This window comes from Dama dama, unplaced genomic scaffold, assembly GCF_033118175.1.
Source record: "Dama dama isolate Ldn47 unplaced genomic scaffold, ASM3311817v1 ptg000094l, whole genome shotgun sequence".
In the NCBI taxonomy this organism is placed as follows: Eukaryota; Metazoa; Chordata; class Mammalia; order Artiodactyla; family Cervidae; genus Dama; species Dama dama.
In genome coordinates, this window is record NW_026870909.1 from 326,687 (window position 1) to 597,959 (window position 271,273).

Here is a 271,273-nt window from a genome sequence, read left to right on the forward strand (position 1 = left end):
CTAGGCCTCGGTTGAGGCCTCCTTGCAGAGGAGGTTGCTGGCAGGGGCTGTCTCCACACTGCAAGGTGCTGGAGCTCAGAGGGCCTCGTCAGAGGGAAGGGACCAGTAAGGGGCTGGATGCCCAAGACGTCTTTGGCCCAGCAGCTTCAGGGCTGCAGGCAGAGCAAGAGGCCCAACTTGCCCCTAGGTCGGCTCTGCCCATTCCCACACAGGCGGCCAGCCCAGCACCTGCCTGAGAGACTCTGGCTCCCCCGAGCTCTCTGCCGGTGCAGGGGACAGGAACAGACGTGTGCATGTGGTTCTGCCTTGGTCTGGGAGTGTGTTCACCCTGCCTTGCCCTCAGGCTCAGGGGGAAGGGCCCGGAGAGAGCACCACCCCGAAGCGCTTTTCTCCCGGGCTTGGGAGCATTGTGCGTGCCTGGCGGGAACAGCGGGCAGGAGTGTTGGCAAACTGGCCTTTGGAGGCAGCCGGGGAGGTCTTCTAGTGGGAGAGGGCCAGTTGTGCTCAGAGGCCCCACAGGCCAGGGGCAGGACCCAGCGCTGTCCCTGCCCCTGGCAGCCTTGCACAGACCTTCCTGGCCTCCGGGGGTACTGCCCCACCAAGGGGCAGGCTGCGGGGACTGGGTCCAGACATGCCCGGGCGCCTCCCCAGGCTCATCCCCGCTGGTGCCTTTCCCCTGGGCCTAGGCCTCGGTTGAGGCCTCATTGGACAGGAGGTTGCTGGCAGGGGCTGTCTGCACACTACAAGGTGCTGGAGCTCAGAGGGCCTCGTCAGAGGGAAGGGACAAGCAAGGGGCTGGATGCCCAAGACCTCTTTGGCCCAGCAGCCTCAGGGCAGCAGGGAGAGCAAGAGGCCCAACTTGCCCCGAGGTCGGCTCTGCCACTTCCCACACAGGCGGCCAGCCCAGCAGCTGCCTGACAGACTCTGGCTCCCCCGAGCTCTCTGCCGGTGCAGGGGGCAGATCAGACATGTGCATGTGGTTCTGCCTTGGCCTGGGAGTGTGGACACCCTGCCTTGCCCCCAGGCTCAGGGGCAAGGGCCCAGAGAGAGCACCACCCTGAAGCGCTTTTCTCCCGGGCTTAGGAGCATTGTGCCCGCCTGCTGGAAACAGTGGGCGGGAGTGCTTGCAAACCGGCCTTTGGAGGCAGCCGGGGTGGTCTTCCAGTGGGAGAGGGCCGGTTGTGCTCAGAGGCCCCACAGGCCAGGGGCAGGACCCAGCATGTCCCCTGCCCCTGGCCAGCCTTTCCCAGACCTTCCTGGCCTCCGGGGGTACTGCCCCACCAAGGGGCAGGCTGCGGGGACTGGTTCCAGACATGCCCGGGCGCCTCCCCAGGCTCATCCCCGCTGGTGCCTGTCCCCTGGGCCTAGGCCTCGGTTTAGGCCTTCTTGGAGAGGAGGTTGCTGGCAGGGGCTGTCTCCACACTGCAAGGTGCTGGAGCTCAGAGGGCCTCGTCAGAGGGAAGGGACCAGCAAGGGGCTGGATGCCCAAGACCTCTTTGGCCCAGCAGCCTCAGGGCAGCAGGGAGAGCAAGAGGCCCAACTTGCCCCGAGGTCGGCTCTGCCCCTTCCCACACAGGCGGCCAGCCCAGCAGCTGCCTGACAGACTCTGGCTCCCCCGAGCTCTCTGCCGGTGCAGGGGGCAGATCAGACGTGTGCATGTGGTTCTGCCTTGGCCTGGGAGTGTGGACACCCTGCCTTGCCCCCAGGCTCAGGGGCAAGGGCCCAGGGAGGGCACCACCCCGAAGCGCTTTTCTCCCGGGCTTGGGAGCATTGTGCACGCCTGCTGGGAACAGTGGGCGGGAGCGCTTGCAAACCGGCCTTTGGAGGCAGCCGGGGAGGTCTTCCAGTGGGAGAGGGCCGGTTGTGCTCAGAGGCCCCACAGGGCAGGGGCAGGACCCAGCAGGCCCCCTGCCCCTGGCCAGCCTTGCCCAGACCTTCCTGGCCTCCGGGGGTACTGCCCCACCAAGGGGCAGGCTGCGGGGACTGGGTCCAGACGTGCCCGGGCGCCTCCCCAGGCTCATCCCCGCTGGTGCCTTTCCCCTGGGCCTAGGCCTCGGTTTAGGCCTCCTTGGAGAGGAGGTTGCTGGCAGGAGCTGTCTCCACACTGCAAGGTGCTGGAGCTCAGAGGGCCTCGTCAGAGGGAAGGGACCAGCAAGGGGCTGGATGCCCAAGACCTCTTTGGCCCAGCAGCGTCAGGGCAGCAGGGAGAGCAAGAGGCCCAACTTGCCCCGAGGTCGGCTCTGCCTCTTCCCACACAGGCGGCCAGCCCAGCAGCTGCCTGACAGACTCTGGCTCCCCCGAGCTCTCTGCCGGTTCAGGGGGCAGATCAGACGTGTGCATGTGGTTCTGCCTTGGCCTGGGAGTGTGGACACCCTGCCTTGCCCACAGGCTCAGGGGCAAGGTCCCAGAGAGAGCACCACCCTGAAGCGCTTTTCTCCCGGGCTTGGGAGCATTGTGCGCGCCTGGCGGGAACAGTGGGCGGGAGTGCTTGCAAACCGGCCTTTGGAGGCAGCCGGGGAGGTCTTCCAGTGGGAGAGGGCCGGTTGTGCTCAGAGGCCCCACAAGCCAGGGGCAGGACCCAGCAGGGCCCCTGCCCCTGGCCAGCCTTGCCCAGACCTTCCTGGCCTCCGGGGGTACTGCCCCACCAAGGGGCAGGCTGCAGGGACAGGGTCCAGACATGCCCGGGCGCCTCCCCTGGCTCAACCCCGCTGGTGCCTTTCTCCTGGGCCTAGGCCTCGGTTGAGGCCTCCTTGGAGAGGAGATTGCTGGCAGGTGCTGTCTCCACACTGCAAGGTGCTGGATCTCAGAGGGCCTCGTCAGAGGGAAGGGACCAGTAAGGGGCTGGATGCCCAAGACGTCTTTGGCCCAGCAGCTTCAGGGCTGCAGGCAGAGCAAGAGGCCCAACTTGCCCCTAGGTCGGCTCTGCCCATTCCCCCACACAGGCGGCCAGCCCAGCACCTGCCTGAGAGACTCTGGCTCCCCCGAGCTCTCTGCCGGTGCATGGGACAGGAACAGATGTGTGCATGTGGTTCTGCCTTGGTCTGGGAGTGTGTTCACCCTGCCTTGCCCACAGGCTCAGGGGCAAGGGCCCGGAGAGAGCACCACCCCGAAGCGCTGTTCTCCCGGGCTTGGGAGCTTTGTGCGTGCCTGGCGGGAATAGCGGGCAGGAGTGTTGGCAAACTGGCCTTTGGAGGCAGCCGGGGAGGTCTTCCAGTGGGAGAGGGCCAGTTGTGCTCAGAGGCCCCACAGGCCAGGGGCAGGACCCAGCGCTGTCCCTGCCCCTGGCAGCCTTGCACAGACCTTCCTGGCCTCCGGGGGTACTGCCCCACCAAGGGGCAGGCTGCGGGGACTGGGTCCAGACATGCCCGGGCGCCTCCCCAGGCTCATCCCCGCTGGTGCCTTTCCCCTGGGCCTAGGCCTCGATTGAGGCCTCATTGGACAGGAGGTTGCTGGCAGGGGCTCTCTCCACACTGCAAGGTGCTGGAGCTCAGAGGGCCTCGTCAGAGGGAAGGGACAAGCAAGGGGCTGGATGCCCAAGACCTCTTTGGCCCAGCAGCCTCAGGGCAGCAGGGAGAGCAAGAGGCCCAACTTGCCCCTAGGTCGGCTCTGCCCCTTCCCACACAGGCGGCCAGCCCAGCAGCTGCCTGGCAGTCTCAGGCTCCCCCGACCTCTCTGCCGGTGCATGGGTCAGGAACAGACGTGTGCATGTGGTTCTGCCTTGGTCTGGGAGTGTGGACCCACTGCCTGGCCCCCAGGCTCAGGGGCAAGGGCTCGGAGAGAGCAACACCCCGAAGCGCTTTTCTCCCTTTCTTGGGAGCATTGTGCGTGACTGGTGGGAACAGCGGGCGGGAGTGTTGGCAAACCGGGCTTTGGAGGCAGCCGGGGAGGTCTTCCAGTGGGAGAGGGCCGGTTGTGCTCAGAGGCCCCACAGGCCAGGGGCAGGACCCAGCAGGTCCCCTGCCCCTGGCCAGCCTTGCCCAGACCTTCCTGGCCTCCGGGGGTACTGCCCCACCAAGGGGCAGGCTGCGGGGACTGGGTCCAGACATGCCCGGGCGCCTCCCCAGGCTCATCCCCGCTGGTGCCTTTCCCCTGGTCCTAGGCCTCGGTTTAGGCCTCCTTGGAGAGGAGGTTGCTGGCAGGGGCTGTCTCCACACTGCAAGCTGCTGGAGCTCAGAGGGCCTCGTCAGAGGGAAGGGACAAGCAAGGGGCTGGATGCCCAAGACCTCTTTGGCCCAGCAGCCTCAGGGCAGCAGGGAGAGCAAGAGGCCCAACTTGCCCCTAGGTCGGCTCTGCCCCTTCCCACACAGGCAGCCAACCCAGCACCTGCCTGAGAGACTCTGGCTCCCCCGAGCTCTCTGCCGGTGCAGGGAACAGGAACAGACGTGGGCATGTGGTTCTGCCTTGGCCTGGGAGTGTGTTCCCCCTGCCTTGCCCCCAGGCTCAGGGGCAAGGGCCCGGAGAGAGCACCACCCCGAAGTGCTTTTCTCCCGGGCTTGGGAGCATTGTGCGAGCCTGGCGTGAACAGCGGGCGGGAGTGTTTGCAAACAGGACTTTGGAGGCAGCCGGGGAGGTCTTCCAGTAGGAGAGGGCCGGTTGTGCTCAGAGGCCCCACAGGCCAGGGGCAGGACCCAGCAGTGTCCCTGCCCCTGGCAGCCTTGCCCAGACCTTCCTGGCCTCCGGGGGTACTGCCCCACCAAGGGGCAGGCTGCGGGGACTGGGTCCAGACATGCTCGGGCGCCTCCCCAGGCTCATCCCCGCTGGTGCCTTTCCCCTGGGCCTAGGCCTCGGTTGAGGCCTCCTTGGAGAGGAGGTTGCTGGCAGGGGCTGTCTCCACCCTGCAAGGTGCTGGAGCTCAGAGGGCCTCGTCAGAGGGAAGGGACCAGCAAGGGGCTGGATACCCAAAACCTCTTTGGCCTAGCAGCCTCAGGGCAGCAGGGAGAGGAAGAGGCCCAACTTGCCCCTAGATCGGCTCTGCCCCTTCCCACACAGGCGGTCAGCCTAGCAGCTGCGTGACAGACTCTGGCTCCCCCGAGCTCTCTGCCGGTGCAGGGGTCAGGAACAGACGTGTGCATGTGGTTCTGCCTTCTTCTGGGATTGTGGACCAACTGCCTGGCCCCCAGGCTCAGGGGCAAGGGCCCGGAGAGAGCACCACCCCGAAGCGCTTTTCTCCCGGGCTTGGGAGCATTGTACGCGCTTGGCGGGAACAGTGGGCGGGAGTGCTTGCAATCCGGCCTTTGGAGGCAGCCGGGGAGGTCTTCCAGTGGGAGAGGGCCGGTTGTGCTCAGAGGCCCCACAGGCCAGGGGCAGGACCCAGCAGGTCCCCTGCCCCTGGCCAGCCTTGCCCAGACCTTCCTGGCCTCCGGGGGTACTGCCCCATCAAGGGGCAGGCTGCGGGGACTGGGTCCAGACATGCCCGGGCGCCTCCCCAGGCTCATCCCCGCTGGTGCCTTTCCCCTGGGCCTAGGCCTCGGTTGAGGCCTCCTTGGAGAGGAGGTTGCTGGCAGGGGCTGTCTCCACACTGCAAGGTGCTGGAGCTCAGAGGGCCTCGTCAGAGGGAAGGGACCAGCAAGGGGCTGGATGCCCAAGACCTCTTTGACCCAGCAGCCTCAGGGCAGCAGGGAGAGCAAGAGGCCCAACTTGCCCCTAGGTCGGCTCTGCCCCTTCCCACACAGGCGGCCAGCCCAGCAGCTGCCTGACAGACTCTGGCTCCCCCGAGCTCTCTGCCGGTGCAGGGGGCAGATCAGACGTGTGCATGTGGTTCTGCCTTGGCCTGGGAGTGTGGACACCCTGCCTTGCCCCCAGGCTCAGGGGCAAGGGCCCGGAGAGAGCACCACCCTGAAGCGCTTTTCTCCCGGGCTTAGGCGCATTGTGCCCGCCTGCTGGGAACAGTGGGCGGGAGCGCTTGCAAACCGGCCTTTGGAGGCAGCCGGAGAGGTCTTCCAGTGGGAGAGGGCCGGTTGTGCTCAGAGGCCCCACAGGCCAGGGGCAGGACGCAGCAGGGCCCCTGCCCCTGGCCAGCCTTGCCCAGACCTTCCTGGTCTCCGGGGGTACTGCCCCACCAAGGGGCAGGCTGCGGGGACTGGGTCCAGACATGCCCGGGCGCCTCCCCAGGCTCATCCCCGCTGGTGCCTTTCCCCTGGGCCTAGGCCTCGGTTGAGGCCTCCTTGGAGAGGAGGTTGCTGGCAGGGGCTGTCTCCACACTGCAAGGTGCTGGAGCTCAGAGGGCCTCGTCAGAGGGAAGGGACCAGCAAAGGGCTGGATGCCCAAGACCTCTTTGACCCAGCAGCCTCAGGGCAGCAGGGAGAGCAAGAGGCCCAACTTGCCCCTAGGTGGGCTCTGCCCCGTCCCACACAGGCAGCCAGCCCAGCAGCAGCCTGGCAGTCTCTGGCTCCCCTGAGCTCTCTGCCGGTGTAGGGGGCAGGAACAGACATGTGCATGTCGTTCTGCCTTGGCCTGGGAGTGTGTTCCCCCTGCCTGGCCCCCAGGCTCAGGGGCAAGGGCCCGGTGAGAGCACCACCCCGAAGAGCTTTTCTCCCGGGCTTGGGAGCATTGTGCGTGCCTGGCGGGAACAGCGGGCGGGAGTGCTTGCAAACCGGCCTTTGGAGGCAGACGGGGAGGTTTTCCAGCGGGAGAGTGCCGGTTGTGCTCAGAGGCCCCACAGGCCAGGGGCAGGACCCAGCAGGTCCCCTGCCCCTGGCCAGCCTTTCCCAGACCTTCCTGGCCTCCGGGGGTACTGCCCCACCAAGGGGCAGGCTGCGGGGACTGGGTCCAGACATGCCCGGGCGCCTCCCCAGGCTCATCCCCGCTGGTGCCTTTCCCCTGGGCCTAGGCCTCGGTTTAGGCCTCCTTGGAGAGGAGGTTGCTGGCAGGGGCTGTCTCCACACTGCAAGGTGCTGGAGCTCAGAGGGCCTCATCAGAGGGAAGGGACCAGCAAGGGGCTGGATGCCCAAGACCTCTTTCGCCCAGCAGCCTCAGGGCAGCAGGGAGAGCAAGAGGCCCAAATTGCCCCTAGGTCGGCTCTGCCCCTTCCCACACAGGCGGCCAGCCCAGCAGCTGCCTGACAGACTCTGGCTCCCCCGAGCTCTCTGCCGGTGCAGGGGTAAGGAACAGACGTGTGCATGTGGCTCTGCCTTGGCCTGGGAGTGTGGACCCCCTGCCTGGCCCCCAGGCTCAGGGGCAAGGGCCCGGAGAGAGCACCACCCCGAAGCGCTTTTCTCCCGGGCTTGGGAGCATTGTACGCGCTTGGCGGGAACAGTGGGCGGGAGTGCTTGCAATCCGGCCTTTGGAGGCAGCCGGGGAGGTCTTCCAGTGGGAGAGGGCCGGTTGTGCTCAGAGGCCCCACAGGCCAGGGGCAGGACCCAGCAGGTCCCCTGCCCCTGGCCAGCCTTGCCCAGACCTTCCTGGCCTCCGGGGGTACTGCCCCATCAAGGGGCAGGCTGCGGGGACTGGGTCCAGACATGCCCGGGCGCCTCCCCAGGCTCATCCCCGCTGGTGCCTTTCCCCTGGGCCTAGGCCTCGGTTTAGGCCTCCTTGGAGAGGAGGTTGCTGGCAGGGGCTGTCTCCACACTGCAAGGTGCTGGAGCTCAGAGGGCCTCGTCAGAGGGAAGGGACCAGCAAGGGGCTGGATGCCCAAGACCTCTTTGACCCAGCAGCCTCAGGGCAGCAGGGAGAGCAAGAGGCCCAACTTGCCCCTAGGTCGGCTCTGCCCCTTCCCACACAGGCGGCCAGCCCAGCAGCTGCCTGACAGACTCTGGCTCCCCCGAGCTCTCTGCCGGTGCAGGGGGCTAATCAGACGTGTGCATGTGGTTCTGCCTTGGCCTGGGAGTGTGGACACCCTGCCTTGCCCCCAGGCTCAGGGGCAAGGGCCCGGAGAGAGCACCACCCTGAAGCGCTTTTCTCCCGGGCTTAGGAGCATTGTGCCCGCCTGCTGGGAACAGTGGGCGGGAGCGCTTGCAAACCGGCCTTTGGAGGCAGCCGGAGAGGTCTTCCAGTGGGAGAGGGCCGGTTGTGCTCAGAGGCCCCACAGGCCAGGGGCAGGACGCAGCAGGGCCCCTGCCCCTGGCCAGCCTTGCCCAGACCTTCCTGGTCTCCGGGGGTACTGCCCCACCAAGGGGCAGGCTGCGGGGACTGGGTCCAGACATGCCCGGGCGCCTCCCCAGGCTCATCCCCGCTGGTGCCTTTCCCCTGGGCCTAGGCCTCGGTTGAGGCCTCCTTGGAGAGGAGGTTGCTGGCAGGGGCTGTCTCCACACTGCAAGGTGCTGGAGCTCAGAGGGCCTCGTCAGAGGGAAGGGACCAGCAAAGGGCTGGATGCCCAAGACCTCTTTGACCCAGCAGCCTCAGGGCAGCAGGGAGAGCAAGAGGCCCAACTTGCCCCTAGGTGGGCTCTGCCCCGTCCCACACAGGCAGCCAGCCCAGCAGCAGCCTGGCAGTCTCTGGCTCCCCTGAGCTCTCTGCCGGTGTAGGGGGCAGGAACAGACATGTGCATGTCGTTCTGCCTTGGCCTGGGAGTGTGTTCCCCCTGCCTGGCCCCCAGGCTCAGGGGCAAGGGCCCGGTGAGAGCACCACCCCGAAGAGCTTTTCTCCCGGGCTTGGGAGCATTGTGCGTGCCTGGCGGGAACAGCGGGCGGGAGTGCTTGCAAACCGGCCTTTGGAGGCAGACGGGGAGGTTTTCCAGCGGGAGAGTGCCGGTTGTGCTCAGAGGCCCCACAGGCCAGGGGCAGGACCCAGCAGGTCCCCTGCCCCTGGCCAGCCTTTCCCAGACCTTCCTGGCCTCCGGGGGTACTGCCCCACCAAGGGGCAGGCTGCGGGGACTGGGTCCAGACATGCCCGGGCGCCTCCCCAGGCTCATCCCCGCTGGTGCCTTTCCCCTGGGCCTAGGCCTCGGTTTAGGCCTCCTTGGAGAGGAGGTTGCTGGCAGGGGCTGTCTCCACACTGCAAGGTGCTGGAGCTCAGAGGGCCTCATCAGAGGGAAGGGACCAGCAAGGGGCTGGATGCCCAAGACCTCTTTCGCCCAGCAGCCTCAGGGCAGCAGGGAGAGGAAGAGGCCCAACTTACCCCTAGGTCGGCTCTGCCCCTTCCCACACAGGCGGCCAGCCCAGCAGCTGCCTGACAGACTCTGGCTCCCCCGAGCTCTCTGCCGGTGCAGGGGTCAGGAACAGACGTGTGCATGTGGTTCTGCCTTGGCCTGGGAGTGTGGACCCCCTGCCTGGCCCCCAGGCTCAGGGGAAAGGGCCCGCAGAGAGCACCACCCCGAAGCGCTTTTCTCCCGGGCTTGGGAGCATTGTGCGCGCTTGGTGGGAACAGTGGGCCGGAGTGCTTGCAAACCGGCCTTTGGAGGCAGCCGGGGAGGTCTTCCAGTGGGAGAGGGCCGGTTGTGCTCAGAGGCCCCACAGGCCAGGGGCAGGACCCAGCAGGTCCCCTGCCCCTGGCCAGCCTTGCCCAGACCTTCCTGGCCTCCGGGGGTACTGCCCCACCAAGGGGCAGGCTGCGGGGACTGGGTCCAGACATGCCCGGGCGCCTCCCCAGGCTCATCCCCGCTGGTGCCTTTCCCCTGGGCCTAGGCCTCGGTTGAGGCCTCCTTGGAGAGGAGGTTGCTGGCAGGGGCTGTCTCCACACTGCAAGGTGCTGGAGCTCAGAGGCCCTCGTCAGAGGGAAGGGACCAGCAAGGGGCTGGATGCCCAAGACCTCTTTGGCCCAGCAGCCTCAGGGCAGCAGGGAGAGCAAGAGGCCCAACTTGCCCCTAGGTCGGCTCTGCCACTTCCCACACAGGCGGCCAGCCCAGCAGCTGCCTGACAGACTCTGGCTCCCCCGAGCTCTCTGCCGGTGCAGGGGGCAGATCAGACGTGTGCATGTGGTTCTGCCTTGGCCTGGGAGTGTGGACACCCTGCCTTGCCCCCAGGCTCAGGGGCAAGGGCCCAGAGAGAGCACCACCCTGAAGCGCTTTTCTCCCTGGCTTGGGAGCATTGTGCACGCCTGCTGGGAACAGTGGGCGGGAGCGCTTGCAAACCGGCCTTTGGAGGCAGACGGGGAGGTCTTCCAGTGGGAGAGGGCCGGTTGTGCTCAGAGGCCCCACAGGCCAGGGGCAGGACCCAGCAGGGCCCCTGCCCCTGGCCAGCCTTGCCCAGACCTTCCTGGCCTCCGGGGGTACTGCCCCACCAAGGGGCAGGCTGCGGGGACTGGGTCCAGACATGCTCGGGCGCCTCCCCTGGCTCATCCCCGCTGGTGCCTTTCCCCTGGGCCTAGGCCTCGGTTGAGGCCTCCTTGGAGAGGAGGTTGCTGGCAGGGGCTGTCTCCACACTGCAAGGTGCTGGAGCTCAGAGGGCCTCATCAGAGGGAAGGGACCAGTAAGGGCCTGGATGCCCAAGACATCTTTGGCCCAGCAGCCTCAGGGCAGCAGGGAGAGCAAGAGGCCCAACTTGCCCCTAGGGCGGCTCTGCCCCTTCCCACACAGGCGGCCAACCCAGCAGCTGCCTGACAGACACTGGCTCCCCCAAGGTCTCTCCCGGTGCAGGGGACAGGAACAGACGTGGGCATGTGGTTCTGCCTTGGCCTGGGAGTGTGTTCCCCCTGCCTTGCCCGCAGGCTCAGGGGCAAGGGCCCGGAGAGAGCACCACACCGAAGCGCTTTTCTCCCCGGCTTGGGAGCTTTGTGCATTCCTGACGTGAACAGCGGGCGGGAGTGTTTGCAAACAGGACTTTGGAAGCAGCCGGGGAGGTCTTCCAGTGGGAGAGGGCCGGTTGTGCTCAGAGGCCCCACAGGCCAGGGTCAGGACCCAGCAGGGCCCCTGCCCCTGGCCAGACTTGCCCAGAACTTCCTGGCCTCCGGGGGTACTGCCCCACCAAGGGGCAGGCTGCGGAGACTGGGTCCAGACATGTCCGTGCGCCTCCCCAGGATCATCCCCGCTGGTGCCTTTCCCCTGGGTGTAGGCCTCGGTTGAGGCCTCTTTGGAGAGGAGGTTGCTGACAGGGGCTGTCTCCACACTGCAAGGTGCTGGAGCTCAGAGGGCCTCGTCAGAGGGAAGGCACCAGCAAAGGGCTGGATGCCCAAGACCTCTTTGACCCAGCAGCCTCAGGGCAGCAGGGAGAGCAAGAGGCCCAACTTGCCCCTAGGTCGGCTCTGCCCCGTCCCACACAGGCAGCCAGCCCAGCAGCAGCCTGGCAGTCTCTGGCTCCCCCGAGCTCTCTGCCGGTGTAGGGGGCAGGAACAGACGTGTGCATGTCGTTCTCCCTTGGCCTGGGAGTGTATTCCCCCTGCCTGGCCCCCAGGCTCAGGGGCAAGGGCCCGGAGAGAGCACCACCCAGAAGCGCTTTTCTCCCAGGCTTGGGAGCATTGTGCGTGCCTGGCGGGAACAGCGGGCGGGAGTGCTTGCAAACCGGCCTTTGGAGGCAGTCGGGGAGGTCTTCCAGCGGGAGAGTGCCGGTTGTGCTCAGACGCCCCACAGGCCAGGGGCAGGACCCAACAGTGTCCCTGCCCCTGCTAGCCTTTCCCAGACCTTCCTGGCCTCCGGGGGTACTACCCCACCAAGGGGCAGGCTGCGGGGACTGGGTCCAGACATGCCCGGGCGCCTCCCCAGGCTCATCCCCGCTGGTGCCTTTCCCCTGGGCCTAGGCCTTGGTTGAGGCCTCCTTGGAGAGGAGGTTGCTGGCAGGGGCTGTCTCCACACTGCAAGGTGCTGGAGCTCAGAGGGCCTCGTCAGCGGGAAGGGACCAGCAAGGAGCTGGATGCCCAAGACCTCTTTGGCCCAGCAGCCTCAGAGCAGCAGGGAGAGGAAGAGGCCCAACTTGCCCCTAGGTCGGCTCTGCCCCTTCCCACACAGGCAGCCAACCCAGCAGCTGCCTGACAGACTCTGGCTCCCCCGAGCACTCTGCCGGTGCAGGGGTCAGGAACAGACGTGTGCATGTGGTTCTGCCTTGGTCTGGGAGTGTGGACCCACTGCCTGGACACCAGGCTCAGGGGCAAGGGCCCGGAGAGGGCAACACCCTGAAGCGCTTTTCTCCCGGGCTTGGGAGCATTGTGCGTGCCTGGCGGGAACAGCGGGCGGGAGTGTTGGCAAACCGGCCTTTGGAGGCAGCCGGGGAGGTCTTCCAGCGGGAGAGGGCCGGTTGTGCTCAGAGGACCCACAGGCCAGGGGCAGGACCCAGCAGGGCCCCTGCCCCTGGCCAGCCTTGCCCAGACCTTCCTGGCCTCCGGGGGTACTGTCCCACCAAGGGGCAGGCTGCGGGGACTGGGTCCAGACATGCCCGTGCGCCTCCACTGGCTCATACCCGCTGGTGCCTTTCCCCTGGGCCTAGGCCTCGGTTTAGGCCTCCTTGGAGGGGAGGTTGCTGGCAGGGGCTGTCTCCACACTGCAAGGTGCTGGATCTCAGAGGGCCTCGTCAGAGGGAAGGGACCAGCAAGGGGCTGGATGCACAAGACCTCTTTGGCCCAGCAGCCTCAGGGCAGAAGGGAGAGCAAAGGCCCAACTTGCCCCTAGGTCGGCTCTGCCCCTTCCCACACAGGCGGCCAGCCCAGCAGCTGCCTGACAGACTCTGGCTCCCCCCAGCTCTCTGCCGGTGGAGGGGGCAGGAACAGACGCGTGCATGTGGTTCTGCCTTGGCCTGGGACTGTGGATCCCCTGCCTGGCCCCCAGGCTCAGGGGCAGGGGCCCGGAGAGACCACCACCCCGAAGCGCTTTCCTCCCGGGCTTGGGAGCATTGTGCGTGCCTGGCGGGAACAGTGGGCGGGAGTGCTTGCAAACCGGCCTTTGGAGGCAGACGGGGAGGTCTTCCAGCGGGAGAGTGCCGGTTGTGCTCAGACGCCCCACAGGCCAGGGGCAGGACCCAACAGTGTCCCTGCCCCTGGCAGCCTTGCCCAGACCTTCCTGGCCTCCGGGGGTACTACCCCACCAAGGGGCAGGCTGCGGGGACTGGGTCCAGACATGCCCGGGCGCCTCCCCAGGCTCATCCCCGCTGGTGCCTTTCCCCTGGGCCTAGGCCTCGGTTGAGGCCTCCTTGGAGAGGAGGTTGCTGGCAGGGGCTGTCTCCACACTGCAAGGTGCTGGAGCTCAGAGGCCCTCGTCAGAGGGAAGGGACCAGCAAGGGGCTGGATGCCCAAGACCTCTTTGGCCCAGCAGCCTCAGGGCAGCAGGGAGAGCAAGAGGCCCAACTTGCCCCTAGGTCGGCTCTGCCCCTTTCCACACAGGCGGCCAACCCAGCAGCTGCCTGACAGACGCTGGCTCCCCCGAGCTCTCTGCTGGTGCAAGGCGCAGATCAGAGGTGTGCATGTGGTTCTGACTTGGCCTGGGATTGTGGACACCGTGCCTGGCCCCCAGGCTCAGGGGCAAGGGCCCGGAGAGAGCACCAACCCGAAGCGCTTTTCTCCCGGGCTTGGGAGCATTGTGCGCGCTTGGTGGGAACAGTGGGCGGGAGTGCTTGCAAACCGGCCTTTGGAGGCAGCCGGGGAGGTCTTCCAGTGGGAGAGGGCCGGTTGTGCTCAGAGGCCCCACAGGACAGGGGCAGGACCCAGCAGGGCCCCTGCCCCTGGCCAGCCTTGCCCAGACCTTCCTGCCTCCGGGGTTACAGCCCGACCAAGGGACAGGCTGCGGGGACTGGGTCCAGTCATGCCCGGGCGCCTCCCCAGGCTCATCCCCGCTGGTGCCTTTCCCCTGGGCCTAGGCCTCGGTTGAGGCCTCCTTGGAGAGGAGGTTGCTGGCAGGGGCTGTCTCCACACTGCAAGGTGCTGGAGCTCAGAGGGCCTCGTCAGAGGGAAGGGACCAGCAAGGGGCTGGATGCCCAAGACCTCTTTGGCCCAGCAGCCTCAGGGCAGCAGGGAGAGCAAGAGGCCCAACTTGCCCCTAGGTCGGCTCTGCCCCTTCCCACACAGGCGGCCAGCCCAGCAGCTGCCTGACAGACTCTGGCTCACCCGAGCTCTCTGCCAGTGCATGGGTCAGGAACAGACGTGTGCATGTGGTTCTGCCTTGGTCTGGGAGTGTGGACCCACTGCCTGGCCCCCACGCTCAGGGGCAAGGGCCCGGAGAGAGCAACACCCCGAAGCGCTTTTCTCCCGGGCTTGGGAGAATTGTGCGTGCCTGGCGGGAACAGCGGGCGGGAGTGTTGGCAAACCGGCCTTTGGAGGCAGCCGGGGAGGTCTTCCAGTGGGAGAGGGCCGGTTGTGCTCAGAGGCCCCACAGGCCAGGGGCAGGGCCCAGCAGGGCCCCTGCCCCTGGCCAGCCTTGCCCAGACCTTCCTGGCCTCCTGGGGTACTGCCCCACCAAGGGGCAGGCTGCGGGGACTGGGTCCTGTCATGCCCGGGCGCCTCCCCAGGCTCATCCCCGCTGGTGCCTTTCCCCTGGGCCTAGGCCTCGGTTGAGGCCTCCTTGGAGAGGAGGTTGCTGGCAGGGGCTGTCTCCACACTGCAAGGTGCTGGAGCTCAGAGGGCCTCGTCAGAGGGAAGGGACCAGCAAGGGGCTGGATGCCCAAGACCTCTTTGGCCCAGCAGCCTCAGGGCAGCAGGGAGAGAAGAGGCCCAACTTGCCCCTAGGTCGGCTCTGCCACTTCCCACTCAGGCGGCCAGCCCAGCAGCTGCCTGACAGACTCTGGCTCCCCCGAGCTCTCTGCCGGTGCAGGGGGCAGATCAGACGTGTGCATGTGGTTCTGCCTTGGCCTGGGAGTGTGGACACCCTGCCTTGCCCCCAGGCTCATGGGCAAGAGCCCAGAGAGAGCACCACCCTGAAGCGCTTTTCTCCCGGGCTTAGGAGCATTGTGCACGCCTGCTGGGAACAGTGGGCGGGAGCGCTTGCAAACCGGCCTTTGGAGGCAGCCGGGGAGGTCTTCCAGTGGGAGAGGGCCGGTTGTGCTCAGAGGCCCCACAGGCCAGGGGCAGGACCCAGCAGGGCCCCTGCCCCTGGCCAGCCTTGCCCAGACCTTCCTGGCCTCCGGGGGTACTGCCCCACCAAGGGGCAGGCTGCGGGGACTGGGTCCAGACATGCTCGGGCGCCTCCCCTGGCTCATCCCCGCTGGTGCCTTTCCCCTGGGCCTAGGCCTCGGTTGAGGCCTCCTTGGAGAGGAGGTTGCTGGCCGGGGCTGTCTCCACACTGCAAGGTGCTGGAGCTCAGAGGGCCTCGTCAGAGGGAAGGGACCAGTAAGGGGCTGGATGCCCAAGACCTCTTTGGCCCAGCAGCCTCAGGGCAGCAGGGAGAGCAAGAGGCCCAACTTGCCCCTAGGTCGGCTCTGCCCCTTCCCACACAGGCGGCCAGCCCAGCAGCTGCCTGACATACTATGGCTCCCCCAAGCTCTCTGCCGGTGCAGGGGACAGGAATAGACGTGGGCATGTGGTTCTGCCTTGGCCTGGGAGTGTGTTCCCCCTGCCTTGCCCCCAGGCTCAGGGGCAAGGGCCCTGAGAGAGCACCACACCGAAGCGCTTTTCTCCCCGGCTTGGGAGCTTTGTGCATTCCTGACGTGAACAGCGGGCGGGAGTGTTTGCAAACAGGACTTTGGAAGCAGCCGGGGAGGTCTTCCAGTGGGAGAGGGCCGGTTGTGCTCAGAGGCCCCACAGGCCAGGGTCAGGACCCAGCAGGGCCCCTGCCCCTGGCCAGACTTGCCCAGACCTTCCTGGCCTCCGGGGGTACTGCCCCACCAAGGGGCAGGCTGCGGGGACTGGGTCCAGACATGTCCGTTCGCCTCCCCAGGATCATCCCCGCTGGTGCCTTTCCCCTGGGTGTAGGCCTCGGTTGAGGCCTCTTTGGAGAGGAGGTTGCTGACAGGGGCTGTCTCCACACTGCAAGGTGCTGGAGCTCAGAGGGCCTCGTCAGAGGGAAGGCACCAGCAAAGGGCTGGATGCCCAAGACCTCTTTGACCCAGCAGCCTCAGGGCAGCAGGGAGACCAAGAGGCCCAACTTGCCCCTAGGTCGGCTCTGCTCCGTACCACACAGGCAGCCAGCCCAGCAGCAGCCTGGCAGTCTCTGGCTCCCCCGAGCTCTCTGCCGGTGTACGGGGCAGGAACAGACGTGTGCATGTCGTTCTCCCTTGGCCTGGGTGTGTGTTCCACCTGCCTGGCCCCCAGGCTCAGGGGCAAGGGCCCAGAGAGAGCACCACCCCGAAGCGCTTTTCTCCCGGGCTTGGGAGCATTGTGCGTGCCTGGCGGGAACAGCGGATGGGAGTGCTTGCAAACCGTCCTTTGGAGGCAGACAGGGAGGTCTTCCAGCGGGAGAGTGCCGGTTGTGCTCAGACGCCCCACAGGCCAGGGGCAGGACCCAGCAGTGTCCCTGCCCCTGGCAGCCTTGCCCAGACCTTCCTGGCCTCCGGGGGTACTGCCCCACCAAGGGGCAGGCTGCGGGGACTGGGTCCAGACATGCTCGGGCGCCTCCCCTGGCTCATCACCGCTGGTGCCTTTCCCCTGGGCCTAGTCCTCGGTTGAGGCCTCCTTGGAGAGGAGGTTGCTGGCAGGGGCTGTCTCCACACTGCAAGGTGCTGGAGCTCAGAGGGCCTCGTCAGAGGGAAGGGACCAGTAAGGGGCTGGATGCCCAAGACCTCTTTGGCCCAGCAGCCTCAGGGCAGCAGGGAGAGCAATAGGACCAACTTGCCCCTAGGTCGGCTCTGCCCCTTCCCACACAGGCGGCCAACCCAGCAGCTGCCTGACAGACTCTGGCTCCCCCAAGCTCTCTGCCGGTGCAGGGGACAGGAATAGACGTGGGCATGTGGTTCTGCCTTGGCCTGGGAGTGTGTTCCCCCTGCCTTGCCCCCAGGCTCAGGGGCAAGGGCCCGGAGAGAGCACCACACCGAAGCGCTTTTCTCCCCGGCTTGGGAGCTTTGTGCATTCCTGACGTGAACAGCGGGCGGGAGTGTTTGCAAACAGGACTTTGGAAGCAGCCGGGGAGGTCTTCCAGTGGGAGAGGGCCGGTTGTGCTCAGAGGCCCCACAGGCCAGGGTCAGGACCCAGCAGGGCCCCTGCCCCTGGCCAGACTTGCCCAGACCTTCCTGGCCTCCGGGGGTACTGCCCCACCAAGGGGCAGGCTGCGGAGACTGGGTCCAGACATGTCCGTGCGCCTCCCCAGGATCATCCCCGCTGGTGCCTTTCCCCTGGGTGTAGGCCTCGGTTGAGGCCTCTTTGGAGAAGAGGTTGCTGACAGGGGCTGTCTCCACACTGCAAGGTGCTGGAGCTCAGAGGGCCTCGTCAGAGGGAAGGCACCAGCAAAGGGCTGGATGCCCAAGACCTCTTTGACCCAGCAGCCTCAGGGCAGCAGGGAGAGCAAGAGTCCCAACTTGCCCCTAGGTCGGCTCTGCTCCGTACCACAAATGCAGCCAGCCCAGCAGCAGCCTGGCAGTGTCTGGCTCCCCCGAGCTCTCTGCCGGTGTAGGGGGCAGGAACAGACGTGTGCATCTCGTTCTCCCTTGGCCTGGGAGTGTGTTCCACCTGCCTGGCCCCCAGGCTCAGGGGCAAGGGCCCAGAGAGAGCACCACCCCGAAGCGCTTTTCTCCCGGGCTTGGGAGCATTGTGCGTGCCTGGCGGGAACAGCGGGTGGGAGTGCTTGCTAACCGTCCTTTGGAGGCAGACGGGGAGGTCTTCCAGCGGGAGAGTGCCGGTTGTGCTCAGACGCCCCACAGGCCAGGGGCAGGACCCAGCAGTGTCCCTGCCCCTGGCAGCCTTGCCCAGACCTTCCTGGCCTCCGGGGGTACTGCCCCACCAAGGGGCAGGCTGCGGGGACTGGGTCCAGCCATGGCCGGGCGCCTCCCCAGGCTCATCCCCGCTGGTGCCTTTCCCCTAGGCCTAGGCCTCGGTTGAGGCCTCCTTGGAGAGGAGGTTGCTGGCAGGGGCTGTCTCCACACTGCAAGGTGCTGGAGCTCAGAGGGCCTCATCAGAGGGAAGGGACCAGCAAGGGGCTGGATGCCCAAGACCTCTTTGGCCCAGCAGCCTCAGGGCAGCAGGAGGGGCAAGAGGCCCAACTTGCCCCTAGGTCGGCTCTGCCCCTTTCGACACAGGCGGCCAGCCCAGCAGCTGCCTGACAGACTCTGGCTCCCCCGAGCTCTCTGCCGGTGGAGGGGGCAGTAACAGACGCGTGCATGTGGTTCTGCCTTGGCCTGGGACTGTGGATCCCCTCCCTGGCCCCCAGGCTCAGGGGCAGGGGCCCGGAGAGACCACCACCCCGAAGTGCTTTTCTCCCGGGCTTGGGAGCATTGTGCGTGCCTGGCGGGAACAGCGGGCAGGAGTGCTTGCAAACCGGCCTTTGGAGGCAGACGGGGAGGTCTTCAAGCGGGAGAGTGCCGGTTGTGCTCAGACGCCCCACAGGCCAGGGGCAGGACCCAACAGTGTCCCTGCCCCTGGCAGCCTTGCCCAGACCTTCCTGGCCTCGGGGTACTGCCCCACCAAGGGGCAGGCTGCGGGGACTGGGTCCAGACATGCCCGGGCGCCTCCCCAGGCTCATCCCCGCTGGTGCCTTTCCCCTGGGCCTAGGCCTCGGTTGAGGCCTCCTTCGAGAGGAGGTTGCTGGCAGGGGCTGTCTCCACACTGCAAGGTGCTGGAGCTCAGAGGGCCTCGTCAGCGGGAAGGGACCAGCAAGGGGCTGGATGCCCAAGATCTCTTTGGCCCAGCAGCCTCAGGGCAGCAGGGAGAGGAAGAGGCCCAACTTGCCCCTAGGTCGGCTCTGCCCCTTCCCACACAGGCAGCCAACCCAGCAGCTACCTGACAGACTCTGGCTCCCCCGAGCTCTCTGCCGGTGCAGGGGTCAGGAACAGACGTGTGCATGTGGTTCTGCCTTGGTCTGGGAGTGTGGACCCACTGCCTGGACCCCAGGCTCAGGGGCAAGTGCCCGGAGAGGGCAACACCCAGAAGCGCTTTTCTCCCGGGCTTGGGAGCATTGTGCGTGCCTGGCGGGAACAGCGGGCGGAAGTGTTGGCAAACCGGCCTTTGGAGGCAGCCGGGGAGGTCTTCCAGTGGGAGAGGGCCGGTTGTGCTCAGAGGCCCCACAGGCCAGGGGCAGGACCCAGCAGGGCCCCTGCCCCTGGCCAGCCTTGCCCAGACCTTCCTGGCCTCCGGGGGTACTGCCCCACCAAGGGGCAGGCTGCGGGGACTGGGTCCAGACATGCCCGTGCGCCTCCACTGGCTCATCCCCGCTGGTGCCTACCCCTGGGCCTAGGCCTCGGCTGAGGCCTCCTTGGAGAGGAGGTTGTTGGCCGGGGCTGTCTCCACACTGCAAGGTGCTGGAGCTCAGAGGGCCTCGTCAGAGGGAAGGGACCAGTAAGGGGCTGGATGCCCAAGACCTCTTTGGCCCAGCAGCCTCAGGGCAGCAGGGAGAGCAAGAGGCCCAACTTGCCCCTAGGTCGGCTCTGCCCCTTCCCACACAGGCGGCCAGCCCAGCAGCTGCCTGACATACTCTGGCTCCCCCAAGCTCTCTGCCCGTGCAGGGGACAGGAATAGACGTGGGCATGTGGTTCTGCCTTGGCCTGGGAGTGTGTTCCCCCTGCCTTGCCCCCAGGCTCAGGGGCAAGGGCCCTGAGAGAGCACCACACCGAAGCGCTTTTTTCCCCGGCTTGGGAGCTTTGTGCATTCCTGACGTGAACAGCGGGCGGGAGTGTTTGCAAACAGGACTTTGGAAGCAGCCGGGGAGGTCTTCCAGTGGGAGAGGGCCGGTTGTGCACAGAGGCCCCACAGGCCAGGGTCAGGACCCAGCAGGGCCCCTGCCCCTGGCCAGACTTGCCCAGACCTTCCTGGCCTCCGGGGGTACTGCCCCACCAAGGGGCAGGCTGCGGAGACTGGGTCCAGACATGTCCGTGCGCCTCCCCAGGATCATCCCCGCTGGTGCCTTTCCCCTGGGTGTAGGCCTCGGTTGAGGCCTCTTTGGAGAGGAGGTTGCTGACAGGGGCTGTCTCCACACTGCAAGGTGCTGGAGCTCAGAGGGCCTCGTCAGAGGGAAGGCACCAGCAAAGGGCTGGATGCCCAAGACCTCTTTGACCCAGCAGCCTCAGGGCAGCAGGGAGACCAAGAGGCCCAACTTGCCCCTAGGTCGGCTCTGCTCCGTACCACACAGGCAGCCAGCCCAGCAGCAGCCTGGCAGTCTCTGGCTCCCCCGAGCTCTCTGCCGGTGTAGGGGGCAGGAACAGACGTGTGCATGTCGTTCTCCCTTGGCCTGGGAGTGTGTTCCACCTGCCTGGCCCCCAGGCTCAGGGGCAAGGGCCCAGAGAGAGCACCACCCCGAAGCGCTTTTCTCCCGGGCTTGGGAGCATTGTGCGTGCCTGGCGGGAACAGCGGGTGGGAGTGCTTGCTAACCGTCCTTTGGAGGCAGACGGGGAGGTCTTCCAGCGGGAGAGTGCCGGTTGTGCTCAGACGCCCCACAGGCCAGGGGCAGGACCCAGCAGTGTCCCTGCCCCTGGCAGCCTTGCCCAGACCTTCCTGGCCTCCGGGGGAACTGCCCCACCAAGGGGCAGGCTGCGGGGACTGGGTCCAGACATGGCCGGGCGCCTCCCCAGTCTCATCCCCGCTGGTGCCTTTCCCCTAGGCCTAGGCCTCGGTTGAGGCCTCCTTGGAGAGGAGGTTGCTGGCAGGGGCTGTCTCCACACTGCAAGGTGCTGGAGCTCAGAGGGCCTCATCAGAGGGAAGGGACCAGCAAGGGGCTGGATGCCCAAGACCTCTTTGGCCCAGCAGCCTCAGGGCAGCAGGGAGAGCAAGAGGCCCAACTTGCCCCTAGGTCGGCTCTGCCCCTTTCGACACAGGCCGCCAGCCCAGCAGCTGCCTGGCATACTCTGGCTCCCCCGAGCTCTCTGCCGGTGCAGGGGCCAGGAACAGACGTGTGCATGTGGTTCTGCCTTGGTCTGGGAGTGTGGACCCACTGCCTGGACCCCAGGCTAAGGGGCAAGGGCCCGGAGAGAGAAACACCCCGAAGCGCTTTTCTCCCGGGCTTGGGAGCATTGTGCGTGCCTGGCGGGAACAGCGGGCGGGAGTGTTGGCAAACCGGCCTTTGGAGGCAGCCGGGGAGGTCTTCCAGTGGGAGAGGGCCGGTTGTGCTCAGAGGCCCCACAGGCCAGGGGCAGGACCCAGCAGGGCCCCTGCCCCTGGCCAGCCTTGCCCAGACCTTCCTGGCCTCCGGGGTTACTGCCCCACCAAGGGGCAGGCTGCGGGGACTGGGTCCAGACATGCCCGTGTGCCTCCACTGGCTCATCCCCGCTGATGCCTTTCCCCTGGGCCTAGGCCTCGGTTTAGGCCTCTTAGGAGAGGAGGTTGCTGGCAGGGGCTGTCTCCACACTGCAAGGTGCTGGAGCTCAGAGGGCCTCGCCAGAGGGAAGGGACCAGCAAGGGGCTGGATGCCCAAGACCTCTTTGGCCCAGCAGCCTCAGGGCAGCAGGGAGAGCAAGAGGCCCAACTTGCCCCTAGGTCGGCTCTGCCCCTTCCCACACAGGCGGCCAGCCCAGCAGCTGCCTGACAGACTATGGCTCCCCCCAGCTCTCTGCCGGTGGAGGGGGCAGGAACAGACGCGTGCATGTGGTTCTGCCTTGGCCTGGGAGTGTGTTCCCCCTGCCTTGCCCGCAGGCTCAGGGGCAAGGGCCCGGAGAGAGCACCACACCGAAGCGCTTTTCTCCCCGGCTTGGGAGCTTTGTGCATTCCTGACGTGAACAGCGGGCGGGAGTGTTTGCAAACAGGACTTTGGAAGCAGCCGGGGAGGTCTTCCAGTGGGAGAGGGCCGGTTGTGCTCAGAGGCCCCACAGGCCAGGGTCAGGACCCAGCAGGGCCCCTGCCCCTGGCCAGACTTGCCCAGAACTTCCTGGCCTCCGGGGGTACTGCCCCACCAAGGGGCAGGCTGCGGAGACTGGGTCCAGACATGTCCGTGCGCCTCCCCAGGATCATCCCCGCTGGTGCCTTTCCCCTGGGTGTAGGCCTCGGTTGAGGCCTCTTTGGAGAGGAGGTTGCTGACAGGGGCTGTCTCCACACTGCAAGGTGCTGGAGCTCAGAGGGCCTCGTCAGAGGGAAGGCACCAGCAAAGGGCTGGATGCCCAAGACCTCTTTGACCCAGCAGCCTCAGGGCAGCAGGGAGAGCAAGAGGCCCAACTTGCCCCTAGGTCGGCTCTGCCCCGTCCCACACAGGCAGCCAGCCCAGCAGCAGCCTGGCAGTCTCTGGCTCCCCCGAGCTCTCTGCCGGTGTAGGGGGCAGGAACAGACGTGTGCATGTCGTTCTCCCTTGGCCTGGGAGTGTATTCCCCCTGCCTGGCCCCCAGGCTCAGGGGCAAGGGCCCGGAGAGAGCACCACCCAGAAGCGCTTTTCTCCCGGGCTTGGGAGCATTGTGCGTGCCTGGCGGGAACAGCGGGCGGGAGTGCTTGCAAACCGGCCTTTGGAGGCAGTCGGGGAGGTCTTCCAGCGGGAGAGTGCCGGTTGTGCTCAGACGCCCCACAGGCCAGGGGCAGGACCCAACAGTGTCCCTGCCCCTGCTAGCCTTTCCCAGACCTTCCTGGCCTCCGGGGGTACTACCCCACCAAGGGGCAGGCTGCGGGGACTGGGTCCAGACATGCCCGGGCGCCTCCCCAGGCTCATCCCCGCTGGTGCCTTTCCCCTGGGCCTAGGCCTTGGTTGAGGCCTCCTTGGAGAGGAGGTTGCTGGCAGGGGCTGTCTCCACACTGCAAGGTGCTGGAGCTCAGAGGGCCTCGTCAGCGGGAAGGGACCAGCAAGGAGCTGGATGCCCAAGACCTCTTTGGCCCAGCAGCCTCAGAGCAGCAGGGAGAGGAAGAGGCCCAACTTGCCCCTAGGTCGGCTCTGCCCCTTCCCACACAGGCAGCCAACCCAGCAGCTGCCTGACAGACTCTGGCTCCCCCGAGCACTCTGCCGGTGCAGGGGTCAGGAACAGACGTGTGCATGTGGTTCTGCCTTGGTCTGGGAGTGTGGACCCACTGCCTGGACACCAGGCTCAGGGGCAAGGGCCCGGAGAGGGCAACACCCTGAAGCGCTTTTCTCCCGGGCTTGGGAGCATTGTGCGTGCCTGGCGGGAACAGCGGGCGGGAGTGTTGGCAAACCGGCCTTTGGAGGCAGCCGGGGAGGTCTTCCAGCGGGAGAGGGCCGGTTGTGCTCAGAGGACCCACAGGCCAGGGGCAGGACCCAGCAGGGCCCCTGCCCCTGGCCAGCCTTGCCCAGACCTTCCTGGCCTCCGGGGGTACTGTCCCACCAAGGGGCAGGCTGCGGGGACTGGGTCCAGACATGCCCGTGCGCCTCCACTGGCTCATACCCGCTGGTGCCTTTCCCCTGGGCCTAGGCCTCGGTTTAGGCCTCCTTGGAGGGGAGGTTGCTGGCAGGGGCTGTCTCCACACTGCAAGGTGCTGGAGCTCAGAGGGCCTCGTCAGAGGGAAGGGACCAGCAAGGGGCTGGATGCACAAGACCTCTTTGGCCCAGCAGCCTCAGGGCAGAAGGGAGAGCAAAGGCCCAACTTGCCCCTAGGTCGGCTCTGCCCCTTCCCACACAGGCGGCCAGCCCAGCAGCTGCCTGACAGACTCTGGCTCCCCCCAGCTATCTGCCGGTGGAGGGGGCAGGAACAGACGCGTGCATGTGGTTCTGCCTTGGCCTGGGACTGTGGATCCCCTGCCTGGCCCCCAGGCTCAGGGGCAGGGGCCCGGAGAGACCACCACCCCGAAGCGCTTTCCTCCCGGGCTTGGGAGCATTGTGCGTGCCTGGCGGGAACAGTGGGCGGGAGTGCTTGCAAACCGGCCTTTGGAGGCAGACGGGGAGGTCTTCCAGCGGGAGAGTGCCGGTTGTGCTCAGACGCCCCACAGGCCAGGGGCAGGACCCAACAGTGTCCCTGCCCCTGGCAGCCTTGCCCAGACCTTCCTGGCCTCCGGGGGTACTACCCCACCAAGGGGCAGGCTGCGGGGACTGGGTCCAGACATGCCCGGGCGCCTCCCCAGGCTCATCCCCGCTGGTGCCTTTCCCCTGGGCCTAGGCCTCGGTTGAGGCCTCCTTGGAGAGGAGGTTGCTGGCAGGGGCTGTCTCCACACTGCAAGGTGCTGGAGCTCAGAGGCCCTCGTCAGAGGGAAGGGACCAGCAAGGGGCTGGATGCCCAAGACCTCTTTGGCCCAGCAGCCTCAGGGCAGCAGGGAGAGCAAGAGGCCCAACTTGCCCCTAGGTCGGCTCTGCCCCTTTCCACACAGGCGGCCAACCCAGCAGCTGCCTGACAGACGCTGGCTCCCCCGAGCTCTCTGCTGGTGCAAGGGGCAGATCAGAGGTGTGCATGTGGTTCTGACTTGGCCTGGGATTGTGGACACCGTGCCTGGCCCCCAGGCTCAGGGGCAAGGGCCCGGAGAGAGCACCAACCCGAAGCGCTTTTCTCCCGGGCTTGGGAGCATTGTGCGCGCTTGGTGGGAACAGTGGGCGGGAGTGCTTGCAAACCGGCCTTTGGAGGCAGCCGGGGAGGTCTTCCAGTGGGAGAGGGCCGGTTGTGCTCAGAGGCCCCACAGGCCAGGGGCAGGACCCAGCAGGGCCCCTGCCCCTGGCCAGCCTTGCCCAGACCTTCCTGCCTCCGGGGTTACAGCCCGACCAAGGGACAGGCTGCGGGGACTGGGTCCAGTCATGCCCGGGCGCCTCCCCAGGCTCATCCCCGCTGGTGCCTTTCCCCTGGGCCTAGGCCTCGGTTGAGGCCTCCTTGGAGAGGAGGTTGCTGGCAGGGGCTGTCTCCACACTGCAAGGTGCTGGAGCTCAGAGGGCCTCGTCAGCGGGAAGGGACCAGAAAGGGGCTGGATGCCCAAGACCTCTTTGGCCCAGCAGCCTCAGGGCAGCAGGGAGAGCAAGAGGCCCAACTTGCCCCTAGGTCGGCTCTGCCCCTTCCCACACAGGCGGCCAGCCCAGCAGCTGCCTGACAGACTCTGGCTCCCCCGAGCTCGCTGCCGGTGCAGGGGTCAGGAACAGACGTGTGCATGTGGTTCTGCCTTGGTCTGGGAGTGTGGACCCAATGCCTGGCCCCCAGGCTCAGGGGCAAGTGCCCGGAGAGAGTACGACCCCGAAGTGCTTTTCTCCCGGGCTTGGGAGCATTGTGCGTGCCTGGCGGGAACAGCGGGCGGGAGTGTTGCAAACCGGCCTTTGGAGGCAGCCGGGGAGGTCTTCCAGTGGGAGAGGGCCGGTTGTGCTCAGAGGCCCCACAGGCCAGGGGCAGGACCCAGAAGTGTCCCTGCCCCTGGCAGCCTTGCCCAGACCTTCCTGGCCTCCGGGGGTACTGCGCCACCAAGGGGCAGACTGCCGGACTGGGTCCAGACATGCCCGGGCCCCTCCCCAGGCTCATCCCCGCTGGTGCCTTTCCCCTGGGCCTAGGCCTCGGTTGAGGCCTCCTTGGAGAGGAGGTTGCTGGCAGGGGCTGTCTCCACACTGCAAGGTGCTGGAGCTCAGAGGGCCTCGTCAGAGGGAAGGGACCAGTAAGGGGCTGGATGCCCAAGACGTCTTTGGCCCAGCAGCCTCAGGGCAGCAGGGAGAGCAAGAGGCCCAACTTGCCCCTAGGTCGGCTCTGCCCCTTCCCACACAGGCGGCCAACCCAGCAGCTGCCTGACAGACTCTGGCTCCCCCAAGCTCTCTGGCAGTGCAGGGGACAGGAACAGACGTGGGCATGTGGTTCTGCCGTGGCCTGGGAGTGTGTTCCCCCTGCATTGCCCCCAGGCTCAGGGGCAAGGGCCCGGTGAGAGCACCACCCCGAAGCGCTTTTCTCCCGGGCTTGGGAGCATTGTGCGCGCCTGCTGGGAACAGTGGGCGGGAGCGCTTGCAAACCGGCCTTTGGAGGCAGCCGGGGAGGTCTTCCAGTGGGAGAGGGCCGGTTGTGCTCAGAGGCCCCACAGGCCAGGGGCAGGACCCAGCAGGGCCCCTGCCCCTGGCCAGCCTTGCCCAGACCTTCCTGGCCTCCGGGGGTACTGCCCCACCAAGGGGCAGGCTGCGGGGACTGGGTCCAGACATGCTCGGGCGCCTCCCCTGGCTCATCCCCGCTGGTGCCTTTCCCCTGGGCCTAGGCCTCGGTTGAGGCCTCCTTGGAGAGGAGGTTGCTGGCCGGGGCTGTCTCCACACTGCAAGGTGCTGGAGCTCAGAGGGCCTCGTCAGAGGGAAGGGACCAGTAAGGGGCTGGATGCCCAAGACCTCTTTGGCCCAGCAGCCTCAGGGCAGCAGGGAGAGCAAGAGGCCCAACTTGCCCCTAGGTCGGCTCTGCCCCTTCCCACACAGGCGGCCAGCCCAGCAGCTGCCTGACATACTATGGCTCCCCCAAGCTCTCTGCCGGTGCAGGGGACAGGAATAGACGTGGGCATGTGGTTCTGCCTTGGCCTGGGAGTGTGTTCCCCCTGCCTTGCCCCCAGGCTCAGGGGCAAGGGCCCTGAGAGAGCACCACACCGAAGCGCTTTTCTCCCCGGCTTGGGAGCTTTGTGCATTCCTGACGTGAACAGCGGGCGGGAGTGTTTGCAAACAGGACTTTGGAAGCAGCCGGGGAGGTCTTCCAGTGGGAGAGGGCCGGTTGTGCTCAGAGGCCCCACAGGCCAGGGTCAGGACCCAGCAGGGCCCCTGCCCCTGGCCAGACTTGCCCAGACCTTCCTGGCCTCCGGGGGTACTGCCCCACCAAGGGGCAGGCTGCGGGGACTGGGTCCAGACATGTCCGTTCGCCTCCCCAGGATCATCCCCGCTGGTGCCTTTCCCCTGGGTGTAGGCCTCGGTTGAGGCCTCTTTGGAGAGGAGGTTGCTGACAGGGGCTGTCTCCACACTGCAAGGTGCTGGAGCTCAGAGGGCCTCGTCAGAGGGAAGGCACCAGCAAAGGGCTGGATGCCCAAGACCTCTTTGACCCAGCAGCCTCAGGGCAGCAGGGAGACCAAGAGGCCCAACTTGCCCCTAGGTCGGCTCTGCTCCGTACCACACAGGCAGCCAGCCCAGCAGCAGCCTGGCAGTCTCTGGCTCCCCCGAGCTCTCTGCCGGTGTAGGGGGCAGGAACAGACGTGTGCATGTCGTTCTCCCTTGGCCTGGGTGTGTGTTCCACCTGCCTGGCCCCCAGGCTCAGGGGCAAGGGCCCAGAGAGAGCACCACCCCGAAGCGCTTTTCTCCCGGGCTTGGGAGCATTGTGCGTGCCTGGCGGGAACAGCGGATGGGAGTGCTTGCAAACCGTCCTTTGGAGGCAGACGGGGAGGTCTTCCAGCGGGAGAGTGCCGGTTGTGCTCAGACGCCCCACAGGCCAGGGGCAGGACCCAGCAGTGTCCCTGCCCCTGGCAGCCTTGCCCAGACCTTCCTGGCCTCCGGGGGTACTGCCCCACCAAGGGGCAGGCTGCGGGGACTGGGTCCAGACATGCTCGGGCGCCTCCCCTGGCTCATCACCGCTGGTGCCTTTCCCCTGGGCCTAGTCCTCGGTTGAGGCCTCCTTGGAGAGGAGGTTGCTGGCAGGGGCTGTCTCCACACTGCAAGGTGCTGGAGCTCAGAGGGCCTCGTCAGAGGGAAGGGACCAGTAAGGGGCTGGATGCCCAAGACCTCTTTGGCCCAGCAGCCTCAGGGCAGCAGGGAGAGCAATAGGCCCAACTTGCCCCTAGGTCGGCTCTGCCCCTTCCCACACAGGCGGCCAACCCAGCAGCTGCCTGACAGACTCTGGCTCCCCCAAGCTCTCTGCCGGTGCAGGGGACAGGAATAGACGTGGGCATGTGGTTCTGCCTTGGCCTGGGAGTGTGTTCCCCCTGCCTTGCCCCCAGGCTCAGGGGCAAGGGCCCGGAGAGAGCACCACACCGAAGCGCTTTTCTCCCCGGCTTGGGAGCTTTGTGCATTCCTGACGTGAACAGCGGGCGGGAGTGTTTGCAAACAGGACTTTGGAAGCAGCCGGGGAGGTCTTCCAGTGGGAGAGGGCCGGTTGTGCTCAGAGGCCCCACAGGCCAGGGTCAGGACCCAGCAGGGCCCCTGCCCCTGGCCAGACTTGCCCAGACCTTCCTGGCCTCCGGGGGTACTGCCCCACCAAGGGGCAGGCTGCGGAGACTGGGTCCAGACATGTCCGTGCGCCTCCCCAGGATCATCCCCGCTGGTGCTTTCCCCTGGGTGTAGGCCTCGGTTGAGGCCTCTTTGGAGAAGAGGTTGCTGACAGGGGCTGTCTCCACACTGCAAGGTGCTGGAGCTCAGAGGGCCTCGTCAGAGGGAAGGCACCAGCAAAGGGCTGGATGCCCAAGACCTCTTTGACCCAGCAGCCTCAGGGCAGCAGGGAGAGCAAGAGTCCCAACTTGCCCCTAGGTCGGCTCTGCTCCGTACCACAAATGCAGCCAGCCCAGCAGCAGCCTGGCAGTGTCTGGCTCCCCCGAGCTCTCTGCCGGTGTAGGGGGCAGGAACAGACGTGTGCATCTCGTTCTCCCTTGGCCTGGGAGTGTGTTCCACCTGCCTGGCCCCCAGGCTCAGGGGCAAGGGCCCAGAGAGAGCACCACCCCGAAGCGCTTTTCTCCCGGGCTTGGGAGCATTGTGCGTGCCTGGCGGGAACAGCGGGTGGGAGTGCTTGCTAACCGTCCTTTGGAGGCAGACGGGGAGGTCTTCCAGCGGGAGAGTGCCGGTTGTGCTCAGACGCCCCACAGGCCAGGGGCAGGACCCAGCAGTGTCCCTGCCCCTGGCAGCCTTGCCCAGACCTTCCTGGCCTCCGGGGGTACTGCCCCACCAAGGGGCAGGCTGCGGGGACTGGGTCCAGCCATGGCCGGGCGCCTCCCCAGGCTCATCCCCGCTGGTGCCTTTCCCCTAGGCCTAGGCCTCGGTTGAGGCCTCCTTGGAGAGGAGGTTGCTGGCAGGGGCTGTCTCCACACTGCAAGGTGCTGGAGCTCAGAGGGCCTCATCAGAGGGAAGGGACCAGCAAGGGGCTGGATGCCCAAGACCTCTTTGGCCCAGCAGCCTCAGGGCAGCAGGGAGAGCAAGAGGCCCAACTTGCCCCTAGGTCGGCTCTGCCCCTTTCGACACAGGCGGCCAGCCCAGCAGCTGCCTGACAGACTCTGGCTCCCCCGAGCTCTCTGCCGGTGGAGGGGGCAGTAACAGACGCGTGCATGTGGTTCTGCCTTGGCCTGGGACTGTGGATCCCCTCCCTGGCCCCCAGGCTCAGGGGCAGGGGCCCGGAGAGACCACCACCCCGAAGTGCTTTTCTCCCGGGCTTGGGAGCATTGTGCGTGCCTGGCGGGAACAGCGGGCAGGAGTGCTTGCAAACCGGCCTTTGGAGGCAGACGGGGAGGTCTTCAAGCGGGAGAGTGCCGGTTGTGCTCAGACGCCCCACAGGCCAGGGGCAGGACCCAACAGTGTCCCTGCCCCTGGCAGCCTTGCCCAGACCTTCCTGGCCTCGGGGTACTGCCCCACCAAGGGGCAGGCTGCGGGGACTGGGTCCAGACATGCCCGGGCGCCTCCCCAGGCTCATCCCCGCTGGTGCCTTTCCCCTGGGCCTAGGCCTCGGTTGAGGCCTCCTTCGAGAGGAGGTTGCTGGCAGGGGCTGTCTCCACACTGCAAGGTGCTGGAGCTCAGAGGGCCTCGTCAGCGGGAAGGGACCAGCAAGGGGCTGGATGCCCAAGACCTCTTTGGCCCAGCAGCCTCAGGGCAGCAGGGAGAGGAAGAGGCCCAACTTGCCCCTAGGTCGGCTCTGCCCCTTCCCACACAGGCAGCCAACCCAGCAGCTACCTGACAGACTCTGGCTCCCCCGAGCTCTCTGCCGGTGCAGGGGTCAGGAACAGACGTGTGCATGTGGTTCTGCCTTGGTCTGGGAGTGTGGACCCACTGCCTGGACCCCAGGCTCAGGGGCAAGTGCCCGGAGAGGGCAACACCCAGAAGCGCTTTTCTCCCGGGCTTGGGAGCATTGTGCGTGCCTGGCGGGAACAGCGGGCGGAAGTGTTGGCAAACCGGCCTTTGGAGGCAGCCGGGGAGGTCTTCCAGTGGGAGAGGGCCGGTTGTGCTCAGAGGCCCCACAGGCCAGGGGCAGGACCCAGCAGGGCCCCTGCCCCTGGCCAGCCTTGCCCAGACCTTCCTGGCCTCCGGGGGTACTGCCCCACCAAGGGGCAGGCTGCGGGGACTGGGTCCAGACATGCCCGTGCGCCTCCACTGGCTCATCCCCGCTGGTGCCTACCCCTGGGCCTAGGCCTCGGCTGAGGCCTCCTTGGAGAGGAGGTTGTTGGCCGGGGCTGTCTCCACACTGCAAGGTGCTGGAGCTCAGAGGGCCTCGTCAGAGGGAAGGGACCAGTAAGGGGCTGGATGCCCAAGACCTCTTTGGCCCAGCAGCCTCAGGGCAGCAGGGAGAGCAAGAGGCCCAACTTGCCCCTAGGTCGGCTCTGCCCCTTCCCACACAGGCGGCCAGCCCAGCAGCTGCCTGACATACTCTGGCTCCCCCAAGCTCTCTGCCCGTGCAGGGGACAGGAATAGACGTGGGCATGTGGTTCTGCCTTGGCCTGGGAGTGTGTTCCCCCTGCCTTGCCCCCAGGCTCAGGGGCAAGGGCCCTGAGAGAGCACCACACCGAAGCGCTTTTTTCCCCGGCTTGGGAGCTTTGTGCATTCCTGACGTGAACAGCGGGCGGGAGTGTTTGCAAACAGGACTTTGGAAGCAGCCGGGGAGGTCTTCCAGTGGGAGAGGGCCGGTTGTGCACAGAGGCCCCACAGGCCAGGGTCAGGACCCAGCAGGGCCCCTGCCCCTGGCCAGACTTGCCCAGACCTTCCTGGCCTCCGGGGGTACTGCCCCACCAAGGGGCAGGCTGCGGAGACTGGGTCCAGACATGTCCGTGCGCCTCCCCAGGATCATCCCCGCTGGTGACTTTCCCCTGGGCGTAGGCCTCGGTTGAGGCCTCTTTGGAGAGGAGGTTGCTGACAGGGGCTGTCTCCACACTGCAAGGTGCTGGAGCTCAGAGGGCCTCGTCAGAGGGAAGGCACCAGCAAAGGGCTGGATGCCCAAGACCTCTTTGACCCAGCAGCCTCAGGGCAGCAGGGAGACCAAGAGGCCCAACTTGCCCCTAGGTCGGCTCTGCTCCGTACCACACAGGCAGCCAGCCCAGCAGCAGCCTGGCAGTCTCTGGCTCCCCCGAGCTCTCTGCCGGTGTAGGGGGCAGGAACAGACGTGTGCATGTCGTTCTCCCTTGGCCTGGGAGTGTGTTCCACCTGCCTGGCCCCCAGGCTCAGGGGCAAGGGCCCAGAGAGAGCACCACCCCGAAGCGCTTTTCTCCCGGGCTTGGGAGCATTGTGCGTGCCTGGCGGGAACAGCGGGTGGGAGTGCTTGCTAACCGTCCTTTGGAGGCAGACGGGGAGGTCTTCCAGCGGGAGAGTGCCGGTTGTGCTCAGACGCCCCACAGGCCAGGGGCAGGACCCAGCAGTGTCCCTGCCCCTGGCAGCCTTGCCCAGACCTTCCTGGCCTCCGGGGGAACTGCCCCACCAAGGGGCAGGCTGCGGGGACTGGGTCCAGACATGGCCGGGCGCCTCCCCAGTCTCATCCCCGCTGGTGCCTTTCCCCTAGGCCTAGGCCTCGGTTGAGGCCTCCTTGGAGAGGAGGTTGCTGGCAGGGGCTGTCTCCACACTGCAAGGTGCTGGAGCTCAGAGGGCCTCATCAGAGGGAAGGGACCAGCAAGGGGCTGGATGCCCAAGACCTCTTTGGCCCAGCAGCCTCAGGGCAGCAGGGAGAGCAAGAGGCCCAACTTGCCCCTAGGTCGGCTCTGCCCCTTTCGACACAGGCCGCCAGCCCAGCAGCTGCCTGGCATACTCTGGCTCCCCCGAGCTCTCTGCCGGTGCAGGGGCCAGGAACAGACGTGTGCATGTGGTTCTGCCTTGGTCTGGGAGTGTGGACCCACTGCCTGGACCCCAGGCTCAGGGGCAAGGGCCCGGAGAGAGAAACACCCCGAAGCGCTTTTCTCCCGGGCTTGGGAGCATTGTGCGTGCCTGGCGGGAACAGCGGGCGGGAGTGTTGGCAAACCGGCCTTTGGAGGCAGCCGGGGAGGTCTTCCAGTGGGAGAGGGCCGGTTGTGCTCAGAGGCCCCACAGGCCAGGGGCAGGACCCAGCAGGGCCCCTGCCCCTGGCCAGCCTTGCCCAGACCTTCCTGGCCTCCGGGGTTACTGCCCCACCAAGGGGCAGGCTGCGGGGACTGGGTCCAACATGCCCGTGTGCCTCCACTGGCTCATCCCCGCTGATGCCTTTCCCCTGGGCCTAGGCCTCGGTTTAGGCCTCTTAGGAGAGGAGGTTGCTGGCAGGGGCTGTCTCCACACTGCAAGGTGCTGGAGCTCAGAGGGCCTCGCCAGAGGGAAGGGACCAGCAAGGGGCTGGATGCCCAAGACCTCTTTGGCCCAGCAGCCTCAGGGCAGCAGGGAGAGCAAGAGGCCCAACTTGCCCCTAGGTCGGCTCTGCCCCTTCCCACACAGGCGGCCAGCCCAGCAGCTGCCTGACAGACTATGGCTCCCCCCAGCTCTCTGCCGGTGGAGGGGGCAGGAACAGACGCGTGCATGTGGTTCTGCCTTGGCCTGGGACTGTGGATCCCCTGCCTGGCCCCCAGGCTCAGGGGCAGAGGCCCGGAGAGACCACCACCCCGAAGCGCTTTTCTCCCGGGCTTGGGAGCATTGTGCGTGCCTGGCGGGAACAGCGGGCAGGAGTGCTTGCAAACCGGCCTTTGGAGGCAGACGGGGAGGTCTTCCAGCGGGAGAGTGCCGGTTGTGCTCAGACGCCCCACAGGCCAGGGGCAGGACCCAGCAGGGCCCCTGCCCCTGGCCAGCCTTGCCCAGACCTTCCTGGCCTCCGGGGGTACTGCCCCACCAAGGGGCAGGCTGCGGGGACAGGGTCCAGACAAGCCCGGGCGCCTCCCCTGGCTCAACCCCGCTGGTGCCTTTTCCCTGGGCCTAGGCCTCGGTTGAGGCCTCCTTGGAGAGGAGATTGCTGGCAGGTGCTGTCTCCACACTGCAAGGTGCTGGAGCTCAGAGGGCCTCGTCAGAGGGAAGGGAACAGTTAGGGGCTGGATGCCCAAGACGTCTTTGGCCCAGCAGCCTCAGGGCAGCAGGGAGAGCAAGAGGCCCAACTTGCCCCTAGGTCGGCTCTGCCCCTTCCCACACAGGCGGCCAGCCCAGCACCTGCCTGAGAGACTCTGGCTCCCCCGAGCTCTCTGCCGGTGCAGGGGACAGGAACAGACGTGTGCATGTGGTTCTGCCTTGGTCTGGGAGTGTGTTCCCCCTGCCTTGACCACAGGCTCAGGGGCAAGGGCCCGGAGAGAGCACCACCCCAAAGCGCTTCTCTCCCGTGTTTTGAAGCATGTTCGTGGCTGGCGGGAACAGTGAGTGGGAGTGAATGCAAACCGGCCTTTGGGGGCAGCCGGGGAGGTCCTCCATGGGCCCGGAGAGAACACCACCCCGATGCGCTTTTCTCCCGGGCTCGGGAGCAGTGTGAGCGTGTGGCGGGAACAGCAGGCAGGAGTGCTTGCAAACCGGCCTTTGGAGGCAGGCGTGGAGGTCTTCCAAGGGCAAGGATTGAGCACCACCCCAAAATGCTTTTCTCCCGTGCTTGGGAGCATTGTGCATGGCTGGTGGGAACAGCGGGCATGAGTGCTTGCATACCGGCCATTGGAGGCAGCCGGGGAAGTCTTCAAAGGGCCCTGAGAGAGCACCACCCCGAAGCGCTTTTCTCCCGTGATTGGGAGCATTGTGTGCGGCTGGCGGGACAGCGGGAGGGAGTTCTTGCAAACCGGCCTTTGGAGGCAGCCGGGGAGGTCTTCCAAGGGCCGGGAGAGAGCACCACCCCAAAGCGCTTCTCTCCCGTGTTTTGGAGCATGTGCGTGGCTGGCGGGAACAGTGAGTGGGAGTGAATGCAAACCGGCCTTTGGGGGCAGCCGGGGAGGTCCTCCATGGGCACGGAGAGAACACCACCCCGAAGCGCATTTCTCCCAGTCTTGGGAGCATTGTGCGCGGCTGGCGGGAACAGCGGGCATGAGTTCTTGCAAACCGGAGTTTGGAGGCAGCCGGGGAGGTCTTTCAAGGGCCCGGAGTGAGCACCACCCCAAAATGCTTTTCTCCCGGTCTTGGGAGCATTGTACGCGGCTGGCGGGAACAGCGGGCCTGAGTGCTTGCAAACCGGCCTTTTGAGGCAGCCGGGGTGGTCTTCAAAGGGCCCGGAGAGAGCACCACCCCAAAATGCTTTTCTCCCGTGCTTGGGAGCATTGTGCGCAGCTGGCGGGAACAGCGGGCCTGAGTCCTTGCAAACCGGCCTTTGGAGGCAGCCGGGGACGTCTTCCAAAGGTCTGGGGAGAGCACCACCCCGAAGCGCTTTTCTCCCGGGCTTGGGTGCATTGTGCGCGTGTGGCGGGAACAGCAGGCAGGAGTGCTTCCAAACCGGCCTTTGGAGGCAGCCAGAGAAGTCTTCCAAGGGCCCGGAGAGAGCACCACCCCGAAGCGCTTTTCTCCGGGGTTTTGGAACATTGTGTGTGGCTGGCGGGAACAGCGAGTGGGAGTGCTTGCAAACCGGCCTTTGGAGGCAGCCAGAGAAGTCTTCCAAGGGCCTGTAGAGAGCACCACCCCAAAATGCTTTTCTCCCGGGCTTGGGAGCATTGTGCGTGGCTGGCGGGAACAGCAGGAAGGAGTCCTTGCAAACCGGCCCTTGGAGGCAGCCGGGTAGGTCTTCCAAGGGCCAGGAGAGAGCACCACCCCGAAGCGCTTTTCTCCCGGGCTTGGGAGCATTGTGCGCAGGTGGCGGGAACAGCAGGCAGGAGTGCTTGAAAATCGGCCTTTGGAGGCAGCCGGGGAGGTCTTCCAAGGGCCCGGTGTGAGCACCACCCCAAAAAGCTTTTCTCCCGGGCTTGGGAGCATTGTGCGCGGCTGGTGGGAACAGCGGGCATGAGTGCTTTCAAACTGGCCATTGGAGGCAGCCGGGGAGGTCTTCCAAGGGCCCGGAGTGAGCACCACCCCAAAATGCTTTTCTCCCGGGCTTGGGAGCATTGTGCGTGGCTAGCGGGAACAGCAGGAAGGAGTCCTTGCAAACCAGCCTTTGGAGGCAGCCGGGGAGGTCTTCCAAGGGCCTGTAGAGAGCACCACCCCGAAGCGCTTTTCTCCCGGGCTTGGGAGCATTGTGCGCGGGTGGCGGGAACAGCAGGCAGGAGTGCTTGAAAACCGTCCTTTGGAGGCAGCCGGGGAGGTCTTCCAGGGCCCGGTGTGAGCACCACCCCAAAATGCTTTTCTCCCGGGCTTGGGAGCATTGTGCGTGGCTGGTGGGAACAGCGGGCGGGAGTGCTTGCAAACCGGCCTTTGGAGGCAGCCGGGGAGGTCTTCCAAGGGCCAGGAGAGAGCACCACCCAGAAGCGCTTTTCTCCCGGGCTTGGAACATTTGCGTGGATGGCGGGAACAGCGAGTGGGAGTGCTTCCAAACCGGCCTTTGGGGGCACCCCTGGAGGTCTTCCATGGGCACGGTGAGAACACCACCCCGAAGCGCTTTTCTCCGGGGTTTTGGAGGATTGTGCGTGGCTGGCGGGAACAGCGAGTGGGAGTGCTTGCAAACCGGCCTTTGGGGGCAGCCAGGGAGGTCCTCCATTGGCACGGAGAGAACACCACCCCGAAGCGCTTTTCTCCCGGTCTTGGGAGCATTGTGCGAGGCTGGCGGAACAGCGGGCATGAGTGCTTGCAAACCGGCCTTTGGAGGCAGGCGCGGAGGTCTTCCAAGGGCAAGGAGTGAGCACCACCCCAAAATGCTTTTCTCCCGTGCTTGGGAGCATTGTGCATGGCTGGTGGGAACAGCGGGCATGAGTGCTTGCATACCGCCCATTGGAGGCAGCCGGGGAAGTCTTCAAAGGGCCCTGAGAGAGCACCACCCCGAAGCGCTTTTCTCCCGTGATTGGGAGCATTGTGTGCGGCTGGCGGGACAGCGGGAGGGAGTTCTTGCAAACCGGCCTTTGGAGGCAGCCAGGGAAGTCTTCCAAGGGCCGGGAGAGAGCACCACGCCAAAGCGCTTCTCTCCCGTGTTTTGGAGCATGTGCGTGGCTGGCGGGAACAGTGAGTGGGAGTGATTGCAAACCGGCCTTTGGGGGCAGCTGGGCTGGTCCTCCATGGGCACGGAGAGAACACCACCCCGAAGCGCATTTCTCCCGGTCTTGGGAGCATTGTGCGCGGCTGGCGGGAACAGCGGGCATGAGTTCTTGCAAACTGTCCTTTGGAGGCAGCCGGGGAGGTCTTCCAAGGGCCCGGACTGATCACCACCCCAAAATGCTTTTCTCCCGGGCTTGGGAGCATTGTGCGCGGCTGTCGGGAACAGCGGACATGAGTGCTTGCAAACCGGCCTTTGGAGGCAGCCCGGGAGGTCTTCCAAGGGCCCGGAGAGAGCACCACCCCAAAATGCTTTTCTTCCGGGCTTGGGAGCATTGTGCGCGTGTGGCGGGAACAGCAGGCAGGAGTGCTTGCAAACCGGCCTTTGGAGGCAGCCGGGGAGGTCTTCCAAGGGCCCGGAGAGAGCACCACCTTGAAGCGCTTTTCTCCGGGGTTTTGGAACATTGTGTGTGGCTGGCGGGAACAGCGAGTGGGAGTGCTTGCAAACCGGCCTTTGGGGGCAGCCGGGGAGGTCCTCCATGGTCCCTAGTAGAACACCACCTTGAAGCGCTTTACTCACGGTCTTGGGAGCATTGTGCGCGTGTGGCGGGAACAGCAGGCATGAGTGCTTGCAAACTGTCCTTTGGAGGCAGCCGGGGAGGTCTTCCAAGGGCACCGGACTGATCACCACCCCAAAATGCTTTTCTCCCGGGCTTGGGAGCATTGTGCGTGGCTGTCGGGAACAGCGGACATGAGTGCTTGCAAACCGGCCTTTGGAGGCAGCCCGGGAGGTCTTCCAAGGGCCCGGAGAGATCACCACCCCAAAATGCTTTTCTCCCGGGCTTGGGAGCATTGTGCGTGGCTGGCGGAAGCAGCGGGAATGAGTACTTACAAACCGGCCTTTGGAGGCAGCCGGGGAGGTCTTGAAAGTGCCCGGAGAGAGCACCACCCCGAAGCGCTTTTCTCCCGGGCTTGGGAGCATTGTGCGCGGATGGCGGGAACAGCAGGCAGGAGTGCTTGCAAACTGGCCTTTGGAGGCAGCCGGGGAGGTCTTCCAAGGGCCCGGAGTGAGCACCACCCCAAAATGCTTTTCTCCCGGGCTTGGGAGCATTGTGCGCGGCTGGTGGGAACAACGGGCATGAGTGCTTGCAAACCGGCCTTTGGAGGCAGCCGGGGACGTCTTCCAAGGGCCCGGAGAGAGCACCACCCCGAAGCACTTTTCTCCCGGGCTTGGGAGCATTGTGAGCAGGTGGCGGGAACAGCAGGCAGGAGTGCTTGAAAACCGGCCTTTGGAGGCAGCCGGGGAGGTCTTCCAGGGCCCGGTGTGAGCACCACCCCAAAAAGCTTTTCTCCCGGGCTTGGGAGCATTGTGCGCGGCTGGTGGGAACAGTGGGCATGAGTGCTTGCAAACTGGCCATTGGAGGCAGCCGGGGAGGTCTTCCAAGGGCCCGGAGTGAGCACCACCCCAAAATGCTTTTGTCCCGGGCTTGGGAGCATTGTGCGTGGCTGGCGGGAACAGCAGGAAGGAGTCATTGCAAACCGGCCTTTGGAGGCAGCCGGGGAGGTCTTCCAGGGCCCGGTGTGAGCACCACCCCGAAACGCTTTTCTCCCGGGCTTGGGAGCATTGTGCACGGGTGGCGGGAACAGCAGGCAGGAGTGCTTGAAAACCGTCCTTTGGAGGCAGCCGGGGAGGTCTTCCAGGGCCCGGTGTGAGCACCACCCCAAAATGCTTTTCTCCCGGGGTTGGGAGCATTGTGCGTGGCTGGTGGGAACAGCGGGCGGGAGTGCTTGCAAACCGGCCTTTGGAGGCAGCCGGGGAGGTCTTCCAAGGGCCAGGAGAGAGCACCACCTAGAAGCGCTTTTCTCCGGGGTTTTGGAGGATTGTGCGTGGCTGGCGGGAACAGCGAGTGGGAGTGCTTGCAAACCGGCCTTTGGGGGCAGCCAGGGAGGTCCTCCATTGGCACGGAGAGAACACCACCCCGAAGCGCTTTTCTCCCGGGCTTGGGAGCATTGTGCGAGGCTGGCGGGAACAGCGGGCGGGAGTGCTTGCAAACCGGCCTTTGGAGGCAGCCGGGGAGGTCTTCCAGTGGGAGAGGGCCGGTTGTGCTCAGAGGCCCCACAGGCCAGGGGCAGGACCCAGCAGGTCCCCTGCCCCTGGCCAGCCTTTCCCAGACCTTCCTGGCCTCAGGGGGTACTGCCCCACCAAGGGGCAGGCTGCGGGGACTGGGTCCAGACATGCCCGGGCGCCTCCCCAGGCTCATCCCCGCTGGTGCCTTTCCCCTGGGCCTAGGCCTCGGTTTAGGCCTCCTTGGAGAGGAGGTTGCTGGCAGGGGCTGTCTCCACACTGCAAGGTGCTGGAGCTCAGAGGGCCTTGTCAGAGGGAAGGGACCAGCAAGGGGCTGGATGCCCAAGACCTCTTTGGCCCAGCAGCATCGGGGCAGCAGGGAGAGCAAGAGGCCCAACTTGCCCCTAGGTCGGCTCTGCCCCTTCCCACACAGGCGGCCAGCCCAGCAGCTGCCTGACAGACTCTGGCTCCCCCGAGCTCTCTGCCGGTGCAGGGGGCAGATCAGAGGTGTGCATGTGTTTCTCCCTTGGCCTGGGAGTGTGTTCCCCCTGACTTGCCCCCAGGCTCAGGGGCAAGGGCCCGGAGAGAGCACCACCCCAAAGTGCTTTTCTCCCGGGCTTGGGAGCATTTTGCGAGCCTGGCGTGAACAGCGGGCGGGAGTGTTGGCAAACCGGCCTTTGGAGGCAGCCGGGGAGGTCTTCCAGTGGGAGAGGGCCGGTTGTGCTCAGAGGCCCCACAGGCCAGGGGCAGGACCCAGCAGGGCCCCTGCCCCTGGCCAGCCTTGCCCAGACCTTCCTGGCCTCCGGGGGTACTGCCCCACCAAGGGGCAGGCTGCGGGGACTGGGTCCAGACATGCTCGGGCGCCTCCCCTGGCTCATCCCCGCTGGTGCCTTTCCCCTGGGCCTAGGCCTCGGTTGAGGCCTCCTTGGAGAGGAGGTTGCTGGCAGGTGCTGTCTCCACACTGCAAGGTGCTGGAGCTCAGAGGGCCTCGTCAGAGGGAAGGGACCAGCAAAGGGCTAGATGCCCAAGACCTCTTTGACCCAGCAGCCTCAGGTGAGCAGGGAGAGCAAGAGGCCCAACTTGCCCCTAGGTCGGCTCTGCCCCGTCCCACACAGGCAGCCAGCCCAGCAGCAGCCTGGCTGTCTCTGGCTCCCCCGAGGTCTCTGCCGGTGTAGGGGGCAGGAACAGACGTGTGCATGTCATTCTGCCTTGGCCTGGGAGTGTGTTCCCCCTCCCTGGCCCCCAGGCTCAGGGGCAAGGGCCCGGAGAGAGCACCACCCCGAAGCGCTTTTCTCCCGGGCTTGGGAGCATTTTGCGCGCCAGGTGGGAACAGTGGGCGGGAGTGTTGGCAAACCGGCCTTTGGAGGCAGCCGGGAAGGTCTTCCAGCGGGAGAGGGCCGGATGTGCTCAGAGGCCCCACAGGCCAGGGGCAGGACCCAGCAGGTCCCCTGCCCCTGGCCAGCCTTTCCCAGACCTTCCTGGCCTCAGGGGGTACTGCCCCACCAAGGGGCAGGCTGCGGGGACTGGGTCCAGACATGCCCTGGCGCCTCCCCAGGCTCATCCCCGCTGGTGCCTTTCCCCTGGGCCTAGGCCTCGGTTTAGGCCTCCTTGGAGAGGAGGTTGCTGGCAGGGGCTGTCTCCACACTGCAAGGTGCTGGAGCTCAGAGGGCCTCGTCAGAGGGAAGGGACCAGTTAGGGGCTGGATGCCCGAGACCTCTTTGGCCCAGCAGCATCGGGGCAGCAGGGAGAGCAAGAGGCCCAACTTGCCCCTAGGTCGGCTCTGCCCCTTCCCACACAGGCGGCCAGCCCAGCAGCTGCCTGACAGACTCTGGCTCCCCCGAGCTCTCTGCCGGTGCAGGGGGCAGATCAGAGGTGTGCATGTGTTTCTGCCTTGGCCTGGGAGTGTGTTCCCCCTGCCTTGCCCCCAGGCTCAGGAGCAAGGGCCCGGTGAGAGCACTACCCCAAAGCGCTTTTCTCCCGGGCTTGGGAGCATTGTGCGAGGCTGGCGTGAACAGCGGGCGGGAGTGTTTACAAACAGGACTTTGGAGGCAGCCGGGGAGGTCTTCCAGTGGGAGAGGGCCGGTTGTGCTCAGAGGCCCCACAGGCCAGGGGCAGGACCCAGCAGGGCCCCTGCCCCTGGCCAGCCTTGCCCAGACCTTCCTGGCCTCCGGGGGTACTGCCCCACCAAGGGGCAGGCTCCGGGGACAGGGTCCAGACATGCCCGGGCGCCTCCCCTGGCTCAACCCCGCTGGTGCCTTTCCCCTGGGCCTAGGCCTCAGGTGAGGCCTCCTTGGAGAGGAGATTGCTGGCAGGTGCTGTCTCCACACTGCAAGGTGCTGGAGCTCAGAGGGCCTCGTCAGAGGGAAGGGACCAGCAAGGGGCTGGATGCCCAAGACGTCTTTGGCCCAGCAGCCTCAGGGCAGCAGGGAGAGCAAGAGGCCCAACTTGCCCCTAGGGCGGCTCTGCCCCTTCCCACACAGGCGGCCAACCCAGCAGCTGCCTGACAGACTCTGGCTACCCCAGCTCTCTGCCGGTGCAGGGGACAGGAACAGACGTGTGCATGTCGTTCTGCCTTGGCTTGGGAGTGTGTTCCCCCTGCCTGGCCCCCAGGCTCAGGGGCAAGGGCCCGGAGAGAGCACCAGCCCGAAGCGCTTACTCCGGGGCTTGGGATCATTGTGCATGCCTGGCATGAACAGCGGGCGGGAGTGTTTGCAAACCGGCCTTTGGAGGCAGCCTGGTGAGGTCTTCCAGTGGGAGAGGGCCGGTTGTGCTCAGAGGCCCCACAGGCCAGGGGCAGGACGCAGCAGGGCCCCTGCCCCTGGCCAGCCTTGCCCAGACCTTCCTGGCCTCCGGGGGTACTGCCCCACCAAGGGGCAGGCTGCGGGGACTGGGTCCAGACATGCTCGGGCGCGTCCCCTGGCTCATCCCCGCTGGTGCATTTCCCCTGGGCGTAGGCCTCGATTGAGGCCTCTTTGGAGAGGAGGTTGCTGGCAGGGGCTGTCTCCACACTGCAAGGTGCTGGAGCTCAGAGGGCCTCGTCAGAGGGAAGGGACCAGTAAGGGGCTGGATACCCAAGATGTCTTTGGCCCAGCAGCCTCAGGGCAGCAGGGAGAGCAAGAGGCCCAACTTGCCCCTAGGGCGGCTCTGCCCCTTCCCACACAGGCGGCCAACCCAGCAGCAGCCTGGCAGTCTCTGGCTCCCCCGAGCTCTCTGCCGGTGTAGGGGGCAGGAACAGACGTGTGCATGTGGTTCTGCCTTGGCCTGGGAGTGTGTTCCCCCTGCCTGGCCCCCAGGCTCAGGGGCAAGGGCCCGGAGAGAGCACCAGCCCGAAGCGCTTTTCTCCCGGGCTTGGGAGCATTGTGCGGGCCTGGCGGGAACAGCGGGCTGGAGTGCTTGCAAAGCGGCCTTTGGAGGCAGACGGGGAGGTCTTCCAGCGGGAGAGTGCCGGTTGTGCTCAGAGGCCCCAGAGGCCAGGGGCAGGACCCAGCAGTGTCCCTGCCCCTGGCAGCCTTGCCCAGACGTTCCTGGCCTCCGGGGTACAGCCCCACCAAGGGGCAGGCTGCGGGGACTGGGTCCAGACATGGCCGTGCGCCTCCCCAGGCTCATCCCCGCTGGTGCCTTTCCCCTGGGAGTAGGCCTCGGTTGAGGCCTCCTTGGAGAGGAGGTTGCTGGCAGGGGCTGTCTCCACACTGCAAGGTGCTGGAGCTCAGAGGGCCTCATCAGCGGGAAGGGACCAGCAAGGGGCTGGATGCCCAAGACCTCTTTGGCCCAGCAGCCTCAGGGCAGCAGGGAGAGCAAGAGGCCCAACTTGCCCCTAGGTCGGCTCTGCCCCTTCCCACACAGGCGGCCAGCCCAGAAGCTGCCTGACAGACTCTGGCTCCCCAGAGCTCTCTGCCGGTGCAGGGGTCAGGAACAGACGTGTGCATGTGGTTCTGCCTTCTTCTGGGAGTGTGGACCCACTGCCTGGCCCCCAGGCTCAGGGGCAAGGGCACGGAGAGAGCAACACCCCGAAGTGCTTTTCTCCCGGGCTTGGTAGCACTGTGCGTGCCTGGCGGGAACAGCGGGCGGGAGTGTTGCAAACCGGCCTTTGGAGGCAGCCGGGGAGGTCTTCCAGTGGGAGAGGGCCGGCTGTGCTCAGAGGCCCCACAGGCCAGGGGCAGGACCCAGCAGGGCGCCTGCCCCTGGCCAGCCTTGCCCAGACCTTCCTGGCCTCCGGGGGTACTGCCCTACCAAGGAGCAGGCTGCGGGGACTGGGTCCAGACATGCCCGGGCGCCTCCCCAGGCTCATCCCCGCTGGTGCCTTTCCCCTGGGCCTAGGCCTCGGTTGAGGCCTCTTGGAGAGGAGGTTGCTGGCAGGGGCTGTCTCCACACTGCAAGGTGCTGGAGCTCAGAGGGCCTCGTCAGAGGGAAGGGACCAGCAAGGGGCTGGATGCCCAAGACCTCTTTGGCCCAGCAGCCTCAGGGCATCAGGGAGAGCAAGAGGCCCAACTTGCCCCTAGGTCGGCTCTGCCCCGTCCCACACAGGCAGCCAGCCCAGCAGCAGCCTGGCAGTCTCTGGCTCCCCCGAGCTCTCTGCCGGTGCAGGGGGCAGGAACAGACGTGTGCATGTGGTTCTGCCTTGGCCTGGGAGTGTGGATTACCTGCCTGGCCCCCAGGCTCAGGGGCAAGGGCCCGGAGAGAGCACCACCCCGAAGCGCTTTTCTCCCGGGCTTGGGAGCATTGTGCGCGCCTGGTGGGAACAGTGGGCGGGAGTGCTTGCAAACCGGCCTTTGGAGGCAGCCGGGGATGTCTTCCAGTGGGAGAGGGCCGGTTGTGCTCAGAGGCCCCACAGGCCAGGGGCAGGACCCAGCAGGGCCCCTGCCCCTGGCCAGCCTTGCCCAGACCTTCCTGCCTCCGGGGGTACAGCCCCACCAAGGGGCAGGCTGCGGGGACTGGGTCCAGACATGCCCGGGCGCCTCCCCAGGCTCATCCCCGCTGGTGCCTTTCCCCTGGGCCTAGGTCTCGGTTGAGATTTCGTTGCAGAGGCGGTTGCTGGCAGGGGATGTCTCCACACTGCAAGGTGCTGGAGCTCAGAGGGCCTCGTCAGAGGGAAGGGACCAGCAAGGGGCTGGATGCCCAAGACCTCTTTGGCCCAGCAGCCTCAGGGCAGCAGGGAGAGCAAGAGGCCCAACTTGCCCCTAGGTCGGCTGTGACCCTTCCCACACAGGCGGCCAGCCCAGCATCTGCCTGACAGACTCTGGCTCTCCTGAGCTCTCTGCCGGTGCAGGGGGCAGGAAGAGACGTGTGCATGCGGTTCTGCCTTGGCCTGGGAGTGTGGAACCCCTGCATTGCCCCCAGGCTCAGGGGCAAGGGCCCGGTGGGAGCAGCACCCCGAAGCGCTTTTCTCCCGGGCTTGGGAGCATTGTGCGCGCCTGGTGGGAACAGTGGGCGGGAGCGCTTGCAAACCGGCCTTTGTAGGCAGCCGGGGAGGTCTTCCAGTGGGAGAGGGCCGGTTGTGCTCAGAGGCCCCACAGGCCAGGGGCAGGACGCAGCAGGGCCCGTTCCCCTGGCCAGCGTTGCCCAGACCTCCTGGCCTCCGGAGGTACAGCCCCACCAAGGGGCAGGCTGCGGGGACAGGGTCCAGACATGGCCGGGCGCCTCCGCAGGCTCTTCCCCGCTGGTGCCTTTCCCTTGGTCCTAGGCCTCGGTTGAGGCCTCCTTGGAGAAGAGGTTGCTGGTAGGGGCTGTCTCCACACTGCAAGGTGCTGGAGCTCAGAGGGCCTCATCAGCGGGAAGGGACCAGCAAGGGGCTGGATGCCCAAGACCTCTTTGGCCCAGCAGCCTCAGGGCAGCAGGGAGAGCAAGAGGCCCAACTTGCCCCTAGGTCGGCTCTGCCCCTTCCCACACAGGCCGCCAGCCCAGCAGCTGCCTGGCAGACTCTGGCTCCCCCGAGCTCTCTGCCGGTGCAGGGGGCAGGAACAGACGTGTGCATGTGGTTCTGCCTTGGCCTGGGAGTGTGTTCCCCCTGCCTTGACCCCAGGCTCAGGGGCAAGGGCCCCGTGAGAGTACCACCACGAAGCGCTTTTCTTCCAGGCTTGGGAACATTGTGCGCACCTGCGGGGAACAGTGGGCGGGAGCGCTTGCAAACCGGCCTTTGGAGGCAGCCGGGGAGGTCTTCCAGTGGGAGAGGGCCGGTTGTGCTCAGAGGCCCCACAGGCCAGGGGCAGGACCCAGCAGGGCCCCTGCCCCTGGCCAGCCTTGCCCAGACCTCCCTGGCCTCCGGGCGTACTGCCCCACCAAGGGGCAGACTGCGGGGACTGGGTCCAGACATGCTCGGGCGCCTCCCCTGGCTCATCCCCGCTGGTGCCTTTCCCCTGGGCCTAGGCCTCGGTTGAGGCCTCCTTTGAGAGGAGGTTGCTGGCAGGGGCTGTCTCCACACTGGAAGGTGCTGGAGCTCAGAGGGCCTCGTCAGAGGGAAGGGACCAGTAAGGGGCTGGAAGCCCAAGACGTCTTTGGCCCAGCAGCCTCAGGGCAGCAGGGAGAGCAAGAGGCCCAACTTGCCCCTAGGTCGGCTCTGCCCCGTCCCACACAGGCAGCCAGCCCAGCAGCAGCCTGGCAGTCTCTGGCTCCCCCGAGCTCTCTGCCGGTGTAGGGGGCAGGAACAGACGTGTGCATGTCGTTCTGCCTTGGCCTGGGAGTGTGTTCCCCCTGCCTGGCCCCCAGGCTCAGGGGCAAGGGCCCGGAGAGAGCACCAGCCCGAAGCGCTTTTCTCCCGGGCTTGGGAGCATTGTGCGGGCCTGGCGGGAACAGCGGGCGGGAGTGCTTGCAAACCGGCCTTTGGAGGCAGACAGGGAGGTCTTCCAGCGGGAGAGTGCCGGTTGTGCTCAGAGGCCCCACAGGCCAGGGGCAGGACCCAGCAGTGTCCCTGCCCCTGGCAGCCTTGCCCAGACCTTCCTGGCCTCCGGGGGTACAGCCCCACCAAGGGGCATGCTGCGGGGACTGGGTCCAGACATGGCCGGGCACCTCCCCAGGCTCATCCCCACTGGTGCCTTTCCCCTGGGCCTAGGCCTCGGTTGAGGCCTCCTTGGAGAGGAGGTTAATTGCAGGGGCTGTCTCCACACTGCAAGGTGCTGGAGCTCAGAGGGCCTCGTCAGCCGGAAGGGACCAGCAAGGGGCTGGATGCCCAAGACCTCTTTGGCCCAGCAGCCTCAGGGCAGCAGGGAGAGCAAGAGGCCCAACTTGCCCCTAGGTCGGCTCTGCCCCTTCCCACACAGGCGGCCAGCCCAGCAGCTGCCTGACAGACTCTGGCTCCCCCGAGCTCGCTGCCGGTGCAGGGGTCAGGAACAGACGTGTGCATGTGGTTCTGCCTTGGTCTGGGAGTGTGGACCCAATGCCTGGCCCCCAGGCTCAGGGGCAAGTGCCCGGAGAGAGTACGACCCCGAAGTGCTTTTCTCCCGGGCTTGGGAGCATTGTGCGTGCCTGGCGGGAACAGCGGGCGGGAGTGTTGCAAACCGGCCTTTGGAGGCAGCCGGGGAGGTCTTCCAGTGGGAGAGGGCCGGTTGTGCTCAGAGGCCCCACAGGCCAGGGGCAGGACCCAGAAGTGTCCCTGCCCCTGGCAGCCTTGCCCAGACCTTCCTGGCCTCCGGGGGTACTGCGCCACCAAGGGGCAGACTGCCGGACTGGGTCCAGACATGCCCGGGCCCCTCCCCAGGCTCATCCCCGCTGGTGCCTTTCCCCTGGGCCTAGGCCTCGGTTGAGGCCTCCTTGGAGAGGAGGTTGCTGGCAGGGGCTGTCTCCACACTGCAAGGTGCTGGAGCTCAGAGGGCCTCGTCAGAGGGAAGGGACCAGTAAGGGGCTGGATGCCCAAGACGTCTTTGGCCCAGCAGCCTCAGGGCAGCAGGGAGAGCAAGAGGCCCAACTTGCCCCTAGGTCGGCTCTGCCCCTTCCCACACAGGCGGCCAACCCAGCAGCTGCCTGACAGACTCTGGCTCCCCCAAGCTCTCTGGCAGTGCAGGGGACAGGAACAGACGTGGGCATGTGGTTCTGCCGTGGCCTGGGAGTGTGTTCCCCCTGCATTGCCCCCAGGCTCAGGGGCAAGGGCCCGGTGAGAGCACCACCCCGAAGCGCTTTTCTCCCGGGCTTGGGAGCATTGTGCGCGCCTGCTGGGAACAGTGGGCGGGAGCGCTTGCAAACCGGCCTTTGGAGGCAGCTGGGGAGGTCTTCCAGTGGGAGAGGGCCGGTTGTGCTCAGAGGCACCACAGGCCAGGGGCAGGACCCAGCAGGGCCCCTGCCCCTGGCCAGCCTTGCCCAGACCTTCCTGGCATCCGGGGGTACTGCCCCACCAAGGGGTAGGCTGCAGGGACTGGGTCCAGACATTCCCGGGTGCCTCCCCAGGTTCATCCCCGCTGGTGCCTTTCCCTGGGACTAGGCCTCGGTTGAGGCCTCCTTGGAGAGGAGGTTGCTGGCAGGTGCTGTCTCCACACTGCAAGGTGATGGAGCTCAGAGGGCCTCGTCAGAGGGAAGGGACCAGCAAAGGGCTGGATGCCCAAGACCTCTTTGACCCAGCAGCCTCAGGGCAGCAGGGTGAGCAAGAGGCCCAACTTGCCCCTAGGTCGGCTCTGCCACGTCCCACACAGGCAGCCAGCCCAGCAGCAACCTGGCAGTCTCTGGCTCCCCCGAGCTCTCTGCCTGTGTAGGGGGCAGGAACAGACGTGTGCATGTCGTTCTGCCTTGGCCTGGGAGTGTGGATCAGCTGCCTGGCCCCAGGCTCAGGGGCAAGGGCCCGGAGAGAGCACCACCCCGAAGTGCTTTTCTCCCGGGCTTGGGAGCATTGTGCGTTCCTGGTGGGAACAGTGGGCGGAGTGTTGGCAAACCGGCCTTTGGAGGCAGCTGGGGAAGTATTCCAGCGGGAGAGGGCCGGTTGAGCTCAGAGGCCCCACAGGCCAGGGACAGTACACAGCAGGGCCCCTGTCCCTGCCAGCTTTTCCCAGACCTTCCTGACCTCCGGGGGTACTGCCCCACCAAGGGGCAGGCTGCGGCGCCTGGGTCCAGACATGCCCGGGCGCCTCGGCAGGCTCATTCCCGCTGGTGCCTTTCCCCTCGGCCTAGGCCTCGGTTGAGGCCTCCTTGGAGAGGAGGTTGCTGGCAGGGGCTGTCTCCACACTGCGAGATGCTGGAGCTCAGAGGGCCTCGTCAGTGGGAAGGGACCAGCAAGGGGCTGGATGCTCAAGACCTCTTTGGCCCAGCAACCTCAGGGCAGCAGGGAGAGCCAGAGGCCACAACTTGCCCCTAGGTTGGCTCTGCCCCTTCCCACACAGGCAGCCAGCCCAGCAGCTTCCTGGCAGACTCTGGCTCCCCCGAGCTCTCTGCCGGTGCAGGGGGCAGGAACAAACGTGTGCATGTGGTTCTGACTTGGCCTGGGAGTGTGGACCCCCTGCCTGGCCCCCAGGCACAGGGGCAATCGCCCGGAGAGAGCACCACCCCAAAATGCTTTTCCCCCCGGCTTGGGAGCATTTGCATGGCTGGCGGGAACAGCTAGTGGGAATGCTTGCAAACCGGCCTTTGGGGGCAGCTGGGGAGGTCTTCCATGGGCCCGGAGAGAACACCACCCCGATGCGCTTTTCTCCCGGGCTTGGGAGCAGTGTGCGCGGGTGGCGGGAACAGCAGGCAGGAGTGCTTGCAAACCGGCCTTTGGAGGCAGGCGCGGAGGTCTTCCAAGGGCAAGGAGTGAGCACCACCCCAAAATGCTTTTCTCCCGTGCTTGGGAGCATGGTACACGGCTGGTGGGAACAGCGGGCATGAGTGCTTGCATACCGGCCATTGGAGGCAGCCGGGGAGGTCTTCAAAGGGCCCTGAGAGAGCACCACCCCGAAGCGCTTTTCTCCCGTGATTGGGAGCATTGTGTGCGGCTGGCGGGACAGCGGGAGGGAGTTCTTGCAAACCGGCATTTGGAGGCAGCCAGGGAAGTCTTCCAAGGGCCGGGAGAGAGCACCACCCCAAAGCGCTTCTCTCCCGTGTTTTGGAGCATGTGCGTGGCTGGCCGGAACAGTGAGTGGGAGTGATTGCAAACCGGCCTTTGGGGGCAGCTGGGGAGGTCCTCCATGGGCACGGAGAGAACACCACCCCGAAGCGCATTTCTCCCGGTCTTGGGAGCATTGTGCGCGGCTGGCGGGAACAGCGGGCATGAGTTCTTGCAAACCGGACTTTGGAGGCAGCCGGGCAGGTCTTTCAAGTTCCCGGAGTGAGCACCACCCCAAAATGCTTTTCTCCCGGGCTAGGGAGCATTGTACGCGGCTGGCGGGAACAGCGGGCCTGAGTGCTTGCAAACCGGCCTTTTGAGGCAGCCGGGGTGGTCTTCCAAGGGCCCGGAGAGAGCACCACCCCAAAATGCTTTTCTCCCGGGCTTGGGAGCATTGTGCGCAGCTGGCGGGAACAGCGGGAATGAGTACTTGCAAACCCGCCTTTGGAGGTAGCCGGGGAGGTCTTCCAAGGGCCCGGATAGAGCACCATCCCGAAGCGCTTTTCTCCCGGGCTTGGGTGCATTGTGCGCGTGTGGCGGGAACAGCAGGCAGGAGTGCTTGCAAACCGGCCTTTGGAGGCAGCCGGGGAGGTCTTCCAAGGGCCCGGAGAGAACACCACCTCGAAGCGCTTTTCTCTCGGGTTTTGGAGCATTGTGTGCGGCTGGTGGAACAGCGGGAGGGAATTCTTGCAAACCGGCCTTTGGAGGCAGCCAGAGAAGTCTTCCAAGGGCCCGGAGAGAGCACCACCCCGAAGCGCTTTTCTCCGGGGTTTTGGAACATTGTGTGTGGCTGGCGGGAACAGCGAGTGGGAGTGCTTGCAAAGCGGCCTTTGGGGGCAGCCGGGGACGTCCTCCATGGTCCCGGAGAGAACACCACCCCGAAGCGCTTTTCTCACGGTCTTGGGAGCATTGTGCACGGCTGGCGGGAACAGCGGGCATGAGTGCTTGCAAACTGTCCTTTGGAGGCAGCCGGGGAGGTCTTCCAAGGGCCCGGACTGATCACCACCCCAAAATGCTTTTCTCCCGGGCTTGGGAGCATTGTGTGCGGCTGTCGGGAACAGCGGAAATAAGTGCTTACAAACCGGCCTTTGGAGGCAGCCCAGGAGGTCTTCCAAGGGCCCGGAGAGAGCACCACCCCAAAATGCTTTTCTCCCGGGATTGGGAGCATTGTTCGTGGCTGGCGGAAGCAGCGGGAATGAGTACTTACAAACCGGCCTTTGGAGGCAGCCGGGGAGGTCTTGAAAGTGCCCGGAGAGAGCACCACCCCGAAGCGCTTTTCTCCCGGGCTTGGGAGCATTGTGCGCGGCTGGCGGGAACAGCAGGCAGGAGTGCTTGCAAACTGGCCTTTGGAGGCAGCCGGGGAGGTCTTCCAAGGGCCCGGAGTGAGCACCACCCCAAAATGCTTTTCTCCCGGGCTTGGGAGCATTGTGCGCGGCTGGTGGGAACAACGGGCATGAGTGCTTGCAAACCGGCCTTTGGAGGGAGCCGGGGACGTCTTCCAAGGGCCCGGAGAGAGCACCACCACGAAGCACTTTTTTCCCGTGCTTGGGAGCATTGTGCGAGGCTGGCGGGAACAGCAGGAAGGAGTCCTTGCAAACCGGCCTTTGGAGGCAGCCGGGGAGGTCTTCCAAGGGCCTGTAGAGAGCACCACCCCGAAGCGCTTTTCTCCCGGGCTTGGGAGCATTGTGCGCGGGTGGCGGGAACAGCAGGCAGGAGTGCTTGAAAACCGGCCTTTGGAGGCAGCCGGGGAGGTCTTCCAGGGCCCGGTGTAAGCACCACCCCAAAAAGCTTTTCTCCCGGGCTTGGGAGCATTGTGCGCGTCTGGTGGGAACAGCGGGCATGAGTGCTTGCAAACTGGCCATTGGAGGCAGACGGGGAGGTCTTCCATGGGCCCGGAGAGAGCACCACCCCGAAGCGCTTTTCTCCCGTGATTGGGAGCATTGTGCGCGGCTGGCGGGAACAGCGGGCGGGAGTGCTTGCAAACCGGCCTTTGGAGGCAGCCGGGGAGGTCTTCCAAGGGCCAGGAGAGAGCACCACCCCGAAGCGCTTTTCTCCCGGGCTTGGAACATTTGCGCGAATGGCGGGAACAGCGAGTGGGAGTGCTTCCAAACCGGCCTTTGGGGGCAGCCGGGGAGGTCTTCCAAGGGCCCGGACTGATCACCACCCCAAAATGCTTTTCTCCCGGGCTTGGGAGCATTGTGCGTGGCTTGCGGAAGCAGCGGGAATGAGTACTTACAAACCTGCCTTTGGAGGCAGCCGGGGAGGTCTTCCAAGGGCCCGGAATGAGCACCACCCCGAAGCGCTTTTCTCCCGGGCTTGGGAGCATTGTGCGCGGGTGGCGGGAACAGCAGGCAGGAGTGCTTGAAAACCGGCCTTTGGAGGCAGCCGGGGAGGTCTTCCAAGGGCCAGGAGAGAGCACCACCCCGAAGCGCTTTTCTCCCGGGCTTGGGAGCATTGTGCGCGGGTGGCGGGAACAGCAGGCAGGAGTGCTTGAAAACCGGCCTTTGGAGGCAGCCGGGGAGGTCTTCCAGGGCCCGGTGTGAGCACCACCCCAAAAAGCTTTTCTCCCGGGCTTGGGAGCATTGTGCGTGGCTGGCGGGAACAGCAGGAAGGAGTCCTTGTAAAACGGCCTTTGGAGGCAGCCGGGGAGGTCTTCCAAGTGCCTGTAGAGAGAACCACCCCGAAGCGCTTTTCTCCCGGGCTTGGGAGCATTGTGCGCGGGTGGCGGGAACAGCAGGCAGGAGTGCTTGAAAACCGTCCTTTGGAGGCAGCCGGGGAGGTCTTCCAGGGCCCGGTGTGAGCACCACCCCAAAATGCTTTTCTCCCGGGCTTGGGAGCATTGTGCATGGCTGGTGGGAACAGCGGGCGGGAGTGCTTGCAAACCGGCCTTTGGAGGCAGCCGGGGAGGTCTTCCAAGGGCCAGGAGAGAGCACCACCCAGAAGCGCTTTTCTCCCGGGCTTGGAACATTTGCGCGGATGGCGGGAACAGCGAGTGGGAGTGCTTCCAAACCGGCCTTTGGGGGCACCCCGGGAGGTCTTCCATGGGCACGGAGAGAACACCACCACGAAGCGCTTTTCTCCGGGGTTTTAGAGGATTGTGCGTGGCTGGCGGGAACAGCGAGTGGGAGTGCTTGCAAACCGGCCTTTGGGGACAGCCTGGGAGGTCTTCCAAGGGCCCGGAGAGAGCACCACCCCGAAGTACTTTTCTCCCGGTCTTGGGAGCATTGTGCGAGGCTGGCGGGAACAGCGGGCGGGAGTGCTTGCAAACCGGCCTTTGGAGGCAGCCGGGGAGGTTTTCCAAGGGCCCGGAGAGAGCACCATCCCGAAGCACTTTTCTCCCGGAATTGGGAGCATTGTGCGCGGCTGTCGGGAACAGCGGACATGAGTGCTTGCAAACCGGCCTTTGTAGGCAGCCGGGGAGGTCTTCCAAGGGCCCGGAGAGAGCACCACCCCAAAATGCTTTTCTCCCGGGCTTGGGAGCATTGTGTGCGTCTGGCGGGTCAGCGGGAGGGAATTCTTGAAAACCAGCCTTTGGAGGCAGCCGGGGAGATCTTCCAATGTCCGGGAGAGAGCACCACCCCGAAGCGCTTTTCTCCCGGGCTTGGAAGCTATGTGCGCGGCTGGCCGGAACAGCAGGATTGAGTGCTTGCAAACCGGCCTTTGGAGGCAGCCGGGGAGGTCTTCCAAGGGCCGGGAGAGAGCACCACCCCGAAGCGCTTTTCTCCCGGGCTTGGGAGCATTGTGCGCGGCGGGCGGGAACAGCGGGCATGAGTGCTTGCAAACCGGCCTTTGGAGGCAGCCGGGGAGGTCTTCCAAGGGCCGGGAGAGATCACCACCCCGAAGCGCTTTTCTCCCGTGATTGGGAGCATTGTGTGCGGCTGGCGGGACAGCGGGAGGGAGTTCTTGAAAACCAGCCTTTGGAGGCAGCCGGGGAGGTCTTCCAAGGGCCGGGAGAGAGCACCACCCCGAAGCGCTTTTCTCCTGGGCTTGGAGCATTTGCACGGATGGCGGGAACAGCGAGTGGGAGTGCTTGCAAACCGGCCTTTGTGGGCAGCCCGGGAGGTCTTTCTTGGGCCCAGAGAGAACACCACCCCGAAACGCTTTTCTCCCGGGCTTGGGAGCATTGTGCGCGTGTGGCGGGAGAAGGAGGCAGAAGTGCTTGCAAACCGGCCTTGGAGGCAGCCACGGAGGTCTTCCAAGGGCCCGGAGTGAGCACCACCCAAAAATGCTTTTCTCCCGGGCTAGGGAGCATTGTGCGCGGCTGGTGGGAACAGCGGGCATGAGGGCTTGCAAACCGGCCATTGGAGGCAGCCGGGGAGGTCTTCCAACGAGAGAGGGCCGGTTGTGCTCAGAGGCCCCACAGGCCAGGGGCATGACCCAGCAGGGCCCCTGCCCCTGGCCAGCCTTGCCCAGATCTTCCTCGCCTCCGGGGGTACTGCCCCACCAAGGGGCAGGCTGCGGGGACTGGGTCCAGACATGGCCGAGCGCCTCCCCTGGCTCATCCCCGCTGGTGCCTTTCCCCTGGGCCTAGGCCTCGGTTGAGGCCTCCTTGGAGAGAGGTTACTGGCAGGGGCTGTCTCCACACTGCAAGGTGCTGGAGCTCAGAGGGCCTCGTCAGAGGGAAGGGACCAGCAAGGGGCTGGATGCCCAAGACCTCTTTGGCCCAGCAGCCTCAGGGCAGCAGGGAGAGCAAGAGGCCCAACTTGCCCCTAGGTCGGCTCTGCCCCTTCCCACACAGGCGGCCAGCCCAGCAGCTGCCTGACAGACTCTGGCTCCCCCGAGCTCTCTGCCTGTGCAGGGGGCAGGAACAGACGTGTGCATGTGGTTCTGCCTTGGTCTGGGAGTGTGGACCCCCTGCCTGGCCCCCAGGCTCAGGGGCAAGGGCCCGGAGAGAGCACCAACCCGAAGCGCTTTTCTCCCGGGCTTGGGAGCATTGTGCGCGCCTGGTGGGAACAGTAGGCGGGAGTGCTTGCAAACCGGCCTTTGCAGGCAGCCGGGGAGGTCTTCCAGTGGGAGAGGGCCGGTTGTGATCAGAGGCCCCACAGGCCAGGGGCAGGACCCAGCAGGGCCCCTGCCCCTCGCCAGCCTTGCCCAGACCTTCCTGGCCTCCGGGGGTACTGCACCACCAAGGGGCAGGCTGCGGGGACTGGGTCCAGACATGCCCGGGCGCCTCCACTGGCTCATCCCCGCTGGTGCCTTTCCCCTGGGCCTAGGCCTCGGTTGAGGCCTCCTTGGAGAGGAGGTTGCTGGCAGGGGCTGTCTCCACACTGCAAGGTGCTGGAGCTCAGAGGGCCTCGTCAGAGGGAAGGGACCAGCAAGGGGCTGGATGCCCAAGACCTCTTTGGCCCAGCAGCCTCTGGGAAGCAGGGAGAGCAAGAGGCTCAACTTGCCCCTAGGTCAGCTCTGCCCCTTCCCACTCAGGCGGCCAGCCCAGCAGCTGCCTGAGAGACTCTGGCTCCCGCGAGCTCTCTGCCGGTGCAGGGGGCAGGAACAGACGTGTGCATGTGGTTCTGCCTTGGCCTGGGAGTGTGGATCACCTGCCTGGCCCCAGGCTCAGGGGCAAGGGCCCGGAGAGAGCACCACTCCGAAGCGGTTTTCTCCCGGGCTTGGGAGCATTGTGCGTGCCTGGCGGGAACAGCGGGGCGCGAGTGTTGGCAAACCGGGCTTTGTAGGCAGCCGGGGAGTTCTTCCAGTGGGAGAGGGCCGGTTGTGCTCAGAGGCCCCACAGGCCAGGGGCAGGACCCAGCAGGGCCCCTGCCCCTCGCCAGCCTTGCCCAGACCTTCCTGGCCTCCGGGGGTACTGCACCACCAAGGGGCAGGCTGCGGGGACTGGGTCCAGACATGCCCGGGCGCCTCCACTGGCTCATCCCCGCTGGTGCCTTTCCCCTGGGCCTAGGCCTCGGTTGAGGCCTCCTTGGAGAGGAGGTTGCTGGCAGGGGCTGTCTCCACACTGCAAGGTGCTGGAGCTCAGAGGGCATCGTCAGAGGGAAGGGACCAGCAAGGGGCTGGATGCCCAAGACCTCTTTGGCCCAGCAGCCTCAGGGCAGCAGGGAGAGCAAGAGGCCCAACTTGCCCCTAGGTCGGTTCTGCCCCTTCCCACACAGGCGGCCAGCCCAGCAGCTGCCTGACAGACTCTGGCTCCCCCCAGCTCTCTGCCGGTGGAGGGGGCAGGAACAGACGTGTGCATGTGGTTCTGCCTTGGCCTGGTAGTGTGGATCCACTGCCTGGCCACAGGCTCAGGGGCAAGGGCCGGGAGAGAGCACCACCCCGAAGCGCTTTTCTCCCGGGCTTGGGAGCATTTTGCGCGCCTGGTGGGAACAGTGGGCGGGAGTGTTTGTAAAACGCCCTTTGGAGGCAGCCGGGGAGGTCTTCCAGCGGGAGAGGGCCGGTTGTGCTCAGAGGCCCCACAGGCCAGGGGCAGGACCCAGCAGGGCCCCTGCCCCTGGCCAGCCTTGCCCAGACCTTCCTGCCTCCGGGGGTACAGCCCCACCAAGGGGCAGGCTGCGGGGACTGGGTCCAGACATGCCCGGGCGCCTCCCCAGGCTCATCCCCGCTGGTGCCTTTCCCCTGGGCCTAGGCCTCGGTTGAGGCCTCCTTGGAGAGGAGGTTCCTGGCATGGGCTGTCTCCACACTGCAAGGTGCTGGAGCTCAGAGGGCCTCGTCAGAGGGAAGGGACCAGCAAGGGGCTGGATGCCCAAGACCTCTTTGGCCCAGCAGCCTCAGGGAAGCAGGGAGAGCAAGAGGCCCAACTTGCCCCTAGGTCGGCTCTGCCCCTTCCCACACAGGCGGCCAGCCCAGCAGCTGCCTGACAGACTCTGGCTCCCCTGAGCTCTCTGCCTGTGCAGGGGGCAGATCAGACGTGTTCATGTGGTTCTGCCTTGGCCTGGGAGTGTGTTCCCCCTGCATTGCCCCCAGGCTCAGGGGCAAGGGCCCGGTGAGAGCACCACCCCGAAGTGCTTTTCTCCCGGGCTTGGGAGCACTGTGCGCGCCTGCTGGGAACAGTGGGCGGGAGCGCTTGCAAACCGGCCTTTGGCGGCAGCCGGGGAGGTCTTCCAGTGGGAGAGGGCCGGTTGTGCTCAGAGGCCCCACAGGCCAGGAGCAGGACCCAGCAGGGCCCCTGTCCCTGGCCAGCCTTGCCCAGACCTTCCTGGCCTCCGGGGGTACAGCCCCACCAAGGGGCAGGCTGCAGGGACTGGGTCCAGACATGCTCGGGCGCCTCCCCTGGCTCATCCCCGCTGGTGCCTTTCCCATGGGCCTAGGCCTCGGTTGAGGCCTCCTTGGAGAGGAGGTTGCTGGCAGGGGCTGTCTCCACACTGCAAGGTGCTGGAGCTCAGAGGGCCTCGTCAGAGGGAAGGGACCAGTAAGGGGCTGGATGCCCAAGACGTCTTTGGCCCAGTAGCCTCAGGGAAGCAGGGAGAGCAAGAGGCCCAACTTGCCCCTAGTGCGGCTCTGCCCCTTCCCACACAGGCGGCCAACCCAGCAGCTGCCTGACAGACTCTGGCTCCCCGAGCTCTCTGCCTGTGCAGGGGGCAGGAACAGACGTGTGCATGTGGTTCTGCCTTGGCCTGGGAGTGTGGACCCATGCCTGGCACCCAGGCTCAGGGGCAAGGGCCGGGAGAGAGCACCACCCCGAAGCACTTTTTTCCCGGGCTTGGGAGCATTTTGCGTGCTTGGTGGGAACAGTGGGCGGGAGTGCTTGCAAACCGGCCTTTGGAGGCAGCTGAGGGGGTCTTCCAGTGGGAGAGGGCCGGTTGTGCTCAGAGGCCCCACAGGCCAGGGGCAGGACCCATCAGGACCCCAGCCCCTGGCCAGCCTTGCCCAGACATTCCTGCCTCCGGGGTTACAGCCCCACCAAGGGGCAGGCTGCGGGGACTGGGTCCAGACATGCCCGGGCGCCTCCCCAGTCTCATCCCCGCTGGTGCCTTTCCCCTGGGCCTAGGCCTCGCTTGAGGCCTCCTTGGAGAGGAGGTTGCTGGCAGGGGCTGTCTCCACACTGCAAGGTGCTGGAGCTCAGAGGGCCTCGTCAGAGGGAAGGGACCAGTAAGGGGCTGGATGCCCAAGACGCCTTTGGCCCAGCAGCCTCAGGGCAGCAGGGAGAGCAAGAGGCCCAACTTGCCCCTAGGGCGGCTCTGCCCCTTCCCACACAGGCGGCCAACCCAGCAGCTGCCTGACAGACTCTGGCTCCCCTGCGCTCTCTGCCAGTGCAGGGGGCAGGAACAGACGTGTGCATATGGTTCTGCCTTGGCCTGGGAGTGTGTTCCCCCTGCATTGCCCCCAGGCTCAGGGGCAAGGGCCCGGTGAGAGCACCACCCCGAAGTGCTTTTCTCCCGGGCTTGGGAGCACTGTGCGCGCCTGCTGGGAACAGTGGGCGGGAGGGCTTGCAAACCGGCCTTTGGAGGCAGCCGGGGAGGTCTTCCAGTGGGAGAGGGCCGGTTGTGCTCAGAGGCCCCACAGGCCAGGGGCAGGACCCAGCAGGGCCCCTGCCCCTGGCCAGCCTTGCCCAGACCTTCCTGGCCTCCGGGGGTACAGCCCCACCAAGGGGCAGGCTGCGGGGACTGGGTCCATACATGCTCCGGCGCCTCCCCAGGTTCATCCCCGCTGGTGCCTTTCCCCTGGGCCTAGGCCTCGGTTGAGGCCTCGTTGCAGAGGAGGTTGCTGGCAAAGGCTGTCTCCACACTGCAAGGTGCTGGAGCTCAGAGGGCCTCGTCAGATGGAAGGGACCAGCAAGGGGCTGGATGCCCAAGACCTCTTTGGCCCAGCAGCCTCAGGGCAGCAGGGAGAGCAAGAGGCCCAACTTGCCCCTAGGTCAGCTCTGCCCCTTCCCACACAGGCGGCCAGCCCAGCAGCTGCCTGACAGACTCTGGCTTCCCTGAGCTCTCTGCCGGTGCAGGGGGCAGGAACAGACGTGTGCATGTGGTTCTGCCTTGGCCTGGGAGTGTGGATCAGCTGCCTGGCCCCAGGCTCAGGGGCAAGGGCCCGGAGAGAGCACCACCCCGAAGTGCTTTTCTCCCGGGCTTGGGAGCATTGTGCGTTCCTGGTGGGAACAGTGGGCGGAGTGTTGGCAAACCGGCCTTTGGAGGCAGCTGGGGAAGTATTCCAGCGGGAGAGGGCCGGTTGAGCTCAGAGGCCCCACAGGCCAGGGACAGTACACAGCAGGGCCCCTGTCCCTGCCAGCTTTTCCCAGACCTTCCTGACCTCCGGGGGTACTGCCCCACCAAGGGGCAGGCTGCGGCGCCTGGGTCCAGACATGCCCGGGCGCCTCGGCAGGCTCATTCCCGCTGGTGCCTTTCCCCTCGGCCTAGGCCTCGGTTGAGGCCTCCTTGGAGAGGAGGTTGCTGGCAGGGGCTGTCTCCACACTGCGAGATGCTGGAGCTCAGAGGGCCTCGTCAGTGGGAAGGGACCAGCAAGGGGCTGGATGCTCAAGACCTCTTTGGCCCAGCAACCTCAGGGCAGCAGGGAGAGCCAGAGGCCACAACTTGCCCCTAGGTTGGCTCTGCCCCTTCCCACACAGGCAGCCAGCCCAGCAGCTTCCTGGCAGACTCTGGCTCCCCCGAGCTCTCTGCCGGTGCAGGGGGCAGGAACAAACGTGTGCATGTGGTTCTGACTTGGCCTGGGAGTGTGGACCCCCTGCCTGGCCCCCAGGCACAGGGGCAATCGCCCGGAGAGAGCACCACCCCAAAATGCTTTTCCCCCCGGCTTGGGAGCATTTGCATGGCTGGCGGGAACAGCTAGTGGGAATGCTTGCAAACCGGCCTTTGGGGGCAGCTGGGGAGGTCTTCCATGGGCCCGGAGAGAACACCACTCCGATGCGCTTTTCTCCCGGGCTTGGGAGCAGTGTGCGCGGGTGGCGGGAACAGCAGGCAGGAGTGCTTGCAAACCGGCCTTTGGAGGCAGGCGCGGAGGTCTTCCAAGGGCCGGGAGAGAGCACCACCCCGAAGCGCTTTTCTCCCGGGCTTGGGAGCATTGTGCGCGGCGGGCGGGAACAGCGGGCATGAGTGCTTGCAAACCGGCCTTTGGAGGCAGCCGGGGAGGTCTTCCAAGGGCCGGGAGAGATCACCACCCCGAAGCGCTTTTCTCCCGTGATTGGGAGCATTGTGTGCGGCTGGCGGGACAGCGGGAGGGAGTTCTTGAAAACCAGCCTTTGGAGGCAGCCGGGGAGGTCTTCCAAGGGCCGGGAGAGAGCACCACCCCGAAGCGCTTTTCTCCTGGGCTTGGAGCATTTGCACGGATGGCGGGAACAGCGAGTGGGAGTGCTTGCAAACCGGCCTTTGTGGGCAGCCCGGGAGGTCTTTCTTGGGCCCAGAGAGAACACCACCCCGAAACGCTTTTCTCCCGGGCTTGGGAGCATTGTGCGCGTGTGGCGGGAGAAGGAGGCAGAAGTGCTTGCAAACCGGCCTTGGAGGCAGCCACGGAGGTCTTCCAAGGGCCCGGAGTGAGCACCACCCAAAAATGCTTTTCTCCCGGGCTAGGGAGCATTGTGCGCGGCTGGTGGGAACAGCGGGCATGAGGGCTTGCAAACCGGCCATTGGAGGCAGCCGGGGAGGTCTTCCAACGAGAGAGGGCCGGTTGTGCTCAGAGGCCCCACAGGCCAGGGGCATGACCCAGCAGGGCCCCTGCCCCTGGCCAGCCTTGCCCAGATCTTCCTCGCCTCCGGGGGTACTGCCCCACCAAGGGGCAGGCTGCGGGGACTGGGTCCAGACATGGCCGAGCGCCTCCCCTGGCTCATCCCCGCTGGTGCCTTTCCCCTGGGCCTAGGCCTCGGTTGAGGCCTCCTTGGAGAGAGGTTACTGGCAGGGGCTGTCTCCACACTGCAAGGTGCTGGAGCTCAGAGGGCCTCGTCAGAGGGAAGGGACCAGCAAGGGGCTGGATGCCCAAGACCTCTTTGGCCCAGCAGCCTCAGGGCAGCAGGGAGAGCAAGAGGCCCAACTTGCCCCTAGGTCGGCTCTGCCCCTTCCCACACAGGCGGCCAGCCCAGCAGCTGCCTGACAGACTCTGGCTCCCCCGAGCTCTCTGCCTGTGCAGGGGGCAGGAACAGACGTGTGCATGTGGTTCTGCCTTGGTCTGGGAGTGTGGACCCCCTGCCTGGCCCCCAGGCTCAGGGGCAAGGGCCCGGAGAGAGCACCAACCCGAAGCGCTTTTCTCCCGGGCTTGGGAGCATTGTGCGCGCCTGGTGGGAACAGTAGGCGGGAGTGCTTGCAAACCGGCCTTTGCAGGCAGCCGGGGAGGTCTTCCAGTGGGAGAGGGCCGGTTGTGCTCAGAGGCCCCACAGGCCAGGGGCAGGACCCAGCAGGGCCCCTGCCCCTCGCCAGCCTTGCCCAGACCTTCCTGGCCTCCGGGGGTACTGCACCACCAAGGGGCAGGCTGCGGGGACTGGGTCCAGACATGCCCGGGCGCCTCCACTGGCTCATCCCCGCTGGTGCCTTTCCCCTGGGCCTAGGCCTCGGTTGAGGCCTCCTTGGAGAGGAGGTTGCTGGCAGGGGCTGTCTCCACACTGCAAGGTGCTGGAGCTCAGAGGGCCTCGTCAGAGGGAAGGGACCAGCAAGGGGCTGGATGCCCAAGACCTCTTTGGCCCAGCAGCCTCTGGGAAGCAGGGAGAGCAAGAGGCTCAACTTGCCCCTAGGTCAGCTCTGCCCCTTCCCACTCAGGCGGCCAGCCCAGCAGCTGCCTGAGAGACTCTGGCTCCCGCGAGCTCTCTGCCGGTGCAGGGGGCAGGAACAGACGTGTGCATGTGGTTCTGCCTTGGCCTGGGAGTGTGGATCACCTGCCTGGCCCCAGGCTCAGGGGCAAGGGCCCGGAGAGAGCACCACTCCGAAGCGGTTTTCTCCCGGGCTTGGGAGCATTGTGCGTGCCTGGCGGGAACAGCGGGGCGCGAGTGTTGGCAAACCGGGCTTTGTAGGCAGCCGGGGAGTTCTTCCAGTGGGAGAGGGCCGGTTGTGCTCAGAGGCCCCACAGGCCAGGGGCAGGACCCAGCAGGGCCCCTGCCCCTCGCCAGCCTTGCCCAGACCTTCCTGGCCTCCGGGGGTACTGCACCACCAAGGGGCAGGCTGCGGGGACTGGGTCCAGACATGCCCGGGCGCCTCCACTGGCTCATCCCCGCTGGTGCCTTTCCCCTGGGCCTAGGCCTCGGTTGAGGCCTCCTTGGAGAGGAGGTTGCTGGCAGGGGCTGTCTCCACACTGCAAGGTGCTGGAGCTCAGAGGGCATCGTCAGAGGGAAGGGACCAGCAAGGGGCTGGATGCCCAAGACCTCTTTGGCCCAGCAGCCTCAGGGCAGCAGGGAGAGCAAGAGGCCCAACTTGCCCCTAGGTCGGTTCTGCCCCTTCCCACACAGGCGGCCAGCCCAGCAGCTGCCTGACAGACTCTGGCTCCCCCCAGCTCTCTGCCGGTGGAGGGGGCAGGAACAGACGTGTGCATGTGGTTCTGCCTTGGCCTGGTAGTGTGGATCCACTGCCTGGCCACAGGCTCAGGGGCAAGGGCCGGGAGAGAGCACCACCCCGAAGCGCTTTTCTCCCGGGCTTGGGAGCATTTTGCGCGCCTGGTGGGAACAGTGGGCGGGAGTGTTTGTAAAACGCCCTTTGGAGGCAGCCGGGGAGGTCTTCCAGCGGGAGAGGGCCGGTTGTGCTCAGAGGCCCCACAGGCCAGGGGCAGGACCCAGCAGGGCCCCTGCCCCTGGCCAGCCTTGCCCAGACCTTCCTGCCTCCGGGGGTACAGCCCCACCAAGGGGCAGGCTGCGGGGACTGGGTCCAGACATGCCCGGGCGCCTCCCCAGGCTCATCCCCGCTGGTGCCTTTCCCCTGGGCCTAGGCCTCGGTTGAGGCCTCCTTGGAGAGGAGGTTCCTGGCATGGGCTGTCTCCACACTGCAAGGTGCTGGAGCTCAGAGGGCCTCGTCAGAGGGAAGGGACCAGCAAGGGGCTGGATGCCCAAGACCTCTTTGGCCCAGCAGCCTCAGGGAAGCAGGGAGAGCAAGAGGCCCAACTTGCCCCTAGGTCGGCTCTGCCCCTTCCCACACAGGCGGCCAGCCCAGCAGCTGCCTGACAGACTCTGGCTCCCCTGAGCTCTCTGCCTGTGCAGGGGGCAGATCAGACGTGTTCATGTGGTTCTGCCTTGGCCTGGGAGTGTGTTCCCCCTGCATTGCCCCCAGGCTCAGGGGCAAGGGCCCGGTGAGAGCACCACCCCGAAGTGCTTTTCTCCCGGGCTTGGGAGCACTGTGCGCGCCTGCTGGGAACAGTGGGCGGGAGCGCTTGCAAACCGGCCTTTGGCGGCAGCCGGGGAGGTCTTCCAGTGGGAGAGGGCCGGTTGTGCTCAGAGGCCCCACAGGCCAGGAGCAGGACCCAGCAGGGCCCCTGTCCCTGGCCAGCCTTGCCCAGACCTTCCTGGCCTCCGGGGGTACAGCCCCACCAAGGGGCAGGCTGCAGGGACTGGGTCCAGACATGCTCGGGCGCCTCCCCTGGCTCATCCCCGCTGGTGCCTTTCCCATGGGCCTAGGCCTCGGTTGAGGCCTCCTTGGAGAGGAGGTTGCTGGCAGGGGCTGTCTCCACACTGCAAGGTGCTGGAGCTCAGAGGGCCTCGTCAGAGGGAAGGGACCAGTAAGGGGCTGGATGCCCAAGACGTCTTTGGCCCAGTAGCCTCAGGGAAGCAGGGAGAGCAAGAGGCCCAACTTGCCCCTAGGGCGGCTCTGCCCCTTCCCACACAGGCGGCCAACCCAGCAGCTGCCTGACAGACTCTGGCTCCCCGAGCTCTCTGCCTGTGCAGGGGGCAGGAACAGACGTGTGCATGTGGTTCTGCCTTGGCCTGGGAGTGTGGACCCATGCCTGGCACCCAGGCTCAGGGGCAAGGGCCGGGAGAGAGCACCACCCCGAAGCACTTTTTTCCCGGGCTTGGGAGCATTTTGCGTGCTTGGTGGGAACAGTGGGCGGGAGTGCTTGCAAACCGGCCTTTGGAGGCAGCTGAGGGGGTCTTCCAGTGGGAGAGGGCCGGTTGTGCTCAGAGGCCCCACAGGCCAGGGGCAGGACCCATCAGGACCCCAGCCCCTGGCCAGCCTTGCCCAGACATTCCTGCCTCCGGGGTTACAGCCCCACCAAGGGGCAGGCTGCGGGGACTGGGTCCAGACATGCCCGGGCGCCTCCCCAGTCTCATCCCCGCTGGTGCCTTTCCCCTGGGCCTAGGCCTCGCTTGAGGCCTCCTTGGAGAGGAGGTTGCTGGCAGGGGCTGTCTCCACACTGCAAGGTGCTGGAGCTCAGAGGGCCTCGTCAGAGGGAAGGGACCAGTAAGGGGCTGGATGCCCAAGACGCCTTTGGCCCAGCAGCCTCAGGGCAGCAGGGAGAGCAAGAGGCCCAACTTGCCCCTAGGGCGGCTCTGCCCCTTCCCACACAGGCGGCCAACCCAGCAGCTGCCTGACAGACTCTGGCTCCCCTGCGCTCTCTGCCAGTGCAGGGGGCAGGAACAGACGTGTGCATATGGTTCTGCCTTGGCCTGGGAGTGTGTTCCCCCTGCATTGCCCCCAGGCTCAGGGGCAAGGGCCCGGTGAGAGCACCACCCCGAAGTGCTTTTCTCCCGGGCTTGGGAGCACTGTGCGCGCCTGCTGGGAACAGTGGGCGGGAGGGCTTGCAAACCGGCCTTTGGAGGCAGCCGGGGAGGTCTTCCAGTGGGAGAGGGCCGGTTGTGCTCAGAGGCCCCACAGGCCAGGGGCAGGACCCAGCAGGGCCCCTGCCCCTGGCCAGCCTTGCCCAGACCTTCCTGGCCTCCGGGGGTACAGCCCCACCAAGGGGCAGGCTGCGGGGACTGGGTCCATACATGCTCGGGCGCCTCCCCAGGTTCATCCCCGCTGGTGCCTTTCCCCTGGGCCTAGGCCTCGGTTGAGGCCTCGTTGCAGAGGAGGTTGCTGGCAAAGGCTGTCTCCACACTGCAAGGTGCTGGAGCTCAGAGGGCCTCGTCAGATGGAAGGGACCAGCAAGGGGCTGGATGCCCAAGACCTCTTTGGCCCAGCAGCCTCAGGGCAGCAGGGAGAGCAAGAGGCCCAACTTGCCCCTAGGTCAGCTCTGCCCCTTCCCACACAGGCGGCCAGCCCAGCAGCTGCCTGACAGACTCTGGCTTCCCTGAGCTCTCTGCCGGTGCAGGGGGCAGGAACAGACGTGTGCATGTGGTTCTGCCTTGGCCTGGGAGTGTGGATCAGCTGCCTGGCCCCAGGCTCAGGGGCAAGGGCCCGGAGAGAGCACCACCCCGAAGTGCTTTTCTCCCGGGCTTGGGAGCATTGTGCGTTCCTGGTGGGAACAGTGGGCGGAGTGTTGGCAAACCGGCCTTTGGAGGCAGCTGGGGAAGTATTCCAGCGGGAGAGGGCCGGTTGAGCTCAGAGGCCCCACAGGCCAGGGACAGTACACAGCAGGGCCCCTGTCCCTGCCAGCTTTTCCCAGACCTTCCTGACCTCCGGGGGTACTGCCCCACCAAGGGGCAGGCTGCGGCGCCTGGGTCCAGACATGCCCGGGCGCCTCGGCAGGCTCATTCCCGCTGGTGCCTTTCCCCTCGGCCTAGGCCTCGGTTGAGGCCTCCTTGGAGAGGAGGTTGCTGGCAGGGGCTGTCTCCACACTGCGAGATGCTGGAGCTCAGAGGGCCTCGTCAGTGGGAAGGGACCAGCAAGGGGCTGGATGCTCAAGACCTCTTTGGCCCAGCAACCTCAGGGCAGCAGGGAGAGCCAGAGGCCACAACTTGCCCCTAGGTTGGCTCTGCCCCTTCCCACACAGGCAGCCAGCCCAGCAGCTTCCTGGCAGACTCTGGCTCCCCCGAGCTCTCTGCCGGTGCAGGGGGCAGGAACAAACGTGTGCATGTGGTTCTGACTTGGCCTGGGAGTGTGGACCCCCTGCCTGGCCCCCAGGCACAGGGGCAATCGCCCGGAGAGAGCACCACCCCAAAATGCTTTTCCCCCCGGCTTGGGAGCATTTGCATGGCTGGCGGGAACAGCTAGTGGGAATGCTTGCAAACCGGCCTTTGGGGGCAGCTGGGGAGGTCTTCCATGGGCCCGGAGAGAACACCACTCCGATGCGCTTTTCTCCCGGGCTTGGGAGCAGTGTGCGCGGGTGGCGGGAACAGCAGGCAGGAGTGCTTGCAAACCGGCCTTTGGAGGCAGGCGCGGAGGTCTTCCAAGGGCAAGGAGTGAGCACCACCCCAAAATGCTTTTCTCCCGTGCTTGGGAGCATGGTACACGGCTGGTGGGAACAGCGGGCATGAGTGCTTGCATACCGGCCATTGGAGGCAGCCGGGGAGGTCTTCAAAGGGCCCTGAGAGAGCACCACCCCGAAGCGCTTTTCTCCCGTGATTGGGAGCATTATGTGCGGCTGGCGGGACAGCGGGAGGGAGTTCTTGCAAACCGGCCTTTGGAGGCAGCCGGGGAAGTCTTCCAAGGGCCGGGAGAGAGCACCACCCCAAAGCGCTTCTCTCCCGTGTTTTGGAGCATGTGCGTGGCTGGCCGGAACAGTGAGTGGGAGTGATTGCAAACCGGCCTTTGGCGGCAGCTGGGGAGGTCCTCCATGGGCACGGAGAGAACACCACCCCGAAGCGCATTTCTCCCGGTCTTGGGAGCATTGTGCGCGGCTGGCGGGAACAGCGGGCATGAGTTCTTGCAAACCGGACTTTGGAGGCAGCCGGGCAGGTCTTTCAAGTTCCCGGAGTGAGCACCACCCCAAAATGCTTTTCTCCCGGGCTAGGGAGCATTGTACGCGGCTGGCGGGAACAGCGGGCCTGAGTGCTTGCAAACCGGCCTTTTGAGGCAGCCGGGGTGGTCTTCCAAGGGCCCGGAGAGAGCACCACCCCAAAATGCTTTTCTCCCGGGCTTGGGAGCATTGTGCGCAGCTGGCGGGAACAGCGGGAATGAGTACTTGCAAACCCGCCTTTGGAGGTAGCCGGGGAGGTCTTCCAAGGGCCCGGAGAGAGCACCATCCCGAGGCACTTTTCTCCCATGATTGGGAGCATTGTGCGTGCCTGGCGGGAACAGCAGGCAGGAGTGCTTGCAAACCGGCCTTTGGAGGCAGCCGGGGAGGTCTTCCAAAGGCCCGGAGAGAGCACCACCCCGAAGCGCTTTTCTCCCGGGCTTGGGTGCATTGTGCGCGTGTGGCGGGAACAGCAGGCAGGAGTGCTTGGAAACCGGCCTTTGGAGGCAGCCGGGGAGGTCTTCCAAGGGCCCGGAGAGAACACCACCTCGAAGGGCTTTTCTCTCGGGTTTTGGAGCATTGTGTGCGGCTGGTGGAACAGCGGGAGGGAATTCTTGCAAACCGGCCTTTGGAGGCAGCCAGAGAAGTCTTCCAAGGGCCCGGAGAGAGCACCACCCCGAAGCGCTTTTCTCCGGGGTTTTGGAACATTGTGTGTGGCTGGCGGGAACAGCGAGTGGGAGTGCTTGCAAAGCGGCCTTTGGGGGCAGCCGGGGACGTCCTCCATGGTCCCGGAGAGAACACCACCCCGAAGCGCATTTCTCACGGTCTTGGGAGCATTGTGCGCGGCTGGCGGGAACAGCGGGCATGAGTGCTTGCAAACTGTCCTTTGGAGGCAGCCGGGGAGGTCTTCCAAGGCCCCGGACTGATCACCACCCCAAAATGCTTTTCTCCCGGGCTTGGGAGCATTGTGTGCGGCTGTCGGGAACAGCAGACATGAGTGCTTACAAACCGGCCTTTGGAGGCAGCCCGGGAGGTCTTCCAAGGGCCCGGAGAGAGCACCACCCCAAAATGCTTTTCTCCCGGGATTGGGAGCATTGTGCGTGGCTGGCGGAAGCAGCGGGAATGAGTACTTACAAACCGGCCTTTGGAGGCAGCCGGGGAGGTCTTGAAAGTGCCCGGAGAGAGCACCACCCCGAAGCGCTTTTCTCCCGGGCTTGGGAGCATTGTGCGCGGCTGGCGGGAACAGCAGGCAGGAGTGCTTGCAAACTGGCCTTTGGAGGCAGCCGGGGAGGTCTTCCAAGGGCTCGGAGTGAGCACCACCCCAAAATGCTTTTCTCCTGGGCTTGGGAGCATTGTGCGCGGCTGGTGGGAACAACGGTCATGAGTGCTTGCAAACCGGCCTTTGGAGGCAGCCGGGGACGTCTTCCAAGGGCCCGGAGAGAGCACCACCCCGAAGCACTTTTCTCCCGTGCTTGGGAGCATTGTGCGCGGGTGGCGGGAACAGCAGGCAGGAGTGCTTGAAAACCGGCCTTAGGAGGCAGCCGGGGAGGTCTTTCAGGGCCCGGTTTGAGCACCACCCCAAAACGTTTTTCCCCCGGGATTGGGAGCATTGTGCGCGGCTGGTGGGAACAGCGGGCATGAGTGCTTGCAAACTGGCCATTGGAGGCAGACGGGGAGGTCTTCCAAGGGCCAGGAGAGAGCACCACCCGGAAGCGCTTTTCTCCCGTGATTGGGAGCATTGTGCGCGGCTGGCGGGAACAGCGGGCGGGAGTGCTTGCAAACCGGCCTTTGGAGGCAGCCGGGGAGGTCTTCCAAGGGCCTGGAGAGAGCACCACCTCGAAGCGCTTTTCTCTCGGGTTTTGGAGCATTGTGTGCGGCTGGTGGGACAGTGGGAGGGAATTCTTGCAAACCGGCCTTTGGCGGCAACCAGAGAAGTCTTCCAAGGGCGCGGAGAGAGCACCACCCCGAAGCGCTTTTCTCCGGGGTTTTGGAACATTGTGTGTGCCTGGCGGGAACAGCGAGTGGGAATGCTTGCAAACCGGCCTTTGGGGGCAGCCGGGGAGGTCCTCCATGGTCCCTGAGAGAACACCACCCCGAAGCGCTTTTCTCACGGTCTTGGGAGCATTGTGCGTGGCTGGCGGGAACAGCGGGCATGAGTGCTTGCAAACTGTCCTTTGGAGGCAGCCGGGGAGGTCTTCCAAGGGCCGGACTGATCATCACCCCAAAATGCTTTTCTCTCGGGCTTGGGAGCATTGTGCGCGGCTGTCGGGAACAACGGACATGAATGCTTGCAAACCGGCCTTTGGAGGCAGCCCGGGAGGTCTTCCAAGGGCCCGGAGAGAGCACCACCCCAAAATGCTTTTCTCCCGGGCTTGGGAGCATTGTGCGTGGATGGCGGAAGCAGCGGGAATGAGTACTTACAAACCGGCCTTTGGGGGCAGCCGGGGAGGTCTTGAAAGTGCCCGGAGAGAGCACCACCCCGAAGCGCTTTTCTCCCGGGCTTGGGAACATTGTGCGCGGCTGGCGGGAACAGCAGGCAGGACTGCTTGCAAACTGGCCTTTGGAGGCAGCCGGGGAGGTCTTCCAAGGGCCCGGAGTGAGCACCACCCCAAAATGCTTTTCTCCCGGGCTTGGGAGCATTGTGCGCGGCTGGTGGGAACAGAGGGCATGAGTGCCTGCAAACCGGCCTTTGGAGGCAGCCGGGGAGGTCTTCCAGCGGGAGAGTGCCGGTTGTGCTCAGACGCCCCACAGGCCAGGGGCAGGACCCAGCAGTGTCCCTGCCCCTGGCAGCCTTGCCCAGACCCTCCTGGCCTCCGGGGGTACTGCCCCACCAAGGGGCAGGCTGCGGGGACTGGGTCCAGACATGGCCGGGCGCCTCCCCAGGCTCATCCCCGCTGGTGCCTTTCCCCTGGGCCTAGGCCTCAGTTGAGGCCTCCTTGGAGAGGAGGTTGCTGGCAGGGGCTGTCTCCACACTGCAAGGTGCTGGAGCTCAGAGGGCCTCGTCAGAGGGAAGGGACCAGCAAGGGGCTGGATGCCCAAGACCTCTTTGGCCCAGCAGCCTCAGGGCAGCAGGGAGAGGAAGAGGCCCAACTTGCCCCTAGGTCGGCTCTGCCCCTTCCCACACAGGCGGCCAGCCCAGCAGCTGCCTGACAGACTCTGGCTCCCCCGAGCTCTCTGCCGGTGCAGGGGTCAGGAACAGACGTGTGCATGTGGTTCTGCGTTGGTCTGGGAGTGTGGACCCACTGCCTCGCCCCCACGCTCAGGGGCAAGGGCCCGGAGAGAGCACCACCCCGAAGCGCTTTTCTCCCGGGCTTGGGAGCATTGTGCGTGCCTGGCGGGAACAGCGGGCGGGAGTGTTGGCAAACCGGCCTTTGGAGGCAGCCGGGGAAGTCTTCCAGTGGGAGAGGGCCGGTTGTGCTCAGAGGCCCCACAGGCCAGGGGCAGGACCCAGCAGGGCCCCTGCCCCTGGCCAGCCTTGCCCAGACCTTCCTGGCTTCCGGGGGTACTGCCCCACCAAGTGGCAGGCTGCGGGGACTGGGTCCAGACATGCCCGGGCGCCTCCCCAGGCTCATCCCCGCTGGTGCCTTTCCCCTGGGCCTAGGCCTCGGTTGAGGCCTCCTTGGAGAGGAGGTTGCTGGCAGGGGCTGTCTCCACACTGCAAGGTGCTGGAGCTCAGAGGGCCTCGTCAGAGGGAAGGGACAAGCAAGGGGCTGGATGCCCAAGATCTCTTTGGCCAGGCAGCCTCAGGGCAGCAGGGAGAGCAAGAGGCCCAACTTGCCCCTAGGTCGGCTCTGCCCCTTCCCACACAGGCGGCCAGCCCAGCAGCTGCCTGACAGACTTTGGCTCCCCCGAGCTCTCTGCCGGTGCATGGGGCAGGAACAGACCTGTGCATGTCGTTCTGCCTTGGCCTGGGAGTGTGGACACCCTGCCTGGCCCCCACGCTCAGGGGAAAGGGCCCGGAGAGAGCACCACCCCGAGGCGATTTTCTCCCGGGCTTGGGAGCGTTGTGCGCCCTTGGTTGGAACAGTGGGCGGGAGTGCTTGCAAACCGGCCTTTGGAGGCAGCCGGGGACGTCTTCCAGTGGGAGAGGGCCGGTTGTGCTCAGAGGCCCCACAGGCCAGGGGCAGGACCCAGCAGGTCCCCTGCCCCTGGCCAGCCTTTCCCAGACCTTCCTCGCCTCCGGGGGTACTGCCCCACCAAGGGGCATGCTGAGGGGACTGGGTCCATACATGCCCGGGCGCCTCCCCAGGCTCATCCCCGCTGGTGCCTTTCCCCTGTGCCTAGGCCTCGGTTTAGGCCTCCTTGGAGAGGAGGTTGCTGGCAGGGGCTGTCTCCACACTGCAATGTGCTGGAGCTCAGAGGGCCTCGTCAGAGGGAAGGGACCAGCAAGGGGTTGGATGCCCAAGACCTCTTTGGCCCAGCAGCCTCAGGGCAGCAGGGAGAGCAAGAGGCCCAACTTGCCCCTAGGTCGGCTCTGCCCCTTCCCACACAGGCGGCCAGCCCAGCAGCTGTCTGACAGACTCTGGCTCCCCCGAGCTCTCTGCCGGTGTAGGGGGCAGATCAGACGTGTGCATGTGGTTCTGCCTTGTCCTGGGAGTGTGGACACCCTGCCTTGCCCCCAGACTCAGGGGCAAGGGCTCGGAGAGAGCACCACCCTGAAGCGCTTTTCTCCCGGGCTTGGGAGCATTGTGCACGCCTGCTGGGAACAGTGGGCGGGAGCGCTTGCAAACCGGCCTTTGGAGGCAGCCGGGGAGGTCTTCCAGTGGGAGAGGGCCGGTTGTGCTCAGAGGCCCCACAGGCCAGGGGCAGGACGCAGCAGGGCCCCTGCCCCTGGCCAGCCTTGCCCAGACCTTCCTGGCCTCCGGGGGTACTGCCCCACCAAGGGGCAGGCTGCGGGGCCTGGGTCCAGACATGCCCGGGCGCCTCCCGAGGCTCATCCCCGCTGGTGCCTTTCCCCTGGGCCTAGGCCTCGGTTGAGGCCTCCTTGGAGAGGAGGTTGCTGGCAGGGGCTGTCTCCACACTGCAAGGTGCTGGAGCTCAGAGGGCCTCGTCAGAGGGAAGGGACCAGTAAGGGGCTGGATGCCCAAGACGTCTTTGGCCCAGCAGCCTCAGGGCAGCAGGGAGAGCAAGAGGCCCAACTTGCCCCTAGGTCGGCTCTGCCCCTTCCCACACAGGCGGCCAACTCAGCAGCTGCCTGACAGACTCTGGCTCCCCCAAGCTCTCTGCCGGTGCAGGGGACAGGAACAGACGTGGGCATGTGGTTCTGCCTTGGCCTGGGAGTGTGTTCCCCCTGCCTTGCCCCCAGGCTCAGGGGCAAGGGCCCGGAGAGAGCACCACCCCGAAGCGCTTTTCTCCCGGGCTTGGGAGCAGTGTGCGAGCCTGGCGTGAACAGCGGGCGGGAGTGTTTGCAAACAGGACTTTGGAGGCAGCCGTGGAGGTCTTCCAGTGGGAGAGGGCCGGTTGTGCTCAGAGGCCTCACAGGCCAGGGGCAGGACCCAGCAAGTTCCCTGCCCCTGGCCAGCCTTTCCCAGACCTTCCTGGCCTCCGGGGGTTCTGCCCCACCAAGGGGCAGGCTGCGGGGACTGGGTCCAGACATGCCTGGGCGCCTCCCCAGGCTCATCCCCGCTGGTGCCTTTCCCCTGGGCATAGGCCTCGGTTGATGCCTCCTTGGAGAGGAGGTTGCTGGCAGGGGCTGTCTCCACACTGCAAGGTGCTGGAGCTCAGAGGGCCTCGTCAGCGGGAAGGGACCAGCAAGGGGCTGGATGCCCAAGAACTCTTTGGCCCAGCAGCCTCAGGGCAGCAGGGAGAGCAAGAGGCCCAACTTGCCCCTAGGTCGGCTCTGCCCCTTCCCACACAGGCAGCCAACCCAGCAGCTGCCTGATAGACTCTGGCTCCCCCGAGCTCTCTGCCGGTGTAGGGGTCAGGAACAGACGTGTGCATGTGGTTCTGCCTTGGTCTGGGAGTGTGGACCCACTGCCTGGACCCCAGGCTCAGGGGCAAGGGCCCGGAGAGAGCAACACCCCGAAGCGCTTTTCTCCTGGCCTTGGGAGCGTTGTGCGTGCCTGGCGGGAACAGCGGGCGGGAGTGTTGGCAAACCCGCCTTTGGAGGCAGACGGGGAGGTCTTCCAGCGGGAGAGTGCCGGTTGTTCTCAGACGCCCCACAGGCCATGGGCACGACCCAGCAGGGCCCCTGCCCCTCGCAGCCTTGCCCAGACCTTCCTGGCCTCCGGGGGTACTGCCCCACCAAGGGGCAGGCTGCGGGGACTGCGTCCAGACATGCCCGTGCGCCTCCACTGGCTCATCTCCGCTGGTGCCTTTCCCCTGGGCCTAGGCCTCGGTTGAGGCCTCCTTGGAGAGGAGGTTGCTGGCAGGGGCTGTCTCCACACTGCAAGGTGCTGGAGCTCAGAGGGCCTCGTCAGAGGGAAGGGACCAGCAAGGGGCTGGATGCCCAAGACCTCTTTGGCCCAGCAGCCTCAGGGCAGCAGGGAGAGCAAGAGGCCCAACTTGCCCCTAGGTCGGCTCTGCCCCTTCCCACACAGGCGGCCAGCCCAGCAGCTGCCTGACAGACTCTGGCTCCCCCCAGCTCTCTGCCGGTGGATGGGGCAGGAACAGACGTGTGCATGTGGTTCTGCCTTGGCCTGGGACTGTGGATCCCCTGCCTGGCCCCCAGGCTCAGGGGCAGGGGCCCGGAGAGACCACCACCCCGAAGCGCTTTTCTCCGGGGTTTTGGAACATTGTGTGTGCCTGGCGGGAACAGCGAGTGGGAATGCTTGCAAACCGGCCTTTGGGGGCAGCCGGGGAGGTCCTCCATGGTCCCTGAGAGAACACCACCCCGAAGCGCTTTTCTCACGGTCTTGGGAGCATTGTGCGCGGCTGGCGGGAACAGCGGGCATGAATGCTTGCAAACCGGCCTTTGGAGGCACCCGGGAGGTCTTCCAAGGGCCCGGAGAGAGCACCACCCCAAAATGCTTTTCTCCCGGGCTTGGGAGCATTGTGCGTGGCTGGCGGAAGCAGCGGGAATGAGTACTTACAAACCGGCCTTTGGAGGCAGCCGGGGAGGTCTTGAAAGTGCCCGGAGAGAGCACCACCCCGAAGCGCTTTTCTCCCGGGCTTGGGAACATTGTGCGCGGCTGGCGGGAACAGCAGGCAGGACTGCTTGCAAACTGGCCTTTGGAGGCAGCCGGGGAGGTCTTCCAAGGGCCCGGAGTGAGCACCACCCCAAAATGCTTTTCTCCCGGGCTTGGGAGCATTGTGCGCGGCTGGTGGGAACAACGGGCATGAGTGCTTGCAAACCGGCCTTTGGAGGCAGCCGGGGACGTCTTCCAAGGGCCCGGAGAGAGCACCACCCCGAAGCGCTTTTCTCCCGGGCTTGGGAGCATTGTGCGCGGCTGGCGGGAACAGCAGGCAGGACTGCTTGCAAACTGGCCTTTGGAGGCAGCCGGGGAGGTCTTCCAAGGGCCCGGAGTGAGCACCACCCCAAAATGCTTTTCTCCCGGGCTTGGGAGCATTCTGCGCGGGTGGCGGGAACAGCAGGCAGGAGTGCTTGAAAACCGTCCTTTGGAGGCAGCCGGGGAGGTCTTCCAGGGCCCGGTGTGAGCACCACCCCAAAATGCTTTTCTCCTGGGCTTGGGAGCATTGTGCGTGGCTGGCGGGAACAGCAGGAAGGAGTCCTTGCAAACCGGCATTTGGAGGCAGCCGGGGAGGTCTTCCAAGGGCCTGTAGAGAGCACCACCCCGAAGCGCTTTTCTCCCGGGCTTGGGAGCATTTTGCGCGGGTGGCGGGAACAGCAGGCAGGAGTGCTTGAAAACCGTCCTTTGGAGGCAGCCGGGGAGGTCTTCCAGGGCCCGGTGTGAGCACCACCCCAAAATGCTTTTCTCCCGGGCTTGGGAGCATTGTGCGCGGATGGCGGGAACAGCAGGAAGGAGTCCTTGCAAACCGGCCTTTGGAGGCAGCCGGGGAGGTCTTCCAAGGGCCTGTAGAGAGCACCACCCCGAAGCGCTTTTCTCCCGGGCTTGGGATTATTGTGCGCGGGTGGCGGGAACAGCAGGCAGGAGTGCTTGAAAACCGTCCTTTGGAGGCAGCCGGGGAGGTCTTCCAGGGCCCGGTGTGAGCACCACCCCAAAATGCTTTTCTCCCGGGCTTGGGAGCATTGTGCGTGGCTGGCGGGAACAGCGAGTGGGAGTGCTTGCAAACCGGCCTTTGGGGGCAGCCAGGGAGGTCCTCCATTGGCACGGAGAGAACACCACCCCGAAGCGCTTTTCTCCCGGTCTTGGGAGCATTGTGCGCGGCTGGCGGGAACAGCGGGATTGAGTGCTTGCAAACCGGCCTTTGGAGGCAGCCGGGGAGGTCTTCCAAGGGCCGGGAGAGAGCACCACCCCGAAGCGCTTTTCTCCTAGGCTTGGGAGCATTGTGCGCGGCTGGCGGGAACAGCGGGCATGAGTGCTTGCAAACCGGCCTTTGGAGACAAACGGGGAGGTCTTCCAAGGGCCCGTAGAGAGCACCACCCCGAAGCGCTTTTCTCCCGTGATTGGGAGCATTGTGTGCGGCTGGCGGGACAGCGGGAGGGAGTACTTGAAATCCAGCCTTTGGAGGCAGCCGGGGAGGTCTTCCAAGGGCCGGGAGAGAGCACCACCCTGAAGGGCTTTTCTCCTGGGCTTGGAGCATTTGCACGGATGGCGGGAACAGCGAGTGGGAGTGCTTGCAAACCGGCATTTGGGGGCAGCCCGGGAGGTCTTTCTTGGGCCCAGAGAGAACACCACCCCGAAACGCTTTTCTCCCGGGCTTGGGAGCATTGTGCGCGTGTGGCGGGAGAAGGAGGCAGAAGTGCTTGCAAACCGGCCTTGGAGGCAGCCACGGAGGTCTTCCAAGGGCCCGGAGTGAGCACCACCCAAAAATGCTTTTCTCCCGGGCTAGGGAGCATTGTGCGCGGCTGGTGGGAACAGCGGGCATGAGGGCTTGCAAACCGGCCATTGGAGGCAGCCGGGGAGGTCTTCCAACGAGAGAGGGCCGGTTGTGCTCAGAGGCCCCACAGGCCAGGGGCATGACCCAGCAGGGCCCCTGCCCCTGGCCAGCCTTGCCCAGATCTTCCTCGCCTCCGGGGGTACTGCCCCACCAAGGGGCAGGCTGCGGGGACTGGGTCCAGACATGGCCGAGCGCCTCCCCTGGCTCATCCCCGCTGGTGCCTTTCCCCTGGGCCTAGGCCTCGGTTGAGGCCTCCTTGGAGAGAGGTTACTGGCAGGGGCTGTCTCCACACTGCAAGGTGCTGGAGCTCAGAGGGCCTCGTCAGAGGGAAGGGACCAGCAAGGGGCTGGATGCCCAAGACCTCTTTGGCCCAGCAGCCTCAGGGCAGCAGGGAGAGCAAGAGGCCCAACTTGCCCCTAGGTCGGCTCTGCCCCTTCCCACACAGGCGGCCAGCCCAGCAGCTGCCTGACAGACTCTGGCTCCCCCGAGCTCTCTGCCTGTGCAGGGGGCAGGAACAGACGTGTGCATGTGGTTCTGCCTTGGTCTGGGAGTGTGGACCCCCTGCCTGGCCCCCAGGCTCAGGGGCAAGGGCCCGGAGAGAGCACCAACCCGAAGCGCTTTTCTCCCGGGCTTGGGAGCATTGTGCGCGCCTGGTGGGAACAGTAGGCGGGAGTGCTTGCAAACCGGCCTTTGCAGGCAGCCGGGGAGGTCTTCCAGTGGGAGAGGGCCGGTTGTGATCAGAGGCCCCACAGGCCAGGGGCAGGACCCAGCAGGGCCCCTGCCCCTCGCCAGCCTTGCCCAGACCTTCCTGGCCTCCGGGGGTACTGCACCACCAAGGGGCAGGCTGCGGGGACTGGGTCCAGACATGCCCGGGCGCCTCCACTGGCTCATCCCCGCTGGTGCCTTTCCCCTGGGCCTAGGCCTCGGTTGAGGCCTCCTTGGAGAGGAGGTTGCTGGCAGGGGCTGTCTCCACACTGCAAGGTGCTGGAGCTCAGAGGGCCTCGTCAGAGGGAAGGGACCAGCAAGGGGCTGGATGCCCAAGACCTCTTTGGCCCAGCAGCCTCTGGGAAGCAGGGAGAGCAAGAGGCTCAACTTGCCCCTAGGTCAGCTCTGCCCCTTCCCACTCAGGCGGCCAGCCCAGCAGCTGCCTGAGAGACTCTGGCTCCCGCGAGCTCTCTGCCGGTGCAGGGGGCAGGAACAGACGTGTGCATGTGGTTCTGCCTTGGCCTGGGAGTGTGGATCACCTGCCTGGCCCCAGGCTCAGGGGCAAGGGCCCGGAGAGAGCACCACTCCGAAGCGGTTTTCTCCCGGGCTTGGGAGCATTGTGCGTGCCTGGCGGGAACAGCGGGGCGCGAGTGTTGGCAAACCGGGCTTTGTAGGCAGCCGGGGAGTTCTTCCAGTGGGAGAGGGCCGGTTGTGCTCAGAGGCCCCACAGGCCAGGGGCAGGACCCAGCAGGGCCCCTGCCCCTCGCCAGCCTTGCCCAGACCTTCCTGGCCTCCGGGGGTACTGCACCACCAAGGGGCAGGCTGCGGGGACTGGGTCCAGACATGCCCGGGCGCCTCCACTGGCTCATCCCCGCTGGTGCCTTTCCCCTGGGCCTAGGCCTCGGTTGAGGCCTCCTTGGAGAGGAGGTTGCTGGCAGGGGCTGTCTCCACACTGCAAGGTGCTGGAGCTCAGAGGGCATCGTCAGAGGGAAGGGACCAGCAAGGGGCTGGATGCCCAAGACCTCTTTGGCCCAGCAGCCTCAGGGCAGCAGGGAGAGCAAGAGGCCCAACTTGCCCCTAGGTCGGTTCTGCCCCTTCCCACACAGGCGGCCAGCCCAGCAGCTGCCTGACAGACTCTGGCTCCCCCCAGCTCTCTGCCGGTGGAGGGGGCAGGAACAGACGTGTGCATGTGGTTCTGCCTTGGCCTGGTAGTGTGGATCCACTGCCTGGCCACAGGCTCAGGGGCAAGGGCCGGGAGAGAGCACCACCCCGAAGCGCTTTTCTCCCGGGCTTGGGAGCATTTTGCGCGCCTGGTGGGAACAGTGGGCGGGAGTGTTTGTAAAACGCCCTTTGGAGGCAGCCGGGGAGGTCTTCCAGCGGGAGAGGGCCGGTTGTGCTCAGAGGCCCCACAGGCCAGGGGCAGGACCCAGCAGGGCCCCTGCCCCTGGCCAGCCTTGCCCAGACCTTCCTGCCTCCGGGGGTACAGCCCCACCAAGGGGCAGGCTGCGGGGACTGGGTCCAGACATGCCCGGGCGCCTCCCCAGGCTCATCCCCGCTGGTGCCTTTCCCCTGGGCCTAGGCCTCGGTTGAGGCCTCCTTGGAGAGGAGGTTCCTGGCATGGGCTGTCTCCACACTGCAAGGTGCTGGAGCTCAGAGGGCCTCGTCAGAGGGAAGGGACCAGCAAGGGGCTGGATGCCCAAGACCTCTTTGGCCCAGCAGCCTCAGGGAAGCAGGGAGAGCAAGAGGCCCAACTTGCCCCTAGGTCGGCTCTGCCCCTTCCCACACAGGCGGCCAGCCCAGCAGCTGCCTGACAGACTCTGGCTCCCCTGAGCTCTCTGCCTGTGCAGGGGGCAGATCAGACGTGTTCATGTGGTTCTGCCTTGGCCTGGGAGTGTGTTCCCCCTGCATTGCCCCCAGGCTCAGGGGCAAGGGCCCGGTGAGAGCACCACCCCGAAGTGCTTTTCTCCCGGGCTTGGGAGCACTGTGCGCGCCTGCTGGGAACAGTGGGCGGGAGCGCTTGCAAACCGGCCTTTGGCGGCAGCCGGGGAGGTCTTCCAGTGGGAGAGGGCCGGTTGTGCTCAGAGGCCCCACAGGCCAGGAGCAGGACCCAGCAGGGCCCCTGTCCCTGGCCAGCCTTGCCCAGACCTTCCTGGCCTCCGGGGGTACAGCCCCACCAAGGGGCAGGCTGCAGGGACTGGGTCCAGACATGCTCGGGCGCCTCCCCTGGCTCATCCCCGCTGGTGCCTTTCCCATGGGCCTAGGCCTCGGTTGAGGCCTCCTTGGAGAGGAGGTTGCTGGCAGGGGCTGTCTCCACACTGCAAGGTGCTGGAGCTCAGAGGGCCTCGTCAGAGGGAAGGGACCAGTAAGGGGCTGGATGCCCAAGACGTCTTTGGCCCAGTAGCCTCAGGGAAGCAGGGAGAGCAAGAGGCCCAACTTGCCCCTAGTGCGGCTCTGCCCCTTCCCACACAGGCGGCCAACCCAGCAGCTGCCTGACAGACTCTGGCTCCCCGAGCTCTCTGCCTGTGCAGGGGGCAGGAACAGACGTGTGCATGTGGTTCTGCCTTGGCCTGGGAGTGTGGACCCATGCCTGGCACCCAGGCTCAGGGGCAAGGGCCGGGAGAGAGCACCACCCCGAAGCACTTTTTTCCCGGGCTTGGGAGCATTTTGCGTGCTTGGTGGGAACAGTGGGCGGGAGTGCTTGCAAACCGGCCTTTGGAGGCAGCTGAGGGGGTCTTCCAGTGGGAGAGGGCCGGTTGTGCTCAGAGGCCCCACAGGCCAGGGGCAGGACCCATCAGGACCCCAGCCCCTGGCCAGCCTTGCCCAGACATTCCTGCCTCCGGGGTTACAGCCCCACCAAGGGGCAGGCTGCGGGGACTGGGTCCAGACATGCCCGGGCGCCTCCCCAGTCTCATCCCCGCTGGTGCCTTTCCCCTGGGCCTAGGCCTCGCTTGAGGCCTCCTTGGAGAGGAGGTTGCTGGCAGGGGCTGTCTCCACACTGCAAGGTGCTGGAGCTCAGAGGGCCTCGTCAGAGGGAAGGGACCAGTAAGGGGCTGGATGCCCAAGACGCCTTTGGCCCAGCAGCCTCAGGGCAGCAGGGAGAGCAAGAGGCCCAACTTGCCCCTAGGGCGGCTCTGCCCCTTCCCACACAGGCGGCCAACCCAGCAGCTGCCTGACAGACTCTGGCTCCCCTGCGCTCTCTGCCAGTGCAGGGGGCAGGAACAGACGTGTGCATATGGTTCTGCCTTGGCCTGGGAGTGTGTTCCCCCTGCATTGCCCCCAGGCTCAGGGGCAAGGGCCCGGTGAGAGCACCACCCCGAAGTGCTTTTCTCCCGGGCTTGGGAGCACTGTGCGCGCCTGCTGGGAACAGTGGGCGGGAGGGCTTGCAAACCGGCCTTTGGAGGCAGCCGGGGAGGTCTTCCAGTGGGAGAGGGCCGGTTGTGCTCAGAGGCCCCACAGGCCAGGGGCAGGACCCAGCAGGGCCCCTGCCCCTGGCCAGCCTTGCCCAGACCTTCCTGGCCTCCGGGGGTACAGCCCCACCAAGGGGCAGGCTGCGGGGACTGGGTCCATACATGCTCCGGCGCCTCCCCAGGTTCATCCCCGCTGGTGCCTTTCCCCTGGGCCTAGGCCTCGGTTGAGGCCTCGTTGCAGAGGAGGTTGCTGGCAAAGGCTGTCTCCACACTGCAAGGTGCTGGAGCTCAGAGGGCCTCGTCAGATGGAAGGGACCAGCAAGGGGCTGGATGCCCAAGACCTCTTTGGCCCAGCAGCCTCAGGGCAGCAGGGAGAGCAAGAGGCCCAACTTGCCCCTAGGTCAGCTCTGCCCCTTCCCACACAGGCGGCCAGCCCAGCAGCTGCCTGACAGACTCTGGCTTCCCTGAGCTCTCTGCCGGTGCAGGGGGCAGGAACAGACGTGTGCATGTGGTTCTGCCTTGGCCTGGGAGTGTGGATCAGCTGCCTGGCCCCAGGCTCAGGGGCAAGGGCCCGGAGAGAGCACCACCCCGAAGTGCTTTTCTCCCGGGCTTGGGAGCATTGTGCGTTCCTGGTGGGAACAGTGGGCGGAGTGTTGGCAAACCGGCCTTTGGAGGCAGCTGGGGAAGTATTCCAGCGGGAGAGGGCCGGTTGAGCTCAGAGGCCCCACAGGCCAGGGACAGTACACAGCAGGGCCCCTGTCCCTGCCAGCTTTTCCCAGACCTTCCTGACCTCCGGGGGTACTGCCCCACCAAGGGGCAGGCTGCGGCGCCTGGGTCCAGACATGCCCGGGCGCCTCGGCAGGCTCATTCCCGCTGGTGCCTTTCCCCTCGGCCTAGGCCTCGGTTGAGGCCTCCTTGGAGAGGAGGTTGCTGGCAGGGGCTGTCTCCACACTGCGAGATGCTGGAGCTCAGAGGGCCTCGTCAGTGGGAAGGGACCAGCAAGGGGCTGGATGCTCAAGACCTCTTTGGCCCAGCAACCTCAGGGCAGCAGGGAGAGCCAGAGGCCACAACTTGCCCCTAGGTTGGCTCTGCCCCTTCCCACACAGGCAGCCAGCCCAGCAGCTTCCTGGCAGACTCTGGCTCCCCCGAGCTCTCTGCCGGTGCAGGGGGCAGGAACAAACGTGTGCATGTGGTTCTGACTTGGCCTGGGAGTGTGGACCCCCTGCCTGGCCCCCAGGCACAGGGGCAATCGCCCGGAGAGAGCACCACCCCAAAATGCTTTTCCCCCCGGCTTGGGAGCATTTGCATGGCTGGCGGGAACAGCTAGTGGGAATGCTTGCAAACCGGCCTTTGGGGGCAGCTGGGGAGGTCTTCCATGGGCCCGGAGAGAACACCACTCCGATGCGCTTTTCTCCCGGGCTTGGGAGCAGTGTGCGCGGGTGGCGGGAACAGCAGGCAGGAGTGCTTGCAAACCGGCCTTTGGAGGCAGGCGCGGAGGTCTTCCAAGGGCCGGGAGAGAGCACCACCCCGAAGCGCTTTTCTCCCGGGCTTGGGAGCATTGTGCGCGGCGGGCGGGAACAGCGGGCATGAGTGCTTGCAAACCGGCCTTTGGAGGCAGCCGGGGAGGTCTTCCAAGGGCCGGGAGAGATCACCACCCCGAAGCGCTTTTCTCCCGTGATTGGGAGCATTGTGTGCGGCTGGCGGGACAGCGGGAGGGAGTTCTTGAAAACCAGCCTTTGGAGGCAGCCGGGGAGGTCTTCCAAGGGCCGGGAGAGAGCACCACCCCGAAGCGCTTTTCTCCTGGGCTTGGAGCATTTGCACGGATGGCGGGAACAGCGAGTGGGAGTGCTTGCAAACCGGCCTTTGTGGGCAGCCCGGGAGGTCTTTCTTGGGCCCAGAGAGAACACCACCCCGAAACGCTTTTCTCCCGGGCTTGGGAGCATTGTGCGCGTGTGGCGGGAGAAGGAGGCAGAAGTGCTTGCAAACCGGCCTTGGAGGCAGCCACGGAGGTCTTCCAAGGGCCCGGAGTGAGCACCACCCAAAAATGCTTTTCTCCCGGGCTAGGGAGCATTGTGCGCGGCTGGTGGGAACAGCGGGCATGAGGGCTTGCAAACCGGCCATTGGAGGCAGCCGGGGAGGTCTTCCAACGAGAGAGGGCCGGTTGTGCTCAGAGGCCCCACAGGCCAGGGGCATGACCCAGCAGGGCCCCTGCCCCTGGCCAGCCTTGCCCAGATCTTCCTCGCCTCCGGGGGTACTGCCCCACCAAGGGGCAGGCTGCGGGGACTGGGTCCAGACATGGCCGAGCGCCTCCCCTGGCTCATCCCCGCTGGTGCCTTTCCCCTGGGCCTAGGCCTCGGTTGAGGCCTCCTTGGAGAGAGGTTACTGGCAGGGGCTGTCTCCACACTGCAAGGTGCTGGAGCTCAGAGGGCCTCGTCAGAGGGAAGGGACCAGCAAGGGGCTGGATGCCCAAGACCTCTTTGGCCCAGCAGCCTCAGGGCAGCAGGGAGAGCAAGAGGCCCAACTTGCCCCTAGGTCGGCTCTGCCCCTTCCCACACAGGCGGCCAGCCCAGCAGCTGCCTGACAGACTCTGGCTCCCCCGAGCTCTCTGCCTGTGCAGGGGGCAGGAACAGACGTGTGCATGTGGTTCTGCCTTGGTCTGGGAGTGTGGACCCCCTGCCTGGCCCCCAGGCTCAGGGGCAAGGGCCCGGAGAGAGCACCAACCCGAAGCGCTTTTCTCCCGGGCTTGGGAGCATTGTGCGCGCCTGGTGGGAACAGTAGGCGGGAGTGCTTGCAAACCGGCCTTTGCAGGCAGCCGGGGAGGTCTTCCAGTGGGAGAGGGCCGGTTGTGCTCAGAGGCCCCACAGGCCAGGGGCAGGACCCAGCAGGGCCCCTGCCCCTCGCCAGCCTTGCCCAGACCTTCCTGGCCTCCGGGGGTACTGCACCACCAAGGGGCAGGCTGCGGGGACTGGGTCCAGACATGCCCGGGCGCCTCCACTGGCTCATCCCCGCTGGTGCCTTTCCCCTGGGCCTAGGCCTCGGTTGAGGCCTCCTTGGAGAGGAGGTTGCTGGCAGGGGCTGTCTCCACACTGCAAGGTGCTGGAGCTCAGAGGGCCTCGTCAGAGGGAAGGGACCAGCAAGGGGCTGGATGCCCAAGACCTCTTTGGCCCAGCAGCCTCTGGGAAGCAGGGAGAGCAAGAGGCTCAACTTGCCCCTAGGTCAGCTCTGCCCCTTCCCACTCAGGCGGCCAGCCCAGCAGCTGCCTGAGAGACTCTGGCTCCCGCGAGCTCTCTGCCGGTGCAGGGGGCAGGAACAGACGTGTGCATGTGGTTCTGCCTTGGCCTGGGAGTGTGGATCACCTGCCTGGCCCCAGGCTCAGGGGCAAGGGCCCGGAGAGAGCACCACTCCGAAGCGGTTTTCTCCCGGGCTTGGGAGCATTGTGCGTGCCTGGCGGGAACAGCGGGGCGCGAGTGTTGGCAAACCGGGCTTTGTAGGCAGCCGGGGAGTTCTTCCAGTGGGAGAGGGCCGGTTGTGCTCAGAGGCCCCACAGGCCAGGGGCAGGACCCAGCAGGGCCCCTGCCCCTCGCCAGCCTTGCCCAGACCTTCCTGGCCTCCGGGGGTACTGCACCACCAAGGGGCAGGCTGCGGGGACTGGGTCCAGACATGCCCGGGCGCCTCCACTGGCTCATCCCCGCTGGTGCCTTTCCCCTGGGCCTAGGCCTCGGTTGAGGCCTCCTTGGAGAGGAGGTTGCTGGCAGGGGCTGTCTCCACACTGCAAGGTGCTGGAGCTCAGAGGGCATCGTCAGAGGGAAGGGACCAGCAAGGGGCTGGATGCCCAAGACCTCTTTGGCCCAGCAGCCTCAGGGCAGCAGGGAGAGCAAGAGGCCCAACTTGCCCCTAGGTCGGTTCTGCCCCTTCCCACACAGGCGGCCAGCCCAGCAGCTGCCTGACAGACTCTGGCTCCCCCCAGCTCTCTGCCGGTGGAGGGGGCAGGAACAGACGTGTGCATGTGGTTCTGCCTTGGCCTGGTAGTGTGGATCCACTGCCTGGCCACAGGCTCAGGGGCAAGGGCCGGGAGAGAGCACCACCCCGAAGCGCTTTTCTCCCGGGCTTGGGAGCATTTTGCGCGCCTGGTGGGAACAGTGGGCGGGAGTGTTTGTAAAACGCCCTTTGGAGGCAGCCGGGGAGGTCTTCCAGCGGGAGAGGGCCGGTTGTGCTCAGAGGCCCCACAGGCCAGGGGCAGGACCCAGCAGGGCCCCTGCCCCTGGCCAGCCTTGCCCAGACCTTCCTGCCTCCGGGGGTACAGCCCCACCAAGGGGCAGGCTGCGGGGACTGGGTCCAGACATGCCCGGGCGCCTCCCCAGGCTCATCCCCGCTGGTGCCTTTCCCCTGGGCCTAGGCCTCGGTTGAGGCCTCCTTGGAGAGGAGGTTCCTGGCATGGGCTGTCTCCACACTGCAAGGTGCTGGAGCTCAGAGGGCCTCGTCAGAGGGAAGGGACCAGCAAGGGGCTGGATGCCCAAGACCTCTTTGGCCCAGCAGCCTCAGGGAAGCAGGGAGAGCAAGAGGCCCAACTTGCCCCTAGGTCGGCTCTGCCCCTTCCCACACAGGCGGCCAGCCCAGCAGCTGCCTGACAGACTCTGGCTCCCCTGAGCTCTCTGCCTGTGCAGGGGGCAGATCAGACGTGTTCATGTGGTTCTGCCTTGGCCTGGGAGTGTGTTCCCCCTGCATTGCCCCCAGGCTCAGGGGCAAGGGCCCGGTGAGAGCACCACCCCGAAGTGCTTTTCTCCCGGGCTTGGGAGCACTGTGCGCGCCTGCTGGGAACAGTGGGCGGGAGCGCTTGCAAACCGGCCTTTGGCGGCAGCCGGGGAGGTCTTCCAGTGGGAGAGGGCCGGTTGTGCTCAGAGGCCCCACAGGCCAGGAGCAGGACCCAGCAGGGCCCCTGTCCCTGGCCAGCCTTGCCCAGACCTTCCTGGCCTCCGGGGGTACAGCCCCACCAAGGGGCAGGCTGCAGGGACTGGGTCCAGACATGCTCGGGCGCCTCCCCTGGCTCATCCCCGCTGGTGCCTTTCCCATGGGCCTAGGCCTCGGTTGAGGCCTCCTTGGAGAGGAGGTTGCTGGCAGGGGCTGTCTCCACACTGCAAGGTGCTGGAGCTCAGAGGGCCTCGTCAGAGGGAAGGGACCAGTAAGGGGCTGGATGCCCAAGACGTCTTTGGCCCAGTAGCCTCAGGGAAGCAGGGAGAGCAAGAGGCCCAACTTGCCCCTAGGGCGGCTCTGCCCCTTCCCACACAGGCGGCCAACCCAGCAGCTGCCTGACAGACTCTGGCTCCCCGAGCTCTCTGCCTGTGCAGGGGGCAGGAACAGACGTGTGCATGTGGTTCTGCCTTGGCCTGGGAGTGTGGACCCATGCCTGGCACCCAGGCTCAGGGGCAAGGGCCGGGAGAGAGCACCACCCCGAAGCACTTTTTTCCCGGGCTTGGGAGCATTTTGCGTGCTTGGTGGGAACAGTGGGCGGGAGTGCTTGCAAACCGGCCTTTGGAGGCAGCTGAGGGGGTCTTCCAGTGGGAGAGGGCCGGTTGTGCTCAGAGGCCCCACAGGCCAGGGGCAGGACCCATCAGGACCCCAGCCCCTGGCCAGCCTTGCCCAGACATTCCTGCCTCCGGGGTTACAGCCCCACCAAGGGGCAGGCTGCGGGGACTGGGTCCAGACATGCCCGGGCGCCTCCCCAGTCTCATCCCCGCTGGTGCCTTTCCCCTGGGCCTAGGCCTCGCTTGAGGCCTCCTTGGAGAGGAGGTTGCTGGCAGGGGCTGTCTCCACACTGCAAGGTGCTGGAGCTCAGAGGGCCTCGTCAGAGGGAAGGGACCAGTAAGGGGCTGGATGCCCAAGACGCCTTTGGCCCAGCAGCCTCAGGGCAGCAGGGAGAGCAAGAGGCCCAACTTGCCCCTAGGGCGGCTCTGCCCCTTCCCACACAGGCGGCCAACCCAGCAGCTGCCTGACAGACTCTGGCTCCCCTGCGCTCTCTGCCAGTGCAGGGGGCAGGAACAGACGTGTGCATATGGTTCTGCCTTGGCCTGGGAGTGTGTTCCCCCTGCATTGCCCCCAGGCTCAGGGGCAAGGGCCCGGTGAGAGCACCACCCCGAAGTGCTTTTCTCCCGGGCTTGGGAGCACTGTGCGCGCCTGCTGGGAACAGTGGGCGGGAGGGCTTGCAAACCGGCCTTTGGAGGCAGCCGGGGAGGTCTTCCAGTGGGAGAGGGCCGGTTGTGCTCAGAGGCCCCACAGGCCAGGGGCAGGACCCAGCAGGGCCCCTGCCCCTGGCCAGCCTTGCCCAGACCTTCCTGGCCTCCGGGGGTACAGCCCCACCAAGGGGCAGGCTGCGGGGACTGGGTCCATACATGCTCGGGCGCCTCCCCAGGTTCATCCCCGCTGGTGCCTTTCCCCTGGGCCTAGGCCTCGGTTGAGGCCTCGTTGCAGAGGAGGTTGCTGGCAAAGGCTGTCTCCACACTGCAAGGTGCTGGAGCTCAGAGGGCCTCGTCAGATGGAAGGGACCAGCAAGGGGCTGGATGCCCAAGACCTCTTTGGCCCAGCAGCCTCAGGGCAGCAGGGAGAGCAAGAGGCCCAACTTGCCCCTAGGTCAGCTCTGCCCCTTCCCACACAGGCGGCCAGCCCAGCAGCTGCCTGACAGACTCTGGCTTCCCTGAGCTCTCTGCCGGTGCAGGGGGCAGGAACAGACGTGTGCATGTGGTTCTGCCTTGGCCTGGGAGTGTGGATCAGCTGCCTGGCCCCAGGCTCAGGGGCAAGGGCCCGGAGAGAGCACCACCCCGAAGTGCTTTTCTCCCGGGCTTGGGAGCATTGTGCGTTCCTGGTGGGAACAGTGGGCGGAGTGTTGGCAAACCGGCCTTTGGAGGCAGCTGGGGAAGTATTCCAGCGGGAGAGGGCCGGTTGAGCTCAGAGGCCCCACAGGCCAGGGACAGTACACAGCAGGGCCCCTGTCCCTGCCAGCTTTTCCCAGACCTTCCTGACCTCCGGGGGTACTGCCCCACCAAGGGGCAGGCTGCGGCGCCTGGGTCCAGACATGCCCGGGCGCCTCGGCAGGCTCATTCCCGCTGGTGCCTTTCCCCTCGGCCTAGGCCTCGGTTGAGGCCTCCTTGGAGAGGAGGTTGCTGGCAGGGGCTGTCTCCACACTGCGAGATGCTGGAGCTCAGAGGGCCTCGTCAGTGGGAAGGGACCAGCAAGGGGCTGGATGCTCAAGACCTCTTTGGCCCAGCAACCTCAGGGCAGCAGGGAGAGCCAGAGGCCACAACTTGCCCCTAGGTTGGCTCTGCCCCTTCCCACACAGGCAGCCAGCCCAGCAGCTTCCTGGCAGACTCTGGCTCCCCCGAGCTCTCTGCCGGTGCAGGGGGCAGGAACAAACGTGTGCATGTGGTTCTGACTTGGCCTGGGAGTGTGGACCCCCTGCCTGGCCCCCAGGCACAGGGGCAATCGCCCGGAGAGAGCACCACCCCAAAATGCTTTTCCCCCCGGCTTGGGAGCATTTGCATGGCTGGCGGGAACAGCTAGTGGGAATGCTTGCAAACCGGCCTTTGGGGGCAGCTGGGGAGGTCTTCCATGGGCCCGGAGAGAACACCACTCCGATGCGCTTTTCTCCCGGGCTTGGGAGCAGTGTGCGCGGGTGGCGGGAACAGCAGGCAGGAGTGCTTGCAAACCGGCCTTTGGAGGCAGGCGCGGAGGTCTTCCAAGGGCAAGGAGTGAGCACCACCCCAAAATGCTTTTCTCCCGTGCTTGGGAGCATGGTACACGGCTGGTGGGAACAGCGGGCATGAGTGCTTGCATACCGGCCATTGGAGGCAGCCGGGGAGGTCTTCAAAGGGCCCTGAGAGAGCACCACCCCGAAGCGCTTTTCTCCCGTGATTGGGAGCATTATGTGCGGCTGGCGGGACAGCGGGAGGGAGTTCTTGCAAACCGGCCTTTGGAGGCAGCCGGGGAAGTCTTCCAAGGGCCGGGAGAGAGCACCACCCCAAAGCGCTTCTCTCCCGTGTTTTGGAGCATGTGCGTGGCTGGCCGGAACAGTGAGTGGGAGTGATTGCAAACCGGCCTTTGGCGGCAGCTGGGGAGGTCCTCCATGGGCACGGAGAGAACACCACCCCGAAGCGCATTTCTCCCGGTCTTGGGAGCATTGTGCGCGGCTGGCGGGAACAGCGGGCATGAGTTCTTGCAAACCGGACTTTGGAGGCAGCCGGGCAGGTCTTTCAAGTTCCCGGAGTGAGCACCACCCCAAAATGCTTTTCTCCCGGGCTAGGGAGCATTGTACGCGGCTGGCGGGAACAGCGGGCCTGAGTGCTTGCAAACCGGCCTTTTGAGGCAGCCGGGGTGGTCTTCCAAGGGCCCGGAGAGAGCACCACCCCAAAATGCTTTTCTCCCGGGCTTGGGAGCATTGTGCGCAGCTGGCGGGAACAGCGGGAATGAGTACTTGCAAACCCGCCTTTGGAGGTAGCCGGGGAGGTCTTCCAAGGGCCCGGAGAGAGCACCATCCCGAGGCACTTTTCTCCCATGATTGGGAGCATTGTGCGTGCCTGGCGGGAACAGCAGGCAGGAGTGCTTGCAAACCGGCCTTTGGAGGCAGCCGGGGAGGTCTTCCAAAGGCCCGGAGAGAGCACCACCCCGAAGCGCTTTTCTCCCGGGCTTGGGTGCATTGTGCGCGTGTGGCGGGAACAGCAGGCAGGAGTGCTTGGAAACCGGCCTTTGGAGGCAGCCGGGGAGGTCTTCCAAGGGCCCGGAGAGAACACCACCTCGAAGGGCTTTTCTCTCGGGTTTTGGAGCATTGTGTGCGGCTGGTGGAACAGCGGGAGGGAATTCTTGCAAACCGGCCTTTGGAGGCAGCCAGAGAAGTCTTCCAAGGGCCCGGAGAGAGCACCACCCCGAAGCGCTTTTCTCCGGGGTTTTGGAACATTGTGTGTGGCTGGCGGGAACAGCGAGTGGGAGTGCTTGCAAAGCGGCCTTTGGGGGCAGCCGGGGACGTCCTCCATGGTCCCGGAGAGAACACCACCCCGAAGCGCATTTCTCACGGTCTTGGGAGCATTGTGCGCGGCTGGCGGGAACAGCGGGCATGAGTGCTTGCAAACTGTCCTTTGGAGGCAGCCGGGGAGGTCTTCCAAGGCCCCGGACTGATCACCACCCCAAAATGCTTTTCTCCCGGGCTTGGGAGCATTGTGTGCGGCTGTCGGGAACAGCAGACATGAGTGCTTACAAACCGGCCTTTGGAGGCAGCCCGGGAGGTCTTCCAAGGGCCCGGAGAGAGCACCACCCCAAAATGCTTTTCTCCCGGGATTGGGAGCATTGTGCGTGGCTGGCGGAAGCAGCGGGAATGAGTACTTACAAACCGGCCTTTGGAGGCAGCCGGGGAGGTCTTGAAAGTGCCCGGAGAGAGCACCACCCCGAAGCGCTTTTCTCCCGGGCTTGGGAGCATTGTGCGCGGCTGGCGGGAACAGCAGGCAGGAGTGCTTGCAAACTGGCCTTTGGAGGCAGCCGGGGAGGTCTTCCAAGGGCTCGGAGTGAGCACCACCCCAAAATGCTTTTCTCCTGGGCTTGGGAGCATTGTGCGCGGCTGGTGGGAACAACGGTCATGAGTGCTTGCAAACCGGCCTTTGGAGGCAGCCGGGGACGTCTTCCAAGGGCCCGGAGAGAGCACCACCCCGAAGCACTTTTCTCCCGTGCTTGGGAGCATTGTGCGCGGGTGGCGGGAACAGCAGGCAGGAGTGCTTGAAAACCGGCCTTAGGAGGCAGCCGGGGAGGTCTTTCAGGGCCCGGTTTGAGCACCACCCCAAAACGTTTTTCCCCCGGGATTGGGAGCATTGTGCGCGGCTGGTGGGAACAGCGGGCATGAGTGCTTGCAAACTGGCCATTGGAGGCAGACGGGGAGGTCTTCCAAGGGCCAGGAGAGAGCACCACCCGGAAGCGCTTTTCTCCCGTGATTGGGAGCATTGTGCGCGGCTGGCGGGAACAGCGGGCGGGAGTGCTTGCAAACCGGCCTTTGGAGGCAGCCGGGGAGGTCTTCCAAGGGCCAGGAGAGAGCACCACCCCGAAGCGCTTTTCTCCCGGGCTTGGAACATTTGCGCGGATGGCGGGAACAGCGAGTGGGAGTGCTTCCAAACCGGCCTTTGGGGAGAGCCGGGGAGGTCTTCCAAGGGCCCAGACTGATCACTACCCCAAAATGCTTTTCTCCCGGGCTTGGGAGCATTGTGCGTGGCTGGCGGAAGCAGCGGGAATGAGTACTTACAAACCTGCCTTTGGAGGCAGCCGGGGAGGTCTTGAAGGTGCCCGGAGAGAGCACCACCCTGAAGCGCTTTTCTCCCGGGCTTGGGAGCATTGTGCGCGGCTGGCGGGAACAGCAGGCAGGAGTGCTTGCAAACTGGCCTTTGGAGGCAGCCGGGGAGGTCTTCCAAGGGCCCGGAGTGAGCACCACCCCAAAATGCTTTTCTCCCGGGCTTGGGAGCATTGTGCGTGGCTGGCGGGAACAGCAGGAAGGAGTCCTTGCAAACCGGCCTTTGGAGGCAGCCGGGGAGGTCTTCCAAGGGCCTTTAGAGAGCACCACCCCGAAGCGCTTTTCTCCCGGGCTTGGGAGCATTGTGCGCGGGTGGCGGGAACAGCAGGCAAGAGTGCTTGAAAACCGTCCTTTGGAGGCAGCCGGGGAGGTCTTCCAAGGGCCCGGAGAGAGCACCACCCCAAAATGCTTTTCTCCCGGGCTTGGGAGCATTGTGTGCGGCTGGCGGGTCAGCGGGAGGGAGTTCTTGAAACCAGCCTTTGGAGGCAGCCGGGGAGGTCTTCCAAGGGCCGGGAGAGAGCACCACCCCGAAGCGCTTTTCTCCCGGGCTTGGGAGCATTGTGCGCGGCTGGCGGGAACAGCGGGATTGAGTGCTTGCAAACCGGCCTTTGGAGGCAGCCGGGGAGGTCTTCCAAGGGCCAGGAGAGAGCACCACCCCAAAGCGCTTTTCTCCCGGGCTTGGGAGCATTGTGCGCGGCGGGCGGGAACAGGGGGCATGAGTGCTTGCAAACCGGCCTTTGGAGGCAGCCGGGGAGGTCTTCCAAGGGCCCGGAGAGATCACCACCCCGAAGCGCTTTTCTCCCGTGATTGGGAGCATTGTGTGCGGCTGGCGGGACAGCGGGAGGGAGTTCTTGAAAACCAGCCTTTGGAGGCAGCCGGGGAGGTCTTCCAAGGGCCGGGAGAGAGCACCACCCCGAAGCGCTTTTCTCCTGGGCTTGGAGCATTTGCACGGATGGCGGGAACAGCGAGTGGGAGTGCTTGCAAACCGGCCTTTGGGGGCAGCCCGGGAGGTCTTTCTTGGGCCCAGAGAGAACACCACCCCGAAACGCTTTTCTCCCGGGCTTGGGAGCATTGTGCGCGTGTGGCGGGAACAGCAGGCAGAAGTGCTTGCAAACCGGCCTTTGGAGGCAGCCGGGGAGGTCTTCCAGTGGGAGAGGGCCGGTTGTGCTCAGAGGCCCCACAGGCCAGGGGCAGGACCCAGGAGGGCCCCTGCCCCTGGCCAGCCTTGCACAGACGGTCCTGCCTCCGGGGTTACAGCCCCACCAAGGGGCAGGCTGCGGGGACTGGGTCCAGACATGCCCGGGACCCTCCCCAGGCTCATCCCCGCTGGTGCCTTTCCCCTGGGCCTAGGCCTCGGTTGAGGCCTCCTTGGAGAGAGGTTGCTGGCAGGGGCTGTCTCCACACTGCAAGGTGCTGGAGCTCAGAGGGCCTCGTCAGAGGGAAGGGACCAGTAAGGGGCTGGATGCCCAAGACCTCTTTGGCCCAGCAGCCTCAGGGCAGCAGGGAGAGCAAGAGGCCCAACTTGCCCCTAGGTCGGCTCTGCCCCTTCCCACACAGGTGGCCAGCCCAGCAGCTGCCTGAAAGACTCTGGCTCCCCTAGCTCTCTGCCTGTGCAGGGGGCAGGAACAGACGTGTGCATGTGGTTCTGCCTTGGCCTGGGAGTGTGTTCCCCCTGCATTGCCCCCAGGCTCAGGGGCAAGGGCCCGGAGAGAGCACCACCCCGAAGCGCTTTTCTCCCGGGCTTGGGAGCATTGTGCGTGCCTGGCGTGAACAGAGGGCGGGAGTGATTGCAAACCGGCCTTTGGAGGCAGCCGGGGAGGTCTTCCAGTGGGAGAGGGCCGGTTGTGCTCAGAGGCCCCACAGGCCAGGGGCAGGACCCAGCAGGGCGCCTGCCCCTGGCCAGCCTTGCCCAGATCTTCCTGGCCTCCGGGGGTACTGCCCCACCAAGGGGCAGGCTGCGGGGACTGGGTCCAGACATGCCCGGGCGCCTCCCCAGGCTCATCCCCGCTGGTGCCTTTCCCCTGGGCCTAGGCCTCGGTTGAGGCCTCCTGGGAGAGGAGGTTGCTGGGAGGGGCTGTCTCCACACTGCAAGGTGCTTGAGCTCAGAGGGCCTCGTCAGAGGGAAGGGACCAGAAAGGGGCTGGATGCCCAAGACCTCTTTGGCCCAGCAGCCTCAGGGCAGCAGGGAGAGCAAGAGGCCCAACTTGCCCCTAGGTCGGCTCTGCCCCTTCCCACACAGGCGGCCAGCCCAGCAGCTGTCTGACAGACTCTGGCTCCACTGAGCTCTCTGCCGGTGTAGGGGGCAGGAACAGACGTGTGCATGTCGTTGTGCCTTGGCCTGGGAGTGTGGACCCCCTGCCTGGCCCCCAGGCTCAGGGGAAAAGGCCCGGAGAGAGCACCACCCCGAAGCGCTTTTCTCCCGGGCTTGGGAGCATTGTGCGTGCCTGGCGGGAACAGCGGGTGGGAGTGCTTGCAAACCGGCCTTTGGAGGCAGCCGGGGAGGTCTTCCAGCGGGAGAGTGCCGGTTGTGCTCAGAGGACCCACAGGCCAGGAGCAGGACCCAGCAGTGTCCCTGCCCCTGGCAGCCTTGCCCAGACCTTCCTGGCCTCCGGGGTACTGCGCCACCAAGGGGCAGACTGCCGGGACTGGGTCCAGACATGCCCGGGCGCCTCCCCTGGCTCATCCCTTCTGGTGCCTTTCCCCTGGGCCTAGGCCTCGGTTGAGACCTCCTTGGAGAGGAGATTGCTGGCAGGGCCTGTCTCCACACTGCAAGGTGCTGGAGCTCAGAGGGCCTCGAGAGAGGGAAGGGACCAGTAAGGGGCTGGATGCCCAAGACCTCTTTGGCCCAGCAGCCTCAGGGCAGCAGGGAGATCAAGAGGCCCAACTTGCCCCTAGGTCGGCTCTGCCCCTTCCCACACAGGCGGCCAGCCCAGCAGCTGCCTGACAGCCGCTGGCTCCCCCGAGCTCTCTGCCGGTGCAGGGGATAGGAACAGACGTGTGCATGTCGTTCTGCCTTGGTCTGGGAGTGTGTCCCCCATGCCTTCCCCACAGGCTCAGGGGCAAGGGCCCGGAGAAAGCACCACCCAGAAGCGCTTTTCTCCCGGGCTTGGGAGCATTGTGCATGCCTGGCGTGAACAGCGGGCGGGAGTGTTTGCAAACCGGCCTTTGGAGGCAGCCTGGGGAGGTCTTCCAGTGGGAGAGGGCCGGTTGTGCTCAGAGGCCCCACAGGCCAGGGGCAGGACCCAGCAGGGCCCCTGTCCCTGGCCAGCCTTGCCCAGATCTTCCTGGCCTCCGGGGGTACTGCCCCACCAAGGGGCAGGCTGCGGGGACTGGGTCCAGACATACCCGGGCGCCTCCCCCGGCTCATCCCCGCTGATGCCTTTCCCCTGGGCCTAGGCCTCGGTTGAGGCCTCCTTGGAGAGGAGGTTACTGGCAGGGGCTGTCTCCACACTGCAAGGTGCTGGAGCTCAGAGGGCCTCGTCAGAGGGAAGGGACCAGCAAGGGGCTGGATGCCCAAGACCTCTTTGGCCCAGCACACTCAGGGCAGCAGGGAGAGCAAGAGGCCCAACTTGCCCCTAGGTCGGCTCTGCCCCTTCCAACCCAGGCAGCCAGCCCAGCAGCAGCCTGGCAGTCTCTGGCTCCTCCGAGCTCTCTGCCGGTGTAGGGGGCAGGAACAGACGTGTGCATGTTGTTCTGCCTTGGCCTGGGAGTGTGGACACCCTGCTTTGCCCCCAGGCTCAGGGGCAAGGGCCCGGAGAGAGCACCACCCTGAAGCGCTTATCTCCCGGGCTTGGGAGCATTGTGCACGCCTGATGGGAACAGTGGGAGGGAGCGCTTGCAAACCGGCCTTTGGAGGCAGCCGGGGAGGTCTTCCAGTGGGAGAGGGCCGGTTGTGCTCAGAGGCCCCACAGGCCAGGGGCAGGACGCAGCAGGGCCCGTGCCCCTGGCCAGCCTTGCCCAGACCTTCCTGGCCTCCGGGGGTACTGCCCCACCAAGGGGCAGGCTGCGGGGACTGGGTCCAGACATGCTCGGGCGCCTCCCCTGGCTCATCCCCGCTGGTGCCTTTCCCCTGGGCCTAGGCCTCGGTTGAGGCCTCCTTGGAGAGGAGGTTGCTGGCAGGGGCTGTCTCCACACTGCAAGGTGCTGGAGCTCAGAGGGCCTCGTCAGAGGGAAGGGCCCAGTAAGGGGCTGGATGCCCAAGACCTCTTTGGCCCAGCAGCCTCAGGGCAGCAGGGAGAGCAAGAGGCCCAACTTGCCCCTAGGGCGGCTCTGCCCCTTCCCACACAGGCGGCCAACCCAGCAGCTGCCTGACAGACTCTGGCTCCCCCAAGCTCTCTGGCAGTGCAGGGGACAGGAACAGACGTGGGCATGTGGTTCTGCTGTGGCCTGGGAGTGTGTTCCCCCTGCCTTGCCCCCAGGCTCAGGGGCAAGGGCCCGGAGAGAGCACCACCCCGAAGCGCTTTTCTCCCGGGCTTGGGAGCATTGTGCGAGCCTGGCGTGAACAGCGGACGGGAGTGTTTGCAAACAGGACTTTGGAGGCAGCCGGGGAGGTCTTCCAGTGGGAGAGGGCCGGTTGTGCTCAGAGGCCCCACAGGCCAGGGGCAGGACGCAGCAGGGCCCGTGCCCCTGGCCAGCCTTGCCCAGACCTTCCTGGCCTCCGGGGGTACTGCCCCACCAAGGGGCAGGCTGCGGGGACTGGGTCCAGACATGCTCGGGCGCCTCCCCTGGCTCATCCCCGCTGGTGCCTTTCCCCTGGGCCTAGGCCTCGGTTGAGGCCTCCTTGGAGAGGAGGTTGCTGGCAGGGGCTGTCTCCACACTGCAAGGTGCTGGAGCTCAGAGGGCCTCGTCAGAGGGAAGGGACCAGTAAGGGGCTGGATGCCCAAGACCTCTTTGGCCCAGCAGCCTCAGGGCAGCAGGGAGAGCAAGAGGCCCAACTTGCCCCTAGGGCGGCTCTGCCCCTTCCCACACAGGCGGCCAACCCAGCAGCTGCCTGACAGACTCTGTCTCCCCCAAACTCTCTGGCAGTGCAGGGGACAGGAACAGACGTGGGCATGTGGTTCTGCTGTGGCCTGGGAGTGTGTTCCCCCTGCCTTGCCCCCAGGCTCAGGGGCAAGGGCCCGGAGAGAGCACCACCCCGAAGCGCTTTTCTCCCGGGCTTGGGAGCATTGTGCGAGCCTGGCGTGAACAGCGGACGGGAGTGTTTGCAAACAGGACTTTGGAGGCAGCCGGGGAGGTCTTCCAGTGGGAGAGGGCCGGTTGTGCTCAGAGGCCCCACAGGCCAGGGTCAGGACCCAGCAGGGCCCCTGCCCCTGGCCAGCCTTGCCCAGACCTTCCTGGCCTCCGGGGGTACTGCCCCACCAAGGGGCAGGCTGCGGGGACTGGGTCCAGACATGTCCGTGCGCCTCCCCAGGATCATCCCCGCTGGTGCCTTTCCCCTGGGCATAGGCCTCGGTTGAGGCCTCTTTGGAGAGGAGTTGCTGGCAGGGGCTGTCTCCACACTGCAAGGTGCTGGAGCTCAGAGGGCCTCGTTAGAGGGAAGGGACCAGCAAAGGGCTGGATGCCCAAGACCTCTTTGACCCAGCAGCCTCAGGGCAGCAGGGAGAGCAAGAAGCCCAACTTGCCCCTAGGTCGGCTCTGCCCCGTCCCACACAGGCAGCCAGCCCAGCAGCAGCCTGGCAGTCTCTGGCTCCCCCGAGCTCTCTGCCGGTGTAGGGGGCAGGAACAGACGTGTGCATGTCGTTCTGCCTTGGCCTGGGTGTGTGTTCCCCCTGCCTGGCTCCCAGGCTCAGGGGCAAGGGCCCGGAGAGAGCACCAGCCCGAAGCGCTTTTCTCCCGGGCTTGGGAGCATTGTGCGGGCCTGGCGGGAACAGCGGGCTGGAGTGCTTGCAAACCGGCCTTTGGAGGCAGACGGAGAGGTCTTCCAGCGGGTGAGTGCCGGTTGTGCTCAGAGGCCCCACAGGCCAGGGGCAGGACCCAGCAGTGTCCCTGCCCCTGGCAGCCTTGCCCAGACCTTCCTGGCCACCGGGGGAACAGCCCCACCAAGGGGCAGGCTGCGGGGACTGGGTCCAGACATGGACGGGCGCCTCCCCAGGCTCATCCCCGCTGGTGCCTTTCCCCTGGGCCTAGGCCTCGTTTGAGGCCTCCTTGGAGAGGAGGTTGCTGGCAGGGGCTGTCTCCACACTGCAAGGTGCTGGAGCTCAGAGGGCCTCGTCAGAGGGAAGGGACCAGCAAGGGGCTGCATGCCCAAGACCTCTTTGGCCCAGCAGCCTCAGGGCAGCAGGGAGAGCAAGAGGCCCAACTTGCCCCTAGGTCGGCTCTGCCCCTTCCCACACAGGCGGCCAGCCCAGCAGCTGCCTGACAGACTCTGGCTCCCCCGAGCTCTCTGCCGGTGCAGGGGGGAGGAACAGACGTGTGCATGTGGTTCTTTCTTGGTTGGGAGTCTGGACCCACTACCTGGCCCCCAGGCTCAGGGGCAAGGGCCCGGAGAGAGCAACACCCCGAAGTGCTTTTCTCCCGGGCTTGGGAGCATTGTGCGTGCCTGGCGGGAACAGCGGGCGGGAGTGTTGCAAACCGGCCTTTGGAGGCAGCCAGGGAGGTCTTCCAGTGGGAGAGGGCCGGTTGTGCTCAGAGGCCCCAGAGGCCAGGGGCAGGACCCAGCAGGGCGCCTGCCCCAGGCCAGCCTTGCCCAGACCTTCCTGGCCTCCGGGGGTACTGCCCCACCAAGGGGCAGGCTGCGGGGACTGGGTCCAGATATGCCCGGGCGCCTCCCCAGGCTCATCCCCGCTGGTGCCTTTCCCCTGGGCCTAGGCCTCGGTTGAGGCCTCCTTGGAGAGGAGGTTGCTGGCAGGGGCTTTCTGCACACTGCAAGGTGCTGGAGCTCAGAGGGCCTCGTCAGAGGGAAGGGACCAGCAAGGGGCTGGATGCCCAAGACCTCTTTGGCCCAGCAGCCTCAGGGCAGCAGGGAGAGCAAGAGGCCCAACTTGCCCCTAGGTCGGCTCTGCCCCTTCCCACACAGGCGGCCAGCCCAGCAGCTGCCTGACAGACTCTGGCTCCCCTGAGCTCTCTGCCGGTGCAGGGGGCAGGAACAGACGTGTGCATGTGGTTCTGCCTTGGCCTGGGAGTGTGTTCCCCCTGCATTGCCCCCAGGCTCAGGGGCAAGGGCCCGGTGAGAGCACCACCCCGAAGCACTTTTCTCCCGGACTTGGGAGCATTGTGCGCGCCTGGTGGGAACAGTGGGCGTGAGTGTTGGCAAACAGGCCTTTGGAGGCAGCCGGGGAGGTCTTCCAGCGGGAGAGGGCCGGATGTGCTCAGAGGCCCCACAGGCCATGGGCAGGACCCAGCAGGTCCCCTGCCCCTGGCCAGCCTTTCCCAGACCTTCCTGGCCTCCGGGGGTACTGCCCCACCAAGAGGCAGGATGCGGGGACTGGGTCCAGACATGCCCGGGCGCCTCCCCAGGCTCATCCCCGCTGGTGCCTTTCCCCTGGGCCTAGGCCTCGGTTTAGGCCTCCTTGGAGAGGAGGTTGCTGGCAGGGGCTGTCTCCACACTGCAAGGTGCTGGAGCTCAGAGGGCCTCGTCAGAGGGAAGGGACCAGCAAAGGGCGGGATGCCCAAGACCTCTTTGGCCCAGCAGCCTCAGGGCAGCAGGGAGAGCAAGAGGCCCAACTTGCCCCTAGGTTGGCTCTGCCCCGTCCCACACAGGCAGCCAGCCCAGCAGCAGCCTGGCAGTCTCTGGCTCCCCCGAGCTCTCTGCCGGTGTAGGGGGCAGGAACAGACGTGTGCATGTCGTTCTGCCTTGGCCTGGGAGTGTGTTCCCCCTGCCTGGCCCCCAGGCTCAGGGGCAAGGGCCCGGAGAGAGCACCACCCCGAAGCGCTTTTCTCCCGGGCTTGGGAGCATTTTGCGTGCTTGGTGGGAACAGTGGGCGGGAGTGCTTGCAAACCGGCCTTTGGAGGCAGCCGGGGAGGTCTTCCAGTGGGAGAGGGCCGGTTGTGCTCAGAGGCCCCACAGGCCAGGGGCAGGACCCAGCAGGGCCCCAGCCCCTGGCCAGCCTTGCCCAGACATTCCTGCCTCCGGGGTTACAGCCCCACCAAGGGGCAGGCTGCGGGGACTGGGTCCAGACATGCCCGGGCGCCTCCCCAGTCTCATCCCCGCTGGTGCCTTTCCCCTGGGCCTAGGCCTCGGTTGAGGCCTCCTTGGAGAGGAGGTTGCTGGCAGGGGCTGTCTCCACACTGCAAGGTGCTGGAGCTCAGAGGGCCTCGTCAGAGGGAAGGGACCAGCAAGGGGCTGGATGCCCAAGACCTCTTTGGCCCAGCAGCCTCAGGGCAGCAGGGAGAGCAAGAGGCCCAACTTGCCCCTAGGTCGGCTCTGCCCCTTCCCACACAGGCGGCCAGCCCAGCAGCTGCCTGACAGACTCTGGCTCCCCCGAGCTCTCTGCCGGTGCAGGGGTCAGGAACAGACGTGTGCATGTGGTTCTGCCTTGGTCTGGGAGTGTGGACCCACTGCCTGGCCCCCAGGCTCAGGGGTAAGGGCCCGGAGAGAGCAACACCCCGAAATGCTTTTCTCCCGGTCTTGGGAGCATTGTGCGTGCCTGGCGGGAACAGCGGGCGGGAGTGCTTGCAAACCGGCCTTTTGAGGCAGCCGGGAGGTCTTCCAGTGTGAGAGGGCCGGTTGTGCTCAGAGGCCCCAGAGGCCAGGGGCAGGACCCAGCAGGGCACCTGCCCCTGGCCAGCCTTGCCCAGATCTTCCTGGCCTCCGGGGGTACTGCCCCACCAAGGGGCAGGCTGAGGGGACTGGGTGCAGACATGCCCGGGCGCCTCCCCAGGCTCATCCCCGCTGGTGCATTTCCCCTGGGCCTAGGCCTCGGTTGAGGCCTCCTTGGAGAGGAGGTTGCTGGCAGGGGCTGTCTCCACACTGCAAGGTGCTGGAGCTCAGAGGGCCTCGTCAGAGGGAAGGGACCAGCAAGGGGCTGGATGCCCAAGACCTCTTTGGCCCAGCAGCCTCAGGGCAGCAGGGAGAGCAAGAGGCCCAACTTGTCCCTAGGTCGGCTCTGCCCCTTCCCACACAGGCAGCCAGCCCAGCAGCAGCCTGGCAGTCTCTGGCTCCTCTGAGCTCTCTGCCGGTGTAGGGGGCAGGAACAGACGTGTGCATGTCGTTCTGCCTTGGCCTGGGAGTGTGGACCCCCTGCCTGGCCCCCAGGCTCAGGGGAAAGGGCCCGGAGAGAGCACCAGCCCGAAGCGCTTTTCTCCCGGGCTTGGGAGCATTGTGCGTGCCTGGCGGGAACAGCGGGCGGGAGTGCTTGCAAACCGGCCTTTGGAGGCAGCCGGGGAGGTCTTCCAGCGGGAGAGGGCCGGTTGTGCTCAGAGGCCCCACAGGACAGGGGCAGGACCCAGCAGGGCCCCTGCCCCTGGCCAGCCTTGCTCAAACCTTCCTGGCCTCCGGGGGTACTGCCCCACCAAGGGGCAGGCTGCGGGGACTGGGTCCAGACAGGCCCGGTTGCCTCCCCAGTCTCATCCCCGCTGGTGCCTTTCCCCTGGGCCTAGGCCTCGGTTAAGGCCTCCTTGGAGAGGAGGTTGCTGGCAGGGGCTGTCTCCACATTGCAAGGTGCTGGAGCTCAGAGGGCCTCGTCAGAGGGAAGGGACCAGCAAAGGGCTGGATGCCCAAGACCTCTTTGGCCCAGCAGCCTCAGGGCAGCAGGGAGAGGAAGAGGCCCAACTTGCCCCTAGGTCGGCTCTGCCCCTTCCCACACAGGCGGCGAGCCCAGCAGCTGCCTGACAGACTCTGGCTCCGCTAGCTCTCTGCCTGTGCAGGGGTCAGGAACAGACGTGTGCATGTGGTTCTGCCTTGGCCTGGGAGTGTGTTCCCCCTGCATTGCCCCCAGGCTCAGGGGCAAGGGCCCGGTGAGAGCACCACCCCGAAGCGCTTTTCTCCCGGACTTGGGAGCATTGTGCGCGCCTGGTGGGAACAGTGGGCGTGAGTGTTCGCAAACCGGCCTTTGGAGGCAGCCGGGGAGGTCTTCCAGCGGGAGAGGGCCGGATGTGCTCAGAGGCCCCACAGGCCAGGGGCAGGACCCAGCAGGTCCCCTGCCCCTGGCCAGCCTTTCCCAGACCTTCCTGGCCTCCGGGGGTACTGCCCCACCAAGGGGCAGGCTGCGGGGACTGGGTCCAGACACGCCCGGGCGCCTCCCCAGGCTCATCCCCGCTGGTGCCTTTCCCCTGGGCCTAGGCCTAGGTTTAGCCCTCCTTGGAGAGGAGGTTGCTGACAGGGGCTGTCTCCACGCTGCAAGGTGCTGGAGCTCAGAGGCCCTCGTCAGAGGGAAGGGACCAGCAAAGGGCTGGATGCCCAAGACCTCTTTGACCCAGCAGCCTCAGGGCAGCAGGGAGAGCAAGAGGCCCAAATTGCCCCTAGGTCGGTTCTGCCCCGTCCCACACAGGCAGCCAGCCCAGCAGCAGCCTGGCAGTCTCTGGCTCCCCCGAGCTCTCTGCCGGTGTAGGGGGCAGGAACAGACGTGTTCATGTCGTTCTGCCTTGGCCTGGGAGTGTGTTCCCCCTGCCTGGCTCCCAGGCTCAGGGGCAAGGGCCCGGAGAGAGCACCACCCCGAAGCGCTTTTCTCCCGGGCTTGGGAGCATTTTGCGTGCTTGGTGGGAACAGTCGGCGGGAGTGCTTTCAAACCGGACTTTGGAGGCAGCCGGGGAGGTCTTCCAGTGGGAGAGGGCCGGTTGTGCTCAGAGGCCCCACAGGCCAGGGGCAGGACCCAGCAGGGCCCCAGCCCCTGGCCAGCCTTGCCCAGACCTTCCTGCCTCCGGGGTTACAGCCCCACGAAGGGGCAGGCTGCGGGGACTGGGTCCAGACATGCCCGGGCGCCTGCCCAGGCTCATCCCCGCTGGTGCCTTTCCCCTGGGCCTAGGCCTCGGTTGAGGCCTCCTTGGAGAGGAGGTTGCTGGCAGGGGCTGTCTCCACACTGCAAGGTGCTGGAGCTCAGAGGGCCTCGTCAGAGGGAAGGGACCAGCAAGGGGCTGGATGCCCAAGACCTCTTTGGCCCAGCAGCCTCAGGGCAGAAGGGAGAGCAAGAGGCCCAACTTGCCCCTAGGTCGGCTCTGCCCCTTCCCACACAGGCGGCCAGCCCAGCAGCTGCCTGACAGACTCTGGCTCCCCTGAGCTCTCTGCCGGTGCAGGGGGCAGGAACAGACGTGTGCATATGGTTCTGCCTTGGCCTGGGAGTGTGTTCCCCCTGCATTGCCCCCAGGCTCAGGGGCAAGGGCCCGGTGAGAGCACCACCCCGAAGCGCTTTTCTCCCGGGCTTGGGAGCATTGTGCGCGCCTGCTGGGAACAGTGGGCGGGAGCGCTTGCAAACCGGCCTTTGGAGGCAGCCGGGGAGGTCTTCCAGTGGGAGAGGGCCGGTTGTGCTCAGAGGCCCCACAGGCCAGGGGCAGGACCCAGCAGGGCCCCTGCCCCTGGCCAGCCTTGCCCAGACCTTCCTGGCCTCCGGGGGTACTGCCCCACCAAGGGGCAGGCTGCGGGGACTGGGTCCAGACATTCCCGGGCGCCTCCCCAGGTTCATCCCCGCTGGTGCCTTTCCCTGGGACTAGGCCTCGGTTGAGGCCTCCTTGGAGAGGAGGTTGCTGGCAGGGTCTGTCTCCACACAGCAAGGTGCTGGAGCTCAGAGGGCCTCGTCAGAGGGAAGGGACCAGCAAGGGGCTGGATGCCCAAGACCTCTTTGGCCCAGCAGCCTCAGGGCAGAAGGGAGAGCAAGAGGCCCAACTTGCCCCTAGGTCGGCTCTGCCCCTTCCCACACAGGCGGCCAGCTCAGCAGCTGCCTGACAGACTCTGGCTCCCCTGAGCTCTCTGCCGGTGCCGGGGGCAGGAACAGACGTGTGCATGTGGTTCTGCCTTGGCCTGGGAGTGTGTTCCACCTGCATTGCCCCCAGGCTCAGGGGCAAGGGCCCGGTGAGAGCACCACCCCGAAGCGCTTTTCTCCCGGACTTGGGAGCATTGTGCGCGCCTGGTGGGAACAGTGGGCGTGAGTGTTGGCAAACCGGCCTTTGGAGGCAGCCGGGGAGGTCTTCCAGCGGGAGAGGGCCGGATGTGCTCAGAGGCCCCACAGGCCAGGGGCAGGACCCAGCATGTCCCCTGCCCCTGGCCAGCCTTTCCCAGACCTTCCTGGCCTCCGGGGGTACTACCCCACCAAGGGGCAGGCTGCGGGGACTGGGTCCAGACATGCCCGGGCGCCTCCCCAGGCTCATCCCCGCTGGTGCCTTTCCCGTGGGCCTAGGCCTCGGTTGAGGCATCCTTGGAGAGGAGGTTGCTGGCAGGGGCTGTCTCCACACTGCAAGGTGCTGGAGCTCAGAGGGCCTCGTCAGAGGGAAGGGACCAGCAAAGGGCTGGATGCCCAAGACCACTTTGACCCAGCAGCCTCAGGGCAGCAGGGAGAGCAAGAGGCCCAACTTGCCCCTAGGTCGTCTCTGCCCCGTCCGACACAGCAGCCAGCTCAGCAGCAGCCTGGCAGTCTCTGGCTCCCCCAGCTCTCTGCCGGTGTAGGGGGCAGGAACAGACGTGTGCATGTCGTTCTGCCTTGGCCTGAGAGTGTGTTCCCCCTGCATGGCCCCCAGGCTCAGGGGCAAGGGCCCGGAGAAAGCACCACCCCGAAGCGCTCTTCTCCCGGGCTTGGGCGCATTGTGCGTGCCTGGCTGGAACAGCGGGTGGGAGTGCTTGCAATCCGTCCTTGGAGGCAGACGGGGAGGTCTTCCAGCGGGAGAGTGCCGGTTGTGCTCAGACGCCCCACAGGCCAGGGGAAGGACCCAGCAGTGTCCCTGCCCCTGGCAGCCTTGCCCAGACCTTCCTGGCCTCCGGGGATACTGCCCCACCAAGGGGCAGGCTGCGGGGACTGGTTCCAGACATTCCCGCGCGCCTCCCCAGGTTCATCTCCGCTTGTGCCTTTCCCTGGGACTAGGCCTCGGTTGAGGCCTCCTTGGAGAGGAGGTTGCTGGCAGGGGCTGTCTCCACACTGCAAGGTGCTGGAGCTCAGAGGGCCTCGTCAGATGGAAGGGACCAGCAAAGGGCTGGATGCCCAAGACCTCTTTGGCCCAGCAGCCTCAGGGCAGCAGGGAGAGCAAGAGGCCCAACTAGCCCCTAGGTCAGCTCTGCCCCTTCCCACACAGGCGCCCAGCCCAGCAGCTGCCTGACAGACTCTGGCTCCCGCGAGCTCTCTGCCGGTGCAGGGGGCAGGAACAGACGTGTGCATCTGGTTCTGCCTTGGCCTGGGAGTGTGGATCACCTGCCTGGCCCCCAGGCTCAGGAGCAAGGGCCTGGAGAGAGCATCACCCCGAAGCGCTTTTCTCCCGGGCTTGGGAGCATTGTGCGCGCCTGGTGGGAGCAGTGGGCGGGAGTGCTTGCAAACCGGCCTTTGGAGGCAGCCGGGGAGGTCTTCCAGTGGGAGAGGGCCGGTTGTGCTCAGAGGCCCCACAGGCCAGGGGCAGGACCCAGCAGGGCCCCTGCCCCTGGCCAGCCTTGCCCAGACCTTCCTGCCTCCGGGGGTACAGCCCCAACAAGGGGCAGGCTGCGGGGACTGGGTCCAGACATGCTCGGGCGCCTCCCCAGGCTCATCCCCGCTGGTGCCTTTCCCCTGGGCCTAGGCCTCGGTTGAGGCCTCCTTGGAGAGGAGGTTGCTGGCAGGGGCTGTCTCCACACTGCAAGGTGCTGGAGCTCAGAGGGCCTCGTCAGAGGGAAGGGACCAGCAAGGGTCTGGATGCCCAAGACCTGTTTGGCCCAGCAGCCTCAGGGCAGCAGGGAGAGCAAGAGGCCCAACTTGCCCCTAGGTCGGCTCTGCCCCTTCCCACACAGGCGGCCAGCCCAGCAGCTGCCTGACAGACTCTGGCTCCCCCGAGCTCTCTGCCGGTGCAGGGGTCAGGAACAGACGTGTGCATGTGGTTCTGCCTTGCTCTGGGAGTGTGGACCCACTGCCTGGCCCCCAGGCTCAGGGGCAAGTGCCCGGAGAGAGTAACACCCCGATGTGCTTTTCTCCCGGGCTTGGGAGCATTGTGCGTGCCTGGCGGGAACAGCGGGTGGGAGTGTTGCAAACCGGCCTTTGGAGGCAGCCGGGGAGGTCTTCCAGTGGGAGAGGGCCGGTTGTGCTCAGAGGCCCCAGAGGCAAGGGGCAGGACCCAGCAGGGCGCCTGCCCCTGGCCAGCCTTGCCCAGACCTTCCTGGCCTGCGGGGGTACTGCTCCACCAAGGAGCAGGCTGCGGGGACTGGGTCCAGACATGTCTGTGCGCCTCCCCAGGCTCATCCCCGCTGGTGCCTTTCCCCTGGGCCTAGGCCTCGGTTGAGGCCTCTTGGAGAGGAGGTTGCTGGCAGGGGCTGTCTCCACACTGCAAGGTGCTGGAGCTCAGAGGGCCTCGTCAGAGGGAAGGGACCAGCAAGGGGATGGATGCCCAAGACCTCTTTGGCCCAGCAGCCTCAGGGCAGCAGGGAGAGCAAGAGGCCCAACTTGCCCCTAGGTCGGCTCTGCCCCTTCCCACACAGGCGGCCAGCCCAGCAGCTGCCTGACAGACTCTGGCTCCCCTAGCTCTCTGCCGGTGCAGGGGGCAGGAACAGACGTGTGCATGTGGTTCTGCCTTGGCCTGGGAGTGTGTTCCCCCTGCCTCGCCCCCAGGCTCAGGGGAAAGGGCCCGGTGAGAGCACCACCCCGAAGCGCTTTTCTCCCGGACTGGGAACATTGTGCGCGCCTGGTGGGAACAGTGGGCGTGAGTGTTGGCAAACCGGCCTTTGGAGGCAGCCGGGGAGGTCTTCCAGCGGGAGAGGGCCGGATGTGCTCAGAGGCCCCACAGGCCAGGGGCAGGACCCAGCAGGGCCCCTGCCCCTGGCCAGCCTTGCCCAGACCTTCCTGGCCTCCGGGGGTACTGCCCCACCAAGGGGCAGGCTGCGGGACTGGGTCCAGACATGCCCGGGCGCCTCCCCAGGCTCATCCCCGCTGGTGCCTTTCCCCTGGGCCTAGGCCTCGGTTGAGGCCTCCTTGGAGAGGAGGTTGCTGGCAGGGGCTGTCTCCACACTGCAAGGTGCTGGAGCTCAGAGGGCCTCGTCAGAGGGAAGGGACCAGCAAAGGGCTGGATGCCCAAGACCTCTTTGACCCAGCAGCCTCAGGGCAGCAGGGAGAGCAAGGGGCCCAACTTGCCCCTAGGTCGGCTCTGCCCCGTCCCACACAGGCAGCCAGCCCAGCAGCAGCCTGGCAGTTTCTAGCTCCCCCGAGCTCTCTGCCGGTGTAGGGGGCAGGAACAGACGTGTGCATGTCGTTCTGCCTTGGCCTGGGAGTGTGTTCCCCCTGCCTGGCCCCCAGGCTCAGGGGCAAGGGCCCGGAGAGAGCACCAGCCCGAAGCGCTTTTCTTCCGGGCTTGGGAGCATTTTGCGTGCTTGGTGGGAACAGTGTGCGGGAGTGCTTGCACACCGGCCTTTGGAGTCAGCCGGGGAGGTCTTCCAGTGGGAGAGGGCCGGTTGTGCTCAGAGGCCCCACAGGACAGGGGCAGGACCCAGCAGGGCCCCAGCCCCTGGCCAGCCTTGCCCAGACCTTCCTGCCTCCGGGGTTACAGCCCCACCAAGGGGCAGGCTGCGGGGACTGGGTCCAGACATGCCCGGGCGCCTCCCCAGGCTCATCCCCGCTGGTGCCTTACCCCTGGGCCTAGGCCTCGGTTGAGGCCTCCTTGGAGAGGAGGTTGCTGGCAGGGGCTGTCTCCACACTGCAAGGTGCTGGAGCTCAGAGGGCCTCGTCAGAGGGAAGGGACCAGCAAGGGGCTGGATGCCCAAGACCTCTTTGGCCCAGCAGCCTCAGGGCAGCAGGGAGAGCAAGAGGCCCAACTTGCCCCTAGGTCGGCTCTGCCCCGTCCCACACAGGCAGCCAGCCCAGCAGCAGCCTGGCAGTCTCTGGCTCCCCCGAGCTCTCTGCCGGTGTAGGGGGCAGGAACAGACGTGTGCATGTCGTTCTGCCTTGGCCTGGGAGTGTGTTCCCCCTGCCTGGCCCCCAGGCTCAGGGTCAAGGGCCCGGAGAGAGCACCAGCCCGAAGCGCTTTTCTCCCGGGCTTGGGAGCATTGTGCGGGCCTGGCGGGAACAGCGGATGGGAGTGCTTGCAAACCGGCCTTTGGAGGCAGACGGGGAGGTCTTCCAGCGGGAGAGTGCCGGTTGTGCTCAGAGGCCCCATAGGCCAGGGGCAGGACCCAGCAGTGTCCCTGCCCCTGGCAGCCTTGCCCAGACCTTCCTGGCCTCCGGGGTTACAGCCCCACCAAGGGGCAGGCTGCGGGGACTGGGTCCAGACATGGCCGGGCACCTCCCCAGGCTCATCCCCACTGGTGCCTTTCCCCTGGGCCTAGGCCTCGGTTGAGGCCTCCTTGGAGAGGAGGTTGCTGGCAGGGGCTGTCTCCACACTGCAAGGTGCTGGAGCTCAGAGGGCCTCGTCAGCGGGAAGGGACCAGCAAGGGGCTGGATGCCCAAGACCTCTTTGGCCCAGCAGCCTCAGGACAGCAGGGAGAGCAAGAGGCCCAACTTGCCCCTAGGTCGACTCTGCCCCTTCCCACACAGGCGGCCAGCCCAGCAGCTGCCTGACAGACTCTGGCTCCCCCGAGCTCTCTGCCGGTGCAGGGGTCAGGAACAGACGTGTGCATGTGGTTCTGCCTTGCTCTGGGAGTGTGGACCCACTGCCTGGCCCCCAGGCTCAGGGGCAAGTGCCCGGAGAGAGTAACACCCCGATGTGCTTTTCTCCCGGGCTTGGGAGCATTGTGCGTGCCTGGCGGGAACAGCGGGTGGGAGTGTTGCAAACCGGCCTTTGGAGGCAGCCGGGGAGGTCTTCCAGTGGGAGAGGGCCGGTTGTGCTCAGAGGCCCCAGAGGCAAGGGGCAGGACCCAGCAGGGCGCCTGCCCCTGGCCAGCCTTGCCCAGACCTTCCTGGCCTGCGGGGGTACTGCTCCACCAAGGAGCAGGCTGCGGGTCTGGGTCCAGACATGTCTGTGCGCCTCCCCAGGCTCATCCCCGCTGGTGCCTTTCCCCTGGGCCTAGGCCTCGGTTGAGGCCTCCTTGGAGAGGAGGTTGCTGGCAGGGGCTGTCTCCACACTGCAAGGTGCTGGAGCTCAGAGGGCCTCGTCAGAGGGAAGGGACCAGCAAGGGGATGGATGCCCAAGACCTCTTTGGCCCAGCAGCCTCAGGGCAGCAGGGAGAGCAAGAGGCCCAACTTGCCCCTAGGTCGGCTCTGCCCCTTCCCACACAGGCGGCCAGCCCAGCAGCTGCCTGACAGACTCTGGCTCCCCTAGCTCTCTGCCGGTGCAGGGGGCAGGAACAGACGTGTGCATGTGGTTCTGCCTTGGCCTGGGAGTGTGTTCCCCCTGCCTGGCCCCCAGGCTCAGGGGAAAGGGCCCGGTGAGAGCACCACCCCGAAGCGCTTTTCTCCCGGACTGGGAGCATTGTGCGCGCCTGGTGGGAACAGTGGGCGTGAGTGTTGGCAAACCGGCCTTTGGAGGCAGCCGGGGAGGTCTTCCAGCGGGAGAGGGCCGGTTGTGCTCAGAGGCCCCACAGGCCAGGGACAGTACACAGCAGGGCCCCTGTCCCTGGCCAGCTTTGCCCAGACCTTCCTGGCCTCCGGGGGTACTGCCCCACCAAGGGGCAGGCTGCGGGGACTGGGTCCAGACATGCCCGAGCGCCTCCCCAGGCTCATCCCCGCTGGTGCCTTTCCCCTGGGCCTAGGCCTCGGTTGAGGCCTCGTTGCAGAGGAGGTTGCTGGCAGGGGCTGTCTCCACACTGTAAGGTGCTGGAGCTCAGAGGGCCTCGTCAGAGGGAAGGGACTAGCAAGGGGATGGATGCCCAAGACCTCTTTGGCCCAGCAGCCTCAGGGCAGCAGGGAGAGCAAGAGGCCCAACTTGCCCCTAGGTCGGCTCTGCCCCTTCCCACACAGGCGGCCAGCCCAGCAGCTGCCTGACAGACTCTGGCTCCCCTGAGCTCTCTGCCGGTGCAGGGGGCAGGAACAGACGTGTGCATGTGGTTCTGCCTTGGCCTGGGAGTGTGGAACCCCTGCATTGCCCCCAGGTTCAGGGGCAAGGGCCCGGTGGGAGAACCACCCCGAAGCGCTTTTCTCCCGGGCTTGGGAAAATTGTGCGCGCCTGGTGGGAACAGTGGGCGGGAGTGTTGGAAAACCGGCCTTTGGAGGCAGCCGGGGAGGTCTTCCAGCGGGAGAGAGCCGGATGTGCTCAGAGGCCCCACAGGCCAGGGGCAGGACCCAGCAGGTCCCCTGCCCCTGGCCAGCCTTTCCCAGTCCTTCCTGGCCTCCGGGGGTACTGCCCCACCAAGGGGCAGGCTGCAGGGACTGGGTCCAGACATGCCCGGGCGCCTCCCCATGCTCATCCCCGCTGGTGCCTTTCCCCTGGGCCTAGGCCTCGGTTTAGGCCTCCTTGGAGAGGAGGTTGCTGGCAGGGGCTGTCTCCACACTGCAAGGTGCTGGAGCTCAGAGGGCCTCGTCAGAGGGAAGGGACCAGCAAGGGGCTGGATGCCCAAGACCTCTTTGGCCCAGCAGCCTCAGGGCACCAGGGAGAGCAAGAGGCCCAACTTGCCCCTAGTTCGGCTCTGCCCCTTCCCACACAGGCGGCCAGCACAGCAGCTGCCTGACAGACTCTGGCTCTGCTGAGCTCTCTGCCGGTGCAGGGGGCAGATCAGACGTGTGCATGTGGTTCTGCCTTGGCCTGGGAGTGTGGACACCCTGCCTTGCACCCAGGCTCAGGGGCAAGGGCCCGGAGAGAGCACCACCCTGAAGCGCTTTTCTCCCGGGCTTGGGAGCATTGTGCATGCCTGCTGGGAACAGTGGGATGGAGCGCTTGCAAACCGGCCTTTGGAGGCAGCCGGGGAGGTCTTCCAGTGGGAGAGGGCGGGTTGTGCTCAGAGGCCCCACAGGCCAGGGGCAGGACGCAGCAGGGCCCCTGCCCCTGGCCAGCCTTGCCCAGACCTTCCTGGCCTCCGGGGGTACTGCCCCACCAAGGGGCAGGTTGCGGGGACTGGGTCCAGACATGCTCGGGCGCCTCCCCTGGCTCATCCCCGCTGCTGCCTTTCCCCTGGGCCTAGGCCTCGGTTGAGGCCTCCTTGGAGAGGAGGTTGCTGGCAGGGGCTGTCTCCACACTGCAAGGTGCTGGAGCTCAGAGGGCCTCGTCAGAGGTTAGGGCCCAGTAAGGGGCTGGATGCCCAAGACCTCTTTGGCCCAGCAGCCTCAGGGCAGCAGGGAGAGCAAGAGGCCCAACTTGCCCCTAGGTCGGCTCTGCGCCTTCCCACACAGGCGGCCAGCCCAGCAGCTGCCTGACAGACTCTGGCTCCCCTAGCTCTCTGCCGGTACAGGGGGCAGGAACAGACGTGTGCATGTCGTTCTGCCTTGGCCTGGGAGTGTGTTCCCCCTGCCTGGCCCCCAGGCTCAGGGGCAAGGGCCCGGAGAGAGCACCAGCCCGAAGCGCTTTTCTCCCGGGCTTGGGAGCATTGTGCGTGCTTGGTGGGAACAGTGGGCGGGAGTGCTTGCAAACCGGCCTTTGGAGGCAGCCGGGGAGGTCTTCCAGCGGGAGAGGGCCGGATGTGCTCAGAGGCCCCACAGGACAGGGGCAGGACCCAGCAGGGCCCCAGCCCCTGGCCAGCCTTGCCCAGACATTCCTGCCTCCGGGGTTACAGCCCCACCAAGGGGCAGGCTGCGGGGACTGGGTCCAGACATGCCCGGGCGCCTCCCCAGTCTCATCCCCGCTGGTGCCTTACCCATGGGCCTAGGCCTCGGTTGAGGCCTCCTTGGAGAGGAGGTTGCTGGCAGGGGCTGTCTCCACACTGCAAGGTGCTGGAGCTCAGAGGGCCTCGTCAGAGGGAAGGGCCCAGTAAGGGGCTGAATGCCCAAGACCTCTTTGGCCCAGCAGCCTCAGGGCAGCAGGGAGAGCAAGAGGCCCAACTTGCCCCTAGGTCGGCTCTGCGCCTTCCCACACAGGCGGCGAGCCCAGCACCTGCCTGAGAGACTCTGGCTCCCCTAGCTCTCTGCCGGTACAGGGGGCAGGAACAGACGTGTGCATGTGGTTCTGCCTTGGCCTGGGAGTGTGTTCCCCCTGCATTGCCCCCAGGCTCAGGGGCAAGGGCCCGGTGAGAGCACCACCCCGAAGCGCTTTTCTCCCGGACTTGCGAGCATTGTGCGCGCCTGGTGGGAACAGTGGGCGTGAGTGTTGGCAAACCGGCCTTTGGAGGCAGCCGGGGAGGTCTTCCAGCGGGAGAGGGCCGGATGTGCTCAGAGGCCCCACAGGCCAGGGGCAGGACCCAGCAGGGCCCCTGCCCCTGGCCAGCCTTGCCCAGACCTTCCTGGCCTCCGGGGGTACTGCCCCACCAAGGGGCAGGCTGCGGGACTGGGTCCAGACATGCCCGGGCGCCTCCCCAGGCTCATCCCCGCTGGTGCCTTTCCCCTGGGCCTAGGCCTCGGTTTAGGCCTCCTTGGAGAGGAGGTTGCTGGCAGGGGCTGTCTCCACACTGCAAGGTGCTGGAGCTCAGAGGGCCTCGTCAGAGGGAAGGGACCAGCAAAGGGCTGGATGCCCAAGACCTCTTTGACCCAGCAGCCTCAGGGCAGCAGGGAGAGCAAGGGGCCCAACTTGCCCTAGGTCGGCTCTGCCCCCTCCCACACAGGCAGCCAGCCCTGCAGCAGCCTGGCAGTCTCTGGCTCCCACGAGATCTCTGCCGGTGTAGGGGGCAGGAACAGACGTGTGCATGTCGTTCTGCCTTGGCCTGGGAGTATGTTCCCCCTGCCTGGCCCACAGGCTCAGGGGCAAGGGCCCGGAGAGAGCACCAGCCCGAAGCGCTTTTCTCCCGGGCTTGGGAGCATTTTGCGTGCTTGGTGGGAACAGCGGGCTGGAGTGCTTGCAAACCGGCCTTTGGAGGCAGCCGGGGAGGTCTTCCAGTGGGAGAGGGCCGGTTGTGCTCAGAGGCCCCACAGGCCAGGGGCAGGACCCAGCAGTGTCCCTGCCCCTGGCAGCCTTGCCCAGACCTTCCTGGCCTCCGGGGGTACTGCCCCACCAAGGCGCAGGCTACGGGACTGGGTCCAGACATGACCGGGCGCCTCCCCAGGCTCATCCCCGCTGGTGCATTTCCCCTGGGCCTAGGCCTCGGTTGAGGCCTCCTTGGAGAGGAGGTTGCTGGCAGGGGCTGTCTCCACACTGCAAGGTGCTGGAGCTCAGAGGGCCTCGTCAGAGGGAAGGGACCAGCGAGGGGCTGGATGCCCAAGACCTCTATGGCCCAGCAGCCTCAGGGCAGCAGGGAGAGCAAGAGGCCCAACTTGCCCCTATGTCGGCTCTGCCCCTTCCCACACAGGCGGCCAGCCCAGCAGCTGCCTGACAGACTCTGGCTCCCCCGAGCTCTCTGCCGGTGCAGGGGGCAGGAACAGACGTGTGCATGTCGTTCTGCCTTGGTCTTGGAGTGTGGACACACTGCCTGGCCCCCAGGCTCAGGGGCAAGGGCCCGGAGAGAGCAACACCCCGAAGCGCTTTTCTCCCGGGCTTGGGAGCATTGTGCGTGCCTGGCGGGAACAGCGGGCACGAGTGTTGGCAAACCGGCCTTGGGAGGCAGCCGGGGAGGTCTTCCAGTGGGAGAGGGCCGGTTGTGCTCAGAGGCCCCACAGGCCAGGGGCAGGACCCAGCAGGGCCCCTGGCCCTGGCCAGCCTTGCCCAGACCTTCCTGCCTCCGGGGTTACAGCCCCATCAAGGGGCAGGCTGCGGGGACTGGGTCCAGACATGCCCGGGCGCCTCCCCAGTCTCATCCCCGCTGGTGCCTTTCCCCTGGGCCTAGGCCTCGGTTGAGGCCTCCTTGGAGAGGAGGTTGCTGGCAGGGGCTGTCTCCACACTGCAAGGTGCTGGAGCTCAGAGGACCTCGTCAGAGGGAAGGGACCAGTAAGGGGCTGGATGCCCAAGACGTCTTTGGCCCAGCAGCCTCAGGGCAGCAGGGAGAGCAAGAGGCCCAACTTGCCCCTAGGTCGGCTCTGCCCCTTCTCACACAGGCGGCCAACCCAGCAGCTGCCTGACAGACTCTGGCTCCCCCAAGCTCTCTGCCGGACCAGGGGACAGGAACAGACGTGTGCATGTGGTTCTGCCTTGGCCTGGGAGTGTGGACCCCTGCCTGGCCCTCAGGCTCAGGGGCAAGGGCCCGGAGAGAGCACCACCCCGAAGCGCTTTTCTCCCGGGCTTGGGAGCATTGTGCGCGCCTGGCGGGAACAGTGGGCGGGAGTGCTTGCAAACCGGCCTTTGGAGGCAGCCGGGGAAGTCTTCCAGTGGGAGAGGGCCGGTTGTGCTCAGAGGCCCCACAGGCCAGGGGCAGGACCCAGCAGGGCCCTTGCCCCTGGCCAGCCTTGCCCAGAACTTCCTGCCTCCGGTGTTACAGCCCCACCAAGGGGCAGGATGCGGGGACTGCGTCCAGACATGCCCAGGCGCCTCCCCAGTCTCATCCCCGCTGGTGCCTTTCCCCTGGGCCTAGGCCTCGGTTGAGGCCTCCTTGGAGAGGAGGTTGCTGGCAGGGGCTGTCTCCACACTGCAAGGTGCTGGAGCTCAGAGGGCCTCGTCAGAGGGAAGGGACCAGCAAGGGGCTGGATGCCCAAGACCTCTTTGGCCCAGCAGCCTCAGGGCAGCAGGGAGAGCAAGAGGCCCAACTTGCCCCTAGGTCGGCTCTGCCCCTTCCCACACAGGCGGCCAGCCCAGCAGGTGCCTGACAGACTCTGGCTCCCCTGAGCTCTCTGCCGGTGCAGGGGGCAGGAACAGACGTGTGCATGTGGTTCTGCCTTGGCCTGGGAGTGTGTTCCCCCTGCATTGCCCCCAGGCTCAGGGGCAAGGGCCCGGTGAGAGCACCACCCCGAAGCGCTTTTTTCCCGGGCTTGGGAGCATTGTGCGCGCCTGCTGGGAACAGTGGGCGGGAGCGCTTGCAAACCGGCCTTTGGAGGCAGCCGGGGAGGTCTTCCAGTGGGAGAGGGCCGGTTGTGCTCAGAGGCCCCACAGGCCAGGGGCAGGACCCAGCAGGGCCCCTGCCCCTGGCCAGCCTTGCCCAGACCTTCCTGGCCTCGGGGGTACTGCCCCACCAAGGGGCAGGCTGCGGGGACTGGGTCCAGAGATGCTCGGGCGCCTCCCCTGGCTCATCCCCGCTGGTGCCTTTCCCCTGGGCCTAGGCCTCGGTTGAGGCCTCCTTGGAGAGGAGGTTGCTGGCAGGGGCTGTCTCCACACTGCAAGGTGCTGGAGCTCAGAGGGCCTCGTCAGAGGTTAGGGCCCAGTAAGGGGCTGGATGCCCAAGACCTCTTTGGCCCAGCAGCCTCAGGGCAGCAGGGAGAGCAAGAGGCCCAACTTGCCCCTAGGTCGGCTCTGCGCCTTCCCACACAGGTGGCCAGCCCAGCAGCTGCCTGACAGACTCAGGCTCCCTTAGCTCTCTGCCGGTACAGGGGGCAGGAACAGACGTGTGCATGTGGTTCTGCCTTGGCCTGGGAGTGTGTTCCCCCTGCATTGCCCCCAGGCTCAGGGGCAAGGGCCCGGTGAGAGCACCACCCCGAAGCGCTTTTCTCCCGGACTTGCGAGCATTGTGCGCGCCTGGTGGGAACAGTGGGCGTGAGTGTTGGCAAACCGGCCTTTGGAGGCAGCCGGGGAGGTCTTCCAGTGGGAGAGGGCCGGTTGTGCTCAGAGGCCCCACAGGACAGGGGCAGGACCCAGCAGGGCCCCAGCCCCTGGCCAGCCTTGCCCAGACCTTCCTGCCTCCGGGGTTACAGCCCCACCAAGGGGCAGGCTGCGGGGACTGGCTCCAGACATGCCCGGGCGCCTCCCCAGTCTCATCCCCGCTGGTGCCTTACCCCTGGGCCTAGGCCTCGGTTGAGGCCTCCTTGGAGAGGAGGTTGCTGGCAGGGGCTGTCTCCACACTGCAAGGTGCTGGAGTTCAGAGGGCCTCGTCAGAGGGAAGGGACCAGCAAGCGGCTGGATGCCCAAGACCTCTTTGGCCCAGCAGCCTCAGGGCAGCAGGGAGAGAAAGAGGCCCAACTTGTCCCTAGGTCGGCTCTGCACCGTTCCACACAGGCAGCCAGCCCAGCAGCAGCCTGGCAGTCTCTGGCTCCCCCGAGCTCTCTGCCGGTGTAGGGGGCAGGAGCAGACGTGTGCATGTCGTTCTGCCTTGGCCTGGGAGTGTGTTCCCCCTGCCTGGCCCCCAGGCCCAGGGGCAAGGGCCCGGAGAGAGCACCACCCCGAAGCGCTTTTCTCCCGGACTTGCGAGCATTGTGCGCGCCTGGCGGGAACAGCGGGCTGGAGTGCTTGCAAACCGGCCTTTGGAGGCAGCCGGGGAGGTCTTCCAGTGGGAGAGGGCCGGTTGTGCTCAGAGGCCCCACAGGCCAGGGGCAGGACCCAGCAGTGTCCCTGCCCCTGGCAGCCTTGCCCAGACCTTCCTGGCCTCCGGGGGTACTGCCCCACCAAGGCGCAGGCTACGGGACTGGGTCCAGACATGACCGGGCGCCTCCCCAGGCTCATCCCCGCTGGTGCATTTCCCCTGGGCCTAGGCCTCGGTTGAGGCCTCCTTGGAGAGGAGGTTGCTGGCAGGGGCTGTCTCCACACTGCAAGGTGCTGGAGCTCAGAGGGCCTCGTCAGAGGGAAGGGACCAGCGAGGGGCTGGATGCCCAAGACCTCTATGGCCCAGCAGCCTCAGGGCAGCAGGGAGAGCAAGAGGCCCAACTTGCCCCTATGTCGGCTCTGCCCCTTCCCACACAGGCGGCCAGCCCAGCAGCTGCCTGACAGACTCTGGCTCCCCCGAGCTCTCTGCCGGTGCAGGGGGCAGGAACAGACGTGTGCATGTCGTTCTGCCTTGGTCTTGGAGTGTGGACACACTGCCTGGCCCCCAGGCTCAGGGGCAAGGGCCCGGAGAGAGCAACACCCCGAAGCGCTTTTCTCCCGGGCTTGGGAGCATTGTGCGTGCCTGGCGGGAACAGCGGGCACGAGTGTTGGCAAACCGGCCTTGGGAGGCAGCCGGGGAGGTCTTCCAGTGGGAGAGGGCCGGTTGTGCTCAGAGGCCCCACAGGCCAGGGGCAGGACCCAGCAGGGCCCCTGGCCCTGGCCAGCCTTGCCCAGACCTTCCTGCCTCCGGGGTTACAGCCCCATCAAGGGGCAGGCTGCGGGGACTGGGTCCAGACATGCCCGGGCGCCTCCCCAGTCTCATCCCCGCTGGTGCCTTTCCCCTGGGCCTAGGCCTCGGTTGAGGCCTCCTTGGAGAGGAGGTTGCTGGCAGGGGCTGTCTCCACACTGCAAGGTGCTGGAGCTCAGAGGACCTCGTCAGAGGGAAGGGACCAGTAAGGGGCTGGATGCCCAAGACGTCTTTGGCCCAGCAGCCTCAGGGCAGCAGGGAGAGCAAGAGGCCCAACTTGCCCCTAGGTCGGCTCTGCCCCTTCTCACACAGGCGGCCAACCCAGCAGCTGCCTGACAGACTCTGGCTCCCCCAAGCTCTCTGCCGGACCAGGGGACAGGAACAGACGTGTGCATGTGGTTCTGCCTTGGCCTGGGAGTGTGGACCCCTGCCTGGCCCTCAGGCTCAGGGGCAAGGGCCCGGAGAGAGCACCACCCCGAAGCGCTTTTCTCCCGGGCTTGGGAGCATTGTGCGCGCCTGGCGGGAACAGTGGGCGGGAGTGCTTGCAAACCGGCCTTTGGAGGCAGCCGGGGAAGTCTTCCAGTGGGAGAGGGCCGGTTGTGCTCAGAGGCCCCACAGGCCAGGGGCAGGACCCAGCAGGGCCCTTGCCCCTGGCCAGCCTTGCCCAGAACTTCCTGCCTCCGGTGTTACAGCCCCACCAAGGGGCAGGATGCGGGGACTGCGTCCAGACATGCCCAGGCGCCTCCCCAGTCTCATCCCCGCTGGTGCCTTTCCCCTGGGCCTAGGCCTCGGTTGAGGCCTCCTTGGAGAAGAGGTTGCTGGCAGGGGCTGTCTCCACACTGCAAGGTGCTGGAGCTCAGAGGGCCTCGTCAGAGGGAAGGGACCAGCAAGGGGCTGGATGCCCAAACCTCTTTGGCCCAGCAGCCTCAGGGCAGCAGGGAGAGGAAGAGGCCCAACTTGCCCCTAGGTCGGCTCTGACCCTTCTCAGACAGGCGGCCAGCCCAGCAGCTGCCTGACAGACTCTGGCTCCCCTGAGCTCTCTGCCGGTGCAGGGGGCAGGAACAGACGTGTGCATGTGGTTCTGCCTTGGCCTGGGAGGGTGGAACCCCTGCATTGCCCCCAGGCTCAGGGGCAAGGGCCCGGTGGGAGCAACACCCCGAAGCGCTTTTCTCCCGGGCTTGGGAGCATTGTGCGCGCCTGGTGGGAACAGTGGGCGTGAGTGATGGCGAACCGGCCTTTGGAGGCAGCCGGGGATGTCTTCCAGCGGGAGAGGGCCGGATGTGCTCAGATGCCCCACAGGCCAGGGGCAGGACCCAGCATGTACCCTGCCCCTGGCCAGCCTTTCCCAGTCCTTCCTGGCCTCCGCGGGTACTGCCCCACCAAGGGGCAGGCTGCGGGGACTGGGTCCAGACATGCCCGGGCGCCTCCCCAGGCTCATCCCCGCTGGTGCCTTTCCCTTGGGCCTAGGCCTCGGTTTAGGCCTCCTTGGAGAGGAGGTTGCTGGCAGGGGCTGTCTCCACACTGCAAGGTGCTGGAGCTCAGAGGGCCTCGTCAGAGGGAAGGGACCAGCAAGGGGCTGGATGCCCAAGACCTCTTTGGCCCAGCAGCCTCAGGGCAGCAGGGAGAGCAAGAGGCCCAACTTGCCCCTAGGTCGGCTCTGCCCCTTCCCACACAGGCGGCCAGCCCAGCAGCTGCCTGACAGACTCTGGCTCCCCTGAGCTCTCTGCCGGTGCAGGGGGCAGGAACAGACGTGTGCATGTGGTTCTGCCTTGGCCTGGGAGTGTGTTCCCCCTGCATTGTCCCCAGGCTCAGGGGCAAGGGCCCGGTGAAAGCACCACCCTGAAGCGCTTTTCTCCCGGGCTTGGGAGCATTGTGCGCGCCTGGTGGGAACAGTGGGCGTGAGTGTTGGCAAACCGGCCTTTGGAGGCAGCCGGGGAGGTCTTCCAGCGGGAGAGGGCCGGTTGTGCTCAGAGGCCCCACAGGCCAGGGGCAGGACCCAGCAGGGCCCCTGCCCCTGGCCAGCCTTGCCCAGACCTTCCTGCCTCCGGGGTTACAGCCCCACCAAGGGGCAGGCTGCGGGGACTGGGTCCAGACATGCCCGGGCGCCTCCCCAGTCTCATCCCCGCTGGTGCCTTTCCCCTGGGCCTAGGCCTCGGTTGAGGCCTCCTTGGAGAGGAGGTTGCTGGCAGGGGCTGTCTCCACACTGCAAGGTGCTGGAGCTCAGAGGGCCTCGTCAGAGGGAAGGGACCAGCGAGGGGCTGGATGCCCAAGACATCTTTGGCCCAGCAGCCTCAGGGCAGCAGGGAGAGCAAGAGGCCCAAATTGCCCCTAGGTCGGCTCTGCCCCTTCCCACACAGGCGGCCAGCCCAGCAGCTGTCTGACAGACTCTGGCTCCCCTGAGCTCTCTGCCGGTGCAGGGGGCAGGAACAGACGTGTGCATGTCATTCTGCCTTGGCCTGGGAGTGTGTTCCCCCTGCATTTTGCCCCCAGGCTCAGGGGCAAGGGCCCGGAGAGAGCACCACCCCGAAGCGCTTTTCTCCCGGGCTTGGGAGCATTGTGCGTGCCTGGCGGGAACAGCGGGTGGGAGTGCTTGCAAACCGGCCTTTGGAGGCAGCCGGGGAGGTCTTCCAGCGGGAGAGTGCCGGTTGCGCTCAGAGGCCCCACAGGCCAGGGGCAGGACCCAGCAGGGCCCCTGCTAATGGCCAGCCTTGCTCAGACCTTCCTGGCGTCCGGGGGTACTGCCCCACCAACGGGCAGGCTGCGGGGACTGGGTCCAGACAGGCCCGGGTGCCTCCCCAGTCTCATCCCCGCTGGTGCCTTTCCCCTGGGCCTAGGCCTCGGTTAAGGCCTCCTTGGAGAGGAGGTTGCTGGCAGGGGCTGTCTCCACACTGCAAGGTGCTGGAGCTCAGAGGGCCTCGTCAGCGGGAAGGGACCAGCAAGGGGCTGGATGCCCAAGACCTCTTTGGCCCAGCAGCTTCAGGGCAGCAGGGAGAGCAAGAGGCCCAACTTGCCCCTAGGTCGGCTCTGACCCTTCCCACCCAGGCAGCCAGCCCAGCAGCTGCCTGACAGACTCTGGCTCCCCCGAGCTCTCTGCCGATGCAGGGGGCAGGAACAGACGTGTGCATGTGGTTCTGCCTTGGTCTTGGAGTGTGGACACACTGCCTGGCCCCCAGGCTCAGGGGCAAGGGCCCAGAGAGAGCACCACCCCGAAGCGCTTTTCTCCCGGGCTTGGGAGCATTGTGCGTGCCTGGCGGGAACAGCGGGCGGGAGTGTTGCAAACCGGCCTTTGGAGGCAGCCGTGGAGGTCTTCCAGTGGGAGAGGGCCGGTTGTGCTCCGAGGCCCCAGAGGCCAGGGGCAGGACCCAGCAGGGCGCATGCCCCTGGCCAGCCTTGCCCAGACCTTCCTGGCCTCCGGGGGTACTGCCCCACCAAGGAGCAGGCTGCGGGGACTGGGTCCAGACATGCCCGGGCGCCTCCCCAGGCTCATCCCCGCTGGTGCCTTTCCCCTGGGCCTAGGCCTCGGTTGAGGCCTCTTGGAGAGGAGGTTGCTGGCAGGGCCTGTCTCCACACTGCAAGGTGCTGGAGCTCAGAGGGCCTCGTCAGAGGGAAGGGACCAGCAAGGGGCTGGATGCCCAAGACCTCTTTGGCCCAGCAGCCTCAGGGAAGCAGGGAGAGCAAGAGGCCCAACTTGCCCCTAGGTCGGCTCTGCCCCTTCCCACACAGGCGGCCAGCCCAGCAGCTGCCTGACAGACTCTGGCTCCCCTAGCTCTCTGCCGGTGCAGGGGGCAGGAACAGACGTGTGCATGTGGTTCTGCCTTGGCCTGGGAGTGTGTTCCCCCTGCATTGCCCCCAGGCTAAGGGGCAAGGGCCCGGTGAGAGCACCACCCCGAAGCGCTTTTCTCCCGGACTTGGGAGCATTGTGCGCGCCTGGTGGGAACAGTGGGCGTGAGTGTTGGCGAACCGGCCTTTGGAGGCAGCCGGGGAGGTCTTCCTGCGGGAGAGGGCCGGATGTGCTCAGAGGCCCGAGAGGCCAGGGTCAGGACCCAGCAGGTCCCCTGCCCCTGGCCAGCCTTTCCCAGACCTTCCTGGCCTCCGGGGGTACTGCCCCACCAAGGTGCAGGCTGCGGGGACTGGGTACAGACACGCCCGGGCGCCTCCCCAGGCTCATCCCCGCTGGTGCCTTTCCCCTGGGCCTAGGCCTCGGTTTAGGCCTCCTTGGAGAGGAGGTTGCTGGCAGGGGCTGTCTCCACACTGCAAGGTGCTGGAGCTCAGAGGGCCTCGTCATAGGGAAGGGACCAGCAAAGGGCTGGATGCCCAAGACCTCTTTGACCCAGCAGCCTCAGGGCAGCAGGGAGAGCAAGAGGCCCAACTTGCCCCTAGGTCGGCTCTGACCCTTCCCACACAGGCAGCCAGCCAGCAGCAGCCTGGCAGTCTCTGGCTCCCCCGAGCTCTCTGCCGGTGTAGGGGGCAGGAACAGACGTGTGCATGTGGTTCTGCCTTGGCCTGGGAGTGTGTTCCCCCTGCATTGCCCCCAGGCTCAGGGGAAAGGGCCCTGAGAGAGCACCACTCCGAAGCGCTTTTCTCCCGGGCTTGGGAGCATTGTGCGTGCCTGGCGGGAACAGCGGGCGGGAGTGTTGCAAACCGGCCTTTGGAGGCAGCCGGGGAGGTCTTCCAGCGGGAGAGTGCCGGTTGTGCTCAGAGTCCCCAGAGGACAGGGGCAGGACCCAGCAGGGCCCCTGGCCCTGGCCAGCCTTGCCCAGACCTTCCTGCCTCCGGGGTTACAGCCCCATCAAGGGGCAGGCTGCGGGGACTGGGTCCAGACATGCCCGGGCGCCTCCCCAGTCTCATCCCCGCTGGTGCCTTTCCCCTGGGCCTAGGCCTCGGTTGAGGCCTCCTTGGAGAGGAGGTTGCTGGCAGGGGCTGTCTCCACACTGCAAGGTGCTGGAGCTCAGAGGACCTCGTAAGAGGGAAGGGACCAGTAAGGGGCTGGATGCCCAAGACGTCTTTGGCCCAGCAGCCTCAGGGCAGCAGGGAGAGCAAGAGGCCCAACTTGCCCCTAGGTCGGCTCTGCCCCTTCTCACACAGGCGGCCAACCCAGCAGCTGCCTGACAGACTCTGGCTCCCCCAAGCTCTCTGCCGGACCAGGGGACAGGAACAGACGTGTGCATGTGGTTCTGCCTTGGCCTGGGAGTGTGGACCCCTGCCTGGCCCTCAGGCTCAGGGGCAAGGGCCCGGAGAGAGCACCACCCCGAAGCGCTTTTCTCCCGGGCTTGGGAGCATTGTGCGCGCCTGGCGGGAACAGTGGGCGGGAGTGCTTGCAAACCGGCCTTTGGAGGCAGCCGGGGAAGTCTTCCAGTGGGAGAGGGCCGGTTGTGCTCAGAGGCCCCACAGGCCAGGGGCAGGACCCAGCAGGGCCCCTGCCCCTGGCCAGCCTTGCCCAGACCTTCCTGCCTCCGGGGTTACAGCCCCACCAAGGGGCAGGCTGCGGGGACTGCGTCCAGACATGCCCAGGCGCCTCCCCAGGCTCATCCCCGCTGGTGCCTTTCCCCTGGGCCTAGGCCTCGGTTGAGGCCTCCTTGGAGAAGAGGTTGCTGGCAGGGGCTGTCTCCACACTGCAAGGTGCTGGAGCTCAGAGGGCCTCGTCAGAGGGAAGGGACCAGCAAGGGGCTGGATGCCCAAACCTCTTTGGCCCAGCAGCCTCAGTGAAGCAGGGAGAGGAAGAGGCCCAACTTGCCCCTAGGTCGGCTCTGACCCTTCTCACACAGGCGGCCAGCTCAGCAGCTGCCTGACAGACTCTGGCTCCCCTGAGCTCTCTGCCGGTGCAGGGGGCAGGAACAGACGTGTGCATGTGGTTCTGCCTTGGCCTGGGAGGGTGGAACCCCTGCATTGCCCCCAGGCTCAGGGGCAAGGGCCCGGAGAGAGCACCACCCCGAAGCGCTTTTCTCCCGGGCTTGGGAGCATTGTGCGTGCCTGGCGGGAACAGCGGGCGGGAGTGTTGCAAACCGGCCTTTGGAGGCAGCCTGGGAGGTCTTCCAAGGGCCCGGAGAGAACACCACCTTGAAGGGCTTTTCTCTCGGGTTTTGGAGCATTGTGTGCGGCTGGTGGAACAGCGGGAGGGAATTCTTGCAAACCGGCCTTTGGAGCCAGCCAGAGAAGTCTTCCAAGGGCCCGGAGAGAGCACCACCCCGAAGCGCTTTTCTCCGGGGTTTTGGAACATTGTGTGTGGCTGGCGGGAACAGCGAGTGGGAGTGCTTGCAAAGCGGCCTTTGGGGGCAGCCGGGGACGTCCTCCATGGTCCCGGAGAGAACACCACCCCGAAGCGCTTTTCTCACGGTCTTGGGAGCATTGTGCGCGGCTGGCGGGAACAGCGGGCATGAGTGCTTGCAAACTGTCCTTTGGAGGCAGCCGGGGAGGTCTTCCAAGGGCCCGGACTGATCACCACCCCAAAATGCTTTTCTCCCGGGCTTGGGAGCATTGTGTGCGGCTGTCGGGAACAGCGGACATGAGTGCTTACAAACCGGCCTTTGGAGGCAGCCGGGGAGGTCTTGAAAGTGCCCGGAGAGAGCACCACCCCAAAATGCTTTTCTCCCGGGATTGGGAGCATTGTGCGTGGCTGGCGGAAGCAGCGGGAATGAGTACTTACAAACCGGCCTTTGGAGGCAGCCGGGGAGGTCTTGAAAGTGCCCGGAGAGAGCACCACCCCGAAGCGCTTTTCTCCCGGGCTTGGGAGCATTGTGCGCGGCTGGCGGGAACAGCAGGCAGGAGTGCTTGCAAAATGGCCTTTGGAGGCAGCCGGGGAGGTCTTCCAAGGGCCCGGAGTGAGCACCACCCCAAAATGCTTTTCTCCTGGGCTTGGGAGCATTGTGCGCGGCTGGTGGGAACAACGGGCATGAGTGCTTGCAAACCGGCCTTTGGAGGCAGCCGGGGGCGTCTTCCAAGGGCCCGGAGAGAGCACCACCCCGAAGCACTTTTCTCCCGTGCTTGGGAGCATTGTGCGTGGCTGGCGGGAACAGCAGGAAGGAGTCCTTGCAAACCGGCCTTTGGAGGCAGCCGGGGAGGTCTTCCAAGGGCCAGGAGAGAGCACCACCCCGAAGCGCTTTTCTCCCGGGCTTGGGAGCATTGTGCGCGGGTGGCGGGAACAGCAGGCAGGAGTGCTTGAAAACCGGCCTTTGGAGGCAGCCGGGGAGGTCTTCCAGGGCCCGGTTTGAGCACCACCCCAAAACGTTTTTCTCCCGGGCTTGGGAGCATTGTGCGCGGCTGGTGGGAACAGCGGGCATGAGTGCTTGCAAACTGGCCATTGGAGGCAGACGGGGAGGTCTTCCAAGGGCCCGGAGAGAGCACCACCCGGAAGCGCTTTTCTCCCGTGATTGGGAGCATTATGCGCGGCTGGCGGGAACAGCGGGCGGGAGTGCTTGCAAACCGGCCTTTGGAGGCAGCCGGGGAGGTCTTCCAAGGGCCAGGAGAGAGCACCACCCCGAAGCGCTTTTCTCCCGGGCTTGGAACATTTGCGCGGATGGCGGGAACAGCGAGTGGGAGTGCTTCCAAACCGGCCTTTGGGGAGAGCCGGGGAGGTCTTCCAAGGGCCCGGACTGATCACTACCCCAAAATGCTTTTCTCCCGGGCTTGGGAGCATTGTGCATGGCTGGCGGAAGCAGCGGGAATGAGTACTTACAAACCTGCCTTTGGAGGCAGCCGGGGAGGTCTTGAAGGTGCCCGGAGAGAGCACCACCCTGAAGCGCTTTTCTCCCGGGCTTGGGAGCATTGTGCGCGGCTGGCGGGAACAGCAGGCAGGAGTGCTTGCAAACTGGCCTTTGGAGGCAGCCGGGGAGGTCTTCCAAGGGCCCGGAGTGAGCACAACCCCAAAATGCTTTTCTCCCGGGCTTGGGAGCATTATGCGTGGCTGGCGGGAACAGCAGGAAGGAGTCCTTGCAAACCGGCCTTTGGAGGCAGCCGGGGAGGTCTTCCAAGGGCCTGTAGAGAGCACCACCCCGAAGCGCTTTTCTCCCGGGCTTGGGAGCATTGTGCGCGGGTGGCGGGAACAGCAGGCAGGAGTGCTTGAAAACCGTCCTTTGGAGGCAGCCGGGGAGGTCTTCCAGGGCCCGGTGTGAGCACCACCCCAAAATGCTTTTCTCCCGGGCTTGGGAGCATTGTGCGTGGCTGGTGGGAACAGCGGGCGGGAGTGCTTGCAAACCGGCCTTTGGAGGCAGCCGGGGAGGTCTTCCAAGGGCCAGGAGAGAGCACCACCCAGAAGAGCTTTTCTCCCGGGCTTGGAACATTTGCGCGGATGGCGGGAACAGCGAGTGGGAGTGCTTCCAAACCGGCCTTTGGGGGCACCCCGGGAGGTTTTCCATGGGCACGGAGAGAACACCACCCCGAAGCGCTTTTCTCCGGGGTTTTGGAGGATTGTGCGTGGCTGGCGGGAACAGCGAGTGGGAGTGCTTGCAAACCGGCCTTTGGGGACAGCCTGGGAGGTCTTCCAAGGGCCCGGAGAGAGCACCACCCCGAAGCACTTTTCTCCCGGTCTTGGGAGCATTGGGCGAGGCTGGCGGGAACAGCGGGCGGGAGTGCTTGCAAACCGGCCTTTGGAGGCAGCCGGGGAGGTCTTCCAAGGGCCCGGAGAGAGCACCATCCCGAAGCACTTTTCTCCCGGAATTGGGAGCATTGTGCGCGGCTGTCGGGAACAGCGGACATGAGTGCTTGCAAACCGGCCTTTGTAGGCAGCCGGGGAGGTCTTCCAAGGGCCCGGAGAGAGCTCCACCCCAAAATGCTTTTCTCCCGGGCTTGGGAGCATTGTGTGCGGCTGGCGGGTCAGCGGGAGGGAGTTCTGGTAACCAGCCTTTGGAGGCAGCCGGGGAGGTCTTCCAAAGGCCCGGAGAGAGCACCACCCCGAAGCGCTTTTCTCCCGGGCTTGGGTGCATTGTGCGCGTGTGGCGGGAACAGCAGGCAGGAGTGCTTGCAAACCGGCCTTTGGAGGCAGCCGGGGAGGTCTTCCAAGGGCCCGGAGAGAACACCACCTCGAAGGGCTTTTCTCTCGGGTTTTGGAGCATTGTGTGCGGCTGGTGGAACAGCGGGAGGGAATTCTTGCAAACCGGCCTTTGGAGGCAGCCAGAGAAGTCTTCCAAGGGCCCGGAGAGAGCACCACCCCGAAGCGCTTTTCTCCGGGGTTTTGGAACATTGTGTGTGGCTGGCGGGAACAGCGAGTGGGAGTGCTTGCAAAGCGGCCTTTGGGGGCAGCCGGGGACGTCCTCCATGGTCCCGGAGAGAACACCACCCCGAAGCGCTTTTCTCACGGTCTTGGGAGCATTGTGCGCGGCTGGCGGGAACAGCGGGCATGAGTGCTTGCAAACTGTCCTTTGGAGGCAGCCGGGGAGGTCTTCCAAGGGCCCGGACTGATCACCACCCCAAAATGCTTTTCTCCCGGGCTTGGGAGCATTGTGTGCGGCTGTCGGGAACAGCGGACATGAGTGCTTACAAACCGGCCTTTGGAGGCAGCCCGGGAGGTCTTCCAAGGGCCCGGAGAGAGCACCACCCCAAAATGCTTTTCTCCCGGGATTGGGAGCATTGTGCGTGGCTGGCGGAAGCAGCGGGAATGAGTACTTACAAACCGGCCTTTGGAGGCAGCCGGGGAGGTCTTGAAAGTGCCCGGAGAGAGCACCACCCCGAAGCGCTTTTCTCCCGGGCTTGGGAGCATTGTGCGCGGCTGGCGGGAACAGCAGGCAGGAGTGCTTGCAAACTGGCCTTTGGAGGCAGCCGGGGAGGTCTTCCAAGGGCCCGGAGTGAGCACCACCCCAAAATGCTTTTCTCCTGGGCTTGGGAGCATTGTGCGCGGCTGGTGGGAACAACGGGCATGAGTGCTTGCAAACCGGCCTTTGGAGGCAGCCGGGGGCGTCTTCCAAGGGCCCGGAGAGAGCACCACCCCGAAGCACTTTTCTCCCGTGCTTGGGAGCATTGTGCGTGGCTGGCGGGAACAGCAGGAAGGAGTCCTTGCAAACCGGCCTTTGGAGGCAGCCGGGGAGGTCTTCCAAGGGCCAGGAGAGAGCACCACCCCGAAGCGCTTTTCTCCCGGGCTTGGGAGCATTGTGCGCGGGTGGCGGGAACAGCAAGCAGGAGTGCTTGAAAACCGGCCTTTGGAGGCAGCCGGGGAGGTCTTCCAGGGCCCGGTTTGAGCACCACCCCAAAACGTTTTTCTCCCGGGCTTGGGAGCATTGTGCGCGGCTGGTGGGAACAGCGGGCATGAGTGCTTGCAAACTGGCCATTGGAGGCAGACGGGGAGGTCTTCCAAGGGCCCGGAGAGAGCACCACCCGGAAGCGCTTTTCTCCCGTGATTGGGAGCATTGTGCGCGGCTGGCGGGAACAGCGGGCGGGAGTGCTTGCAAACCGGCCTTTGGAGGCAGCCGGGGAGGTCTTCCAAGGGCCAGGAGAGAGCACCACCCCGAAGCGCTTTTCTCCCGGGCTTGGAACATTTGCGCGGATGGCGGGAACAGCGAGTGGGATTGCTTCCAAACCGGCCTTTGGGGAGAGCCGGGGAGGTCTTCCAAGGGCCCGGACTGATCACTACCCCAAAATGCTTTTCTCCCGGGCTTGGGAGCATTGTGCGTGGCTGGCGGAAGCAGCGGGAATGAGTACTTACAAACCTGCCTTTGGAGGCAGCCGGGGAGGTCTTGAAGGTGCCCGGAGAGAGCACCACCCTGAAGCGCTTTTCTCCCGGGCTTGGGAGCATTGTGCGCGGCTGGCGGGAACAGCAGGCAGGAGTGCTTGCAAACTGGCCTTTGGAGGCAGCCGGGGAGGTCTTCCAAGGGCCCGGAGTGAGGACCACCCCAAAATGCTTTTCTCCCGGGCTTGGGAGCATTGTGCGTGTCTGGCGGGAACAGCAGGAAGGAGTCCTTGCAAACCGGCCTTTGGAGGCAGCCGGGGAGGTCTTCCAAGGGCCTGTAGAGAGCACCACCCCGAAGCGCTTTTCTCCCGGGCTTGGGAGCATTGTGCGCGTGTGGCGGGAACAGCAGGCAGGAGTGCTTGAAAACCGTCCTTTGGAGGCAGCCGGGGAGGTCTTCCAGGGCCCGGTGTGAGCACCACCCCAAAATGCTTTTCTCCCGGGCTTGGGAGCATTGTGCGTGGCTGGTGGGAACAGCGGGCGGGAGTGCTTGCAAACCGGCCTTTGGAGGCAGCCGGGGAGGTCTTCCAAGGGCCAGGAGAGAGCACCACCCCGAAGCGCTTTTTTCCGGGGTTTTGGAGGATTGTGCGTGGCTGGCGGGAACAGCGAGTGGGAGTGCTTGCAAACCGGCCTTTGGGGACAGCCTGGGAGGTCTTCCAAGGGCCCGGAGAGAGCACCACCCCGAAGCACTTTTCTCCCGGTCTTGGGAGCATTGGGCGAGGCTGGCGGGAACAGCGGGCGGGAGTGCTTGCAAACCGGCCTTTGGAGGCAGCCGGGGAGGTCTTCCAAGGGCCCGGAGAGAGCACCATCCCGAAGCACTTTTCTCCCGGAATTGGGAGCATTGTGCGCGGCTGTCGGGAACAGCGGACATGAGTGCTTGCAAACCGGCCTTTTTAGGCAGCCGGGGAGGTCTTCCCAGGGCCCGTAGAGAGCACCACCCCAAAATGATTTTCTCCCAGGCTTGGGAGCATTGTGTGCGGCTGGCGGGTCAGCGGGAGGGAATTCTTGAAAACCAGCCTTTGGAGGCATCCGGGGAGGTCTTCCAAGGGCCGGGAGAGAGCACCACCCCGAAGCGCTTTTCTCCCGGGCTTGGAAGCTATGTGCGCGGCTGGCGGGAACAGCGGGATTGAGTGCTTGCAAACCGGCCTTTGGAGGCAGCCGGGGAGGTCTTCCAAGGGCCGGGAGAGAGCACCACCCCGAAGCGCTTTTCTCCCGGGCTTGGGAGCATTGTGCGCGGCTGGCGGGAACAGCGGGCATGAGGGCTTGCAAACCGGCCTTTGGAGGCAGCCGGGGAGGTCTTCCAAGGGCCCGGAGAGAGCACCACCCCGAAGCGCTTTTCTCCCGTGATTGGGAGCATTGTGTGCGGCTGGCGGGACAGCGGGAGTGAGTTCTTGAAAACCAGCCTTTGGAGGCAGCCGGGGAGGTCTTCCAAGGGCCGGGAGAGAGCACCACCCCGAAGCGCTTTTCTCCTGGGCTTGGAGCATTTGCACGGATGGCGGGAACAGCGAGTGGGAGTGCTTGCAAACCGGCCTTTGGGGACAGCCCGGGAGGTCTTTCTTGGGCCCAGAGAGAACACCACCCCGAAAAGCTTTTCTCCCGGGCTTGGGAGCATTGTGCGCGTGTGGCGGGAGAAGCAGGCAGAAGTGCTTGCAAACCGGCCTTGGAGGCAGCCAGGGAGGTCTTCCAAGGGCCCGGAGTAAGCACCACCCAAAAATGCTTTTCTCCCGGGCTAGGGAGCATTGTGCGCGGCTGGTTGGAACAGCGGGCATGAGGGCTTGCAAACCGGCCATTGGAGGCAGCCGGGGAGGTCTTCCAACGAGAGAGGGCCGGTTGTGCTCAGAGGCCCCACAGGCCAGGGGCAGGACCCAGCAGGGCCCCTGCTCCTGGCCATCCTTGCCCAGATCTTCCTCGCCACCGGGGGTACTGCCCCACCAAGGGTCAGGCTGCGGGGACTGGGTCCAGACATGGCCGAGCGCCTCCCCTGGCTCATCCCCGCTGATGCCTTTCCCCTGGGCCTAGGCCTCGGTTGAGGCCTCCTTGGAGAGAGGTTGCTGGCAGGGGCTGTCTCCACACTGCAAGGTGCTGGAGCTCAGAGGGCCTCGTCAGAGGGAAGGGACCAGTAAGGGGCTGGATGCCCAAGACCTCTTTGGCCCAGCAGCCTCAGGGCAGCAGGGAGAGCAAGAGGCCCAACTTGCCCCTAGGGCGGCTCTGCCCCTTCCCACACAGGTGGCCAGCCCAGCAGCTGCCTGAAAGACTCTGGCTCCCCTAGCTTTCTGCCTGTGCAGGGGGCAGGAACTGACGTGTGCATGTGGTTCTGCCTTGGCCTGGGAGTGTGTTCCCCCTGCATTGCCCCCAGGCTCAGGGGCAAGGGCCGGGAGAGAGCACCACCCCGAAGCGCTTTTCTCCCGGACTTGGGAGCATTGTACGCGCCTGGTGGGAACAGTAGGCGGGAGCGCTTGCAAACCGGCCTTTGGAGGCAGCCGGGGAGGTCTTCCAGTGGGAGAGGGCCGGTTGTGCTCAGAGGCCCCACAGGCCAGGGGCAGGACCCAGGAGGGCCCCTGCCCCTGGCCAGCCTTGCACAGACCGTACTGCCTCCGGGGTTACAGCCCCACCAAGGGGCAGGCTGCGGGGACTGGGTCCAGACATGCCCGGGCGCTTCCCCTGGCTCATCCCCGCTGGTGCCTTTCCCCTGGGCCTAGGCCTCAGTTGAGGCCTCCTTGGAGAGGTGGTTGCGGGCAGGGGCTGTCTCCACACTGCAAGGTGCTGGAGCTCAGAGGGCCTCGTCAGAGGGAAGGGACCAGCAAGGGTCTGGATGCCCAAGACCTCTTTGGCCCAGCAGCCTCAGGGCAGCAGGGAGAGCAAGAGGCCCAACTTGCCCCTAGGTCGGCTCTGCCCCTTCCCACACAGGCAGCCAACCCAGCAGCTGCCTGACAGACTCTGGCTCCCACGAGCTCTCTGCCGGTGCAGGGGGCAGGAACAGACGTGTGCATGTGGTTCTGCCTTGGCCTGGGAGTGTGTTCCCCCTGCATTGCCCCCAGGCTCAGGGGCAAGGGCCCGGTGAGAGCACCACCCCGAAGCGCTTTTCTCCCGGGCTTGGGAGCATTGTGCGTGCCTGGCGTGAACAGAGGGCGGGAGTGATTGCAAACCGGCCTTTGGACGCAGCCGGGGAGGTCTTCCAGTGGGAGAGGGCCGGTTGTGCTCAGAGGACCCACAGGCCAGGGGCAGGACCCAGCAGGGCCCCTGCCCCTGGCCAGCCTTGCCCAGATCTTCCTGGCCTCCGGGGGTACTGCCCCACCAAGGGGCAGGCTGCGGGGACTGGGTCCAGACATGCTCGGGCGCCTCCCCTGGCTCATCCCCGCTGGTGCCTTTCCCCTGGGCCTAGGCCTCGGTTGAGGCCTCCTGGGAGAGGAGGTTGCTGGGAGGGGCTGTCTCCACACTGCAAGGTGCTGGAGCTCAGAGGGCCTCGTCAGAGGGAAGGGACCAGAAAGGGGCTGGATGCCCAAGACCTCTTTGGCCCAGCAGCCTCAGGGCAGCAGGGAGAGCAAGAGGCCCAACTTGCCCCTAGGTCGGCTCTGCCCCTTCCCACACAGGGGGCCAGCCCAGCAGCTGCAAGACAGACTCTGGCTTCACTGAGCTCTCTGCCGATGCAGGGGGCAGATCAGACGTGTGCATGTGGTTCTGCCTTGGCCTGGGAGTGTGGACACCCTGCCTTGCCCCCAGGCTCAGGGGCAAGGGCCCGGAGAGAGCACCACCCTGAAGCGCTTTTCTCCTGGGCTTGGGAGCAATGTGCACGCCTGCTGGAAACAGTGGGAGGGAGCACTTGCAAACCAGCCTTTGGAGGCAGCCGGGGAGGTCTTCCAGTGGGAGAGGGCCGGTTGTGCTCAGAGGCCCCACAGGCCAGGGGCAGGACGCAGCAGGGCCCGTGCCCCTGGCCAGCATTGCCCAGACCTTCCTGGCCTCGGGGGGTACTGCCCCACCAAGGGGCAGGCTGCGGGGACTGGGTCCAGACATGTCCGTGCGCCTCCCCAGGATTATCCCCGCTGGTGCCTTTCCCCTGGGCGTAGGCCTCGGTTGAGGCCTCTTTGGAGAGGAGGTTGCTGGCAGGGGCTGTCTCCACACTGCAAGGTGCTGGAGCTCAGAGGGCCTCGTCAGAGGGAAGGGACCAGCAAAGGGCTGGATGCCCAAGAACTCTTTGACCCAGCAGCCTCAGGGCAGCAGGGAGAGCAAGAGGCCCAACTTGCCCCTAGGTCGGCTCTGCCCCGTCCCACACAGGCAGCCAGCCCAGCCGCAGCCTGGCAGTCTCTGGCTCCCCCGAGCTCTCTGCCGGTGTAGGGGGCAGGAACAGACGTGTGCATGTCGTTCTGCCTTGGCCTGGGAGTGTGTTCCCCCTGCCTGGCCCCCAGGCTCAGGGGCAAGGGCCCGGAGAGAGCACCACCCCGAAGCGCTTTTCTCCCGGGCTTGGGAGCATTGTGCGGGCCTGGCGGGAACAGCGGGCTGGAGTGCTTGCAAACTGGCCTTTGGAGGCAGACGGGGAGGTCTTCCAGCGGGAGAGGGCCGGATGTGCTCAGAGGCCCCACAGGCCATGGGCAGGACCCAGCAGGTCCCCTGCCCCTGGCCAGCCTTTCCCAGACCTTCCTGGCCTCCGGGGGTACTGCCCCACCAAGAGGCAGGCTGCGGGGACTGGGTCCAGTCATGCCCGGGCGCCTCCCCAGGCTCATCCCCGCTGGTGCCTTTCCCCTGGGCCTAGGCCTCGGTTGAGGCCTCCTTGGAGAGGAGGTTGCTCGCAGGGGCTGTCTCCACACTGCAAGGTGCTGGAGCTCAGAGGGCCTCGTCAGAGGGAAGGGACCAGCAAAGGGCTGGATGCCCAAGACCTCTTTGGCCCAGCAGCCTCAGTGCAGCAGGGAGAGCAAGAGGCCCAACTTGCCCCTAGGTCGGCTCTTCCCCGTCCCACACAGGCAGCCAGCCCAGCAGCAGCCTGGCAGTCTCTGGCTCCCCCGAGCTCTCTGCCGGTGTAGGGGGCAGGAACAGACGTGTGCATGTCGTTCTGCCTTGGCCTGGGAGTGTGTTCCCCCTGCCTGGCCCCCAGGCTCAGGGGCAAGGGCCCGGAGAGAGCACCACCCCGAAGCGCTTTTCTCCCGGGCTTGGGAGCATTTTGCGTGCTTGGTGGGAACAGTGGGCGGGAGTGCTTGCAACCCGGCCTTTGGAGGCAGCCGGGGAGGTCTTCCAGTGGGAGAGGGCCGGTTGTGCTCAGAGGCCCCACAGGCCAGGGGCAGGACCCAGCAGGGCCCCAGCCCCTGGCCAGCCTTGCCCAGACCTTCCTGCCTCCGGGGTTACAGCCCCACCAAGGGGCAGGCTGCGGGGACTGGGTCCAGACATGCCCGGGCACCTCCCCAGTCTCATCCCCGCTGGTGCCTTTCCCCTGGGCCTAGGCCTCGGTTGAGGCCTCCTTGGAGAGGAGGTTGCTGGCAGGGGCTGTCTCCACACTGCAAGGTGCTGGAGCTCAGAGGGCCTCGTCAGAGGGAAGGGACCATCAAGGGGCTGGATGCCCAAGACCTCTTTGGCCCAGCAGCCTCAGGGCAGCAGGGAGAGCAATAGGCCCAACTTGCCCCTAGGTCGGCTCTGCCCCTTCCCACACAGGCCAACAGCCCAGAAGCTGCCTGGCAGACTCTGGCTCCCCTGAGCTCTCTGCCGGTGCAGGGGGCAGGAACAGACGTGTGCATGTGGTTCTGCCTTGGCCTGGGAGTGTGGAACCCCTGCATTGCCAACAGGCTCAAGGGCAATGGCCCGGTGGGAGCACCACCCCGAAGTGCTTTTCTCCCGGGCTGGGGAGCATTGTGCGCGCCTGGTGGGAACAGTGGGCGGGAGTGTTGGCAAACCGGTTTTTGGAGTCAGCCGGGGAGGTCTTCCAGTGGGAGAGGGCCGGTTGTGCTCAGAGGCCCCACAGGCCAGGGGCAGGACCCAGCAGGGCCCCTGCCCCTGGCCAGCCTTGCCCAAACCTTCCTGCCTCCGGGGTTACAGCCCCATCAAGGGGCAGGCTGCGGGAACTGGGTCCAGACATGCCCGGGCGCCTCCCCAGGCTCATCCCCGCTGGTGCCTTTCCCCTGGGCCTAGGCCTCGGTTGAGGCCTCCTTGGAGTGGAGGTTGCTGGCAGGGGCTGTCTCCACACTGCAAGGTGCTGGAGCTCAGAGGGCCTCGTCAGAGGGAAGGGACCAGTAAGGGGCTGGATGCCCAAGACGTCTTTGGCCCAGCAGCCTCAGGGCAGCAGGGAGAGCAAGAGGCCCAACTTGCCCCTAGGTCGGCTCTGCCCCTTCTCACACAGGCGGCCAACCCAGCAGCTGCCTGACAGACTCTGGCTCCCCCAAGCTCTCTGCCGGACCAGGGGACAGGAACAGACGTGTGCATGTGGTTCTGCCTTGGCCTGGGAGTGTGGACCCCTGCCTGGCCCTCAGGCTCAGGGGCAAGGGCCCGGAGAGAGCACCACCCCGAAACGCTTTTCTCCCGGGCTTGGGAGCATTGTGCGCGCCTGGCGGGAACAGTGGGCGGGAGTGCTTGCAAACCCGCCTTTGGAGGCAGCCGGGGAGGTCTTCCAGTCGGAGAGGTCTGGTTGTGCTCAGAGGCCCCACAGGCCAGGGGCAGGACCCAGCAGTGCCCCAGCCCCTGGCCAGCCTTGCCCAGACCTTCCTGCCTCCGGGGTTACAGCCCCACCAAGGGGCGGGCTGCGGGGACTGGGTCCAGACATGCCCGGGCCCCTCCCCAGGCTCATCCCCGCTGGTGCCTTCCCCTGGGCCTAGGCCTCGGTTGAGGCCTCCTTGGAGAGGAGGTTGCTGGCAGGGGCTGTCTCCACACTGCAAGGTGCTGGAGCTCAGAGGGCCTCGTCAGCGGGAAGGGACCAGCAAGGGGCTGGATGCCCAAGACGTCTTTGGCCCAGCAGCCTCAGGGCAGCAGGGAGAGCAAGAGGCCCAACTTGCCCCTAGGTCGGCTCTGCCCCTTCCCACACAGGCGGCCAGCCCAGCAGCTGCCTGACAGACTCTGGCTCCCCCGAGCTCTCTGCCGGTGCAGGGGTCAGGAACAGACGTGTGCATGTGGTTCTGCCTTGGTCTGGGAGTGTGGACCCACTGCCTGGCCCCCAGGCTCAGGGGCAAGGGCCCGGAGAGAGCAACACCCCGAAGTGCTTTTATCCCGGGCTTGGGAGCATTGTGCGTGCCTGGCGGGAACAGCGGGCGGGAGTGTTGCAAACCGGCCTTTGGAGGCAGCCGGGGAGGTCTTCCAGTGGGAGACGGCCGGTTGTGCTCAGAGGCCCCAGAGGCCAAAGGCAGGACCCAGCAGGGCGCCTGCCCCTGGCCAGCCTTGCCCAGACCTTCCTGGCCTCCGGGGGTACTGCCCCACCAAGGGGCAGGCTGCGGGGACTGGGTCCAGACATGCCCGGGTGCCTCCCCAGGCTCATCCCCGCTGGTGCCTTTCCCCTGGGCCTAGGCCTCGGTTGAGGCCTCTTGGAGAGGAGGTTGCTGGCAGGGCCTGTCTCCACACTGCAAGGTGCTGGAGCTCAGAGGGCCTCGTCAGAGGGAAGGGACCAGCAAGGGGCTGGATGCCCAAGACCTCTTTGGCCCAGCAGCCTCAGGGCAGCAGGGAGAGCAAGAGGCCCAACTTGCCCCTAGGTCGGCTCTGCCCCTTCCCACACAGGCGGCCAGCCCAGCAGCTGCCTGACAGACTCTGGCTCCCCTAGCTCTCTGCCGGTGCAGGGGGCAGGAACAGACGTGTGCATGTGGTTCTGCCTTGGCCTGGGAGTGTGTTCCCCCTGCATTGCCCCCAGGCTCAGGGGCAAGGGCCCGGAGATAGCACCACCCCCAAGCGCTTTTCTCCTGGGCTTGGGAGCATTTTGCGTGCTTGGTGGGAACAGTGGGCGGGAGTGCTTGCAAACCGGCCTTTGGAGGCAGCCGGAGAGGTCTTCCAGTGGGAGAGGTCCGGTTGTGCTCAGAGGCCCCACAGGCCAGGGGCAGGACCCAGCAGGGCCCCAGCCCCTGGCCAGCCTTGCCCAGACGTTCCTGCCTCCGGGGTTACAGCCCCACCAAGGGGCAGGCTGCGGGGACTGGGTCCAGACATGCCCGGGCGCCTCCCCAGTCTCATCCCCGCTGGTGCCTTTCCCCTGGGCCTAGGCCTCGGTTGAGGCCTCCTTGGAGAGGAGGTTGCTGGCAGGGGCTGTCTCCACACTGCAAGGTGCTGGAGCTCAGAGGGCCTCATCAGAGGGAAGGGACCAGCAAGGGGCTGGATGCCCAAGACCTCTTTGGCCCAGCAGCCTCAGGGCAGCAGGGAGAGCAAGAGGCCCAACTTGCCCCTAGGTCGGCTTGCCCCGTCCCACAGAGGCAGCCAGCCCAGCAGCAGCCTGGCAGTCTCTGGCTCCCCCGAGCTCTCTGCCGGTGTAGGGGGCAGGAACAGACGTGTGCATGTCGTTCTGACTTGGCCTGGGAGTGTGTTCCCCCTGCCTGGCCCCCAGGCTCAGGGGCAAGGGCCCGGAGAGAGCACCACCCCGAAGTGCTTTTCTCCCGGGCTTGGGAGCATTGTGCGTGCCTGGCGGGAACAGCGGGTGGGAGTGCTTGCAAACCGTCCTTTGGAGGCAGATGGGGAGGTCTTCCAGCGGGAGAGTGCCGGTTGTGCTCAGACACCCCACAGGCCAGGGGCAGGACCCAGCAGTGTCCCTGCCCCTGGCAGCCTTGCCCAGACCTTCCTGGCCTCTGGGGGTACTGCGCCACCAAAGGGCAGGTTGGGGGGACTGGGTCCAGACATGGCCGGGCGCCTCCCCAGGCTCATCCCCGCTGGTGCCTTTCCCCTAGGCCTAGGCCTCGGTTGAGGCCTCCCTGGAGAGGAGGTTGCTGGCAGGGGCTGTCTCCACACTGCAAGGTGCTGGAGCTCAGAGGGCCTCGTCAGAGGGAAGGGACCAGCAAAGGGCTGGATGCCCAAGACCTCTTTGGCCCAGCATCCTCAGGGCAGCAGGGAGAGCAAGAGGCCCAACTTGCCCCTAGGTCGGCTCTGCCCCTTCCCACACAGGCCGCCAGCCCAGCAGCTGCCTGGCAGACTCTGGCTCCCCCGAGCTCTCTGCCGGTGTAGGGGGCAGGAACAGACGTGTGCATGTGGTTCTGCTTAGCCTGGGAGTGTGTTCCCCCTGCATTGCCCCCAGGCTCAGGGGCAAGGGCCCGGAGAGAGCATCACCCCGAAGCGCTTTTTTCCCGGGCTTGGGAGCATTGTGCGTGCCTGGCGGGAACAGCGGGCGCGAGTGTTGGCAAACCGGCCTTTGGAGGCAGTCGGGGAGGTCTCCAGCGGGAGAGGGCCGGTCATGCTCAGAGGCCCCACAGGCCAGGGGCAGGACCCAGCAGGGCCCCTGCCCCTGGCCAGCCTTGCCCAGACCTTCCTGCCTCCGGGGTACAACCCAGCAAGGGGCAGGCTGCGAGGACTGGGTCCAGACATGGCCGGGCGCCTCCCCAGGCTCATCCCCGCTGGTGCCTTTCCCCTGGGCCTAGGCCTCGGTTGAGGCCTCCTTGGAGAGGAGAGTGCTGGCAGGGGCTGTCTCCACACTGCAAGGTGCTGGAGCTCAGAGGGCCTCGTCAGAGGGAAGGGACCAGCAAGGGGCTGGATGCCCAAGACCTCTTTGGCCCAGCAGCCTCAGGGCAGCAGGGAGAGCAAGAGGCCCAACTTGCCCCTAGGTCGGCTCTGCCCCTTCCCACACAGGCGGCCAGCCCAGCAGCTGCCTGACAGACTCTGGCTCCCCTGAGCTCTCTGCCGGTGCAGGGGGCAGGAACAGACGTGTGCATGTGGTTCTGCCTTGGCCTGGGAGTGTGTTCCCCCTGCACTGCCCCCAGGCTCAGGTTCAAGGGCCCGGTGAGAGCACCACCCCGATGCGCTTTTCTCCCGGGCTTGGGAGCATTGTGCGCGCCTGCTGGGAACAGTGGGCGGGAGCGCTTGCAAACCGGCCTTTGGAGGCAGCCGGGGAGGTCTTCCAGTGGGAGAGGGCCGGTTGTGCTCAGAGGCCCCACAGGCCAGGGGCAGGACCCAGCAGGGCCCCTGCCCCTGGCCAGCCTTGCCCAGACCTTCCTGGCCTCCGGGGGTACTGCCCCACCAAGGGGCAGCCTGCGGGGACTGGGTCCAGACATGTCCGTGCGCCTCCCCAGGATCATCCCCGCTGGTGCCTTTCCCCTGGGAGTAGGCCTCGGTTGAGGCCTCTTTGGAGAGGAGGTTGCTGGCAGGGGCTGTCTCCACACTGCAAGGTGCTGGAGCTCAGAGGGCCTCGTCAGCGCGAAGGGACCAGCAAGGGCCTGGATGCCCAAGACCTCTTTGGCCCAGCAGCCTCAGGGCAGCAGGGAGAGCAAGAGGCCCAACTTGCCCCTAGGTCGGCTCTGCCCCTTCCCACACAGGCGGCCAGCCCAGCAGCTGCCTGACAGACTCTGGCTCCCCCGAGCTCTCTGCCGGTGCAGGGGTCAGGAACAGAAGTGTGCATGTGGTTCTGCCTTGGTCTGGGAGTGTGGACCCACTGCCTGGCCCCCAGGCTCAGGGGCAAGGGCCCGGAGAAAGCAACACCCCGAAGTGCTTTTCTCCCGGTCTTGGGAGCATTGTGCGTGCCTGGCGGGAAGAGCGGGCGGGAGTACTTGCAAACCGGCCTTTGGAGGCAGCCGGGGAGGTCTTCCAGTGGGAGAGGGCCGGTTGTGCTCAGAGGCCCCAGAGGCCAGGGGCAGGACCCAGCAGGGCCCCTGCCCCTGACCAGACTTGCCCAGACCTTCCTGGCCTCCGGGGGTACTGCCCCATCAAGGGGCAGGCTGCGGGGACTGGGTCCAGACATTCCCGGGCGCCTCCCCAGGTTCATCCCCACTTGTGCCTTTCCCTGGGACTAGGCCTCGGTTGAGGCCTCCTTGGAGAGGAGGTTGCTGGCAGGGGCTGTCTCCACACTGCAAGGTGCTGGAGCTCAGAGGGCCTCGTCAGAGGGAAGGGACCAGCAAAGGGCTGGATGCCCAAGACCTCTTTGACCCAGCAGCCTCAGGGCAGCAGGGAGAGCAAGAGGCCCAACTTGCCCCTAGGTCGGCTTTCCCCGTCCCACACAGGCAGCCAGCCCAGCAGCAGCCTGGCAGTCTCTGGATCCCCCGAGGTCTCTGCCGGTGTAGGGGGCAGGAACAGACGTGTGCATGTGGTTCTGCCTTGGCCTGGGAGTGTGTTCCCCCTGCCTGGCCCCCAGGCTCAGGGGCAAGGGCCCGGAGAGAGCACCACCCCGAAGCGCTTTTCTCCCGGGCTTGGGAGCATTGTGCGTGCCTGGCGGGAACAGCGGGTGGGAGTGCTTGCAAACCGTCCTTTGGAGGCAGCCGGGGAGGTCTTCCAGCGGGAGAGGGCCGGTTGTGCTCAGAGACCCCACAGGCCAGGGGCAGGACCCAGCAGGGCCCCTGCCCCTGGCCAGCCTTGCCCAGACCTTCCTGCCTCCGGGGGTACAGCCCCACCAAGGGGCAGGCTGTGGGGACTGGGTCCAGACATGCCCGGGCGCCTCCCCAGGCTCATCCCCGCTGGTGCCTTTCCCCTGGGCCTAGGCCTCGGTTGAGGCCTCCTTGGAGAGGAGATTGCTGGCAGGGGCTGTCTCCACACTGCAAGGTGCTGGAGCTCAGAGGGCCTCGTCAGAGGGAAGGTACCAGCAAGGGGCTGGATGCCCAAGACCTCTTTGGCCCAGCAGCCTCAGGGCAGCAGGGAGAGGAAGAGGCCCAACTTGCCCCTAGGTCGGCTCTGCCCCTTCCCACACAGGCGGCCAGCCCAGCAGCTGCCTGACAGACTCTGGCTCCCCTGAGCCCTCTGCCGGTGCAGGGGGCAGGAACAGACGTGTGCATGTGGTTCTTCCTTGGCCTGGGAGTGTGGATCAGCTGCCTGGCCCCAGTCTCAGGGGCAAGGGCCCGGAGAGAGCACCACCCCGAAGTGCTTTTCTCCCGGGCTTGGGAGCATTGTGCGTTCCTGGTGGGAACAGTGGGCGGAGAGTTGGCAAACCGGACTTTGGAGGCATCGGGGGAAGTCTTCCAGCGTGAGAGGGCCGGTTGTGCTCAGAGGCCCCACAGGCCAGGGACAGTACACAGCAGGGCCCCTGTCCCTGGCCAGCTTTGCCCAGACCTTCCTGGCCTCCGGGGGTACTGCCCCACCAAGGGGCAGGCTGCGGGGACTGGGTCCAGACATGCCCGGGCCCCTCCCCTGTCTCATCCCCGCTGGTGCCTTTCCCCTGGGCCTAGGCCTCGGTTGAGGCCTCCTTGGAGAGGAGGTTGCTGGCAGGGGCTGTCTCCACACTGCAAGGTGCTGGAGCTCAGAGGGCCTCGTCAGAGGGAAGGGACCAGCAAAGGGCTGGATGCCCAAGACCTCTTTGGCCCAGCAGCCTCAGGGCAGCAGGGAAAGCAAGAGGCCCAACTTGCCCCTAGGTCGGCTCTGCCCCTTCCCACACAGGGGGCCAGCCCAGCAGCTGCCTGACAGACTCTGGCTCCCCCGAGCTCTCTGCCGGTGTAGGGGGCAGGAACAGACGTGTGCATGTCGTTCTGCCTTGGCCTGGGAGTATGGTCCCCCTGCCTGGCCCCCAGGCTCAGGGGCAAGGGCCCGGAGAGAGCACCACCCCGAAACGCTTTTCTCCCGGGCTTGGGAGCATTGTGCGCGCCTGGTGGGAACAGTGGGCGGGAGGGCTTGCAAACCAGCCTTGGAGGCAGCCGGGGAGGTCTTCCAGTGGGAGAGGGCCGGTCGTGCTCAGAGGCCCCACAGGACAGGGGCAGGACCCAGCAGGGCCCCTGCCCCTGGCCAGCCTTGCCCAGACCTTCCTGGCCTCCGGGAGTACTGCCCCACCAAGGGGCAGGCTGCGGCGACTGGGTCCAGACATGCCCGGGCGCCTCCCCAGGCTCATTCCCGCTGGTGCCTTCCCCTGGGCCTAGGCCTCGGTTGAGGCCTCCTTGGAGAGGAGGTTGCTGGCAGGGGCTGTCTCCACACTGCAAGGTGCTGGAGCTCAGAGGGCCTCGTCAGCGGGAAGGGACCAGCAAGGGGCTGGATGCCCAAGACCTCTTTGGCCCAGCAGCCTCAGGGCAGCAGGGAGAGCAAGAGGCCCAACTTGCCCCTAGGTCGGCTCTGCCCCTTCCCACACAGGGGGCCAGCCCAGCAGCTTCCTGACAGACTCTGGCTCCCCCGAGCTCTCTGCCGGTGTAGGGGGCAGGAACAGACGTGTGCATGTCGTTCTGCCTTGGCCTGGGAGTATGGTCCCCCTGCCTGGCCCCCAGGCTCAGGGGCAAGGGCCCGGAGAGAGCACCACCCCGAAACGCTTTTCTCCCGGGCTTGGGAGCATTGTGCGCGCCTGGTGGGAACAGTGGGCGGGAGGGCTTGCAAACCAGCCTTGGAGGCAGCCGGGGAGGTCTTCCAGTGGGAGAGAGCCGGTCGTGCTCAGAGGCCCCACAGGCCAGGGGCAGGACCCAGCAGGGCCCCTGCCCCTGGCCAGCCTTGCCCAGACCTTCCTGCCTCCGGGGTTACAGCCCCACCAAGGGGCGGGCTGCGGGGACTGGGTCCAGACATGCCCGGGCCCCTCCCCAGGCTCATCCCCGCTGGTGCCTTCCCCTGGGCCTAGGCCTCGGTTGAGGCCTCCTTGGAGAGGAGGTTGCTGGCAGGGGCTGTCTCCACACTGCAAGGTGCTGGAGCTCAGAGGGCCTCGTCAGCGGGAAGGGACCAGCAAGGGGCTGGATGCCCAAGACCTCTTTGGCCCAGCAGCCTCAGGGCAGCAGGGAGAGCAAGAGGCCCAACTTGCCCCTAGGTCGGCTCTGCCCCTTCCCACACAGGCGGCCAGCCCAGCAGCTGCCTGACAGACTCTGGCTCCCCCGAGCTCTCTGCCGGTGCAGGGGTCAGGAACAGACGTGTGCATGTGGTTCTGCCTTGGTCTGGGAGTGTGGACCCACTGCCTGGCCCCCAGGCTCAGGGGCAAGGGCCCGGAGAGAGCAACACCCCGAAGTGCTTTTATCCCGGGCTTGGGAGCATTGTGCGTGCCTGGCGGGAACAGCGGGCGGGAGTGTTGCAAACCGGCCTTTGGAGGCAGCCGGGGAGGTCTTCCAGTGGGAGACGGCCGGTTGTGCTCAGAGGCCCCAGAGGCCAAAGGCAGGACCCAGCAGGGCGCCTGCCCCTGGCCAGCCTTGCCCAGACCTTCCTGGCCTCCGGGGGTACTGCCCCACCAAGGGGCAGGCTGCGGGGACTGGGTCCAGACATGCCCGGGTGCCTCCCCAGGCTCATCCCCGCTGGTGCCTTTCCCCTGGGCCTAGGCCTCGGTTGAGGCCTCTTGGAGAGGAGGTTGCTGGCAGGGCCTGTCTCCACACTGCAAGGTGCTGGAGCTCAGAGGGCCTCGTCAGAGGGAAGGGACCAGCAAGGGGCTGGATGCCCAAGACCTCTTTGGCCCAGCAGCCTCAGGGCAGCAGGGAGAGCAAGAGGCCCAACTTGCCCCTAGGTCGGCTCTGCCCCTTCCCACACAGGCGGCCAGCCCAGCAGCTGCCTGACAGACTCTGGCTCCCCTAGCTCTCTGCCGGTGCAGGGGGCAGGAACAGACGTGTGCATGTGGTTCTGCCTTGGCCTGGGAGTGTGTTCCCCCTGCATTGCCCCCAGGCTCAGGGGCAAGGGCCCGGAGATAGCACCACCCCCAAGCGCTTTTCTCCTGGGCTTGGGAGCATTTTGCGTGCTTGGTGGGAACAGTGGGCGGGAGTGCTTGCAAACCGGCCTTTGGAGGCAGCCGGAGAGGTCTTCCAGTGGGAGAGGTCCGGTTGTGCTCAGAGGCCCCACAGGCCAGGGGCAGGACCCAGCAGGGCCCCAGCCCCTGGCCAGCCTTGCCCAGACCTTCCTGCCTCCGGGGTTACAGCCCCACCAAGGGGCAGGCTGCGGGGACTGGGTCCAGACATGCCCGGGCGCCTCCCCAGTCTCATCCCCGCTGGTGCCTTTCCCCTGGGCCTAGGCCTCGGTTGAGGCCTCCTTGGAGAGGAGAGTGCTGGCAGGGGCTGTCTCCACACTGCAAGGTGCTGGAGCTCAGAGGGCCTCGTCAGAGGGAAGGGACCAGCAAGGGGCTGGATGCCCAAAACCTCTTTGGCCCAGCAGCCTCAGGGCAGCAGGGAGAGCAAGAGGCCCAACTTGCCCCTAGGTCGGCTCTGCCCCTTCCCACACAGGCGGCCAGCCCAGCAGCTGCCTGACAGACTCTGGCTCCCCTGAGCTCTCTGCCGGTGCAGGGGGCAGGAACAGACGTGTGCATGTGGTTCTGCCTTGGCCTGGGAGTGTGTTCCCCCTGCACTGCCCCCAGGCTCAGGTTCAAGGGCCCGGTGAGAGCACCACCCCGATGCGCTTTTCTCCCGGGCTTGGGAGCATTGTGCGCGCCTGCTGGGAACAGTGGGCGGGAGCGCTTGCAAACCGGCCTTTGGAGGCAGCCGGGGAGGTCTTCCAGTGGGAGAGGGCCGGTTGTGCTCAGAGGCCCCACAGGCCAGGGGCAGGACCCAGCAGGGCCCCTGCCCCTGGCCAGCCTTGCCCAGACCTTCCTGGCCTCCGGGGGTACTGCCCCACCAAGGGGCAGGCTGCGGGGACTGGGTCCAGACATGTCCGTGCGCCTCCCCAGGATCATCCCCGCTGGTGCCTTTCCCCTGGGAGTAGGCCTCGGTTGAGGCCTCTTTGGAGAGGAGGTTGCTGGCAGGGGCTGTCTCCACACTGCAAGGTGCTGGAGCTCAGAGGGCCTTGTCAGCGCGAAGGGACCAGCAAGGGCCTGGATGCCCAAGACCTCTTTGGCCCAGCAGCCTCAGGGCAGCAGGGAGAGCAAGAGGCCCAACTTGCCCCTAGGTCGGCTCTGCCCCTTCCCACACAGGCGGCCAGCCCAGCAGCTGCCTGACAGACTCTGGCTCCCCCGAGCTCTCTGCCGGTGCAGGGGTCAGGAACAGAAGTGTGCATGTGGTTCTGCCTTGGTCTGGGAGTGTGGACCCACTGCCTGGCACCCAGGCTCAGGGGCAAGGGCCCGGAGAAAGCAACACCCCGAAGTGCTTTTCTCCCGGTCTTGGGAGCATTGTGCGTGCCTGGCGGGAAGAGCGGGCGGGAGTACTTGCAAACCGGCCTTTGGAGGCAGCCGGGGAGGTCTTCCAGTGGGAGAGGGCCGGTTGTGCTCAGAGGCCCCAGAGGCCAGGGGCAGGACCCAGCAGGGCCCCTGCCCCTGACCAGACTTGCCCAGACCTTCCTGGCCTCCGGGGGTACTGCCCCATCAAGGGGCAGGCTGCGGGGACTGGGTCCAGACATTCCCGGGCGCCTCCCCAGGTTCATCCCCACTTGTGCCTTTCCCTGGGACTAGGCCTCGGTTGAGGCCTCCTTGGAGAGGAGGTTGCTGGCAGGGGCTGTCTCCACACTGCAAGGTGCTGGAGCTCAGAGGGCCTCGTCAGAGGGAAGGGACCAGCAAAGGGCTGGATGCCCAAGACCTCTTTGACCCAGCAGCCTCAGGGCAGCAGGGAGAGCAAGAGGCCCAACTTGCCCCTAGGTCGGCTTTCCCCGTCCCACACAGGCAGCCAGCCCAGCAGCAGCCTGGCAGTCTCTGGATCCCCCGAGGTCTCTGCCGGTGTAGGGGGCAGGAACAGACGTGTGCATGTCGTTCTGACTTGGCCTGGGAGTGTGTTCCCCCTGCCTGGCCCCCAGGCTCAGGGGCAAGGGCCCGGAGAGAGCACCACCCCGAAGCGCTTTTCTCCCGGGCTTGGGAGCATTGTGCGTGCCTGGCGGGAACAGCGGGTGGGAGTGCTTGCAAACCGTCCTTTGGAGGCAGCCGGGGAGGTCTTCCAGCGGGAGAGGGCCGGTTGTGCTCAGAGACCCCACAGGCCAGGGGCAGGACCCAGCAGGGCCCCTGCCCCTGGCCAGCCTTGCCCAGACCTTCCTGCCTCCGGGGGTACAGCCCCACCAAGGGGCAGGCTGTGGGGACTGGGTCCAGACATGCCCGGGCGCCTCCCCAGGCTCATCCCCGCTGGTGCCTTTCCCCTGGGCCTAGGCCTCGGTTGAGGCCTCCTTGGAGAGGAGATTGCTGGCAGGGGCTGTCTCCACACTGCAAGGTGCTGGAGCTCAGAGGGCCTCGTCAGAGGGAAGGTACCAGCAAGGGGCTGGATGCCCAAGACCTCTTTGGCCCAGCAGCCTCAGGGCAGCAGGGAGAGGAAGAGGCCCAACTTGCCCCTAGGTCGGCTCTGCCCCTTCCCACACAGGCGGCCAGCCCAGCAGCTGCCTGACAGACTCTGGCTCCCCTGAGCCCTCTGCCGGTGCAGGGGGCAGGAACAGACGTGTGCATGTGGTTCTTCCTTGGCCTGGGAGTGTGGATCAGCTGCCTGGCCCCAGTCTCAGGGGCAAGGGCCCGGAGAGAGCACCACCCCGAAGTGCTTTTCTCCCGGGCTTGGGAGCATTGTGCGTTCCTGGTGGGAACAGTGGGCGGAGAGTTGGCAAACCGGACTTTGGAGGCATCGGGGGAAGTCTTCCAGCGTGAGAGGGCCGGTTGTGCTCAGAGGCCCCACAGGCCAGGGACAGTACACAGCAGGGCCCCTGTCCCTGGCCAGCTTTGCCCAGACCTTCCTGGCCTCCGGGGGTACTGCCCCACCAAGGGGCAGGCTGCGGGGACTGGGTCCAGACATGCCCGGGCCCCTCCCCTGTCTCATCCCCGCTGGTGCCTTTCCCCTGGGCCTAGGCCTCGGTTGAGGCCTCCTTGGAGAGGAGGTTGCTGGCAGGGGCTGTCTCCACACTGCAAGGTGCTGGAGCTCAGAGGGCCTCGTCAGAGGGAAGGGACCAGCAAAGGGCTGGATGCCCAAGACCTCTTTGGCCCAGCAGCCTCAGGGCAGCAGGGAAAGCAAGAGGCCCAACTTGCCCCTAGGTCGGCTCTGCCCCTTCCCACACAGGGGGCCAGCCCAGCAGCTGCCTGACAGACTCTGGCTCCCCCGAGCTCTCTGCCGGTGTAGGGGGCAGGAACAGACGTGTGCATGTCGTTCTGCCTTGGCCTGGGAGTATGGTCCCCCTGCCTGGCCCCCAGGCTCAGGGGCAAGGGCCCGGAGAGAGCACCACCCCGAAACGCTTTTCTCCCGGGCTTGGGAGCATTGTGCGCGCCTGGTGGGAACAGTGGGCGGGAGGGCTTGCAAACCAGCCTTGGAGGCAGCCGGGGAGGTCTTCCAGTGGGAGAGGGCCGGTCGTGCTCAGAGGCCCCACAGGACAGGGGCAGGACCCAGCAGGGCCCCTGCCCCTGGCCAGCCTTGCCCAGACCTTCCTGGCCTCCGGGTGTACTGCCCCACCAAGGGGCAGGCTGCGGCGACTGGGTCCAGACATGCCCGGGCGCCTCCCCAGGCTCATTCCCGCTGGTGCCTTCCCCTGGGCCTAGGCCTCGGTTGAGGCCTCCTTGGAGAGGAGGTTGCTGGCAGGGGCTGTCTCCACACTGCAAGGTGCTGGAGCTCAGAGGACCTCGTCAGCGGGAAGGGACCAGCAAGGGGCTGGATGCCCAAGACCTCTTTGGCCCAGCAGCCTCAGGGCAGCAGGGAGAGCAAGAGGCCCAACTTGCCCCTAGGTCGGCTCTGCCCCTTCCCACACAGGGGGCCAGCCCAGCAGCTGCCTGACAGACTCTGGCTCCCCCGAGCTCTCTGCCGGTGTAGGGGGCAGGAACAGACGTGTGCATGTCGTTCTGCCTTGGCCTGGGAGTATGGTCCCCCTGCCTGGCCCCCAGGCTCATGGGCAAGGGCCCGGAGAGAGCACCACCCCGAAATGCTTTTCTCCCGGGCTTGGGAGCATTGTGCGCGCCTGGTGGGAACAGTGGGCGGGAGGGCTTGCAAACCAGCCTTGGAGGCAGCCGGGGAGGTCTTCCAGTGGGAGAGGGCCGGTCGTGCTCAGAGGCCCCACAGGCCAGGGGCAGGACCCAGCAGGGCCCCTGCCCCTGGCCAGCCTTGCCCAGACCTTCCTGCCTCCGGGGTTACAGCCCCACCAAGGGGCGGGCTGCGGGGACTGGGTCCAGACATGCCCGGGCCCCTCCCCAGGCTCATCCCCGCTGGTGCCTTCCCCTGGGCCTAGGCCTCGGTTGAGGCCTCCTTGGAGAGGAGGTTGCTGGCAGGGGCTGTCTCCACACTGCAAGGTGCTGGAGCTCAGAGGGCCTCGTCAGATGGAAGGGACCAGCAAGGGGCTGGATGCCCAAGACCTCTTTGGCCCAGCAGCCTCAGGGCAGCAGGGAGAGCAAGAGGCCCAACTTGCCCCTAGGTCGGCTCTGCCCCTTCCCACACAGGCGGCCAGCCCAGCAGCTGCCTGACAGACTCTGGCTCCCCCGAGCTCTCTGCCGGTGCAGGGGTCAGGAACAGACGTGTGCATGTGGTTCTGCCTTGGTCTGGGAGTGTGGACCCACTGCCTGGCCCCCAGGCTCAGGGGCAAGGGCCCGGAGAGAGCAACACCCCGAAGTGCTTTTATCCCGGGCTTGGGAGCATTGTGCGTGCCTGGCGGGAACAGCGGGCGGGAGTGTTGCAAACCGGCCTTTGGAGGCAGCCGGGGAGGTCTTCCAGTGGGAGACGGCCGGTTGTGCTCAGAGGCCCCAGAGGCCAAAGGCAGGACCCAGCAGGGCGCCTGCCCCTGGCCAGCCTTGCCCAGACCTTCCTGGCCTCCGGGGGTACTGCCCCACCAAGGGGCAGGCTGCGGGGACTGGGTCCAGACATGCCCGGGTGCCTCCCCAGGCTCATCCCCGCTGGTGCCTTTCCCCTGGGCCTAGGCCTCGGTTGAGGCCTCTTGGAGAGGAGGTTGCTGGCAGGGCCTGTCTCCACACTGCAAGGTGCTGGAGCTCAGAGGGCCTCGTCAGAGGGAAGGGACCAGCAAGGGGCTGGATGCCCAAGACCTCTTTGGCCCAGCAGCCTCAGGGCAGCAGGGAGAGCAAGAGGCCCAACTTGCCCCTAGGTCGGCTCTGCCCCTTCCCACACAGGCGGCCAGCCCAGCAGCTGCCTGACAGACTCTGGCTCCCCTAGCTCTCTGCCGGTGCAGGGGGCAGGAACAGACGTGTGCATGTGGTTCTGCCTTGGCCTGGGAGTGTGTTCCCCCTGCATTGCCCCCAGGCTCAGGGGCAAGGGCCCGGAGATAGCACCACCCCCAAGCGCTTTTCTCCTGGGCTTGGGAGCATTTTGCGTGCTTGGTGGGAACAGTGGGCGGGAGTGCTTGCAAACCGGCCTTTGGAGGCAGCCGGAGAGGTCTTCCAGTGGGAGAGGTCCGGTTGTGCTCAGAGGCCCCACAGGCCAGGGGCAGGACCCAGCAGGGCCCCAGCCCCTGGCCAGCCTTGCCCAGACCTTCCTGCCTCCGGGGTTACAGCCCCACCAAGGGGCAGGCTGCGGGGACTGGGTCCAGACATGCCCGGGCGCCTCCCCAGTCTCATCCCCGCTGGTGCCTTTCCCCTGGGCCTAGGCCTCGGTTGAGGCCTCCTTGGAGAGGAGGTTGCTGGCAGGGGCTGTCTCCACACTGCAAGCTGCTGGAGCTCAGAGGGCCTCATCAGAGGGAAGGGACCAGCAAGGGGCTGGATGCCCAAGACCTCTTTGGCCCAGCAGCCTCAGGGCAGCAGGGAGAGCAAGAGGCCCAACTTGCCCCTAGGTCGGCTTGCCCCATCCCACAGAGGCAGCCAGCCCAGCAGCAGCCTGGCAGTCTCTGGCTCCCCCGAGCTCTCTGCCGGTGTAGGGGGCAGGAACAGACGTGTGCATGTCGTTCTGACTTGGCCTGGGAGTGTGTTCCCCCTGCCTGGCCCCCAGGCTCAGGGGCAAGGGCCCGGAGAGAGCACCACCCCGAAGCGCTTTTCTCCCGGGCTTGGGAGCATTGTGCGTGCCTGGCGGGAACAGCGGGTGGGAGTGCTTGCAAACCGTCCTTTGGAGGCAGATGGGGAGGTCTTCCAGCGGGAGAGTGCCGGTTGTGCTCAGACACCCCACAGGCCAGGGGCAGGACCCAGCAGTGTCCCTGCCCCTGGCAGCCTTGCCCAGACCTTCCTGGCCTCTGGGGGTACTGCGCCACCAAAGGGCAGGTTGGGGGGACTGGGTCCAGACATGGCCGGGCGCCTCCCCAGGCTCATCCCCGCTGGTGCCTTTCCCCTAGGCCTAGGCCTCGGTTGAGGCCTCCCTGGAGAGGAGGTTGCTGGCAGGGGCTGTCTCCACACTGCAAGGTGCTGGAGCTCAGAGGGCCTCGTCAGAGGGAAGGGACCAGCAAAGGGCTGGATGCCCAAGACCTCTTTGGCCCAGCATCCTCAGGGCAGCAGGGAGAGCAAGAGGCCCAACTTGCCCCTAGGTCGGCTCTGCCCCTTCCCACACAGGCCGCCAGCCCAGCAGCTGCCTGGCAGACTCTGGCTCCCCCGAGCTCTCTGCCGGTGTAGGGGGCAGGAACAGACGTGTGCATGTGGTTCTGCTTAGCCTGGGAGTGTGTTCCCCCTGCATTGCCCCCAGGCTCAGGGGCAAGGGCCCGGAGAGAGCATCACCCCGAAGCGCTTTTTTCCCGGGCTTGGGAGCATTGTGCGTGCCTGGCGGGAACAGCGGGCGCGAGTGTTGGCAAACCGGCCTTTGGAGGCAGTCGGGGAGGTCTCCAGCGGGAGAGGGCCGGTCATGCTCAGAGGCCCCACAGGCCAGGGGCAGGACCCAGCAGGGCCCCTGCCCCTGGCCAGCCTTGCCCAGACCTTCCTGCCTCCGGGGTACAACCCACCAAGGGGCAGGCTGCGAGGACTGGGTCCAGACATGGCCGGGCGCCTCCCCAGGCTCATCCCCGCTGGTGCCTTTCCCCTGGGCCTAGGCCTCGGTTGAGGCCTCCTTGGAGAGGAGAGTGCTGGCAGGGGCTGTCTCCACACTGCAAGGTGCTGGAGCTCAGAGGGCCTCGTCAGAGGGAAGGGACCAGCAAGGGGCTGGATGCCCAAGACCTCTTTGGCCCAGCAGCCTCAGGGCAGCAGGGAGAGCAAGAGGCCCAACTTGCCCCTAGGTCGGCTCTGCCCCTTCCCACACAGGCGGCCAGCCCAGCAGCTGCCTGACAGACTCTGGCTCCCCTGAGCTCTCTGCCGGTGCAGGGGGCAGGAACAGACGTGTGCATGTGGTTCTGCCTTGGCCTGGGAGTGTGTTCCCCCTGCACTGCCCCCAGGCTCAGGTTAAAGGGCCCGGTGAGAGCACCACCCCGATGCGCTTTTCTCCCGGGCTTGGGAGCATTGTGCGCGCCTGCTGGGAACAGTGGGCGGGAGCGCTTGCAAACCGGCCTTTGGAGGCAGCCGGGGAGGTCTTCCAGTGGGAGAGGGCCGGTTGTGCTCAGAGGCCCCACAGGCCAGGGGCAGGACCCAGCAGGGCCCCTGCCCCTGGCCAGCCTTGCCCAGACCTTCCTGGCCTCCGGGGGTACTGCCCCACCAAGGGGCAGGCTGCGGGGACTGGGTCCAGACATGTCCGTGCGCCTCCCCAGGATCATCCCCGCTGGTGCCTTTCCCCTGGGAGTAGGCCTCGGTTGAGGCCTCTTTGGAGAGGAGGTTGCTGGCAGGGGCTGTCTCCACACTGCAAGGTGCTGGAGCTCAGAGGGCCTCGTCAGCGCGAAGGGACCAGCAAGGGCCTGGATGCCCAAGACCTCTTTGGCCCAGCAGCCTCAGGGCAGCAGGGAGAGCAAGAGGCCCAACTTGCCCCTAGGTCGGCTCTGCCCCTTCCCACACAGGCGGCCAGCCCAGCAGCTGCCTGACAGACTCTGGCTCCCCCGAGCTCTCTGCCGGTGCAGGGTTCAGGAACAGAATTGTGCATGTGGTTCTGCCTTGGTCTGGGAGTGTGGACCCACTGCCTGGCCCCCAGGCTCAGGGGCAAGGGCCCCGAGAAAGCAACACCCCGAAGTGCTTTTCTCCCGGTCTTGGGAGCATTGTGCGTGCCTGGCGGGAAGAGCGGGCGGGAGTACTTGCAAACCGGCCTTTGGAGGCAGCCGGGGAGGTCTTCCAGTGGGAGAGGGCCGGTTGTGCTCAGAGGCCCCAGAGGCCAGGGGCAGGACCCAGCAGGGCCCCTGCCCCTGACCAGACTTGCCCAGACCTTCCTGGCCTCTGGGGGTACTGCCCCATCAAGGGGCAGGCTGCGGGGACTGGGTCCAGACATTCCCGGGCGCCTCCCCAGGTTCATCCCCACTTGTGCCTTTCTCTGGGACTAGGCCTCGGTTGAGGCCTCCTTGGAGAGGAGGTGGCTGGCAGGGGCTGTCTCCACACTGCAAGGTGCTGGAGCTCAGAGGGCCTCGTCAGAGGGAAGGGACCAGCAAAGGGCTGGATGCCCAAGACCTCTTTGACCCAGCAGCCTCAGGGCAGCAGGGAGAGCAAGAGGCCCAACGTGCGCCTAGGTCGGCTTTCCCCGTCCCACACAGGCAGCCAGCCCAGCAGCAGCCTGGCAGTCTCTGGATCCCCCGAGGTCTCTGCCGGTGTAGGGGGCAGGAACAGACGTGTGCATGTCGTTCTGACTTGGCCTGGGAGTGTGTTCCCCCTGCCTGGCCCCCAGGCTCAGGGGCAAGGGCCCGGAGAGAGCACCACCCCGAAGCGCTTTTCTCCCGGGCTTGGGAGCATTGTGCGTGCCTGGCGGGAACAGCGGGTGGGAGTGCTTGCAAACCGTCCTTTGGAGGCAGCCGGGGAGGTCTTCCAGCGGGAGAGGGCCGGTTGTGCTCAGAGACCCCACAGGCCAGGGGCAGGACCCAGCAGGGCCCCTGCCCCTGGCCAGCCTTGCCCAGACCTTCCTGCCTCCGGGGGTACAGCCCCACCAAGGGGCAGGCTGTGGGGACTGGGTCCAGACATGCCCGGGCGCCTCCCCAGGCTCATCCCCGCTGGTGCCTTTCCCCTGGGCCTAGGCCTCGGTTGAGGCCTCCTTGGAGAGGAGATTGCTGGCAGGGGCTGTCTCCACACTGCAAGGTGCTGGAGCTCAGAGGGCCTCGTCAGAGGGAAGGTACCAGCAAGGGGCTGGATGCCCAAGACCTCTTTGGCCCAGCAGCCTCAGGGCAGCAGGGAGAGGAAGAGGCCCAACTTGCCCCTTGGTCGGCTCTGCCCCTTCCCACACAGGCGGCCAGCCCAGCAGCTGCCTGACAGACTCTGGCTCCCCTGAGCCCTCTGCCGGTGCAGGGGGCAGGAACAGACGTGTGCATGTGGTTCTTCCTTGGCCTGGGAGTGTGGATCAGCTGCCTGGCCCCAGTCTCAGGGGCAAGGGCCCGGAGAGAGCACCACCCCGAAGTGCTTTTCTCCCGGGCTTGGGAGCATTGTGCGTTCCTGGTGGGAACAGTGGGTGGAGAGTTGGCAAACCGGACTTTGGAGGCATCGGGGGAAGTCTTCCAGCGTGAGAGGGCCGGTTGTGCTCAGAGGCCCCACAGGCCAGGGACAGTACACAGCAGGGCCCCTGTCCCTGGCCAGCTTTGCCCAGACCTTCCTGGCCTCCGGGGGTACTGCCCCACCAAGGGGCAGGCTGCGGGGACTGGGTCCAGACATGCCCGGGCCCCTCCCCTGTCTCATCCCCGCTGGTGCCTTTCCCCTGGGCCTAGGCCTCGGTTGAGGCCTCCTTGGAGAGGAGGTTGCTGGCAGGGGCTGTCTCCACACTGCAAGGTGCTGGAGCTCAGAGGGCCTCGTCAGAGGGAAGGGACCAGCAAAGGGCTGGATGCCCAAGACCTCTTTGGCCCAGCAGCCTCAGGGCAGCAGGGAAAGCAAGAGGCCCAACTTGCCCCTAGGTCGGCTCTGCCCCTTCCCACACAGGGGGCCAGCCCAGCAGCTGCCTGACAGACTCTGGCTCCCCCGAGCTCTCTGCCGGTGTAGGGGGCAGGAACAGACGTGTGCATGTCGTTCTGCCTTGGCCTGGGAGTATGGTCCACCTGCCTGGCCCCCAGGCTCAGGGGCAAGGGCCCGGAGAGAGCACCACCCCGAAACGCTTTTCTCCCGGGCTTGGGAGCATTGTGCGCGCCTGGTGGGAACAGTGGGCGGGAGGGCTTGCAAACCAGCCTTGGAGGCAGCCGGGGAGGTCTTCCAGTGGGAGAGGGCCGGTCGTGCTCAGAGGCCCCACAGGCCAGGGGCAGGACCCAGCAGGGCCCCTGCCCCTGGCCAGCCTTGCCCAGACCTTCCTGGCCTCCGGGAGTACTGCCCCACCAAGGGGCAGGCTGCGGCGACTGGGTCCAGACATGCCCGGGCGCCTCCCCAGGCTCATTCCCGCTGGTGCCTTTCCCCTGGGCCTAGGCCGCGGTTGAGGCCTCCTTGGAGAGGAGGTTGCTGGCAGGGGCTGTCTCCACACTGCGAGATGCTGGAGCTCAGAGGGCCTCGTCAGAGGGAAGGGACCAGCAAGGGGCTGGATGCTCAAGACCTCTTTGGCCCAGCAACCTCAGGGCAGCAGGGAGAGCAAGAGGCCACATCTTGCCCCTAGGTCGGCTCTGCCCCTTCCCACACAGGCAGCCAGCCCAGCAGCTGCCTGCCAGACTCTGGCTCCCCCGAGCTCTCTGCCTGTGCAGGGGGCAGGAACAAACGTGTGCATGTGGTTCTGCCTTGGCCTGGGAGTGTGGACCCCCTGCCTGGCCCCCAGGCACAGGGGCAAGGGCCCGGAGAGAGCACCACCCCAAAATGCTTTTCCCCCCGGCTTGGGAGCATTTGCATGGCTGGCGGGAACAGCTAGTGGGAATGCTTGCAAACCGGCCTTTGGGGGCAGCCGGGGAGGTCCTCCATGGGCCCGGAGTGAACACCACCCCGATGCGCTTTTCTCCCGGGCTTGGGAGCAGTGTGCACGGGTGGCGGGAACAGCAGGCAGGAGTGCTTGCAAACCGGCCTTTGGAGGCAGGCGCCGAGGTCTTCCAAGGGCAAGGAGTGAGCACCACCCCAAAATGCTTTTCTCCCGTGCTTGGGAGCATTGTCCACGGCTGGTGGGAACAGCGGGCATGAGTGCTTGCATACCGGCCATTGGAGGCAGCCGGGGAGGTCTTCAAAGGGCCCTGAGAGAGCACCACCCCGAAGCGCTTTTCTCCCGTGATTGGGAGCATTGTGTGCGGCTGGCGGGACAGCGGGAGGGAGTTCTTGCAAACCGGCCTTTGGAGGCAGCCGGGGAAGTCTTCCAAGGGCCGGGAGAGAGCACCACCCCAAAGCGCTTCTCTCCCGTGTTTTGGAGCATGTGCGTGGCTGGCCGGAACAGTGAGTGGGAGTGATTGCAAACCGGCCTTTGGGGGCAGCCGGGGAGGTCCTCCATGGGCACGGAGAGAACACCACCCCGAAGCGCATTTCTCCCGGTCTTGGGAGCATTGTGCGCGGCTGGCGGGAACAGCGGGCATGAGTTCTTGCAAACCGGACTTTGGAGGCAGCCGGGCAGGTCTTTCAAGGGCCCGGAGTGAGCACCACCCCAAAATGCTTTTCTCCCGGGCTAGGGAGCATTGTACGCGGCTGGCGGGAACAGCGGGCCTGAGTGCTTGCAAACCGGCCTTTTGAGGCAGCCGGGGTGGTCTTCCAAGGCCCGGAGAGAGCACCACACCAAAATGCTTTTCTCCCGGGCTTGGAGCATTGTGCGCAGCTGACGGGAACAGCGGGAATGAGTACTGGCAAACCCGCCTTTGGAGGTAGCCGGGGAGGTCTTCCAAGGGCCCGGAGAGAGCACCATCCCGAGGCACTTTTCTCCCAGGATTGGGAGCATTGTGCGTGCCTGGCGGGAACAGCAGGAAGGAGTCCTTGCAAACCGGCCTTTGGAGGCAGCCGGGGAGGTCTTCCAAAGGCCCGGAGAGAGCACCACCCCGAAGCGCTTTTCTCCCGGGCTTGGGTGCATTGTGCGCGTGTGGCGGGAACACCAGGCAGGAGTGCTTGCAAACCGGCCTTTGGAGGCAGCCGGGGAGGTCTTCCAAGGGCCCGGAGAGAACACCACCTCGAAGGGCTTTTCTCTCGGGTTTTGGAGCATTGTGTGCGGCTGGTGGAACAGCGGGAGGGAATTCTTGCAAACCGGCCTTTGGAGGCAGCCAGAGAAGTCTTCCAAGGGCCCGGAGAGAGCACCACCCCGAAGCGCTTTTCTCCGGGGTTTTGGAACATTGTGTGTGGCTGGCGGGAACAGCGAGTGGGAGTGCTTGCAAAGCGGCCTTTGGGGGCAGCCGGGGACGTCCTCCATGGTCCCGGAGAGAACACCACCCCGAAGCGCTTTTCTCACGGTCTTGGGAGCATTGTGCGCGGCTGGCGGGAACAGCGGGCATGAGTGCTTGCAAACTGTCCTTTGGAGGCAGCCAGGGAGGTCTTCCAAGGGCCCGGACTGATCACCACCCCAAAATGCTTTTCTCCCGGGCTTGGGAGCATTGTGTGCGGCTGTCGGGAACAGCGGACATGAGTGCTTACAAACCGGCCTTTGGAGGCAGCCGGGGAGGTCTTGAAAGTGCCCGGAGAGAGCACCACCCCGAAGCGCTTTTCTCCTGGGCTTGGGAGCATTGTGCGCGGCTGGCGGGAACAGCAGGCAGGAGTGCTTGCAAACTGGCCTTTGGAGGCAGCCGGGGAGGTCTTCCAAGGGCCCGGAGTGAGCACCACCCCAAAATGCTTTTCTCCTGGGCTTGGGAGCATTGTGCGCGGCTGGTGGGAACAACGGGCATGAGTGCTTGCAAACCGGCCTTTGGAGGCAGCCGGGGACGTCTTCCAAGGGCCCGGAGAGAGCACCACCCCGAAGCACTTTTCTCCCGTGCTTGGGAGCATTGTGCTTGGCTGGCGGGAACAGCAGGAAGGAGTCCTTGCAAACCGGCCTTTGGAGGCAGCCGGGGAGGTCTTCCAAGGGCCTGTAGAGAGCACCACCCCGAAGCGCTTTTCTCCCGGGCTTGGGAGCATTGTGCGTGGGTGGCGGGAACAGCAGGCAGGAGTGCTTGAAAACCGGCCTTTGGAGGCAGCCGGGGAGGTCTTGAAAGTGCCCGGAGAGAGCACCACCCCGAAGCGCTTTTCTCCCGGGCTTGGGAGCATTGTGCGCGGCTGGCGGGAACAGCAGGCAGGAGTGCTTGCAAACTGGCCTTTGGAGGCACCCGGGGAGGTATTCCAAGGGCCCGGAGTGAGCACCACCCCAAAATGCTTTTCTCCTGGGCTTGGGAGCATTGTGCGCGGGTGGTGAGAACAACGGGCATGAGTGCTTGCAAACCGGCCTTTGGAGGCAGCCGGGGATGTCTTCCAAGGGCCCGGAGAGAGCACCACCCCGAAGCACTTTTCTCCCGGGCTTGGGAGCATTGTGCGTGGCTGGCGGGAACAGCAGGAAGGAGTCCTTGCAAACCGGCCTTTGGAGGCAGCCGGGGAGGTCTTCCAAGGGCCAGGAGAGAGCACCACCCCGAAGCGCTTTTCTCCCGGGCTTGGGAGCATTGTGCGCGGATGGCGGGAACAGCAGGCAGGAGTGCTTGAAAACCGGCCTTTGGAAGCAGCCGGGGAGGTCTTCCAGGGCCCGGTTTGAGCACCACCCCAAAACGTTTTTCTCCCGGGCTTGGGAGCATTGTGCGCGGCTGGTGGGAACAGCGGGCATGAGTGCTTGCAAAGTGGCCATTGGAGGCAGACGGGGAGGTCTTCCAAGGGCCCGGAGAGAGCACCACCCGGAAGCGCTTTTCTCCCGGGCTTGGGAGCATTGTGAGCAGGTGGCGGGAACAGCAGGCAGGAGTGCTTGAAAACCGGCCTTTGGAAGCAGCCGGGGAGGTCTTCCAGGGCCCGGTTTGAGCACCACCCCAAAACGTTTTTCTCCCGGGCTTGGGAGCATTGTGCGCGGCTGGTGGGAACAGCGGGCATGAGTCCTTGCAAACTGGCCATTGGAGGCAGACGGGGAGGTCTTCCAAGGGCCCGGAGAGAGCACCACCCCGAAGCGCTTTTCTCCCGTGATTGGGAGCATTGTGCGCGGCTGGCGGGAACAGCGGGCGGGAGTGCTTGCAAACCGGCCTTTGGAGGCAGCCGGGGAGGTCTTCCAAGGGCCAGGAGAGAGCACCACCCCGAAGCGCTTTTCTCCCGGGCTTGGAACATTTGCGCGGATGGCGGGAACAGCGAGTGGGAGTGCTTCCAAACCGGCCTTTGGGGAGAGCCGGGGAGGTCTTCCAAGGGTCCGGACTGATCACTACCCCAAAATGCTTTTCTCCCGGGCTTGGGAGCATTGTGCGTGGCTGGCGGAAGCAGCGGGAATGAGTACTTACAAACCTGCATTTGGAGGCAGCCGGGGAGGTCTTGAAGGTGCCCGGAGAGAGCACCACCCTGAAGCACTTTTCTCCCGGGCTTGGGAGCATTGTGCGCGGCTGGCGGGAACAGCAGGCAGGAGTGCTTGCAAACTGGCCTTTGGAGGCAGCCAGGGAGGTCTTCCAAGGGCCCGGAGTGAGCACCACCCCAAAATGCTTTTCTCCCGGGCTTGGGAGCATTGTGCGTGGCTGGCGGGAACAGCGAGTGGGAATGCTTGCAAACCGGCCTTTGGGGACAGCCTGGGAGGTCTTCCAAGGGCCCGGAGAGAGCACCACCCCGAAGCACTTTTCTCCCGGTCTTGGGAGCATTGTGCGAGGCTGGCGGGAACAGCGGGCGGGAGTGCTTGCAAACCGGCCTTTGGAGGCAGCCGGGGAGGTCTTCCAAGGGCCGGGAGAGAGCACCACCCCGAAGCGCTTTTCTCCCGGGCTTGGGAGCATTGTGCGCGGCGGGCGGGAACAGGGGGCATGAGTGCTTGCAAACCGGCCTTTGGAGGCAGCCGGGGAGGTCTTCCAATGGCCCGGAGAGATCACCAACCCGAAGCGCATTTCTCCCGTGATTGGGAGCATTGTGTGCGGCTGGCGGGACAGCGGGAGGGAGTTCTTGAAAACCAGCCTTTGGAGGCAGCCGGGGAGGTCTTCCAAGGGCCGGGAGAGAGCACCAACCCGAAGCGCTTTTCTCCTGGGCTTCGAGCATTTGCACGGATGGCGGGAACAGCGAGTGGGAGTGCTTGCAAACCGGCCTTTGGGGGCAGCCCGGGTGGTCTTTCTTGGGCCCAGAGAGAACACCACCCCGAAAAGCTTTTCTCCCGGGCTTGGGAGCATTGTGCGCGTGTGGCGGGAACAGCAGGCAGAAGTGCTTGCAAACTGGCCTTGGAGGCAGCCAGGGAGGTCTTCCAAGGGACCGGAGTGAGCACCACCAAAAAATGCTTTTCTCCGGGCTAGGGAGCATTGTGTGCGGCTGGTGGGAACAGCGGGCATGAGGGCTTGCAAACCGGCCATTGGAGGCAGCCGGGGAGGTCTTCCAGCGAGAGAGGGCCGGATGTGCTCAGAGGCCCCACAGGCCAGGGGCAGGACCCAGCAGGGCCCCTGCCCCTGGACAGCCTTGCCCAGATCTTCCTCGCCTCCGGGGGTACTGCCCCACCAAGGGGCAGGCTGCGGGGACTGGGTCCAGACATGGCCGAGCGCCTCCGCTGGCTCATCCCCGCTGGTGCCTTTCCCCTGGGCCTAGGCCTCGGTTGAGGCCTCCTTGGAGAGAGGTTGCTGGCAGGGGCTGTCTCCACACTGCAAGGTGCTGGAGCTCAGAGGGCCTCGTCAGAGGGAAGGGACCAGCAAGGGGCTGGATGCCCAAGACCTCTTTGGCCCAGCAGCCTCAGGGCAGCAGGGAGAGCAAGAGGCCCAACTTGCCCCTAGGTCGGCTCTGCCATGTCCCACACAGGCAGCCAGCCCAGCAGCAGCCTGGCAGTCTCTGGCTCCCCCGAGCTCTCTGCCGGTGTAGGGGGCAGGAACAGACGTGTGCATGTCGTTCTGCCTTGGCCTGGGAGTGTGTTCCCCCTGCCTGGCCCCCAGGCTCAGGGGCAAGGGCCCGGAGAGAGCACCACCCCGAAGCGCTTTTCTCCCGGGCTTGGGAGCATTTTGCGTGCTTGGTGGGAACAGTGGGCAGGAGTGCTTGCAAACCGGCCTTTGGAGGCAGCCGGGGAGGTCTTCCAGTGGGAGAGGGCCGGTTGTGCTCAGAGGCCCCACAGGACAGGGGCAGGACCCAGCAGGTCCCCTGCCCCTGGCCAGCCTTGCCCAGACCTTCCTGCCTCCGGGGTTACAGCCCCACCAAGGGGCAGGCTGCGGGGACTGGGTCCAGACATGCCCGGGCGCCTCCCCAGTCTCATCCCCGCAGGTGCCTTTCCCCTGGGCCTAGGCCTCGGTTGAGGCCTCCTTGGAGAGGAGGTTGCTGGCAGGGGCTGTCTCCACACTGCAAGGTGCTGGAGCTCAGGGGGCCTCGTCAGAGGGAAGGGACCAGCAAGGGGCTGGATGCCCAAGACCTCTTTGGCCCAGCAGACTCAGGGCAGCAGGGAGAGCAAGAGGCCCAACTTGCCCCTAGGTCGGCTCTGCCCCTTCCCACACAGGCGGCCAGCCCAGCAGCTGCCTGACAGACTCTGGCTCCCCTGAGCTCTCTGCCGGTGCAGGGGGCAGGAACAGACGTGTGCATGTGGTTCTGCCTTGGCCTGGGAGTGTGTTCCCCCTGCATTGCCCCCAGGCTCCGGGGCAAGGGCCCGGAGAGAGCACCAGCCCGAAGCGCTTTTCTCCCGGGCTTGGGAGCATTGTGCGAGCCTGGCGTGAACAGCGGGCGGGAGTGTTTGCAAACAGGACTTTGGAGGCAGCCGGGGAGGTCTTCCAGTGGGAGAGGGCCGGTTGTGCTCAGAGGCCCCACAGGCCAGGGGCAGGACCCAGCAGGGCCCCTGCCCATGGCCAGCCTTGCCCAGACCTTCCTGGCCTCTGGGGGTACTGCCCCACCAAGGGGCAGGCTGCGGGGACTGGGTCCAGACATGTCCGTGCGCCTCCCCAGGATCATCCCCGCTGGTGCCTTTCCCCTGGGAGTAGGCCTCGGTTGAGGCCTCTTTGGAGAGGAGGTTGCTGGCAGGGGCTGTCTCCACACTGCAAGGTGCTGGAGCTCAGAGGGCCTCGTCAGCGGGAAGGGACCAGCAAGGGGCTGGATGCCCAAAGACCTCTTTGGCCCAGCAACCTCAGGGCAGCAGGGAGAGCAAGAGGCCCAACTTGCCCCTAGGTCGGCTCTGCACCTTCCCACACAGGCGGCCAGCCCAGCAGCTGCCTGACAGACTCTGGCTCCCCTGAGCTCTCTGCCGGTGCAGGGGTCAGGAACAGACGTGTGCATGTGGTTCTGCCTTGGTCTGGGAGTATGGACCCACTGCCTGGCCCCAAGGCTCAGGGGCAAGGGCCCGGAGAGAGCAACACCCTGAAGTGCTTTTCTCCCGGGCTTGGGAGCATTGTGCGTGCCTGGCGGGAACAGCGGGCGGGAGTGTTGCAAACCGGCCTTTGGAGGCAGCCGGGGAGGTCTTCCAGTGGGAGAGGGCCGGTTGTGCTCAGAGGCCCCACAGGCCAGGGGCAGGACCCAGCAGGGCGCCTGCCCCTGGCCAGCCTTGCCCAGACCTTCCTGGCCTCCGGGGGTACTGCCGCACCAAGGAGCAGGCTGCGGGGACTGGGTCCAGACATGCCCGGGCGTCTCCCCAGGCTCATCCCCGCTTGTGCCTTTCCCCTGGGCCTAGGCCTCGGTTGAGGCCTCTTGGAGAGGAGGTTGCTGGCAGGGGCTGTCTCCACACTGCAAGGTGCTGGAGCTCAGAGGGCCTCGTCAGAGGGAAGGGACCAGCAAGGGGCTGGATGCCCAAGACCTCTTTGGCCCAGCAGCCTCAGGGCAGCAGGGAGAGCAAGAGGCCCAACTTGCCCCTAGGTCGGCTCTGCCCCTTCCCACAGAGGCGGCCAGCCCAGCAGCTGCCTGACAGACTCTGGCTCCCCTAGCTCTCTGCCGGTGCAGGGGGCAGGAACAGACATGTGCATGTGGTTCTGCCTTGGCCTGGGAGTGTGTTCCCCCTGCATTGCCCCCAGGCTCAGGGGAAAGGGCCCGGTGAGAGCACCACCCCGAAGCGCTTTTCTCCGGACTTGGGATCATTGTGCGCGCCTGGTGGGAACAGTGGACGTGAGTGTTGGCAAACCGGCCTTTGGAGGCAGCCCGGGAGGTTTTCCAGCGGGAGAGGGCCGGTCATGCTCAGAGGACCCACAGGCCAGGGGCAGGACCCAGCAGGTCCACTGCCCCTGGCCAGCGTTTCCCAGACCTTCCTGGCCTCCGGGGGTACTGCCCCACCAAGGGGCAGGCTGCGGGGACTGGGTCCAGACACGCCCGGGCGCCTCCCCAGGCTCATCCCCGCTGGTGCCTTTCCCCTGGGCCTAGGCCTCGGTTTAGGCCTCCTTGGAGAGGAGGTTGCTGGCAGGGGCTGTCTCCACACTGCAAGGTGCTGGAGCTCAGAGGGCCTCGTCAGAGGGAAGGGACCAGCAAGGGGCTGGATGCCCAAGACCTCTTTGACCCAGCAGCCTCAGGGCAGCAGGGAGAGCAAGAGGCCCAACTTGCCCCTAGGTCGGCTCTGCCCCGTCCCACACAGGCAGCCAGCCCAGCCGCAGCCTGGCAGTCTCTGGCTCCCCCGAGCTCTCTGCCGGTGTAGGGGGCAGGAACAGACGTCTGCATGTCGTTCTGCCTTGGCCTGGGAGTGTGTTCCCCTGCCTGGCCCCCAGTCTCAGTGGCAAGGGCCCGGAGAGAGCACAACCCGAAGCGCTTTTCTCCCGGGCTTGGGAGCATTTTGCGTGCTTGGTGGGAACACTGGGCGGGAGTGCTTGCAAACCGGCCTTTGGAGGCAGCCGTGGAGGTCTTCCAGTGGGAGAGGGCCGGTTGTGCTCAGAGGCCCCACAGGCCAGGGGCAGGACCCAGCAGGGCCCCAGCCCCTGGCCAGCCTTGCCCAGAGCTTCCTGCCTCCGGGGTAACAGCCCCACCAAGGGGCAGGCTGCGGGAACTGGGTCCAGACATGCCCGGGCGCCTCCCCAGGCTCATCCCCGCTGGTGCCTTTCCCCTGGGCCTAGGCCTCGGTTGAGGCCTCCTTGGAGAGGAGGTTGCTGGCAGGGGCTGACTCCACACTGCAAGGTGCTGGAGCTCAGAGGGCCTCGTCAGAGGGAAGGGACCAGTAAGGGGCTGGATGCCCAAGACGTCTTTGGCCCAGCAGCCTCAGGGCAGCAGTGAGAGCAAGAGGCCCAACTTGCCACTAGGGCGGCTCTGCCCCTTCCCACACAGGCGGCGAACCCAGCATCTGCCTGACAGACTCTGGCTCCCCCAAGCTCTCTGCCGGTGCAGGGGACAGGAACAGACGTGGGCATGTGGTTCTTCTTTGGCCTGGGAGTGTGTTCCCCCTGCCTTGCCCCCAGGCTCAGGGGCAAGGGCCCGGAGAGAGCACCAGCCCGAAGCGCTTTTCTCCCGGGCTTGGGAGCCTTGTGCGTGCCTGGCGGGAACAGCAGGCGCGAGTGTTGGCAAACCGGCCTTTGGAGGCAGTCGGGGAAGTCTCCAGCGGGAGAGTGCCGGTTGTGCTCAGAGGCCCCACAGGCCAGGGGCAGGACCCAGCAGTGTCCCTGCCCCTGGCAGCCTTGCCCAGACCTTCCTGGCCTCTGGGGGTACTGCGCCACCAAGGGGCAGACTGCCGGGACAGGGTCCAGACATGCCCGGGCGCATCCCCAGGCTCATCCCCGCTGGTGCCTTTCCCCTGGGCCTAGGCCTCGGTTGAGGCCTCCTTGGAGAGGAGGTTGCTGGCAGGGGCTGTCTCCACACTGCGAGGTGCTGGAACTCAGAGGGCCTCGTCAGAGGGAAGGGACCAGCAAGGGGCTGGATGCCCAAGACCTCTTTGGCCCAGCAGCCTCAGGGCAGCAGGGAGAGCAAAGAGGCCCAACTTGCCCCTAGGGCGGCTCTGCCCCTTCCCACACAGGCGGCCAACCCAGCAGCTGCCTGGCAGACTCTGGCTCCCCCGAGCTCTCTGCCTGTGCAGGGGGCAGGAACAGACGTGTGCATGTGGTTCTGCCTTGGCCTGGGAGTGTGGACCCCATGCCTGGCCCCCAGGCTCAGGGGCAAGGGCCGGGAGAGAGCACCACCCCGAAGCGCTTTTCTCCCGGGCTTGGGAGCATTTTCCGTGCTTGGTGGGAACAGTGGGCGGGAGTGCTTGCAAACCGGCCTTTGGAGGCAGCTGAGGAGGTCTTCCACTGGGAGAGGGCCGGTTGTGCTCAGAGGCCCCACAGGCCAGGGGCAGGACCCAGCAGGGCCCCTGCCCCTGGCCAGCCTTGCCCAGACCTTCCTGGCCTCCGGGGGTACTGCCCCACCAAGGGGCAGGTTGGGGGGACTGGGTCCAGACATGGCCGGGCGACTCCCCAGGCTCATCCCCGCTGGTGCCTTTCCCCTGGGCCTAGGCCTCGGTTGAGGCCTCCTTGGAGAGGAGGTTGCTGGCAGGGGCTGTCTCCACACTGCAAGGTGCTGGAGCTCAGAGGGCCTCATCAGAGGGAAGGGACCAGCAAGGGGCTGGATGCCCAAGACCTCTTTGGCCCAGCAGCCTCAGGGCAGCAGGGAGAGCAAGAGGCCCAACTTGCCCCTAGGTCGGCTCTGCCCCTTCCCACACAGGCCGCCGGCCCAGCAGCTGCCTGGCAGACTCTGGCTCCCCCGAGCTCTCTGCCGGTGCAGGGGGCAGGAACAGACGTGTGCATGTGGTTCTGCCTTGGCCTGGGAGTGTGTTCCCCCTGCATTGCCCCCAGGCTCAGGGGCAAGGGCCCGGAGAGAGCACCACCCCGAAGCGCCTTTTTCCCGGGCTTGGGAGCATTGTGCGTGCCTGGCGGGAACAGCAGGCGCGAGTGTTGGCAAACTGGCCTTTGGAGGCAGTCGGGAAGGTCTCCAGCGGGAGAGGGCCGGTCATGCTCAGAGGCCCCACAGGCCAGGGGCAGGACCCAGCATGGCCCCTGCCCCTGGCCAGCCTTGCCCAGACCTTCCTGGCCTCCGGGGGTACTGCCCCACCAAGGGGCAGGCTGCGGGGACTGGGTCCAGACATTCCCGGGCGCCTCCCCAGGTTCATCCCCGCTGGTGCCTTTCCCTGGGACTAGGCCTCGGTTGAGGCCTCGTTGCAGAGGAGGTTGCTGGCAGGGGCTGTCTCCACACTGCAAGGTGCTGGAGCTCAGAGGGCCTCGTCAGATGGAAGGGACCAGCAAGGGGCTGGATGCCCAAGACCTCTTTGGCCCAGCAGCCTCAGGGCAGCAGGGAGAGCAAGAGGCCCAACTTGCCCCTAGGTCAGCTCTGCCCCTTCCCACACAGGCGGCCAGCCCAGCAGCTGCCTGACAGACTCTGGCTCCCGCGAGCTCTCTGCCGGTGCAGGGGGCAGGAACAGACGTGTGCATGTGGTTCTGCCTTGGCCTGGGAGTGTGGATCATCTGCCTGGCCCCAGGCTCAGGGGCAAGGGCCCGGAGAGAGCACCACCCCGAAGTGCTTTTCTCCCGGGCTTGGGAGCATTGTGCGAGCCTGGTGGGAACAGTGGGCAGGAGTGTTGGCAAACCGGCCTTTGGAGGCAGCCGGGGAGGTCTTCCAGCGGGAGAGGGCCGGATGTGCTCAGAGGCCCCACAGGCCAGGGGCAGGACCCAGCAGGTCCCCTGCCCCTGGCCAGCCTTGCCCAGACCTTCCTGGCCTCCGGGGGTCCTGCCCCACCAAGGGGCAGGCTGCGGGAACTGGTTCCAGACATGCCCGGGCGCCTCCCCAGGCTCATCCCCGCTGGTGCCTTTCCCCTGGGCCTAGGCCTCGGTTGAGGCCTCCCTGGAGAGGAGGTTGCTGGCAGGGGCTGTCTCCACACTGCAAGGTGCTGGAGCTCAGAGGGCCTCGTCTGAGGGAAGGGACCAGCAAGGGGCTGGATGCCCAAGACCTCTTTGGCCCAGCAGCCTCAGGGCAGCAGGGAGAGCAAGAGGCCCAACTTGCCCCTAGGTCGGCTCTGCCCCTTCCCACACAGGCGGCCAGCCCAGCAGCTGCCTGACAGACTCTGGTTCCCCCGAGCTCTCTGCCGGTGCTCGTGGCAGGAACAGACGTGTGCATGTGGTTCTGCATTGGCCTGGGAGTGTGGACCCCATGCCTGGCCCCCAGGCTCAGGGGCAAGGGCCGGGAGAGAGCACCACCCCGAAGCGCTTTTCTCCCGGGCTTGGGAGCATTGTGCGTGCCTGGCGGGAACAGCGGTTGGGAGTGCTTGCAAACCGGCCTTTGGAGGCAGCCGGGGAGGTCTTCCAGCGGGAGAGTGCCGGTTGTGCTCAGAGGCCCCACAGGCCAGGGGCAGGACCCAGCAGTGTCCCTGCCCCTGGCAGCCTTGCCCAGACCTTCCTGGCCTCCGGGGGTACTGCGCCACCAAGGGGCAGACTGCCGGGACTGGGTCCAGACATGCCCGGGCACATCCCCAGGCTCATCCCCGCTGGTGCCTTTCCCCTGGGCCTAGGCCTCGGTTGAGGCCTCCTTGGAGAGGAGGTTGCTGGCAGGGGCTGTCTCCACACTGCGAGGTGCTGGAACTCAGAGGGCCTCATCAGAGGGAAGGGACCAGCAAGGGGCTGGATGCCCAAGACCTCTTTGGCCCAGCAGCCTCAGGGCAGCAGGGAGAGCAAGAGGCCCAACTTGCCCCTAGGTCGGCTCTGCCCCTTCCCACACAGGCAGCCAACCTAGCAGCTGCCTGACAGACTCTGGCTCCCCCGAGCTCTCTGCCGGTGCAGGGGGCAGGAACAGACGTGTGCATGTGGTTCTGCTTTGGCCTGGGAGTGTGTTCCCCCTGCATTGCCCCCAGGCTCAGGGGCAAGGGCCCGGTGAGAGCACCACCCCGAAGCGCTTTTCTCCCGGGCTTGGGAGCATTGTGCGAGCCTGGTGGGAAGAGTGGGCAGGAGTGTTGGCAAACCGGCCTTTATAGGCAGCCGGGGAGGTCTTCCAGCGGGAGAGGGCCGGATGTGCTCAGAGGCCCCACAGGCCAGGGGCAGGACCCAGCAGGTCCCCTGCCCCTGGCCAGCCTTGCCAAGACCTTCCTGGCCTCCGGGGGTCCTGCCCCACCAAGAGCAGGCTGCGGGAACTGGTTCCAGACATGCCCGGGCGCCTCCCCAGGCTCATCCCCGCTGGTGCCTTTCCCCTGGGCCTAGGCCTCGGTTGAGGCCTCCTTGGAGAGGAGGTTGCTGGCAGTGGCTGTCTCCACACTGCAAGGTGCTGGCGCTCAGAGGGCCTCGTCAGAGGGAATGGACCAGCAAGGGGCTGGATGCCCAAGACCTCTTTGGCCCAGCAGCCTCAGGGCAGCAGGGAGAGCAAGAGGCCCAACTTGCCCCTAGGTCGGCTCTGCCCCTTTCCACACAGGCGGCCAGCCCAGTATCTGCCTGACAGACTCTGGCTCCCCCGAGCTCTCTGCCGGTGCTCGGGGCAGGAACAGACGTGTGCATGTGGTTCTGCCTTGGCCTGGGATTGTGTTTCCCCTGCCTGTCCCCCAGGCTCTGGGGCAAGGGCCCGGAGAGAGCACCACCCCGAAGCGCTTTTCTCCCCGGCTTGGGAGCATTGTGCGTGCCTGGCGTGAACAGAGGGCGGGAGTGTTTGCAAACCGGCCTTTGGAGGCAGCCGGGGAGGTCTTCCAGTGGGATAGGGCCGGTTGTGCTCAGAGGCCCCACAGGCCAGGGGCAGGACCCAGCAGGGCCCCTGCCCCTGGGCAGCCTTGCCCAGATCTTCCTGGCCTCCGGGCGTACTGCCCCACCAAGGGGCAGGCTGGGGGACTGGGTCCAGACATGCCCGGGCGCCTCCACTGGCTCATCCCCGCTGGTGCCTTTCCCCTGGGCCTAGGCGTCGGTTGAGGACTCCTTGGAGAGGAGGTTGCTGGCAGGGGCTGTCTCCACACTGCAAGGTGCTGGAGCTCAGAGGGCCTCGTCAGAGGGAAGGGACCAGCAAGGGGCTGGATGCCCAAGACCTCTTTGGCCCAGCAGCCTCAGGGCAGCAGGGAGAGCAAGAGGCCCAACTTGCCCCTAGGTCGGTTCTGCCCCTTCCCACACAGGCGGCCAGCCCAGCAGCTGCCTGACAGACTCTGGCTCCCCCAGCTCTCTGCCGGCGGAGGGGGCAGGAACAGACGTGTGCATGTCGTTCTGCCTTGGCCTGGGAGTGTGGATCCGCTGCCTGGCCCCCAGGCTCAAGGGCAAGGGCCCGGAGAGAGCACCACCCCGAAGTGCTTTTCTCCCGGGCTTGGGAGCATTGTGCGCCCCTGGTGGGAACAGTGGGCGGGAGTGCTTGCAAACCGGCCTTTGGAGGCAGCCGGGGAGGTCTTCCAGTGGGAGAGGGCCGGTTGTGCTCAGAGGCCCCAGAGGCCAGGGGCAGGACCCAGCAGGGCCCCTGCCCCTGGCCAGACTTGCCCAGAACTTCCTGCCTCCGGGGGTACAGCCCCACCAAGGGGCAGGCTGCGGGGACTGGGTCCAGACATGACCGGGAGCCTCCCCAGGCTCATCCCTGCTGGTGACTTTCCCCTGGGCCTAGGCCTCGGTTGAGGCCTCGTTGCAGAGGAGGTTGCTGGCAGGGGCTGTCTCCACACTGCAAGGTGCTGGAGCTCAGAGGGCCTCGTCAGAGGGAAGGGACCAGCAAGGGGCTGGATGCCCAAGACCTCTTTGGCCCAGCAGCCACAGGGCAGCAGGGAGAGCAAGAGGCCCAACTTGCCCCTAGGTTGGCTCTGCCCCGTCCCACACAGGCAGCCAGCCCAGCAGCAGCCTGGCAGTCTCTGGCTCCCCCGAGCTCTATGCCGGTGTAGGGGGCAGGAACAGACGTGTGCATGTCGTTCTGCCTTGGCCTGGGAGTGTGTTCCCCCTGCCTGGCCCCCAGGCTCAGGGGCAAGGGCCCGGAGAGAGCACCACCCCGAAGCGCTTTTCTCCCGGGCTTGGGAGCATTTTGCGTGCTTGGTGGGAACAGTGGGCGGGAGTGCTTGCAAACCGGAATTTGGAGGAAGCCGGGGAGGTCTTCCAGTGGGAGAGGGCCGGTTGTGCTCAGAGGCCCCACAGGCCAGGGGCAGGACCCAGCAGGTCCCCTGCCCCTGGCCAGCCTTGCCCAGACCTTCCTGCCTCCGGGGTTACAGCCCCACCAAGTGGCAGGCTGCGGGGACTGGGTCCAGACATGCCCGGGCGCCTCCCCAGTCTCATCCCCGCTGGTGCCTTTCCCCTGGGCCTAGGCCTCGGTTGAGGCCTCCTTGGAGAAGTGGTTGCTGGCAGGGGCTGTCTCTACACTGCAAGGTGCTGGAGCTCAGAGGGCCTCGTCAGAGGGACGGGACCAGCAAGGGGCTGGATGCCCAAACCTCTTTGACCCAGCAGCCTCAGGGCAGCAGGGAGAGCAAGAGGCCCAACTTGCCCCTAGGTCGGCTCTGCCCCTTCAAACAGAGGCGGCCAGCCCAGCAGCTGCCTGACAGACTCTGTCTCCCCTGAGCTCTCTGCCGGTGCAGGGGGCAGGAACAGACGTGTGCATGTGGTTCTGCCTTGGCCTGGGAGTGTGTTCCCCCTGCATTGCCCCCAGGCTCAGGGGCAAGGGCCCGGTGAGAGCACCACCCCGAAGTGCTTTTCTCCCGGGCTTGGGAGCATTGTGCGTGCCTGCTGGGAACAGTGGGCGGGAGCGCTTGCAAACCGGCCTTTGGAGACAGCCGGGGAGGTCTTCCAGTGGGAGATGGCCGGTTGTGCTCAGAGGCCCCACAGGCCAGGGGCAGGACCCAGCAGGGCCCCTGCCCCTGGCCAGCCTTGCCCAGACCTTCCTGGCCTCCGGGGGTACTGCCCCACCAAGGGGCAGGCTGCGGGGACTGGGTCCAGACATGCTCGGGCGCCTCCCCTGGCTCATCCCCGCTGGTGCCTTTCCCCTGGGCCGAGGCCTCGGTTGAGGGCTCCTTGGAGAGGAGGTTGCTGGCAGGGGCTGTCTCCACACTGCAAGGTGCTGGAGCTCAGAGGGCCTCGTCAGAGGGAAGGGACCAGTAAGGGGCTGGATGCCCAAGACGTCTTTGGCCCAGCAGCTTCAGGGCAGCAGGGAGAGCAAGAGGCCCAACTTGCCCCTAGGGCGGCTCTGCCCCTTCCCACACAGGCGGCCAACCCAGCAGCTGCCTGACAGACTCTGGCTCCCCCAAGCTCTCTGCCGGTGCAGTGGACAGGAACAGACGTGGGCATGTGGTTCTGCCTTGGCCTGGGAGTGTGTTCCCCCTGCCTTGCCCCCTGGCTCAGGGGCAAGGGCCCGCAGAGAGCATCACTCCAAAGCGCTTTTCTCCCGGGCTTCGGAGCATTGTGCGAGCCTGGCGATACCAGCGGGCGGGAGTGTTTGCAAACAGGACTTTGGAGGCAGCCGGGGAGGTCTTCCAGTGGGAGAGGGCCGGTTGTGCTCAGAGGCCCCACAGGCCAGGGTCAGGACCCAGCAGGGCCCCTGCCCCTGGCCAGCCTTGCCCAGACCTTCCTGGCCTCCGGGGGTACTGCCCCACCAAGGGGCAGGCTGCGGGGACTGGGTCCAGACATGTCCGTGCGCCTCCCCAGGATCATCCCCGCTGGTGCCTTTCCCCTGGGCGTAGGCCTCGGTTTAGGCCTCTTTGGAGAGGAGGTTGCAGGCAGGGGCTGTCTCCACACTGCAAGGTGCTGGAGCTCAGAGGGCCTCGTCAGAGGGAAGGGACCAGCGAGGGGCTGGATGCCCAAGACCTCTTTGGCCCAGCAGCCTCAGGGCAGCAGGGAGAGCAAGAGGCCCAACTTGCCCCTAGGTCGGCTCTGCCCCGTCCCACACAGGCAGCCAGCCCAGCAGCAGCCTGGCAGTCTCTGTCTCCCTCGAGCTATCTGCCGGTGTAGGGGGCAGGAACAGACGTGTGCATGTCGTTCTGCCTTGGCTTGGGAGTGTGTTCCCCCTGCCTGGCCCCCAGGCTCAGGGGCAAGGGCCCGGAGAGAGCACCAGCCCGAAGCGCTTTTCTCCCGGGCTTGGGAGCATTGTGCGTGCCTTGTGTGAACAGCGGGTGGGAGTGCTTGCAAACCGTCCTTTGGAGGCAGACGGGGAGGTCTTCCAGCGGGAGAGTGCCGGTTGTGCTCAGACGCCCCACAGGCCAGGGGCAGGACCCAGCAGTGTCCCTGCCCCTGGCAGCCTTTCCCAGACCTTCCTGGCCTCCGGGGGTACTGCCCCACCAAGGGGCAGGTTGGGGGGACTGGGTCCAGACATGGCCGTGCGCCTCCCCAGGCTCATCCCCGCTGGTGCCTTTCCCCTAGGCCTAGGCCTCGGTTGAGGCCTCCTTGGAGAGGAGGTTGCTGGCAGGGGCTGTCTCCACACTGCAAGGTGCTGGAGCTCAGAGGGCCTCATCAGAGGGAAGGGACCAGCAAGGGGCAGGATGCCCAAGACCTCTTTGGCCCAGCAGCCTCAGGGCAGCAGGGAGAGCAAGAGGCCCAACTTGCCCCTAGGTCGGCTCTGCCCCTTCCCACACAGGCCGCCAGCCCAGCAGCTGCCTGGAAGACTCTGGCTCCCCCGAGCTCTCTGCCGGTGCAGGGGGCAGGAACAGACGTGTGCATGTGGTTCTGACTTGGCCTGGGAATGTGGACCCCATGCCTGGCCCCCAGGCTCAGGGGCAAGAGCCGGGAGAGAGCACCACCCCGAAGCGCTTTTCTCCCGGGCTTGGGAGCCTTGTGCGTGCCTCTCAGGAACAGCAGGCGCGAGTGTTGGCAAACCGGCCTTTGGAGGCAGCCGGGGAGGTCTTCCAGTGGGAGAGGGCCGGTTGTGCTCAGAGGCCCCACAGGCCAGGGGCAGAACCCAGCAGGGCGCCTGCCCCTGGCCAGCCTTGCCCAGACCTTCCTGGCCTCCGGGGGTACTGCCCCACCAAGGAGCAGGCTGCGGGGACTGGGTCCAGACATGTCCGTGCGCCTTTCCAGGCTCATCCCCGCTGGTGCCTTTCCCCTGGGCCTAGGCCTCAGTTGAGGCCTCCTTGGAGAGGAGGTTGCTGGCAGGGGCTGTCTCCACACTGCAAGGGGCTGGAGCTCAGAGGGCCTCGTCTGAGGGAAGGGACCAGTAAGGGGCTGGATGCCCAAGATGTCTTTGGCCCAGCAGCCTCAGGGCAGCACGGAGAGCAAGAGGCCCAACTTGCCCCTAGGGCGGCTCTGCCCCTTCCCACACAGGCGGCCAACCCAGCAGCAGCCTGGCAGTCTCTGGCTCCCCCGAGCTCTCTGCCGGTGTAGGGGGCAGGAACAGACGTGTGCATGTCGTTCTGCCTTGGCCTGGGAGTGTGTTCCCCCTGCCTGACCCCAGGCTCAGGGGCAAGGGCCCGGAGAGAGCACCAGCCCGAAGCGCTTTTCTCCCGGGCTTGGGAGCATTGTGCGTGCCTGGCGGGAACAGCGGGCTGGAGTGCTTGCAAACCGGCCTTTGGAGGCAGACGGGGAGGTCTTCCAGCGGGAGAGTGCCGGTTGTGCTCAGAGGCCCCACAGGCCAGGGGCAGGACCCAACAGTGTTCCTGCCCCTGGCAGCCTTGCCCACACCTTCCTGGCCTCCGGGGGTACAGCCCCACCAAGGGGCAGGCTGCGGGGACTGGGTCCAGACATGGCCGGGCGCCTCCCCAGGCTCATCCCCGCTGGTTCCTTTCCCCTGGGCCTAGGCCTCGGTTGAGGCCTCCTTGGAGAGGAGGTTGCTGGCAGGGGCTGTCTCCACACTGCAAGGTGCTGGAGCTCAGAGGGCCTCGTCAGAGGGAAGGGACCAGCAAGGGGCTGGATGCCCAAGACCTCTTTGGCCCAGCAGCCTCAGGGCAGCAGGGAGAGCAAGAGGCCCAACTTGCCCCTAGGTCGTCTCTGCCCCTTCCCACACAGGCGGCCAGCCCAGCAGCTGCCTGACAGACTCTGGCTCCCCTGAGCTCTCTGCCAGTGCAGGGGGCAGGAACAGACGTGTGCATGTGGTTCTGCCTTGGCCTGGGAGTGTGTTCCCCCTGCATTGCCCCCAGGCTCAGGGGCAAGGGCCCGGTGAGAGCACCACCCCGAAGCGCTTTTCTCCCGGGCTTGGGAGCATTGTGCCCGCCTGCTGGGAACAGTGGGCGGGAGCGCTTGCAAACCGGCCTTTGGAGGCAGCCGGGGAGGTCTTCCAGTGGGAGAGGGCCGGTTGTGCTCAGAGGCCCCACAGGCCAGGGGCAGGACGCAGCAGGGCCCCTGCCCCTGGCCAGCCTTGCCCAGACCTTCCTGGCCTCCGGGGGTACAGCCCCACCAAGGGGCAGGCTGCCGGGACTGGGTCCAGACATGCCCGGGCCCCTCCCCTGGCTCATCCCCGCTGGTGCCTTTCCCCTGGGCCTAGGCCTCGGTTTAGGCCTCCTTGGAGAGGAGGTTGCTGGCAGGGGCTGTCTCCACACTGCAAGGTGCTGGAGCACAGAAGGCCTCGTCAGAGGGAAGGGACCAGTAAGGGGCTGGATGCCCAAGATGTCTTTGGCCCAGCAGCCTCAGGGCAGCAGGGAGAGCAAGAGGCCCAACTTGCCCCTAGGGCGGCTCTGCCCCTTCCCACACAGGCGGCCAACCCAGCAGCTGCCTGACAGACTCTGGCTCCCCCAAGCTCTCTGGCAGTGCAGGGGACAGGAACAGACGTGGGCATGTGGTTCTGCCTTGGCCTGGGAGTGTGTTCCCCCTGCCTTGCCCCCAGGCTCAGGGGCAAGGGCCCGGAGAGAGCACCACCCCGAAGCGCTTTTCTCCCGGGCTTGGGAGCATTGTGTGAGCCTGGCGTGAACAGCGGGCGGGAGTGTTTGCAAACAGGACTTTGGAGGCAGCCGGGGAGGTCTTCCAGTGGGATAGGGCCGGTTGTGCTCAGAGGCCCCACAGGCCAGGGGCAGGACCCAGCAGGGCCCCTGCCCCTGGCCAGCCTTGCCCAGACCTTCCTGGCCTCCGGGGGTACTGCCCCACCAAGGGGCATGCTGCGGGGACTGGGTCCAGACATGTCCGTGCGCCTCCCCAGGATCATCCCCGCTGGTGCCTTTCCCCTGGGCGTAGGCCTCGGTTGAGGCCTCTTTGGAGAGGAGGTTGCTGGCAGGGGCTGTCTCCACACTGCAAGGTGCTGGAGCTCAGAGGGCCTCGTCAGAGGGAAGGGACCAGCAAGGGGCTGGATGCCCAAGACCTCTTTGGCCCAGCAGCCTCTGGGAAGCAGGGAGAGCAAGAGGCCAAACTTGCCCCTAGGTCAGCTCTGCCCCTTCCCACTCAGGCGGCCAGCCCAGCAGCTGCCTGAGAGACTCTGGCTCCCGCGAGCTCTCTGCCGGTGCAGGGGGCAGGAACAGACGTGTGCATGTGGTTCTGCCTTGGCCTGGGAGTGTGGATCACCTGCCTGGCCCCAGGCTCAGGGGCAATGGCCCGGAGAGAGCACCACCCCGAAGCGGTTTTCTCCCGGGCTTGGGAGCATTGTGCGTGCCTGGAGGGAACAGCGGGGCGCGAGTGTTGGCAAACCGGCCTTTGGAGGCAGCCGGGGAGGTCTTCCAGTGGGAGAGGGCCGGTTGTGCTCAGAGGCCCCACAGGCCAGGGGCAGGACCCAGCAGGGCCCCTGCCCCTCGCCAGCCTTGCCCAGAACTTCCTGGCCTCCGGGGGTACTGCCCCACCAAGGGGCAGGCTGCGGGGAGTGGGTCCAGACATGCCCGGGCGCCTCCACTGGCTCATCCCCGCTGGTGCCTTTCCCCTGGGCCTAGGCCTCGGTTGAGGCCTCCTTGGAGAGGAGGTTGCTGGCAGGGGCTGTCTCCACACTGCAAGGTGCTGGAGCTCAGAGGGCATCGTCAGAGGGAAGGGACCAGCAAGGGGCTGGATGCCCAAGACCTCTTTGGCCCAGCAGCCTCAGGGCAGCAGGGAGAGCAAGAGGCCCAACTTGCCCCTAGGTCGGTTCTGCCCCTTCCCACACAGGCGGCCAGCCCAGCAGGTGCTGACAGACTCTGGCTCCCCCCAGCTCTCTGCCGGTGGAGGGGGCAGGAACAGACGTGTCATGTGGTTCTGCCTTGGCCTGGGAGTGTGTTCCCCCTGCCTGGCCCCCAGGCTCAGGGGCAAGGGCCCGGAGAGAGCACCACCCCGAAGCGCTTTTCTCCCGGGCTTGGGAGCATTTTGCGTGCTTGGTGGGAACAGTGGGCGGGAGTGCTTGCAAACCGGAATTTGGAGGAAGCCGGGGAGGTCTTCCAGTGGGAGAGGGCCGGTTGTGCTCAGAGGCCCCACAGGCCAGGGGCAGGACCCAGCAGGTCCCCTGCCCCTGGCCAGCCTTGCCCAGACCTTCCTGCCTCCTGGGTTACAGCCCCACCAAGTGGCAGGCTGCGGGGACTGGGTCCAGAAATGCCCGGGCGCCTCCCCAGTCTCATCCCCGCTGGTGCCTTTCCCCTGGGCCTAGGCCTCGGTTGAGGCCTCCTTGGAGAAGTGGTTGCTGGCAGGGGCTGTCTCTACACTGCAAGGTGCTGGAGCTCAGAGGGCCTCGTCAGAGGGACGGGACCAGCAAGGGGCTGGATGCCCAAACCTCTTTGACCCAGCAGCCTCAGGGCAGCAGGGAGAGCAAGAGGCCCAACTTGCCCCTAGGTCGGCTCTGCCCCTTCAAACAGAGGCGGCCAGCCCAGCAGCTGCCTGACAGACTCTGTCTCCCCTGAGCTCTCTGCCGGTGCAGGGGGCAGGAACAGACGTGTGCATGTGGTTCTGCCTTGGCCTGGGAGTGTGTTCCCCCTGCATTGCCCCCAGGCTCAGGGGCAAGGGCCCGGTGAGAGCACCACCCCGAAGTGCTTTTCTCCCGGGCTTGGGAGCATTGTGCGTGCCTGCTGGGAACAGTGGGCGGGAGCGCTTGCAAACCGGCCTTTGGAGACAGCCGGGGAGGTCTTCCAGTGGGAGATGGCCGGTTGTGCTCAGAGGCCCCACAGGCCAGGGGCAGGACCCAGCAGGGCCCCTGCCCCTGGCCAGCCTTGCCCAGACCTTCCTGGCCTCCGGGGGTACTGCCCCACCAAGGGGCAGGCTGCGGGGACTGGGTCCAGACATGCTCGGGCGCCTCCCCTGGCTCATCCCCGCTGGTGCCTTTCCCCTGGGCCGAGGCCTCGGTTGAGGGCTCCTTGGAGAGGAGGTTGCTGGCAGGGGCTGTCTCCACACTGCAAGGTGCTGGAGCTCAGAGGGCCTCGTCAGAGGGAAGGGACCAGTAAGGGGCTGGATGCCCAAGACGTCTTTGGCCCAGCAGCTTCAGGGCAGCAGGGAGAGCAAGAGGCCCAACTTGCCCCTAGGGCGGCTCTGCCCCTTTCCACACAGGCGGCCAACCCAGCAGCTGCCTGACAGACTCTGGCTCCCCCAAGCTCTCTGCCGGTGCAGTGGACAGGAACAGACGTGGGCATGTGGTTCTGCCTTGGCCTGGGAGTGTGTTCCCCCTGCCTTGCCCCCTGGCTCAGGGGCAAGGGCCCGCAGAGAGCATCACTCCAAAGCGCTTTTCTCCCGGGCTTCGGAGCATTGTGCGAGCCTGGCGATACCAGCGGGCGGGAGTGTTTGCAAACAGGACTTTGGAGGCAGCCGGGGAGGTCTTCCAGTGGGAGAGGGCCGGTTGTGCTCAGAGGCCCCACAGGCCAGGGTCAGGACCCAGCAGGGCCCCTGCCCCTGGCCAGCCTTGCCCAGACCTTCCTGGCCTCCGGGGGTACTGCCCCACCAAGGGGCAGGCTGCGGGGACTGGGTCCAGACATGTCCGTGCGCCTCCCCAGGATCATCCCCGCTGGTGCCTTTCCCCTGGGCGTAGGCCTCGGTTTAGGCCTCTTTGGAGAGGAGGTTGCAGGCAGGGGCTGTCTCCACACTGCAAGGTGCTGGAGCTCAGAGGGCCTCGTCAGAGGGAAGGGACCAGCGAGGGGCTGGATGCCCAAGACCTCTTTGGCCCAGCAGCCTCAGGGCAGCAGGGAGAGCAAGAGGCCCAACTTGCCCCTAGGTCGGCTCTGCCCCGTCCCACACAGGCAGCCAGCCCAGCAGCAGCCTGGCAGTCTCTGTCTCCCTCGAGCTATCTGCCGGTGTAGGGGGCAGGAACAGACGTGTGCATGTCGTTCTGCCTTGGCTTGGGAGTGTGTTCCCCCTGCCTGGCCCCCAGGCTCAGGGGCAAGGGCCCGGAGAGAGCACCAGCCCGAAGCGCTTTTCTCCCGGGCTTGGGAGCATTGTGCGTGCCTTGTGTGAACAGCGGGTGGGAGTGCTTGCAAACCGTCCTTTGGAGGCAGACGGGGAGGTCTTCCAGCGGGAGAGTGCCGGTTGTGCTCAGACGCCCCACAGGCCAGGGGCAGGACCCAGCAGTGTCCCTGCCCCTGGCAGCCTTTCCCAGACCTTCCTGGCCTCCGGGGGTACTGCCCCACCAAGGGGCAGGTTGGGGGGACTGGGTCCAGACATGGCCGTGCGCCTCCCCAGGCTCATCCCCGCTGGTGCCTTTCCCCTAGGCCTAGGCCTCGGTTGAGGCCTCCTTGGAGAGGAGGTTGCTGGCAGGGGCTGTCTCCACACTGCAAGGTGCTGGAGCTCAGAGGGCCTCATCAGAGGGAAGGGACCAGCAAGGGGCTGGATGCCCAAGACCTCTTTGGCCCAGCAGCCTCAGGGCAGCAGGGAGAGCAAGAGGCCCAACTTGCCCCTAGGTCGGCTCTGCCCCTTCCCACACAGGCCGCCAGCCCAGCAGCTGCCTGGAAGACTCTGGCTCCCCCGAGCTCTCTGCCGGTGCAGGGGGCAGGAACAGACGTGTGCATGTGGTTCTGACTTGGCCTGGGAATGTGGACCCCATGCCTGGCCCCCAGGCTCAGGGGCAAGAGCCGGGAGAGAGCACCACCCCGAAGCGCTTTTCTCCCGGGCTTGGGAGCCTTGTGCGTGCCTCTCGGGAACAGCAGGCGCGAGTGTTGGCAAACCGGCCTTTGGAGGCAGCCGGGGAGGTCTTCCAGTGGGAGAGGGCCGGTTGTGCTCAGAGGCCCCACAGGCCAGGGGCAGAACCCAGCAGGGCGCCTGCCCCTGGCCAGCCTTGCCCAGACCTTCCTGGCCTCCGGGGGTACTGCCCCACCAAGGAGCAGGCTGCGGGGACTGGGTCCAGACATGTCCGTGCGCCTTTCCAGGCTCATCCCCGCTGGTGCCTTTCCCCTGGGCCTAGGCCTCAGTTGAGGCCTCCTTGGAGAGGAGGTTGCTGGCAGGGGCTGTCTCCACACTGCAAGGTGCTGGAGCTCAGAGGGCCTCGTCAGAGGGAAGGGACCAGTAAGGGGCTGGATGCCCAAGATGTCTTTGGCCCAGCAGCCTCAGGGCAGCAGGGAGAGCAAGAGGCCCAACTTGCCCCTAGGGCGGCTCTGCCCCTTCCCACACAGGCGGCCAACCCAGCAGCAGCCTGGCAGTCTCTGGCTCCCCCGAGTTCTCTGCCGGTGTAGCGGGCAGGAACAGACGTGTGCATGTCGTTCTGCCTTGGCCTGGGAGTGTGTTCCCCCTGCCTGGCCCCCAGGCTCAGGGGCAATGGCCCGGAGAGAGCACCAGCCCGAAGCGCTTTTCTCCCGGGCTTGGGAGCATTGTGCGTGCCTGGCGGGAACAGCGGGCTGGAGTGCTTGCAAACCGGCCATTGGAGGCAGACGGGGAGGTCTTCCAGCGGGAGAGTGCCGGTTGTGCTCAGAGGCCCCACAGGCCAGGGGCAGGACCCAGCAGTGTCCCTGCCCCTGGCAGCCTTGCCCACACCTTCCTGGCCTCCGGGGGTACAGCCCCACCAAGGGGCAGGCTGCGGGGACTGGGTCCAGACATGGCCGGGCGCCTCCCCAGGCTCATCCCCGCTGGTTCCTTTCCCCTGGGCCTAGGCCTCGGTTGAGGCCTCCTTGGAGAGGAGGTTGCTGACAGGGGCTGTCTCCACACTGCAAGGTGCTGGAGCTCAGAGGGCCTCGTCAGAGGGAAGGGACCAGCAAGGGGCTGGATGCCCAAGACCTCTTTGGCCCAGCAGCCTCAGGGCAGCAGGGAGAGCAAGAGGCCCAACTTGCCCCTAGGTCGGCTCTGCCCCTTCCCACACAGGCGGCCAGCCCAGGAGCTGCCTGACAGACTCTGGCTCCCCTGAGCTCTCTGCCGGTGTAGGGGGCAGGAACAGACGTGTGCATGTGGTTCTGCCTTGGCCTGGGAGTGTGGAACCCCTGCATTGCCCCCAGGCTCAGGGGCAAGGGCCCGGTGAGAGCACCACCCCGTAGCGCTTTTCTCCCGGGCTTGGGAGCATTGTGCGCGCCTGCTGGGAACAGTGGGCGGGAGCGCTTGCAAACCGGCCTTTGGAGGCAGCCGGGGAGGTCTTCCAGTGGGAGAGGGCCGGTTGTGCTCAGAGGCCCCACAGGCCAGGGGCAGGACCCAGCAGGGCCCCTGCCCCTGGCCAGCCTTGCCCAGACCTTCCTGGCCTCCGGGGGTACTGCCCCACCAATGGGCTGGCTGCGGGGACTGGGTCCAGACATTCCCGGGCGCCTCCCCAGGTTCATCCCCGCTTGTGCCTTTCCCTGGGACTAGGCCTCGTGTGAGGCCTCCTTGGAGAGGAGGTTGCTGGCAGGGGCTGTCTCCACACTGCAAGGTGCTGGAGCTCAGAGGGCCTCGTCAGAGGGAAGGGACCAGCAAAGGGCTGGATGCCCAAGACCTCTTTGGCCCAGCAGCCTCAGGGCAGCAGGGAGAGCAAGAGGCCCAACTTGCCCCTAGTTCGGCTCTGCCCCTTCCCACACAGGCGGCCAGCCCAGCAGCTGCCTGACAGACTCTGGCTCCCCTGAGCTCTCTGCCGGTGCAGGGGGCAGGAACAGACGTGTGCATGTGGTTCTGCCTTGGCCTGGGAGTGTGGAACCCCTCCATTGCCCCCAGGCTCAGGGGCAAGGGCCCGGTGGGAGCACCACCCCGAAGCGCTTTTCTCCCAGGCTTGGGAGCATTGTGCGCGCCTGGTGGGAACAGTGGGCGGGAGTGTTGGCAAACCGGCCTTTGGAGGCAGCCGGGGAGGTCTTCCAGCGGGAGAGGGCCGGATGTGCTCAGAGGCCCCACAGGCCAGGGGCAGGACCCAGCAGGACCCCTGCCCCTGGCCAGCCTTTCCCAGTCCTTCCTGGCCTCCGGGGGTACTGCCCCACCAAGGGGCATGCTGCGGGGACTGGGTCCAGACATGCCCGGGCGCCTCCCCAGGCTCATCCCCGCTGGTGCCTTTCCCCTGGGTCTAGGCCTCGGTTTAGGCCTCCTTGGAGAGGAAGTTGCTGGCAGGGGCTGTCTCCACACTGCAAGGTGCTGGAGCTCAGAGGGCCTCGTCAGAGGGAAGGGACCAGCAAGGGGCTGGATGCCCAAGACCTCTTTGGCCCAGCAGACTCAGGGCAGCAGGGAGAGCAAGAGGCCCAACTTGCCCCTAGGTCGGCTCTGCCCCTTCCCACACAGGCGGCCAGCCCAGCAGCTGCCTGACAGACTCTGGCTCTGCCGAGCTCTCTGCCGGTGCAGGGGGCAGATCAGACGTGTGCATATGGTTCTGCCTTGGCCTGGGAGGGTGGACACCCTGCCTTGCCCCCAGGCTCAGGGGCAAGGGCCCGGAGAGAGCACCACCCTGAAGCGCTTTTCTCCCGGGCTTGGGAGCATTGTGCACGCCTGCTGGGAACAGTGGGAGGGAGCGCTTGCAAACCGGCCTTTGGAGGCAGCCGGGGAGGTCTTCCTGTGGGAGAGGGCCCGTTGTGCTCAGAGGCCCCACAGGCCAGGGGCAGGACCCAGCAGGGCCCCTGCCCCTGGCCAGCCTTGCCCAGACCTTCCTGGCCTCCGGGGGTACTGCCCCACCAAGGGGCAGGCTGCGGGGACTGGGTCCAGACATGCTCGGGCGCCTCCCCTGGCTCATCCCCACTGGTGCCTTTCCCCTGGGCCTAGGCCTCGGTTGAGGCCTCCTTGGAGAGGAGGTTGCTGGCAGGGGCTGTCTCCACACTGCAAGGGGCTGGAGCTCAGAGGGCCTCGTCTGAGGGAAGGGACCAGTAAGGGGCTGGATGCCCAAGATGTCTTTGGCCCAGCAGCCTCAGGGCAGCACGGAGAGCAAGAGGCCCAACTTGCCCCTAGGGCGGCTCTGCCCCTTCCCACACAGGCGGCCAACCCAGCAGCAGCCTGGCAGTCTCTGGCTCCCCCGAGCTCTCTGCCGGTGTAGGGGGCAGGAACAGACGTGTGCATGTCGTTCTGCCTTGGCCTGGGAGTGTGTTCCCCCTGCCTGACCCCAGGCTCAGGGGCAAGGGCCCGGAGAGAGCACCAGCCCGAAGCGCTTTTCTCCCGGGCTTGGGAGCATTGTGCGTGCCTGGCGGGAACAGCGGGCTGGAGTGCTTGCAAACCGGCCTTTGGAGGCAGACGGGGAGGTCTTCCAGCGGGAGAGTGCCGGTTGTGCTCAGAGGCCCCACAGGCCAGGGGCAGGCCCAACAGTGTTCCTGCCCCTGGCAGCCTTGCCCACACCTTCCTGGCCTCCGGGGGTACAGCCCCACCAAGGGGCAGGCTGCGGGGACTGGGTCCAGACATGGCCGGGCGCCTCCCCAGGCTCATCCCCGCTGGTTCCTTTCCCCTGGGCCTAGGCCTCGGTTGAGGCCTCCTTGGAGAGGAGGTTGCTGGCAGGGGCTGTCTCCACACTGCAAGGTGCTGGAGCTCAGAGGGCCTCGTCAGAGGGAAGGGACCAGCAAGGGGCTGGATGCCCAAGACCTCTTTGGCCAAGCAGCCTCAGGGCAGCAGGGAGAGCAAGAGGCCCAACTTGCCCCTAGGTCGTCTCTGCCCCTTCCCACACAGGCGGCCAGCCCAGCAGCTGCCTGACAGACTCTGGCTCCCCTGAGCTCTCTGCCAGTGCAGGGGGCAGGAACAGACGTGTGCATGTGGTTCTGCCTTGGCCTGGGAGTGTGTTCCCCCTGCATTGCCCCCAGGCTCAGGGGCAAGGGCCCGGTGAGAGCACCACCCCGAAGCGCTTTTCTCCCGGGCTTGGGAGCATTGTGCCCGCCTGCTGGGAACAGTGGGCGGGAGCGCTTGCAAACCGGCCTTTGGAGGCAGCCGGGGAGGTCTTCCAGTGGGAGAGGGCCGGTTGTGCTCAGAGGCCCCACAGGCCAGGGGCAGGACGCAGCAGGGCCCCTGCCCCTGGCCAGCCTTGCCCAGACCTTCCTGGCCTCCGGGGGTACAGCCCCACCAAGGGGCAGGCTGCCGGGACTGGGTCCAGACATGCCCGGGCCCCTCCCCTGGCTCATCCCCGCTGGTGCCTTTCCCCTGGGCCTAGGCCTCGGTTTAGGCCTCCTTGGAGAGGAGGTTGCTGGCAGGGGCTGTCTCCACACTGCAAGGTGCTGGAGCTCAGAAGGCCTCGTCAGAGGGAAGGGACCAGTAAGGGGCTGGATGCCCAAGATGTCTTTGGCCCAGCAGCCTCAGGGCAGCAGGGAGAGCAAGAGGCCCAACTTGCCCCTAGGGCGGCTCTGCCCCTTCCCACACAGGCGGCCAACCCAGCAGGTGCCTGACAGACTCTGGATGCCCCCAGCTCTCTGCCGGTGGAGGGGGCAGGAACAGACGTGGGCATGTGGTTCTGCCTTGGCCTGGGAGTGTGTTCCCCCTGCCTTGCCCCCAGGCTCAGGGGCAAGGGCCCGGAGAGAGCACCACCCCGAAGCGCTTTTCTCCCGGGCTTGGGAGCATTGTGTGAGCCTGGCGTGAACAGCGGGCGGGAGTGTTTGCAAACAGGACTTTGGAGGCAGCCGGGGAGGTCTTCCAGTGGGATAGGGCCGGTTGTGCTCAGAGGCCCCACAGGCCAGGGGCAGGACCCAGCAGGGCCCCTGCCCCTGGCCAGCCTTGCCCAGACCTTCCTGGCCTCCGGGGGTACTGCCCCACCAAGGGGCATGCTGCGGGGACTGGGTCCAGACATGTCCGTGCGCCTCCCCAGGATCATCCCCGCTGGTGCCTTTCCCCTGGGCGTAGGCCTCGGTTGAGGCCTCTTTGGAGAGGAGGTTGCTGGCAGGGGCTGTCTCCACACTGCAAGGTGCTGGAGCTCAGAGGGCCTCGTCAGAGGGAAGGGACCAGCAAGGGGCTGGATGCCCAAGACCTCTTTGGCCCAGCAGCCTCTGGGAAGCAGGGAGAGCAAGAGGCCAAACTTGCCCCTAGGTCAGCTCTGCCCCTTCCCACTCAGGCGGCCAGCCCAGCAGCTGCCTGAGAGACTCTGGCTCCCGCGAGCTCTCTGCCGGTGCAGGGGGCAGGAACAGACGTGTGCATGTGGTTCTGCCTTGGCCTGGGAGTGTGGATCACCTGCCTGGCCCCAGGCTCAGGGGCAATGGCCCGGAGAGAGCACCACCCCGAAGCGGTTTTCTCCCGGGCTTGGGAGCATTGTGCGTGCCTGGAGGGAACAGCGGGGCGCGAGTGTTGGCAAACCGGCCTTTGGAGGCAGCCGGGGAGGTCTTCCAGTGGGAGAGGGCCGGTTGTGCTCAGAGGCCCCACAGGCCAGGGGCAGGACCCAGCAGGGCCCCTGCCCCTCGCCAGCCTTGCCCAGAACTTCCTGGCCTCCGGGGGTACTGCCCCACCAAGAGGCAGGCTGCGGGGAGTGGGTCCAGACATGCCCGGGCGCCTCCACTGGCTCATCCCCGCTGGTGCCTTTCCCCTGGGCCTAGGCCTCGGTTGAGGCCTCCTTGGAGAGGAGGTTGCTGGCAGGGGCTGTCTCCACACTGCAAGGTGCTGGAGCTCAGAGGGCATCGTCAGAGGGAAGGGACCAGCAAGGGGCTGGATGCCCAAGACCTCTTTGGCCCAGCAGCCTCAGGGCAGCAGGGAGAGCAAGAGGCCCAACTTGCCCCTAGGTCGGTTCTGCCCCTTCCCACACAGGCGGCCAGCCCAGCAGGTGCCTGACAGACTCTGGATGCCCCCAGCTCTCTGCCGGTGGAGGGGGCAGGAACAGACGTGTGCATGTGGTTCTGCCTTGGCCTGAGAGTGTGTTCCCCCTGCATTGCCCCCAGGCTCAGGGGCAAGGGCCCGGTGAGAGCACCACCCCGAAGCGCTTTTCTCCCGGGCTTGGGAGCATTGTGCGCGCCTGCTGGGAACAGTGTTCGGGAGCGCTTGCAAACCGGCCTTTGGAGGCAGCCGGGGAGGTCTTCCAGTGGGAGAGGGCCGCTTGTGCTCAGAGGCCCCACAGGCCAGGGGCAGGACCCAGCAGGGCCCCTGCCCCTGGCCAGCCTTGCCCAGACCTTCCTGGCCCCCGGTGGTACTGTCCCACCAAGGGGCAGGCTGCGGGGACTGGGTCCAGACATTCCCGGGCGCCTCCCCAGGTTCATCCCCGCTTGTGCCTTTCCCTGGGACTAGGCCTCGGTTGAGGCCTCCTTGGAGAGGAGGTTGCTGGCAGGGGCTGTCTCCACACTGCAAGGTGCTGGAGCTCAGAGGGCCTGGTCAGAGGGAAGGAACCAGCAAAGGGCTGGATGCCCAAGACCTCTTTGGCCCAGCAGCCTCAGGGCAGCAGGGAGAGCAAGAGGCCTAACTTGCCCCTAGGTCAGCTCTGCCCCTTCCCACACAGGCGGCCAGCCCAGCAGCTGCCTGACAGACTCTGGCTCCCGCGAGCTCTCTGCCGGTGCAGGGGGCAGGAAGAGACGTGTGCATGTGGTTCTGCCTTGGCCTGGGAGTGTGGATCACCTGCCTGGCCCCAGGCTCAGGGTCAAGGGCCCGGAGAGAGCACCACCCAGAAGTGCTTTTCTCCCGGGCTTGGGAGCATTGTGCGTTCCTGGTGGGAACAGTGGGCGGAGTGTTGGCAAACCGGCCTTTGGAGGCAGCCGGGGAAGTCTTCCAGCGGGAGAGGGCCGGTTGTGCTCAGAGGCCCCACAGGCCAGGGACAGTACACAGCAGGGCCCCTGTCCCTGGCCAGCTTTGCCCAGACCTTCCTGGCCTCCGGGGGTACTGCCCCACCAAGGGGCAGGCTGCGGGGACTGGGTCCAGACATGCCCGGGCGCCTCCCCAGGCTCATCCCCGCTGGTGCCTTTCCCCTGGGCCTAGGCCTCGGTTGAGGCCTCGTTGCAGAGGAGGATGCTGGCAGGGGCTGTCTCCACACTGCAAGGTGCTGGAGCTCAGAGGGCCTCGTCAGAGGGAAGGGACTAGCAAGGGGCTGGATGCCCAAGACCTCTTTGGCCCAGCAGCCTCAGGGCAGCAGGGAGAGCAAGAGGCCCAACTTGCCCCTAGGTCGGCTCTGCCCCTTCCCACACAGGCGGCCAGCCCAGCAGCTGCCTGACAGACTCTGGCTCCCCTGAGCTCTCTGCCGGTGCAGGGGGCAGGAACAGACGTGTGCATGTGGTTCTGCCTTGGCCTGGGAGTGTGGAACCCCTGCATTGCCCCCAGGCTCAGGGGCAAGGGCCCGGTGGGAGCACCACCCCGAAGCGCTTTTCTCCCGGGCTTGGGAGCATTGGGCGCGCCTGGTGGGAACAGTGGGCGGGAGTGTTGGCAAACCGGCCTTTGGAAGCAGCCGGGGAGGTCTTCCAGCGGGAGAGGGCCGGATGTGCTCAGAGGCCCCACAGGCCAGGGGCAGGACCCAGCAGGGCCCCTGCCCCTGGCCAGCCTTGCCCAGACCTTCCTGGCCTCCGGGGGTACTGCCCCACCAAGGGGCAGGCTGCGGGGACTGGGTCCAGACATGTCCGTGCGCCTCCCCAGGATCATTCCCGCTGGTGCCTTTCCCCTGGGCGTAGGCCTCGGTTGTGGCCTCTTTGGAGAGGAGGTTGCTGGCAGGGGCTGTCTCCACACTGCAAGGTGCTGGAGCTCAGAGGGCCTCGTCAGAGGGAAGGGACCAGCAAAGGGCTTGATGCCCAAGACCTCTTTGACCCAGCAGCCTCAGGGCAGCAGGGAGAGCAAGAGGCCCAACTTGCCCCTAGGTCGGCTCTGCCCCGTCCGACACAGGCAGCCAGCCCAGCAGCATCCTGGCAGTCTCTGGCTCCCCCGAGCTCTCTGCCGGTGTAGGGGGCAGGAACAGACTTGTGCATGTCGTTCTGCCTTGGCCTGGGAGTGTGTTCCCCCTGCCTGGCCCACAGGCTCAGGGGCAAGGGCCCGGAGAGAGCACCAGCCCGAAGCGCTTTTCTCCCGGGCTTGGGAGCATTGTGCGGGCCTCGCGGGAACAGCGGGCTGGAGTGCTTGCAAACCGGCCTTTGGAGGCAGACGGGGAGGTCTTCCAGCGGGAGAGTGCCGGTTGTGCTCAGAGGCCCCACAGGCCAGGGGCAGGACCCAGCAGGGCCCCTGCCCCTGGCCAGCCTTGCCCAGACCTTCCTGCCTCCGGGGTTACAGCCCCACCAAGTGGCAGGCTGCGGGGACTGGGTCCAGACATGCCCGGGCGCCTCCCCAGTCTCATCCCCGCTGGTGCCTTTCCCCTGGGCCTAGGGCTCGGTTGAGGCCTCCTTGGAGAGGAGGTTGCTGGCAGGGGCTGTCTCCACACTGCAAGGTGCTGGAGCTCAGAGGGCCTCGTCAGAGGGAAGGGACCAGCGAGGGGCTGGATGCCCAAGACCTCTTTGGCCCAGCAGCCTCAGGGCAGCAGGGAGAGCAAGAGGCCCAACTTGCCCCTAGGTCGGCTCTGCCCCTTCCCACACAGGCGGCCAGCCCAGCAGCTGCCTGACAGACTCTGGCTCCCCTGAGCTCTCTGCCGGTGCAGGGGGCAGGAACAGACATGTGCATGTGGTTCTGCCTTGGCCTGGGAGGGTGTTCCCCCTGCATTGCCCCCAGGCTCAGGGGAAAGGGCCCGGAGAGAGCACCAGCCCGAAGCGCTTTTCTCACGGGCTTGGGAGCATTGTGCGTGCCTGGCGGGAACAGCGGGTGGGAGTGCTTGCAAACCGGCCTTTGGAGGCAGCCGGGGAGGTCTTCCAGCGGGAGAGTGCCGGTTGTGCTCAGAGGCCCCACAGGACAGGGGCAGGACCCAGCAGGGCCCCTGCTCCTGGCCAGCCTTGCTCAGACCTTCCTGGCCTCCGGGGGTACAGCCCCACCAAGGGGCAGGCTGCGGGGACTGGGTCCAGACAGGCCCGGGTGCCTCCCCAGTCTCATCCCCGCTGGTGCCTTTCCCCTGGGCCTAGGCCTCGGTTAAGGCCTCCTTCGAGAGTAGGTTCCTGGCAGGGGCTGTCTCCGCACTGCAAGATGCTGGAGCTCAGAGGGCCTCGTCAGCGGGAAGGGACCAGCAAGGGGCTGGATGCCCAAGACCTCTTTGGCCCAGCAGCCTCAGGGCAGCAGGGAGAGGAAGAGGCCCAACTTGCCCCTAGGTCGGCTCTGCCCCTTCCCACACAGGCGGCCAGCCCAGCAGCTGCCTGACAGACTCTGGCTCCCCCGAGCTCTCTGCCGGTGCAGGGGGCAGGAACAGACGTGTGCATGTGGTTCTGCCTTGGTCTTGGAGTGTGGACCCACTGCCTGGCCCCCAGGCTCAGGGGCAAGGGCCCGGAGAGAGCACCACCCCGAAGCGCTTTTCTCCCGGGCTTGGGAGCATTGTGCGTGCCTGGCGGGAACAGCGGGCGCAAGTGTTGGCAAACCGGCCTTTGGAGGCAGCCGGGGAGGTCTTCCAGTGGGAGAGGGCCGGTTGTGCTCAGAGGCCCCACAGGACAGGGGCAGGACCCAGCAGGGCCCCTGCCCCTGGCCAGCCTTACCCAAACCTTCCTGGCCTCCAGCGGTACTGCCCCACCAAGGGGCAGGCTGCGGGGACTGGGTCCAGACATGACCGGGAGCCTCCCCAGGCTCATCCCTGCTGGTGACTTTCCCCTGGGCCTAGGCCTCGGTTGAGGCCTCGTTGCAGAGGAGGTTGCTGGCAGGGGCTGTCTCCACACTGCAAGGTGCTGGAGCTCAGAGGGCCTCGTCAGAGGGAAGGGACCAGCAAGGGGCTGGATGCCCAAGACCTCTTTGGCCCAGCAGCCACAGGGCAGCAGGGAGAGCAAGAGGCCCAACTTGCCCCTAGGTCGGCTCTGCCCCGTCCCACAGAGGCAGCCAGCCCAGCAGCAGCCTGGCAGTCTCTGGCTCCCCCGAGCTCTATGCCGGTGTAGGGGGCAGGAACAGACGTGTGCATGTCGTTCTGCCTTGGCCTGGGAGTGTGTTCCCCCTGCCTGGCCCCCAGGCTCAGGGGCAAGGGCCCGGAGAGAGCACCACCCCGAAGCGCTTTTCTCCCGGGCTTGGGAGCATTTTGCGTGCTTGGTGGGAACAGTGGGCGGGAGTGCTTGCAAACCGGAATTTGGAGGAAGCCGGGGAGGTCTTCCAGTGGGAGAGGGCCGGTTGTGCTCAGAGGCCCCACAGGCCAGGGGCAGGACCCAGCAGGTCCCCTGCCCCTGGCCAGCCTTGCCCAGACCTTCCTGCCTCCGGGGTTACAGCCCCACCAAGTGGCAGGCTGCGGGGACTGGGTCCAGACATGCCCGGGCGCCTCCCCAGTCTCATCCCCGCTGGTGCCTTTCCCCTGGGCCTAGGCCTCGGTTGAGGCCTCCTTGGAGAAGTGGTTGCTGGCAGGGGCTGTCTCTACACTGCAAGGTGCTGGAGCTCAGAGGGCCTCGTCAGAGGGACGGGACCAGCAAGGGGCTGGATGCCCAAACCTCTTTGACCCAGCAGCCTCAGGGCAGCAGGGAGAGCAAGAGGCCCAACTTGCCCCTAGGTCGGCTCTGCCCCTTCAAACAGAGGCGGCCAGCCCAGCAGCTGCCTGACAGACTCTGGCTCCCCTGAGCTCTCTGCCGGTGCAGGGGGCAGGAACAGATATGTGCATGTGGTTCTGCCTTGGCCTGGGAGTGTGTTCCCCCTGCATTGCCCCCAGGCTCAGGGGCAAGGGCCCGGTGAGAGCACCACCCCGAAGTGCTTTTCTCCCGGGCTTGGGAGCATTGTGCGCGCCTGCTGGGAACAGTGGGCGGGAGCGCTTGCAAACCGGCCTTTGGAGACAGCCGGGGAGGTCTTCCAGTGGGAGATGGCCGGTTGTGCTCAGAGGCCCCACAGGCCAGGGGCAGGACCCAGCAGGGCCCCTGCCCCTGGCCAGCCTTGCCCAGACCTTCCTGGCCTCCGGGGGTACTGCCCCACCAAGGGGCAGGCTGCCGGGACTGGGTCCAGACATGCTCGGGCCTGACAGAGCCAGGGACCTGGCTCATCCCCGCTGGTGCCTTTCCCCTGGGCCGAGGCCTCGGTTGAGGCCTCCTTGGAGAGGAGGTTGCTGGCAGGGGCTGTCTCCACACTGCAAGGTGCTGGAGCTCAGAGGGCCTCGTCAGAGGGAAGGGACCAGTAAGGGGCTGGATGCCCAAGACGTCTTTGGCCCAGCAGCTTCAGGGCAGCAGGGAGAGCAAGAGGCCCAACTTGACCCTAGGGCGGCTCTGCCCCTTCCCACACAGGCGGCCAACCCAGCAGCTGCCTGACAGACTCTGGCTCCCCCAAGCTCTCTGCCGGAGCAGTGGACAGGAACAGACGTGGGCATGTGGTTCTGCCTTGGCCTGGGAGTGTGTTCCCCCTGCCTTGCCCCCTGGCTCAGGGGCAAGGGCCCGCAGAGAGCATCACTCCAAAGCGCTTTTCTCCCGGGCTTGGGAGCATTGTGCGAGCCTGGCGATACCAGCGGGCGGGAGTGTTTGCAAACAGGACTTTGGAGGCAGCCGGGGAGGTCCTCCAGTGGGAGAGGGCCGGTTGTGCTCAGAGGCCCCACAGGCCAGGGTCAGGACCCAGCAGGGCCCCTGCCCCTGGCCAGCCTTGCCCAGACCTTCCTGGCCTCCGGGGGTACTGCCCCACCAAGGGGCAGGCTGCGGGGACTGGGTCCAGACATGTCCGTGCGCCTCCCCAGGATCATCCCCGCTGGTGCCTTTCCCCTGGGCGTAGGCCTCGGTTTAGGCCTCTTTGGAGAGGAGGTTGCAGGCAGGGGCTGTCTCCACACTGCAAGGTGCTGGAGCTCAGAGGGCCTCGTCAGAGGGAAGGGACCAGCAAAGGGCTGGATGCCCACGACCTCTTTGGCCCAGCAGCCTCAGGGCAGCAGGGAGAGCAAGAGGCCCAACTTGCCCCTAGGTCGGCTCTGCCCCTTCCCACACAGGCAGCCAGCCCAGCAGCAGCCTGGCAGTCTCTGTCTCCCTCGAGCTATCTGCCGGTGTAGGGGGCAGGAACAGACGTGTGCATGTCGTTCTGCCTTGGCTTGGGAGTGTGTTCCCCCTGCCTGGCCCCCAGGCTCAGGGGCAAGGGCCCGGAGAGAGCACCAGCCCGAAGCGCTTTTCTCCCGGGCTTGGGAGCATTGTGCGTGCCTTGTGTGAACAGCGGGTGGGAGTGCTTGCAAACCGTCCTTTGGAGGCAGACGGGGAGGTCTTCCAGCGGAAGAGTGCCGGTTGTGCTCAGACGCCCCACAGGCCAGGGGCAGGACCCAGCAGTGTCCCTGCCCCTGGCAGCCTTTGCAGACCTTCCTGGCCTCCGGGGGTACTGCCCCACCAAGGGGCAGGTTGGGGGGACTGGGTCCAGACATGGCCGGGCGCCTCCCCAGGCTCATCCCCGCTGGTGCCTTTCCCCTAGGCCTAGGCCTCGGTTGAGGCCTCCTTGGAGAGGAGGTTGCTGGCAGGGGCTGTCTCCACACTGCAAGGTGCTGGAGCTCAGAGGGCCTCATCAGAGGGAAGGGACCAGCAAGGGGCTGGATGCCCAAGACCTCTTTGGCCCAGCAGCCTCAGGGCAGCAGGGAGAGCAAGAGGCCCAACTTGCCCCTAGGTCGGCTCTGCCCCTTCCCACACAGGCCGCCAGCCCAGCAGCTGCCTGGAAGACTCTGGCTCCCGCGAGCTCTCTGCCGGTGCAGGGGGCAGGAACAGACGTGTGCATGTGGTTCTGACTTGGCCTGGGAATGTGGACCCCATGCCTGGCCCCCAGGCTCAGGGGCAAGAGCCGGGAGAGAGCACCACCCCGAAGCGCTTTTCTCCCGGGCTTGGGAGCCTTGTGCGTGCCTGGCGGGAACAGCAGGCGCGAGTGTTGGCAAACCGGCGTTTGGAGGTAGGCGGGGAGGTCTTCCAGCGGGAGAGGGCCGGTTGTGCTCAGAGGGCCCACAGGCCAGGGGCAGGACCCAGGACGGCCCCTGCCCCTGGCCAGCCTTGCCCAGACTTTCTTGTCCTCCGGGGGTACTGCCCCACCAAGGGGCAGGCTGCGGGGACTGGGTCCAGACATGCCCGGGCCCCTCCCCAGGCTCATCCCCGCTGTTGCCTTTCCCCTGGGCCTAGGCTTCGGTTTAGGCCTCCTTGGAGAGGAGGTTTCTGGCAGGGGCTTTCTCCCCACTGCAAGGTGCCGGAGCTCAGAGGGCCTCGTCAGAGGGAAGGGACCAGCAAGTGGCTGGATGCCCAAGACATCTTTGGCCCAGCAGCCTCAGGGCAGCAGGGAGAGCAAGAGGCCCAACTTGCCCCTAGGTCGGCTCTGCCCCTTCCCACTCAGGCGGCCAGCCCAGCAGCTCCCTGGCAGACTCTGGTTCCCCCGAGCTCTCTGCCGGTGCAGGGGGCAGGAACAGACGTGTGCATGTGGTTCTGCCTTGGCCTGGGAGTGTGGACCCCTGCCTGGCCCCCAGGCTCAGGGGCAAAAGCCCGGAGAGAGCACCATCCTGAAGCGCTTTTCTCCCGGCTTGGGAGCATTGTGCGCGCCTGGCGGGAACAGTGGGCGGGAGTGCTTGCAAACCGGCCTTTGGAGGCAGCCGGGGACGTCTTCCAGCGGGAGAGTGCCGGTTGTGCTCAGAGGCCCCACAGGACAGGGGCAGGACCCAGCAGGGCCCCTGCTCCTGGCCAGCCTTGCTCAGACATTCCTGGCCTCCGGGGGTACAGCCCCACCAAGGGGCAGGCTGCGGGGACTGGGTCCAGACAGGCCCGGGTGCCTCCCCAGTCTCATCCCCGCTGGTGCCTTTCCCCTGGGCCTAGGCCTCGGTTAAGGCCTCCTTCGAGAGTAGGTTGCTGGCAGGGGCTGTCTCCACACTGCAAGGTGCTGGAGCTCAGAGGGCCTCGTCAGCGGGAAGGGACCAGCAAGGGGCTGGAAGCCCAAGACCTCTTTGGCCCAGCAGCCTCAGGGCAGCAGGGAGAGGAAGAGGCCCAACTTGCCCCTAGGTCGGCTCTGACCCTTCCCACACAGGCGGCCAGCCCAGCAGCTGCCTGACAGACTCTGGCTCCCCCGAGCTCTCTGCCGGTGCAGGGGGCAGGAACAGACGTGTGCATGTGGTTCTGCCTTGGTCTTGGAGTGTGGACCCACTGCCTGGCCCCCAGGCTCAGGGGCAAGGGCCCGGAGAGAGCACCACCCCGAAGCGCTTTTCTCCCGGGCTTGGGAGCATTGTGCGTGCCTGGCGGGAACAGCGGGCGCGAGTGTTGGCAAACCGGCCTTTGGAGGCAGCCGGGGAGGTCTTCCAGTGGGAGAGGGCCGGTTGTGCTCAGAGGCCCCACAGGACAGGGGCAGGACCCAGCAGGGCCCCTGCCCCTGGCCAGCCTTACCCAAACCTTCCTGGCCTCCAGCGGTACTGCCCCACCAAGGGGCAGGCTGCGGGGACTGGGTCCAGACATGCCCGGGCGCCTCCACTGGCTAATCCCCGCTGGTGCCTTTCCCCTGGGCCTAGGCCTCGGTTGAGGCCTCCTTGGAGAGGAGGTTGCTGGCAGGGGCTGTCTCCACACTGCAAGGTGCTGGAGCTCAGAGGGACTCGTCAGCGGGAAGGGACCAGCAAGGGGCTGGATGCCCAAGACCTCTTTGGCCCAGCAGCCTCAGCGCAGCAGGGAGAGGAAGAGGCCCAACTTGCCCCTAGGTCGGCTCTGACCCTTCCCACACAGGCGGCCAGCCCAGCAGCTGCCTGACAGACTCTGGCTCCCCCCAGCTCTCTGCCGGTGGAGGGGGCAGGAACAGACGTGTGCATGTGGTTCTGCCTTGGCCTGGGAGTGTGGATTCCCTGCCTTGCCCCCAGGCTCAGGGGCAAGGGCCCGGAGAGAGCACCACCCCGAAGCGCTTTTCTCCCGGGCTTGGGAGCACTGTGCGCCCCTGGTGGGAACAGTGGGCGGGAGTGCTTGCAAACCGGCCTTTGGAGGCAGCCGGGGAGGTCTTCCAGTGGGAGAGGGCCGGTTGTGCTCAGAGGCCCCACAGGACAGGGGCAGGACCCAGCAGGGCCCCTGCCCCTGGCCAGACTTGCCCAGACATTCCTGCCTCCGGGGGTACAGCCCTACCTAGGGGCAGGCTGCGGGGACTGGGTCCAGACATGCCCGGGCGCCTCCCCAGGCTCATCCCTGCTGGTGACTTTCCCCTGGGCCTAGGCCTCGGTTGAGGCCTCGTTGCAGAGGAGGTTGCTGGCAGGGGCTGTCTCCACACTGCAAGGTGCTGGAGCTCAGAGGGCCTCGTCAGAGGGAAGGGACCAGCAAGGGGCTGGATGCCCAAGACCTCTTTGGCCCAGCAGCCTCAGGGCAGCAGGGAGAGCAAGAGGCCCAACTTGCCCCTAGGTCGGCTCTGCCACTTCCCACACAGGCGGCCAGCCCAGCAGCTGCCTGACAGACTCTGGCTCCCCCGAGCTCTCTGCCGGTGCAGGGGGCAGATCAGACGTGTGCATGTGGTTCTGACTTGGCCTGGGAGTGTGGACACCCTGCCTTGCCCCCAGGCTCAGGGGCAAGGGCCCGGAGAGAGCACCACCCTGAAGCGCTTTTCTCCCGGGCTTGGGAGCATTGTGCACGCCTGCTGGGAACAGTGGGAGGGAGCGCTTGCAAACCGGCCTTTGGAGGCAGCCGGGGAGGTCTTCCAGTGGGAGAGGGCCGGTTGTGCTCAGAGGTCCCACAGGCCAGGGGCAGGACGCAGCAGGGCCCGTGCCCCTGGCCAGCCTTGCCCAGACCTTCCCGGCCTCCGGGGGTACTGCCCCACCAAGGGGCAGGCTGCGGGGACTGGGTCCAGACATGTCCGTGCGCCTCCCCAGGATCATCCCCGCTGGTGCCTTTCCCCTGGGCCTAGGCCTCGGTTGTGGCCTCCTTGGAGAGGAGGTTGCTGGCAGGGGCTGTCTCCACACTGCAAGGTGCTGGAGCTCAGAGGGCCTCGTCAGAGGGAAGGGACCAGCAAAGGGCTGGATGCCCAACACCTCTTTGACCCAGCTGCCTCAGGGCAGCAGGGAGAGCAAGAGGCCCAACTTGCCCCTAGGTCGGCTCTGCCCCGTCCCACACAGGCAGCCAGCCCAGCAGCAGCCTGGCTGTCTCTGGCTCCCCCGAGCTCTCTGCCGGTGTAGGGGGCAGGAACAGACGTGTGCATGTCGTTCTGCCTTGGCCTGGGAGTGTGTTCCCCCTGCCTGGCCCCCAGGCTCAGGGGCAAGGGCCCGGAGAGAGCACCACCCCAGAATGCTTTTCTCCCGGGCTTGGGAGCATTGTGCGTGCCTGGCGGGAACAGCGGGCGGGAGTGCTTGCAAACCGGCCTTTGGAGGCAGCCGCGGAGGTCTTCCAGTGGGAGAGGGCCGGTTGTGCTCAGAGGCCCCACAGGCCAGGGGCAGGACCCAGCAGGGCCCCTGCCCCTGGCCAGCTTTGCCCAGACCTTCCTGGCCTCCGGGGGTACTGCCCCACCAAGGGTCAGGCTGCGGGGACTGGGTCCAGACATGCCCGGGCGCCTCCCCAGGCTCATCCCTGCTGGTGCCTTTCCCCTGGTCCTAGGCCTCGGTTGAGGCCTCCTTGGAGAGGAGGTTGCTGGCAGGGGCTGTCTCCACACTGCAAGGTGCTGGAGCTCAGAGGGCCTCGTCAGAGGGAAGGGACCAGCAAGGGGCTGGATGCCCAAGACCTCTTTGGCCCAGCAGCCTCAGGGCAGCAGGGAGGGCAAGAGGCCCAACTTGCCCCTAGGTCGGCTCTGCCACTTCCCACACAGGCGGCCAGCCCAGCAGCTGCCTGACAGACTCTGGCTCCCCCGAGCTCTCTGCCGGTGCAGGGGGCAGATCAGACGTGTGCATGTGGTTCTGCCTTGGCCTGGGAGTGTGGACACCCTGCCTTGCCCCCAGGCTCAGGGGCAAGGGCCCAGAGAGAGCACCACCCTGAAGCGCTTTTCTCCCGGGCTTAGGAGCATTGTGCACGCCTGCTGGGAACAGTGGGCGGTAGCGCTTGCAAACCGGCCTTTGGAGGCAGCCCGGGAGGTCTTCCATGGGCACGGAGAGAACACCACCCCGAAGCGCTTTTCTCCCCGTCTTGGGAGCATTGTGCGAGGCTGGCGGTAACAGCGGGCGGGAGTGCTTGCAAACCGGCCTTTGGAGGCAGCTTGGGAGGTCTTCCAAGGGCCCGGAGAGAGCACCATGCCGAAGCACTTTTCTCACGGAATTGGGAGCATTGTGCGCGGCTGTCGGGAACAGCGGACATGAGTGCTTGCAAACCGGCCTTTAGAGGCAGCCGGGGAGGTCTTCCAAGGGCCCGGAGAGAGCACCACCCCAAAATGCTTTTCTCCCGGGCTTGGGAGCATTGTGTGCGGCTGGCGGGTCAGCGGGAGGGAGTTCTTGAAAACCAGCCTTTGGAGGCAGCCGGGGAGGTCTTCCAAGGGCCGGGAGAGAGCATCACCCCGAAGAGCTTTTCTCCCGGGTTTGGGACCATTGTGCGCGGCTGGCGGGAACAGCGGGAGGGAGTTCTTGAAAACCAGCCTTTGGAGGCAGCCGGGGAGGTCTTCCAAGGGCCGGGAGAGAGCACCACCCTGAAGCGCTTTTCTCCTGGGCTTGGAGCATTTGCACGGATGGCGGGAACAGCGAGTGGGAGTGCTTGCAAACCGGCGTTTGGGGGCAGCCCGGGAGGTCTTTTTTGGGCCCAGAGAGAACACCACCCAGAAACGCTTTTCTCCCGGGCTTGGGAGCATTGTGCGCGGGTGGCGGGAACAGCAGGCAGAAGTGCTTGCAAACCGGCCTTGGAGGCAGCCGGGGAGGTCTTCCAAGGGCCCGGAGTGAGCACCACCCAAAAATGCTTTTCTCCCTGGCTTGGGAGCATTGTGCGCGCTGGTGGGAACAGCGGGATTGAGTGCTTGCAAACCAGCCTTTGGAGGCAGCCGGGGAGGTCTTCCAGCGGGAGAGTGCCGGTTGTGCTCAGACGCCCCACAGGCCAGGGGCAGGACCCAGCAGTGTCCCTGCCCCTGGCAGCCTTGCCCAGACTTTCCTGGCCTCCGGGGGTACTACCCCACCAAGGGTCAGGCTGCGGGGACTGGGTCCAGACATGCCCGGGCGCCTCCCCAGGCTCATCCCCGCTGGTGCCTTTCCCCTGGGCCTAGGCCTCGGTTGAGGCCTCCTTGGAGAGGAGGTTGCCGGCAGGGGCTGTCTCCACACTGCAAGGTGCTGGAGCTCAGAGGGCCTCGTCAGCGGGAAGGGACCAGCAAGGGGCTGGATGCCCAAGACCTCTTTGGCCCAGCAGCCTCAGGGCAGCAGGGAGAGCAAGAGGCCCAACTTGCCCCTAGGTCGGCTCTGCCCCGTCCCACACAGGCAGCCAGCCCAGCAGCATCCTGGCAGTCTCTGGCTCCCCCGAGCTCTCTTCCGGTGTAGGGGGCAGGAACAGACGTGTGCATGTCGTTCTGCCTTGGCCTGGGAGTGTGTTCCCCCTGCCTGGCCCCCAGGCACAGGGGCAAGGCCCCGGAGAGAGCACCACCCCGAAGCGCTTTTCTCCCGGGCTTGGGAGCATTGTGCCTGCCTGGCGGGAACAGCGGGCGGGAGTGTTGGCAAACCGGCCTTTGGAGGCAGCCGCGGAGGTCCTCCATTGGCACGGAGAGAACACCACCCTGAAGCGCTTTTCTCCCGGTCTTGGGAGCATTGTGCGAGGCTGGCGGGAACAGCGGGCGGGAGTGCTTGCAAACCGGCCTTTGGAGGCAGCTTGGGAGATCTTCCAAGGGCCTGGAGAGAGCACCATGCCGAAGCACTTTTCTCACGGAATTGGGAGCATTGTGCGCGGCTGTCGGGAACAGCGGACATGAGTGCTTGCAAACCGGCCTTTCGAGGCAGCCGGGGAGGTCTTCCAAGGGCCCGGAGAGAGCACCACCCCAAAATGCTTTTCTCCCGGGCTTGGGAGCATTGTGTGCGGCTGGCGGGTCAGCGGGAGGGAGTTCTTGAAAACCAGCCTTTGGAGGCAGCCGGGGAGGTCTTCCAAGGGCCGGGAGAGAGCACCACCCCGAAGCGCTTTTCTCCCGGGCTTGGGAGCATTGTGCGCGGCTGGCGGGAACAGCGGGCATGAGTGCTTGCAAACCGGCCTTTGGAGACAAACGGGGAGGTCTTCCAAGGGCCCGGAGAGAGCACCACCCCGAAGCGGTTTTCTCCCGTGATTGGGAGCATTGTGCGTGCCTGGCGGGAACAGCGGGCGGGAGTGTTGGCAAACCGGCCTTTGAAGGCAGCCGGGGAGGTCTTCCAGTGGGAGAGGGCCGGTTGTGCTCAGAGGCCCCACAGGCCAGGGGCAGGACCCAGCAGGTCCCATGCCCCTGGCCAGCCTTTCCCAGACCTTCCTGGCTTCAGGGGGCACTGCCCCACCAAGGGGCAGGCTGCAGGGACTGGGTCCAGACATGCCCGTGCGCCTCCCCAGACTCATCCCCGCTGGTGCCTTTCCCCTGGGCCTAGGCCTCGTTTGAGGCCTCCTAGGAGAGGAGGCTGCCGGCAGGGGCTGTCTCCACACTGCAAGGTGCTGGAGCTCAGAGGGCCTTGTCAGAGGGAAGGGACCAGCAAGGGGCTGGATGCCCAAGACCTCTTTGACCCAGCAGCCTCAGGGCAGCAGGGAGAGCAAGAGGCCCAACTTGCCCCTAGGTCGGCTCTGCCCCTTTCCACACAGGCCGCCAGCCCAGCAGCTGCCTGACAGACTCTGGCTCCCCCGAGCTCTCTGCCGGTGCAGGGGGCAGGAACAGACGTGTGCATGTGGTTCTGACTTTACCTGGGAGTGTGGACCCCCTGCCTGGCCCCGAGGCACAGGGGCAAGGGCCCGGAGAGAACACCATCCCAAAATGCTTTTCTCCCGGGCTTGGGAGCATTTGCGTGGCTGGCGGGAACAGCTAGTGGGAATGCTTGCAAACCGGCCTTTGGGGGCAGCCGGGGGGGTCCTCCATGGGCCCTGAGAGAACACCACCCCGATGCTCTTTTCTCCCCGGCTAGGGAGCAGTGTGCCCGTGTGGCGGGAACAGCAGGCAGGAGTGCTTGCAAACCGGCCTTTGGAGGCAGGCACGGAGGTCTTCCAAGGGAAAGGAGTGAGCACCACCCCAAAATGCTTTTCTCCCGTGCTTGGGAGCATTGTGCATGGCTGGTGGGAACAGCGGGCATGAGTGCTTGCATACCGCCCATTGGAGGCAGCCGGGGAAGTCTTCAAAGGGCCCTGAGAGAGCACCACCCCGAAGCGCTTTTCTCCCGTGATTGGGAGCATTGTGTGCGGCTGGCGGGACAGCGGGAGGGAGTTCTTGCAAACCGACCTTTGGAGGCAGCCGGGAAAGTCTTCCAAGGGCCGGGAGAGAGCACCACCCCAAAGCGCTTCTCTCCCGTGTTTTGGAGCATGTGCATGGCTGGCGGGAACAGTCAGTGGGAGTGATTGCAAACCGGCCTTTGGGGGCAGCTGGGGTGGTCCTCCATGGGCACGGAGAGAACACCACCCCGAAGCGCATTTCTCCCAGTCTTGGGAGCATTGTGCGCAGCTGGCGGGAACAGCGGGCATGAGTTCTTGCAAACTGGACTTTGGAGGCAGCCGGGGAAGTCTTTCAAGGGCCCGGAGTGAGCACCACCCCAAAATGCTTTTCTCCCGGGCTTGGGAGCATTGTACGCGGCTGGCGGGAACAGCGGGCCTGAGTGCTTGCAAACCGGCCTTTTGAGGCAGCCGGGGTGGTCTTCCAAGGGCCCGGAGAGAGCACCACCGCAAAATGCTTTTCTGCCGGGCTTGGGAGAATTGTGCAGAGCTGGCGGGAACAGCGGGAATGAGTACTTGCAAACCCACCTTTGGAGGTATCCGGGGAGGTCTTCCAAGGGCCCGGAGAGAGCACCATCCCGAAGCACTTTTCTCCCGGGATTGGGAGCATTGTGCGTGGCTGGCGGGAACAGCAGGAAGGAGTCCTTGCAAACCGGCCTTTGGAGGCAGCCGGGGACGTCTTCCAAAGGCTGGGAGAGAGCACCACCCCGAAGCGCTTTTCTCCCAGGCTTGGGTGCATTGTGCGCGTGTGGCGGGAACAGCAGGCAGGAGTGCTTGCAAACCGGCCTTTGGAGGCAGCCGGGGAGGTCCTCCAAGGGCCCGGAGAGAGCACCACCTCGAAGCGCTTTTCTCTCGGGTTTTGGAGCATTGTGTGCGGCTGGTGGGACAGCGGGAGGGAATTCTTGCAAACCGGCCTTTGGAGGCAGCCAGAGAAGTCTTCCAAGGGCCCGGAGAGAGCACCACCCCGAAGCGCTTTTCTCTGGGGTTTTGGAACATTGTGTGTGGCTGGCGGGAACAGCGAGTGGGAGTGCTTGCAAACCGGCCTTTGGGGGCAGCTGGGGTGGTCCTCCATGGGCACGGAGAGAACACCACCCCGAAGCGCATTTCTCCCGGTCTTGGGAGCATTGTGCGCGGCTGGCGGGAACAGCGGGCATGAGTTCTTGCAAACTGGACTTTGGAGGCAGCCGGGGAAGTCTTTCAAGGGCCCGGAGTGAGCACCACCCCAAAATGCTTTTCTCCCGGGCTTGGGAGCATTGTACGCGGCTGGCGGGAATAGCGGGCCTGAGTGCTTGCAAACCGGCCTTTTGAGGCAGCCTGGGTGGTCTTCCAAGGGCCCGGAGAGAGCACCACCGCAAAATGCTTTTCTCCCGGGCTTGGGAGAATTGTGCACAGCTGGCGGGAACAGCGGGAATGAGTACTTGCAAACCCACCTTTGGAGGTATCCGGGGAGGTCTTCCAAGGGCCCGGAGAGAGCACCACCCCGAAGCGCTTTTCTCCCGGGCTTGGGTGCATTGTGCGCATGTGGCGGGAACAGCAGGCAGGAGTGCTTGCAAACCGGCCTTTGGAGGCAGCCGGGGAGGTCTTCCAAGGGCCCGGAGAGAGCACCACCTCGAAGCGCTTTTCTCTCGGGTTTTGGAGCATTGTGTGCGGCTGGTGGGACAGCGGGAGGGAATTCTTGCAAACCGGCCTTTGGAGGCAGCCAGAGAAGTCTTCCAAGGGCCCGGAGAGAGCACCACCCCGAAGCGCTTTTCTCCGGGGTTTTGGAACATTGTGTGTGGCTGGCGGGAACAGCGAGTGGGAGTGCTTGCAAACCGGCCTTTGGGGGCAGCCGGGGAGGTCCTCCATGGTCCCGGAGAGAACACCACCCCGAAGCGCTTTTCTCACGGTCTTGGGAGCATTGTGCGCGGCTGGCGGGAACAGCGGGCATGAGTGCTTGCAAACTGTTCTTTGGAGGCAGCCGGGGAGGTCTTCCTAGGGCCCGGACTGATCACCACCCCAAAATGCTTTTCTCCCGGGCTTGGGAGCATTGTGCGTGGCTGTCGGGAACAACGGGCATGAGTGCTTGCAAACCGGCCTTTGGAGGCAGCCCGGGAGGTCTTCCAACGGCCCGGAGAGAGCACAACCCCAAAATGCTTTTCTCCCGGGCTTGGGAGCATTGTGCGTGGCTGGCGGAAGCAGCGGGAATGAGTACTTACAAACCCGCCTTTGGAGGCAGCCGGGGAGGTCTTGAAAGTGCCCGGAGAGAGCACCACCCCGAAGCGCTTTTCTCCCGGGCTTGGGAGCATTGTGCGCGGCTGGCGGGAACAGCAGGCAGGAGTGCTTGCAAACCGGCCTGTGGAGGCAGCCGGGGAGGTCTTCCAAGGGCCCGGAGTGAGCACCACCCCGAAGCACTTTTCTCCCGGGCTTGGGAGCATGGTGCGTGGCTGGCGGGAACAGCAGGAAGGAGTCCTTGCAAACCGGCCTTTGGAGGCAGCCGGGGAGGTCTTCCAAGGGCCTGTAGAGAGCACCACCCCGAAGCGCTTTTCTCCCGGGCTTGGGAGTATTGTGCGCGGGTGGCGGGAACAGCAGGCAGGAGTGCTTGAAAACCGGCCTTTGCAGGCAGCCGGGGAGGTCTTCCAGGGCCCGGTGTGAGCACCACCCCTAAAAGCTTTTCTCCCGGGCTTAGGAGCATTCTGCGCGGCTGGTGGGAACAGCGGGCATGAGTGCTTGCAAACTGGCCATTGGAGGCAGCCGGGGAGGTCTTCCAAGGGCCTGCAGAGAGCACCACCCCAAAATGCTTTTCTCCCGGGCTTGGGAGCATTGTGCATGGCTGGCGGGAACAGCAGGAAGGAGTCCTTGCAAACCGGCCTTTGGAGGCAGCCGGGGAGGTCTTCCAAGGGCCTGTAGAGAGCACCACCCCGAAGCGCTTTTCTCCCGGGCTTGGGAGCATTGTGCGCAGGTGGCGGGAACAGCAGGCGGGAGTGCTTGAAAACCGGCCTTTGGAGGCAGCCGGGGAGGTCTTCCAGGGCCCGGTGTGAGCACCACCCCAAAAAGCTTTTCTCCCGGGCTTGGGAGCATTGTGCGCGGCTGGTGGGAACAGCGGGCATGAGTGCTTGCAAACTGGCCATTGGAGGCAGCCGGGGAGGTCTTCCAAGGGCCCGGAGTGAGCACTACCCCAAAATGCTTTTCTCCCGGGCTTGGGAGCATTGTGCGTGGCTGGCGGGAACAGCAGGAAGGAGTCCTTGCAAACCGGCCTTTGGAGGCAGCCGGGGAGGTCTTCCAAGGGCCTGTAGAGAGCACCACCCCGAAGCGCTTTTCTCCCGGGCTTGGGAGCATTGTGCGCGGGTGGCGGGAACAGCAGGCAGGAGTGCTTGAAAACCGTCCTTTGGAGGCAGTCGGGGAGGTCTTCCAAGGGCCGGGAGAGAGCACCACCCAGAAGCGCTTTTCTCCCGGGCTTGGAACATTTGTGCGGATCGCAGGAACAGCGATTGGGAGTGCTTCCAAACCGGCCATTGGGGGCACCCCGGGAGGTCTTCCATGGGCACGGAGAGAACACCACCCCGAAGTGCTTTTTTCCGGGATTTTGGAGGATTGTGCGTGGCTGGCGGGAACAGCGAGTGGGAGTGCTTGCAAACCGGCCTTTGGGGGCAGCCAGGGAGGTCCTCCATTGGCACGGAGAGAACACCACCCCGAAGCGCTTTTCTCCCGGTCTTGGGAGCATTGTGCGAGGCTGGCGGGAACAGCGGGCGGGAGTGCTTGCAAACCGGCCTTTGGAGGCAGCTTGGGAGGTCTTCCAAGGGCCCGGAGAGAGCACCATCCCGAAGCACTTTTCTCACGGAATTGGGAGCATTGTTCGCGGCTGTCGGGAACAGCGGACATGAGTGCTTGCAAACCGGCCTTTAGAGGCAGCCGGGGAGGTCTTCCAAGGGCCCGGAGAGAGACCACCCCAAAATGCTTTTCTCCCGGGCTTGGGAGCATTGTGTGCGGCTGGCGGGTCAGCGGGAGGGAGTTCTTGAAAACCAGCCTTTGGAGGCAGCCGGGGAGGTCTTCCAAGGGCCGGGAGAGAGCACCACCCCGAAGCGCTTTTCTCCCGTGCTTGGGAGCATTGTGCGCGGCTGGCGGGAACAGCGGGATTGAGTGCTTGCAAACCGGCCTTTGGAGGCAGCCGGGGAGGTCTTCCAAGGGCCGGGAGAGAGCACCACCCCAAAGCGCTTTTCTCCCGGGCTTGGGAGCATTGTGCGCGGCTGGCGGGAACAGCGGGCATGAGTGCTTGCAAACCGGCCTTTATAGACAAACGGGGAGGTCTTCCAAGGGCCCGGAGAGAGCACCACCCCGAAGCGCTTTTCTCCCGTGATTGGGAGCATTGTGTGCGGCTGGCGGGACAGCGGGAGGGAGTTCTTGAAAACCAGCCTTTGGAGGCAGTTGTGGAGGTCTTCCAGCGGGAGAGGGCCGGTTGTGCTCAGACGACCGACAGGCCAGGGGCGGGACCCAGCAGTGTCCCTGCCCCTGGAGGCCTTGCCCAGACCTTCCTGGCCTCCGGGGGTACTACCCCACCAAGGGGCAGGCAGCGGGGACTGGGTCCAGACATGCCCGGGCGCCTCCCCAGGCTCATCCCCGCTGGTGCCTTTCCCCTGGGCCTAGGCCTCGGTTGAGGCCTCCTTGGAGAGGAGGTTGCTGGCAGGGGCTGTCTGCACACTGCAAGGTGCTGGAGCTCAGAGGGCCTCGTCAGCGGGAAGGGACCAGCAAGGGGCTGGATGCCCAAGACCTCTTTGGCCCAGCAGCCTCAGGGCAGCAGGGAGAGGAAGAGGCCCAACTTGCCCCTAGGTCGGCTCTGCCCCTTCCCACACAGGCAGCCAACCCAGCAGCTGCCTGACAGACTCTGGCTCCCCCGAGCTCTCTGCCGGTGCAGGGGTCAGGAACAGACGTGTGCATGTCGTTCTGACTTGGCCTGGGAGTGTGTTCCCCCTGCCTGGCCACCAGGCTCAGGGGCAAGGGCCCGGAGAGAGTACCACACCGAAGCGCTTTTCTCCCGGGCTTGGGAGCATTGTGCACGCCTGGTGGGAACAGTGGGCGGGAGTGTTGGCAAACCGGCCTTTGGAGGCAGCCGGGGAGGTCTTCCAGTGGGAGAGGGCCGGTTGTGCTCAGAGGCCCCACAGGCCAGGGGCAGGACCCACCAGAGCCCCTGCCCCTGGCCAGCCTTGCCCAGACCTTCCTGGCCTATGGGGGTACTGCCCCACCAAGGGGCAGGCTGCGGGGACTGGGTCCAGACATGTCCGTGCGCCTCCCCAGGATCATCCCCGCTGGTGCCTTTCCCCTGGGCCTAGGCCTCGGTTGTGGCCTCCTTGGAGAGGAGGTTGCTGGCAGGGGCTGTCTCCACACTGCAAGGTGCTGGAGCTCAGAGGGCCTCGTCAGAGGGAAGGGACCAGCAAAGGGCTGGATGCCCAACACCTCTTTGACCCAGCTGCCTCAGGGCAGCAGGGAGAGCAAGAGGCCCAACTTGCCCCTAGGTCGGCTCTGCCCCGTCCCACACAGGCAGCCAGCCCAGCAGCAGCCTGGCTGTCTCTGGCTCCCCCGAGCTCTCTGCCGGTGTAGGGGGCAGGAACAGACGTGTGCATGTCGTTCTGCCTTGGCCTGGGAGTGTGTTCCCCCTGCCTGGCCCCCAGGCTCAGGGGCAAGGGCCCGGAGAGAGCACCACCCCAGAATGCTTTTCTCCCGGGCTTGGGAGCATTGTGCGTGCCTGGCGGGAACAGCGGGCGGGAGTGCTTGCAAACCGGCCTTTGGAGGCAGCCGCGGAGGTCTTCCAGTGGGAGAGGGCCGGTTGTGCTCAGAGGCCCCACAGGCCAGGGGCAGGACCCAGCAGGGCCCCTGCCCCTGGCCAGCTTTGCCCAGACCTTCCTGGCCTCCGGGGGTACTGCCCCACCAAGGGTCAGGCTGCGGGGACTGGGTCCAGACATGCCCGGGCGCCTCCCCAGGCTCATCCCTGCTGGTGCCTTTCCCCTGGTCCTAGGCCTCGGTTGAGGCCTCCTTGGAGAGGAGGTTGCTGGCAGGGGCTGTCTCCACACTGCAAGGTGCTGGAGCTCAGAGGGCCTCATCAGAGGGAAGGGACCAGCAAGGGGCTGGATGCCCAAGACCTCTTTGGCCCAGCAGCCTCAGGGCAGCAGGGAGGGCAAGAGGCCCAACTTGCCCCTAGGTCGGCTCTGCCACTTCCCACACAGGCGGCCAGCCCAGCAGCTGCCTGACAGACTCTGGCTCCCCCGAGCTCTCTGCCGGTGCAGGGGGCAGATCAGACGTGTGCATGTGGTTCTGCCTTGGCCTGGGAGTGTGGACACCCTGCCTTGCCCCCAGGCTCAGGGGCAAGGGCCCAGAGAGAGCACCACCCTGAAGCGCTTTTCTCCCGGGCTTAGGAGCATTGTGCACGCCTGCTAGGAACAGTGGGCGGTAGCGCTTGCAAACCGGCCTTTGGAGGCAGCCGGGGAGGTCTTTCAGTGGGAGAGGGCCGGTTGTGCTCAGAGGCCCCACAGGCCAGGGGCAGGACCCAGCAGGGCCCCTGCCCCTGGCCAGCTTTGCCCAGACCTTCCTGGCCTCTGGGGGTACTGCCCCACCAAGGGGCAGGCTGCGGGAACTGGGTCCAGACATGCTCGGGCGCCTCCCCTGGCTCATCCCCGCTGGTGCCTTTCCCCTGGGCCTAGGCCTCGGTTGAGACCTCCTTGGAGAGGAGGTTGCTGGCAGGGGCTGTCTCCACACTGCAAGGTGCTGGAGCTCAGAGGGCCTCGTCAGAGGGAAAGGACCAGTGAGGGGCTGGATGCCCAAGGCGTCTTTGGCCCAGCAGCCTCAGGGCAGCAGGGAGAGCAAGAGGCCCAACTTGCCCCTAGGTCGGCTCTGCCCCTTCCCACACAGGCGGCCAGCCCAGCAGCTGCCTGACAGACTCTGGCTCCCCCAAGCTCTCTGCCGGTGCAGGGGACAGGAACAGACGTGGGCATGTGTTTCTGCCTTGGCCTGGGAGTGTGTTCCCCCTGCCTTGCCCCCAGGCTCAGGGGCAAGGGCCCGGAGAGAGCACCACTCCGAAGTGCTTTTCTCCCGGGCTTGGGAGCATTGTGCGAGCCTGACGTGAACAGCGGGCGGGAGTGTTTGCAAACAGGATTTTGGAGGCAGCCGGGGAGGTCTTCCAGTGGGAGTGGGCCGGTTGTGCTCAGAGGCCCCACAGGCCAGGGTTAGGACCCAGCAGGGCCCCTGCCCCTGGCCAGACTTGCCCAGACCTTCCTGGCCTCCGGGGGTACTGCCCCACCAAGGGGCAGGCTGCGGAGACTGGGTCCAGACATGTACGTGCGCCTCTCCAGGATCATCCCCGCTGGTGCCTTTCCCCTGGGTGTAGGACTTGGTTGAGGCCTCTTTGGAGAGGAGGTTGCTGGCAGGGGCTGTCTCCACACTGCAAGGTGCTGGAGCTCAGAGGGCCTCGTCAGAGGGAAGGGACCAGCAAAGGGCTGGATGCCCAAGACCTCTTTGACCCAGCAGACTCAGGGCAGCAGGGAGAGCAAGAGGCCCAACTTGCCCCTATGTCGGCTCTGCCCCGTCGCACACAGGCAGCCAGTCCAGCAGCAGTCTGGCAGTCTCTGGCTCCCCCGAGCTCTCTGCCGGTGTATGGGGCAGGAACAGACGTGTGCATGTCTTTCTGCCTTGGCCTGGGAGTGTGTTCCCCCTGCCTGGCCCCCAGGCTCAGGAGCAAGGGCCCGGAGAGAGCACCACCCCGAAGCGCTTTTCTCCCAGGCTTGGGAGCATTGTGCGTGCCTGGCGGGAACAGCGGGCGGGAGTGCTTGCAAACCGGCCTTTGGAGGCAGACGGGGAGGTCTTCCAGCGGGAGAGTGCCGGTTGTGCTCAGACGCCCCACAGGCCAGGGGCAGGACCCAGCAGTGTCCCTGCCCCTGGCAGCCTTGCCCAGACCTTCCTGGCCTCCGGGGGTACTACCCCAGCAAGGGGCAGGCTGCGGGGACTGGGTCCAGACATGCCCGGGCGCCTCCCCAGGCTCATCCCCGCTGGTGCCTTTCCCCTGGGCCTAGTCCTCGGTTGAGGCCTCCTTGGAGAGGAGGTTGCTGGCAGGGGCTGTCTCCACACTGCAAGGTGCTGGAGCTCAGAGGGCCTCGTCAGAGGGAAGGGACCAGCAAGGGGCTGGATGCCCAAGACCTCTTTGCCCCAGCAACCTCAGTGCAACAGGGAGGGCAAGAGGCCCAACTTGCCCCTAGGTCGGCTCTGCCACTTCCCACACAGGCGGCCAGCCCAGCAGCTGCCTGACAGACTCTGGCTCCCCCGAGCTCTCTGCCGGTGCAGGGGACAGGAACAGATGTGGGCATGTGTTTCTGCCTTGGCCTGGGAGTGTGTTTCCCCTGCCTAGCCCCCAGGATCAGGGGCAAGGGCCCGGTGAGAGCACCACTCCGAAGTGCTTTTCTCCCGGGCTTGGGAGCATTGTGCGAGCCTGACGTGAACAGCGGGCGGGAGTGTTTGCAAACCGGCCTTTGGAGGCAGCCGGGGAGGTCTTCCAGTGGGAGAGGGCCGGTTGTGCTCAGAGGCCCCACAGGCCAGGGTCAGGACCCAGCAGGGCCCCTGCCCCTGGCCAGACTTGCCCAGACCTTCCTGGCCTCCGGGGGTACTGCCCCACCAAGGGGCAGGCTGCGGGGCTGGGTCCAGACATGTCCGTGCGCCTCCCCAGGATCATCCCCGCTGGTGCCTTTCCCCTGGGTGTAGGCCTCGGTTGAGGCCTCTTTGGAGAGGAGGTTGCTGGCAGGGGCTGTCTCCACACTGCAAGGTGCTGGATCTCAGAGGGCCTCGTCAGAGGGAAGGGACCAGCCAAGGGCTGGATGCCCAAGACCTCTTTGACCCAGCAGACTCAGGGCAGCAGGGACAGCAAGAGGCCCAACTTGCCCCTAGGTCGGCTCTGCCCCGTCGCACACAGGCAGCCAGTCCAGCAGCAGTCTGGCAGTCTCTGGCTCCCCCGAGCTCTCTGCCGGTGTAGGGGGCAGGAACAGACGTGTGCATGTCGTTCTGCCTTGGCCTGGGAGTGTGTTCCCCCTGCCTGGCCCCCAGGCTCAGGAGCAAGGGCCCGGAGAGAGCACCACCCCGAAGCGCTTTTCTCCCGGGCTTGGGAGCATTGTGCGTGCTTGGCGGGAACAGCGGGCGGGAGTGCTTGCAAACCGGCCCCTGGAGGCAGACGGGGAGGTCTTCCAGCGGGAGAGTGCCGGTTGTGCTCAGACGCCCCACAGACCAGGGGCAGGACCCAGCAGTGTCCCTGCCCCTGGCAGCCTTGCCCAGACCTTCCTGGCCTCCGGTAGTACTACCCCAGCAAGGGGCATGCTGCGGGGACTGGGTCAAGACTTGCCCGGGCGCCTCCCCAGGCTCATCCCCGCTGGTGCCTTTCCCCTGGGCCTAGTCCTCGGTTGAGGCCTCCTTGGAGAGGAGGTTGCTGGCAGGGGCTGTCTCCACACTGCAAGGTGCTGGAGCTCAGAGGGCCTCGTCAGCGGGAAGGGACAAGCAAGGGGCTGGATGCCCAAGACCTCTTTGGCCCAGCAGCCTCAGGGCAGCAGGGAGAGCAAGAGGCCCAACTTGCCCCTAGGTCGGCTCTGCCCCTTCCCACACAGGCGGCCAGCCCAGCAGCTGCCTGACAGACTCTGGCTCCCCCAAGCTCTCTGCCGGTGCAGGGGACAGGAACAGACGTGGGCATGTGTTTCTGCCTTGGCCTGGGAGTGTGTTCCCCCTGCCTTGCCCCCAGGCTCAGGGGCAAGGGCCCGGAGAGAGCACCACTCCGAAGTGCTTTTCTCCCGGGCTTGGGAGCATTGTGCGAGCCTGACGTGAACAGCGGGCGGGAGTGTTTGCAAACAGGATTTTGGAGGCAGCCGGGGAGGTCTTCCAGTGGGAGTGGGCCGGTTGTGCTCAGAGGCCCCACAGGCCAGGGTTAGGACCCAGCAGGGCCCCTGCCCCTGGCCAGACTTGCCCAGACCTTCCTGGCCTCCGGGGGTACTGCCCCACCAAGGGGCAGGCTGCGGAGACTGGGTCCAGACATGTACGTGCGCCTCTCCAGGATCATCCCCGCTGGTGCCTTTCCCCTGGGTGTAGGACTTGGTTGAGGCCTCTTTGGAGAGGAGGTTGCTGGCAGGGGCTGTCTCCACACTGCAAGGTGCTGGAGCTCAGAGGGCCTCGTCAGAGGGAAGGGACCAGCAAAGGGCTGGATGCCCAAGACCTCTTTGACCCAGCAGACTCAGGGCAGCAGGGAGAGCAAGAGGCCCAACTTGCCCCTATGTCGGCTCTGCCCCGTCGCACACAGGCAGCCAGTCCAGCAGCAGTCTGGCAGTCTCTGGCTCCCCCGAGCTCTCTGCCGGTGTATGGGGCAGGAACAGACGTGTGCATGTCTTTCTGCCTTGGCCTGGGAGTGTGTTCCCCCTGCCTGGCCCCCAGGCTCAGGAGCAAGGGCCCGGAGAGAGCACCACCCCGAAGCGCTTTTCTCCCAGGCTTGGGAGCATTGTGCGTGCCTGGCGGGAACAGCGGGCGGGAGTGCTTGCAAACCGGCCTTTGGAGGCAGACGGGGAGGTCTTCCAGCGGGAGAGTGCCGGTTGTGCTCAGACGCCCCACAGGCCAGGGGCAGGACCCAGCAGTGTCCCTGCCCCTGGCAGCCTTGCCCAGACCTTCCTGGCCTCCGGGGGTACTACCCCAGCAAGGGGCAGGCTGCGGGGACTGGGTCCAGACATGCCCGGGCGCCTCCCCAGGCTCATCCCCGCTGGTGCCTTTCCCCTGGGCCTAGTCCTCGGTTGAGGCCTCCTTGGAGAGGAGGTTGCTGGCAGGGGCTGTCTCCACACTGCAAGGTGCTGGAGCTCAGAGGGCCTCGTCAGAGGGAAGGGACCAGCAAGGGGCTGGATGCCCAAGACCTCTTTGCCCCAGCAACCTCAGTGCAACAGGGAGGGCAAGAGGCCCAACTTGCCCCTAGGTCGGCTCTGCCACTTCCCACACAGGCGGCCAGCCCAGCAGCTGCCTGACAGACTCTGGCTCCCCCGAGCTCTCTGCCGGTGCAGGGGACAGGAACAGATGTGGGCATGTGTTTCTGCCTTGGCCTGGGAGTGTGTTTCCCCTGCCTAGCCCCCAGGATCAGGGGCAAGGGCCCGGTGAGAGCACCACTCCGAAGTGCTTTTCTCCCGGGCTTGGGAGCATTGTGCGAGCCTGACGTGAACAGCGGGCGGGAGTGTTTGCAAACCGGCCTTTGGAGGCAGCCGGGGAGGTCTTCCAGTGGGAGAGGGCCGGTTGTGCTCAGAGGCCCCACAGGCCAGGGTCAGGACCCAGCAGGGCCCCTGCCCCTGGCCAGACTTGCCCAGACCTTCCTGGCCTCCGGGGGTACTGCCCCACCAAGGGGCAGGCTGCGGGGCTGGGTCCAGACATGTCCGTGCGCCTCCCCAGGATCATCCCCGCTGGTGCCTTTCCCCTGGGTGTAGGCCTCGGTTGAGGCCTCTTTGGAGAGGAGGTTGCTGGCAGGGGCTGTCTCCACACTGCAAGGTGCTGGATCTCAGAGGGCCTCGTCAGAGGGAAGGGACCAGCGAAGGGCTGGATGCCCAAGACCTCTTTGACCCAGCAGACTCAGGGCAGCAGGGACAGCAAGAGGCCCAACTTGCCCCTAGGTCGGCTCTGCCCCGTCGCACACAGGCAGCCAGTCCAGCAGCAGTCTGGCAGTCTCTGGCTCCCCCGAGCTCTCTGCCGGTGTAGGGGGCAGGAACAGACGTGTGCATGTCGTTCTGCCTTGGCCTGGGAGTGTGTTCCCCCTGCCTGGCCCCCAGGCTCAGGAGCAAGGGCCCGGAGAGAGCACCACCCCGAAGCGCTTTTCTCCCGGGCTTGGGAGCATTGTGCGTGCTTGGCGGGAACAGCGGGCGGGAGTGCTTGCAAACCGGCCCCTGGAGGCAGACGGGGAGGTCTTCCAGCGGGAGAGTGCCGGTTGTGCTCAGACGCCCCACAGACCAGGGGCAGGACCCAGCAGTGTCCCTGCCCCTGGCAGCCTTGCCCAGACCTTCCTGGCCTCCGGTAGTACTACCCCAGCAAGGGGCATGCTGCGGGGACTGGGTCAAGACTTGCCCGGGCGCCTCCCCAGGCTCATCCCCGCTGGTGCCTTTCCCCTGGGCCTAGTCCTCGGTTGAGGCCTCCTTGGAGAGGAGGTTGCTGGCAGGGGCTGTCTCCACACTGCAAGGTGCTGGAGCTCAGAGGGCCTCGTCAGCGGGAAGGGACCACCAAGGGGCTGGATGCCCAAGACCTCTTTGGCCCAGCAGCCTCAGGGCAGCAGGGAGAGCAAGAGGCCCAACTTGCCCCTAGGTCGGCTCTGCCCCTTCCCACACAGGCAGCCAACCCAGCAGCTGCCGGACAGACTCTGGCTCCCCCGAGCTCTCTGCCGGTCCAGGGGTCAGGAACAGACGTGTGCATGTGGTTCTGCCTTGGTCTGGGAGTGTGGACCCACTGCCTGGACCCCAGGCTCAGGGGCAAGGGCCCGGAGAGAACACCACCCCAAGGCGCTTTTCTCCCGGGCTTGGGAGCATTGTGCGTGCCTGGCGGGAACAGCGGGCGGGAGTGTTGGCAAACCGGCCTTTGGAGGCAGCCGGGGAGGTTTCCAGTGGGAGAGGGCCGGTTGTGCTCAGAGGCCCCACAGGCCAGGGGCAGGACCCACCAGGGCCCCTGCCCCTGGCCAGCCTTGCCCAGACCTTCCCGGCCTATGCGGGTACTGCCCCACCAAGGGGCAGGCTGCGGGGACTGGATCCAGACATGTCCGTGCGCCTCCCCAGGATCATCCCCGCTGGTGCCTTTCCCCTGGGCCTAGGCGTCGGTTGAGGCCTCCTTGGAGAGGAGGTTGCTGGCAGGGGCTGTCTCCACACTGCAAGGTGCTGGAGCTCAGAGGGCCTCGTCAGAGGGAAGGGACCAGCAAAGGGCTAGATGCCCAACACCTCTTTGACCAAGCAGCCTCAGGGCAGCAGGGAGAGCAAGAGGCCCAACTTGCCCCTATGTCGGCTCTACCCCGTCCCACACAGGCAGCCAGCCCAGCAGCAGCCTGGCAGTGTCTGGCTCCCCCGAGCTCTCTGCCGGTGTAGGGGGCAGGAACAGACGTGTGCATGTCGTTCTGCCTTGGCCTGGGAGTGTGTTCCCCCTGCCTGGCCCCCGGGCTCAGGGGCAAGGGCCCGGAGAGAGCACCACCCCGAAGCGCTTTTCTCCCGGGCTTGGGAGCATTGTGCGTGCCTGGCGGGAACAGCGGGTGGTAGTGCTTGCAAACCGTCCTTTGGAGGCAGACGGGGAGGTCTTCCAGCGGGAGAGTGCCGCTTGTGCTCAGACGCCCCACAGGCCAGGGGCAGGACCCAGCAGTGTCCCTGCCCCTTGCAGCCTTGCCCAGACATTCCTGGCCTCCGGGGGTACTGCCCCACCAAGGGGCAGGCTGCGGGGACTGGGTCCAGACATGGCCGGGCGCCTCCCCAGGCTCATCCCCGCTGGTGCCTTTCCCCTCGGCCTAGGCCTCGGTTGAGGCCTCCTTGGAGAGGAGGTTGCTGGCAGGGGCTGTCTCCACACTGCAAGGTGCTGTAGCTCAGAGGGCCTCGTCAGAGGGAAGGGACCAGCAAGGGGCTGGATGCCCAAGACCTCTTTGGCCCAGCAGCCTCAGGGCAGCAGGGAGTGCAAGAGGCCCAACTTGCCCCTAGGTCGGTTCTGCCCTTTTCCACACAGGCCGCCAGCCCAGCAGCTGCCTGACATACTCTGGCTCCCCCGAGCTCTCTGCCGGTGCAGGCGTCAGGAACAGACGTGTGCATGTGGTTCTGCCTTGGTCTGGGAGTGTGGACCCACTGCCTGGACCCCAGGCTCAGGGGCAAGGGCCCGGAGAGAGCAACACCCCGAAGCGCTTTTCTCCTGGGCTTGGGAGCATTGTACGCGGCTGGCGGGAACAGCGGGCCTGAGTGCTTGCAAACCGGCCTTTTGAGGCAGCCGGGGTGGCCTTCCGAGGGCCCGGAGAGAGCACCACCCCAAAATGCTTTTCTCCCGGGCTTGGGAGCATTGTACGCGGCTGGCGGGAACAGCGGGCCTGAGTGCTTGCAAACCGGCCTTTTGAGGCAGCCGGGGTGGTCTTCCAAGGGCCCGGAGTGAGCACCACCCCAAAATGCTTTTCTCCCGGGCTTGGGAGCATTGTGCGCAGCTGGCGGGAACAGCGGGCCTGAGTCCTTGCAAACCGGCCTTTGGAGGCAGCCGAGGACGTCTTCCAAAGGCCGGGAGAGAGCACCACCCCGAAGCGCTTTTCTCCCGGGCTTGGGTGCATTGTGCGCGGCTGGTGGGAACAACGGGCATGAGTGCTTGCAAACCGGCCTTTGGAGGCAGCCCCGGGAGGTCTTCCAAGGGCCCGGAGAGAGCACCACCCCAAAATGCTTTTCTCCCGGGCTTGGGAGCATTGTGCGTGGCTGGCGGAAGCAGCGGGAATGAGTACTTACAAACCGGCCTTTGGAGGCAGCCGGTGAGGTCTTGAAAGTGCCCGGAGAGAGCACCACCCCGAAGCGCTTTTCTCCTGGGCTTGGGAGCATTGTGCGCGGCTGGCGGGAACAGCAGGAAGGAGTCCTTGCAAACCGGCCTTTGGAGGCAGCCGGGGAGGTCTTCCAAGGGCCTGTAGAGAGCACCACCCCGAAGCGCTTTTCCCCCGGGCTTGGGAGTATTGTGCGCGGGTGGCGGGAACAGCAGGCAGGAGTGCTTGAAAACCGGCCTTTGGAGGCAGCCGGGGAGGTCTTCCAGGGCCCGGTGTGAGCACCACCCCAAAAAGCTTTTCTCCCGGGCTTGGGAGCATTGTGCGCGGCTGGTGGGAACAGCGGGCATGAGTGCTTGCAAACTGGCCATTGGAGGCAGCCGGGGAGGTCTTCCAAGGGCCTGTAGAGAGCACCACCCCGAAGCGCTTTTCTCCCGGGCTTGGGAGCATTGTGCGTGGCTGGCGGGAACAGCAGGAAGGAGTCCTTGCAAACCGGCCTTTGGAGGCAGCCGGGCAGGTCTTCCAAGGGCCTGTAGAGAGCACCACCCCGAAGCGCTTTTCTCCCGGGCTTGGGAGCATTGTGCGCGGGTGGCGGGAACAGCAGGCAGGAGTGCTTGAAAACCGTCCTTTGGAGGCAGCCGGGGAGGTCTTCCAGGGCCCGGTGTGAGCACCACCCCAAAATGCTTTTCTCCGGGGTTTTGGAGCATTGTGGGTGGCTGGCGGGAACAGCAGGAAGGAGTCCTTGCAAACCGGCCTTTGGAGGCAGCCGGGGAGGTCTTCCAAGGGCCAGGAGAGAGCACCACCCAGAAGCGCTTTTCTCCCGGGCTTGGAACATTTGCGCGGATGGCGGGAACAGCGAGTGGGAGTGCTTCCAAACAGGCCTTTGGGGGCACCCCGGGAGGTCTTCCATGGGCACGGAGAGAACACCACCCCGAAGCGCTTTTCTCTGGGGTTTTGGAGGATTGTGCGTGGCTGGCGGGAACAGCGAGTGGGAGTGCTTGCAAACCGGCCTTTGGGGGCAGCCAGGGAGGTCCTCCATTGGCACGGAGAGAACACCACCCCGAAGCGCTTTTCTCCCCGTCTTGGGAGCATTGTGCGAGGCTGGCGGTAACAGCGGGCTGGAGTGCTTGCAAACCGGCCTTTGGAGGCAGCTTGGGAGGTCTTCCAAGGGCCCGGAGAGAGCACCATGCCGAAGCACTTTTCTCACGGAATTGGGAGCATTGTGCGCGGCTGTCGGGAACAGCGGACATGAGTGCTTGCAAACCGGCCTTTAGAGGCAGCCGGGGAGGTCTTCCAAGGGCCCGGAGAGAGCACCACCCCAAAATGCTTTTCTCCCGGGCTTGGGAGCATTGTGTGCGGCTGGCGGGTCAGCGGGAGGGAGTTCTTGAAAACCAGCCTTTGGAGGCAGCCGGGGAGGTCTTCCAGCGGGAGAGTGCCGGTTGTGCTCAGACGCCCCACAGGCCAGGGGCAGGACCCAGCAGTGTCCCTGCCCCTGGCAGCCTTGCCCAGACTTTCCTGGCCTCCGGGGGTACTACCCCACCAAGGGTCAGGCTGCGGGGACTGGGTCCAGACATGCCCGGGCGCCTCCCCAGGCTCATCCCCGCTGGTCCCTTTCCCCTGGGCCTAGGCCTCGGTTGAGGCCTCCTTGGAGAGGAGGTTGCCGGCAGGGGCTGTCTCCACACTGCAAGGTGCTGGAGCTCAGAGGGCCTCGTCAGCGGGAAGGGACCAGCAAGGGGCTGGATGCCCAAGACCTCTTTGGCCCAGCAGCCTCAGGGCAGCAGGGAGAGCAAGAGGCCCAACTTGCCCCTAGGTCGGCTCTGCCCCGTCCCACACAGGCAGCCAGCCCAGCAGCAGCCTGGCAGTCTCTGGCTTCCCCGAGCTCTCTGCCGGTGCAGGGCGAAGGAACAGACGTGTGCATGTCGTTCTGCCTTGGCCTGGGAGTGTGTTCCCCCTGCCTTGCCCCCAGGCTCAGGGGCAAGGGCCCGGAGAGAGCACCACCCCGAAGCGCTTTTCTCCCGGGCTTGGGAGCATTGTGCGCGCCTGGCGGGAACAGTGGGCGGGAGTGCTTGCAAACCGGCCTTTGGAGGCAGACGGGGAGGTCTTCCAGCGGGAGAGTGCGGTTGTGCTTAGACGCCCCACAGGCCAGGGGCAGGACCCAGCAGTGTCCCTGCCCCTGGCAGCCTTGCCCAGACCTTCCTGGCCTCCGGGGGTACTACCCCACCAAGGGGCAGGCTGCGGGGACTGGGTCCAGACATGCCAGGGCGCCTCCCCAGGCTCATCCCCGCTGGTGCCTTTCCCCTGGGCCTAGGCCTCGGTTGAGGCCTCCTTGGAGAGGAGGTTGCTGGCAGGGGCTGTCTCCACACTGCAAGGTGCTGGAGCTCAGAGGGCCTCGTCAGCGGGAAGGGACCAGCAAGGGGCTGGATGCCCAAGACCTCTTTGGCCCAGCAGCCTCAGGGCAGCAGGGAGAGCAAGAGGCCCAACTTGCCCCTAGGTCGGCTCTGCCCCTTCCCACACAGGCAGCCAACCCAGCAGCTGCCTGACAGACTCTGGCTCCCCCGAGCTCTCTGCCGGTGCAGGGGACAGGAATAGACGTGGGAATGTGTTTCTGCGTTGGCCTTGGAGTGTGTTCCCCCTGCTTTGCCCCCAGGCTCAGGGGCAAAGGCCCGGAGAGAGCACCACCCCAAAGCGCTTTTCTCCCGGGCTTGGGAGCATTGTGCGAGCCTGGCGTGAACAGCGGGCGGGAGTGTTTGCAAACAGGACTTTGGAGGCAGCCGGGGAGGTCTTCCAGTGGGAGAGGGCCGGTTGTGCTCAGAGGCCCCACAGGCCAGGGGCAGGACCCACCAGGGACCCTGCCCCTGGCCAGCCTTGCCCAGACCTTCCTGGCCTCTGGGGGTACTGCCCCACCAAGGGGCAGGCTGCGGGGACTGGGTCCAGACATGTCCGTGCGCCTCCCCTGGCTCATCCCCGCTGGTGCCTTTCCCCTGGGCCTAGGCCTCGGTTGAGGCCTCCTTGGAGAGGAGGTTGCTGGCAGGGGCTGTCTCCACACTGCAAGGTGCTGGAGCTCAGAGGGCCTCGTCAGATGGAAGGGACCAGCAAAGGGCTGGATGCCCAAGACCTCTTTGACCCAGCAGTCTCAGGGCAGCAGGGAGAGCAAGAGGCCCAACTTGCCCCTAGGTCGGCTCTGCCCCGTCCCACACAGGCAGCCAGCCCAGCAGCAGCCTGGCAGTCTCTGGCTACCCCGAGCTCTTTGCCGGTGTAGGGGGCAGGAACAGACGTGTGCATGTCGTTCTGCCTTGGCCTGGGAGTGTGGACCCCCTGCCTGGCCCCCAGGCTCAGGGGCAAGGGCCCGGAGAGAGCACCACCCCGAAGCGCTTTTCTCCCGGGCTTGGGAGCATTGTGCGTGCCTCGCGGGAACAGCGGGCGGGAGTGTTGGCAAACCGGCCTTTGGAGGCAGCCGGGGAGGTCTTCCAGCGGGAGAGGGCCGGATGTGCTCAGAGGCCCCACAGACCAGGGGCAGGACCCAGCAGGTCCCCTGCCCCTGGCCAGCCTTTCCCAGACCTTCCTGGCCTCAGGGGGTACTGCCCCACCAAGGGGCAGGCTGCGGGGACTGGGTCCAGACATGCCCGGGCGCCTCCCCAGGCTCATCCCCGCTGGTGCCATTCCTCTGGGCCTAGGCCTCGGTTTAGGCCTCCTTGGAGAGGAGGTTGCTGGCAGGGGCTGTCTCCACACTGCAAGGTGCTGGAGCTCAGAGGGCCTCGTCAGAGGGAAGGGACCAGCAAAGGGCTGGATGCCCAAGACCTCTTTGACCCAGCAGCCTCAGGGCAGCAGGGAGAGCAAGAGGCCCAACTTGCCCCTAGGTCGGCTCTGACCCGTCCCACACAGGCAGCCAGCCCAGCAGCAGCCTGGCAGTCTCTGGCTCCCCCGAGCTCTCTGCCGGTGCAGGGCGCAGGAACAGACGTGTGCATGTCGTTCTGCCTTGGCCTGGGAGTGTGTTCCCCCTGCCTGGACCCCAGGCTCAGGGGCAAGGACCCGGAGAGAGCACCACCCCGAAGCGCTTTTCTCCCGGGCTTGGGAGCATTGTGCGTGCCTGGCGGGAACAGCGGGCGGGAGTGCTTGCAAACCGGCCTTTGGAGGCAGACGGGGAGGTCTTCCAGCGGGAGAGTGCCGGTTGTGCTCAGACGCCCCACAGGCCAGGGGCAGGACCCAGCGCTGTCCCTGCCCCTGGCAGCCTTGCCCAGACCTTCCTGGCCTCCGGGGGTACTGCCCCACCAAGGGGCAGGCTGTGGGGACTGGGTCCAGAAATGCCCGTGCGCCTCCACTGGCTCATCCCCGCTGGTGCCTTTCCCCTGGGCGTAGGCCTCGGTTGAGGCCTCCTTGGAGAGGAGGTTGCTGGCAGGGGCTGTCTCCACACTGCAAGGTGCTGGAGCTCAGAGGGCCTCGTCAGAGGGAAGGGACCAGCAAGGGGCTGGATGCCCAAGACCTCTTTGGCCCAGCAGCCTCAGGGCAGCAGGGAGAGCAAGAGGCCCAACTTGCCCCTAGGGCGGCTCTGCCCCTTCCCACACAGGCGGCCAGCCCAGCAGCTGCCTGACAGACTCTGGCTCCCGCGAGCTCTCTGCCGGTGCAGGGGGCAGATCAGACGTGTGCATGTGGTTCTGCCTTGGCCTGGGAGTGTGGACACCCTGCCTTGCCCCCAGGCTCAGGGGCAAGGGCCCAGAGAGAGCACCACCCTGAAGCGCTTTTCTCCCGGGCTTAGGAGCATTGTGCACGTCTGCTGGGAACAGTGGGCGGGAGCGCTTGCAAACCGGCCTTTGGAGGCAGCCGGGGAGGTCTTCCAGTGGGAGAGGGGCGGTTGGGCTCAGAGGCCCCACAGGCCAGGGGCAGGACCCAGCAGGGCCCCTGCCCGTGGCCAGCCTTGCCCAGACCTTCCTGGCCTCCGGGGGTACTACCCCACCAAGGGGCAGGCTGCGGGGACTGGGTCCAGACATGCTCGGGCGCCTCCCCTGGCTCATCACCGCTGGTGCCTTTCCCCTGGGCCTAGGCCTCGGTTGAGGCCTCCTTGGAGAGGAGGTTGCTGGCAGGGGCTGTCTCCACACTGCAAGGTGCTGGAGCTCAGAGGGCCTCGTCAGAGGGAAGGGACCAGTTAGGGGCTGGATGCCCAAGACGTCTTTGGCCCAGCAGCCTCAGGGCAGAAGGGAGAGCAAGAGGCCCAACTTGCCCGTAGGGCGGCTCTGCACCTTCCCACACAGGCGGCCAACCCAGCAGCTGCCTGACAGACTCTGGCTCCCCCAAGCTCTCTGCCGGTGCAGGGGACAAGAACAGACGTGGGCATGTGGTTCTGCCTTGGCCAGGGAGTGTGTTCCCCCTGCCTTGCCCCCAGGCTCAGGGGCAAGGGCCGGGAGAGAGCACCACCCCGAAGCACTTTTCTCCCGGGCTTGGGAGCATTGTGCGAGCCTGGCGTGATCAGCGGGCGGGAGTGTTTGCAAACAGGACTTTGGAGGCAGCCGGGGAGGTCTTCCAGTGGGAGAGGGCCGGTTGTGCTCAGAGGCCTCACAGGCCAGGGGCAGGACCCAGCAGGGCCCCCGCCCCTGGCCAGCCTTGCCCAGACCTTCCTGGCCTCCGGGGGTACTGCCCCACCAAGAGGCACGCTGCGGGGACTGGGTCCAGACATGTCCGTGCTCCTCCCCAGGATCATCCCCGCTGGTGCCTTTCCCCTGGGCGTAGGCCTCGGTTGAGGCCTCTTTGGAGAGGAGGTTGCTGGCAGGGGCTGTCTCCACACTGCAAGGTGCTTGAGCTCAGAGGGCCTCGTCAGAGGGAAGGGACCAGCAAAGGGCTGGATGCCCAAGACCTCTTTGACCCAGCAGCCTCAGTGTAGCAGGGAGAGCAAGAGTCCAAACTTGCCCCTAGGTCGGCTCTTCCCCGTCCCACACAGGCAGCCAGCCCAGCAGCAGCCTGGCAGTCTCTGGCTCCCCCGAGCTCTCTGCCGGTGTAGGGGGCAGGAACAGACGTGTGCATGTCGTTCTGCCTTGGCCTGGGAGTTTGTTCCCCCTGCCTGGCCCCCAGGCTCAGGGGCAAGGGCCCGGAGAGAGCACCACCCCGAAGCACTTTTCTCCCGGGCTTGGGAGCATTGTGCGTGCCTGGCGGGAACAGCAGGCAGGGGTGCTTGCAAACTGACCTTTGGAGGCAGCCGGGGAGGTCTTCCAAGGGCCCGGAGTGAGCACCACCCCAAAATGCTTTTCTCCCGGGCTTGGGAGCATTGTGCGCGGCTGGTGGGAAGAACGGGCATGAGTGCTTGCAAACCGGCCTTTGGAGGCAGCCGGGGACGTCTTCCAAGGGCCCGGAGAGAGCACCACCCCGAAGCACTTTTCTCCCGGGCTTGGGAGCATGGTGCGTGGCTGGCGGGAACAGCAGGAAGGAGTCCTTGCAAACCGGCCTTTGAAGGCAGCGGGGGAGGTCTTCCAAGGGCCTGTAGAGAGCACCACCCCGAAGCGCTTTTCTCCCGGGCTTGGGAGTATTGTGCGCGGGTGGCGGGAACAGCAGGCAGGAGTGCTTGAAAACCGGCCTTTGCAGGCAGCCGGGGAGGTCTTCCAGGGCCCGGTGTGAGCACCACCCCAAAAAGCTTTTCTCCCGGACTTGGGAGCATTCTGCGCAGCTGGTGGGAACAGCGGGCATGAGTGCTTGCAAGCTGGCCATTGGAGGCAGCCGGGGAGGTCTTCCAAGGGCCCGGAGTGAGCACCACCCCAAAATACTTTTCTCACGGGCTTGGGAGCATTGTGCGTGGCTGGCGGGAACAGCAGGAAGGAGTCCTTGCAAACCGGCCTTTGGAGGCAGCCGGGGAGGTCTTCCAAGGGCCTGTAGAGAGCACCACCCCGAAGCACTTTTCTCCCGGGCTTGGAACATTTGCGCGGATGGCGGGAACAGCGAGTGGGAGTGCTTCCAAACCGGCCTTTATGTGCACCCCGGGAGGTCTTCCATGGGCACGGAGAGAACACCACCCCGAAGCGCTTTTCTCCGGGATTTTGGAGGATTGTGCGTGGCTGGCGGGAACAGCGAGTGGGAGTGCTTGCAAACCGGCCTTTGGGGGCAGCCAGGGAGGTCCTCCATTGGCACGGAGAGAACACCACCCCGAAGCGCTTTTCTCCCGGTCTTGGGAGCATTGTGCGAGGCTGGCGGGAACAGCGGGCGGGAGTGCTTGCAAACCGGCCTTTGGAGGCAGCTTGGGAGGTCTGCCAAGGGCCCGGAGAGAGCACCATGCCGAGCACTTTTCTCACGGAATTGGGAGCATTGTGCGCGGCTGTCGGGAACAGCGGACATGAGTGCTTGCAAACCGGCCTTTAGAGGCAGCAGGGGAGGTCTTCCAAGGGCCCGGAGAGAGCACCACCCCAAAATGCTTTTCTCCCGGGCTTGGGAGCATTGTGTGCGGCTGGCGGGTCAGCGGGAGGGAGTTCTTGAAAACCAGCCTTTGGAGGCAGCTGCGGAGGTCTTCCAAGGGCCGGGAGAGAGCACCACCCCGAAGCGCTTTTCTCCCGGGCTTGGGAGCATTGTGCGCGGCTGGCGGGAACAGCGGGATTGAGTGCTTGCAAACCGGCCTTTGGAGGCAGCCGGGGAGGTCTTCCAAGGGTCGGGAGAGAGCACCACCCCGAAGCGCTTTTCTCCTGGGCTTGGGACCATTGTGCGCGGCTGGCGGGAACAGCGGGCATGAGTGCTTGCAAACCGGCCTTTGGAGGCAGCCGGGGAGGTCTTCCAAGTGTCGGGAGAGAGCACCACCCCGAAGCGCTTTTCTCCCGGGCTTGGGAGCATTGTGCGTGGCTGGCGGGAACAGCAGGAAGGAGTCGTTGCAAACCGGCCTTTGGAGGCAGCGGGGGAGGTCTTCCAAGGGCCTGTAGAGAGCACCACCCCGAAGCGCTTTTCTCCCGGGCTTGGGAGTATTGTGCGCGGGTGGCGGGAACAGCAGGCAGGAGTGCTTGAAAACCGGCCTTTGCAGGCAGCCGGGGAGGTCTTCCAGGGCCCGGTGTGAGCACCACCCCAAAAAGATTTCTCCCGGGCTTGGGAGCATTGTGCGTGGCTGGTGGGAACAGCGGGCATGAGTGCTTGCAAACTGGCCATTGGAGGCAGCCGGGGAGGTCTTCCAAGGGCCAGGAGAGAGCACCACCCAGAAGCACTTTTCTCCCGGGCTTGGAACATTTGCGCGGATGACGGGAACAGCGAGTGGGAGTGCTTCCAAACCGGTCTTTGGGGGCACCCCGGGAGGTCTTCCATGGGCACGGAGAGAACACCACCCCAAAGCGCTTTTCTCCGGGGTTTTGGAGGATTGTGCGTGGCTGGCGGGAACAGCGAGTGGGAGTGCTTGCAAACCGGCCTTTGGGGGCAGCCAGGGAGGCCCTCCATTGGCACGGAGAGAACACCACCCCGAAGCGCTTTTCTCCCGGGATTGGGAGCATTGTGCGAGGGTGGCGGGAACAGCGGGCGGGAGTGCTTGCAAACCGGCCTTTGGAGGCAGCTTGGGAGGTCTTCCAAGAGCCCGGAGAGAGCACCATCCCGAAGCACGTTTCTCCCGGAATTGGGAGCATTGTGCGCGGCTGTCGGGAACAGCGGACGTGAGTGCTTGGAAACCGGCCTTTCGAGGCAGCCGGGGAGGTCTTCCATGGGCCCGGAGAGAGCACCACCCCAAAATGCTTTTCTCCCGGGCTTGGGAGCATTGTGTGCGGCTGGCGGGTCAGCGGGAGGGAGTTCTTGAAAACCAGCCTTTGGAGGCAGCCGGGGAGGTCTTCCAAGGGCCGGGAGAGAGCACCACCCCGAAGCGCTTTTCTCCCGGGCTTGGGAGCATTGTGCGCGGCTGGCGGGAACAGCGGGATTGAGTGCTTGCAAACCGGCCTTTGGAGGCAGCCGGGGAGGTCTTCCAGCGGGAGAGTGCCGGTTGTGCTCAGACGCCCCACAGGCCAGGGGCAGGACCCAGCAGTGTCCCTGCCCCTGGGAGCCTTGCCCAGACCTTCCTGGCCTCCGGGGGTACTACCCCACCAAGGCGCAGGCTGCGGGGACTGGTCCAGACATGCCCGGGCGCCTCCCCAGGCTCATCCCCGCTGGTGCCTTTCCCCTGGTCCTAGGCCTCGTTTGAGGCCTCCTTGGAGAGGAGGTTGCTGGCAGGTGCTGGCTCCACACTGCAAGGTGCTGGAGCTCAGAGGGCCTCGTCAGCGGGAAGGGACGAGCAAGGGGCTGGATGCCCAAGACCTCTTTGGCCCAGCAGCCTCAGGGCAGCAGGGAGAGCAAGAGGCCCAACTTGCCCCTAGGTCGGCTCTGCCCCTTCCCACACTGGCGGCCAGCCCAGCAGCTGCCTGACAGACTCTGGCTCCCCCGAGCTCTCTGCCGGTGCAGGGGCCAGGAACAGACGTGTGCATGTGGTTCTGCCTTGGCCTGGGAGTGTGGACCCCCTGCCTGGCCCCCAGGCTCAGGGGCAAGGGCCCGGAGAGAGCACCACCCCGAAGCGCTTTTCTCCCGGGCTTGGGAGCATTGTGCGCCCTTGGTGGGAAGAGTGGGCGGGAGTGCTTGCAAACCGGCCTTTGGAGGCAGCCGGGGAGGTCTTCCAGTGGGAGAGGGCCGGTTGTGCTCAGAGGCCCCACAGGCCATGGGCAGGACCCAGCAGGGCCCCTGCCCCTGGCCAGCCTTGCCCAGACCTTCCTGGCCTCCGGGGTTACTGCCCCACCAAGGGGCAGGCTGCGGGGACTGGGTCCAGACATGCCCGGGCGCCTCCCCAGGCTCATCCCCGCTGGTGCCTTTCCCCTGGGCCTAGGCCTCGGTTGAGGCCTCCTTGGAGAGGAGGTTGCTGGCAGGGGCTGTCTCCACACTGCAAGGTGCTGGAGCTCAGAGGGCCTCGTCAGAAGGAAGGGACCAGCAAGGGGCTGGATGCCCAAGACCTCTTTGGCCCAGCAGCCTCAGGGCAGCAGGGAGAGCAAGAGGCCCAACTTGCCCCTAGGTCGGCTCTGCCCCTTCCCACACAGGCGGCCAGCCCAGCAGCTGCCTGACAGACTCTGGCTCCCCCGAGCTCTCTGCCGGTGCAGGGGGCAGGAACAGACGTGTGCATGTGGTTCTGCCTTGGCCTGGGAGTGTGGACCCCCTTCCTGGCCCCCAGGCTCAGGGGCAAGGGCCCGAAGAGAGCACCACCCCGAAGCGCTTTTCTCCCGGGCTTGGGAACATTGTGAGCGCTTGGTGGGAACAGTGGGCGGGAATGCTTGCAAACCGGCCTTTGGAGGCAGCCGGGGAGGTCTTCCAGTGGGAGAGGGCCGGTTGTGCTCAGAGGCCCCACAGGCCAGGGGCAGGACCCAGCAGGTCCCCTGCCCCTGGCCAGCCTTTCCCAGACCTTCCTGGCCTCCGGGGGTACTGCCCCACCAAGGGGCAGGCTGCGGGGACTGGGTCCAGACATGCCCGGGCGCCTCCCCAGGCTCATCCCCGCTGGTGCCTTTCCCCTGGGCCTAGGCCTCGGTTTAGGCCTCCTTGGAGAGGAGGTTGCTGGCAGGGGCTGTCTCCACACTGCAAGGTGCTGGAGCTCAGAGGGCCTCGTCAGAGGGAAGGGGCCAGCAAGGGGCTCGATGCCCAAGACCTCTTTGGCCCAGCAGCCTCAGGGCAGCAGGGAGAGCAAGAGGCCCAACTTGCCCCTAGGTTGGCTCTGCCACTTCCCACACAGGCGGCCAGCCCAGCAGCTGCCTGACAGAATCTGGCTCCCCCGAGCTCTCTGCCGGTGCAGGGGGCAGATCAGACGTGTGCATGTGGTTCTGCCTTGGCCTGGGAGTGTGGACACCCTGCCTTGCCCCCAGGCTCAGGTGCAAGGGCCCAGAGAGAGCACCACTCTGAAGTGCTTTTCTCCCGGGCTTAGGAGCATTGTGCCCGCCTGCTGGGAACAGTGGGCGGGAGCGCTTGCAAACCGGCCTTTGGAGGCAGCCGTGGAGGTCTTCCGGTGGGAGAGGGCCGGTTGTGCTCAGAGGCCCCACATGCCAGGGGCAGGACCCAGCAGGGCCCCTGCCCTGGCCAGCCTTGCCCAGACCTTCCTGGCCTCCGGGGGTACTGCCCCACCAAGGGGCAGGCTGCGGGGACTGGGTCCAGACATGCTCGGGCGCCTCCCCTGGCTCATCCCCGCTGGTGCCTTTCCCCTGGGCCTAGGCCTCGGTTGAGGCCTCCTTGGAGAGGAGGTTGCTGGCAGGGGCTGTCTCCACACTGCAAGGTGCTGGAGCTCAGAGGGCCTCGTCAGAGGGAAGGGACCAGTAAGGAGCTGGATTCCCAAGACGTCTTTGGCCCAGCAGCCTCAGGGCAGCAAGGAACGCAAGAGGCCCCACTTGCCCCTAGGGCGGCTCTGCCCCTTCCCACACAGGCGGCCAACCCAGCAGCTGCTTGACAGACTCTGGCTCCCCCAAGCTCTCTGCCGGTGCAGGGGACAGGAACAGACGTGGGCATGTGGTTCTGCCTTGGCCTGGGAGTGTGTTCCCCCTGCCTTGCCCCCAGTCTCAGGGGCAAGGGCCCAGAGAGAGCAACACCGCGAAGCGCTTTTCTCCCGGGCTTAGGAGCATTGTGCACGTCTGCTGGGAACAGTGGGCGGGAGCGCTTGCAAACCGGCCTTTGGAGGCAGCCGGGGAGGTCTTCCAGTGGGAGAGGGCCGGTTGTGCTCAGAGGCCCCACAGGCCAGGGGCAGGACCCAGCAGGGCCCCTGCCCCTGGCCAGCTTTGCCCAGACCTTCCTGGCCTCCGGGGGTACTGCCCCACCAAGGGGCAGGCTGCGGGGACTTGGTCCAGACATGTCCGTGCGCCTCCCCAGGATCATCCCCGCTGGTGCCTTTCCCCTGGGCGTAGGCCTCGGTTGAGGCCTCTTTGGAGAGGAGGTTGCTGGCAGGGGCTGTCTCCACACTGCAAGGTGCTTGAGCTCAGAGGGCCTCGTCAGAGGGAAGGGACCAGCAAAGGGCTGGATGCCCAAGACCTCTTTGACCCAGCAGCCTCAGTGCAGCAGGGAGAGCAAGAGTCCAAACTTGCCCCTAGGTCGGCTCTTCCCCGTCCCACACAGGCAGCCAGCCCAGCAGCAGCCTGGCAGTCTCTGGCTCCCCCGAGCTCTCTGCCGGTGTAGGGGGCAGGAACAGACGTGTGCATGTGGTTCTGCCTTGGCCTGGGAGTGTGTTCCCCCTGCCTGGCCCCCAGGCTCAGGGGCAAGGGCCCGGAGAGAGCACCACCCCGAAGCACTTTTCTCCCGGGCTTGGGAGCATTGTGCGTGCCTGGCGGGAACAGCAGGCAGGACTGCTTGCAAACTGGCCTTTGGAGGCAGCCGGGGAGGTCTTCCAAGGGCCCGGAGTGAGCACCACCCCAAAATGCTTTTCTCCCGGGCTTGGGAGCATTGTGCGCGGCTGGTGGGAACAACGGGCATGAGTGCTTGCAAACCGGCCTTTGGAGGCAGCCGGGGACGTCTTCCAAGGGCCCGGAGAGAGCACCACCCCGAAGCACTTTTCTCCCGGGCTTGGGAGCATGGTGCGTGGCTGGCGGGAACAGCAGGAAGGAGTCCTTGCAAACCGGCCTTTGGAGGCAGCCGGGGAGGTCTTCCAAGGGCCTGTAGAGAGCACCACCCCGAAGCGCTTTTCTCCCGTGCTTGGGAGTATTGTGCGCGGGTGGCGGGAACAGCAGGCAGGAGTGCTTGAAAACCGGCCTTTGCAGGCAGCCGGGGAGGTCTTCCAGGGCCCGGTGTGAGCACCACCCCAAAAAGCTTTTCTCCCGGACTTGGGAGCATTCTGCGCAGCTGGTGGGAACAGCGGGCATGAGTGCTTGCAAGCTGGCCATTGGAGGCAGCCGGGGAGGTCTTCCAAGGGCCCGGAGTGAGCACCACCCCAAAATGCTTTTCTCACGGGCTTGGCAGCATTGTGCGTGGCTGGCGGGAACAGCAGGAAGGAGTCCTTGCAAACCGGCCTTTGGAGGCAGCCGGGGAGGTCTTCCAAGGGCCTGTAGAGAGCACCATCCCGAAGCACTTTTTTCCGGGCTTGGAACATTTGCGCGGATGGCGGGAACAGCGAGTGGGAGTGCTTCCAAACCGGCCTTTATGTGCACCTTGGGAGGTCTTCCATGGGCACGGAGAGAACACCACCCCGAAGCGCTTTTCGCCGGGGTTTTGGAGGATTGTGCGTGGCTGGCGGGAACAGCGAGTGGGAGTGCTTGCAAACCGGCCTTTGGGGGCAGCCAGGGATGTCCTCCATTGGCACGGAGAGAACACCACCCCGAAGCGCTTTTCTCCCGGTCTTGGGAGCATTGTGCGAGGCTGGCGGGAACAGCGGGCGGGAGTGCTTGCAAACCGGCCTTTGGAGGCAGCTTGGGAGGTCTGCCAAGGGCCCGGAGAGAGCACCATGCCGAAGCACTTTTCTCACGGAATTGGGAGCATTGTGCGCGGCTGTCGGGAACAGCGGACATGAGTGCTTGCAAACCGGCCTTTAGAGGCAGCAGGGGAGGTCTTCCAAGGGCCCGGAGAGAGCACCACCCCAAAATGCTTTTCTCCCGGGCTTGGGAGCATTGTGTGCGGCTGGCGGGTCAGCGGGAGGGAGTTCTTGAAAACCAGCCTTTGGAGGCAGCCGGGGAGGTCTTCCAAGGGCCGGGAGAGAGCACCACCCCGAAGCGCTTTTCTCCCGGGCTTGGGAGCATTGTGCGCGGCTGGCGGGAACAGCGGGATTGAGTGCTTGCAAACCGGCCTTTGGAGGCAGCCGGGGAGGTCTTCCAAGGGCCTGTAGAGAGCACCACCCCGAAGCGCTTTTCTCCCGGGCTTGGGACCATTGTGCGCGGCTGGCGGGAACAGCGGGCATGAGTGCTTGCAAACCGGCCTTTGGAGACAAACGGGGAGGTCTTCCAAGGGCCCGGAGAGAGCACCACCCCGAAGCGCTTTTCTCCCGTGATTGGGAGCATTGTGTGAGGCTGGCGGGACAGCGGGAGGGAGTTCTTGAAAACCAGCCTTTGGAGGCAGCCGGGGAGGTCTTCCAAGGGCCCGGAGAGAGCACCACTCCGAAGCACTTTTCTCCCGGGCTTGGGAGCATTGTGCGTGGCTGGCGGGAACAGCAGGAAGGAGTCCTTGCAAACCGGCCTTTGGAGGCAGCGGGGGAGGTCTTCCAAGGGCCTGTAGAGAGCACCACCCCGAAGCGCTTTTCTCCCGGGCTTGGGAGTATTGTGCGCCGGTGGCGGGAACAGCAGGCAGGAGTGCTTGAAAACCGGCCTTTGCAGGCAGCCGGGGAGGTCTTCCAGGGCCCGGTGTGAGCACCACCCCAAAAAGCTTTTCTCCCGGGCTTGGGAGCATTGTGCGCGGCTGGTGGGAACAGCGGGCATGAGTGCTTGCAAACTGGCCATTGGAGGCAGCCGGGGAGGTCTTCCAAGGGCCAGGAGAGAGCACCACCCAGAAGCGCTTTTCTCCCGGGCTTGGAACATTTGCGCGGATGGCGGGAACAGCGAGTGGGAGTGCTTCCAAACCGGCCTTTGGGGACACCCCGGGAGGTCTTCCATGGGCACGGAGAGAACACCACCCGAAGCGCTTTTCTCCGGGGTTTTGGAGGATTGTGCGTGGCTGGCGGGAATAGCGAGTGGGAGTGCTTGCAAACCGGCCTTTGGGGGCAGCCAGGGAGGTCCTCCATTGGCACGGAGAGAACACCACCCCGAAGCGCTTTTCTCCCGGGCTTGGGAGCATTGTGCGAGGCTGGCGGGAACAGCGGGCGGGAGTGCTTGCAAACCTGCCTTTGGAGGCAGCTTGGGAGGTCTTCCAAGAGTCCGGAGAGAGCACCATCCCGAAGCACGTTTCTCCCGGAATTGGGAGCATTGTGCGCGGCTGTCGGGAACAGCGGACGTGAGTGCTTGGAAACCGGCCTTTCGAGGCAGCCGGGGAGGTCTTCCAAGGGCCGGGAGAGAGCACCACCCTGAAGGGCTTTTCTCCTGGGCTAGGAGCATTTGCACGGATGGCGGGAACAGCGAGTGGGAGTGCTTGCAAACTGGCATTTGGGGGCAGCCCGGGAGGTCTTTCTTGGGCCCAGAGAGAACACCATCCCGAAACGCTTTTCTCCCGGGCTTGGGAGCATTGTGCGCGGTTGGCGGGAACAGCAGGCAGAAGTGCTTGCAAACCGGCCTTGGAGGCAGCCGGGGAGGTCTTCCAAAGCCCGGAGTGAGCACCACCCCAAAATGCTTTTCTCCCGGGCTTGGGAGCATTGTGCGCAGCTGGCGTGAACAGCGGGATTGAGTGCTTGCAAACCAGCCTTTGGAGGCAGCCGGGGAGGGCTTCCAGTGGGAGAGGGTTGGTTGTGCTCAGAGGCCCCACAGGCCAGGGGCAGGACCCAGCAGGGCCCCTGCCCCTGGCCAGCCTTGCCCAGACCTTCCTGGCCTCCGGGGGTACTGCCCCACCAAGGGGGAGGCTGCGGGAACTGGGTCCAGACATGCTCGGGTTCCTCCCCTGGCTCATCCCCGCTGGTGCCTTTCCCCTGGGCCTAGGCCTCGGTTGAGGCCTCCTTGGAGAGGAGGTTGCTGGCAGGGGCTGTCTCCACACTGCAAGGTGCTGGAGCTCAGAGGGCCTCGTCAGAGTGAAGGGACCAGTGAGGGGCTGGATGCCCAAGACGTCTTTGGCCCAGCAGCCTCAGGGCAGCAGGGAGAGCAAGAGGCCCAACTTGCCCCTAGGTCGGCTCTGCCCCTTCCCACACAGGCGGCCAACCCAGCAGCTGCCTGACAGACTCTGGCTCCCCCAAGCTCTCTGCCGGTGCAGGGGAAAGGAACAGACGTGGGCATGTGGTTCTGCCTTGGCCTGGGAGTGTGGACCCACTGCCTGGACCCCAGGCTCAGGGGCAAGGGCCCGGAGAGAGCAACACCCCGAAGCGCTTTTCTCCCGGGCTTGGGAGCATTGTGCGTGCCTGGCGGGAACAGCGGGCGGGAGTGTTGGCAAACCGGCCTTTGGAGGCAGCCGGGGTGGTTTCCAGTGGGAGAGGGCCGGTTGTGCTCAGAGGCCCCACAGGCCAGGGTCAGGACCCACCAGGGCCACTGCCCCTGGCCAGCCTTGCCCAGACCTTCCTGGCCTCTGGGGGTACTGCCCCACCAAGGGGCAGGCTGCGGGGACTGGGTCCAGACTTGTCCGTGCGCCTCCCCAGGATCATCCCCGCTGGTGCTTTCCCCTGGGCCTAGGCGTCGGTTGAGGCCTCCTTGGAGAGGAGGTTGCTGGCAGGGGCTGTCTCCATACTGCAAGGTGCTGGAGCTCAGAGGGCCTCGTCAGAGGGAAGGGACCAGCAAAGGGCTGGATGCCCAAAACCTCTTTGAACAAGCAGCCTCAGGGCAGCAGGGAGAGCAAGAGGCCCAACTTGCCCCTAGGTCGGCTCTACCCCGTCCCACACAGGCAGCCAGCCCAGCAGCAGCCTGGCAGTCTCTGGCTCCCCCGAGCACTCTGCCGGTGTAGGGGGCAGGAACAGACGTGTGCATGTCGTTCTGCCTTGGCCTGGGAGTGTGTTCCCCCTGCCTGGCCCCCAGGCTCAGGGGCAAGGGCCCGGAGAGAGCACCACCCCGAAGCGCTTTTCTCCCGGGCTTGGGAGCATTGTGCGTGCCTGGCGGGAACAGCGGGCGGGAGTGCTTGCAAACCGGCCTTTGGAGGCAGCCGGGGAGGTCTTCCAGCGGGAGAGTGCCGGTTGTGCTCAGACGCCCCACAGGCCAGGGGCAGGACACAGCAGTGTCCCTGCCCCTGGAAGCCTTGGCCAGACCTTCCTGGCCTCCGGGCGTACTGCCCCACCAAGGGGCAGGCTGCGGGGCTGGGTCCAGTCATGCCCGGGCGCCTCCCCAGGCTCATCCCCGCTGGTGCCTTTCCCCTGGGCCTAGGCCTCGGTTTAGGCATCCTTGGAGAGGAGGTTGCTGGCAGGGGCTGTCTCCACACTGCAAGGTGCTGGAGCTCAGAGGGCCTCGTCAGAGGGAAGGGACCAGCAAGGGGCTGGATGCCCAAGACCTCTTTGGCCCAGCAGCCTCAGGGCAGCAGGGAGAGCAAGAGGCCCAACTTGCCCCTAGTTCGGCTCTGCCACTTCCCACACAGGCGGCCAGCCCAGTAGCTGCCTGACAGACTCTGGCTCCCCCGAGCTCTCTGCCGGTGCAGGGGGCAGATCAGACGTGTGCATGTGGTTCTGCCTTGGCCTGGGAGTGTGGACACCCTGCCTTGCCCCCAGGCTCAGGCGCAAGGGCCCAGAGAGAGCACCACCCTGAAGCGCTTTTCTCCCGGGCTTGGGAGCATTGTGCACGCCTGCTGGGAACAGTGGGCGGGAGCGCTTGCAAACCTGCCTTTGGAGTCAGCCGGGGAGGTCTTCCAGTGGGAGAGGGCCGGTTATGCTCAGAGGCTCCACAGGCCAGGTGCAGGACCCAGAAGGGCCCCTGCCCCTGGCCAGCCTTGCCCAGACCTTCCTGGCCTCCGGGGGTACTGCCCCACCAAGGGGCAGGCTGCGGGGACTGGGTCCAGACATGCTCGGGCGCCTCCCCTGGCTCATCACCGCTGGTGCCTTTCCCCTGGGCCTAGGCCTCGGTTGAGGCCTCCTTGGAGAGGAGGTTGCTGGCAGGGGCTGTCTCCACAGTGCAAGGTGCTGGAGCTCAGAGGGCCTCGTCAGAGGGAAGGGACCAGTAAGGGGCTGGATGCCCAAGACATCTTTAGCCCAGCAGCCTCAGGGCAGCAGGGAGAGCAAGAGGCCCAACTTGACCCTAGGTCAGCTCTGCCCCTTCCCACACAGGCGGCCAACCCAGCAGCTGCCTGACAGATTCTGGCTCCCCCAAGCTCTCTGCCGGTGCAGGGGACAGGAACAGACGTGGGCATGTGGTTCTGCCTTGGCCTGGGAGTGTGTTCCCCCTGCCTTGCCCACAGGCTCAGGGGCAAGGGCCCGGAGAGAGCAACACCCCGAAGCGCTTTTCTCCCGGGCTTGGGAGCATTGTGCGATCCTGGCGTGAACAGCGGGCGGGAGTGTTTGCAAACAGGACTTTGGAGGCAGCCGGGGAGGTCTTCCAGTGGGAGAGGGCCGGTTGTGCTCAGAGGCCTCACAACCAGGGGCAGGACCCAGCAGGGCCCCTGCCCCTGGCCAGCCTTGCCCAGACCTTCCTGGCCTCCGGGGGTACTGCCCCACCAAGGGGCAGGCTGCGGGGACTGGGTCCAGACATTCCCGGGCGCCTCCCCATGCTCATCCCCGCTGGTGCCTTTCCCTGGGACTAGGCCTCGGTTGAGGCCTCCTTGGAGAGGAGGTTGCTGGCAGGGTCTGTCTTCACACTGCAAGGTGCTGGAGCTCAGAGGGCCTCGTCAGATGGAAGGGACCAGCAAAGGGCTGGATGTCCAAGACCTCTTTGACCCAGCAGCCTCAGGGCAGCAGGGAGAGCAAGAGGCCCAACTTGCCCCTAGGTCGGCTCTGCCCCTTTCCACACAGGCCGCCAGCCCAGCAGCTGCCTGACAGACTCTGGCTCCCCCGAGCTCTCTGCCGGTGCAGGGGGCAGGAACAGACGTGTGCATGTGGTTCTGACTTTACCTGGGAGTGTGGACCCCCTGCCTGGCCCCGAGGCACAGGGGCAAGGGCCCGGAGAGAACACCACCCCAAAATGCTTTTCTCCCGGGCTTGGGAGCATTTGCGTGGCTGGCGGGAACAGCTAGTGGGAATGCTTGCAAACCGGCCTTTGGGGGCAGCCGGGGGGGTCCTCCATGGGCCCTGAGAGAACACCACCCCGATGCTCTTTTCTCCCCGGCTAGGGAGCAGTGTGCCCGTGTGGCGGGAACAGCAGGCAGGAGTGCTTGCAAACCGGCCTTTGGAGGCAGGCACGGAGGTCTTCCAAGGGAAAGGAGTGAGCACCACCCCAAAATGCTTTTCTCCCGTGCTTGGGAGCATTGTGCATGGCTGGTGGGAACAGCGGGCATGAGTGCTTGCATACCGCCCATTGGAGGCAGCCGGGGAAGTCTTCAAAGGGCCCTGAGAGAGCACCACCCCGAAGCGCTTTTCTCCCGTGATTGGGAGCATTGTGTGCGGCTGGCGGGACAGCGGGAGGGAGTTCTTGCAAACCGACCTTTGGAGGCAGCCGGGAAAGTCTTCCAAGGGCCGGGAGAGAGCACCACCCCAAAGCGCTTCTCTCCCGTGTTTTGGAGCATGTGCATGGCTGGCGGGAACAGTCAGTGGGAGTGATTGCAAACCGGCCTTTGGGGGCAGCTGGGGTGGTCCTCCATGGGCACGGAGAGAACACCACCCCGAAGCGCATTTCTCCCGGTCTTGGGAGCATTGTGCGCAGCTGGCGGGAACAGCGGGCATGAGTTCTTGCAAACTGGACTTTGGAGGCAGCCGGGGAAGTCTTTCAAGGGCCCGGAGTGAGCACCACCCCAAAATGCTTTTCTCCCGGGCTTGGGAGCATTGTACGCGGCTGGCGGGAACAGCGGGCCTGAGTGCTTGCAAACCGGCCTTTTGAGGCAGCCGGGGTGGTCTTCCAAGGGCCCGGAGAGAGCACCACCGCAAAATGCTTTTCTGCCGGGCTTGGGAGAATTGTGCACAGCTGGCGGGAACAGCGGGAATGAGTACTTGCAAACCCACCTTTGGAGGTATCCGGGGAGGTCTTCCAAGGGCCCGGAGAGAGCACCACCCCGAAGCGCTTTTCTCCCGGGCTTGGGTGCATTGTGCGCATGTGGCGGGAACAGCAGGCAGGAGTGCTTGCAAACCGGCCTTTGGAGGCAGCCGGGGAGGTCTTCCAAGGGCCCGGAGAGAGCACCACCTCGAAGCGCTTTTCTCTCGGGTTTTGGAGCATTGTGTGCGGCTGGTGGGACAGCGGGAGGGAATTCTTGCAAACCGGCCTTTGGAGGCAGCCAGAGAAGTCTTCCAAGGGCCCGGAGAGAGCACCACCCCGAAGCGCTTTTCTCCGGGGTTTTGGAACATTGTGTGTGGCTGGCGGGGAACAGCGAGTGGGAGTGCTTGCAAACCAGCCTTTGGGGGCAGCCGGGGAGGTCCTCCATGGTCCCGGAGAGAACACCACCCCGAAGCGCTTTTCTCAAGGTCTTGGGAGCATTGTGCGCGGCTGGCGGGAACAGCGGGCATGAGTGCTTGCAAACTGTTCTTTGGAGGCAGCCGGGGAGGTCTTCCAAGGGCCCGGACTGATCACCACCCCAAAATGCTTTTCTCCCGGGCTTGGGAGCATTGTGCGTGGCTGTCGGGAACAACGGGCATGAGTGCTTGCAAACCGGCCTTTGGAGGCAGCTTGGGAGGTCTTCCAAGGGCCCGGAGAGAGCACCATCCCGAAGCACTTTTCTCACGGAATTGGGAGCATTGTTCGCGGCCTGTCGGGAACAGCGGACATGAGTGCTTGCAAACCGGCCTTTAGAGGCAGCCGGGGAGGTCTTCCAAGGGCCCGGAGAGAGACCACCCCAAAATGCTTTTCTCCCGGGCTTGGGAGCATTGTGTGCGGCTGGCGGGTCAGCGGGAGGGAGTTCTTGAAAACCAGCCTTTGGAGGCAGCCGGGGAGGTCTTCCAAGGGCCGGGAGAGAGCACCACCCCGAAGCGCTTTTCTCCCGGGCTTGGGAGCATTGTGCGCGGCTGGCGGGAACAGCGGGATTGAGTGCTTGCAAACCGGCCTTTGGAGGCAGCCGGGGAGGTCTTCCAAGGGCCGGGAGAGAGCACCACCCCAAAGCGCTTTTCTCCCGGGCTTGGGAGCATTGTGCGCGGCTGGCGGGAACAGCGGGCATGAGTGCTTGCAAACCGGCCTTTGAAGACAAACGGGGAGGTCTTCCAAGGGCCCGGAGAGAGCACCACCCCGAAGCGCTTTTCTCCCGTGATTGGGAGCATTGTGTGCGGCTGGCGGGACAGCGGGAGGGAGTTCTTGAAAACCAGCCTTTGGAGGCAGCCGGGGAGGTCTTCCAAGGGCCGGGAGAGAGCACCACCCCGAAGCGCTTTTCTCCTGGGCTTGGAGCATTTGCACGGATGGCGGGAACAGCGAGTGGGAGTGCTTGCAAACCGGCGTTTGGGGGCAGCCCGGGAGGTCTTTCTTGGGCCCAGAGAGAACACCCCCCGAAACGCTTTTCTCCCGGCTTGGGAGCATTGTGCGCGGTTGGCGGGAACAGCAGGCAGAAGTGCTTGCAAACCGGCCTTGGAGGCAGCCGGGGAGGTCTTCCAAAGCCGGAGTGAGCACCACCCCAAAATGCTTTTCTCCCGGGCTTGGGAGCATTGTGCGCGGCTGGCGGGAACATCGGGATTGAGTGCTTGCAAACCAGCCTTTGGAGGCAGCTGTGGAGGTCTTCCAGCGGGAGAGGGGCCGGTTGTTGCTCAGACGACCGACAGGCCAGGGGCGGGACCCAGCAGTGTCCCTGCCCCTGGAGGCCTTGCCCAGACCTTCCTGGCCTCCGGGGGTACTACCCCACCAAGGGGCAGGCTGCGGGGACTGGGTCCAGACATGCCCGGGCGCCTCCCCAGGCTCATCCCCGCTGGTGCCTTTCCCCTGGGCCTAGGCCTCGGTTGAGGCCTCCTTGGAGAGGAGGTTGCTGGCAGGGGCTGTCTGCACACTGCAAGGTGCTGGAGCTCAGAGGGCCTCGTCAGCGGTAAGGGACCAGCAAGGGGCTGGATGCCCAAGACCTCTTTGGCCCAGCAGCCTCAGGGCAGCAGGGAGAGGAAGAGGCCCAACTTGCCCCTAGGTCGGCTCTGCCCCTTCCCACACAGGCAGCCAACCCAGCAGCTGCCTGACAGACTCTGGCTCCCCCGAGCTCTCTGCCGGTGCAGGGGTCAGGAACAGACGTGTGCATGTCGTTCTGACTTGGCCTGGGAGTGTGTTCCCCCTGCCTGGCCACCAGGCCTCAGGGGCAAGGGCCCGGAGAGAGTACCACACCGAAGCGCTTTTCTCCCGGCTTGGGAGCATTGTGCACGCCTGGTGGGAACAGTGGGCGGGAGTGTTGGCAAACCGGCCTTTGGAGGCAGCCGGGGAGGTCTTCCAGTGGGAGAGGGCCGGTTGTGCTCAGAGGCCCCACAGGCCAGGGGCAGGACCCACCAGAGCCCCTGCCCCTGGCCAGCCTTGCCCAGACCTTCCTGGCCTATGGGGGTACTGCCCCACCAAGGGGCAGGCTGCGGGGACTGGGTCCAGACATGTCCGTGCGCCTCCCCAGGATCATCCCCGCTGGTGCCTTTCCCCTGGGCCTAGGCCTCGGTTGTGGCCTCCTTGGAGAGGAGGTTGCTGGCAGGGGCTGTCTCCACACTGCAAGGTGCTGGAGCTCAGAGGGCCTCGTCAGAGGGAAGGGACCAGCAAAGGGCTGGATGCCCAACACCTCTTTGACCCAGCTGCCTCAGGGCAGCAGGGAGAGCAAGAGGCCCAACTTGCCCCTAGGTCGGCTCTGCCCCGTCCCACACAGGCAGCCAGCCCAGCAGCAGCCTGGCTGTCTCTGGCTCCCCCGAGCTCTCTGCCGGTGTAGGGGGCAGGAACAGACGTGTGCATGTCGTTCTGCCTTGGCCTGGGAGTGTGTTCCCCCCTGCCTGGCCCCCAGGCTCAGGGGCAAGGGCCCGGAGAGAGCACCACCCCAGAATGCTTTTCTCCCGGGCTTGGGAGCATTGTGCGTGCCTGGCGGGAACAGCGGGCGGGAGTGCTTGCAAACCGGCCTTTGGAGGCAGCCGCGGAGGTCTTCCAGTGGGAGAGGGCCGGTTGTGCTCAGAGGCCCCACAGGCCAGGGGCAGGACCCAGCAGGGCCCCTGCCCCTGGCCAGCTTTGCCCAGACCTTCCTGGCCTCCGGGGGTACTGCCCCACCAAGGGTCAGGCTGCGGGGACTGGGTCCAGACATGCCCGGGCGCCTCCCCAGGCTCATCCCTGCTGGTGCCTTTCCCCTGGTCCTAGGCCTCGGTTGAGGCCTCCTTGGAGAGGAGGTTGCTGGCAGGGGCTGTCTCCACACTGCAAGGTGCTGGAGCTCAGAGGGCCTCGTCAGAGGGAAGGGACCAGCAAGGGGCTGGATGCCCAAGACCTCTTTGGCCCAGCAGCCTCAGGGCAGCAGGGAGGGCAAGAGGCCCAACTTGCCCCTAGGTCGGCTCTGCCACTTCCCACACAGGCGGCCAGCCCAGCAGCTGCCTGACAGACTCTGGCTCCCCCGAGCTCTCTGCCGGTGCAGGGGGCAGATCAGACGTGTGCATGTGGTTCTGCCTTGGCCTGGGAGTGTGGACACCCTGCCTTGCCCCCAGGCTCAGGGGCAAGGGCCCAGAGAGAGCACCACCCTGAAGCGCTTTTCTCCCGGGCTTAGGAGCATTGTGCACGCCTGCTGGAACAGTGGGCGGTAGCGCTTGCAAACCGGCCTTTGGAGGCAGCCCGGGAGGTCTTCCATGGGCACGGAGAGAACACCACCCCGAAGCGCTTTTCTCCCCGTCTTGGGAGCATTGTGCGAGGCTGGCGGTAACAGCGGGCGGGAGTGCTTGCAAACCGGCCTTTGGAGGCAGCTTGGGAGGTCTTCCAAGGGCCCGGAGAGAGCACCATGCCGAAGCACTTTTCTCACGGAATTGGGAGCATTGTGCGCGGCTGTCGGGAACAGCGGACATGAGTGCTTGCAAACCGGCCTTTAGAGGCAGCCGGGAGGTCTTCCAAGGGCCCGGAGAGAGCACCACCCCAAAATGCTTTTCTCCCGGGCTTGGGAGCATTGTGTGCGGCTGGCGGGTCAGCGGGAGGGAGTTCTTGAAAACCAGCCTTTGGAGGCAGCCGGGGAGGTCTTCCAAGGGCCGGGAGAGAGCATCACCCCCGAAGAGCTTTTCTCCCGGGTTTGGGACCATTGTGCGCGGCTGGCGGGAACAGCGGGAGGGAGTTCTTGAAAACCAGCCTTTGGAGGCAGCCGGGGAGGTCTTCCAAGGGCCGGGAGAGAGCACCACCCTGAAGCGCTTTTCTCCTGGGCTTGGAGCATTTGCACGGATGGCGGGAACAGCGAGTGGGAGTGCTTGCAAACCGGCGTTTGGGGGCAGCCCGGGAGGTCTTTTTTGGGCCCAGAGAGAACACCACCCAGAAACGCTTTTCTCCCGGGCTTGGGAGCATTGTGCGCGGGTGGCGGGAACAGCAGGCAGAAGTGCTTGCAAACCGGCCTTGGAGGCAGCCGGGGAGGTCTTCCAAGGGCCCGGAGTGAGCACCACCCAAAAATGCTTTTCTCCCTGGCTTGGGAGCATTGTGCGCGCTGGTGGGAACAGCGGGATTGAGTGCTTGCAAACCAGCCTTTGGAGGCAGCCGGGGAGGTCTTCCAGCGGGAGAGTGCCGGTTGTGCTCAGACGCCCCACAGGCCAGGGGCAGGACCCAGCAGTGTCCCTGCCCCTGGCAGCCTTGCCCAGACTTTCCTGGCCTCCGGGGGTACTACCCCACCAAGGGTCAGGCTGCGGGGACTGGGTCCAGACATGCCCGGGCGCCTCCCCAGGCTCATCCCCGCTGGTGCCTTTCCCCTGGGCCTAGGCCTCGGTTGAGGCCTCCTTGGAGAGGAGGTTGCCGGCAGGGGCTGTCTCCACACTGCAAGGTGCTGGAGCTCAGAGGGCCTCGTCAGCGGGAAGGGACCAGCAAGGGGCTGGATGCCCAAGACCTCTTTGGCCCAGCAGCCTCAGGGCAGCAGGGAGAGCAAGAGGCCCAACTTGCCCCTAGGTCGGCTCTGCCCCGTCCCACACAGGCAGCCAGCCCAGCAGCATCCTGGCAGTCTCTGGCTCCCCCGAGCTCTCTTCCGGTGTAGGGGGCAGGAACAGACGTGTGCATGTCGTTCTGCCTTGGCCTGGGAGTGTGTTCCCCCTGCCTGGCCCCCAGGCACAGGGGCAAGGCCCCGGAGAGAGCACCACCCCGAAGCGCTTTTCTCCCGGGCTTGGGAGCATTGTGCCTGCCTGGCGGGAACAGCGGGCGGGAGTGTTGGCAAACCGGCCTTTGGAGGCAGCCGCGGAGGTCCTCCATTGGCACGGAGAGAACACCACCCTGAAGCGCTTTTCTCCCGGTCTTGGGAGCATTGTGCGAGGCTGGCGGGAACAGCGGGCGGGAGTGCTTGCAAACCGGCCTTTGGAGGCAGCTTGGGAGATCTTCCAAGGGCCTGGAGAGAGCACCATGCCGAAGCACTTTTCTCACGGAATTGGGAGCATTGTGCGCGGCTGTCGGGAACAGCGGACATGAGTGCTTGCAAACCGGCCTTTCGAGGCAGCCGGGGAGGTCTTCCAAGGGCCCGGAGAGAGCACCACCCCAAAATGCTTTTCTCCCGGGCTTGGGAGCATTGTGTGCGGCTGGCGGGTCAGCGGGAGGGAGTTCTTGAAAACCAGCCTTTGGAGGCAGCCGGGGAGGTCTTCCAAGGGCCGGGAGAGAGCACCACCCCGAAGCGCTTTTCTCCCGGGCTTGGGAGCATTGTGCGCGGCTGGCGGGAACAGCGGGCATGAGTGCTTGCAAACCGGCCTTTGGAGACAAACGGGGAGGTCTTCCAAGGGCCCGGAGAGAGCACCACCCCGAAGCGGTTTTCTCCCGTGATTGGGAGCATTGTGCGTGCCTGGCGGGAACAGCGGGCGGGAGTGTTGGCAAACCGGCCTTTGAAGGCAGCCGGGGAGGTCTTCCAGTGGGAGAGGGCCGGTTGTGCTCAGAGGCCCCACAGGCCAGGGGCAGGACCCAGCAGGTCCCATGCCCCTGGCCAGCCTTTCCCAGACCTTCCTGGCTTCAGGGGGCACTGCCCCACCAAGGGGCAGGCTGCAGGGACTGGGTCCAGACATGCCCGTGCGCCTCCCCAGACTCATCCCCGCTGGTGCCTTTCCCCTGGGCCTAGGCCTCGTTTGAGGCCTCCTAGGAGAGGAGGCTGCCGGCAGGGGCTGTCTCCACACTGCAAGGTGCTGGAGCTCAGAGGGCCTTGTCAGAGGGAAGGGACCAGCAAGGGGCTGGATGCCCAAGACCTCTTTGACCCAGCAGCCTCAGGGCAGCAGGGAGAGCAAGAGGCCCAACTTGCCCCTAGGTCGGCTCTGCCCCTTTCCACACAGGCCGCCAGCCCAGCAGCTGCCTGACAGACTCTGGCTCCCCCGAGCTCTCTGCCGGTGCAGGGGGCAGGAACAGACGTGTGCATGTGGTTCTGACTTTACCTGGGAGTGTGGACCCCCTGCCTGGCCCCGAGGCACAGGGGCAAGGGCCCGGAGAGAACACCATCCCAAAATGCTTTTCTCCCGGGCTTGGGAGCATTTGCGTGGCTGGCGGGAACAGCTAGTGGGAATGCTTGCAAACCGGCCTTTGGGGGCAGCCGGGGGGGTCCTCCATGGGCCCTGAGAGAACACCACCCCGATGCTCTTTTCTCCCCGGCTAGGGAGCAGTGTGCCCGTGTGGCGGGAACAGCAGGCAGGAGTGCTTGCAAACCGGCCTTTGGAGGCAGGCACGGAGGTCTTCCAAGGGAAAGGAGTGAGCACCACCCCAAAATGCTTTTCTCCCGTGCTTGGGAGCATTGTGCATGGCTGGTGGGAACAGCGGGCATGAGTGCTTGCATACCGCCCATTGGAGGCAGCCGGGGAAGTCTTCAAAGGGCCCTGAGAGAGCACCACCCCGAAGCGCTTTTCTCCCGTGATTGGGAGCATTGTGTGCGGCTGGCGGGACAGCGGGAGGGAGTTCTTGCAAACCGACCTTTGGAGGCAGCCGGGAAAGTCTTCCAAGGGCCGGGAGAGAGCACCACCCCAAAGCGCTTCTCTCCCGTGTTTTGGAGCATGTGCATGGCTGGCGGGAACAGTCAGTGGGAGTGATTGCAAACCGGCCTTTGGGGGCAGCTGGGGTGGTCCTCCATGGGCACGGAGAGAACACCACCCCGAAGCGCATTTCTCCCAGTCTTGGGAGCATTGTGCGCAGCTGGCGGGAACAGCGGGCATGAGTTCTTGCAAACTGGACTTTGGAGGCAGCCGGGGAAGTCTTTCAAGGGCCCGGAGTGAGCACCACCCCAAAATGCTTTTCTCCCGGGCTTGGGAGCATTGTACGCGGCTGGCGGGAACAGCGGGCCTGAGTGCTTGCAAACCGGCCTTTTGAGGCAGCCGGGGTGGTCTTCCAAGGGCCCGGAGAGAGCACCACCGCAAAATGCTTTTCTGCCGGGCTTGGGAGAATTGTGCAGAGCTGGCGGGAACAGCGGGAATGAGTACTTGCAAACCCACCTTTGGAGGTATCCGGGGAGGTCTTCCAAGGGCCCGGAGAGAGCACCATCCCGAAGCACTTTTCTCCCGGGATTGGGAGCATTGTGCGTGGCTGGCGGGAACAGCAGGAAGGAGTCCTTGCAAACCGGCCTTTGGAGGCAGCCGGGGACGTCTTCCAAAGGCTGGGAGAGAGCACCACCCCGAAGCGCTTTTCTCCCAGGCTTGGGTGCATTGTGCGCGTGTGGCGGGAACAGCAGGCAGGAGTGCTTGCAAACCGGCCTTTGGAGGCAGCCGGGGAGGTCCTCCAAGGGCCCGGAGAGAGCACCACCTCGAAGCGCTTTTCTCTCGGGTTTTGGAGCATTGTGTGCGGCTGGTGGGACAGCGGGAGGGAATTCTTGCAAACCGGCCTTTGGAGGCAGCCAGAGAAGTCTTCCAAGGGCCCGGAGAGAGCACCACCCCGAAGCGCTTTTCTCTGGGGTTTTGGAACATTGTGTGTGGCTGGCGGGAACAGCGAGTGGGAGTGCTTGCAAACCGGCCTTTGGGGGCAGCTGGGGTGGTCCTCCATGGGCACGGAGAGAACACCACCCCGAAGCGCATTTCTCCCGGTCTTGGGAGCATTGTGCGCGGCTGGCGGGAACAGCGGGCATGAGTTCTTGCAAACTGGACTTTGGAGGCAGCCGGGGAAGTCTTTCAAGGGCCCGGAGTGAGCACCACCCCAAAATGCTTTTCTCCCGGGCTTGGGAGCATTGTACGCGGCTGGCGGGAATAGCGGGCCTGAGTGCTTGCAAACCGGCCTTTTGAGGCAGCCTGGGTGGTCTTCCAAGGGCCCGGAGAGAGCACCACCGCAAAATGCTTTTCTCCCGGGCTTGGGAGAATTGTGCACAGCTGGCGGGAACAGCGGGAATGAGTACTTGCAAACCCACCTTTGGAGGTATCCGGGGAGGTCTTCCAAGGGCCCGGAGAGAGCACCACCCCGAAGCGCTTTTCTCCCGGGCTTGGGTGCATTGTGCGCATGTGGCGGGAACAGCAGGCAGGAGTGCTTGCAAACCGGCCTTTGGAGGCAGCCGGGGAGGTCTTCCAAGGGCCCGGAGAGAGCACCACCTCGAAGCGCTTTTCTCTCGGGTTTTGGAGCATTGTGTGCGGCTGGTGGGACAGCGGGAGGGAATTCTTGCAAACCGGCCTTTGGAGGCAGCCAGAGAAGTCTTCCAAGGGCCCGGAGAGAGCACCACCCCGAAGCGCTTTTCTCCGGGGTTTTGGAACATTGTGTGTGGCTGGCGGGAACAGCGAGTGGGAGTGCTTGCAAACCGGCCTTTGGGGGCAGCCGGGGAGGTCCTCCATGGTCCCGGAGAGAACACCACCCCGAAGCGCTTTTCTCACGGTCTTGGGAGCATTGTGCGCGGCTGGCGGGAACAGCGGGCATGAGTGCTTGCAAACTGTTCTTTGGAGGCAGCCGGGGAGGTCTTCCTAGGGCCCGGACTGATCACCACCCCAAAATGCTTTTCTCCCGGGCTTGGGAGCATTGTGCGTGGCTGTCGGGAACAACGGGCATGAGTGCTTGCAAACCGGCCTTTGGAGGCAGCCCGGGAGGTCTTCCAACGGCCCGGAGAGAGCACAACCCCAAAATGCTTTTCTCCCGGGCTTGGGAGCATTGTGCGTGGCTGGCGGAAGCAGCGGGAATGAGTACTTACAAACCCGCCTTTGGAGGCAGCCGGGGAGGTCTTGAAAGTGCCCGGAGAGAGCACCACCCCGAAGCGCTTTTCTCCCGGGCTTGGGAGCATTGTGCGCGGCTGGCGGGAACAGCAGGCAGGAGTGCTTGCAAACCGGCCTGTGGAGGCAGCCGGGGAGGTCTTCCAAGGGCCCGGAGTGAGCACCACCCCGAAGCACTTTTCTCCCGGGCTTGGGAGCATGGTGCGTGGCTGGCGGGAACAGCAGGAAGGAGTCCTTGCAAACCGGCCTTTGGAGGCAGCCGGGGAGGTCTTCCAAGGGCCTGTAGAGAGCACCACCCCGAAGCGCTTTTCTCCCGGGCTTGGGAGTATTGTGCGCGGGTGGCGGGAACAGCAGGCAGGAGTGCTTGAAAACCGGCCTTTGCAGGCAGCCGGGGAGGTCTTCCAGGGCCCGGTGTGAGCACCACCCCTAAAAGCTTTTCTCCCGGGCTTAGGAGCATTCTGCGCGGCTGGTGGGAACAGCGGGCATGAGTGCTTGCAAACTGGCCATTGGAGGCAGCCGGGGAGGTCTTCCAAGGGCCTGCAGAGAGCACCACCCCAAAATGCTTTTCTCCCGGGCTTGGGAGCATTGTGCATGGCTGGCGGGAACAGCAGGAAGGAGTCCTTGCAAACCGGCCTTTGGAGGCAGCCGGGGAGGTCTTCCAAGGGCCTGTAGAGAGCACCACCCCGAAGCGCTTTTCTCCCGGGCTTGGGAGCATTGTGCGCAGGTGGCGGGAACAGCAGGTAGGAGTGCTTGAAAACCGGCCTTTGGAGGCAGCCGGGGAGGTCTTCCAGGGCCCGGTGTGAGCACCACCCCAAAAAGCTTTTCTCCCGGGCTTGGGAGCATTGTGCGCGGCTGGTGGGAACAGCGGGCATGAGTGCTTGCAAACTGGCCATTGGAGGCAGCCGGGGAGGTCTTCCAAGGGCCCGGAGTGAGCACTACCCCAAAATGCTTTTCTCCCGGGCTTGGGAGCATTGTGCGTGGCTGGCGGGAACAGCAGGAAGGAGTCCTTGCAAACCGGCCTTTGGAGGCAGCCGGGGAGGTCTTCCAAGGGCCTGTAGAGAGCACCACCCCGAAGCGCTTTTCTCCCGGGCTTGGGAGCATTGTGCGCGGGTGGCGGGAACAGCAGGCAGGAGTGCTTGAAAACCGTCCTTTGGAGGCAGTCGGGGAGGTCTTCCAAGGGCCGGGAGAGAGCACCACCCAGAAGCGCTTTTCTCCCGGGCTTGGAACATTTGTGCGGATGGCAGGAACAGCGATTGGGAGTGCTTCCAAACCGGCCATTGGGGGCACCCCGGGAGGTCTTCCATGGGCACGGAGAGAACACCACCCCGAAGCGCTTTTTTCCGGGATTTTGGAGGATTGTGCGTGGCTGGCGGGAACAGCGAGTGGGAGTGCTTGCAAACCGGCCTTTGGGGGCAGCCAGGGAGGTCCTCCATTGGCACGGAGAGAACACCACCCCGAAGCGCTTTTCTCCCGGTCTTGGGAGCATTGTGCGAGGCTGGCGGGAACAGCGGGCGGGAGTGCTTGCAAACCGGCCTTTGGAGGCAGCTTGGGAGGTCTTCCAAGGGCCCGGAGAGAGCACCATCCCGAAGCACTTTTCTCACGGAATTGGGAGCATTGTTCGCGGCTGTCGGGAACAGCGGACATGAGTGCTTGCAAACCGGCCTTTAGAGGCAGCCGGGGAGGTCTTCCAAGGGCCCGGAGAGAGACCACCCCAAAATGCTTTTCTCCCGGGCTTGGGAGCATTGTGTGCGGCTGGCGGGTCAGCGGGAGGGAGTTCTTGAAAACCAGCCTTTGGAGGCAGCCGGGGAGGTCTTCCAAGGGCCGGGAGAGAGCACCACCCCGAAGCGCTTTTCTCCCGTGCTTGGGAGCATTGTGCGCGGCTGGCGGGAACAGCGGGATTGAGTGCTTGCAAACCGGCCTTTGGAGGCAGCCGGGGAGGTCTTCCAAGGGCCGGGAGAGAGCACCACCCCAAAGCGCTTTTCTCCCGGGCTTGGGAGCATTGTGCGCGGCTGGCGGGAACAGCGGGCATGAGTGCTTGCAAACCGGCCTTTATAGACAAACGGGGAGGTCTTCCAAGGGCCCGGAGAGAGCACCACCCCGAAGCGCTTTTCTCCCGTGATTGGGAGCATTGTGTGCGGCTGGCGGGACAGCGGGAGGGAGTTCTTGAAAACCAGCCTTTGGAGGCAGCTGTGGAGGTCTTCCAGCGGGAGAGGGCCGGTTGTGCTCAGACGACCGACAGGCCAGGGGCGGGACCCAGCAGTGTCCCTGCCCCTGGAGGCCTTGCCCAGACCTTCCTGGCCTCCGGGGGTACTACCCCACCAAGGGGCAGGCAGCGGGGACTGGGTCCAGACATGCCCGGGCGCCTCCCCAGGCTCATCCCCGCTGGTGCCTTTCCCCTGGGCCTAGGCCTCGGTTGAGGCCTCCTTGGAGAGGAGGTTGCTGGCAGGGGCTGTCTGCACACTGCAAGGTGCTGGAGCTCAGAGGGCCTCGTCAGCGGGAAGGGACCAGCAAGGGGCTGGATGCCCAAGACCTCTTTGGCCCAGCAGCCTCAGGGCAGCAGGGAGAGGAAGAGGCCCAACTTGCCCCTAGGTCGGCTCTGCCCCTTCCCACACAGGCAGCCAACCCAGCAGCTGCCTGACAGACTCTGGCTCCCCCGAGCTCTCTGCCGGTGCAGGGGTCAGGAACAGACGTGTGCATGTCGTTCTGACTTGGCCTGGGAGTGTGTTCCCCCTGCCTGGCCACCAGGCTCAGGGGCAAGGGCCCGGAGAGAGTACCACACCGAAGCGCTTTTCTCCCGGGCTTGGGAGCATTGTGCACGCCTGGTGGGAACAGTGGGCGGGAGTGTTGGCAAACCGGCCTTTGGAGGCAGCCGGGGAGGTCTTCCAGTGGGAGAGGGCCGGTTGTGCTCAGAGGCCCCACAGGCCAGGGGCAGGACCCACCAGAGCCCCTGCCCCTGGCCAGCCTTGCCCAGACCTTCCTGGCCTATGGGGGTACTGCCCCACCAAGGGGCAGGCTGCGGGGACTGGGTCCAGACATGTCCGTGCGCCTCCCCAGGATCATCCCCGCTGGTGCCTTTCCCCTGGGCCTAGGCCTCGGTTGTGGCCTCCTTGGAGAGGAGGTTGCTGGCAGGGGCTGTCTCCACACTGCAAGGTGCTGGAGCTCAGAGGGCCTCGTCAGAGGGAAGGGACCAGCAAAGGGCTGGATGCCCAACACCTCTTTGACCCAGCTGCCTCAGGGCAGCAGGGAGAGCAAGAGGCCCAACTTGCCCCTAGGTCGGCTCTGCCCCGTCCCACACAGGCAGCCAGCCCAGCAGCAGCCTGGCTGTCTCTGGCTCCCCCGAGCTCTCTGCCGGTGTAGGGGGCAGGAACAGACGTGTGCATGTCGTTCTGCCTTGGCCTGGGAGTGTGTTCCCCCTGCCTGGCCCCCAGGCTCAGGGGCAAGGGCCCGGAGAGAGCACCACCCCAGAATGCTTTTCTCCCGGGCTTGGGAGCATTGTGCGTGCCTGGCGGGAACAGCGGGCGGGAGTGCTTGCAAACCGGCCTTTGGAGGCAGCCGCGGAGGTCTTCCAGTGGGAGAGGGCCGGTTGTGCTCAGAGGCCCCACAGGCCAGGGGCAGGACCCAGCAGGGCCCCTGCCCCTGGCCAGCTTTGCCCAGACCTTCCTGGCCTCCGGGGGTACTGCCCCACCAAGGGTCAGGCTGCGGGGACTGGGTCCAGACATGCCCGGGCGCCTCCCCAGGCTCATCCCTGCTGGTGCCTTTCCCCTGGTCCTAGGCCTCGGTTGAGGCCTCCTTGGAGAGGAGGTTGCTGGCAGGGGCTGTCTCCACACTGCAAGGTGCTGGAGCTCAGAGGGCCTCATCAGAGGGAAGGGACCAGCAAGGGGCTGGATGCCCAAGACCTCTTTGGCCCAGCAGCCTCAGGGCAGCAGGGAGGGCAAGAGGCCCAACTTGCCCCTAGGTCGGCTCTGCCACTTCCCACACAGGCGGCCAGCCCAGCAGCTGCCTGACAGACTCTGGCTCCCCCGAGCTCTCTGCCGGTGCAGGGGGCAGATCAGACGTGTGCATGTGGTTCTGCCTTGGCCTGGGAGTGTGGACACCCTGCCTTGCCCCCAGGCTCAGGGGCAAGGGCCCAGAGAGAGCACCACCCTGAAGCGCTTTTCTCCCGGGCTTAGGAGCATTGTGCACGCCTGCTAGGAACAGTGGGCGGTAGCGCTTGCAAACCGGCCTTTGGAGGCAGCCGGGGAGGTCTTTCAGTGGGAGAGGGCCGGTTGTGCTCAGAGGCCCCACAGGCCAGGGGCAGGACCCAGCAGGGCCCCTGCCCCTGGCCAGCTTTGCCCAGACCTTCCTGGCCTCTGGGGGTACTGCCCCACCAAGGGGCAGGCTGCGGGAACTGGGTCCAGACATGCTCGGGCGCCTCCCCTGGCTCATCCCCGCTGGTGCCTTTCCCCTGGGCCTAGGCCTCGGTTGAGACCTCCTTGGAGAGGAGGTTGCTGGCAGGGGCTGTCTCCACACTGCAAGGTGCTGGAGCTCAGAGGGCCTCGTCAGAGGGAAAGGACCAGTGAGGGGCTGGATGCCCAAGGCGTCTTTGGCCCAGCAGCCTCAGGGCAGCAGGGAGAGCAAGAGGCCCAACTTGCCCCTAGGTCGGCTCTGCCCCTTCCCACACAGGCGGCCAGCCCAGCAGCTGCCTGACAGACTCTGGCTCCCCCAAGCTCTCTGCCGGTGCAGGGGACAGGAACAGACGTGGGCATGTGTTTCTGCCTTGGCCTGGGAGTGTGTTCCCCCTGCCTTGCCCCCAGGCTCAGGGGCAAGGGCCCGGAGAGAGCACCACTCCGAAGTGCTTTTCTCCCGGGCTTGGGAGCATTGTGCGAGCCTGACGTGAACAGCGGGCGGGAGTGTTTGCAAACAGGATTTTGGAGGCAGCCGGGGAGGTCTTCCAGTGGGAGTGGGCCGGTTGTGCTCAGAGGCCCGACAGGCCAGGGTTAGGACCCAGCAGGGCCCCTGCCCCTGGCCAGACTTGCCCAGACCTTCCTGGCCTCCGGGGGTACTGCCCCACCAAGGGGCAGGCTGCGGAGACTGGGTCCAGACATGTACGTGCGCCTCTCCAGGATCATCCCCGCTGGTGCCTTTCCCCTGGGTGTAGGACTTGGTTGAGGCCTCTTTGGAGAGGAGGTTGCTGGCAGGGGCTGTCTCCACACTGCAAGGTGCTGGATCTCAGAGGGCCTCGTCAGAGGGAAGGGACCAGCAAAGGGCTGGATGCCCAAGACCTCTTTGACCCAGCAGACTCAGGGCAGCAGGGAGAGCAAGAGGCCCAACTTGCCCCTATGTCGGCTCTGCCCCGTCGCACACAGGCAGCCAGTCCAGCAGCAGTCTGGCAGTCTCTGGCTCCCCCGAGCTCTCTGCCGGTGTATGGGGCAGGAACAGACGTGTGCATGTCTTTCTGCCTTCGCCTGGGAGTGTGTTCCCCCTGCCTGGCCCCCAGGCTCAGGAGCAAGGGCCCGGAGAGAGCACCACCCCGAAGCGCTTTTCTCCCAGGCTTGGGAGCATTGTGCGTGCCTGGCGGGAACAGCGGGCGGGAGTGCTTGCAAACCGGCCTTTGGAGGCAGACGGGGAGGTCTTCCAGCGGGAGAGTGCCGGTTGTGCTCAGACGCCCCACAGGCCAGGGGCAGGACCCAGCAGTGTCCCTGCCCCTGGCAGCCTTGCCCAGACCTTCCTGGCCTCCGGGGGTACTACCCCAGCAAGGGGCAGGCTGCGGGGACTGGGTCCAGACATGCCCGGGCGCCTCCCCAGGCTCATCCCCGCTGGTGCCTTTCCCCTGGGCCTAGTCCTCGGTTGAGGCCTCCTTGGAGAGGAGGTTGCTGGCAGGGGCTGTCTCCACACTGCAAGGTGCTGGAGCTCAGAGGGCCTCGTCAGAGGGAAGGGACCAGCAAGGGGCTGGATGCCCAAGACCTCTTTGCCCCAGCAACCTCAGTGCAACAGGGAGGGCAAGAGGCCCAACTTGCCCCTAGGTCGGCTCTGCCACTTCCCACACAGGCGGCCAGCCCAGCAGCTGCCTGACAGACTCTGGCTCCCCCGAGCTCTCTGCCGGTGCAGGGGACAGGAACAGATGTGGGCATGTGTTTCTGCCTTGGCCTGGGAGTGTGTTTCCCCTGCCTAGCCCCCAGGATCAGGGGCAAGGGCCCGGTGAGAGCACCACTCCGAAGTGCTTTTCTCCCGGGCTTGGGAGCATTGTGCGAGCCTGACGTGAACAGCGGGCGGGAGTGTTTGCAAACCGGCCTTTGGAGGCAGCCGGGGAGGTCTTCCAGTGGGAGAGGGCCGGTTGTGCTCAGAGGCCCCACAGGCCAGGGTCAGGACCCAGCAGGGCCCCTGCCCCTGGCCAGACTTGCCCAGACCTTCCTGGCCTCCGGGGGTACTGCCCCACCAAGGGGCAGGCTGCGGGGCTGGGTCCAGACATGTCCGTGCGCCTCCCCAGGATCATCCCCGCTGGTGCCTTTCCCCTGGGTGTAGGCCTCGGTTGAGGCCTCTTTGGAGAGGAGGTTGCTGGCAGGGGCTGTCTCCACACTGCAAGGTGCTGGATCTCAGAGGGCCTCGTCAGAGGGAAGGGACCAGCCAAGGGCTGGATGCCCAAGACCTCTTTGACCCAGCAGACTCAGGGCAGCAGGGACAGCAAGAGGCCCAACTTGCCCCTAGGTCGGCTCTGCCCCGTCGCACACAGGCAGCCAGTCCAGCAGCAGTCTGGCAGTCTCTGGCTCCCCCGAGCTCTCTGCCGGTGTAGGGGGCAGGAACAGACGTGTGCATGTCGTTCTGCCTTGGCCTGGGAGTGTGTTCCCCCTGCCTGGCCCCCAGGCTCAGGAGCAAGGGCCCGGAGAGAGCACCACCCCGAAGCGCTTTTCTCCCGGGCTTGGGAGCATTGTGCGTGCTTGGCGGGAACAGCGGGCGGGAGTGCTTGCAAACCGGCCCCTGGAGGCAGACGGGGAGGTCTTCCAGCGGGAGAGTGCCGGTTGTGCTCAGACGCCCCACAGACCAGGGGCAGGACCCAGCAGTGTCCCTGCCCCTGGCAGCCTTGCCCAGACCTTCCTGGCCTCCGGTAGTACTACCCCAGCAAGGGGCATGCTGCGGGGACTGGGTCAAGACTTGCCCGGGCGCCTCCCCAGGCTCATCCCCGCTGGTGCCTTTCCCCTGGGCCTAGTCCTCGGTTGAGGCCTCCTTGGAGAGGAGGTTGCTGGCAGGGGCTGTCTCCACACTGCAAGGTGCTGGAGCTCAGAGGGCCTCGTCAGCGGGAAGGGACCAGCAAGGGGCTGGATGCCCAAGACCTCTTTGGCCCAGCAGCCTCAGGGCAGCAGGGAGAGCAAGAGGCCCAACTTGCCCCTAGGTCGGCTCTGCCCCTTCCCACACAGGCGGCCAGCCCAGCAGCTGCCTGACAGACTCTGGCTCCCCCAAGCTCTCTGCCGGTGCAGGGGACAGGAACAGACGTGGGCATGTGTTTCTGCCTTGGCCTGGGAGTGTGTTCCCCCTGCCTTGCCCCCAGGCTCAGGGGCAAGGGCCCGGAGAGAGCACCACTCCGAAGTGCTTTTCTCCCGGGCTTGGGAGCATTGTGCGAGCCTGACGTGAACAGCGGGCGGGAGTGTTTGCAAACAGGATTTTGGAGGCAGCCGGGGAGGTCTTCCAGTGGGAGTGGGCCGGTTGTGCTCAGAGGCCCCACAGGCCAGGGTTAGGACCCAGCAGGGCCCCTGCCCCTGGCCAGACTTGCCCAGACCTTCCTGGCCTCCGGGGGTACTGCCCCACCAAGGGGCAGGCTGCGGAGACTGGGTCCAGACATGTACGTGCGCCTCTCCAGGATCATCCCCGCTGGTGCCTTTCCCCTGGGTGTAGGACTTGGTTGAGGCCTCTTTGGAGAGGAGGTTGCTGGCAGGGGCTGTCTCCACACTGCAAGGTGCTGGAGCTCAGAGGGCCTCGTCAGAGGGAAGGGACCAGCAAAGGGCTGGATGCCCAAGACCTCTTTGACCCAGCAGACTCAGGGCAGCAGGGAGAGCAAGAGGCCCAACTTGCCCCTATGTCGGCTCTGCCCCGTCGCACACAGGCAGCCAGTCCAGCAGCAGTCTGGCAGTCTCTGGCTCCCCCGAGCTCTCTGCCGGTGTATGGGGCAGGAACAGACGTGTGCATGTCTTTCTGCCTTGGCCTGGGAGTGTGTTCCCCCTGCCTGGCCCCCAGGCTCAGGAGCAAGGGCCCGGAGAGAGCACCACCCCGAAGCGCTTTTCTCCCAGGCTTGGGAGCATTGTGCGTGCCTGGCGGGAACAGCGGGCGGGAGTGCTTGCAAACCGGCCTTTGGAGGCAGACGGGGAGGTCTTCCAGCGGGAGAGTGCCGGTTGTGCTCAGACGCCCCACAGGCCAGGGGCAGGACCCAGCAGTGTCCCTGCCCCTGGCAGCCTTGCCCAGACCTTCCTGGCCTCCGGGGGTACTACCCCAGCAAGGGGCAGGCTGCGGGGACTGGGTCCAGACATGCCCGGGCGCCTCCCCAGGCTCATCCCCGCTGGTGCCTTTCCCCTGGGCCTAGTCCTCGGTTGAGGCCTCCTTGGAGAGGAGGTTGCTGGCAGGGGCTGTCTCCACACTGCAAGGTGCTGGAGCTCAGAGGGCCTCGTCAGAGGGAAGGGACCAGCAAGGGGCTGGATGCCCAAGACCTCTTTGCCCCAGCAACCTCAGTGCAACAGGGAGGGCAAGAGGCCCAACTTGCCCCTAGGTCGGCTCTGCCACTTCCCACACAGGCGGCCAGCCCAGCAGCTGCCTGACAGACTCTGGCTCCCCCGAGCTCTCTGCCGGTGCAGGGGACAGGAACAGATGTGGGCATGTGTTTCTGCCTTGGCCTGGGAGTGTGTTTCCCCTGCCTAGCCCCCAGGATCAGGGGCAAGGGCCCGGTGAGAGCACCACTCCGAAGTGCTTTTCTCCCGGGCTTGGGAGCATTGTGCGAGCCTGACGTGAACAGCGGGCGGGAGTGTTTGCAAACCGGCCTTTGGAGGCAGCCGGGGAGGTCTTCCAGTGGGAGAGGGCCGGTTGTGCTCAGAGGCCCCACAGGCCAGGGTCAGGACCCAGCAGGGCCCCTGCCCCTGGCCAGACTTGCCCAGACCTTCCTGGCCTCCGGGGGTACTGCCCCACCAAGGGGCAGGCTGCGGGGCTGGGTCCAGACATGTCCGTGCGCCTCCCCAGGATCATCCCCGCTGGTGCCTTTCCCCTGGGTGTAGGCCTCGGTTGAGGCCTCTTTGGAGAGGAGGTTGCTGGCAGGGGCTGTCTCCACACTGCAAGGTGCTGGATCTCAGAGGGCCTCGTCAGAGGGAAGGGACCAGCCAAGGGCTGGATGCCCAAGACCTCTTTGACCCAGCAGACTCAGGGCAGCAGGGACAGCAAGAGGCCCAACTTGCCCCTAGGTCGGCTCTGCCCCGTCGCACACAGGCAGCCAGTCCAGCAGCAGTCTGGCAGTCTCTGGCTCCCCCGAGCTCTCTGCCGGTGTAGGGGGCAGGAACAGACGTGTGCATGTCGTTCTGCCTTGGCCTGGGAGTGTGTTCCCCCTGCCTGGCCCCCAGGCTCAGGAGCAAGGGCCCGGAGAGAGCACCACCCCGAAGCGCTTTTCTCCCGGGCTTGGGAGCATTGTGCGTGCTTGGCGGGAACAGCGGGCGGGAGTGCTTGCAAACCGGCCCCTGGAGGCAGACGGGGAGGTCTTCCAGCGGGAGAGTGCCGGTTGTGCTCAGACGCCCCACAGACCAGGGGCAGGACCCAGCAGTGTCCCTGCCCCTGGCAGCCTTGCCCAGACCTTCCTGGCCTCCGGTAGTACTACCCCAGCAAGGGGCATGCTGCGGGGACTGGGTCAAGACTTGCCCGGGCGCCTCCCCAGGCTCATCCCCGCTGGTGCCTTTCCCCTGGGCCTAGTCCTCGGTTGAGGCCTCCTTGGAGAGGAGGTTGCTGGCAGGGGCTGTCTCCACACTGCAAGGTGCTGGAGCTCAGAGGGCCTCGTCAGCGGGAAGGGACCACCAAGGGGCTGGATGCCCAAGACCTCTTTGGCCCAGCAGCCTCAGGGCAGCAGGGAGAGCAAGAGGCCCAACTTGCCCCTAGGTCGGCTCTGCCCCTTCCCACACAGGCAGCCAACCCAGCAGCTGCCGGACAGACTCTGGCTCCCCCGAGCTCTCTGCCGGTGCAGGGGTCAGGAACAGACGTGTGCATGTGGTTCTGCCTTGGTCTGGGAGTGTGGACCCACTGCCTGGACCCCAGGCTCAGGGGCAAGGGCCCGGAGAGAACACCACCCCAAGGCGCTTTTCTCCCGGGCTTGGGAGCATTGTGCGTGCCTGGCGGGAACAGCGGGCGGGAGTGTTGGCAAACCGGCCTTTGGAGGCAGCCGGGGAGGTTTCCAGTGGGAGAGGGCCGGTTGTGCTCAGAGGCCCCACAGGCCAGGGGCAGGACCCACCAGGGCCCCTGCCCCTGGCCAGCCTTGCCCAGACCTTCCCGGCCTATGCGGGTACTGCCCCACCAAGGGGCAGGCTGCGGGGACTGGATCCAGACATGTCCGTGCGCCTCCCCAGGATCATCCCCGCTGGTGCCTTTCCCCTGGGCCTAGGCGTCGGTTGAGGCCTCCTTGGAGAGGAGGTTGCTGGCAGGGGCTGTCTCCACACTGCAAGGTGCTGGAGCTCAGAGGGCCTCGTCAGAGGGAAGGGACCAGCAAAGGGCTAGATGCCCAACACCTCTTTGACCAAGCAGCCTCAGGGCAGCAGGGAGAGCAAGAGGCCCAACTTGCCCCTATGTCGGCTCTACCCCGTCCCACACAGGCAGCCAGCCCAGCAGCAGCCTGGCAGTGTCTGGCTCCCCCGAGCTCTCTGCCGGTGTAGGGGGCAGGAACAGACGTGTGCATGTCGTTCTGCCTTGGCCTGGGAGTGTGTTCCCCCTGCCTGGCCCCCGGGCTCAGGGGCAAGGGCCCGGAGAGAGCACCACCCCGAAGCGCTTTTCTCCCGGGCTTGGGAGCATTGTGCGTGCCTGGCGGGAACAGCGGGTGGTAGTGCTTGCAAACCGTCCTTTGGAGGCAGACGGGGAGGTCTTCCAGCGGGAGAGTGCCGCTTGTGCTCAGACGCCCCACAGGCCAGGGGCAGGACCCAGCAGTGTCCCTGCCCCTTGCAGCCTTGCCCAGACATTCCTGGCCTCCGGGGGTACTGCCCCACCAAGGGGCAGGCTGCGGGGACTGGGTCCAGACATGGCCGGGCGCCTCCCCAGGCTCATCCCCGCTGGTGCCTTTCCCCTCGGCCTAGGCCTCGGTTGAGGCCTCCTTGGAGAGGAGGTTGCTGGCAGGGGCTGTCTCCACACTGCAAGGTGCTGTAGCTCAGAGGGCCTCGTCAGAGGGAAGGGACCAGCAAGGGGCTGGATGCCCAAGACCTCTTTGGCCCAGCAGCCTCAGGGCAGCAGGGAGTGCAAGAGGCCCAACTTGCCCCTAGGTCGGTTCTGCCCTTTTCCACACAGGCCGCCAGCCCAGCAGCTGCCTGACATACTCTGGCTCCCCCGAGCTCTCTGCCGGTGCAGGCGTCAGGAACAGACGTGTGCATGTGGTTCTGCCTTGGTCTGGGAGTGTGGACCCACTGCCTGGACCCCAGGCTCAGGGGCAAGGGCCCGGAGAGAGCAACACCCCGAAGCGCTTTTCTCCTGGGCTTGGGAGCATTGTACGCGGCTGGCGGGAACAGCGGGCCTGAGTGCTTGCAAACCGGCCTTTTGAGGCAGCCGGGGTGGCCTTCCGAGGGCCCGGAGAGAGCACCACCCCAAAATGCTTTTCTCCCGGGCTTGGGAGCATTGTACGCGGCTGGCGGGAACAGCGGGCCTGAGTGCTTGCAAACCGGCCTTTTGAGGCAGCCGGGGTGGTCTTCCAAGGGCCCGGAGTGAGCACCACCCCAAAATGCTTTTCTCCCGGGCTTGGGAGCATTGTGCGCAGCTGGCGGGAACAGCGGGCCTGAGTCCTTGCAAACCGGCCTTTGGAGGCAGCCGAGGACGTCTTCCAAAGGCCGGGAGAGAGCACCACCCCGAAGCGCTTTTCTCCCGGGCTTGGGTGCATTGTGCGCGGCTGGTGGGAACAACGGGCATGAGTGCTTGCAAACCGGCCTTTGGAGGCAGCCCCGGGAGGTCTTCCAAGGGCCCGGAGAGAGCACCACCCCAAAATGCTTTTCTCCCGGGCTTGGGAGCATTGTGCGTGGCTGGCGGAAGCAGCGGGAATGAGTACTTACAAACCGGCCTTTGGAGGCAGCCGGTGAGGTCTTGAAAGTGCCCGGAGAGAGCACCACCCCGAAGCGCTTTTCTCCTGGGCTTGGGAGCATTGTGCGCGGCTGGCGGGAACAGCAGGAAGGAGTCCTTGCAAACCGGCCTTTGGAGGCAGCCGGGGAGGTCTTCCAAGGGCCTGTAGAGAGCACCACCCCGAAGCGCTTTTCCCCCGGGCTTGGGAGTATTGTGCGCGGGTGGCGGGAACAGCAGGCAGGAGTGCTTGAAAACCGGCCTTTGGAGGCAGCCGGGGAGGTCTTCCAGGGCCCGGTGTGAGCACCACCCCAAAAAGCTTTTCTCCCGGGCTTGGGAGCATTGTGCGCGGCTGGTGGGAACAGCGGGCATGAGTGCTTGCAAACTGGCCATTGGAGGCAGCCGGGGAGGTCTTCCAAGGGCCTGTAGAGAGCACCACCCCGAAGCGCTTTTCTCCCGGGCTTGGGAGCATTGTGCGTGGCTGGCGGGAACAGCAGGAAGGAGTCCTTGCAAACCGGCCTTTGGAGGCAGCCGGGCAGGTCTTCCAAGGGCCTGTAGAGAGCACCACCCCGAAGCGCTTTTCTCCCGGGCTTGGGAGCATTGTGCGCGGGTGGCGGGAACAGCAGGCAGGAGTGCTTGAAAACCGTCCTTTGGAGGCAGCCGGGGAGGTCTTCCAGGGCCCGGTGTGAGCACCACCCCAAAATGCTTTTCTCCGGGGTTTTGGAGCATTGTGGGTGGCTGGCGGGAACAGCAGGAAGGAGTCCTTGCAAACCGGCCTTTGGAGGCAGCCGGGGAGGTCTTCCAAGGGCCAGGAGAGAGCACCACCCAGAAGCGCTTTTCTCCCGGGCTTGGAACATTTGCGCGGATGGCGGGAACAGCGAGTGGGAGTGCTTCCAAACAGGCCTTTGGGGGCACCCCGGGAGGTCTTCCATGGGCACGGAGAGAACACCACCCCGAAGCGCTTTTCTCTGGGGTTTTGGAGGATTGTGCGTGGCTGGCGGGAACAGCGAGTGGGAGTGCTTGCAAACCGGCCTTTGGGGGCAGCCAGGGAGGTCCTCCATTGGCACGGAGAGAACACCACCCCGAAGCGCTTTTCTCCCCGTCTTGGGAGCATTGTGCGAGGCTGGCGGTAACAGCGGGCTGGAGTGCTTGCAAACCGGCCTTTGGAGGCAGCTTGGGAGGTCTTCCAAGGGCCCGGAGAGAGCACCATGCCGAAGTACTTTTCTCACGGAATTGGGAGCATTGTGCGCGGCTGTCGGGAACAGCGGACATGAGTGCTTGCAAACCGGCCTTTAGAGGCAGCCGGGGAGGTCTTCCAAGGGCCCGGAGAGAGCACCACCCCAAAATGCTTTTCTCCCGGGCTTGGGAGCATTGTGTGCGGCTGGCGGGTCAGCGGGAGGGAGTTCTTGAAAACCAGCCTTTGGAGGCAGCCGGGGAGGTCTTCCAGCGGGAGAGTGCCGGTTGTGCTCAGACGCCCCACAGGCCAGGGGCAGGACCCAGCAGTGTCCCTGCCCCTGGCAGCCTTGCCCAGACTTTCCTGGCCTCCGGGGGTACTACCCCACCAAGGGTCAGGCTGCGGGGACTGGGTCCAGACATGCCCGGGCGCCTCCCCAGGCTCATCCCCGCTGGTCCCTTTCCCCTGGGCCTAGGCCTCGGTTGAGGCCTCCTTGGAGAGGAGGTTGCCGGCAGGGGCTGTCTCCACACTGCAAGGTGCTGGAGCTCAGAGGGCCTCGTCAGCGGGAAGGGACCAGCAAGGGGCTGGATGCCCAAGACCTCTTTGGCCCAGCAGCCTCAGGGCAGCAGGGAGAGCAAGAGGCCCAACTTGCCCCTAGGTCGGCTCTGCCCCGTCCCACACAGGCAGCCAGCCCAGCAGCAGCCTGGCAGTCTCTGGCTTCCCCGAGCTCTCTGCCGGTGCAGGGCGAAGGAACAGACGTGTGCATGTCGTTCTGCCTTGGCCTGGGAGTGTGTTCCCCCTGCCTTGCCCCCAGGCTCAGGGGCAAGGGCCCGGAGAGAGCACCACCCCGAAGCGCTTTTCTCCCGGGCTTGGGAGCATTGTGCGCGCCTGGCGGGAACAGTGGGCGGGAGTGCTTGCAAACCGGCCTTTGGAGGCAGACGGGGAGGTCTTCCAGCGGGAGAGTGCGGTTGTGCTTAGACGCCCCACAGGCCAGGGGCAGGACCCAGCAGTGTCCCTGCCCCTGGCAGCCTTGCCCAGACCTTCCTGGCCTCCGGGGGTACTACCCCACCAAGGGGCAGGCTGCGGGGACTGGGTCCAGACATGCCAGGGCGCCTCCCCAGGCTCATCCCCGCTGGTGCCTTTCCCCTGGGCCTAGGCCTCGGTTGAGGCCTCCTTGGAGAGGAGGTTGCTGGCAGGGGCTGTCTCCACACTGCAAGGTGCTGGAGCTCAGAGGGCCTCGTCAGCGGGAAGGGACCAGCAAGGGGCTGGATGCCCAAGACCTCTTTGGCCCAGCAGCCTCAGGGCAGCAGGGAGAGCAAGAGGCCCAACTTGCCCCTAGGTCGGCTCTGCCCCTTCCCACACAGGCAGCCAACCCAGCAGCTGCCTGACAGACTCTGGCTCCCCCAAGCTCTCTGCCGGTGCAGGGGACAGGAATAGACGTGGGAATGTGTTTCTGCGTTGGCCTTGGAGTGTGTTCCCCCTGCTTTGCCCCCAGGCTCAGGGGCAAAGGCCCGGAGAGAGCACCACCCCAAAGCGCTTTTCTCCCGGGCTTGGGAGCATTGTGCGAGCCTGGCGTGAACAGCGGGCGGGAGTGTTTGCAAACAGGACTTTGGAGGCAGCCGGGGAGGTCTTCCAGTGGGAGAGGGCCGGTTGTGCTCAGAGGCCCCACAGGCCAGGGGCAGGACCCACCAGGGACCCTGCCCCTGGCCAGCCTTGCCCAGACCTTCCTGGCCTCTGGGGGTACTGCCCCACCAAGGGGCAGGCTGCGGGGACTGGGTCCAGACATGTCCGTGCGCCTCCCCTGGCTCATCCCCGCTGGTGCCTTTCCCCTGGGCCTAGGCCTCGGTTGAGGCCTCCTTGGAGAGGAGGTTGCTGGCAGGGGCTGTCTCCACACTGCAAGGTGCTGGAGCTCAGAGGGCCTCGTCAGATGGAAGGGACCAGCAAAGGGCTGGATGCCCAAGACCTCTTTGACCCAGCAGTCTCAGGGCAGCAGGGAGAGCAAGAGGCCCAACTTGCCCCTAGGTCGGCTCTGCCCCGTCCCACACAGGCAGCCAGCCCAGCAGCAGCCTGGCAGTCTCTGGCTACCCCGAGCTCTTTGCCGGTGTAGGGGGCAGGAACAGACGTGTGCATGTCGTTCTGCCTTGGCCTGGGAGTGTGGACCCCCTGCCTGGCCCCCAGGCTCAGGGGTAAGGGCCCGGAGAGAGCACCACCCCGAAGCGCTTTTCTCCCGGGCTTGGGAGCATTGTGCGTGCCTCGCGGGAACAGTGGGCGGGAGTGTTGGCAAACCGGCCTTTGGAGGCAGCCGGGGAGGTCTTCCAGCGGGAGAGGGCCGGATGTGCTCAGAGGCCCCACAGACCAGGGGCAGGACCCAGCAGGTCCCCTGCCCCTGGCCAGCCTTTCCCAGACCTTCCTGGCCTCAGGGGGTACTGCCCCACCAAGGGGCAGGCTGCGGGGACTGGGTCCAGACATGCCCGGGCGCCTCCCCAGGCTCATCCCCGCTGGTGCCATTCCTCTGGGCCTAGGCCTCGGTTTAGGCCTCCTTGGAGAGGAGGTTGCTGGCAGGGGCTGTCTCCACACTGCAAGGTGCTGGAGCTCAGAGGGCCTCGTCAGAGGGAAGGGACCAGCAAAGGGCTGGATGCCCAAGACCTCTTTGACCCAGCAGCCTCAGGGCAGCAGGGAGAGCAAGAGGCCCAACTTGCCCCTAGGTCGGCTCTGACCCGTCCCACACAGGCAGCCAGCCCAGCAGCAGCCTGGCAGTCTCTGGCTCCCCCGAGCTCTCTGCCGGTACAGGGCGCAGGAACAGACGTGTGCATGTCGTTCTGCCTTGGCCTGGGAGTGTGTTCCCCCTGCCTGGCCCCCAGGCTCAGGGGCAAGGACCCGGAGAGAGCACCACCCCGAAGCGCTTTTCTCCCGGGCTTGGGAGCATTGTGCGTGCCTGGCGGGAACAGCGGGCGGGAGTGCTTGCAAACCGGCCTTTGGAGGCAGACGGGGAGGTCTTCCAGCGGGAGAGTGCCGGTTGTGCTCAGACGCCCCACAGGCCAGGGGCAGGACCCAGCGCTGTCCCTGCCCCTGGCAGCCTTGCCCAGACCTTCCTGGCCTCCGGGGGTACTGCCCCACCAAGGGGCAGGCTGTGGGGACTGGGTCCAGAAATGCCCGTGCGCCTCCACTGGCTCATCCCCGCTGGTGCCTTTCCCCTGGGCGTAGGCCTCGGTTGAGGCCTCCTTGGAGAGGAGGTTGCTGGCAGGGGCTGTCTCCACACTGCAAGGTGCTGGAGCTCAGAGGGCCTCGTCAGAGGGAAGGGACCAGCAAGGGGCTGGATGCCCAAGACCTCTTTGGCCCAGCAGCCTCAGGGCAGCAGGGAGAGCAAGAGGCCCAACTTGCCCCTAGGGCGGCTCTGCCCCTTCCCACACAGGCGGCCAGCCCAGCAGCTGCCTGACAGACTCTGGCTCCCGCGAGCTCTCTGCCGGTGCAGGGGGCAGATCAGACGTGTGCATGTGGTTCTGCCTTGGCCTGGGAGTGTGGACACCCTGCCTTGCCCCCAGGCTCAGGGGCAAGGGCCCAGAGAGAGCACCACCCTGAAGCGCTTTTCTCCCGGGCTTAGGAGCATTGTGCACGTCTGCTGGGAACAGTGGGCGGGAGCGCTTGCAAACCGGCCTTTGGAGGCAGCCGGGGAGGTCTTCCAGTGGGAGAGGGGCGGTTGGGCTCAGAGGCCCCACAGGCCAGGGGCAGGACCCAGCAGGGCCCCTGCCCGTGGCCAGCCTTGCCCAGACCTTCCTGGCCTCCGGGGGTACTACCCCACCAAGGGGCAGGCTGCGGGGACTGGGTCCAGACATGCTCGGGCGCCTCCCCTGGCTCATCACCGCTGGTGCCTTTCCCCTGGGCCTAGGCCTCGGTTGAGGCCTCCTTGGAGAGGAGGTTGCTGGCAGGGGCTGTCTCCACACTGCAAGGTGCTGGAGCTCAGAGGGCCTCGTCAGAGGGAAGGGACCAGTTAGGGGCTGGATGCCCAAGACGTCTTTGGCCCAGCAGCCTCAGGGCAGAAGGGAGAGCAAGAGGCCCAACTTGCCCGTAGGGCGGCTCTGCACCTTCCCACACAGGCGGCCAACCCAGCAGCTGCCTGACAGACTCTGGCTCCCCCAAGCTCTCTGCCGGTGCAGGGGACAAGAACAGACGTGGGCATGTGGTTCTGCCTTGGCCAGGGAGTGTGTTCCCCCTGCCTTGCCCCCAGGCTCAGGGGCAAGGGCCGGGAGAGAGCACCACCCCGAAGCACTTTTCTCCCGGGCTTGGGAGCATTGTGCGAGCCTGGCGTGATCAGCGGGCGGGAGTGTTTGCAAACAGGACTTTGGAGGCAGCCGGGGAGGTCTTCCAGTGGGAGAGGGCCGGTTGTGCTCAGAGGCCTCACAGGCCAGGGGCAGGACCCAGCAGGGCCCCCGCCCCTGGCCAGCCTTGCCCAGACCTTCCTGGCCTCCGGGGGTACTGCCCCACCAAGAGGCACGCTGCGGGGACTGGGTCCAGACATGTCCGTGCTCCTCCCCAGGATCATCCCCGCTGGTGCCTTTCCCCTGGGCGTAGGCCTCGGTTGAGGCCTCTTTGGAGAGGAGGTTGCTGGCAGGGGCTGTCTCCACACTGCAAGGTGCTTGAGCTCAGAGGGCCTCGTCAGAGGGAAGGGACCAGCAAAGGGCTGGATGCCCAAGACCTCTTTGACCCAGCACCCTCAGTGTAGCAGGGAGAGCAAGAGTCCAAACTTGCCCCTAGGTCGGCTCTTCCCCGTCCCACACAGGCAGCCAGCCCAGCAGCAGCCTGGCAGTCTCTGGCTCCCCCGAGCTCTCTGCCGGTGTAGGGGGCAGGAACAGACGTGTGCATGTCGTTCTGCCTTGGCCTGGGAGTTTGTTCCCCCTGCCTGGCCCCCAGGCTCAGGGGCAAGGGCCCGGAGAGAGCACCACCCCGAAGCACTTTTCTCCCGGGCTTGGGAGCATTGTGCGTGCCTGGCGGGAACAGCAGGCAGGGGTGCTTGCAAACTGACCTTTGGAGGCAGCCGGGGAGGTCTTCCAAGGGCCCGGAGTGAGCACCACCCCAAAATGCTTTTCTCCCGGGCTTGGGAGCATTGTGCGCGGCTGGCGGGAAGAACGGGCATGAGTGCTTGCAAACCGGCCTTTGGAGGCAGCCGGGGACGTCTTCCAAGGGCCCGGAGAGAGCACCACCCCGAAGCACTTTTCTCCCGGGCTTGGGAGCATGGTGCGTGGCTGGCGGGAACAGCAGGAAGGAGTCCTTGCAAACCGGCCTTTGGAGGCAGCGGGGGAGGTCTTCCAAGGGCCTGTAGAGAGCACCACCCCGAAGCGCTTTTCTCCCGGGCTTGGGAGTATTGTGCGCGGGTGGCGGGAACAGCAGGCAGGAGTGCTTGAAAACCGGCCTTTGCAGGCAGCCGGGGAGGTCTTCCAGGGCCCGGTGTGAGCACCACCCCAAAAAGCTTTTCTCCCGGACTTGGGAGCATTCTGCGCAGCTGGTGGGAACAGCGGGCATGAGTGCTTGCAAGCTGGCCATTGGAGGCAGCCGGGGAGGTCTTCCAAGGGCCCGGAGTGAGCACCACCCCAAAATACTTTTCTCACGGGCTTGGGAGCATTGTGCGTGGCTGGCGGGAACAGCAGGAAGGAGTCCTTGCAAACCGGCCTTTGGAGGCAGCCGGGGAGGTCTTCCAAGGGCCTGTAGAGAGCACCACCCCGAAGCACTTTTCTCCCGGGCTTGGAACATTTGCGCGGATGGCGGGAACAGCGAGTGGGAGTGCTTCCAAACCGGCCTTTATGTGCACCCCGGGAGGTCTTCCATGGGCACGGAGAGAACACCACCCCGAAGCGCTTTTCTCCGGGATTTTGGAGGATTGTGCGTGGCTGGCGGGAACAGCGAGTGGGAGTGCTTGCAAACCGGCCTTTGGGGGCAGCCAGGGAGGTCCTCCATTGGCACGGAGAGAACACCACCCCGAAGCGCTTTTCTCCCGGTCTTGGGAGAATTGTGCGAGGCTGGCGGGAACAGCGGGCGGGAGTGCTTGCAAACCGGCCTTTGGAGGCAGCTTGGGAGGTCTGCCAAGGGCCCGGAGAGAGCACCATGCCGAGCACTTTTCTCACGGAATTGGGAGCATTGTGCGCGGCTGTCGGGAACAGCGGACATGAGTGCTTGCAAACCGGCCTTTAGAGGCAGCAGGGGAGGTCTTCCAAGGGCCCGGAGAGAGCACCACCCCAAAATGCTTTTCTCCCGGGCTTGGGAGCATTGTGTGCGGCTGGCGGGTCAGCGGGAGGGAGTTCTTGAAAACCAGCCTTTGGAGGCAGCTGCGGAGGTCTTCCAAGGGCCGGGAGAGAGCACCACCCCGAAGCGCTTTTCTCCCGGGCTTGGGAGCATTGTGCGCGGCTGGCGGGAACAGCGGGATTGAGTGCTTGCAAACCGGCCTTTGGAGGCAGCCGGGGAGGTCTTCCAAGGGTCGGGAGAGAGCACCACCCCGAAGCGCTTTTCTCCTGGGCTTGGGACCATTGTGCGCGGCTGGCGGGAACAGCGGGCATGAGTGCTTGCAAACCGGCCTTTGGAGGCAGCCGGGGAGGTCTTCCAAGTGTCGGGAGAGAGCACCACCCCGAAGCGCTTTTCTCCCGGGCTTGGGAGCATTGTGCGTGGCTGGCGGGAACAGCAGGAAGGAGTCGTTGCAAACCGGCCTTTGGAGGCAGCGGGGGAGGTCTTCCAAGGGCCTGTAGAGAGCACCACCCCGAAGCGCTTTTCTCCCGGGCTTGGGAGTATTGTGCGCGGGTGGCGGGAACAGCAGGCAGGAGTGCTTGAAAACCGGCCTTTGCAGGCAGCCGGGGAGGTCTTCCAGGGCCCGGTGTGAGCACCACCCCAAAAAGATTTCTCCCGGGCTTGGGAGCATTGTGCGTGGCTGGTGGGAACAGCGGGCATGAGTGCTTGCAAACTGGCCATTGGAGGCAGCCGGGGAGGTCTTCCAAGGGCCAGGAGAGAGCACCACCCAGAAGCACTTTTCTCCCGGGCTTGGAACATTTGCGCGGATGACGGGAACAGCGAGTGGGAGTGCTTCCAAACCGGTCTTTGGGGGCACCCCGGGAGGTCTTCCATGGGCACGGAGAGAACACCACCCCAAAGCGCTTTTCTCCGGGGTTTTGGAGGATTGTGCGTGGCTGGCGGGAACAGCGAGTGGGAGTGCTTGCAAACCGGCCTTTGGGGGCAGCCAGGGAGGCCCTCCATTGGCACGGAGAGAACACCACCCCGAAGCGCTTTTCTCCCGGGATTGGGAGCATTGTGCGAGGGTGGCGGGAACAGCGGGCGGGAGTGCTTGCAAACCGGCCTTTGGAGGCAGCTTGGGAGGTCTTCCAAGAGCCCGGAGAGAGCACCATCCCGAAGCACGTTTCTCCCGGAATTGGGAGCATTGTGCGCGGCTGTCGGGAACAGCGGACGTGAGTGCTTGGAAACCGGCCTTTCGAGGCAGCCGGGGAGGTCTTCCATGGGCCCGGAGAGAGCACCACCCCAAAATGCTTTTCTCCCGGGCTTGGGAGCATTGTGTGCGGCTGGCGGGTCAGCGGGAGGGAGTTCTTGAAAACCAGCCTTTGGAGGCAGCCGGGGAGGTCTTCCAAGGGCCGGGAGAGAGCACCACCCCGAAGCGCTTTTCTCCCGGGCTTGGGAGCATTGTGCGCGGCTGGCGGGAACAGCGGGATTGAGTGCTTGCAAACCGGCCTTTGGAGGCAGCCTGGGAGGTCTTCCAGCGGGAGAGTGCCGGTTGTGCTCAGACGCCCCACAGGCCAGGGGCAGGACCCAGCAGTGTCCCTGCCCCTGGGAGCCTTGCCCAGACCTTCCTGGCCTCCGGGGGTACTACCCCACCAAGGCGCAGGCTGCGGGGACTGGTCCAGACATGCCCGGGCGCCTCCCCAGGCTCATCCCCGCTGGTGCCTTTCCCCTGGTCCTAGGCCTCGTTTGAGGCCTCCTTGGAGAGGAGGTTGCTGGCAGGTGCTGGCTCCACACTGCAAGGTGCTGGAGCTCAGAGGGCCTCGTCAGCGGGAAGGGACGAGCAAGGGGCTGGATGCCCAAGACCTCTTTGGCCCAGCAGCCTCAGGGCAGCAGGGAGAGCAAGAGGCCCAACTTGCCCCTAGGTCGGCTCTGCCCCTTCCCACACTGGCGGCCAGCCCAGCAGCTGCCTGACAGACTCTGGCTCCCCCGAGCTCTCTGCCGGTGCAGGGGCCAGGAACAGACGTGTGCATGTGGTTCTGCCTTGGCCTGGGAGTGTGGACCCCCTGCCTGGCCCCCAGGCTCAGGGGCAAGGGCCCGGAGAGAGCACCACCCCGAAGCGCTTTTCTCCCGGGCTTGGGAGCATTGTGCGCCCTTGGTGGGAAGAGTGGGCGGGAGTGCTTGCAAACCGGCCTTTGGAGGCAGCCGGGGAGGTCTTCCAGTGGGAGAGGGCCGGTTGTGCTCAGAGGCCCCACAGGCCATGGGCAGGACCCAGCAGGGCCCCTGCCCCTGGCCAGCCTTGCCCAGACCTTCCTGGCCTCCGGGGTTACTGCCCCACCAAGGGGCAGGCTGCGGGGACTGGGTCCAGACATGCCCGGGCGCCTCCCCAGGCTCATCCCCGCTGGTGCCTTTCCCCTGGGCCTAGGCCTCGGTTGAGGCCTCCTTGGAGAGGAGGTTGCTGGCAGGGGCTGTCTCCACACTGCAAGGTGCTGGAGCTCAGAGGGCCTCGTCAGAAGGAAGGGACCAGCAAGGGGCTGGATGCCCAAGACCTCTTTGGCCCAGCAGCCTCAGGGCAGCAGGGAGAGCAAGAGGCCCAACTTGCCCCTAGGTCGGCTCTGCCCCTTCCCACACAGGCGGCCAGCCCAGCAGCTGCCTGACAGACTCTGGCTCCCCCGAGCTCTCTGCCGGTGCAGGGGGCAGGAACAGACGTGTGCATGTGGTTCTGCCTTGGCCTGGGAGTGTGGACCCCCTTCCTGGCCCCCAGGCTCAGGGGCAAGGGCCCGAAGAGAGCACCACCCCGAAGCGCTTTTCTCCCGGGCTTGGGAACATTGTGAGCGCTTGGTGGGAACAGTGGGCGGGAATGCTTGCAAACCGGCCTTTGGAGGCAGCCGGGGAGGTCTTCCAGTGGGAGAGGGCCGGTTGTGCTCAGAGGCCCCACAGGCCAGGGGCAGGACCCAGCAGGTCCCCTGCCCCTGGCCAGCCTTTCCCAGACCTTCCTGGCCTCCGGGGGTACTGCCCCACCAAGGGGCAGGCTGCGGGGACTGGGTCCAGACATGCCCGGGCGCCTCCCCAGGCTCATCCCCGCTGGTGCCTTTCCCCTGGGCCTAGGCCTCGGTTTAGGCCTCCTTGGAGAGGAGGTTGCTGGCAGGGGCTGTCTCCACACTGCAAGGTGCTGGAGCTCAGAGGGCCTCGTCAGAGGGAAGGGGCCAGCAAGGGGCTCGATGCCCAAGACCTCTTTGGCCCAGCAGCCTCAGGGCAGCAGGGAGAGCAAGAGGCCCAACTTGCCCCTAGGTTGGCTCTGCCACTTCCCACACAGGCGGCCAGCCCAGCAGCTGCCTGACAGAATCTGGCTCCCCCGAGCTCTCTGCCGGTGCAGGGGGCAGATCAGACGTGTGCATGTGGTTCTGCCTTGGCCTGGGAGTGTGGACACCCTGCCTTGCCCCCAGGCTCAGGTGCAAGGGCCCAGAGAGAGCACCACTCTGAAGTGCTTTTCTCCCGGGCTTAGGAGCATTGTGCCCGCCTGCTGGGAACAGTGGGCGGGAGCGCTTGCAAACCGGCCTTTGGAGGCAGCCGTGGAGGTCTTCCGGTGGGAGAGGGCCGGTTGTGCTCAGAGGCCCCACATGCCAGGGGCAGGACCCAGCAGGGCCCCTGCCCCTGGCCAGCCTTGCCCAGACCTTCCTGGCCTCCGGGGGTACTGCCCCACCAAGGGGCAGGCTGCGGGGACTGGGTCCAGACATGCTCGGGCGCCTCCCCTGGCTCATCCCCGCTGGTGCCTTTCCCCTGGGCCTAGGCCTCGGTTGAGGCCTCCTTGGAGAGGAGGTTGCTGGCAGGGGCTGTCTCCACACTGCAAGGTGCTGGAGCTCAGAGGGCCTCGTCAGAGGGAAGGGACCAGTAAGGAGCTGGATTCCCAAGACGTCTTTGGCCCAGCAGCCTCAGGGCAGCAAGGAACGCAAGAGGCCCCACTTGCCCCTAGGGCGGCTCTGCCCCTTCCCACACAGGCGGCCAACCCAGCAGCTGCTTGACAGACTCTGGCTCCCCCAAGCTCTCTGCCGGTGCAGGGGACAGGAACAGACGTGGGCATGTGGTTCTGCCTTGGCCTGGGAGTGTGTTCCCCCTGCCTTGCCCCCAGTCTCAGGGGCAAGGGCCCAGAGAGAGCAACACCGCGAAGCGCTTTTCTCCCGGGCTTAGGAGCATTGTGCACGTCTGCTGGGAACAGTGGGCGGGAGCGCTTGCAAACCGGCCTTTGGAGGCAGCCGGGGAGGTCTTCCAGTGGGAGAGGGCCGGTTGTGCTCAGAGGCCCCACAGGCCAGGGGCAGGACCCAGCAGGGCCCCTGCCCCTGGCCAGCTTTGCCCAGACCTTCCTGGCCTCCGGGGGTACTGCCCCACCAAGGGGCAGGCTGCGGGGACTTGGTCCAGACATGTCCGTGCGCCTCCCCAGGATCATCCCCGCTGGTGCCTTTCCCCTGGGCGTAGGCCTCGGTTGAGGCCTCTTTGGAGAGGAGGTTGCTGGCAGGGGCTGTCTCCACACTGCAAGGTGCTTGAGCTCAGAGGGCCTCGTCAGAGGGAAGGGACCAGCAAAGGGCTGGATGCCCAAGACCTCTTTGACCCAGCAGCCTCAGTGCAGCAGGGAGAGCAAGAGTCCAAACTTGCCCCTAGGTCGGCTCTTCCCCGTCCCACACAGGCAGCCAGCCCAGCAGCAGCCTGGCAGTCTCTGGCTCCCCCGAGCTCTCTGCCGGTGTAGGGGGCAGGAACAGACGTGTGCATGTGGTTCTGCCTTGGCCTGGGAGTGTGTTCCCCCTGCCTGGCCCCCAGGCTCAGGGGCAAGGGCCCGGAGAGAGCACCACCCCGAAGCACTTTTCTCCCGGGCTTGGGAGCATTGTGCGTGCCTGGCGGGAACAGCAGGCAGGACTGCTTGCAAACTGGCCTTTGGAGGCAGCCGGGGAGGTCTTCCAAGGGCCCGGAGTGAGCACCACCCCAAAATGCTTTTCTCCCGGGCTTGGGAGCATTGTGCGCGGCTGGTGGGAACAACGGGCATGAGTGCTTGCAAACCGGCCTTTGGAGGCAGCCGGGGACGTCTTCCAAGGGCCCGGAGAGAGCACCACCCCGAAGCACTTTTCTCCCGGGCTTGGGAGCATGGTGCGTGGCTGGCGGGAACAGCAGGAAGGAGTCCTTGCAAACCGGCCTTTGGAGGCAGCCGGGGAGGTCTTCCAAGGGCCTGTAGAGAGCACCACCCCGAAGCGCTTTTCTCCCGTGCTTGGGAGTATTGTGCGCGGGTGGCGGGAACAGCAGGCAGGAGTGCTTGAAAACCGGCCTTTGCAGGCAGCCGGGGAGGTCTTCCAGGGCCCGGTGTGAGCACCACCCCAAAAAGCTTTTCTCCCGGACTTGGGAGCATTCTGCGCAGCTGGTGGGAACAGCGGGCATGAGTGCTTGCAAGCTGGCCATTGGAGGCAGCCGGGGAGGTCTTCCAAGGGCCCGGAGTGAGCACCACCCCAAAATGCTTTTCTCACGGGCTTGGCAGCATTGTGCGTGGCTGGCGGGAACAGCAGGAAGGAGTCCTTGCAAACCGGCCTTTGGAGGCAGCCGGGGAGGTCTTCCAAGGGCCTGTAGAGAGCACCATCCCGAAGCACTTTTTTCCGGGCTTGGAACATTTGCGCGGATGGCGGGAACAGCGAGTGGGAGTGCTTCCAAACCGGCCTTTATGTGCACCTTGGGAGGTCTTCCATGGGCACGGAGAGAACACCACCCCGAAGCGCTTTTCGCCGGGGTTTTGGAGGATTGTGCGTGGCTGGCGGGAACAGCGAGTGGGAGTGCTTGCAAACCGGCCTTTGGGGGCAGCCAGGGATGTCCTCCATTGGCACGGAGAGAACACCACCCCGAAGCGCTTTTCTCCCGGTCTTGGGAGCATTGTGCGAGGCTGGCGGGAACAGCGGGCGGGAGTGCTTGCAAACCGGCCTTTGGAGGCAGCTTGGGAGGTCTGCCAAGGGCCCGGAGAGAGCACCATGCCGAAGCACTTTTCTCACGGAATTGGGAGCATTGTGCGCGGCTGTCGGGAACAGCGGACATGAGTGCTTGCAAACCGGCCTTTAGAGGCAGCAGGGGAGGTCTTCCAAGGGCCCGGAGAGAGCACCACCCCAAAATGCTTTTCTCCCGGGCTTGGGAGCATTGTGTGCGGCTGGCGGGTCAGCGGGAGGGAGTTCTTGAAAACCAGCCTTTGGAGGCAGCCGGGGAGGTCTTCCAAGGGCCGGGAGAGAGCACCACCCCGAAGCGCTTTTCTCCCGGGCTTGGGAGCATTGTGCGCGGCTGGCGGGAACAGCGGGATTGAGTGCTTGCAAACCGGCCTTTGGAGGCAGCCGGGGAGGTCTTCCAAGGGCCTGTAGAGAGCACCACCCCGAAGCGCTTTTCTCCCGGGCTTGGGACCATTGTGCGCGGCTGGCGGGAACAGCGGGCATGAGTGCTTGCAAACCGGCCTTTGGAGACAAACGGGGAGGTCTTCCAAGGGCCCGGAGAGAGCACCACCCCGAAGCGCTTTTCTCCCGTGATTGGGAGCATTGTGTGAGGCTGGCGGGACAGCGGGAGGGAGTTCTTGAAAACCAGCCTTTGGAGGCAGCCGGGGAGGTCTTCCAAGGGCCCGGAGAGAGCACCACTCCGAAGCACTTTTCTCCCGGGCTTGGGAGCATTGTGCGTGGCTGGCGGGAACAGCAGGAAGGAGTCCTTGCAAACCGGCCTTTGGAGGCAGCGGGGGAGGTCTTCCAAGGGCCTGTAGAGAGCACCACCCCGAAGCGCTTTTCTCCCGGGCTTGGGAGTATTGTGCGCGGGTGGCGGGAACAGCAGGCAGGAGTGCTTGAAAACCGGCCTTTGCAGGCAGCCGGGGAGGTCTTCCAGGGCCCGGTGTGAGCACCACCCCAAAAAGCTTTTCTCCCGGGCTTGGGAGCATTGTGCGCGGCTGGTGGGAACAGCGGGCATGAGTGCTTGCAAACTGGCCATTGGAGGCAGCCGGGGAGGTCTTCCAAGGGCCAGGAGAGAGCACCACCCAGAAGCGCTTTTCTCCCGGGCTTGGAACATTTGCGCGGATGGCGGGAACAGCGAGTGGGAGTGCTTCCAAACCGGCCTTTGGGGACACCCCGGGAGGTCTTCCATGGGCACGGAGAGAACACCACCCGAAGCGCTTTTCTCCGGGGTTTTGGAGGATTGTGCGTGGCTGGCGGGAATAGCGAGTGGGAGTGCTTGCAAACCGGCCTTTGGGGGCAGCCAGGGAGGTCCTCCATTGGCACGGAGAGAACACCACCCCGAAGCGCTTTTCTCCCGGGCTTGGGAGCATTGTGCGAGGCTGGCGGGAACAGCGGGCGGGAGTGCTTGCAAACCTGCCTTTGGAGGCAGCTTGGGAGGTCTTCCAAGAGTCCGGAGAGAGCACCATCCCGAAGCACGTTTCTCCCGGAATTGGGAGCATTGTGCGCGGCTGTCGGGAACAGCGGACGTGAGTGCTTGGAAACCGGCCTTTCGAGGCAGCCGGGGAGGTCTTCCAAGGGCCGGGAGAGAGCACCACCCTGAAGGGCTTTTCTCCTGGGCTAGGAGCATTTGCACGGATGGCGGGAACAGCGAGTGGGAGTGCGTGCAAACTGGCATTTGGGGGCAGCCCGGGAGGTCTTTCTTGGGCCCAGAGAGAACACCATCCCGAAACGCTTTTCTCCCGGGCTTGGGAGCATTGTGCGCGGTTGGCGGGAACAGCAGGCAGAAGTGCTTGCAAACCGGCCTTGGAGGCAGCCGGGGAGGTCTTCCAAAGCCCGGAGTGAGCACCACCCCAAAATGCTTTTCTCCCGGGCTTGGGAGCATTGTGCGCAGCTGGCGTGAACAGCGGGATTGAGTGCTTGCAAACCAGCCTTTGGAGGCAGCCGGGGAGGGCTTCCAGTGGGAGAGGGTTGGTTGTGCTCAGAGGCCCCACAGGCCAGGGGCAGGACCCAGCAGGGCCCCTGCCCCTGGCCAGCCTTGCCCAGACCTTCCTGGCCTCCGGGGGTACTGCCCCACCAAGGGGGAGGCTGCGGGAACTGGGTCCAGACATGCTCGGGTTCCTCCCCTGGCTCATCCCCGCTGGTGCCTTTCCCCTGGGCCTAGGCCTCGGTTGAGGCCTCCTTGGAGAGGAGGTTGCTGGCAGGGGCTGTCTCCACACTGCAAGGTGCTGGAGCTCAGAGGGCCTCGTCAGAGTGAAGGGACCAGTGAGGGGCTGGATGCCCAAGACGTCTTTGGCCCAGCAGCCTCAGGGCAGCAGGGAGAGCAAGAGGCCCAACTTGCCCCTAGGTCGGCTCTGCCCCTTCCCACACAGGCGGCCAACCCAGCAGCTGCCTGACAGACTCTGGCTCCCCCAAGCTCTCTGCCGGTGCAGGGGACAGGAACAGACGTGGGCATGTGTTTCTGCCTTGGCCTGGGAGTGTGTTCCCCCTGCCTTGACCCCAGGCTCAGGGGCAAGGGCCCGGAGAGAGCACCACTCCGAAGTGCTTTTCTCCCGGGCTTGGGAGCATTGTGCGAGCCTGACGTGAACAGCGGGCGGGAGTGTTTGCAAACAGGACTTTGGAGGCAGCCGGGGAGGTCTTCCAGTGGGAGAGGGCCGGTTGTGCTCAGAGGCCCCACAGGCCAGTGTCAGGACCCAGCAGGGCCCCTGCCCCTGGCCAGACTTGCCCAGACCTTCCTGGAATCCGGGGGTACTGCCCCACCAAGGGGCAGGCTGCGGAGACTGGGTCCAGACATGTCCGTGCGCCTCCCCAGGATCATCCCCGCTGGTGCCTTTCCCCTGGGTGTAGTCCTCGGTTGAGGCCTCTTTGGAGAGGAGGTTGCTGGCAGGGGCTGTCTCCACACTGCAAGGTGCTGGAGCTCAGAGGGCCTCGTCAGAGGGAAGGCACCAGCAAAGGGCTGGATGCCCAAGACCTCTTTGACCCAGCAGCCTCAGGTCAGCAGGGAGAGCAAGAGGCCCAACTTGCCCCTAGGTCGGCTCTGCCCCGTCCCACACAGGCAGCCAGCCCAGCAGCAGCCTGGCAGTCTCTGGCTCCCCCGAGCTCTCTGCCGGTGTAGGGGGCAGGAACAGACGTGTGCATGTCGTTCTCCCTTGGCCTGGGAGTGTGTTCCCCCTGCCTGGCCCCAGGCTCAGGGGCAAGGGCCCGGAGAGAGCACCACCCCGAAGCGCTTTTCTCCCGGGCTTGGGAGCATTGTGCGTGCCTGGCGGGAACAGCGGGTGGGAGTGCTTGCAAACCGTCTTTTGGAGGCAGACGGGGAGGTCTTCCAGCGGGAGAGTGCCGGTTGTGCTCAGACGCCCAACAGGCCAGGGGCAGGACCCAGCAGTGTCTCTGCCCCTGGCAGCCTTGCCGAGACCTTCCTGGCCTCCGGGGGTACTGCCCCACCAAGGGGCAGGCTGCGGGGACTGGGTCCAGACATGGCCGGGCGCCTCCCCAGGCTCATCCCCGCTGGTGCCTTTCCCCTGGGCCTAGGCCTCGGTTGAGGCTTCCTTGGAGAGGAGGTTGCTGGCAGGGGCTGTCTCCACACTGCAAGGTGCTGGAGCTCAGAGGGCCTCATCAGAGGGAAGGGACCAGCAAGGGGCTGGATGCCCAAGACCTCTTTGGCCCAGCAGCCTCAGGGCAGCAGGGAGAGCAAGAGGCCCAACTTGCCCCTAGGTCGGCTCTGCCCCTTCCCACACAGGCGGCCAGACAGCAGCTGCCTGACAGACTCTGGCTCCCCCGAGCTCTCTGCCGGTGCAGGGGGAAGGAACAGACGTGTGCATGTGGTTCTGTCTTGGTCTCCGAGTGTGGACCAACTGCCTGGCCCCCAGGCTCAGGGGCAAGGGCCCGGAGAGAGCACCACCCCGAAGCGCTTTTCTCCCGGGCTTGGGAGAATTGTGCGCACTTGGTGGGAACAGTGGGCGGGAGTGCTTGCAAACCGGCCTTTGGAGGCAGCCGGGGAGGTCTTCCAGTGGGAGAGGGCCGGTTGTGCTCAGAGGCCCCACAGGCCAGGGGCAGGACCCAGCAGGGCCCCTGCCCCTGGCCAGCCTTGCCCAGACCTTCCTGCCTCCGGGGTTACAGCCCCACCAAGTGGTAGGCTGCGGGGACTGGGTCCAGACATGCCCGGGCGCCTCCCCAGGCTCATCCCCGCTGGTGCCTTTCCCCTGGGCCTAGGCATCGGTTGAGGCCTCCTTGGAGAGGAGGTTGCTGGCAGGGGCTGTCTCCACACTGCAAGGTGCTGGAGCTCAGAGGGCCTCGTCAGAGTGAAGGGACCAGCAACGGGATTGATGCCCAAGACCTCTTTGGCCCAGCAGCCTCAGGGCAGCAGGGAGAGCAAGAGGCCCAACTTGCCCCTAGGTCGGCTCTGCCCCTTCCCACAGAGGCGGCCAACCCAGCAGCTGCCTGACAGACTCTGGCTCCCCCAAGCTCTCTGCCGGTGCAGGGGACAAGAACAGACGTGGGCATGTGGTTCTGCCTTGGCCTGGGAGTGTGTTCCCCATGCCTTGCCCCCAGGCTCAGGGTCAAGGGCCCGGAGAGAGCACAACCCCGAAGCGCTTTTCTCCCGGGCTTGGGAGCATTGTGCAAGTCTGGCGTGAACAGCGGGCGGGAGTGTTTGCAAACAGGACTTTGGAGGCAGCCGGGGAGGTCTTCCAGTGGGAGAGGGCCGGTTGTGCTCAGAGGCCTCACAGGCCAGGGGCAGGACCCAGCAGGGCCCCTGCCCATGGCCAGCCTTGCCCAGACCTTCCTGGCCTCCGGGGGTACTGCCCCACCAAGGGGCAGGCTGCGGGGACTGGGTCCAGACATGTCCGTGCGCCTCCCCAGGATCATCCCCGCTGGTGCCTTTCCCCTGGGCCTAGGCCTCGGTTGAGGCCTCTTTGGAGAGGAGGTTGCTGGCAGGGGCTGTCTCCACACTGCAAGGTGCTGGAGCTCAGAGGGCCTCGTCAGAGGGAAGGGACCAGCAAAGGGCTGGATGCCCAAGACCTCTTTGACCCAGCAGCCTCAGGGCAGCAGGGAGAGCAAGAGGCCCAACTTGCCCCTAGGTCGGCTCTGCCCCGTCCCAGACAGGCAGCCAGCCCAGCAGCAGCCTGGCAGTCTCTGGCTCCCCCGATCTCTCTGCCGGTGTAGGGGGCAGGAACAGACGTGTGCATGTCATTCTGCCTTGGCCTGGGAGTGTGTTCCCCCTGCCTGGCCCCCAGGCTCAGGGGCAAGGGCCCAGAGAGAGCACCACCCCGAAGCGCTTTTCTCCCGGGCTTGGGAGCATTGTGCGTGCCTGGCGGGAACAGCGGGCGGGAGTGCTTGCAAACCGGCCTTTGGAGGCAGACGGGGAAGTCTTCCAGCGGGAGAGTGCCGGTTGTGCTCAGACGCCCCACAGGCCAGGGGCAGGACCCAGCAGTGTCCCTGCCCCTGGCCGCCTTGCCCAGACCTTCCTGGCCTCCGGGGTTACTACCCCACCAAGGGGCAGGCTGCGGGGACTGGGTCCAGACATGCCCGGGCGCCTCCCCAGGCTCATCCCCGCTAGTGCCTTTCCCCTGGGCCTAGGCCTCGATTGAGGCCTCCTTGGAGAGGAGGTTGCTGGCAGGGGCTGTCTCCACACTGCAAGGTGCTGGAGCTCAGAGGGCCTCGTCAGCGGGAAGGGACCAGCAAGGGGCTGGATGCCCAAGACCTCTTTGGCCCAGCAGCCTCAGGGCAGCAGGGAGAGCAAGAGGCCCATCGTGCCCCTAGGTCGGCTCTGCCCCTTCCCACACAGGGGACCAGCCCAGCAGCTGCCTGACAGACTCTGGATCCCCCGAGCTCTCTGCCGGTGCAGGGGACAGGAACAGACGTGTGCATGTGGTTCTGCCTTGGTCTGGGAGTGTGTTCCCCCTGCCTTGCCCACAGGCTCAGGGGCAAGGGCCCGGAGAGAGCACCACCCCGAAGCGATTTTCTCCCGGTTTTGGGTGCATTGTGCGTGCCTGGCGGGAACAGCGGGCAGGAGGGTTGGCAAACTGGCCTTTGGAGGCAGCTGGGGGGGTCTTCCAGCGGGAGAGGGCCGGTTGTGCTCAGAGGCCCTACAGGCCAGGGGCAGGGCCCAGCAGGGCCCCTGCCCCTGGCCAGCCTTGCCCAGACCTTCCTGGCCTCCGGGGGTACTGCCCCACCAAGGGGCAGGCTGCGGGGACTGGGTCCAGACATGCCCGTGCGCCTCCCCAGGCTCATCCACGCTGGTGCCTTTCCCCTGGGCCTAGGCCTCGGTTGAGGCCTCCTTGGAGAGGAGGTTGCTGGCAGGGGCTGTCTCCACACTGCAAGGTGCTGGAGCTCAGAGGGCCTCGTCAGAGGGAAGGGACCAGCAAACGGCTGGATGCCCAAGACCTCTTTGACCCAGCAGCCTCAGGGCAGCAGGGAGAGCAAGAGGCCCAACTTGCCCCTAGGTCGGCTCTGCCCCTTCCCACACAGGCGGCCAGCCCAGCAGCTGCCTGACAGACTCTGGATCCCCCGAGCTCTCTGCCGGTGCAGGGGGCAGATCAGAGGTGTGCATGTGGTTCTGCCTTGGCCTGGGAGTGTGGAACCCCTGCCTTGCCCCCAGGCTCAGGGGCAAGGGCCCGGAGAGAGCAGCACCCTGAAGCGCTTTTCTCCCGGGCTTGGGAGCATTGTGCACGCCTGCTGGGAACAGTGGGCGGGAGCGCTTGAAAACCGCCCTTTGGAGGCAGCCGGGGAGGTCTTCCAGTGGGAGAGGGCCGGTTGTGCTCAGAGGCCCCACAGGCCAGGGGCAGGATGTAGCAGGGCCCCTGCCCCTGGCCAGCCTTGCCCAGACCTTCCTGGCCTCCGGGGGTACTACCCCACCAAGGGGCAGGCTGCGGGGACTGGGTCCAGACATGCCCGGGCGCCTCCCCAGGCTCATCCCCGCTGGTGCCTTTCCCCTGGGCCTAGGCCTTGGTTGAGGCCTCCTTGGAGAGGAGGTTGCTGGCAGGGGCTGTCTCCACACTGCAAGGTGCTGGAGCTCAGAGGGCCTCATCAGCGGGAAGGGACCAGCAAGGGGCTGGATGCCCAAGACCTCTTTGGCCCAGCAGCCTCAGGGCAGCAGGGAGAGGAAGAGGCCCAACTTGCCCCTAGGTCGGCTCTGCCCCTTCCCACACAGGCAGCCAACCCAGCAGCTGCCTGACAGACTCTGGCTCCCCCGAGCTCTCTGCCGGTGCAGGGGTCAGGAACAGACGTGTGCATGTGGTTCTGCCTTGGTCTGGGAGTGTGGACCCACTGCCTGGACCCCAGGCTCAGGGGCAAGGGCCCGGAGAGAGCAACAACCCGAAGCGCTTTTCTCCCGGGCTTGGGAGCATTGTGCGTGCCTGGCGGGAACAGCGGGCGGGAGTGTTGGCAAACCAGCCTTTGGAGGCAGCCGGGGAGGTCTTCCAGTGGGAGAGGGCCGGTTGTGCTCAGAGGCCCCACAGGCCAGGGGCAGGACCCAGCAGGGCCCCTGCCCCTGGCCAGCCTTGCCCAGACCTTCCTGGCCTCCGGGGGTACTGCCCCACCAAGGGGCAGGCTGCGGGGACTGGGTCCAGACATGCTCGGGCGCCTCCCCTGGCTCATCCCCGCTGGTGACTTTCCCCTGGGCCTAGGCCTCGGTTTAGGCCTCCTTGGAGAGGAGGTTGCTGGCAGGGGCTGTCTCCACACTGCAAGGTGCTGGAGCTCAGAGGACCTCATCAGAGGGAAGGCACCAGCAAAGGGCTGGATGCCCAAGACCTCTTTGACCCAGCAGCCTCAGGGCAGCAGGGAGAGCAAGAGGCCCAACTTGCCCCTAGGTCGGCTCTGCCCCTTCCCACACACGCGGCCAGCCCAGCAGCAGCCTGGCAGTCTCTGGCTCCCCCGAGCTCTCTGCCGGTGTAGGGGGCAGGAACAGACGTGTGCATGTGGTTCTGCCTTGGCCTGGGAGTGTGGACCCCCTGCCTGGCCCCGAGGCACAGGGGCAAGGGCCCGGAGAGAGCACCACCCCAAAATGCTTTTCTCCCGGGCTTGGGAGCATTTGCATGGCTGTCGGGAACAGCTAGTGGGAATGCTTGCAAACAGGACTTTGGGGGCAGCCGGGGAGGTCCTCCATGGGCCCGGAGAGAACACCACCCCGATGCGCTTTTCTCCCGGGCTTGGGAGCAGTGTGCGCGTGTGGCGGGAACAGCAGGCAGGAGTGCTTGCAAACCGGCCTTTGGAGGCAGGCGCGGAGGTCTTCCAAGGGCAAGGAGTGAGCACCACCCCAAAATGCTTTTCTCCCGTGCTTGGGAGCATTGTGCATAGCTGGTGGGAACAGCGGGCATGAGTGCTTGCATACCGCCCATTGCAGGCAGCCGGGGAGGTCTTCCAAGGGCCCGGAGAGAGCACCACCTCGAAGCGCTTTTCTCTCGGGTTCTGGAGCATTGTGTACGGCTGGTGGGACAGCGGGAGGGAATTCTTGCAAACCGGCCTTTGGAGGCAGCCAGAGAAGTCTTCCAAGGGCCCGGAGAGAGCACCACCCCGAAGCGCTTTTCTCCGGGGTTTTGGAACATTGTGTGTGGCTGGCGGGAACAGCGAGTGGGAGTGCTTGCAAAGCGGCCTTTGGGGGCAGCCGGGGAGGTCCTCCATGGTCCCGGAGAGAACACCACCCCGAAGCGCTTTTCTCACGGTCTTGGGAGCATTGTGCGCGGCTGGCGGGAACAGCGGGCATGAGTGCTTGCAAACTGTCCTTTGGAGGCAGCCGGGGAGGTCTTCCAAGGGCCCGGACTGATCACCACCGCAAAATGCTTTTCTCCCGGGCTTGGGAGCATTGTGCGCGGCTGTCGGGAACAGCGGACATGAGTGCTTGCAAACCGGCCTTTGGAGGCAGCCCGGGAGGTCTTCCAAGGGCCCGGAGAGAGCACCACCCCAAAATGCTTTTCTCCCGGTCTTGGGAGCATTGTGCGTGGCTGGCGGAAGCAGCGGGAATGAGTACTTACAAACCGGCCTTTGGAGGCAGCCGGGGAGGTCTTGAAAGTGCCCGGAGAGAGCACCACCCCGAAGCGCTTTTCTCCCGGGCTTGGGAGCATTGTGCGCGGCTGGGGGGAACAGCAGGCAGGAGTGCTTGCAAACTGGCCTTTGGAGGCAGCCAGGGAGGTCTTCCAAGGGCCCGGAGTGAGCACCACCCCAAAATGCTTTTCTCCCGGGCTTGGGAGCATTGTGCGCGGCTGGTGGGAACAACGGGCATGAGTGCTTGCAAACCGGCCTTTGGAGGCAGCCGGGGACGTCTTCCAAGGGCCCGGAGAGAGCACCACCCCGAAGCACTTTTCTCCCGGGCTTGGGAGCATTGTGCGTGGCTGGCGGGAACAGCAGGAAGGAGTCCTTGCAAACCGGCCTTTGGAGGCAGCCGGGGAGGTCTTCCAAGGGCCTGTAGAGAGCACCACCCCGAAGCGCTTTTCTCCCGGGCTTGGGAGTATTGTGCGCGGGTGGCGGGAACAGCAGGCAGGAGTGCTTGAAAACCGGCCTTTGCAGGCAGCCGGGGAGGTCATCCAGGGCCCGGTGTGAGCACCACCCCAAAAAGCTTTTCTCCCGGGCTTGGGAGCATTGTGCGCGGCTGGGGGGAACAGCAGGCAGGAGTGCTTGCAAACTGGCCTTTGGAGGCAGCCAGGGAGGTCTTCCAAGGGCCCGGAGTGAGCACCACCCCAAAATGCTTTTCTCCCGGGCTTGGGAGCATTGTGCGCGGCTGGTGGGAACAACGGGCATGAGTGCTTGCAAACCGGCCTTTGGAGGCAGCCGGGGACGTCTTCCAAGGGCCCGGAGAGAGCACCACCCCGAAGCACTTTTCTCCCGGGCTTGGGAGCATTGTGCGTGGCTG